Genomic DNA, 216298 nt, shown 5'->3' on the forward strand with positions numbered 1-216298 from the left:
TTTCCTCCTGACGGTAAGCTGTAGAAGACTGTGAACAAGGCAGAAACGGAAAAAGGCACCTAATCCCACTGCCCGAGAAAACCACCGGTAGAAATAAAATGGAGCTCCTGTTGTGCAATCTCCTCCTCAGCACTTGCGCGTTGTGCCCATTTCTTCATGTTACCAATCGCTCTATAAAACCGGACCTTTCGTGACAGTGTGTTCACTCGCACGACGCACCAGGTGTTGTTTGCAGTCTTTCTTTTAAAAGATGCTGCTGCAGTGAGCATCCTCTGTATGAATCTTGGTAGTCTTCTGATGGCTTCCATGGGCTCAGTCCCTAACGGGGGATTGCGGGCGCATTGCTTTTGAGGCCTGTGGTAGACATGGCGGGGCCTGGTTTCTAATCTGAAGATGGGCCTGTTACAGCCTCAGAGTGTAAAATGTCTGAGCTGCAAGGCGCTGGTGAGGCAGTTGACTAAGGCAGCCCCGGTTTTGTGGACCTGGGGACTTGCAGAAAGGGTCTGTCCAGGAGGGAGGTCAGGCCTGGCTGACCTAACCAGGCCTCCTTGCCCACTCCTGGACGTTATTGCCCCAGAGTGCGACGTCTCTGCAGGGCGTGGGACCAGGACAGGGAAGGAGCTGATGTCCTGGTGGACTCCTTGGGCCTTGGCAGGAACCATGATTGGTGGTGGCTCATTAATTTAACAAACATTATCTATCAAAGGCCTCTCTAAGGCAGGGGCTGGGCTCCATGGGAAGGACTTGGAGAATGACAAGGCAGCCTGTGCCTGCAAGGGATTCATAGACCAGCGGGGGGCAGACAGACGGCGGCAGAGGCGTGCTCAGTAGCGGGATTGGGTGGGAGTCCAGGAACTGCCTGGAGGCGTGGAGAGGAACCAGCGGCTTCGTTGCAGGTAGTGGTCACCTGGACAGGGCAGGGGTGGGGAAGGGCGGAGACAGGTGTGGCGGTGTCTGAGGCTGGTGAGCAGACGAGTTGCCTGGAGATGGTGGGAGATTGCCATGGAGCTTTGATGGGGAAATGGGCAGGGTGACTATCTTTTTTCCCCCAAAACCAGGATGTGTTGAGTAAAAGCAACATTTCCGGCAATAATTCTGGGACGGCAGGGATAAACCGGGACTGTGGTCTCCCTGCCTGGAGGAGAAGGCTGGCTCGGTGAGCTCGCCCTCACCGCAGGCGAGAAGACACAGACGCGGCCGCAGCATTTCCTCCCACTTCAGTGCAGCACCGCCTCTGGGAGCCAGCTCTGCGCTGGTCCCCAGGCAGGCAAATGGAGGAGGGCACGCCCCGTCCTGCAGTGTTCAGGGGAATGCGGTTTGACCACTGGAGTCACCTCCGGGCGAGCTCTGGGGGAAGCTGGTCTCCCCAACCCTGTCAGACCGGCTCCTCCCAAACTCCCTGACACTGGAGGGCTCCTGTGCCCGGCACTGTGTCCCCTCTTGTCCTTGGCGCCTTGGTGCCCCCACCCACATGGAAATTTGGAGGCAGGGCGTTGGTCTGTGTGCCCGGTGCTCCGTGCGGAGAGAACACGAGGATTTTCCAGCTCGATCCAGTGGGTCCTTCCGCCCAGGCGGAAGCCTGGAGTCACACCGAGGTGTCCGGCTGGTTTCTAACACAATGAAGCCGCGTCCTGCCTGCTCAGCATGCCTGGCCTTGCCCTGCAGCTCCGTAGGGAGAAGCCCTCGGTGAACGGCTCACCAGTGAAGGCTTTCTCCAGCTCGACTCCCTTTCTGCTTCTCCTGTGTACATCACTGGAAATACCTTTTTAAAAAAATGTATTTTTATTGATTCCAGAGAGGAAGGGAGAGAGAGAGAGAGAGAAACATCAGTGATGAGAGAGCCCTTGATTGGCTGCCTCCTGCATGGCCCTGCTGGAGGTGGGAACACCTTTGAAAGGCCTGTTAATTCATTGGCTCAGGCCCTGGAGGTGGTGGGTGGCGGGGTGCATAGCTCACTTGGGGTATGCAGCCTCCCGGGCGAGACTGTGTGGAGTGGCCAGAAGCTCCGAAGGGCGTAGGCATCTGGTCAGAGTTGGGCACTACTGGTCAGAGTTGGGCACTAGCCCTGGGGGTGGGGCTGCTGGAAAATTAATTATTTAGATAAAACATTCAGAGGCCCACAGGCCTGACATGGATGGGCATTTTGTCAACAGATATATATTTTTAAAAGTGAGCTTTTCTCCCTGCTTTAGTATAGAAATAATAATACATGTTCCTTGCAGATAAGACAGAAGAAAAAAATCCAAAGTCAATAACTCTCAGTGGTGGCCTTCCAGACCTTTCCTTGCATTACACCTCTCAGCGGGAATAAGGCCCTGTTACCGGTGGCAGCGATGTGCCCCCAGACCCCTGCCCACACACCGTGCGGTGGGCCTGCACGAGACTGCGCTGCCTTGGGCTGCTCAGCCTGAGCCACGCGGGGCCTGCGGAGCCTCAGTGGAAGCCATGGGGACCTCCCGCCCAGGCCCACATTAGCCTGGGGGCCGAGGCTAGAGATGTGTCCAGAGGTGTGGCTCCTCCCCAAAAGCCAAGTCAGATGCCGTTGTGGTTCTTGGAGCCCCCGGAAGGCGTGACCCCAATTTGCAGAGGCAGAGCCTGAGGCTCAGAGTCAGACCTGCTCACCCGCCCTCCCCTGGGCCACGCTGGAGCTGGTCCCTGCACTCCTGGAGGTCAAGGTCACGGGAACCTTGCTCCCAGCCTCTGAAGGGCACTCGAATAGAAGTGGTTCTGACTGCACAGGATGTTTGAAGCGTCTGTCTTCCTCTCACCCAGCCTGCCAGCGAGGGGCCAGAGGTCTGAGGAAATGGGGCTGTATTATGCTATTGATCTGTGTTACGGTTATTTCCCAAACTGGTTCCCGCCCTGGCATTGCTGCCTCCCCACGCTGGATGCAGCCGGGGGTCTGCCTGCGCTCGGCGCAGTCACCTGCTTGGGGCTCCCCTGCCTCAGTGAGGAGACAGGCTGAGAGAAGTGACTTGCTCGAGGCTGCACAGCAGGTCCCTGGCAAAGCTGGGGCCCAATTGTAGTCTGTCTGGCTCCAGAGCCGCATTTTCTTCCTGCTGTGCCAGTGCGCGGGGAGTCACCTCGCAGCCACTGGGGAGACCTCCGCCTGCCGAGGGGCCTTGAGGCCCTCTGAGCTCAGGTCAGCATTCCGCGCCGGACTCTGCTGCGCCAAGGAGGCAGGGCCGTTGCCGCCAGTCCACGGAACTTGAAGGACAGCGAAGCCCAGAGGGGTATGTGGCTTGCCCAAGGTCACGCAGCTGGAAAGTGGCAGAGCCCCAATTTCAACCCGCTGGGTTCCCTGGCAGAGGGGTGCTGATGGGCCCGAGGGGAGGCGCTTTGTGGGGAGATGCCAGAGGAGGCCCAGCAGCTGAGCTGGCTGTGGCAGCGGCCCCGATTGGCCATGTCTGCTAGGTGTCTGTCTGTCTCTCTCTCTCTCTCTCTCTCTCTCTCTCTCTCTCTCTCTCTGCGCTATCTCCGCAGGCAGGGGCTGAGCAGTGCCTGTGGGGGTCAGGCCGTTTCCTGGCTCACAGTAGGGCTCCACACCCAGTAGGCTCTGCTGCTGCTGGGGTTTTGCAGGTGACTCAGGTGGGGCTGCACTTGGGGGAGTCCCTCAGTGCAAGGCTCCCGGGTTGCTCTGTGGACAGGGTTGTGGAGTGAAAGGCCAGCCATATACTAGGTGGACCGGTGAATAATGCGGGTTTTTTTCAATAGATGGAGTTACACATATGTTGATATATATGCGATTTGATATGTATGCTATTTTGTTGTATTGACAACAAGCTTCAAAACTTCATATGTCAAATTTGCTGAAGGTGTTAACATCATATATATTTTTTACACTTAAAAATGTCTAATTTCATGTCAAAAAAAAAGAGCATTTGCGGGAAGTTATAATTCATTATTTTAAAGAAAAGTTCTGCTGAATACTTCGGGAAACTTATGGTGAACATGCTCCATCTCAAGATACTTGTGAACGCTGGTTTAAACGCTTTAAAAGTGATGATTTTTATGTGAAAGACAAAGAATGTCCAGGTCAACCGAAAAAGTTTGAAGACCAACAATTACAAGCATTATTGGATGAAGATGCATGTCAAACTCAAAAACAACTTGCAGAAAGATTAAACGTTGCTCAGCCAACAATTTCTGATCGTTTGCAAGCAACAGGAAAGATTTTAAAGGAAAGAAAATGGGTGCCACATCAATTGAACGAAAGACAAATAGAAAACCGAAAAGTCATCAGTAAAATGTTGCTTCAACGGCACGAAAGAAAGTTTTTTTGCATCAAATTGTGACTGGCGATGAAAAGTGAATTTATTTTGAGAATCCCAAATGCACAAAATCATGGATTGATCCAGGTCAACCATCAATATCCAAAGCAGGTCATTTTGCTTCAGAAAGCATTTGGTGGGATCAGGAAGGTGTGGTGTATTATGAGCTTCTAAAACCAGGTGAAACGGTTAATACTGATTGCTACTGACAACAAATAATCAATTTGAACCACACTTTGATTGTGAAACGACCAGAATGTTCCAGAAGACATGGCAAAGTAATTTTGCTTCATTATGATGCACCATCACACACTTCAAAACCAGTTAAAGACACGTTGAAAGATCTTGTCTGGGAAGTATTAACCCACCTGCCATATTCACCAGACCTTGCTCCTTCAGATGTCCACTTGTTCCGATCGATGGCACACGCACTTTCTGAGCAGCACTTCAAAACGTACGAAGAAGTGGAAAATTGGGTCTCTGAATGGTTTGCCTCAAAACAAGAAAAGTTCTATTGGGACAGTATCCACAAATTACCTGAAAGATGGGGAAATGTGTAGGTAGTGATGGACATTACTTTGAATAAAGCACTTTGGATGTTTCTCTTGAAATTGTCGTCTTTTCTTTGATTACAAAATCCGCCATTATTAACCGGTACACCTAGTAGGTTTCCCTTAAAATGATGATGCATGCCTGACTCCCCCCTGAGCCCAAAACACATATGACTCCTGCATCACTCACCAAGCCTTCAGTCCATCACCAGACATTGCAAGGGTCCACTCTGTGGCCGGTACTGGGTCAGGGACTAGGAATGAAGCATAGGTGCCACGTGGGTCCTGCCCTCAAGATAGCGGGGAGGACCCTACTGTGTGCCATGTGCTATACGTACTAAAATTACACGCATGAGCGAATGGGTGTGTGCGTGTGCACGTGTGTGCACAGGCTCTGTGCTTTGACATGACACAGGTTTCTATAACTGACCTCATTTTACTAGTATTCTGGGAAACTGGTGAGAAGAAAATGTATTTTTAAAAAATTTGCTCATTAACCAGAAATCATTCTCTCCAGATTTAAAAGAGGCTCTTCTGGATAAAATAGTCAGTTCAAGTTCAGACTTCAGACAGGTGTTGTGAGAATTTTAAGAGACACCTCGTCCTCCACGCCAGGGGAGTGGAGGGTGGGTAAGATGTCAAACCCCACTTGCTCCCTCGGCCGGGCCTTGGGCAGAGTGCAACCTACACACCAGATTTGTCAAACTCCCCATGGGAACTGTCCTGTCTCAAGGTCTCCCTTCCCCTCACCCCTCCTCTTTCCAAGATGGCGTGGGGGGAGGCAGCTTAGGTGTCTTCATGGGGTGGGGGAGGGACATCTGGCCCTTGATTTGGACTTGGGTCAGCACCGAAGGGTGAGAGGCATACTCCCCTCCCGGCCTCCTGTGGCCGTCAGCGCAAAGACACGTGTGACTCCTGGAGCAGGAGGCAGGGCAGTGGGCGGGGAGGGGGGACGTGAAGGTGTAGAGGCAGCAGTGGGACGGTCCAGTGGCCGGAGTCCGGCTCCTCGTGGTAGAGCTCCAGCCCCTATTTGAGGCCTCTTCAGTGGGAGATGGACTCCTAATGACAGAATTTCCCCGACACAGAGACTGTTTAAAAGATGCTGGGCAGCCCAGCCAGCGTGGCTCAGTGGTTGAGTGTCGACCTATGAACCAGGAGGTCACAGTTCGATTCCTGGTCAGGGAATATGCCCGGGCTACGGGCCCAATTCCCAATGGTGTGTGCAGGAGGCAGCCGATCAATGATTCTCTCTTATCCTTGATATTTCTCTCTCTCCCCCTCTCGCTTTCTCTCTGAAATCAATAAAAACATATTTTTTTAAAAGAAGATGCTGGGCAGCGCGTGTGTGACCCATGCCCACTAGGTGGCCACACGAATGTTTCTGGAGCCCTAGCACCTCTGCCAGGCAGGTGGGCAAAGGGCAAGGGGGCTGGCCCGGGCCTTCCTGGGGACCTGCCCTCCGACTTCTCTCTCCCTGGCCCAGCCCCTCTGGGTCCGAGGCAGCAGGGGTGGAGTCTGGGAGCCTGGTGGGAGTTAGAATCCGTCTGTCCTTGCTGAGGAGGCCTGGGCTGTGAGAGTCAGACTCGGCAGATCTGGGTTCAAGTTCACATGCTACTGCTTACGACCTGCAGGGCCAGCCCCTAAACACTGGAAAAGTGGAGTGCCAACCCCCTGCATCACCCCTAAATCATTAAAAACACACACACAGTGCCAAGCCAATTATACCTCAATGAAACGGGGGAAATGTCAGAAAACAATACTAAGTCATAGAGTTAGATTTGCTATTTCAAAGTGGTGCTGCACTTTTTGTCGGCTGCCTTCTCTCTCTGTGCCCAGCCGTGTGACCTCAGGCACGTCCCGTGGCTCCCTGGTCCTCGGCCCCCATCTACAAAGTGGAATTAGTACGAGTCCCTCCCAGGGCTGTTGAAGGGCCACGTGAGACGATGGGCTAGCGTGTTCAGCTTCAAGCCTGGGTGGCAGCGGTTGCTCAATAAACAGTGGTCCTTTGGGCCGTGGGGTGTGTAACCCATGGTGCTGGAGGCCCAGTTTCTGCTGGTCCAGGGGTGACAGGGTTCAGCTGAGGGTCCTGAGGTTTGCCCAGCGTCCTGGTGGCATGGGGACTGGAGCCCAGGCCTGCTCTTCCTGAGCATCCGGCCCCGCAGGCTGGCCCTGGGGTCTTGGGATGGTCTGGGGGCTGATGGACAGTGCAGCTTTCCTGGGCTTCCCCGTGGCCTCCTCCTGCCTCCAGATCTGCTCTGTCCTACACGGCTGCCACCCTTGGGACAGTCTGTGACGGGGACAAACACACACACACATGCACACGTACACATATGCGCACATAAGTGTGAGCATGCACACCCCCATCTGAGGCCCCTCTGGAAGAGCAGGAGCTGTTTGAGGAGGCAGAGAGTGCCAGACCTCCGGGAGGCATTGCCACAGCCTCTCTGGTCACAGCCAAGTCCAGTGCCCTTGTTCCAGAGCTTGGGATTCTGAGGCCAGTGCGGCGAACGGCCAGATGTCAGAGCCGGGGTCGGGGCCAGATGTCAGAGCCGGAGCCAGATGTTAGAGCCGGGGTCGGGGCCAGGGTTGGAGCCAGGGTCGGAGCCAGATGTCAGAGCCGGGGTCGGGGCCAGGGTTGGAGCCAGGGTCGGAGCCAGATGTCAGAGCCGGGGTCGGGGCCAGGGTTGGAGCCAGGGTCGGAGCCAGATGTCAGAGCCGGGGTCGGGGCCAGATGTCAGAGCCGGGGTCGGGGCCAGATGTCAGAGCCGGGGTTGGGGCCAGGGTCGGGGCCAGGGTCCTGGCTCAGCGCATTTCTTTCAGCCACATCTCTGTGGGCCCCGGGAGGATCACCATGGCAGCAGGAGCAGGCTTGATAGCCCAGGTCAGTGGAGGAAAAGGCCCGGGAGCTGCCATTTCTTGAGCACCTACCAAGGGGCTGGTTTCCTGGGGCGTTTAACTCACTGGAGTATAAACATGAAAAGCTTTCATTTCTTTTTTATTTTATTTTATTTTTTTAAAAGCTGTCTGCATGTATCTGTCTGTTACGATTTCTCTCAATTCATCCTGGTCCTCAAAAGGCCGTTTATTCGAGGGGGTATGGTGACAGGTAGAGCAGCACTGCAGCCCGATGTGTGTATCAGCCTCCCACGATTTCACTCCCTAAAAAACAAGGCGACAGCACGGCCACAGACTTGACATTCCGACTGCCTGGGGTCCCAGCCTGGCGCTCGCCCCTGCTGTGTGGCCTCGGGCAGACTCTGCCCTCTCTGCCTCCATCATCACAGTGGAGGCATTATACCACAACAATAGTGATTGTGCCGTTGGCATGCGGATGGCGAGTTACTAACCCTAACGCACCAGGACTGGCGTTACAGGAGCGCCGTGTGTGAGCGCTACCGGCCTTATTATCTGTATTATCGCACAGCTGCCGGCGGCTGCACTCCATCCCTCACCGCCGGTCGGATGGGCCAGATCCCCAGCTTCTGGGCCCTTCCTGCTGCTGCAATGACCCATTTCAGTGGCAGGCTCGGCCCGCTGTGAGAGCCACGTCCTGCGTGGTTCAAGGTCCGGGATCCGGAGAAGGGCCACACGCAAATGACAGAGACGAGACAAGAAATAAGAATTTGGAAATATCGGGGGCCACGCGGGAAACCCAACGCAAGGAGAAGGACTTCCCCTGGTGCTCAGGCCTCGCCAACCCTTTGTTCAATTTTGGACACACATCTCGCCCGTAGTCAGGCAGGCAATTGTGGTAACAGACAGACTATCCTAAAGGTCAGTAAACATTAGAAAGATTTACTCTGAGACTATTTGGTCAGGAAATTGCTTGAGCCACCATGGTCTGGACTAAACAATCGGTGCATAGCTCTGGCCCTTGCCAGGGGCTCAAGGTTCACCAGCTTCCCGGGCTCCTTGTTTACACTTCTCTGATAGTGAGGACAATGGGTGGCTTCCCACAGCCCACTTGTTTTCAAACCTCAGTCTTCGACTCACTCAGAGCTGCTCCCCGCAGTCAGGGCCGGGCCCCAGCTCCGGAGTGTGGGTGCTGCTGTCAGCTCCTCACGCCTTTCTCACCCCTCTCCCGTGTATTGGCTCCTGCGGGGTTGAAGGCCTGAGGTCCCTGCAGATGGGGTCCCACAAAGTCGTGGCCCTGAGCGGCCCCACCCGGCTCAGGTCAGGAGTCTGATCACCTCTCGGTTCTGGGTCACTGGAGTGGCCCTGCGACCTCTGTCCTCTAACCTCCGCTGGGGACACAGCGAGTCCTTGCCTGCCCTCTGAGGGCAGAGAGAAGAAACGTGGTCTCCCTCGGTCTCTGCGGGCCCGCACCACCCAGGGCCCTGAAAACCGAGAGCGACTGTGAGCCTGGCTCCAGCCGTGGGCCTCCCACCTCCATCCCTGGGCCAGGAGTGCCACCAGCGTCCTGGTTCCCAGGGTACCCCAGCTCCAGGGCCACGCCCCAAGCAGCAGAGCGGTGTGGGCCCTGACTCCTCTCCTCCCCTCCTTGCCCGCAGCTCCTCCCGCCAACAAGGAGGAATTTGCTCCTGCCCCTGACTTTGGCTTTGGCCATGTGGCTTCCTGTGGCCAGTAGGTGAGGTGAAAGTGACCGTGGTGGCCACAGTTCCCCATCAGGCTCTCATTAACGGTGCAGCTCCTCCCCTTCTCCCTCATGGCGGGGGAGAGGGAGAGGGAGAGAAATGCATTTCTCACTTCCCAGGCTCCGAGGAGCTCGCTGCCCACGCGTCTCCCCTGCAGGGGCCTGGCCGGTTCCCCTTCCGTGGAGGCCTCCCGTCTGTCCATGCGATCCTTACGGGCCGTCCTCTCTTTAGAATGTGGGGTACTTGTCAGGGGGCCTTATCTGCCAAGCCAGGAGGAGCCGTGAGGTGGACCCCACTGGTGGCCTGTTACCTGGGTATTAATTAGTCTCCACTGCGCCCGGGCGGTGCCCACTGCGCACCCACTCTACAGAGGAGGAGACTGAGGGTCACGGTGGGAAGTGACCCACCCAAGGTCAAGCGTGATGGTTCCAGATCCCAACACAGATGTGCCTGACATCAGCCACCGCGTCCTGGCATCAGCCACCGCGTCCTGACATCAGCCACCGCGTCCTGACATCAGCCACCGCGTCCTGGCATCAGCCACCGCGTCCTGGCATCAGCCACCGCGTCCTGGCATCAGCCACCGCGTCCTGGCATCAGCCACCGCGTCCTGACATTAGCCACCGCGTCCTGGCATCAGCCACCGTGTCCTGGCATCAGCCACCGCGTCCTGACATCCCGAAGAAAAGAACCTCAGCGGGGCGGGTAGACGAGCAGCCCCCTCGTGGAGTCGGGCTGCGAAGGGCCTGGGCTTCCGGAAGAAGCTCTTCAGGGCCCCTCTCCTGCTTGCTTCCGGACGAGCAGCTGCCATACTTGCTCGGGTTCGTGGGTGAGGATGGGCTCCATTCGCCAGAGGCAGAGGAAGAAAGGTAGGTGAGGCGCTGTCTGCCTGTCTCCCCCCCCACCCCGCCCCCCACCACACCCCGTCCCTCCTTCTTCATGTCTTTCTTTGGCAAATATTCAGTGAGGCTCTACTTCACCGCAGGCTTCGCCGGGGACACGGACTCCACGTGGCACGGCGGGCCTGCGCCTGCCCTGGAGCTGGCATTGAAGCCGAGGGCACGGGACAGACCGCAGGAGCCACTGAACCACTAACCATGGCCGTGTCCGACGGTCCCGAGCAGGGACTGTGTTGGTGACGGGACACACACAGTCACAGGAGCGGTCCCTCTGGAGAGTCAGGGCCTCTGAGGTGGCGACCTGGAGCTGAGCCTGGATGAGACGGTAGGAGAGCACTTCGGGCAGGAGGAACAGCAGAGCAAAGGGCCTGGGGCAGGCACAGGCTGGGCGTGTGAGAGAACAGAAGGGAGGCCCGTGTGGCGAGTTTAGAGGGAGAGGGGAGAGCAGTAGAAGATACTATTTGATTATTGAAATATGTATGGGTAGCCCAGCTGGTGTGGCTCAGTGGTTGAGCATCAGCCTATGAACCGGGAGGTCACAGTTCAATTCCGGGTCAGGCACGTGCCTGGGCTGTGGGCTCGATCCGAAGTAGGGGGTGAGGGTGAGGTGCAGCAGGCAGCTGATCAGTGATTCTCTCTCATCATTGGTGTTTCTATCTCTCCCTCTCCCTTCCTCTCTCTGAAACCAATAAAAATACATTAAAAAAAGAAAAACTCTGTATGTGCATTGTTTTGATAGGAATTTTAAATAAAATGAACAGCAATACAAGCCAGTACTTCCCACCCCCTTCGGCGGAGGCCTCTGTGCACCACCCCAAACTCCAGCGGCCTGGGAGCTGCTAGCCTCCACGGCCCACGCAGGGCACAGCCGGGCGGTGGCTCAGTGCCCCGGGCACCGCTGGCCTGGCGGGGACCACTGAGTGTGAAGGCTGTTTGCTGTGATACGTGACCTTGAAAGTCGGAGCGGGACAGGCAGCCAGAGCCTCCTGCTGTTGGAGGAACCCGATTGCCCTGCAACCTGCTCTGGGACCCAGCGTCCTCCCTTTTCCTTCCGTTTTAAGAACGCCCCCGAGAAGGTGCTCGAGGCTTTGGGGGCCTGGAAGTAACTCCGGGTCGCCGCTCTCTGCCTCCCGCTGAGCGCCCTCGCAGCCACCTCATTTTAGTCACAGACGAACGGGGGAAGGAGGTGATCACAGGTCCAGGCGAGGGCTGAGTGAGAGGGAAGGAGACTGGGCGTCAGGCCGGGGCCAGGAGAGACGCAGCGATCAGTCCTTCCTGTCGCGTGGCGAAGGCCTGGACGGAGGAGCCCCGTAGCTGACGGTCCCCCAAATTAGCACCATTCTTTTTAAAAAAAGAGAAATGCTTTTAAAAATTGATTTTGAGAGAGAAAGAGAGAGAGAGAGAGAGAGAGAGAGACAGACAGACATTGATTGGCTGCCTTCCACAGGTGCCCAAGCCCAGAATCGAACCGGTGACCTTTTGGTGCTCAGGACACTCAACCCACCGAGCAACACTGACTGGCCAGGGCCAAATTGTTGTCATTCTTGTCTCGCTCTCCGCCAGCCGCAGGCGCCCTGGCTGCTCCTCAGACGAGCCGCCGGCCCTCCGTGGCCTCCGCACACGCTGCGTCCGGTCCCGTGGCTGCCGGTGTGCTGCCCACGTAGCCCTCCTGGCCACCCTCCGTCTCCTCACCCCACTTCCGTTTTCTTCGCAGCTCTTGTCAGCCCTGGACTGCTACGTTTCTTTTTCAAATTTCTGAGTGGGGTGGGTGAGTGGGTTGTCATTAGCCTTTCTAGAAGCTTCTCAGGATGGAAGCTTCTAGAAACCACTTGCACGGGTGAATGGTGCCTCCTCCCCAATCCTCAAGAGAAAACCTATGTCCACAACCCAGGACTGACTGTGACCTTATTTGGGAAAAGGGTCTTTGCAGATATAACTAAGGAAGGGATCTTGAGACGAGGCCATCTGGACTTCCGGTGGCCCTGAATCCAGTGACTCGTTCTTATAAGACAGAGGAGAAGGCGGGGGCGGGGGGGGGGGGGCGCGGAGACCGGAGGGGAGAAAGGGCCCCCCTAGACCCTGAGGGAGCGAGGCCCAGCCGACACCTTGACCCCAGACTCCTGGCTCCAGAGCCGGGAGAGAAGGTTTCTGTTTTCCCAGCCGCCCGTGCATGGTGATCGGTGCAGCGCCCCCAGGAGGTGAAAGCAGCGGCTTCCTCTGGAGAGGGACGGACAGGCAGACGGACGGACACCTGTCTCTGACCCCCAGCCCAGCCCTGGGCGTGTGCCGCAGCCACGCGTGTGGTGCGGCCTAAACGAGTGGGCGTGGCTGTGTCCCAATAACATTTCGTTTTGGACTCTGAAAATGTAATGCTATGTAATTTCCACGTATCACGGAAAGGATTCTTATTTTGATTTTCCCAACCATTAGAAGTACGTGCTTAGCTCGCGATGAACGTGAGTAGGAAGTGGGCCGGGGCTGGCCCGCGGCCGCGGTTTGCTGACGCTCTGAGGACCAGGCAGCCAAATTGCTAACAGGGTTGGCCACCTCCAGTGCCTTTGGGATTAGGCCTGGAATATAAATGAGCCAAGCAGGCCTCATGCAGGACAGTAGGGAGTGGTGGGGACTGCGGCAAAGCGGGGAGGCCGTCTCCCATCTAAAGCACTCGCTCAGCGGCAGCAGTCCTGCCGTGGGAAGGCGGGCCCAGTGATGCCGGAATTTAGATTGTTTCTGAGAAGCTGGGGAATCCAACTGTCGATATGAAATCTTCTGATTTAAAGTCTTGGCTCAAATTAAAAAATAAAAATCATTCTAAGAGTTTCCACACCTGAAGCAGATACTGCGACACCCATCTTACGGTCCAGAGGGGCTGGGTTGCTTGACCAACAGCACGCCGCTGTGAGATGGACAATCTGGGTGTGGGGGACCTCACACTCTTCCAAGTGGGGGCCCGGTGTGCCCCGTTCACTGTGGGGTGGGGAGGAGGGGCTGGGACCTCATCACCTTCAGCCAGAAGGGGCAGGACGGCGGTGATCCGGTTCTCAGGACAAAGCCACGCGGATGGAGAAGTGGCTGGGCACCCCCCACCCCCATGTCTGCTGGGGAAGTGGCCGTGGCTCGGGGTGCGGCTTCTCAGGGGCCGGAAGCACTTGGCACGCGCTTAGCAGACAAGACAGCCCCCCCCCCCACCACCGCCCCCACTTCCCTTCTCATTTCACAATTCCATCGGGATGGGCGACTGCTCAGATGGAGGAGGGTTTGCTCTGAATGAGTCTGTCCCCAGGCGCCTTGTTTTCTTGGCGTTGGTAAACTATATCCTTCATCAAAGTTTCATGGCTCAATTTAGTGAGGGAGGCATGCAATCCCAGCCCCCGCCTCATCTCAAAGGTCCCCTCTGGGTGCTGGTCCCAGGGTTGACACGAGGCTGTCTCCTGGGGCGCTGCCCTCCCCGATGGCTGCGGGCCTGCTGTGGGCAGACGCGCCCACCCCCCCTGCCTCGCTGTCTGGGAAGCGCTCTCTGACACGGCCGCCTTCCTTCCGCCTCTCGTGGGGGTCACCGGCGGGCTGACCACGGTGACATCTGCACCCGCGTGTCCTGCCTCTGCCCCAGCGCCTGCGGCCCGTGTTGGCAGCCCTCCGCCCTTTGCAATGCGCTCTGCCCACCGAGCCGCTCTGCTCCGGGTGGGCCGGACCCACACGCAGCTCCGGCTCCGGGTGGGACTGACTGGCGAAAGCCAATGGAAGCTCCGTTTTCCTGTCCGCAGGGACGGCGGGGACCACTCACTGGAGCGCCCTAGAGAGAGGGACCCCCACGTCGGAGAGAGTGAGGACTCAGGCAGCCATCTGTGGCGAGCGAGCCTGCGCTCCGGGGGACGCCATGCGCTGCCAGGGCGGAGGATGGAGCCGACTGGTCCCTGAGCCGCTGGCTCGGCCACACCTACAGCGGGACCTCCGGGGATCCTCAGTTACTCAGGCCAACGAGCCCCCCTGGACGGGGCAAAGCCAGCCCCAAAGGCCACACTTCCTCCGAGGTGTGCGCCGTCCACGGGGACCAGCTACGGATTTTAGAAGGAGGAGGGGCCGGTGTGGACAAAGATGTTCAGGGACCTGCACCAGAGCGTGGTTTCTGTTGTAAAACTAGAAGCAGCCTAATTGCAGAACAAGTTACCTCTTGTAAGGTGACCAGATCGTCCCGCTTTTGGCGGGACAGTCCCGATTTTTAACAATTTGTCCCGCGTCCCACGGCGGACATGGCAGCTGCCGCCTGCTTTCTCTGACTGGCTCCGTGGGGGGGTCAGCCGCCAGGCTGTGAGGGCCCTCCGCCGCCCAGAGCAGCCAGCACCGCAGGGATCTCCGCCCGCAGCCAGCATGAACGCGCAGCCCACGCCGGCTTTGAGACGGGGTCCCTGGTGACATCTGGACTGCAGCCTCGTGGGAGACCCGGGGCGGCCATCCCGGGTTCCGACCAGAGACTGAGACAGAGGCGTGTCCTGCTGCCCTGAGCGACGCTGTTCGGGGCAGTTGGTTGCGCAGCAGCAGATGAGGAGTGCACAGGGCATCGAACACTTGCATGGGCGCGGGAACCCGGCCTTTTTCGTGCCGTCATCTCAACCTGAACTCCGTAAGACACTCGTGTAGCACCGACACTGCTGTGCTTACCGGGAGGCGTTTCACACATTACTCATTTAATTCTCACAATAACGCTGCGAGGCAGAAGCTGTTATAGTCCTCACTTTACAGACGGATAAACGGAGACACAGAAGGATCAGGTGGCCAAGGTTACGCAGCCGTTGGTGAGAGAACCAGGGTAGACACTCCGATGTCCGGCTGCAGGGTCTGCGCTCGCCGTCACGCAGTTTCCCGAGATCCGCGGCCCAGCAGGCAGACAGCAGATGCCCGTGAGCCCCTTTCTCCCTTCCCTCTTCCCCGTCGCAGGGGCGTGTTTTTATAAAGACACTAGAGGCCCAGTGCATGAATTCCTGCACGGGTGGGGTCTGGCCGGCCTGGCCCGGATCGGAGGGGATGGGGTCAGGCCTGTCGGGAGGAGGAGACAGCGGGAGGTTGGTCTGCTGGCCTGCTCCCATCGGGGCCCAATCAGGGCTGGCTGGCCGGGGGTGGGGGGTGGGGGGAGGAAGGGGCTTCGGGCGATTGGCCAGCGGGCCCCACCCCCAATTGGTGTGTGGGGGGCCAATTGGGGCCGGGGCCAGCTGTGGGGAGGGTCTGAGGGCTGATTGGGGTGGTGGGGGCCCATCGAGGGCAGGGCCAGCTGGGAGAGGGGCTGCAGGAGGTTGGCTGGCTGCTCTGCCCTTGATCAGGGTGGGAGAGGCTGATTGGGAGTGAGCCGGCTCGGGGGAGAGGCGGCAGGAGGTTGGCCGGCCGGCCCCACCCCAGATCGAGCTGCTTCGCTGGCCACAGTGGGCGTCATAGCGATGGGTTGTTCTGGTCGTTACAGTGTTCCGGTCACTGGCTTTTTATATATATAGATAACTGATCAGCTCTGGGACACACGTTGGCCATTTCTGCTCTTCACATTCTTCAGCTCTGTCGATCCTACATCCTTTGTTTTCAAAGGCGCTTTGTGGGTCCTCGTGGGGAGATGCCTGCTGTCCACCCACCCGTCCCCATCTTCCTGGACCTGGGCCTGCTGCACCGGATGCCTGGGCCTGCCAGCCACTCCCGTCCGGCTCTTCCTCTCCAAGGACATGCCACACACAGGGCAGCAGGGAGGGCACCCGGGGCTGGGAATCTGAGAGGAGTTACTAGACCCAAATGTCCACTGTGCCAGTTGGGTTTTGTTCCCAAAAGGCGACATAAGCAGTGACTCCCCAAGTCGGCGCCTTGCATGAACCTGTGGCCTGGCGGGTTGAAGATGTGGGCGGGCCTTGGTGAGGGAGCTCTGCTGGTCTCAGCTGGGGGCTGTCCATCAAGGCCCTCTTCCGGGCCCAGCTGCCTGACTCAGCTGGGTTCTTCCTATGGCGCTGACAGAGGTGCCAGCAGGAACATGCACCGTCTCTGAGGCCTAGAACGGGAACTGGCCCCTCAACATTGCTACCTTATACTACTGGCAAAGCAAGTCATAGGCCCAAGTCAAGAGGCCCCACCATAGTGGAAGGGTACCCCAAAGTCACGGCCAAGGGCACAGAACAGGGAGGAAGAAAGAATGGAGGCCCAGGATGGAAAATGCCCCTGCCAGTCATCTCAGTGACGGTGCCTCCTTTTCATCTTTCCCGCCTGTCCTGGGAGCAAGTGGCTCAGGCAGAAAGGCCACAATAGCCTCTGTACTTCCCCAAAGCCACCAAGAGGTGGCCCCTCCTTCTCCCAGGGCTGCGGGTCCCTCTCCCCCACATCTGGGCTAGCAGACAGGAGGACCCCACCCCACTGATTAGGGCCACTTCACAGTGAGTGTCGGGACTGATCAGCAGACCCTGAGCGATGGGTGAATGGATTACTCTGGCACATGTTTCTGTGAAAGAGAGGACTAAGGGACTGCTTGGCTATAGGAACCAAGCAGTCCTGTTCGTCTGCCTCCTTAGGCTTTTATTGTAGCAACAGCTTGAACTAAATTTAACCTCTAGATACAGTCAGCAGGGTAAATATCCTGAGAAAGCACATGCTTCTTCAAGGTCTGGTCTAAAGACTAAACATGGAGATTCCAGTAAAACACCCCGGGGGGTCAGACTTGTTTGGAAAAGTCAAGGCAGGGGCTGCCGCCTTCAGCACGGTCCCCCTAGAGGTCCCCGTCCTTTTGGAGAATCCTCCTTACAGACTTTCCAACCAAGTCCCGAGTTTCCCACAAGTGAGATACAACAAGCTGGTAGATCTGACATCCTTGAGCTGAGGACTTACTGCAATGCTTTGATTTGCAGCCCAAATCTACCCCTTCGGAGCCCATCCTTGGCTCACTGTGCAAACCCCAGCCGAGCCTTTTCCCAGGCCAGCTTCTCCTTGAGGATGATGGTCAGGCAGTAAGTTTTCCCTTAATAATGTTCTTAATCAAGTAGGGGCTCCATCCCTCCCAGTGGGTGAGCCCACTGTTGGGGAGGCAGACATGGAAGACACCCCACTCTTCCTATTTGTTTCCCAGGGCTCACTGGCTTTGCCTATTTTAAATTTAATAGATTTCTTTTCTGGTCAAAACTCCCAACACACAGACTGGGGTTGACCATAGGCCCCTCCAGAGACGACGGCTGTCAGGCCAAGGCGCCTGGGCTATTGGAATTGGAGCCACACCTGGGGTTGAACCCTAGCTCTGCCACTGCCCTTGGGCAGGGCATCTTGCTGTCAGCCTCAGTTTTCTCATCTATAAAATGGGAATGTAAGGACACTTGTCTCACAGGGCTGTTGCAAAGATAAGTGAGGTCATGCATGTAACGCTCTGGGCACTCTGTAGGGAATTCAGTAGATGTTCTTTCTCCTTGCTTTACTTGGAAGACTAGGCCAATAAAAGGAGTGCCGGATAGGGGTGTGCTCGAGTGTGTGTGAACATCTACACTGATGAACAGATTGTGTGGTACAGAAGATGGTGGCTCCAGAAGACGTGTCTTAACCAAAAGCCAGAGGATGATAGGCAGTGCTCAGCACAGGCGAGGTCACGCTTTCCCACCGGACTCCGTGCCCCGCCCGTCCATCCGTGTGAGACGTGGATGCCGAAACCACAGGCCAGACTCCAGTCTGCTGGAAGCCCAGTGTCTCCTGGGTGGTGGGGAAGCTCTGGGTCCCGAGTTTGAGGGTCCCCACGTTTTCACACTGGGACCCCCTATTACCTCACGAACAGTCTCCTCACTCACTGACGCTATCACCTGTCAGTCACAGCAGTTCTGCCACTTCTGTGCCTCAGTTTCCTCATATGTCAAAGAGGACTCACACCGTACCTGCTTCACGGCGTGGTCTGCGGGTGTAACGAGCTAATAGGTGTGAGCCTGCTTGCACAGTGCCTGACGCAGAGTCAATATTTCCTACTGTTACAGTTACTCTTTATGTCATTACTGTTAAAAACAGACCTCTCCATGGAAGGCGCTCCCAGGATATTCCATATGAGGTGGGAGCGACCCTGAGAGTGGCTTAAACAGCTGCTGTGCCTGGGGACGACTCGCGTTTTCCTTTTGTGAAAAAGATAAGCCCCACATTCGATGACCTCTACTGGGGTGACATGTGACTGTCAGCTATTTGTCCCCCCAAAACAAAGCACCTAATCTGTCCCTTCAAGAGGGAAGTGATTTGTGAACAATGTGAGGCTGGGGCTTTTTGAAAGAGCCTTTTGAAAGCAGATGTTTGGAAGTGTTTCCATTGTTAGGAGCTTTTATTGCCAAAAAAGCAAGGAAAGTGTGTTTCCCTTAATCTCTTCGAGTCTGCACACTTTAACAACTTGAAAACAGAAAATTCCAACCAATTTCGGTAGCTTCCAAAAGAAAACTTTTAGGGGGTTGCGAATCTATTTGTTAAAAATACACAAATATGCCCTAGCTGGTTTGGCTCGGTGGATAGAGCGTCGGCCTGCAGACTGAAGGGTCCCAGGTTTGATTCCGGTCAAGGGCACATGCCTGGGTTGCGGGCTCGGTCCCCAGTGGGGGGTGTGCAGGAGGCGGCCCATCAATGATTCTCTCTCATCGTTGATGTTTCTATCTCTCCTTCTTCCTTCCTCTCTGAGATCAATAAAACATATTTAAAAAAATAAAAATAAAATACACAAACACCAATCCTCTGACTCTCTTGCAAGCCCGACTGATGGACTCCAAGGAAGACAGACATACAGTGGACCCCTGAACAACTGAGGGTCGGGGTGCCAAACCCCGGCATAGTAAAAAACCCACGTATAACTTTTTAAAATCTTCACCTGAGAATCTTTTTTTTTTAAATTGATTTTAGAGAAAGAGAAAGGGAGAGGGAGAGAGAGAAACATCGATGTGAGAAACATTCACTGGTTGCCTCCCATATGAGCCCCAACCAGGAATTGAACCCGAGACCCTTTGGGGCACAGGGCGATGCTCCAACCAGCTGAGCCACACGGCCAGGGTCACTAGGACTTTTGACGTCCCCAGAATTCATTGTCCCTTGGTATCCTCCGAGGATTGGTTAGGACCCCCCATGGATTCTCAGGTCCCCTGTATAAAATGGCGCAGGTCAATGGCACAGTCTGCATTCGTGGACTCCCAACCGCAGATCCAAAGAGTAGAGGTAGTTATTGGGGGAAAAAAGCCTTGTGTAAGTGACCGACACAGTTCAGACCCATGTTGTCCAAGGATCAACTGTGTTAGCCAAGTTTTTTCCGAAACCAGCCCCCTCCTTTGTGAACGGCACTAAAACAGGAGTATCGATATTTAGAAAGGACAGCCACAAGGCACTTCTTCTGCTTGGATTTATACATCTTTATGTAAATCCAGATTTCAGCATTGTTTTCTTCTCCGACAGCCTCTCAGTGAGCCTGCATAGACGCAGACTCTCCAATGGTCCCGGCACAGCCTGTTAACCCATGCTTTTCAAAAATAAAAGCAACCGATGCAATGGCATGGCTAGCAGTAAAAAAAACATGTATTTTATTAAATGAAAGCTAAGAGGTCTGTTATACTGTTAGTCAATAAAATAAAACCATTTAAAAGCAGTGTTTATTTAATCTCCATGTCCTTCGGTATACATTCATAGTTTGTATATATGCTTTATGTTTATATTTGTGCATCGTTATGTAATTTATAAATATTTATAACTAGCTGGAGACCTGAGCTCTTAATCACGGAAACGAGTCCCAGGCCCCTCTCCCTTAGATTTCTTTTCTGACACTTTCAGCTTCTCGGGTGGGAGGGTGGGAGGGGATGGAGGGGAGGGGACTTGCTTCCTGGACTAGGGAAGCAAGGCCTGCCGCGCCGCTCTTGGCCTCTAGGGGGCAGCAGAGGGAAGCAAACAACAGCTTGAAAAAACAGGTCAAGAAAGGCTGATGGAGGAGACACCTTACAGTGTCTGCTTTCTCCCCAGCCTTTCCCATCTTCCCTCCTCAGGACTGGAGTCAAACCAGCTTCAGACCCTGGGGAAGGAGGTAAATCCCACTGAGTGCTGGGAACAAGGAGGCGAGTCAGTGACCTCCAGGCTCACCCTGGGCTGTGGGGCTTTCCACGTGATTCACCCCAACTGGGCCTTGGACTCTGATGCCTTCCCTGTAACTTCTTGAGCCTCAGTTTCTCCAGCTGAGCTGGTAAGAATTCGATAAGCGTTCCATTACATCCCTTTTGGCCAGAGTGCCTGCCATGCCGTCGCTCAGTGCCAAACAGTGCCAGACTTTCCCATCCTCAGTGCACGCCAGCGAGACCTCCCCACCTGTCACCCAGAGGCAGGGAAGGCCAACCCGCCGGTTACCCCGTAACTGTGGTTCCCGAGAACACTCCTGGGTGGATGTCCTAGGTGCTTGCCTGCCGGGGCCTTGTCTCTATGAGCACAGCCGGGTATTTGGGGTCCTTCTCATCACTCAGCAGGCCTCGGTGCTTGGCGGACCTCGGCACGCCCTCCTGTCACAGCTCTAGGACCCTTCCCCTCCCAGCCAGCTGGCTGCTGGCCCCTGGGTGACCTTCCAAGACAGTCCCAGGAGTGTCATGCCACAGCCATCCCTGGATCCCCGTCGCTGGGGGAGTGAGATCCGAGTTCCTGGGCGGTCTTCCAGGCCACGGGGTAGGAGCTCTCCCAGAGCCGCCACCTCCAACGGGCGTGGTGCCGCCATGGATGGAACCTCTCCTCGCAGCTTCAGTTTCCACCGGCAAAACGAAGGCAGCCACCCCTGGAGGGGATGGAAGACACGTGGGAACCCTCCTCCTGTGGGGAGGATGCTCAGCGCATGTGACATCTCCTTTTACAGATGAGAAAACTGAGGTTCTGAGAGAGAGGTTTGGCCCAGATGTGGCAGAGCTAGGATTAAAAGTCGGGCCTTCCACCCTCACTCTGGGACACCGAACTCTTCCCAGCTCAAGCACCTGGCTGCTCCCGCGAGCATCCTGGCCCTTTCCTCCACGGCCTATGTCACCACTGCAATGACCCAGCTGCAGGCAGCGACTCGGTCTGGCTTGTTCACCCAATGCCTGTCGGAGCCGGGCCACTGAATTCTTCTTGAACAGCTGGAGGAGCCGAGGCAGTTTCAAGGAACATGTGGAGGTAGAGAAGTTGTTCCCTTCTCCTCTGGGGACTCCTTTGGCGGCAGGAGTTCCAGGATCCCTCCCCGCGCCGGGGAAGCTGGCCCGAGCAGCAGGGCCTCCTAACACCAGCGCCTCGAGCTGGCTTCCACCCAAACCCAGAGTGGCGGCTGAGCCAGGGGAGTGAAGTGGGAATTAGGAGCGAGTGTTTAAAAACTTCGCCGGTAATTGGAAATGGGCTAATCCCTCACTGTAATTAGGGAGGGCGGGAGACCGGGATCTTTCCCAAGCTCCGTTCTGAAGGTTCCGGAAACAGCAGGTGAGTCCGCAGGCCCAGGGGCCAGCACACGTCCTTGCAGCAGCCGATTCCAAGTAGAAAGGGAAATGCATTTGGGTCGGGTCCCTTCAAAGCTTATTCATATTTCCTGAAAAGTTTGAATTTCATTATTTCATTATTTCAGGTAAATTTTGTTGACTATAAAAAGCTCAAGATTCCCAACAGCACAGCTCGATGAGTTTTCCCGGGCGGAAGGTAACTGTGAGCATCCGGGAGTCCCCCACAGGCCCCGCCCACCCCACCCACAGGTGTGACCATCATCCCGACTTGACTTCTAGCACCACAGGACCCCGGGTTCTCCGATTCCAATGCCCCCAGGGCCTGGCGGGACCGGTAACGAGAGGAGGCCCAGTGGGCCTGTGGCCCCTCCTGCCCCCAGTACAGGGGCATCTGCCAGTGATGGCCCGGCAGACACACAGGCCCAGTGTTGGCAGGGAATTTGATTTTTTTATGTGAAAGCTCATGATTATTGAACATTGGCAACTCATGAAAATTTAAAACACGGTGGAGGCCAACGCCATCCAGGCCAAAGAAAAATTGCTTCTGGGCCAAACATGGCCGCAGGCTGCCAGCGGGGTGACCCGGAGGGGCCCCCAGGCCGGTGAGGGAGACAGGTGTGAACACAGACATCATGGCTGGAGCGGGGTGTGCAGGGAGTGTGTTTAATAGCACTCTGAGGGCACCCGCTGGGCAGAGCAGAGCACTCCAGGCAGAGGGAGGGAGGCGGCGGAGCGGCAGGGTGCAGAGAGGCTTGGTGTGGCGGTGGGCGGTGGGCGTGGTCGTGGGAGGGGTGGACAAGGGGCTGCCCATGTGGCAGAGCCAGTCTTGTAGGACCTGGAGCCACAGTTAGACGGGGTCTGGGCAGGCGAGGGGAGGGCCTGGAGGAGGGTGAGCAGAGGCTTGTTGGGCTGGTCTCGGGCCCCCAGTGCAGGGGAGGAGAGCCGGGCAGGGGCGGCCGGGGAGCAGCAGGAGACAGGAGGCCTTGGCTGATGACACTGGCTAAAGAGCAGGACACCTGTGTGTGGGCCTACATGTCTGGCCTCCTGAACAAACCCCACCCCACCAGCCCCCAACCAAGTCCCTCCTCTACCCAACCCGAGTCAGCCCCTCTGAGCCCTCTTCTCAACCAGGCCCGACCCTCCGTCCACTCGGTCCAGTTTTAGCAAGAATCCTACTGGGTTAGTGAGACTCTCTCCCCCTTAAACCCAATCTGATTCCTCCTCTCCCACATTTTTTTTGTTGTTAATCCTCCCCGGAGGATATTTTTTCTATTATTATTTTTAGAGAGTTAAAGGGAAGGAGGGAGGGGGAGGGGAAGAAGGCGAGGAGAGGAAGAGGGAGAGAGGGTGAGACAGAAAGCGATAGAGATAGAGAGATAGAGATAGATAGAGAGAGAGAGAGAGAGAGAGAGAGAGAGAGAGAGGTGAGAGAGACACGTCGATACATCTATTGGTTGCCTCCCACATGCATCCCGACCCTGGGCCAGGGATTGAACCTGCAACCCTCTTGACTGGGAATCGAACCCGTGACACTTCAGTGCGAGGGTTGACTCTCTAACCATTTAGCAACACTGGCCAGGGCCTCATCTCCCACTTTCAATGTCTTATCCCCTCCGGGCTGCTGTCAGCAAGAGTCCGGTCAGGTGGGTTTAGCCAGAAGCCACCTTAGCGGTGAGGTTGCCTCCTAGTGGTTTTCCATCCACTGACCCAACCTGCTCCTTGGCGGTAAGCCCCCTCTTGCCCGGAACTCAGAGTTGATCCCTCCTCCCTCCCCTACCGCAAACTATCCCGCACAGGTCCTTTGGATCAAGTCTACTTCCTGTCTGTAACAAGTGTCATGAGTAATTTTTCTTTAACACCTGTCTGTACCCAAAGTTCTTCCAACGATATGGCTAATTTGCAGATAAAAATACCCCAGGGCCTAGGCTAACGAGTCTGGATTCATTAGTGTGGATACACGGAGCGGCTCCCTCCTGTGGCAAGATCTCCAGCCCTGTCCTTATCTTGGGCTTGAGAACAAGGCCCGGCACAAAATCTGTCAGGACGTGTGATCCTCCCGGCACCCCGAGCTGTTCCTCCAAGGCCTTCTGACTTACGGTAGCAAATGGCAGTTCTGTCCTTGCAGGAGCTCCTGCCACACACTCCGAGGTCGTGTTTCCCGTCCCAGGTTGGGTCCTTGAACAGATCCTGCTGGATTTGCCTTTAAAACGGACCCGGAACCCCCACGGCCATCGTCATTCCCCCCCCCCCCCCCCCCCGGTCTGGCCCCATTCGCTCACTAGCCCTTAGCGTGGCTCTGTGTCTCCACCCTTCTTAACCTAGTGGCTAGAGTGGTCCTGTTACCTTATGTCAGATCATGTCTCCCTCTCTCAGAACCTCCCAAGCCCCCGCCGCCCCCAATGAGAGTAAATGCCAGGATCCTTGGTGACGGCCGTGACCTGCCCTTCCCCCCTCACCTCTCCAATCATGTTCTGCTACTCTCCCCCTGCCCAGCTCTCAGCTGCCTCCTACCCAGGGCCTTTGCACTGGCTGCGCCCTCCTCCCGGAAGCTCCTTTCCTGGATGGCCCTATGGCTCGCTCCCACCCTCCCTCAAGTCTTTGCTCCAGTGAAGTCCCCTTGAAACCGGTTTTAAAATAACAACTTGCCTGCTTCCCTGCCACCCACCTCCCTGCTTTATTCTTCTCCCCGACTCTCAACACCTTTACACTCTATTGACGTTGTTTGTGATCTCTTTTCTCGCCAGTGCATGGATCAATGAGTGGAAAGGTGTCGGGTGGAAATTCCAACCCCTGTTCCGTCTTCTTCTGGGTATTTTTTGAGAGCGTGTGGCCCTGGGACATATTTCACTTGGGCGTTGGACACACAGGAGGGCTCCCAGCTTGTGGGTGCTGCCCATGTGCACACCAACCACAGCCCACATTTGAGGGGCTGGTTTTCCAGGACAGAGACGTCTGTGAAAAATATTGCACGCCCTGGAAAAGTGTTACCGAATTCCTTGTAGCTGTTTGGCCATAATATGTTCTCTCTGTCAGCCAGTACCCTTACCACCCTTATTACTAACCTTCTCAAAAGAGTCGGGAACCCCTTGCCTAAGGCCAGGAAAGGGACCTAATAAACAAGTCGGGAGACCCCCCGGCCACCCTTCACACGGTTCCTGCCAGCCCACACGCACTCTCACCTTCCCCCAGGCAGAGGAGCAGCAGCTGGCAGGGAGCGCGGGCTCACCCACCAGAGTGAGGCACTTCACAGCCCCTTGACCTTGAGTTCCACAAGCCTGCCGCTGTGCACGCTGTGGCTTCTTGGAGCAGTTCTCGGCTTGGGCAGAATTCAGATGGGCTCTTGCAATCAACATGCGATCGGTGGCTGACCATCCGGGGCACCCAGGCCCCGGGCGCCGTGCCGTGTGACGGCAGCTCGGGACCTGGTCTGTGTGAGCAGAGGTGTGGGTGGGGCACTCACGCTGGGCAATCCCGCTTGACACTAGAGATCTGAAAAGGCTTGTGCGAGTCTGGTCGACTGCCCTTGGTTCATACGTTAATAAATAGCATGTATTAAGCACCTACTACGTGCCAAATGCTGTTTACAGGCATGATCTCATTTCAACAGCAGGATCCTCCTTTGTATAGAGATCGCACATGTGTGTAATACCTCAAAGAAGTGAAGTGACTTGTTCAAAACCCACCGCTGGTCAAGCCCTAAGTTTGCCTGACCCCAAAGTCAGTATTCTTGACCATGATGTCCCCACCCCAGCAATGGGACAGCTGCCTGGTAACCACAACTTCCTGTCCAGAAGGGACCTCCTTGGGTCACGCTGCTCAGGATCCCAGGTGGGGATGGCCTGTGTGGGGAAGTCCCAGTCATCATTCCCAACCCTTGGTCCCTGTGCGGGCACTTCTTTGCCACCCTTCCCGCTGTTCCACACATGCCAGGCATCCCAGCTGACAGCTTTGTCCTGCCAGGGAGCCCTTCCTCTGGGTCCCCGCGGCTCAGGCCCCTGGCAGCCCCCAAGGGAAGCAGGGCCCTTGGACTCTGCAACATTGCATTCCTGCTGGGACACCCTCCTGACCGGCCCTGCAACTCTGGGACCAGCATAGGGCCCCCTTCCAGAGGGTCCCGCAGTCCCGGCTCTGGGCAGCGTGGCAAACTGCGGCTCAGGCCCTTTGGGTCTCCTCCCTGGAGGGGTCCTGCTCCATAGCCCTCGTGGGGACCCCCAGCAGGCGCTGCCCTTGTCTCCCCTCCGCAGGGCCTTTCTGGGTCCGCGCAGGGTGAACCCTCGCGGCCGGTTTTGTTGCCCCACGTCCCCCGGGAAGCCTCTTCCTCCCACAGCCCCTCGTCTGGCGCTCTCCTTGCTTCCCAGACCCTCCACTCCGCTCGCCGCGTCCCCCGCCCGCGCCCAGCGTGGGGCGCCCCCTCTCCCCGTGAGGGCGGGCGCTGAAGTGTCGCCAGCCGCCTGCAGGTGTCTCCCCACGGAGGGGCGCGCGTCCCTGCGCCGCGGCCGCTGCCGGGCACCGGCGGCTCCTCGCCGAGGTGCACTCACGCTCCGGGCTCCGGCGCGCCTAGCAGCTCCGCTGCGCCGCCCGCCCCCCGCGTCCCCCGCGCCGCGCCCCCACCCGGGGGGGGGCATGGGCCCTCCCCGCGTCCGCCGCCGCCGATCGCAGGCGCCCCAGCCCCCGGGCGCGGCGGGCAGCGGCCGCTGACGCGGGGCGCCGGCTGCCAACTTCGCGCGCTGAGCTCCGGCGGCGCGGTCCCGGCGGCGCGGGCGGCATGAAGACGAGCCGCCGCGGCCGGGCGCTCGTGGCCGTGGCCCTGAACCTGCTGGCGCTGCTCTTTGCCACCACCGCCTTCCTCACCACGCACTGGTGCCAGGGCACGCAGCGGGTGCCCAAGCCGGGCTGCGGCCAGGGCGGGCGCGCCAACTGCCCCAACTCGGGCGCCAACGCCACGGCCAACGGCACCGCCGCCCCCGCCGCCGCGGGGAACGGCCCCCCCGGCGGCGAGCTCTACAGCTGGGAGACGGGCGACGACCGCTTCCTCTTCAGGAATTTCCACACCGGCATCTGGTACTCGTGCGAGGAGGAGCTCGGCGGGCGCGGTGAGTGAGCGGCGCCCGGCGCCCCGCCGCGCGGCCCGGAGGCGCGGGTCCCGGCCGCGCTCCCCGCTCCCCGCTCCCCGCTCCCCGCTCCCCGCTCCCCGCTCCGGCGGCGAGGGACCCGCACCCGTGGCCGGCGCTGCGCAGAGCTCGGCCCCACGCCCCCTGCGGGGAGCGCGCGCGGGGCCGAGGGGGGAGAAGGTTGGGTGTCCGGGACGCCCCTCCGTGCCGGGGTTTGGGCCGAGCGCCCGAGGCTTCGGAGCGCCGGGCGGCTTTGGGGACGTTGCCGCGCCCTGGGGAGGAGCGTCTCCCGAGGACCCACCCGGCGGCGGGTCGCGGGGACGCGGTTCCTTTCCGCGCCAGAACTCTCCCTGCTCGCCCCCCTTCTTCCGCGGGGCGCTGGGTGCCTCCCCCGCCCCCGCCCCATCCCGCCGCCCGGGGAGGGTGCGGGGACTGTGGCTCGGAGCCGCCACTCCCACCGCATCCAGCCGGGGAGTCCTTCCAGCCCGTCCCCAGCCGCACTAACAGCTCCCCGAGGGGCTGGGAGCACGGGCGTGGGGCGTGGGGCGTGGGGCGTGGGGCAGCCGGGGGGGGGGCAGCTGGGAGGGAAAGAAGGAAGCTGAGAGAGCGGGCAGCGGGGCGAGGCTCGGTCAGAACCGGGGTGTGTGTGACTTTTCAGAAGGCAGATGGAGCCGCTCCCACGGCCTCAGACCCCCTCCTGTGCGCGGAAACGCAGCGGGCCAGGTGCGAGCCCCGGGCAGGCCGAGCGGCGGGGCGGCTCCGGGGAGCATGCGGGGCGGGTGCCAGACGCCGGGCCTCCCCACCTGCACCGCCCAGTCCCAGGCGAGGGAACTCTGGCGAACTGACCTCTCTCCCCAAGGTTAAAGCTCCTCCTCGCGGGCATGGCTCCTCTGCGTGGACGCGGTGTTACCTGGTACTCAGTGTGGATGCACGGGCCGTGGCCAGCAGCTGGTCCTGCAGGAGCCACTGGCCTGCTTGGTTACAGGTCAGCGGGAAGAGGGGTAGTGAAGGGAAGGAGGCTGCGCCCTCTGCCTGGAACCCCTTCCCCCATCTCCCTGCTGCCCCACTCAGGCCCAGGGACAGGGTCCTCTGGAGAGAAGACCTCTGGGTCTCCCGTCTTTGTATCTCATCGCCAGCGTTGTCTCCCTCATCCCACTTGGCACAACTTGAACTTGCTGGGGGCCTCCTTTGCTCACTATCTCTCGCCCCCTGTCCCTACAGGATGTCCCCCCGGCTAGTGTGTGGTGCATAGTAGTTCTTAATGCCGACTTGCAGGATGCTGCTGGGTGGGGCCGTGGGATGGCGAACCACAGGGCTCTCGAGGGGCTGCGTGCTCTGTCTCACCTTTGGGGGGGCCCCACTCTCAATGCTGGCTGTTTGAGAAGAGCCCGGCCCCTGACCAGTGTCACCCCAGCAGACTCACTTCTGCTGAGCACGCCCTTCTTGATGTTTTACTCTGGGATGTAATAATAATAATAATAATAATAATAATAATAATAATAATAAAAGAACCTCAAAAGGCATCCCTGCTTTCCAACCAGCCCAACCCCGACCTCTCCCTCGGAGGGGAGGCCTCGTGAGTGCCGTCCTCATCGGCACTCTCTGGGTAGGAGGGTAGGTGTCCCCGCACGCCTTTCTCCCAGCTCAGGGCCCTGTTTCCAAGGTGTGGGAGGTCTGCCCCTGGACGCATCACTCCACCTCCCAAAGGCCTCTCCTTCCCTTACACACAACCCTGTGTCCCGCCCCTGCCCTGCCCCTGCCTCCACGGATGTCCTGGTCCTTGCTGCCAGCCGAGCCTCTTCATTATTTGAGGTCTCTCCCGGCCTCTCCCTGATGGTCACAGTCCAAACTCTTGCAGGCATTTCCCTGTTGCTCATCCATGTAGCTTATCTCAGGGCTTGGCACAGGATACGTAAGCCTGAGCGTTTAAAAATATTAACTGAGCCACATTTAAAAGCAACGTTAGCTTCTATTTCTTGAGCCCCGAGCGTGCCCAGGCACAGTGAGAGCTGCTCACCTGCTACATCTTGTTGAATGCTTGCCAGTACCTGTGAGGCAGGCACATCTGTGGTGCCCATTTTTCCGATGAGGAGTTTGAGGCTCAGAGAGGTTTCTGTCCAGGCCTCACAGCTGCCCCGGGGCCTGCGGTCTCTTCTTGGGGAAGAACAGAATCTGGGGGAAGCGGGAAGAAAAGATAATAATAGTACAGTTGGGGTTCAGAGAAGGGGGTGACGTGGTGGGTTCATTCCTGGTCCTCAGTAAAAAATGGATGGTTAGTTTATTGGGCAAATAAACAAAACCCACCATTTTTTCTTTTCCCTTGATCACTGTTGGCTAGAGATCACCCCTCCCAGAAAATCACAATTTTCCTTCCCAAGAGCCTGGAAAACAGTTATCAGCCTGTCAGTGCTGGTGAGAAACGTGGCAGGGCTGAGCCAGCTTGGACGGGTTCCCGGCTGGTCCACAGCGCCCAGATCCTGCCCTCCACCGCTGTGGTCCTGAAGCGGATTCAGGAAGTACCTGGCCCCAAACTTTTGTTGCCATGACAACCTTTCTTCTGGGTTCTGTGGCCATTGTTCAATTTGTTATTTACTTGAAGAGGAAAAAATGCCCCAGCAACCCTCTCCCCACCCCCAGTCCTGACCTCCCCTTCCCCCACCCCTGAGAACATTGAGGACCAACTTCCCTCCGGCCCATGAAACTACAAGGAATTTTACCTTCACCAGAACGCAAACACCTACCACGAAATCCCAGCCTGTCTGTGAGAAGCAGCTGCTCAATGTTCCTTCCTCTCCAATGCCTGCTCGGTAATTTCTTCCTGTGCTCTCCCTGTTCTGGGCAGCCACCGGGGAATCTAATAAGCCTTTTCCCCACACCGAACCCCCACGGCGCTCACAGAGGACGGCAGCCGGTCCTAAACCACACCAGCGCCAGACCCCAAAGGGACCCCTCTTCCTCCAGGCAGGAGCATCAAGCTCCTTCACAAACAGGGGGAAAGGCAAGTGTGGCCTCCACACGACTCCCGGCCCTTCACGCAGATTGGAGTTCTCCCGGGTTGGATGCTCCAAGGGCTGGGTGGGTGCAGACGCAGGCAGTCTGGGGGTGCGCAGCAGAGTAGGGCTGGGGGACGGACGTGGGGTGGCGGCGGTGGGGTGCTAACTGGGAGCACAGGTGAGGCTGGACCTGATCCTGAGGAAATGGTGGCGGGAATGGATGGCGGGGGAGGGGGGCGGGGGGGGGGGTCAAGGCGGACTTTGCAGGCTGGCTGGAGCGGGGTGGGGTTGTGTGGGCAGGAGGAGGGCCATCGCATCGCCGGGTGCAGGAGCAGCTGCTGGGTGCTCTGACTTGACCCTAGACCTCGCTCTTCCCTGCAGTGGTGCAGCGGTGCCCGGTCTGTCTGGTGAAGGAGCGTAAGGCCAGGCTCTGCCTCCTCCTCGGCAGTGTGGTTAGGCAGGAGCCTCCTCGGCTCCCCTGTGGAAGGGGGTCGGAGCAGACGCCCCTGTCCGGGGTGTGAGGGTGTGAGGGTCCGTGGGATGGTGCAGGGCAAGTGCCCAGCCCCTGCCTGCGTGTGCGGCCGGCCCCCTCCGTGCTGCCCGCCTGAGCCACTCACATCTCCCATGCACTCTGTGCTGCTGCCGGCTGCCTCCCCGCCTGGGCCATTGCCCCTCGGCCTCCTCCACCCACCAGAGCCATTCTCAGACCCTGCTCCTCCCCCGGGCGCCCCTCCAACAGCCTCCTCTCACTTGGAGTCAGAGCCGCTCACTGCAGCTTCTCCCAGCTCCTTCTCCACCCCCAGCCCCTCCCCCACCTGTGGCCACCAGCTCCTGCCCATTGGCCCCCAACGAGGCACACCGGCCCTTCCCTCTGCGGGGAATGCTCTTCCCTCAGATGGCACAAGGCTATTTCTAGAAGCTTCTTTAAGTCAGTGCTGAGCTCTCTCCAAGCACCGGAATCAGCATTGATCTCCCCACACATTTCCTGCTAGATTTTTCTTCTAGCACCTGCCGCCGTGGACTTGACCTTCAAGTCCATTGTCTGTTGGCTGTGTGTTGTCCGTCAGCTCTGCGAGGGTGGGGTTGAGTTTATCTCGTTGTTCCCGCTGGCTCCCCAGTGCTCCCGCTGGCGCGTAGTAGGTGCTCAGTCAACATCCGTGGGAGGGATGTTGCTTGTGGTTACGGCAGTTTGTATCCCGTTCCTTCCCTGGCTCTAAGCGTCTTCTTACGACACAACGAGTCGGGTCTGTCGGGGGCCTCCCGTCCACTGAGGCACCAAGGAAGTGCCGGGCAGGGCCGTTCCCACTCAGGAGGAGACAGCCCCCGGTCTCCCCAACTCCGCACCTTTTTGCTTCCCTCTTCCTTTTCAGAAACCCCAGCTTTCCTGCCCACTCCCTTACAGCGTACATTTCCACGAGGCTGCGGACACCCGATGTCCCAGCCAGCAGGCCTCTAGCGCTTTGGAGCGTGTTGGTATGTTATCGGTTGGGCTTGACGGGGCTTCGTGTTAGGAGCGCCCGATGGGTGAAGATTCCGACTGTGAAGGGCGTGGCTCTAAGCCCCCGACAAGTGTTACCTGTGAGGGAGGTGCCATGGCTATGCCCATTTTCCAGACGAGGAAACCGAGGCACGGAGAGCTGAAGGGACTTGTCCAAGGTCACACAGCCACCCAGTGGCAGAGGCGGGACGCTCACCAGGCAGAAGGCTCCAGAGCTCCAAGCCCGCTGTGCCCTGCCGCACCCCACCTCCCAAACCACCATTCCCCTCCCGCTCCTCCAGCAGGCCTCGCTGGGACCAGCCTGCACCAGGAGTCATGGGCCCCAGGTTCAAGTCCAGGCTCCAGTGTCCACTGCTGAGTGACTCACGCTCTCTGGTCTTTGCTTTCTCCGTGTGTAAAATGAGGGTTTGGTGGTTTTCTGTCTGGGGGGTGGAGGTGGCAGAACACAGCAGGACACAGGCGTCTCGGGGTCAGCCCCGGCTCCAGCCCCCCCGGCCACCACTCCCTGCTGTGTGGCGTCTGGTAGGGGCTTGCCCTCTCTGGTCCTTGGCTGGGAAGGTAATATCTGCCTCAGGATGGCTCAGGGGGGTTAAGGCAGCTGGTGCAGGCACCCGCTGGCTGGTGCTGGTCCCTGGCGCTCGCTGCGGGCTGACAGGTGAGGGAGGCGCCGACCTGTGGCCTGCGGGCGGGTCAGACCTGAACTGCCTGCTTTGTTCGGCCCTGCAGTGCTTACAGTGACTTTGAACAAGTTGCCAACATTTGAAAATGGACACACTTCATAGAAACACTTGGATTTACAGTTTTTCTCAAAAACCTGGCAGATCTGTCTGCACTGTGCCCAGGTTCGTCTGGGCGCAGCAGCTGCCCCGCCGGGGTCCCTGCCCCTCCGGGGTCCCTGCCCCTGCCGGGGTCCACAGGCCGGAGCTCAGGCTTCAGATCACTCCCCTCCTCTACTCAGGGACACCCCCACCCCCCAGCACTTCCCCTCCCCCCTCTTCCCCTCATCACTAATTGTCGTCTTGCCCACTACATATCACACTCATTAAGCCTCTTTATTACCTCTCCCCTGCTCGGCTGCTGGCTCCGTGGGGCGGGCCTTGGTCCATTTCACACGAGGCCACATCCGGAATGTGGATGAGGAGGCACTTAGCAAGGGGTCAGTGACTCTGCTGAAAGCATCTGGGATCGGGACTCCTCCGGCCTCTGCTCGGGGAGAGGCGGGACCTGCTGTGTGCCTGCATCCCAGGGGCTCACAGACGCTCTCTCTCCCCTCCTTGCTCTCCTGTTCTGCCCCCGGAAGAGTGTCCAGGGGGACACTGGGGAGCTGAGGGGGTGCCCTGTGGTCATCCCTGTTTAAATTCTGGGGGGCCGGGGGGGGCCGTGACCTCCCTGCTGCCTGCAGGACTGTGGTGGTTAAACTCTTTGTTCGTCTCAAGTGACAGAGGAGACTTGAGCCCAAACAAGAATAAGAGGGGTTTCTGAGGAGGATGCTGCCCACTGAGTCCATGCAAAGGTGCCTCGGGGGCCAGGGCTCCGGGGCCCGGGGTGATGGGCCCTCCCTCAGGTCTAAGCCACCAACTAAGATCGTGCAGGGCCCAGACACGATGGATGCCCAGCCCCCAGGGTCCACGTCTGTTGGTTCGCGGTCTTGAGAGCGAGTGTGCCTGGATGGCGGGTGTGCAGACGGCCATGGGGTGACCGCTCTGTTCGGGGAGTGGGGTGTAGGATCGCATAACCCCGTCCTGAGAGAGGGGAGCAGGACCTCGTTGAGCCAACGGAATGGATTGGGGCTGGGCGGACGTCCCAGTAGGATCCGACCCTGTTAGCCAGGGCACCAGGACTCACGCAAGCAGGAGAAGGAAACAGGCGTAAGCCAAAAGGGAGTGCTGGCCTCTCCTCGAGGGACGTCTGATGGGAGACTCGGGGCTGGGGTGTGGCTGGTCAGGCAGAGCTGCTGGGAGTTGTCTCTCCCGCACTCGGCTCTGCCGCCCCTGGATCGGCTCCAGGCTCAGTGCACTCTCCGCGGTCGTCCCTGCAAGCTCTCAGCTCACCTCCTGTCTCCCAGCAACTTCAGTAGAAAAGGGGGACCCCCCTCCCCACGTTTCCAACAAAAGTTCCAGAACTGGTTCTCCTTGGACTGCTGTAGGGGTGAATTGTGTTGATTGGCTGACCGTGGTCACATGCCTGCCCCGGGGACAGGACGGGAGGCAGCTTCCCCCGAACCGAGCCCAGTCCTGAGAGTGGAGGAGGGGGTTTCCGTTCGCTCCGGCCACAGCGGCTGTGCCACCACCCAAACCCTCGGTGCGCACAGCGGCATGAGTCCACTCAGCTCAGGCGTCTGTGGGTCACCTGTGTGGGCTGCTCCGGGCTGGGCCACTCACACGCGTGATGGTTGCTGGCTGTTGGCCGCAGCGATGGAGGCCCCTGGGCCCTGTGCCCCGCATCCTCCGACAGGCTAGCCCGGCCGTTCCATATCCGTGTCCGAGCCGGGGAAGCCAGAGCAGCCCGACCGTGCAGGCACTTTTCAGCCACGTGGCTGAGCCCAGCGGCAGGTGGGAGGGCCCTCAGAGTTGAAGCTGCCCCCGGCACGAAAGGGGCGAGGGAGAAGAGTGGGGCCATCGAGGCAATCACGGCGTCACAGGTGCTGCCTCAGGACCGAGGCTGGTCCCAGTGCTGCTCCGGCAGGAGCAAGGATGCCCCACTCCCTCAGGACCCGACGGAGCGGGGCCAGGCCCGCCATCGCCCGCCGGTTCCTTTCAGACAAGTCCCTGCAGCTGGGGCTCTGTGAGGTGGGATGAAACTAGGGTCTCCCTCCAGAGAAATGCAGCCCCGAACACACCGTTGGGCCTACACTTTCCAGGGGCCCGTCGCCAAGGCGACACCAGGCGGAAGCTCTGATCCATCTGCCGTGTCCCAAACCTTTCTGTGCCCCAGGACCACCTGGGAACGTGGCCTGGGCCGTGGGCGGTGCTCCCGGCCACTCTTGGTCACTCAGCTGAAGGTGCAGGTCTCCGCCCAGGGCGGGGCTGGAGGACGCCTAGCGGGACGCCTGGGGCGGGGCAGTGGCTGTGGGGGCTCGGCCTGTCCCAGCCTCCCAGGGGGAGGGGAGAGGAGAGGAGGCACAGGGACAGGGTGGGGTGAGAGGCATGCGGGAGGGTGCTCCCAGGATCTGAGAGGGACCCAGGAAAGGCTGCGATCAGACAGCGGACCAGAAAGGCAGGCAGCGAAAGAGGGGCCGAGCGAGAGAGGGAGGCAGAGTGGGGTGGAGGAGGCAGAAAGCGGAGCTGCACGGAGGCAAAGGCCACAGAGGGAGCGACAGGGAAACACACATGCACACGTGTACACACGCACGCACGTTTACTCACGCACACACACGCCCAGGCCTGGGAGCTGGAAGGAGAGGTGAGTGAGGGCTGCCCGAAATAGCCGGGGGGCGCAGGAGCTGCTGCCTGCTCTTGTTAGGAGCCGCTGAGGCCCGGGCGGGCGGAGGCAGCTCTGCGCCCAGGCCCCGGGCCGGCTCTCAGGCCTCGGCCCCGGGGGAGGGCAGGGCAGGAGGCAGGGCAGACCCTCCCAGTCTCTCCTCCATCCAGTGGGGTGGTTTGGTGTTGGGGGCCGTCACCCCCCACCCCCCCAGCTCACCATCCCTTCTCCAAACTGTCCCAAGTCTTTTATTAACCACTCACAACTTACGTACACGTGGGGCGTGGAGGCCGCGCGTGACAAGCCAGCTGGGTTCGTGCCTCTGTCGCCTCTGGACACACGCGTGGAGCCTCCACGCCCCTCTGTCCTTGTCTGTTGTCCCCCTTCCCTCTGGGCCTCTCTCCATCCTGCTTCCTCTAACCAGGGACAGTTCCGGAAGAGGGAGGGGGCTTAGACCCCTGCTCACCTGCCCCCTCACACTGGCCCTGCCAGCCTTGTCCCACGCTGCCCCTTTGCTCCGCCCCACCTCCTGGGTGGCCCTGGAGAAGCACGGAGGGAGGGAGACCCGCCCCAGAACACAGTTGGGTGGGGACACATGCGTTAGTGTCTCCACTGAGGTGAGGCCTCCACTTGGCGTCCAATGGCATCTCAAATGATCAAGTCCCCAGCCCACAGCAGGGACAGCTGGGTCATGCTGCTACCCCGCAGATCTGGAGGGTTCACACCGAACTGTCCTCATCCGTCCAGAGAAAAGAGGCCCCATCTCAGGAAAGGGGTGAGCTTCTGCCTAGAAGCGACACATGCACTTGGCTTGCATGTCCATGGTCACAACTGACCTCCTCAGGGGCTGGGGAACTGAATTCCTACTGCAAGCCTGCCAAGCAGACAGCTGGGAAGGCTGGTGACAGCACGGGTGGCTCCACACACCCCCCCCCCCCCGGCCCCGGCCCACCACAGCCCGAATCAGCAATGACAGCGGACAGCGGACAGCCATCTTTCCACTTTCTCAGACAAAACCCTTGGAGTCCTCTTTAACTCTCTCTCTCTCTCTCTCTCTCTCTCTCTCCACACACACAGACACCATTCAATCCACAATCCACCAGCAAATCCTATTGGCTCCTTTAAAAACACATCCAGAGCCCAGCCATTTCTCATCCTCTCCTCGGCGGCCCAGTCTGAGCCAGCACCATCTCTTGCCTGGACTCCAGCACCCACCTCACTGGTCTTCCCGCCCCAACTGGCTCCCCTCGGCCTGCAGTCTGCTGGGGGACCCTATTATACATTGGATGCTCCCGTCGCAAAAGCAGCCACAAGACCCAACACGACTTGCCCCTGTTTGTCTGCCTCACCTCGCACTACAGCCCCACCTGCTGCCTCTGCTCCAGCCCACTGTCCTCCGGGCTTTTGCACAAACTCCCCCAGGCACGCTCCTGCCCCGGGGCCTTTGCACGTGCAGTTCTCTTAGCCTGAATTCTTTCCCTAGATTTCTACTCTTACACATTTTCATGAACACCTACTGTGTGCCAGGTTTTGTCTAGGTGTGGGATTCTGGCAGGAAACAAGACAGATGAAGTTTTAATCTCATGGAGGTTCCACCCTAGAGCATGAAGACAGACAGCAAGAGGTCATTCACTCTTTGGTACCTTGAACTTGGACTTACCGAGCCCCTGCTGAGGCCCCTGTGGATTCAGGGGCGGACAAAACAAAGGCCTTGTCTGCACGAGCGGGCATTCTGGAGGGGACAGACGAGGACCGGTTTGTCACTCATGTGGCTCACCTGGTACTGGATTCGGGCCAGAATGAGGCTGGGACTCAGGGGTCAGGGAAGCGGTCGGACACCCTGAGGGGGTGAAGGCTCGCAGGCACTCCTGCTTCTTGATGCATGAGCCAGTCACATCTCGGTGGCTTTTCAAGCCTACTTTTCATTTTCCCTCTAATGGTGACAGAGTAGAATTTTCAAGAGGGTCTTTTTTTCTTATATGAACCCTCACCTGCTGGCCAACTTCTTCTGTACTTTCAAGGGTTTTCCAGGATAGTTTTTTCCGTCTTGAAAGATTTATCTTCCTTTGTCATAAGAAATTATTTGGAAGCGTTTTCTGCAAGCTCTCCTGTCCTCCTTGGTCTGGATTAATTTAATACACCGACTCTGCTGGGCACTTAGGGGTACTTGGTGAACTTGATGAATAAGGTCCCCCTTACCGGGAGCTCACATTCCAGTGGAGAGAAAAAAATAAGTCTAAGTATAGTAGGCAAATCAATAGTCCCACATAGACGTAAGTGCTAGGAAACAGGTGCTGAGGTAGCCCTGAGGTGGGATTTTTAGTAGGGTGTCAGGGAGACTTTTCTGAAGGGGTGACCCTTGAACTGAGGCCTGAACGTCAGAAGGAGGAGGCACGCAGAGTTCTGGAGGAGGCGGCCGCATTCTAGGCAGAATAAGTCGGTCCTCGGTGATTGGTCACTTCCTTTGTACTTCCTGAGTCAGTTTTTAGTGAGTTGTGGTTTCTTAGAAAATAATTTATTCAAGAGTTTCAAACCTGTTTGTGAAAAATGTAGCCTCGTACTTTCCTGTGATTAAAAGAAAAAAATTCTCTTTGATTCATTTCCTCTTTGTGCTCCTAATCCCGGGCATTTTGCTGTTTCTGTCTTTTGATTTCCCTTGTCCGAGTCAGCTGAGGGTGGCAGGAACCCTGGTGAAAACTGCTTTCAGACCCTGGGAGCTGCAGCCTGGCTTGAAACCTTTGCATGGGTTCTGCTCTGAGATGCCACATCTTCAGGCCGGAGGCCCTGGTGATTTCTTCCACCATTCCCCCTTTGTTTTATTATTATTTTAAAAAATATTTTTATTGATTTCAGAAAGGAAGGAAGGAAGAGAGAGAGAGAGAGAGAGAGAGAGAGAGAGAGAGAGAGAGAGATCAATGATGAGAGAGAATCATCGATTGGCTGACTGCCTCTTGCATGCCCCCTACTGGGGATGGAGCCCGCAACTCGGGCATGTGCCCTGACCGGGAATCGTACCATGACCACCTGGACCATAGGTTCAACCACTGAACCACATCAGCCGGGTTCTCCCTTTATTTTCAATCTCGATCTTGCCAGCTTGGCTGTTTTATTGCCTCCCCCTTCAGAGAATCAGAACTCTTCTGTTTATCAGTTCTGTGTACGTTTTCTAATTTATCCTTGTGTTCTTTTGTTACTTTCTTTGAGGTTTGTTTTGCTAGTGTGTTCAGATATTTGAATTGAGAACTCTTTTCATAGTTAAAAAAAGAACGCATTTAACGCTAGGAGTTTGCCTGTGAGCACCACTTTGGCCATATCTTGTGAATTGCAAAACACAGTGCTTCCTTTGATTTTCCCAAAATTCTGAAATTAAAATTTTGTTTTTAACATTACTGAAATTTACTCTTGGTTATTCATTGACCCAAGAATAATTAAATAGAACATTTTTAAAATTTCTTTTTAATGCTGTGTCTTATTTGCTTAAACTTTTGTCATTAATTTATAGTTTTACTGAATGGTAGAGAAAGTGGACTATGAAGTTTCTGCTTCATAATATTTTTGGGGTAAATGTTTTATTTGAAAAAAAAAAACACCCCAAAACACCACAGGTATATTCCCTGTGTGTAAGGTAAAGCAGCTTTATAGATAGTATCTTGTTATTTATTTCTCTTTGCTTTTATTGATCTGCAAAAGGCGGAACGAGGTAGGTCAAAGTCTTTCTCTTCAATAGAATCCTTTCCATTTTACTGTGTTTTTGATAGTTTTGTTTTCATAAAATGTCATTTTATGTTATTTATCACAAAAAGATTTGTGACAGTTATATTTTCATTGTGGAATTGTGGATTTTACTTTTGTCAATATCAAATGACTATTTTTCCCCTAGTGAATGCTTTTGGCTTTGAATTCTATGTTTTTCGTATTTTAATATTTCTCTCCCTGCTTTCTTTTGTTTGTGTCCCCTTGGTGTACCTTTCTAGCTTTTTTTTCCCTTTAACTTTTCTCTGTCTTTCTGCTAGGTGCACATCTGGTAAAAACAGACTGCAGTTAGATTCTGTCTTTGGATACAAACTGAGGGTCTTCGCCACATAAAATGCATTTTTATAATAACTACGGTTGATCTCATGACTGTTTCTGTTGAATCCTTTAAATTGTTCATTCCTTTTTCTTTAAACCCTTCTTTGCTTTTGTCTTTTCCTGTAGGGATTCGGTTTTGCGTCTTTTTTCTTGACTAACGATTTAAAAAGTATACACACTGCGGCTGATTCTGCTTTTAATTCTTGAGCTTCTGTTTCTCTCAATTTGGAAGAGTGAGCTGCACACGGAGCCTCTTTCCTAGCAGGATGAGGAGATTAGTCGCTCTTGAGTTCTGCTTTTCACTCATCTGTGTAACACTAATTGCCACTTGATCCCGTGCTCACCTGTTTTCAGTGCTAACGGCAAGTCCCCTTACTTCACTGTCCTCAGTTTTATTTATGTGTTGGTTGGCCTTGAATGCTAGATATCATGGAGTGTGTGCTGGCTACCAGCTGCGTGCCAGGTCCCCTGCTGGGTGCTGGGTGCTGGGTGCTGGGGGGTAGTCACACGGTGGGTTCCTGCCCTTGCCCTTCTAGTTGTGTGAGCGTGCAAGCACGCGTGTGTTTGTGTGTTCGTGTGTGTCTGTGTGAATGATACACGAGGAAACAAACCCTTCTCCTCTGAGGAGGGTCACGTGAGGAGTGAGGATTGAAGAGTGAGAGGAGGCGGGCCCTGGCAGGGGAAAGGCTGTGCGCAGGGACAGGGCTCGGTGAGCGGGGAGAAGGAGGAGGCAGAGTGGGGGGCGTGGCGTGAGAGTGGGAGAGGCTGTGGCTGAAGTGGCGGAGGGAGCAGAGGCAGGAGCAGGGCCTGGAGCTGTGGCGGGGTGGACGCCGCCCGCCCGCGTCTTAGCGCTCGCTTGCCCAAGATTAGCTCTCCGTTCTCTGTGTCTGTTATTCTCTCTCTCATAATCTTAATGCTTTTTGGGGTCACCATCTTCTGGAACTTGTCTTACATAGTGTTTGTTCTCGGAGCTTCCTGGATCCGTGGCTTGGCATATGACATCGATCTGGGAAATTCTCGGCCATTACTGCTTCACATGGTTTCTCTGTTCCTGCTCTCTCCCCTGGTCTTCCTGTCCGTCACACACCTCTGTCGTTGTCCCACCGACCTGGGTGTTCTGGTGTGGGTTTTTTTTTTTGTCGTTTATTTCTCTTCTCTTTCCTGTTTTGGGGGTTTCTATGGCGATATCCTCAGGCTCAGAAACTCGTTCCTCAGCCCCGTCCAGTCCCCTCGCGGCCATCGAAGGCGTTCTTCCTGTCTCCGCGGGTTCCAGCTCCAGCGTGTCCTTTGGTTCTTCCTTAGCCTCCGATTTTCCCATTTCGCTGCTGACATGCCCACCTGCCCTTGCTCGGCGTCTGCTTTGTTCATCAGAGCCCTTGGCACGTTAGTCACAGTGTTCCAGTTCCCGGTCCGATAACGCCAACATCCCTGCCGCTCCTGCGCGTGTTTTTTGTGTTTTTTTTTTTTTTAATAGCAAAGGTGGAAATTTATTGAAGAGCAACAAGCACGGCTCCCACGAGGGGAGGGGAGGAGTCCTCCGGGGCGTGGCTTTGACGCTTGCTCTGCCTTCAGAAGGCGTGTTGCCTTTTACTCTGTTTGGGTTTTCTTCCTGGGGCCGGCCTGGTGCTGGGGCGAGGGAGCTGCTGAGCCCCGAGTGATGTGTGAGGCGAGCAGGGCAGGGCAAGCGTTGCGGCCGTGAGTAGGCCCCAGCCCTCCTGCGCCTGTGCCCCTGGCTGTGACCTCCGCGTGCTTCCCAGCCCCCACGGCGGGGCCGCGGGGTATCCCCTCCCCCAGAGAACAGACTCCCTCATCACATCCCGGCTCACATCAGACGCCTCCTCGTTGGCCACCATGGACGCTTCGCAGCGTAGAGTCCGGGCACCCGCGCCCTTGGCTCAGCGCCCTGTGGGGGGTCTGCTCCCCGTGTCCCATGGTCTGCCTTCCTGTCTTTTTTGGTTTGCTTTGCATCTCAACATTTTTTCTTCTTATTTTTATTTTTTTAAAGACTTCATTGTGGAAAGTATTACATAGGCCCTCCCCCCCCCATTAACCCCTTCCTTCACGCCTTCCTCGCCTCCCTCGCTCCCAGGCCCCTTCCTGCAGCTCCCTCAGCGAGGTCTGCATCTTACCCCCAACCGGCCCGTCTTGGTTGTGGAGTTTACATTTTCTTCGGGACACACACCGGCGCTTCCGCGAATTCGGTGCTTCCAAGGCGTGAGCAGAGCCCTCCCCGGTGTGGGCTGCCGGCTGCGGGCCGGTCCCCGGTGCCCCGATCACTTCCACCTTTGGGTCTGGACACGTCTGCCCGGCCCCGGGTTTACTCAGACCTGGGCTGGGCGGTTCTCTGCGTCCTTCTCCCTCACCTGCTGCTGTCAGACTCTTCCTCACACAGCTCACGTGGCACCGGAGCCTGGCAGCCCTACCACGAAGTCAGGTGCTGACTTTTCAGGATTTGTCCACACTTCGGGCTGCCCTCTCGCACCTCCTGGTCTGAGCATGGGAAAGAGGAATGACCTCCATGTCATTTGAAGTACTCTGTAGTTCCTTTCTTAACAGAAATGGTTGATGTAAAACTACAATTCCCAAGGTGCACCGTTCCTACTTTCCCTCCCATCTCTGCCCTGGTTCAGATACAGAGCACTGTTGTGCACCCACTTAGGCCCTCAGCCACGTGCCCTCAGCCACGTGCCCTCAGCCACGTGCCCTCAGCCACGTGCCCTCAGCCACGTGCCCTCAGCCACGTGCCCTCACCCAGAGTCACAGGTGCCGAGTGGCTGGCACCGGGGGAGGGAGAGGGTCAGGGTGCACAGCCCTGGTCCTCACAGGAAGTGGCTCACGCGCTACAGAGGGTGGGGCTCCCTCTCCCAGACCCACGGGTGTGGCTAGCCTGGGGTGGTGGAACCCTTTCTGATTTCTTGGCTGCAAAGGTAGCTGATGAGCAGAAATGCCTTCTTGGTCTGGCAGAGACCGTTGGCAATAGGCCTGGTTTCTAGCCCCCTTGTGACATCTCACTGCCGTGTGTGTCCGTGACCTGCTCATGGGAAGATGGACAAAGGGGCCAATCCTGGCCTGCCACCACCTTCACCCTGAAGCCCTGCACCCTCTGTAGAGGAGGGAAGTGTGGCTTTAGATTAATGGCCCACCTAGTCATTCGCTCGCTCATTCATTACATGACCCTTTATTCGCGCTGGGCGTGCGAATATTGTGTCGGTTGCTTTATCCTGACGGGCGCCGGAGAGAAAAGACAGCGTTGGGTTCTGTCCTGTGAGGCATTCTCCCAGGGTCCTGTGTGAGCCTGAGAGCGCGACTCAGCCTAGTGTGCCTCACTGAGCCCATACGTAAGATGGGGATACCAAGACGGACAGCTGAAGGGCTGCTATGAGACCAAGAGGCTGCCCCCTGCAGGCAGGGTTTCCCCATCGGGCTCAGCACACGGGGGCGGGCGTGGGCACATTTCAGGGCCAAATAAGGTGCTTGGACCCCAGAGGGCGGGGCTGGGATGGGAACTGTATGGGGAACTGGTTCAGGTGGGTCTTAACTGGTTCCAAGAAACACTGAGCCGCCCATCGATCGGGAGCCGCTGCAGGCCTCCCACCTGCCTCACGCCCAGGGTGGACCCAGCAGAGAAGCTCCTGGGGCCATGGGACCGTCTCCCTCTCCTGGGTTCCACCCGCTGAAGGGTCTCTTCCTAGGTTGCTGGCAAGGCGTCTGTCCTTGGGGTTTTGTTCGTTTGTGAGTACATGCTGTACACCAAGGCCTTTCTTCTGGTAATGGGATACAATGGTGGAAGGCAAGGTCTCTAATCTTAGGAACTTGTAATTCTTTTTGGGGGAGTAGCATGGCAACAAGTGAGCAAGATGGCGCAGAGAGTGAGGATGGCATGAAAGAAAGGGAAACAGCGATGGGATGCAGGGTGGCTGGGCGGGCAGGGGCGGGCCTCTCTTGAGACACGAGTGACAAAAGGGAGCCCCCAGGGAGGAGCAGGGAGAGTCCCAGGCAGGTGCAAAGGCCTGCGGTGGGAGCAGGATGCTGGGAGCAGGTGGGAGCAGGATGCTGGGAGCAGGTGGGAGCAGGATGCTGGGAGCAGGTGGGAACAGGTGGGAGCAGGTGGGAGCAGGATGCTGGGAGCAGGTGGGAACAGGTGGGAGCAGGTGGGAGTAGGATGCTGGGAGCAGGTGGGAGCAGGATGCTGGGAGCAGGTGGGAGCAGGATGCTGGGAGCAGGTGGGAGCAGGTGGGAGCAGGATGCTGGGAGCAGGTGGGAGCAGGTGGGAGCAGGTGGGAGCAGGTGGGAGCAGGATGCTGGGAGCAGGTGGGAGCAGGATGCTGGGAGCAGGTGGGAGTAGGTAGGAGCAGGTGGGAGCAGGATGCTGGGAGCAGGTGGGAGCAGGATGCTGGGAGCAGGTGGGAGCAGGATGCTGGGAGCAGGTGGGAGCAGGATGCTGGGAGCAGGTGGGAGCAGGATGCTGGGAGCAGGTGGGAGCAGGATGCTGGGAGCAGGTGGGAGCAGGATGCTGGGAGCAGGTGGGAGTAGGTAGGAGCAGGTGGGAGCAGGATGCTGGGAGCAGGTGGGAGCAGGTGGGAGCAGGATGCTGGGAGCAGGTGGGTGCAGGATGCTGGGAGCAGGTGGGAGCAGGATGCTGGGAGCAGGTGGGAGCAGGTGGGAGCAGGATGCTGGGAACAGGATGCTGGGAGCAGGATGCTGGGAGCAGGTGGGAGCAGGATGCTGGGAGCAGGTGGGAGCAGGATGCTGGGAGCAGGTGGGAGCAGGATGCTGGAAGCAGCCGTGTGGCTGGGTGGGGTCAGGAGGCCCAGGAAACGCGCAGACTGAGCTGTGGCGGTGGCCGTGGGGTGGGCGGGGCTTGGGAATTGTTTTGCAGGAAGGACCCACGGGACTTGGTGCTGAGGCCAGTGAGGGAGGAGAGGAATTTGAGATGACCCCTAGGGGTTTAGCCTGAAAAACTGCTGCCTGGTGCCAAAACTGAGCTGGAGAAGGACAGGGAGGAGCAGGTGCAGGAGGAAAACCAGGCGTTCTGTTTGGGACACAGGAAGGTTGACTTCTGATCCGCTGAGGACCAAGGACAGAGTGCAGACTCTGTGTGTGTATGTGTGTAAAAGTGTGTGTGTGTTTGTGAAAGTGTGTGTCTATGAAAGTGTGTGTGTGTGAAAGTGTGTGTATGTGTGTAAGTGTGTGTGAAGTGTGTGTGTCTGTGAAAGTGTGTGTGTGTGAAAGTGTGTGTGACTGTGAAAGTGTGTGTGCCTGTGAAAGTGTGTGTGTGAAAGTGTGTGAAAGTGTATTTGTGTGTGTGAAAGTGTGTGTGAAAGTGTGTATGTGTGTGTGTGAAAGTGTGTGTGTATGTGTGTAAGTGTATGTGTGTGTGCCTGTGAAAGTGTGTGTATGTGTGTGTGTCTGTGAAAGTGTGTGTGTTTGTCTGTGAAAGTGTGTGTGTCTGTGAAAGTGTGTGTCTGTGAAAGTGTGTGTGTGTGAATGTGTGTGTGTGAAAGTGTGTGTGTTTGTGAATGTGTGTGTATGGGTGTGTGTTTGTGAATGTGTGTGTATGAGTGTGCAAAAGCGTGTAAAAGTGTGTGTGTGTTTGTGAAAGTGTGTGTATGAGTGTGTGAAAGTGTGTGTGTGTGTGTGTGTGTGTGTGTGTGTGTGTGTCCTGCTGCGGGTTCTCAACCTTGGCAGTGCTGACATTTGCCCTGGGTCAGTCTTTGTTGTGGGCGCTGCCCGGTGCATTGTGGGGGGTTTAGAAGCCTCCGTGGCCACAACCAATCAGATGCCAATGGCACCCCCATTGCCATGGGTGACGATCAAAGTGACGTTCAAAATGCCTTCAGCATCCCCAGTGCCCGCTACGGGCACAATCGCTCCTTGTTGGGAAGCAACATGGAATCGTCACAGGGACACGGATGGTCACGTAGGGAGGGAGGAGGGGAAACACGCTCAGGTGCGGCACCGCCTGCTCCCTCAGCCGTGTCCACATCCTTAACGACCCCATTACTGTTTCCTCCAAATCTCACTCCTGCCTCAGAATCCTCCCTGACAGCCGCCAGTAGCCGTGGCCAATGACTGGGATAGGCAGTCAGGTGAGATCTATTACTTCCCCTCTTCTAGGATTTACAAAGGGCCCAGAATGCTTTTTATGGCCCCACACTGACTTACAGGGAAGTCCTGGACAGCAGCCTTCACCCGTCGGCGCCCCGGTGTCCCGGCCTCGGGAGAGAGCGGTCCTGCTGCTTTGTGTGGGTCTGACAGAGCCTCCAGGGGGAGGGCCCATGAGACGAGCTCGGCAACTCAACTCGAGATTTCAGAATATGACCGAGAGGCACAACGGGACCCTGATCTCCCGGGTGCTGCGAAGGGGAGCCTGGAGACAATTGGGGAACAGGGAGTTGTTCTAAAGCGACGGGCGCCATGGCGGGAGCCATGAAGAAGGAAGGCTCTCCGAGGGCGGGCGGGTTGGAGGCCTGGCAGTCGGCTGTCTCGGGTTCTGCCGGGAGGACGGAGCGGTGACGCTCAAGGCTACAGCGATCCGTGTGTGATGTTTTGTTCAGGTTCAGTGTAACCATGGAGACAGCCTTCCCCCCTTCTTTCTGTGAGCCGACTGCACACTCCTCCACGCATGTATACTCCACACACGCATGTCCCTCTTCCCACCGCCTGGCTCCTGCTTGGGCAGAGGAGGCGCTGGGGGGGGGGGAGGCGTCAAGGGGGGACAGCACCGGGAACCTGGGTGCCAGCTGTGGTGCGGCCCCGTGTCTGCCCTTCCTGAGTGCGATCCCGGATAAGGTGCTCGGGCTCTGGGAGCCTCCGTCTCCCCATCTGCAGGAGGAAGATAAAGCACTTTCTCCCCCGCAGGGTTATGGGGGCTCAAACTCCATCTCCCGTGCCCGAGAGCCCGGTGAACTCTCAGGAACTCCGGAACGCGGCCTCACTTGCCATCCTGTTAAAGTGGGCCCCAGGAACCCCGGCTTACAGTCATTGAAATCCTTGTTTATTTTAAAACATCAGCAAAACCAAACCTCTGGTCCATGCGGTCCGCTCACCGTGGATGTCCGCGTGGTGCTTTATTTCCGTATTTAATCAGAGCCCTTGGGACCGGACCGCCCAGGCACGAGACCGTGGCTCCCGCAGCCGCGCTGGGAGCGTGCCGGGCGCCAGGCTGGGCAGCCTGCCTGGGCATGTGTCTCCGCTCTAGGCTGACTGGATGTGCAATCACAAGTTATTTAACTTCTCCTGCCCCAGCTCCTCGTCTGTAAAGTGGGATAATAATAGCACCCACTGCAGAGCTGTGATGAAGGCTGGGTGATTATGGCGGGGAGGCCTTCTAGGGCCGCGTGAAGACCTTTGCCGAGCCTGCTGCTCGAGACCCAGCTTCGGGAGAGCCTGCTGCAAAGCTGTGGGCGGGCTGGGGCGCGGCGGCCCGGGGGGAAGTGCGGGGGATCCGGGGGGCTTAGGCCAGAGGCCGCGGCCTGGTGGTGATTCGGACACATTTACTCATGACCTGCTAGAGGGAATGGGGCACTCTGGTCAGGCAGTCAGGGGAGGGCTGGGGGTACAGAGACATGGGGGGCGGGAGAGGCTGGAGGTGGCTGCATCCCATCAAACAAACAAACGACTTAACGGGCGAGTCCAGCAACATGCGAGAGACTCAGCAAGACTGGCTGACTGGGGGTCTGGTATGAGGACAGGGCCAGGGACGTAATAAAAGAAACATGTGAGTTTCTATGTTATTATTGTCACTGCCGCCTCTGCTGCTATTGTGGTTGCTGTTATTTTGTGTCAACAGTGGAAAATGGCTTCCAGAAACCAGAATGCGAGCAGGGTTACCTCAGTGGAAACATTACAGGAAGCGCGAGGGGGGCGGTCCCTCTCTCCTCGCCCTAGCAGAGGCCCACGGGCAGCCCGGGGGTCGGTGCCGTGGCCTGGGGGAGAGGAGCATGGAGGGACCGCCGTGGGCCTTCCGGAGAGGAGCCGGGGAGGGCGGCCTGGGCGGGAAACGGGGGCTGTGTCTTGTTCACCTGTCCGTGGCTGTGGCTCTGAGAACGGAGGAAGAAAGGGTCCCGACTTGTCCTCGGAGACCCGAGTCCCCCCCGGAGCAGGGACCTAATGGGAGGAAGCTCCGTGCAGGCCCGCCTGCTGCGCGGCCACCCGGTGGGCCCCGGAAGCCGACTCTGACGTGAGGGCCCGAGGCCTTGGCTGGCAGTCTCTCTGGCCGGGGTCCCAGCACGTCCGGGAAAAGAGGGGCCCCGGGACGGGGTAGGAGAGTGGCCGATGCCGTGGCACTGAGCAGGTCACCTGTGGGCACTGCGGATCCCACTGAGGACTCTGGGAGACGCCCTGATGTGAGGGAGGAGGCCAAAGCGGTCTCTGGCAAAGCCTGCCACCAGCCGTCGGCGGAGGGCGCCGTGAGCTTCTGCCCGCCCTGGTGCTGGCCGCACGTGCTGGGCCGGAGACAGCGCTCGGGGAGGGCGGACGCCAGGGGCACGTGGGCACCCCCCTGAGCTGGCCGTGTCTCCCGGACAGGGTGCGGTAGGTGAGGAGGGGCTGGGCGAGCCGCCCTGGAGGCACGAATGGTTAGAGCACTCGGCACACGCTGCCCACTGGAGAGATGCAGCCGCCCAGGCCGGGTTAGCCCACAGGTGATGGGGAGGTGGCGGTGGGTGGACGTGGAGGAAGAATGACTCTTTTTCAAGCTTTTTTTCTAAACCGCCCACTCCAGCCTCACTCCCAGGCTCATTCCAAGTCCGGGAGCACCCCCAGAGGCTCAGCTGCGGGCCCAAAGCGCTCAGTTAGCTGACCCAAATGAATCCCACGCCGGGCAATGGGTTCTCCCGCGGGAGTGTGGCCAGGGGGCAGGGAGGTGGCCCGGATGGAGAGCTGCCCGGGCCCAGCTTGGCCACTTCCCCGGGAGGAGGGGGAGGAGGGACTGCGCCCCCTGCCGCGCGGGGCTGGGTGGGGAAGCCTCTAATCCTGGAGCTGGCATTTGCAGTCTCCGGAAAAGCCTGACTACAGCGGCAAAGCAATTCATTACTTGAGCTGCCGTTAAACGACCAAGACCCTGGGTGGAAATCGGGCCGTTATCATGGTGTGGCCAAGTGCTTCCTAACATCTTACGAATTGGATGTGGCCCCATTACGGCTCCTTGTGAGGGCGCACACGTGTGCTAAAAGCCAGACCCACGTGTGAGGGGCGGGGAGGCGATAAACACTCACAGACGTGCCCTGAAAAGCCAGCAATTGGGTCCCCGGAGAGAAGGAGCCGCACCTATTTTATTGTAATTTAAAAGGCTCCATAAAACCCGTTTAACACACATATTCTTTAAAAAATACAGCTGCAATTAGTGTGTGCACAGGAGGGGAGAGGATGTACGTGCGGGGTGTCTCCCATTTTACTGGGGACACTGGCAGTCGGGGAAGTTAGGACCTGGCCGAGCAGAGGGGCCCTCACCCGGGCGCGAGCGTGCCCCCTCGGACACTCGGCAGTGTCCGGGGACATTTTGCCTGTCGTGCTGCGGGGTGGTCTGGCCTCAGTGGGCCGGGGCTGGAGATGCTGCTAAACACCTCAGTGCACAGAGCAGCCCCAGCGAGGACTGACGCAGCCCGGGCGACGGCAGCGCCGAGGCTGAGCGAGCCGGGCCTGGGGGCTCTCGGTTGCCTGTGCCGCCGCCCAGGCCCGCGGGCCCCCTCTGAGCCGCAGCCTCTGAACCCGAAGATGGGCCCACGCCGAGCCCGAGATCTCAGCCACGTTTTTCACGTGGGGACTCCCTTGAGAAAGTGACGCAGGCCAGGCGCCTTCTCTCCTCAGCAAGTTCCCTCTCCCCGCTGCGCCGTTCTCGCTCCTAACGTACTTATTTATGGCCTCTGCTTTTCCATTAATTATTGTCATAAACATTTCTCCGCGTTGTTTACAGTCTCCGTAACGATCCTTATTCAGGACTCATGCTACTCCGCCCTGGTCACGGAGCTCTGTCCCAGCCACGCCTGTGATCTGGGCGTTCTTTTCTTTCGTTCCTTATAGTTTAATGCCACAACGATTAGTTTTGAATAGAACGTTTTTTGTTTGTGGAATTATTTTCTCGGCACCATTTCCCAAGGCTATTTCTCTCTCTGTCTTCCTCCCCTCTTCCCTCTCTCCCCTGCCTCTCATTTCCTCTCCCTCCCTCCTTCCCTTCTCTCTCTCCCTCTCCCTCTTTTCCTCTCCCTTTATCTCTCTCCTCCCTCCCTTCGTTATTTTATTTGATCTAATCTAAACATTTTGGAATAATACTAGATACACATGATTTAAAATTCAAAGGCATAAAACAACATGCAGTAAAAAGTCTCCCTGTTCCCAGCCACCCACTTCCTCTCCCAGGGGCAACCACTGGCAGCAGTTTTCAGATATCATGTGCAGCCATTAAAAAAATGTTTTTATTGATTTTTAGAGAGAGAGGAAAAAAGAGGGAGAGAGAGAAACATCATCAATCAGCTGCCTCCTGCATGCCCCCTGCCGGGATCGAGCCCGAAGCCTGGGCATGCTCCCTGACTCGGAATTGAACCGTGACCTCCTGGTACAGAGGTTGACACTAACCTCTGAGCCACACTGGCAGGACACAGTTTTTATACATAGGGTCACACTCTGCCCGCTGTGTTGTCTGTGGGTGTAGGTGGGAGCAGGTCTCCTTTGGATGGGGGAGGGGGATGTGGAGAAGTCCTCTCTGAGGAGGTGACAGTTGAGTGGAAACCTAAGGATGGTAAGAGTGGAAGGAAGAGTGGAGCAGGAAGAAGAGGCAGCATGTGCAAAGGCCCTGGGGTAGGAATTGATTGGCAGGTTTGAAGAACTCTACGGAGGCCAGTGGGACTGTTGGAGAGAGAGAGAGAGAGAGAGAGAGAGAGAGAGAGAGAGAGAGAGAGATCAATTGCTCTGGAAGGACCTAGTCATGTGGTATAGGACTTGGACTTGATTCTAAATGCCCTGAGATGCCTTTGAGTGCTTTTCAAGCAGGGAGGTGATAGGGTATGATTTGCATTTAGCAAAATAGCATTCGGAGGGATGAGTAGAGAACATTGGTTAGAGGCAGAAATACGAGGGTTAACAGGTGACGGTCCAGGTGAGAGATGCTGGCGGCTTGGCTGTGGGGGGAAGTGGAGAGAACGGAATGAACTCAGGGTACAGTTTGAAGGTAGAGCCGGCAGGATCTGCTGCAGGTGGGACAGGGAGTCAGGGAAGAGTCACTGAGGACAACTTGGAGGTGTTTGTCCCTAGCAAACGATCGTATCCATTACCGACCTGGGGAAGAGTGAAGTGGGAATGGGTCTTTGCTTTAAAGGGAAGGGAGGGACCTGGAGCTCAGGCCTGGCTCGGTTCAGCTTGCTGTGTCTGTGGGACAGCCCCGGGCAATGTCATGTAGACAGGGTGGGGGTGGCGGGGGAGGGGTAGTGGAGGAGAGGGACACCCCTATGCCCAGGGATCGGAGGTGTGGCCCAGGCCGGAGACATGGAGTCAGAGCCGCCAGCTCGCACCGGGGAGCACGCAGCGCAGGGGCAGGGTGGGGACCCAGTTTCCCCCTAATGATACCGGCTCTGCCCTATCATTGATTTCTGTTATTTGTTTATCAGTTTTCTAATTTTCCAAGCCAACATGGCCTGCAGTGAATTTGGACGCTGCATGGCTGCTGGTATTTGGGTTCCAGGAACTTCCTTGCTTGCTTTAGCTGCTTCACCTAATCCGGGTGAGAACCGGAGGCTGAAGGCCCACAGGCCCAGAGGGGAGGCAAAGCCTTCCTGGCTCTCGGGTCGCAGTCAGCATCTCGGCGTCTCCTCCTGCGTCAGGTGCCCCCTGGAGAGGAGCGACTGCAAACCCGGCTGCCTCTTCCCTCCTGTCCCCTGAGCACGGGGACACGGCTCGCCGCCTGCTGTGATGGCTTGGAGTTGCTATTTAGTATAAGTCCCAGTTTCCTCTAATTTCAGAGCATTTTCCTTCCCAGTGGGGCTGTGATTCCTGCCAAAGCCCCGAAGCCCGGGGCACGTGTCCCGGCGCCAGGCAGGGACTGGGCGTGCACGCCCTCCCGGAGCGGCCGCGCTGGGCCCGGCACGAGTTTGCCTTCCATCCGGACGTGTTTATGTTGACATTTACAGAGGCAGCACTAGCTAATCACGGGCTATTTATGGAGCACCAGCCGCGTCCGGGTGCTGAGCCTTTCGCTCAGGCCCCTCAGCTGGCTGCTAAGAATCTGGGGTCTTACTGTCAGCAGGAGTTAAGGTCAAGCCTCTCAGAGATGGGCACGTGGACATGTCCCTTTATAACCTAGAGGGGCCTCACGCTCTTGGACCTGCTTTGGGAAAGTTGGTGGATGAGCTCAAGTGATGTTCATAGTCCCAACCTGGCATGGGCACAGGTACCCTAAAGGCCCAGGATGATTCCATCCCATCCCATCCCACCCATCCCATCCCATCCCACCCCACCCCACCCCACCCCATCCCATCTCATCCCATCCCATCCCATCCCACCCCACCCATCCCATCCCACCCCATCCCATTCATTCCATCCCATCCCATCCCATCCTACCCCATCCCATCCCACCCCACCCCATCCCATCCCATTCATTCCATCCCATCCCACCCCACCCCATCCCATCCCATTCATTCCATCCCATCCCACCCCACCCCATCCCACCCCATCCCATCCCATTCATTCCATCCCATCCCACCCCACCCCATCCCACCCCATCCCATCCCATTCATTCCATCCCATCCCACCCCACCCCATCCCATCCCATTCATTCCATCCCATCCCATCCCACCCCATCCCACCCCATCCCATCCCATCCCATCCCATTCATTCCATCCCATCCCATCCCACCCCACCCCACCCCATCACATCCCATCCCATCCCATCCCATCCCACCCCACCCCACCCCATCACATCCCATCCCATCCCATCCCATCCCATCCCATCCCATCCCATCCCATCCCACCCCACCCCACCCCACCCCATCCCATCTCATCCCATCCCATCCCATCCCACCCCACCCATCCCATCCCACCCCATCCCATTCATTCCATCCCATCCCATCCCATCCTACCCCATCCCATCCCACCCCACCCCATCCCATCCCATTCATTCCATCCCATCCCACCCCACCCCATCCCATCCCATTCATTCCATCCCATCCCACCCCACCCCATCCCACCCCATCCCATCCCATTCATTCCATCCCATCCCACCCCACCCCATCCCACCCCATCCCATCCCATTCATTCCATCCCATCCCACCCCACCCCATCCCATCCCATTCATTCCATCCCATCCCATCCCACCCCATCCCACCCCATCCCATCCCATCCCATCCCATTCATTCCATCCCATCCCATCCCATCCCACCCCACCCCACCCCATCACATCCCATCCCATCCCATCCCATCCCATCCCATCCCATCCCATCCCACCCCACCCCATCCCATTCATTCTATCCCATCCCACCCCACCCCATCCCATCCCATTCATTCCATCCCATCCCACCCCACCCCATCCCATCCCATCCCATCCCATCCCATCCCATCCCATCCCACCCCACCCCACCCCATCACATCCCATCCCATCCCATCCCATCCCATCCCATCCCACCCCACCCCATCCCATCCCATCCCATCCCATCCCATCCCATCCCATCCCACCCCACCCCATCCTAACCATCCCATCCCATCCCACCCATCCCATCCCATTCATTCCACCCCACCCATCCCATCCCGTCCCATCCCACCTATCCCATCCCATCCCAACCCCTCCCATTTCTTGTTCATGCCCTGAGAGCCTGGTATGGGCATTGGGATACAAAAGTGAATAAAGCAACTCGCTTGGTTGCAAGGAATAGAGTCCAACTCACACTGGCTTAAGCAAAAAGACGAAGTTCTGTGGGCTCACATGAGCGTACAGGTCGCAGGGCTTCAGGCTGAGCCAGACCCAGGTGCTCCCGTGGGGTTCCAGGATCCGGAGCCTCTCTCCCTCGCCGCCCTTTGCCCTGCGTTGTTTCTGGTTGTACTGTTCCCTCCAGCTCTCAGAGTTGTGCTTCCCTGGGTGGCCTCCCCGAGGGCAGCCCTTTCGGGGGGAGCCCGTGCTTAGTGCCCCCGCTTAGCACCCGTGGGCCTCCCAGGGAGGGCTCGGTAGCCAGGTTTGGGTGACTTGCCATCCCTAAGCTGCCACTGTGATGCTTGTGGCTCCGACAGGCCATTCGCTCACCCCGAGCTGGAGGTGGGGTCATCTCCACAGAACCTCACGGAGGGAGGGACGGAGAGTGGTGGTTCCCCAAGGAGAGTCAAGATGCTCCTGACCCCACCTGGTCCTCCTGGGAAGTTCCTTCCTCCTCTCCCTTCAGGGTGGTGTGAGCCACCCCCTCAGTGCCCCGCCCTGCCCGGCCCTGCTCTCTGGCTCCACAGCTGGAAGTGTGACACCCTTTCTGCGCCCCACCTTGTGCACTTGCCTGTTGACCGGTGAGGCAGTACGCACCAGGGTGGGCGAGCCCCGTGGTGGATGGTGTGCTTGGCGGCCACTCGGAGCCGCCAGTGCCCTGCCCAAGTCCTCCTGGCCTCACTGGAAGCCAACACCACCCAGGCCCCCGATAAAGCTTCCTCGACCCCTTGTAGCCATGGTGACTCACCCCGCCCCTGTTCCCATTAGTGAGGTTAGAGAGGGGGCTGCACATCAGACTCCACGAGGCTGCCACCTAGTGATGGAGAAATCACTGCCCGGCCCGCACCCTGAAGCCCGAGAGACTGAGGGAGAGGCCGGTAAACTCCGAGACCAACCCATCATAAGTAAGCTGCCCGGAGAATGGCCACTTGGTGACGGAGTTAGCGGGACACGCTCGTTCCAAGCCACCTGTGAAAGTCATCTGAGCTGACCCAGTGCCACTGGGGCTGCGCTGTGCCCAGGCCCAAGGGAGGCCTTCCTGGGAGCCTCCCCTTGACCAGCCTCACAGGGACCCAGACCCAGTACAGCTGGTGGGGGTTGGGGAGGATGCAGACATGCTGAGGGGAGACTTTGGAAGTTGCTTTAAAAGTCAATTTTTATTTAAACTCTCCTTACAACTCACATTCTCTGCCAAATTCTCCCTCATGTCAACACAACCAAACATACATACACACACACACACACACACACACACACACACACACACACACCACATCCTTGTAGTTAGAGAGTTTGTGGGTAGTTGGGATCTGGTAGCAGAGTAAGACTCTGACCTGGCCAGGAATTGCATCTTAAACTGCATTTGGATTCATCATCCATCCATCCTCTAGCCACTTATTTATTCATTACATGACCATCACCCATCAATCCATCACCCCCTCATCCATCATCCAGCCATTTACCCATCTATGTTTCTTCCACCCACTCTATAGCCATCACCCATCAGTCCTTCATCCATCATCCATCTATCCACCACCACCCATCTCTTCACCCATCCACAATCCATCTATTCATCATCCATGCACCCATCCATCCATCCATGCACCCATCCAGTGTTCATTTCTCCATCACCCAGTAATCCATCTGTACAACATACATTTGTTGATGCCTGTGCTGTGCCAGTCACCCCAGGTGGATAGAAGATCCCCGCCCTGGAAAAGCAAGACCCAGTGAGAGAGATACAACAACACAGTTAATTCAGAAAGGGCCAGGTGATCTCATCTCACTTAGTGTCTGCGTTTATGCTGGTGACTCCCACTTATGTGTAATGCAGTTATCCTATATAATAAAAGACTGATATGCAAATAAACCGAGCGGTGGAACGGCTGGTCGCTATGATGCACACTGACCACCAGGGGGCAGACGCTCAATGCAGGAGCTGCCCCCTGGTGGTCAGTGTGCTCCCACAGGGGGAGTGCTGCTCAGCCAAGGGGAGCGTGAGCTCCCACAGGGCTCACGGCTGCGCTGAGCACAGCGGCAGTGGCAGAAGCCTCTCCGGCCTCCGCAGCAGCGCTAAGGATGTCCCACTGCCAGCTTACGCACGTGGGGAGCAGGCCTAAGCTGTCAGTTGGACATCCCCTGAGGGCTCCTGGACTGCGAGAGGGCTCAGGCTGGGCTGAGGGGACCCCCAACCCCCGCGCCCCGAGTGTACGAATTTTGTGCACCGGGACTCTAGTACTCAAATAGTGTAGCATTCACATTTGTTCAGTTCTCCACACAGTACTTTCTTGTACATGGTCTTATTTTTTTTTTTTAAGATTTTAAAATTTATTTTTAGAGAGAGAGGAAGGGAGAGGGGGAGAGAGAGAGAGAGACATCCTTGTGAGTTTGAGACATTGAACAGCTGCCTCTTGCATGCCCCCTACTGGGGATCGATCCTGAAATCTGGGCATCGAACCAACAATCTTCTGGTGCACGGGACGACACCCAGCCAACTGAGCCACCCCGGCCAGGGTTCATTTGTTTCTTAGGACCGTTCCTTGGGGGTAGGTATTACCTCTATTTCTCAGATGAGGAAACTGAGGCCCAGAGAGGGCAGGGAGCTGCCCAAGGACCCTCCCCGTGGGCGTGCTGGAGGAGGAACTCAGACACAGGCCTTTGGCTCCTGATCACATACTGCGAGGCAAGGCGCTTTCTGCAGCGCCGCTCACTGCCGGTTGAGAACCTGCCCGTCAGCTGATTCAGGCGGTGGGACACCTGGTGGTGTCACCGAAGGCTGCCGGTGCCCCAGGGCCCTGCCATCCACCACCCTCTGACTCTTACCTGGCAGGCATGAGAGCTGGCTGCCGGCTGGTCCCCCCGCGGGCTCCGAGAGCTCCCTGAAGCCGAGGCCTTCCTTCTCTAACCACCGCCTTTCTGGCTGCAGGGAGCCACAGCACCTCTGGAGAGAGGGAATTCCTGCCTCTGCCTGGAGCGTGTAGCAGAGAAGCTAGGCATCCGGCCTATTAAATCAAATCTGCTCTAGAAAGCGTGGTTTGCGCCAAGCCTGAGGCTGGCTGGCTCTGTGCAAGCGCTAGCGTGGCGTAAAGACATCCGCGCCCAGCCGAGCCTTCCTCCGGGGTATTAATGGAAGGACAGGGGAAGCATTAAAAAGAGGATCATTTTCGTCCTCTGGGAGTTAAAAGCTTGGGCTCTGAAGCCAAAACTTCCCAGAATTTAGATTCTTGGGCATGCAATGAGTGCAAACCCTTATTAACATTACTCTTATCAGGACCGTGGGCAGCGTTTAAAAGCCACAGACAGAATAAGGTGCGGGTAAAGGGTTTACACCCTGGAATCCTACCAGCCCATTCTAGTCCCAGCTTTGTGGCCTGTGACCTTTGCCACTTTACAAGTGACTTACACCCTGTGAGCCTCCGTTTACTTACCTTCGGGATTAGGAATAAAATGATAAAATCTAGTCCACACTGGGGAGCATTTGCTACATGCCTGGCACCGTTGCAGGGAGTCCACCCGTAACAACTCACTTGGCCCTCACCCTTGGCCTCCTCCTGGCTAATGTGGGAAGATCAATGAGATGACACAGGTACATCAGCTGAATGCCTGGCACATAGTGGGACAAAATAAATAGAGGTGATCACTGCTGCTGATGGCATTAGTTGAGACTCCTCCCACTTCTAATGCTGGAAATCCTGCTAGCTTAAGCAAAGCAGAGAAAGTTATTTAGGCTTATAAATGACAACATCTAGGTGGCACCAGGTTCAACTAGACACAAAGGCCCCAAAATGTCACCAAAAGCTCTTTCATATCTTACATAGGCTCCCTCTGTATTGGCTACATCCATATGTTAGTCACTGGCCACGTTGGGCTATAGATTGAAGGGTAAAAATGAATGAAAATAAAATTTAAATGAAATCCAAAGTGAACATCAGACGGGTTCCTCATTTGCGCCAGCCACATTTCACGGGTTATTGGGCAGTGCAGACACTTCTGTCGTGGCTACCGTACAGACCGTGTTGCTTCCTGTGGAGGTTAGTGTGCCGCTTGCAAGCCCTGCCCTCACACCCTGCCTGCTCTGCAACCCGAGAGAGAAGAGAGTGTCTTTCCTGGGAGCTCTGGCAGAGAGGTCTCAGGGAAGGCTCTCATTGGCTTGTTTCTATCACATGTCCATTCCTGAACCAATCACCATGGCCTGGGGTTGTGTGTGAATAGAGTACTCTGATTGGCTGGTCTAAATCATGTGTCCGTGGTGGGGATGGTCAGGCCTGTTCAAACCACGTGGGATATGTTTCTGAAATAGAGAAGAATACAGGCTGGAGAGAGACATACATGATACATGGTACTATTTGTTGACAATTATTCATGTCCTCCCACCATGGCCGTGTGTCCCAGGAGGCTGTGTGTACTTCCCTACCCCCACTGACCGGATTTGGTCACGTGACTTGCTTTGAGCACTGGAATGTGAGCAGGTGTGACGTGCCACATCTGAGCCGGGTGAGCCTCGCCTCCTCTAGCTCTGCCCTCGTCATGAGGACACAGTGCCCCAGCGCGGACGGTCCTTCCGCTGGTCCCAGAGGGGGCACTCACGGAGCCCTGCCCAGCGAGACGAGCTGAGGGCACGAGCTGGCCCACCTGCTGCCCTGCACAACAAGAACAGGAAGTAAGTGTTTGGACCGGAAAGCCGCTGAGATGTTGGGACTCATTGTCAGCGCAAGAGCCGCCTCCTACCTACCCGGGTCCTCTTCCCCAGTCCCATCCCGCTTCCCGCTCCTGTCAATGCGGGCTTTGGCCAGGCCACACCGTAGTGCGTGGCGGATCCGAGGCAGAATCAAACTCCAGAGAACAGGGGCCGCTCTCCTGACTTCTCCTGCGAACTTCCCAGAGCCGGCCCTGCCCTCACGGGGCTCACAGCGGGGGGGGGGGGGGGGGGCGGGGGGGGGTGGAGATGGGTGAGCAGGGGGAGAGGCTGCAGCAGGACCAGTGCCCCGCAGAGCCAGGCCCCGGCTGACTGGGCACTCGGCTTGGCGGAACAGCAGGCCGGCCTTAGACCGCTAGTGCCGTGTTGGTCTGATTTTTTTTTTTTCTTTAAAAACGCCACTGGCATAGTTGTGTGGGCCTCAGTGCAGGTCGCCCAGCGCGATGGGAGGGCTCCGAGCGAGCGTCCTCTGGGTGGCAGGCCACATTCTCCGGAGCTCATTATCCTCGCCGCGCTGTGCCGGGCCGGGCCGGCGTTTCTCTGCCTGGGCTGAGGTCGCCTTTCACTCTGCTGCAGCCCCTGGGGCCGCCAGGATGACAGCACTGTCAGCCCTCTCCTGTCCTAACCCACTGTTCTCTGACTTCAGACCTCGCTGGTCCTAATTATAAAAGGACAGATGGGATGGGGTTCCCGCTCTTTCATGGGGTCCTAGGCAAAGGCTTGGCTCTCTCTCACTCTTTATTCATTAATTTACCGGACATACAGAAAGCCAGCTACGTTCGCCTGCTGGGATCATTAAGATACACGCGGCCCCTCCCGCCTGGCGGGGGGCCTGGGGCTGGACACCAGGAAGGTTTTCTGGAGAAGGTGGCCTGGAGCTGGGCTGGGGAGGATGGGAGGCTGGCAAACAGAGAGGACAGCGCCGGCTGTGCAGAGGGGCAGCCCCTGGGAGGTGGGGCTCCTGTCCTCCCACTGCGGGCAGTCGGACTCTCTCATCACCGGGCCCGTGCCACGCCCTCGCCTCCTTTCCTGTTGATGTGGCTCGAGGTGCCAGGGGCACAGGCAGCTCCTTGGCAGGCACACAGCATGGCGACTCCTGCTTCATCCTGTCTTACCGGCTTTCCCACCAGGCGGGCGCAGGACACCTCATCCCGCTGTCCTTCAAGGCCTGCTTTCGGGGCCCAGGGGGCGGCTTCCTCTCCGTCTGGAGAAGAGCTCCTGTCACAGACACGGTCACAGCGGCCTGAGCCCCCCACGAGTGGGACATCAGGCTGCCAGGACCTGGACACTCCCTCTGATCCGCACCTACCCTGGGCCTGGCTCTCCCAGGGCGGCTGGCTGCACACGTGGGCCCGGGCAGCTCGCACACCTGGGACGGGCGCACGTTCCCGGTCCTCGTTTACGCACAACCTGGACGGCTGTGCTCGGCAGCCCCGGCCGGCTCTCAGGATCTCGTTTACTCCTCGTCACAGCGCTGTGGGGTAGGAAGTCCTGTTTTCCCTCCCATTTCACAGCCCAGGAAACTGAGTCTCCGAGAGCTCCAGGAACTTAAGGCCAGCCAGCCAGCCAGCCAGCCAGCCAGTGTGGGCGGCACTTCACACCCAGGCTTCTCTGCCCGCATGTCCTGCCCTCACGTTGCCACACTTCGCCGTCTCCTGCCCCAGCCACTCAGGCCTCCCAGCGGATGGGCTCTTAGCGGACTTCCCAGCAATTCTCCCCGCGGCGGTGGGACTGTTACCGTTCATTGTTGCTTGTGTGGCTTCGTAGATGGCTTCACTTTTCACTCCCAGCGGCTTGTTGCTGGGAGCAGCTGGGAGCCCGCGTGCCCTTGCCCTGACTGCGCCGTGGGGGAGGCACGTTCATCTGATTTACGTGAGTCGGCAGCCGCGCCTCGGCCACTCCGTTCGGAGCTCATTCCCTCCCCGGTGGTTTCCATGCAGCTGCTGGTCTACCTGCGGCCTGGGCCGGGCTCCGCAGGCCTCTCGGCTGCCTGCAGCCGCGGTGGGTCCCTAGGGCGTACCCCGGGAGTACCCGTTCTTTTAGGAGCGAACCCCATGTATTGGCAAGAGCTGAGGTTTGGAGGCAAAATATCTGAATCCAGGTCTCCTTGCTGCTGCTTCCTTGCTGTGTGGTCTCAGGCAGATGCCTAAGATCTTGCAGCCTCTGTTCCTTCCTCCGTGGCGGCCACGGGACAGTCATGAGGCAAATACAAAACCGAGCACCTGGAAGCTAGCGCGGGTGGGCAAGGACAGGGAACACGGGATCGTCACACACGGCGGGTGGCAGAGGCACACGGACAGCACTCGGCATCGTTATTTAAACTCGAAATGTTCCTGCCCTTTCCACAGCGATTCCAGCTGTGACACACCCGACAGACACACGTGCACACAGAGGGGTCACTGCCCGTGGCAGACCAAGGTCCTGGGGGAAGGCCGGGTTGGGGCCTGGGTTGGGCGCAGTCGTCGCTCTGCGGACTCCACTGCGGCTGTGACAGAGGACGAAGTATGTCTGCAGGTGACAAGTGGAGGGACTGATTGGCAAGTGAACAAAAGCCGTGTTTAGAAAGAGAACAATAATGCCGACAAAACAAAGAGCACATGTTTTCTTAAGCACGGCGTTTTACAGCGGTGAGTCATACTTACAGAAAGGCGCACAAAACGACGCCTGCTGCCCTGACCGGTCTGGCTCAGTGGATAGAGCGTCGGCCTGCGGACTGAAGGGTCCCAGGTTCGATTCCGGTCAAGGGCATGTACCTTGGGTGCGGGCACATCCCCAGTAGGGGGTGTGCAGGAGGCAGCTGATCGATGTTTCTCTCTAGATGTTTCTCTCTGTAAAAAATCAGTAAAATACATTATAAAAAAATGGTGCCCACTAATGACAGCACAAATTGGACCTCATGTGACCACCTCTGAAGTGACAAAGAAGGCTTCACCACCCAGACACTCCCTCATGCCTCCGTGGTGACCACCCTCACCCCGAGCAGGACCTACTCTGCCAGCTCAGCCTTCAACCCCCAACTCCACCGTAGAATTCGGCCACGCTTTGTGTTTCTAGGAAAGGAATCACGCAGCGCGTTTTCTCTCGACTGGTGTTTTGTGAGACTTACTCCTGTCGTTGCTCTGCCAAGTCCTTTTTTGGGGACATAAACATGAACATAAACGCCTAGGGAATAAGGCCTGGAAAGGCACCCTGACGTCAGTTTCGGAGAGGGCCTGGCGTAGCAGTGGGGTGTTCTAAGGATAGTTAGGGACCTTGCCGACTGTTCGAATTGTCCTAAGGGAGAAACGTAGTGATGCATTACTTGGTACGTCTGAGCTCCCGTGGCGCCGAGTAGGGCTGGCCGGTGGTTCCTCCCCGGGCGCGCCTCCACGGGGCTGCTTGAGTATCCTCACAACATGGCGGCAGGCGGGTCAAGGACGAGCCAGGAGTTGCAGTGCCTTTCCTGACGTGGCCGTGGAGGTCACACACAGTCACTTCTGCAGTGTTCTCTGGGTTGTACGGGTCACCCCGATTCAGCCGGGAGGGGCCTGCCCCAGGGCGCGAGGAGCAGGAGGTGAGGCTCTGGGGGTCACACCGGGACTGGCTGCTGCAGCTCCCTGAAACAGGGGTCACAGCACCCTCCTCCCAGGGCCTTGTGGTGGTTACGTGAAGCTATCTGTATGAAGGTGCTAGAACAAAGGCTTTTGCAGGTGGCTTCAGATGAGCACCAGTGATTATTATTTCAGAAATGCTGCACATGCATCGCCTTCCTGTATTTCTCGGGGTTTCATGTCACTTCCCAAGTTTGTAATTGTAAGTCAGCGCTCGGGCGCCTGGAGGGACCCACCAGGTAGCAATAGGCACGAACGGCTGCACTTTGGAGTCATCGCCAGAGCAGGGATTCAGCCGCTGCTCAAAGATGGCACCCCACGCGGCCGTTCTGCACGCGGGCTCCACCGCGCCTGGGACTGGTCGCCAACGCCCGGCAAGACGGCCGGGCTGGTTTTCATCTCTTTGGGAACAGGCGTCTGAGTCTCTGACTTCAATCACTCACCGCAGCGGTGCCCACCGTGAATAGAGGCATTGATGTGCGAGTCGACTTGTGACTCTCAGCAGAGAACAGGAGACTGGGCCGTCTTCAGTGCTTCAGTTTAAGGGCCCCAAACTCAAGTGCCCACCAGGCCAGCCAGGCCCCTCGGGTCTGAGAAGCGGCCCAGGGTCCGCAGGACCTGTGAGCGTGATGATAAACAGCGGTCGGCCTCAGTTTGGAGAGACAGTACGGAGCGGTGGGGGCTGCGTTCACCTGACACAGAGATTCGATAACACAGAGGCCTGTCCCCAGGGCCATTGTCTTATAAGTGCCAGACAGTCGCTGTCTGGAAGGCTGCCCGGACTTCTGCTGCTCCTCGGCGCGGAGCGCGGCGGCCCCGGCCACCGCCACGGGGCACCGTGGGCCCTCAATGCTCGGGTTTTCCAGCTGATTTGTAACGAGTGTGTGAGCAGCTAGTGGCTCCCATGACCAGCTTCTCCCTTTTCTGGAGGCCTCTAGCATGGGGGTCCCATCAGACGTCAGCGTTCGGACTGGCCAGGCCCCGGCAGAGGACGATTTGCTGACGTCCTTCATCTGATAGCGTCTGTGGCTGGCAACCTGAGGCTCATCACTGCCGGCTGTGAGCTGGGGGCTGGGGTCGGAGGGTCCAGAGCACCCCTCAAGCACCTCCTGGAGGAAACAGACACCTCCCCACAGTTTACTCTGGGGCTGTGTGGCGTGGACTCCGGTTTCCATGTGAGGTGGGACCTGGGTTGTTGGACAGAGCTGAGGGCTTCTCTAGTGGGGTAGGGGCACCTAACTTGCCTGGAGGTGGGGAAGGGCTGGGATATGCGTTGCCCCGTGGGCATTCCCTCTCCTTCCTTGTCTATCTCACAAGGAGGCTGAAAAGGGCATATTTGCCTAGCCGCCCTGGTGGCTAGCAGCAGTTAAATGACCCAGTTCTGCCAGTTAGATGTAAGAGGGACGCTGCTGCGGACTTTTTGGGAAATATGTTGCCCTTGATGAAAAGATGTGGCCAAGTGAGTGAAGTCTTCTTGTTCTGGATGCTTCCCTACTTCCTGCATTTGGAAGTGGTTGGATGAAGATGTGATGTCTGGCGCTGTGGCAGCCATTTTGCGCCTCTGGGAGAATTTCAGAGAATTGCATCACTGAGTCACTTGATCAATGATTTTTTAAGAGAGAGGGGATGGCGGGAGGCAGGGGCGGGGAGAGGGGGACAGAAACATCCATCCGTTGCCTCCCGTACGCGCCCCGCCCGAAACCTAGGTATGTGCCCTGACCGGGAATCAAACCTGCAAGCTTTTGGTATAGAGGACGACACGCCAACCAACCGAGCCACCCCGCCAGGGCTTGATCAGCCTTTACCCACCTACTTCCAGCCTTCTTGTTATGAGAGAGAACCACAGGCCTTTATTATGTAAGCCACTGCCCGCTGAGGTCTTGGTTCCAGCCAATAGCTGCATTCCTAATGCTACAGGGCGTGCTGAGCATGTTCTCTGAGGTTAGGAGAGCTGGGTGTTCACCGAGTGTGCATAAGGGCTTGCACTTGCTCTATTCTACCCTCAGCCCGTTCCCCTTTTTATCTCTAAATCTAAAAAATTAAATTGTGACATAGATCATCTATGCAAACATGTTTAAAGCACATGTGTATAGTCTAAAGAATAATAATACAATTCCCACTAGCCACCCTCTGAGTTACTAGTTAGGATCAACTCCAAAGGTGGAGGCAGATGCCAGGGTTCCCCGTGCACACACTACGAGGGGGTGGGGACCGGGGGGTGACAGGGCCAGGCGAGGGGACTGGAAAGGAGGTGAGAGGACCCCTCTGGGCTCTCATGACGGATTTGGACAGGTCCCCTAACCTCTCGGCGCTTCAAAGTCCCCTTCAATGAAGATGGGGGTGATAGTCCAGGGTTATTTTGGGGAGCAGGGTGTGTATGTCACTCGGGGCAGTGCCAGCATGCAGCAAGAGTTCGGCAAGTGCGAGCGGCCATTGTTGGTAGAAGCCCTCTGCAGAGAGGTGGGGGGTCCCTGGTCGCTGCTGTCATGCCGCAGGAGCGCCCCCGGAGACCCCGTGGCCCGTACAGTCGTGCACGAACAAGAACTGGGCCAGTGAGAAAAACAGAGTTGGGTTGATGGCTCAAAATCTAGGGACACTTGCAACCACAGCACCAACAAGTCGATAACAATTCTAACAAACCCTGAGCGCACGCAAACCTCCAGGGCGCTTACGCCCCGCCGCGCAGGGAACCCCGCGGGCCAGGCTTCCCCCGAGGCTCAGGCTTCCAATGGGGACCCCTTTCATCAACACTAAAACTAGGACTGACAGGGCAGCCTTTGTCACTGCGAGGGGCGGGGCAGGGGTGGGGGGCCCGGGGATGGAAAGGCAGGAGAGGCAGGAAACTTCACCTCAATCTGCCGGTCCCCAGATGCTTAATCCCGCCGCGCACAGAGGCCTGGGAGCCAGGAGTCCTGCCTCCGCTTGTAGGGAGGGAAGGCGTGGGCACAGACGTCCAGTTTTCCTTAAACCCTTCAAGTCCTGCTGCGCTTCTTTCTTCAACTGCGCTTGCTCCTGATTACGGATGAACCCCGGCTCACTGTGGTTCGATGTAGGGTTTTTCGACTTTATGACGACGTCGAAGTGAAACGCATAATACATAGCATGAGCTGTTCGACATGTGATTGTAAAATGGCCTTTGGGTTCGTTGTTTTTGTCCAACCACCGAGTACCGTGAGTGTTCTGAGCACGCGTAAGGTAGGAGGGGCTGAACTACGGTTGGTGTATGAAACGCCTTTCTGACTTATGGTGGTTTCTCGGACGCAACCCCCCTGTCAGCCAAGGAGCGTCTGTGTTTAAACATATCAGCGAGCTGGAAACCTGAGCCCTGTTCCCTCAGCATCCTTCCCTGGTCTCCAGTCCCAGCAAGGTCACTGTGTCTAAGGAACAGAGCGGACGTGCCCTCCGAGGGGCTTTCGAGCTCTGATGTCCTAGACCAGGGGTTGGCAAACTACTGCCTGGGGCCACAGCTCACTGCCCATTTTTCAAAAAAGTGTAATTTTTAATTGTGGTAAAAACATAACATAAAATTCACCATCTCAACCACCCTTACATGTGCAGTTCGGTGGGGCTGATGCAGCCGCGTCGTCTCCCGCTGCCCGTGTTTGTGAAGTCGAGTGGGCACGCGGCCAGGCCCGTGCTGTCTGTGGCGGCTTTGGTGCTGCCGGGTCAGAGTTGGGTCACCGTGACAGGGACCGCATGGCCAATGAAGCTGAAAACATTTACTGGCTCTTGACAGAAGTTTTCGGAGCCCTGCTCCAGAATCACGAAAATGACCCATGTCCTCCGTCCCCAGAGCCCGTGTCAGCCAGGGGAAAGCGCTGTTGCTGTGACCAAGAGGCCCTGCCATGCGGCAGGAGCCTCAGTTTCTCCTTTGTGTCTGAGGACAGACCAAATCCGAGGCGTCACTAATGGAAGCAGCTGTGCGTCCCCTGGGCCCCTTTCGGCAGGTGAGCTTCCCTCTCAGGCCCGGTCCATCCCTGGCGCCACGGGAGGCAGGGGGCCCACCCTCGGGGACAGGACGGGGCCAGGCCTGCACTGTCAGCCCTGGCCTGGCCCCGGGCAGACAAGGCAAACTCCTGGCCTCGGAGACTTCTATTTCCGGGAAACGCGTGGGCTCAGACCTGACCACCTGGAAAGGGATTCCTCCCCCCCCCCCTCCTAGCTGCCTCTGCCCTGCAGTTGATCCCCAACTGAGGACAGGAGTTCACCGAGGCCCCCGCCCAGGGCCCGGCCAGTGCTGGGAGTGGACCTGTCTTAACCGGGCAGGACAAGCACGTGTCTAATTTGCTTTAGAAATACGGGCAAGTTGTTTTGTTTTTTTAATCCTCACCCAAGGATATTTTTTTCCATTGATTTTTAGAGAGAGTGGAAGGGAGGGTGGGAAGGGGGAGAGAGAGAGACAGACTGGGTCAGGGAAGGAACCTGCAACCCCCATATGTGCTTTTGACCAGGAATCGAACCCCTGCAGCTCAGTGTGGTCTGTGTTTTCCCGCTGTTTCCGTCGGCACACACTGCATTCTCACGCAAAGCAGAGGGAGTGGGACGGATGCTTCTACACTCTGCCTTCCTCTCCTGACCCTGCAACGCAGGCATTTCCCCGTCTCTCTCTCACGTGGACCTGCCGCGTTCTCTTTTTTTTTTTTTTTTTTTAATATTTTATTGATTTTTCACAGAGAGGAAGGGAGAGGGATAGAGAGCTAGAAACATCGATGAGAGAGAGACATCGACCAGCTGCCTCCTGCACACCCCCCACCGGGGGATGTGCCCACAACCAATGTACATGCCCTTGACCAGAATCGAACCTGGGACCTTCCAGTCCGCAGACCGACGCTCTATCCACTGAGCCAAACTGGTTTCAGCCCTGCCGCGTTCTCTTTAATGGCTGGTTAGTAACCCCCCATGGATACACTCTGCTTATTCAGAGTATAGACTTCCTTGAAGCCCAGTGCAGGTGCCGTCTTCCTCCGGGAAGTCTTCCTTGATTCCTGCAGCACAACATGGCCACGCTCTGCTTCAAACTCTTAGATCCTGTCCCTTTCTCAGGTGCGGTATTGGTCAGGGTAAAGCGACGCTGCTGTAACAAAGAGCCCCTGATACAGAGACGTAGAGAACAGAGACGCTGTTTCCCATTGGGAATAGTTCCGGTTGGTGGGGCAGGTCTGCCCCTGCCCGTTACTTCAGGACCTTAGTTTCTTCCAAGTCATTGCTCTGCCGTCCCCTAGGGAGCCCTGTTGCCTCCATGGTTGGAACTGGGCCCCCCAGGAGGCTGGGAGAGAGCGTGAAGGAAGCCTGCCTGGTGTTTTCAGTCCTGACCTGGGGTCTCCACTCACAAGCCGTTGGCAAGAGCTTTGCATGGCCGTGCCTACGGCCCAGGAGGCCAGGCACATGGCCAATTCACAGATGAGGAACTGGAGGCTCAGAGAGGTTGAGTAACTGGCCTCAGTTCACACAGCGAGTAAGTTTGGGCGCTGAAATTTCAGTCTGTCTAGAGCCCTTGCTTTCACAGCTTGATGCAAGGAGAATATCACATGGTGTGTGATGTAACAGGGTATTAATAGGGTATGTTCAAGGGGTGGTGGGAGGGCAGAGGAGGGCGTGACTGACTCAGCCTCGGGGAGGAGGCGGTGACCTTGAAGACTTAGAAACTGTGGGTAGTTGGGAGTAGCTATAGCGACTGCGTGGGAGTGTGAAAGATGGACCCAGACGACCGGCTCTGAAGGCCCCACTTTGGGGCGCCGGGGAGCTTGGGCTGGTGGGAACTCAGAGATTCATCGGCAGGGGTCCACATGGGGCACCAGGTTCCCCTTCGAGCATCTCCTTGGGGGAGGGCTGCACCCTGCGCTCACTGGCCGCGGAGCTGGCCCGGCTCGCTCAGGATCCCACAGGACAACTTGCGGCCAGCTGTGTGAGATAGGATTTTAAGGCCGACTGCTGAGCGTCCCCTTCTCCCCCCGCCTCCCCCAAAATAACACGGCTTAAATGTGATGGAAACTTTTCTTCTTCTCTCACATGAAAGTCTGAGCCAGGCAGACACCTCAGCCCCACATTGGGGAGCTAGGATTCTTCTAGATGGTTGGTCTGCCACCCTCAAGACACCACCCGGATGGACTTGGTCCAAGGTAGACCACAGCCATGGCCAATTCCCGCCGCCGAGGGGGGAGGGTGGGCTCCGAACTGGAAGGCTGGGGGTTCACACGAGTCAGGGCTCAGGTTCTTGGGCAGCGGAGAGTCTGGGGCGCTGCTCACACACGGGCCTGCGGGCAGTGGCGCCCACCCTTTGGGACGCTAGTGCTTCCCCCTTCTCCACAGTCACAGCATCCCTGGTGAACCCGAACCACGGGCTCCACCACCACACACTCCCCTGAGCTCCCACCTGGCCTCGAGGCACCTGCATTCCCAGCACCTCCTCGGCAGGAGGCAGGCGCTGAGCCGGCCCAGGGCGGGCGTGGCTGGAGGAGACAGCGGGAACGTGGCAGATTCGCCTAGAATTTGTGCTGAGAAACGCTCTTTCTTCCTCCATCCTGGTCAGTGCCGTTCCGAGCGGTCCCTCTGCCTTCAGACCCCTCAGACCCTCCAGGAAACCATTAGGAGCGTGAGGGCGGGGTGTCTGTTTTTTCCAAGTGGCCCTTTGGCCTGGGTGCAGGGCTGCCACCCATGGTGCTGGGAGAACCCCCCCAGCCCTGCCCGAGGCTCGGGCCTGCTCTGTGCTCCCAGAGAGGGGTGTGGGGGCCTCCTCTCAGCATGCTAACGAGCACGCAGGAGCTGGGGAGAGAAGCTGGCCTCCCAGAGGGGTGGGCTCCTGGAGGCTGAGGCCCCGTGGAAAAGGCTCTCCCGGCACGCATGGCTCTTCCCCAGCCCGGCTCTGGCCGGCACCTGGAGCCCCTGGACAGCCAGGCCCGTGGGCCGCGGTTCTGTGCAGAGAGCGTGGTCTCGGGGGGCCAGCCCCCCACCAATGCCAAGTCCCCACAGGCCCCTGTGCTTTGGGGTCAGGGTTTCTCACAGCTGACTCCGTCCTGAGATGTCCCTTCTTTGGTTTCCATGGTGACAGACCCCTCTCCGATTTAGTGCTGGGGATTAGGCTGGCTGTGCGGAGGACCGAGGGAGGCTACACCGCACAGCGGGGCCCTCTGGCCGCCTGGCTGGCCCTGCCTCCACCTGGGCCCCCAGACCTGCCCGCTGCCTCCCGCTGGCCATGCGGACCCCTGCCTGCTGCCCCGCGGCCTGTCTGTGGGAGCCAACGGGCCCTGTGTGCGCAGGTGACAGGGACTCAGCACTTGCCAAAACATTTTTCTCAACGAAGTCATTTCTGTCCCTCGGGGAACGTTGGTGCAGCAGCGAGGGTACGGCCGTTTCCCGGCCTGCTGTTCCCCCGGTGAGCGGGCTGAGCAAGTCATCATCTCCACCTCAGCTGGAAGCTGAGACTCAGGGAGGTGCCCTGACCGGCCCGGGTCCCAGCTGGGAGGAGGTGCCCTGGGACCCAGTCCAAGCCCAGCGGCCCATGGTGGGCTGCCTGGTATGACCAAGGTTGCCGTAACAGCAAAGCATTTGTTTACTCACTCAACGAATATACAGTGAGTGGCCAGATTATTATCATCTCTGAACGCATAATAATCTGGCCACTCAGTGTGTGTGTGTGTATGTGTGTGTGTGTGAATATATATATATATATATATATATACTAGTAGCCCATTTGCAGGAAGAATCCTGCAAGTGGCCGCTGCGGCCACATGTGCTGCCGCTGCTGCCGCCATTGTGGCCACCGCGCCTGCACCTGCGCGCCCCTGCCGTCCGCCCCTGCCGCCCCACCCTGCTCCACCCTGCCCGGGCTTTCCCTCTGGCAGCCACCTTGCTTTCCACTTTTCCTCCCTCTTCTAAGTTGTCTTCAGTCTTCACTCCTCCCTCCCTCAGTGTATGCAAATTAACCGCCATCTTTGCTGGGTAATTTGCATACTCGCCCTGATGGGCTGGTGGGCGTGGCTTGGGTGTAGTGAAGGTGCGGTCAATTTGCTTATTACTGTTTTATTAGGTAGGATTAGATGCCCGGTGCATGAATTCGTGCATAGGTGGGGTCCAGCCAGCCTGGCCAGGGGGAAGGGACATGGGCGGTTGGCTGGCCTGCCTGCAGGTCGAACTCCTGGTTGAGGGGACGATTTGCATATTAGCCTTTTATTATACAGGACAGTGGTCGGCAAACTCATTAGTCAACAGAGCCAAATATCAACAGTACAACGATTGAAATTTCTTTTGAGAGCCGAAAACCGACTTCTGTGTATGGGCCACGAAGTTTCAATTGCACTGTACGTGCACGCCCGCACGTGGTATTTTGTGGAAGAGCCACACTCAAGGGGCCAAAGAGCTGCATGTGGCTCGCGAGCCGCAGTTTGCCGACCACTGATATGGGATATACACTCAGTGGCCAGATTATTATGCATTCAGAGATCATAATAATCTGGCCACTCAGTGTACAATGAGCCCGAGCTCTGTGCGGGCCCTGCACAGTGGAGCTGTGTGACCAAGACGGAGAGAGTCCAATGTGGACACATGACGAGCACACGTGCACACACGTCTGTTCCCTGTCGGGTGTGAGTGCTGCTGGGGCCAGGGCAGGAGGGTCGGGGCAGGGGTGCAGGCCGGGGAGCTATCTCGTAGTGGGGGCAGGATGGCCTCTCTGAGGGTGCAGGCCCCACGGATATCTGGGGGAAGGCAAGCAGGTGTGAAGCTCTGAGCCCGGCCGGGGCTGGGGGCATGGGAGTAGCGTGGAACCGGGAGGACAGTGAGTGAGGGCAGGGGTAGGGCCGGGCAGGGGTAGGAGGGCACATCCTACGGGCCCCTGTGCCTGGGCCTGGCTGCGCACGGGAACCACCGGGGAAGTTAAGGTGCTGGTCCTGGGTCCCTGCTGGGCATCCAGGTGACTCAGATGTGCAGCGAAGGTGGAGACCACCGTCCAGGGCCCTGCAGGCCACCGTGAGGGTGTGGGTTTTAGTCCAAGTGTGACACGAAGTCGTTGGAGGGCAGGCAGAGGCGACACATCTGTCTTACTCTTCTAGGTCTCCCTGGTGGCTGGGCTGGGACTGATGAAGGGACAGAGAGAAGGCAGGGAGCCGCCAGGGCCGCCGCAGGGGCCACGGGGGGACTGCGATGGCTGGTGATGAGGTCACCTTGGCCAGGAGCCTCAAATGACCCCAAACTTCAAGGCTTAAAACCACATAAATGTATTGTCTTACAGTCCTGGAGGTCAGACACCTGACTTCAGGTACCCGCCGGGCGGGGCTGCCTCAGGGAGAGTCCCTGTCTTCGCCTTTTCCCGTTCCTAGAGGCTGCCCACCTCCTTGGCTCCTGGCGCTTCTTCATCCTCAGAGCACATCACTCCAGCCTCTGGCTCTGACCATTTTTTCCTGACTCTGACCTTCCTGTCTCCTTCAAGGACCCTTTTGACTACACTGGACCCACCTGGATAGTCCAAGATGGTCTTCCCATTCGGGATCCTTAATTACGTCGGCCAAGTCCGTCTTGCCCTGTAGGGTAACGCGTTCTCAGAGTCTGGGGATTAGGGCATGGGCATCTTTGGGGTCCTTGTTCAGCTGACCATAGTCAGGGTGCTCTCTGGAGGCGTGGAGGATGTGGGATGGGGCCGGGGACACTCTTACTCCTTGGGCCCTCGGGTGTCTCCCTGCCTGGGCACAGAAGCCCCTCAGCTTTTGTGCTCTTCCTTTAGGTGCTGTGCCAGCTCCAAAGGCCAGTGTGTTGGTCCCACCCCTGTCTCTGGAAGGGTCCTCCAGACAGAGGGACCCTCCAGGCCCACCTGGGTGGTTGCTGGAATTGCTCACTTCCCTAGCGACAGTGATGTCATCTTGCTCTCCAATGGGAGGGCTGGGTCGACCAGATCACCCACTCCTATTTGACGGGTGTTTTCAGAATGTATTAGTTTCTTACTGCTGCTGTAACAAATCACCACAAATATGGGGGCTTAACAGCACCAATCGATGATCTTATGGCTCTGGAGGTCCGAAGTGCGTACAGCGTCAGCCACGTCAAAGCTGGATGCGGGCAGGCTGCGTCCCTTTCTGGGCCCCAGGGGACAGTCTGCTTCTGCGTATTCTGATCGCGGCACGTGACTCCCTTGCTCACTTCAGAGCCAGCAGCAGCGCCCCTCGGACCTTCGTCTGTGCTTCGTCTCTGTGACCACGGCTGGGAGAGTTCCCTGCTTTGAAGGGCTCCGGACGACTTTGGAGTAATCCCAGATAATCGCCACGTCAAGATCTGCAACCTTCTCACACCTGCCCAGTCCCTCTTGCTGTGGGAAGTAACATGTACAGGTCGTGAGGATTAAGGAGTGGACATCTTTGGGGGCCACTTTCCTGCCTGCCACGCCCACTGACGGTAATAAAGATTGTGACGTCTCTCACACTTACTGAGCATTTACATTTAGATTTTATATTTAGTAACTCACTGAATTCTCAGAGTGACCCTCTGAGGAAGGTTCTGTTATTATGCCCGGTTTGTAGATGAGGAAACTGAGGCACCGAGGAGCTAAGTAATGTTATGGGTTGAATTGTGTTCCCCAGAATGCATATGTTGCCGTCCTAACCCCCAGTACCTCAGGATGGGACTTGAATTGGGGGTAGGGTCTGACGGAGGAAATCCAGTTAAAATGAGGTCATTAGGGGGACCCTGATCCAATATGATTTGGGTCCTTCTAAAACGGGGGCCCCCTGGCTGTGCTGGTTGGCCACTAGGGCTGGACACCCGACCTGAGGTGGGCCAATCTCTCTCTCGGAATTTGGAGGCCTCTGCAAGACAGGGCAGGCTCTGTGGGGCTGGATAGGGCAGGGGCTGGAGGTGAGGTTCAGAGGGGCCAAGAGGGGCTAGATCCTGACAGACACGCTTGTGTCTTTCCATGTTAACAAGCGTCTGTGCGCAAGCTTGGGAATGGGTTCTGCCTTTAGCAGCCACACAGCCTCCAGGGACTTCCCAGGGGCCCAGCATAGGCCCTCACACCTCCTCAGCGGGCCCTGCCCACTCCTCCAGCGTCCCCTCCCCCGTCCCCCCTCCCGCTGGCCCAGGACCCACTCAGCCCCAGGCCCTCCAGCCTCCTCCTGCACCTCCAGCTCTCCCTGCACATTCCTGCCCCAGGACCTCTGCACCTGAGCCAGGCCACCACCTGTGGCTTACTCATTTGTTTACTGTCTGTCTCCTCTGCTGGAACGTCTTGTTCACCACTGACTCAGTGCTTTGAACAGCGTGTGACACATACCTGTTAACTGAATGCAAAACAACGGTGCAAACGTGGAGAGTTCGATCTCCTGGAGGCCCCCTCGCAGTCTCCCCTCACAGCACCCTCCTCTTGCCCTCAGCGCCCTGACCCAGTAGGTGACAGTCCTAGAGGCCCCTGAGTGTGGGTGCAGCCCGGGCTGCTGTGGGCTGCGTGGAGGTGGCGAGTGCTGCGGGGCAGCCCAGTTCCTCCCGGACCAACCTTGGCTCCCCTCTGAGCCAGAGCCCTCCCTCCCCTGGGCCTGTGTCTCTTCTTTCGCTTCCTGTTTTCCGGCAGCCCCCCAGGAGGGGACCAGGGTTAGAGGCCCAGGAGGGGGCCCTGACCTCGCGCTGGAAAACAGGCCCGTGCTTGGGTAAGCCGGGGAGGAGACCGTTTCACGTGAGGATGAGCTGTTGTGCTTGGTTTTGAACAATTCATCGTATTTATTAGCGGTGCCGTTACACAGTGTCCCTCGACATATTTCACGCTGCAAAGAGACAGCCCGCCACCAAGCTGCGCGCCGCGGCTGACAGCATCGGTCTCGCACGCACACGCTCGCTGTTGTCAAGCGCGCAGACGTCACGGGCTGGTGGGAGCAGCTCTGGGGACGGCGGCCCAGGCTGGTGCTGGCTGCAGCTACCCTCCCCTCTCTGGAAGATGATTGTAAACAGCACGTTATCTCTGCGAAGGGGAAGCGGCAGCACAAGCGGAGGGGTCCAGGGTCCTAGTTGCCTCCGTGCCAAACAGCAGAGGCTGACCAGCAACTGGTGGGGGGGGGAGTGGGGAGGAGGGCTGGGAGTTCAGCAAACTTTCTTTCCCTCTCTTGCCTGCTGATGGAGGTGCTGATGAGGGCCGACCCACAGGGAGGGGGAAGCAAGAAGCCCGAAGAACCCGCTCCCTGAACAACCAGCCCTGAACACTGGAGAATTAATTGACTTGTAATTGCAGTCGGCTCAGCCTAGCGATGCTGACGCTGGCAGTCAGAACAGCAGACAGAGCGATAGGTTCTGGAGAGCGGGAGGGCCCGGGTCTGGGACTGCCGAGCGGCGCGGGGGTTAGGGAAATTCTTCTACTAGAACGTTAAACTGCAAGAGCAGAGGGCCCGCACACGGGGAGGCGGCAGGGAGGAGGGGGGGAGACACACGTCCGGGGGGAGCAGCCTTTCTTTCCAGACAGTAAACAACGGCCAAACAGCCCCAGAAATGGCACCGCGAGAGCCGGGAAGGCCGGGGAGCCGCTCGCCCTGGGAGTCATTGGTTTTGTTCAAGCTCCGGGTGATGCTCGCTGAAAAAGTAGATTTTGTTTCCCCTCGGGCAACAGTCTGGAGGGGGGATCGAGCACACACATCTGCCTGCGCCATCAGTTAGACACGTGCTTACGCCAACTGGCAGGGTGAGCCGTGGATGGTGGCAGGCGACCAGCCGACTCCGACGACCTCTGTGCGGTTATCCTCTGTGGCACTGTCCCGAGGAGACACCCCGTTCCAGGCTGGGGTCCTTCCTGCCACTCAGCAAGGCCCCAGGCCTCCGTCCTCTGCGGTGGCCTGACGTTGGAGCACACGGTTTGTGCAAACGTGAGCAAGCAAGGGTGTGGTCTGTGCCGGCAGACAGAGCCTTGGTGGAATTTGCCTCCTGCACGCGCGCGCTGCCAGACCTCGGGCAGTGTCTCCGTTCTCTGGACCTCTGGCTCTCACGTAAGATGAGGAAGCTGGTCATGGTGGTTTCGACTGCGATGTTCCCATTCTCCACGCGCTCCCGGCATGTCCCAGCCTCATGGCCAATCCGACGGCAAAGGAAGCTGGGACATGCAGGGAGCTCAGGGGGTATGTGTGGGAGTGATGTCTGTCTCCTCCGGGCTGAGTACACAGCAGGCCCTGTCCATACTTCCTCTCCCTCAGCTGTGGTGCACGGATGTGGTGCACCATGAAGGAGGCTGGGCCCCCGAGTCGCCGCATGGATGGGAGTCATGTAGGAGGAATAAGCCTTTACGGTTTTGAAGTGTTTGTAACAGGAGTTAGTGTTAACTACCCCACAGAACTCAGGAGTCCTCCTTTGAGAGTTATGGTGAAAAGTTAAATGAGGGAGGCAGAGCTGATGAGGAGCTAAGCAAAGTGCGTGGCATATGGAAAATCCTATCTAATAAAAGAGAAACATGCAAATTGACTGTACCTCCACTATGCCCACAAGCCACGCCCACCAGCCAATCAGGAGTGAATTAACCCAACCAAGATGGCAGTTAATTTGCATATCCAGGCACAGAGCGAAGACTGAAGACAGCGTAGAAGGAAGCCGCAGAAGGGATCGAAGCTGCAGAGAAGCAAGCAGGTGGGGCAGGGGAGAAGGGAGGGAAGCAGGTGGGGCAGCAGAGACCTCCGCAGGAAGCCCTATTGCAGGTATCTTCCTGCAATGGGCCTCTAGTATTTAATAAATATCAGGTGTGCATTTTAATTTATCCACTCAACCAATACTTACTGAGCTCCTATCATGTGCCAGATATGTGAATTAAAACAACAACAATAACAGATCCATAAAGCCATATTTGGAATTCAAAAATGGTATAGTGCTCTCCACAGTCAAATAGAAAGGGCCCAGTATGTCATTCCGTTGCGAGGAGACAGGCATCCTGCTGAAGGGTGTGGCTGTTGTGGCTGAATAAGTCAGTTTCACTCTTAAGTTCCTGCAGGCTGCTAGAGGGCACATGTAGGCAAATAGTTCAAGCGCTGAATGACAAGTCTCATTTACCACTAATCCTGCTTGGGGAAACCAGAGGGCTCCCTGGAGGAGGGGGCTTTGCGGTCAGCTAGGAAGGTTTGGGTAGGAGCTGGGCAGGGGAGAAAGAGCATTTCGGGCTGAGGGGCGGGTACATCAGCGTAAGGTCTTGTGCTTGATGAGACGTGACGAGAGCGTTGGCGGCTGGAGCCCAGCGTTTCTGCGGTAGGAGAGCAGTGCTCCTCCCCCGTACGTCCGCACCACGGTCCCTGCAACCCGGGACATGCTGCCTGCACGGGGAAAGGGATTTTCAGAGGCGATTCCATTAGGATTTGGAGATGGGGAGCTCATCGGATTCTCCTGGTGGGCCCACCCTGATCACAGAGTCCTTCGAAGTGGAGACCCTTCCCCAGGTCAGAAAGGAAGCCGTGCCAATGAGGGAGGAGATTCCACACGGCGACTCTGCAGGTGCAGGAGTGCGGGCGGCCACAGGAAGCGGGAAGGCAAGGGGCGGAGTCTTCCCGGGCGCCGCCACGAAGGAGCGCAGCCCTGCCCACACCTGATGTCCGCCCCCTGGCACCTGTGGGGTTCTGACCAGTAGAATTGTAAGAAAAAGAACTGTATTGCGTGAGCCGTTAAGCTTGTGGCACTTTGTTATAGCAGCAACCGAACGCTAACGCAGGGTCCGGTGGAGCATGCCAGGGGCCACGCTGGGCCGAAGAGGCTGGAGTTGTTGAGATTTATTCTCTGTGAGCAGTGGGTCGCCAGCTTAGCGGGCACCCGCTTTTTCACGGAATGTTGACATTCTGCATTCTGTAGTAACATTAATGAATGCTAATATTCCGCGTTCATACTCGGTGAGGGCTGCCTTGCTTGTGTCGATGGGGCTGAACTTTCCATACATTGAATGTATGTTTCTTATTTAATTAATGGAAGTGTGGGCTCTTTCTGGTCCTTGGCTATTAAAACAACGCTGCCGTGAATTATCTTGATCCCGTGTTACTTTGTAAACGTATGAATATGTCTGTAAGATGAATTCCAAGAAGTGAAATTGCTGGGTCACCGAGACTATACATCTTGAGGAGTCTGCTCTTTAAATAATGTTTGAAGGCCTGGTGATTCCGCGAGAACGGAAATTAAGTAGAAATTCCTGAGCGGAATTCAGAGCTGGCTCTACCAACATCCTGGCATCTGACAGTGCCGGAGGCCAGGAGGCCAGGGGAAGAGGCTGAGGCCATGGATGAGAGAGAGTGTGTGTGTGAGTGTGGTGGGGGAGGGGTAGAGAGATGTGTAGGACTGGCCTGGCAGGGTGAGTGTAAGTGGATTTTCTTTTTCTTTTTTTAAAATCAGCTGGTAAATTCCTGAGACAGGGGAGGCTCTTTCTGGCAGCCCTGGGCCAGAGGGCCATGCTGGGGCCTGGGTGCTCCCGGCAGGCGCAGGCCTGCGTTTAACCCCCTGGTCTCCTGCCTGGCCGCTTGACCTTTGTGATTTGAGGGGGAAGGGCAGAGGAGTGTCACTGCGGACTTTAAACAGAGTAACCCCGTGTTAGCCGCCTCCTGAGCAGGACGGGACTGGGCTGACGCTCCTGTGGTCCTTGCGAAGTCAGGCGTCACAGCCACCATATCCCAACGTTCCGAATATGTAGATACTGCAGAGTACTCGGTGCTCTCGGTGTGAATTCTCCATTCTTGAGTTTGTTTGGATTCTTCTCCGGGCGAGGTGGGTCTCAGTGGCGGCCAGCTTTTCCAAGAATGGCTCTCACGTCCGAGAACGTTGGCCGCTGCCTTTAGAGCTGAAGGCACATCTTACTCTCTCTCCCCACGTCCCTCCCCCATCCCCCCCCCCCCCCCCCAGCCAGGAAGCAGCCGCGCCTGCATTTCTGCGTCCTTCCTCCTGAGGGTGGGGTGGGTGCTGCTTGGGCAGCCTGGTGGCCCCTGAGGATGGGACACCGTGGAGGGTCAGAGGGCCGTCACTCGGTGAGAAACGCTGGCTGCCGATCTCGGGGCAGCCGGACACAGGACTATCCGTCTCCCCTCCCGCGTGTGGGGTATCTGTTACTCTCCAAGTGTCCGTGGCCGCTGTGCTGGGCCACACAGGCCTGCGCTGCGGGATGCCAGCGGACGTCATGCATACGAACAGGATGCGAGCGGCGCGGCCCGGCCGGCTCTCCGCCTGGAGTGGGCCTCGGAGCCGAGGGCTCCTTGTCCCAGCGTCCCCTCCCTCGGTCATTCTCCCGTCACCTTTCTGAGTTTGTTCTTAGCACATGCCCGGTTCTACTAAGACTGTTTTTGTTGTTGTTGCTCTATCTTGGCTCAGCGTTACATAAATGAACGTAAAGGGAAGCTTTAGATTACAACTGGACGTAGGAAACCAGCACCACTTGCCAGAAATAGAAGAAAGATGCACCGCACGTGTCGCTTTGTGTGTGTGTCAGACAGCCCTAGCGGGATACGTTTGCCGTTCCTCTTTTCTTCCTCTTTTTTTAAAGAAGATGAACAATGTTAACGAAACCAAAACTCTCTCCTGGAAGTAGATGAGAAGTCGGAAGGGAGCCGGGAAGACAGAATCGCTCCCCGTGGCGGATCCGGTGTCCTTTAGCGCCACGCCGCGCCGGGGACCGCCTGGGGGACGTGTGAGGAAGCCTGGCCAGTGTGATACCCCGGCTGCTGGAGTCCTTTGGCAGCACCGGCACGCGGTGGCGCGAGCCTTTCTCACGCTCTTCCCCGGGGGGGGTGCGGGGGGTGCCGCCCCGAGGGGCTTTTCTGTGCTGGCCTCTCCTCTGGTCCTGCTCCTGGGACCACTGGTTCACTCTGTGCCGCAGAGTCAAGCAGAATGAACCGGATCCTTCCTGTAAGTCCCATCCCTCCAAACAGGGCTGACGCGGGGGCTCTGGAGTTAGAGCGCCGGGGGAACCCTGGTCCAGCACTTGCATCTCTGTGCTGTTGGCCTCAGTTTCTCCACCTGATAAGTGGGAATGAAATCGTGCCTCTTTCATATGGTTGCTATGGGAATTAGGCAGGCGAGTGCATGTGGAGGTTTGGAACTGGCACACAGTAGGTGCTCAGTAAGCGTTAGCTATTAGTATTTTCTGTAGCCACGGAGTGCGGGGCCCTTGTGCTTCCAGACTTCCTCTGGGTTAGAAGGCAGGGGACTCAGGCTCCAGTTTTAGCTCAATATCTGACATGTGATGAGAACTTAAGCAACTCATGAGCCCTCCCGGGGGCTTGGCTTCACACCTGGAGACCGAGGATGGTGGGCTCCGTGGTCCCTAAGCCCCTCCTCCCTCCTCTAGTTGACAATCCCGTGCCGAAGGGGAGGAGAGGGGCAGCCAGGGAGGGCCCAGCTCTCCCCAGTGTGCCGCCGAACAACCACCACAGCTCCCCCCCCCCCCTCAGCTTCTCCTTCAAAACATACTGGTGGGGCGCGAGCAAGGACAACGCAGGGAGGGTTCGTGCTGGGATCCGAAAAGGGCGGAATGAGGCTGGGGTAGCGGGAGCACCAGGGTGGCCTTGCTTTAACGACCCGACAGATGGGATGACAGCGAGGCCTGCACACTGCCCTCTGTTTACCAGGCTCCCCTGAAAGCTGGAGATGACGATGGTTGTGAACACTCACCGAGGCCTTGTCAGGCACCAGCTGTCTCACAGGGATGATTTCCTTTGGCCCCCAACTGTGTATAAGGTAACACCAGCTGCTGTAACGAACGAACCCGGCGGTACCAGTGGATCAAGACAGCCGCCATTTATTTCTTGCTCATGTAATGCTTCAGTTCAGGTGACCGGGGGTGACGGCTCTCCTCTACGCAGTGACTCGGGGACCAGGCAACTTCCACACCGCGCCTCCACGTGTCTTAGCACCTCGGAGTCCTCTGCGTCTCCCCCCCCCCAGGCAGTGACACGCATCACCCACACTCACACTCTAGGGCCAAGAACCGGTCACATGACCCCACCAGGAAGCAGCGGATGCTGGGACATATTGTGCCTGGCTGGGCAGCCACTTCCTGGCCGTAACTCCACACTACAGAAGGAGTGGTGCCTTTTTTGGAGGATAGCTAGCTGTTTCTGCCACGTCTTATGGGATGGAGATGACAGTTACACCCACTTTACAGATGAGGAGACTGAGACCTAGACAGTCTGGTCTGTCAGGGGTCAGAACGTTTGTAAGTGGCAAAGCTAGGACTTGAACTCGAAACTTTGGTGAGTTCAGAGCTCTTACATTTAACCACTCGGGTGTTAATTTCCAATAGGCATTTAGATTCTTCCAGCTGTAAAATTCTGCAGAACAAATTCTTCCCTTCGGTTTGCCCACGGTGCCCCAAATGCCCGCGCAAGGTGCGTCTTGGGGCCTCAGCGACCGTCACGATGCCAGGTGGGATCTTAGTCTCCGCTGTTTCCTCCGCTTGGACAAACGATCACCCCCAGAAAGACAGCCCACATTTTGGACTCCTGCCAGAAATCAAGGCAGGGTACCATCTGTAAGAGATAAATAAATCAAAATATCATCAGCGGATAAGTGTGTGCCATCTGCTGCCCTGGCAGTTGAACTGGCAGAGGCCTCGGGAGAATTCCCAGGAGGCCCTTGCCAGGCCCCACCGCCGGCCTGCGTGGTGGGGGGAGGGGCCGCACACAGGGTCTGCTGGCATCTGGCATTTTCCTTGGCTCCCGGCTCCGGGGCTGAATTCCTTGAATCTGGCCAGCGAAGGTGGGTGAACTTTTGCCCTTGCCACGCAGTTAAACTAGTTTCTCATCGGCCGCATTTGTTGGGGGGCCAGGACCAGCAAGCCTCCGCCCCTCTAGCAAGTTGGAAGCACCGACGACAGGGAACACTAGCCCCGCGCCCACCAGGAGGTGGGGTTCTGAGGACTCCGGGTCTCAGAACCAGCCTGCGGGCCCCGGCGGCTGGCATCGCGCCATGCGGCCACGTTCCGGTGGCCGACGTCTCCTGCCGCGTGGGGAGTCCTCTTCGGAGGGCACCTGAGACTTGCGTTAGTAAGCATGGATTTTTCTAGAACCTGCTTACTCTGCCAGGAGGCGGGGCAGAGTAGTGGCCAAGTGCAAAGGCTCCGAGCTGGACCGTCTCCATGAGAATCCTGTCTCCAACAAGGGCGTGTGACCTCAGACAAGTCCCTGGGTTCCCAGCCTCAGTTTCTCCATCTGGAGTGTGTGAAGCCCTGGGGCTGGCGCCAGGCACGTGCAGACACGGCATGCTGGCAAAGGCTACTCGTGGGCCGGCCGGTGAGGCAGCGCCATCCCCCCTCTCCTCCCCAGTCCTCACTGCAGCTCTCCCGACGCCCTCTCCTCCCCCAGCTCCACACAAACCTCCTCAACACCATCTGCTGGGGGATGGGATGAAGTCACGATCCTCGGAGCGGCATCTGGGGACCCAGCCAGGGATGCCGGGCTCCCAGGCCCCTCCCTCTCGCTGCCCGTCTTCCCGCTTCCACACCTGGGCTCCGGCGTGTTTGTGCCAAGGGCAACCTGACCGGCCCTCAGCGCTCCGCACCCCTTCTGCCAGCCTTGGGCATCTTCTCTGGCCGCCTCCCTGCTGGTTCCCGCCACCTGTGCAGCCCGGGCGCACACACCGCTCCTGCTCGGCCTGGGAGGGGGCATGCGGTGTGTCTCTACCCCAGGGCCCAGGGAAGGGGTCAAAATAGCGTATCCCTGGAGCCACGCACGGGGTGGGCGTTTTTCTCCTGCCTTTTTCTGCTTCATCCTCTCGCTAGCCTGGAAGGCAGGTACTCAATGACTGCCGTCTGGCAGGTGAGGGGAGGCTCGGGGGGTGGGCGGCGGCAGAGGAGGGACAGGAACGCAGGCCCGGGGCTTTGGAGCACCCCCCGCGGGAGGCGTGTGGGAGCTGTGCTGGTGACAGAGGGTGTGGGAGGCGGCACACCAGGCTGCTCCGCGCAGATGTCGCCTGATTTAACCCTGACGGAAGGCGTCTTGCTTCACACCCATCACCTCATTCAGCCCTCAAGCAGCCCCACGAGGCAGATGATCATCCTTTACTGGCAAAACCCCAACCAAACACAAACTGTTGCTTACTCGCAGCCCACAGCGAGCAGTGCAGGGGGGCAGCGGGCTTTTCTCGGGAGCACCCCTGCCCGGCCTCCCCTGGCCCTGCTGCCCGCCTGCCCTGGCCGCCTCCGCGCACAGGTTCTCTCTCACATAGCGGGACCTGCAGGAGGCGCTGGGCTGAGTCCGGCATCAGGCCTGAGCGGGGAGCCGGAGCAGAGGCCGCTGCCACCGCTGGTCCCGGGTGGATTCCTGTCTCCCCAGGGCCTGTGCCAGGTCTCCTCTTGGTGGGACTCCGTGTGCCCGCTGACAGGCTCGGCTGCTGCGACGAGGGCAGCTTCTGAGCCGCCCACCCCACGTGGGCTCGGCCGGGCCCCCGAAGACAGTGGGTGGGTCAGAGGGCCGCGGCCAGGCCGGGGTCACGGCCCCTGGGGCTGTGTTTTATTCCCACGCTGCGGACAGCCCGCCACAGCCCCACAGGAGACGGACGCCGCGGGTCTAGGGACAGATGACTTCGCACTTGTGTTTCCGGAGCAGCAGCAAACCCTTCGGAAAGACGTTTAGCTACAACGTGGGGGATTTGTTTCAAAGCATCCCATGGTGGTGAGGACAGGAGTTTAGACGATCCAAGGCTGGCCCTGGGGTGACCGTTGGAGGCTGGGAGTGAGGCCATGGGGCTCGTCACACTAGTCTCTCTGCTTTTGCAAAAAATGGAAACTTCCGTCATAAAACGTGTTAAAAAGATTTTGCAGAGACACTTTATGTGTCTGAGTCCAAGCTGGTCTGGCCGCGGAATGGCCTGGTCTCCGCCCCCTCAGACAGGCCAGGCCCTGAGGATGGAAAGAGCTTTGGGGAAACACAGACCCGGGTCCAGTCCCCATCCCACCGCTTCTGGGCCGTGGAACCTCGGGCGCGTCGCTCTGCATGTGCGGGCCTCAGTTTCCCCGTCTGTACAATGGGGATGGACACTGACCTCGCACACTGCTGTGTGCCACGCCCTCAGCACGGCGCTTGCTGGACTCCCCGTGGGTCCCCGGGTCCCCGCTCCTAGGCCATGTGACAGCTCTAGCTCCCACCTGCTGGGGGCCAAGCCAGCGGGCCACGCTGTGCCCGAGGTAGATGTGACAATATGATGGGAAATATTGCCAAAAATACATGGAAATTCAGAGCAAGGAGACATTTCTTTGGCACAGGGCAGGTGGTGGGTGCACAGAGCGGGCTTCATGGCGGGGGTGGGTGGGTGGGTGTTGAGCTGTGGCTTGAAGGCTGGGCTGGTTCAGAGGGGGAGAGATGTTGAGACTGGGAGGTGGGAAAGGCAGGGGGGCCTGTCTGAACCAGCGCATGACGGAAGCAACAGGGTGGGTAGGGCAGCATTCAGGTGTCATGTCCGGGGTGACCGAGGCGAGGGATGAGTGGGCTGCCCTGGGCTCGCCCCCCTCCCCTGGACAGTGAGGACGCCCCCTGTGCTGGTCTCTGCCCAAAGCTGGGCCCTGAGCTGCCCCAGGGCTGCCGTCCACGCTCACCTTTGCCCACAGGCGCAGGGCCATGCTTTCAGGGATCTGCAGAGTACGCCCTTTGGTGTGATGTTGATGAAGGCAATTTATGAAACACTTCGTGTTTCTCAGCCCACAGCCGTGTCCAGAGCACCTGCTCCCGTCCCTGGCTTGGAGGACACAGCAGGGATGAGAGCTGGTCACGGAGCCTGTGTGTTGGCGCAAACACGCGGCCTCCCAGTCGCGGGGACACTGTTGGTCGGGTCCATTTAGAAGAGCCAGGGGTGCCCTCCTTTGGAGCTAAATTTCCGAGCGGCTGATGCACTTAAATATTAGGACGGAGGCTCTACAAGGCCGGGGACTTGCCTGCTGGTTCCCTGCTGAACCCCAGAACCTCGAGCAGAGCCTGGCATGCAGCAGGTGCTCCATAAACGTGGGTGAGTGCAATTGCATTAATAACACATTCTATGAAGGAGACAAGAAAGCAGGGTGGGGTGTGAGGCGATGGGTGAGGAGGGGCGAGGGCAGCCTTGGGTGGGGTGGGGTGCTGGCTGTTCCCCATTCGCCTCCACCCCTCTGTGCCGTGGGAGCCCGCCCTGCGCAGAAGGAATGGCCTGGACTCCTGCACCCTCTGCCTTCTCCTTGGTTGTGGCTGGTGGGAGGCACCAGCAGGAAATCAGGCGGAAGGAGAGAAAGGTTGGGGTGTTTCTCCCCTCCCCTGCCTCGTTCTCTCCCCGTTGAGGTTTGATAGTAACTTGCATGGCTCTAAAAGTGTGGCTCCAGCCCGGCCGGTGTGGCTCAGTGGTTGAGCATCAACCCATGAACCAGGAGGTCACGGTTCGATTCCTGGTCAGGGCACATGCCCGGGTTGTGGGCTCGATCCCTAGTGTGGGGCGTGCAGGAGGCAGCTGATCAATAATTCTCTCTGATTATTAATGTTCCTATCTCTTTCTCCCTCTCTCTTCCTCTCTGAAATCAATAAAAAGATGTATTTAAAAAATAAATAAAATAAAAGTGTGGTCCCAGCACAGCAGCACCAGCCGCCCGGGAAGCTGCAGAGTCTCGGGCCCCATCCCAGAATTTCTGGTTCCGGTGCTGCTTCCCTGGGGCGAAGCTCCTCCTTCGCGGCCCCACCTCTCTCGCAGGCTCTTTCCCTCCCTTGCCCCTTCGGGATGGGGAGGTGCGGGCCACCGCCCTGCTGGCTCCTCACCCGCCCACACGCCCAGCAGTCTGCTGGGAGGGCCTTCCAGGTGCCGCCTGTTTCCTGCCGGGACCCTGATGTGCCGATGGCTGGCTACACAGGGCACACCCTTGCCAGGCCTGCTGGTCCCGGAGGCTGGCCTCAGCCCCCGCTGGCCGTTGCGAGCTCTTGAGTTGGTCACGTTTGCGTTGGGCTGGGTTCCAAGTCCCGTCTGCTGGCCGCCAGCCTCGGGGCCAGGGGCCAGGGGAGGACCCCGTGCAGACGTTTCCCTCGAGGCCGTGGTGGGTGCAAACATGCCCTTCACTCTTACAGGCAGGGACGTCCTGGTACCTATTTCTCTGGTCATGTGATCCAGGGCTGAGGCTCCCTGCTGATGGTCTCCTAGTCCCATGGGGGCTGTGGGACCCTCACTGGGTGCAGGATTTTTGCAGAGCCTGTGACCTCTGACCCCAACATCCAGCTTTGCCAGGCCATTTTCCTGGAAGGCACTGACATCTAAAGGGCTGTGGGGGCCCTGCTGCTCATAGATCCCCAAACATTCACCACCCCCCCGAGGTCTGCGGGCTCCACCCTCCTCCCCTGCACTTCTTCCTCGGTCCCCTCCCTGCAGTGGGCAGCGTTGCCTCCTGTGGGCTCAGGAGCACAGTGGACCTGTGGGACCCTCCTTCCTGGGAGCAGATGCTGACTCTTGTACCGTCTTCATCTGAGTAGCTCACCGTGAGCCAAAGGGCATCAGATGCCCATGGGTTTGGAGCAGACAGTGGAGGCGCAGGGCCCCCAGGCACGGGCCCCCAGGGCGCCCAGGCACCCCTGGAGCTGCTGCTGGGAGCGCGGGACTCCTGGTGCTGAGCTGTCCCAGCTGCACCGCCTGGTGGTTGACGCAACCCCTTCTGGCCCAGCTGTAGCCACACCATGGAAACACGGACTGGTGACTCACCTCCCGCAGGCAGGAACGCGGAAGGCTAATGTCGCACGTCTAGGAAGTGATGGAGCCAGGGCCCTGCTCTGAACCCCTCACACCACCCTCCCTTCTGGCCCCCCCGTGATAGTGGTCGGCGCAGCCTCGTCTCTCCTCCATCAGCTGGTGGGGGGCCATGTCCTGTGTCCCCCGACCCATGTGTGGAGATGACGACGACGACGACGAGGGCCACCATCTCCTGATCACCCACTCCGCTCCAGGCGTCGTGTCCAGCCCTTTGCCCATGTTGAGTCTTGACAACATCCCTGCAGGTGCTGTGCCCATTTCACAGTCCAGGAAAGGAAGGCCCAGAGAGACTGGGGACTCGTGGCGGGAAGTGACAGAGCCAGGATCTGACCCTGACTCCAGAGCTCAGGCCCTTGCTCACGGCTATCCTGCCCCACAAACCACGCTGTTGCGGGAAGGGGTGTCCAGGGCAACAGCACGCGCTGTCATAGAACGGCTTCCTGTTGTTTGTCTGACGTGGAAAGTAGATGCTTTTACAAGTCAGACTGGAGTGTGACTCTCACCCTGGCTGCAGGTTGGAACCGCCTGGGGAGCTTTAAAACCCCATTGGTGCTGGGCCCCACACTGACCCATTACACTGGGGCCTGTGTGGGTGGGTCTGGGGCTTCCCGGGGCCGAGAACCGCTTCGCTCGGATGACCTTTAGGGTTCTTCTCAGCTTTCAGGTTCCACGGCTCAGAGAAGGCAATTTGCTCCGCTCCACGGTCTACCGGCCAGCCTCACTCTAAAGAGATAAAGGCATTTGTCTTCAGTTTTACGTCCAAACGAAACTCCCTAGTTAAATGCATACATTTAATAGTAATTGACAAAGGTGTTACTGTCTTAAGGGCCACTTCTGAAAGCAATAAACCAATATGGTACAGTTTGATCTTTTCCACAAATGGGTAGCTGACCTTTATCATGGACAGTCAGGGTTCGAAGACAAAAATCCCTTCTGTGCTTGGATTTCAGTCATTGGACTTGTTGCCCATTGAAATACCCGTCTTTCTTCTGTCCTCACTATGATTGGCCCTTAACCCTCAGCACTGCCCTGCATGGGCGGTGTGGGCCAAGTCTGACCATCTCTGCTCAAGCTTCTTCGGTTCAGTCTTGTCCGATTAGCGGAAATAGAAGTGGGAGAGCCCTTTACGTTGATGTTGGTGGGTTTTCCCTGTCTGCGTGGAGCTGTATTCCCAGGGGATTCCTTTCGGGACCGAGCAGCTCTGCATCGTGGGAATGGCTGGCCGAAGCAGGAAATTCTGTCGTCGCAAGTGGGAACAGCCGTCTGGGAAAGCCTGAGAGCGTGGCGTTTGGTGAGCATGGACCTGGGTTGAGTTCTGCTTCAGCACTTTCTGGCCGTTTGGTCTTGGGCGAGTCACTGAAACTCAGAGCCTCAGTTTGCTTGTCTCTACAATGGGGGTTCTCAGAGCTGCATTGCAGGTTATAGGTTTAAAGAGAAGGCAAACACACGTTTAAAAAGAAACCACTCAACAAACTAGGAATAGAAATGAACGTCCCCAACCTGATGAAGAGCATCTGTGAAAAGCCTACAGTTAACATCATATTTAATGGTACAAGAATGAAGGCTTTTCCCCTAACAGCAGGAACAAGACAAAGGTGTCTGCGCTTGACACTTCTATTCAATGTTTCACTGCAGGTTTTAGCCAGAACAATTAGGCAAGAAAAAGAAATAAGACATTGAGATTGGAAAGGAAGAAGTAAAGCTATCACTCTTTGTAGATGACATGACCTTATATACAATAAATATTAAGAGTCCACTAAAAAACTATTAGAACTGCCCTGTATAGGTGGCTCAGTTGGTTGGAGCATCGTCCTATACACCAATAGGTTGTGGGTTTGATTCCCAGTCAGGGCACATACCTAGGTTGCGGGTTCGATCTCTGGTTGGGGCGAGTATGGGAGGCAACCAATCAATCTTTCTTTCTTTCTTTCTTTCTTTCTTTCTTTCTTTCTTTCTTTCTTTCTCCCTCCCTCTTCAAAAATTAATAAACATATCCTCAGGTGAGAATGAAAAAACCTATTAAAACTAGTAAACAATTTCAGGAGGATTGTAGGGTACAGGGTCAATATGCAAAAATTAATCATATTTATATACACTAGCAAGGAACAATCAGAAAATTAAATTAAGAAAACAATTCCATTTATAATAGCATCAAAAAGGATAAAATATTTAGAAAAAACCTAACGAAATGCAAAACTTATATTCTACAAACTACAAAGCATTGTTGAAAGAAATTAAAGATCTAAATAAATGAAAAGATATCCCATGTTCATGGATTAGAAGACTTACTATTGTTAACATGGCAATATTCCCAAGATTGATCTACAGATTCAATGCAATCCTTATCAAAATTACAACAGGCTTTTTTCATAAATTGATAACTTGATTCTAAAATTCATATGTGAATGCAAGGGGCCCAGAATAGCAAAAATCATTTTTTTAAAAAATATATTTTTATTGATTTAAGAGAGGAAGGGAGAAGGAGAGAGAGATAGAAACAATGATGAGAGAGAATCATTGGCTGTCTCCTTCATGCCCCCTACTGGGGGTTGAGTCTGCAATCGGGGCATGTGTCCTGACCTGGAATCAAACTGTGACCTCCTGATTCATCGGTCAATGCTCAACCACTGAGCAACACTGGTCGGGCTAGCCAAAATCAATTTAAAAATGAAAAGCAAAGTTGGAGGACTCACACTTCCCAATTTCAAAACTTACTATAAAGCAACAGTAATCTAAACAGTGTGGTACTACATAAGGATAGATACATACATCAGTGGAATAGAATTGAGAGTACAAAATAAATCTTCACATTTACAGTCAATTAATTTTGACAAGGGCACCAAGATAATTCAGTGGGGAGAGACTAGCCTTTCAACAACTGGTACAATTAGTTGTATTTTTGAAATTGTTGTGCCAGGCTGTAGGTTAGGTGTTTAACCTATGCCGCCATCTTGGTTTCCCAACAACTGGGACAATTAGATGTCAATATGCAAGAGAATGACACATAAATAAACTCTAAAGGTAAGAGTGAAAATTATAAAACTCTAAGAAAGAATAAGACTAAATCTTTATGATCTTAGATATGACAGAAAAGCACAAGTAACAAAAGAAAAATTAGATAAGTTTTTAAATTAAAAAATTAAAAAATTTTTAATTAAAAATTTAAATTCATTAAAATTTAAAACTCTGACACCTCAAAGAATTCCACCAAGAAAGTAGAAAGACTATTCACAGAATGGGCGAAAATATGTGAAAAAAGATGTATATAAGGTACTTGTATGCAAAATATATAAAGAACACATACAACTCAAAAATAAAAATGACAAATAATCCAATTAAAAATGGGTAAAGGGACTGAATTTCTCAGAAAATGGCCCAGAAGTACATGAAAAGATGCTCAACATTATTAGCCATTAAGGAAATGTGAGTCAAAATCACAATGAGATACCACTCCCCACCAGCAAGGTTGCCTACGATCCAAAAAGAGAGACAATGACAAGTGTTGACCAAGATGTGGAGAGACTGGGACCTTGGACATGGCTGGTGGGAATGTGAAATGGGGTACCGCCTTTGGAAAGCAGTCTAGCAGTTACCAAAGATTAAACATAGGGGACCCAGCATTTTCACTCCTAGGTATCTACCCAAGAGAAATGAAAACTTGTCCTTATAAAAAACTGTACATGGATGTTCATAAACAGTCACAAACTGGAAACAAACCCAAATGCCCACCAACTGATGAATGGATAAATAAAATACGGTGCATTTATGTAACGGAATACTGTTCTGCAACAAAAGGCATGACGTACGGACACACACTGCCACATGGGCGGCCTACCGCCGTGATGCCGAGTGAGGGGAGCCAGAGCAGGACGTCCAGAGAGAAGGGAAATTGGCTGGTGGCTGGCCAGTGCAGGGAGGGTGCGGGGGGTGGGGACTGACTGACAGCATGTTTTTTTTACTGGGGGGGGGGGGAGGGTGGCGGGTGATGAAAAGTTCTAAAATTGGTTGTGGTGATGGTCACACAACCTTGGGGATATACTAAGAATACACTAAAAACCATTGGATTATATATTTTAAAAGGATGAATCATATGACATGTGAATTATATCTCAATAAAACTGTTAAAGAAAAAGAGAAGGCCGAATACCTCGTACAGACATCTTCTATGGCATCGAGCTGCCCAGTGGTGGGGGGAAGGCGCTGACGGCGGGGGGCGGACCAAGAGACCTGAGCTGCTGGAGGCCTCTCCCTTGGGCCCCACAATGTTTGAATTTCTTTTAAAATCAGAAGAGAAAAAAGTTAACTTTTACGTGAAGAAAAGATGTAATATATGTTAATATATTCAGTTATAAAATATAAATTTTAATTAATTTATTTTTATTTAATCGTCACCTGAGGATATTTTTTCCATCGATTTTTAGTTAGAGGGAGAGAGAGAAAGAGAGAGAGAGAGAGAGAGAGAGAGAGAGAGAGAGAGAGAGAGAGAGAGAAGAGGAGAGAAACACATTGATCTGTTGCCTCCCACACGCACCCAGACTAGGGATTGAACCTGCATCCGAGGTACATGCCCTTGACTGGGAACTGAACCTGCAACGCTTTGGTCCACGGGCCGACGCTGTAACCACTGAGCACACTGGCCAGAGCCTGAATTTTTCTTTCTTTTATTTTATTTTTTTAATAAAGGAAGGGCTGCAAAGGACAAAAGTGCCTGGGGCCCCTGCAGTCTTCATGCAGCCCCGGTGGCTGGTCTGAATCCGGCCATTAAAATCTCCCCTCTCTGACTTTGAGAAAACAATATGAACCTTAAATAAATTTAAAACAGTTCCTTCACAATCCATCCATTCTAGCTCATCACCTACTCTCCTTTTCTAAATCCTCCCTCCCAGCTCTGGCTGCCAGCAAGCGGCTCTCAGCAGGTGATGACCTCGGTACCGCGGGCTCGCTGTGCGGCTCAGGCTGGCATTCAGCTCCGAGCCACACCTTCCGCATCTGCACAGGGAGGCGAGGTTCTCGCCTCAGTGTAGAGCGTAGAGAGGAAGCAAGCACAGCACGGGGGGGGGCGGTGGGGGGGGGGTGGGAGGGAGGGTGGTGGTGGTGGAGGGGCCCACAGGAGTGGCATCTGCCCACCTGTGGCCCGTGACCCGGAAGGGATCATATAAGAGAGGAGGCTTCTCCTTGGCTTACACTCAAGGCCCTTCGTGACCTGGCCTCGCCTCCCTTCTTGGCATCTCCTCCCTCCCCCATGTCTGCCGTTGCCTGTCTGTGGGGCTGGAAGGGAGTTCAGGAGCCTAGAGGGGCTTCAAGGGACCTTCTTAGACAAGAACTTAGGGAGCTCTAAGCGGACACAGGAGGGGACAATGCTGGAAGCTCCCAGATCTTTTTTACTCCCTACCTCACAGCGGTTCCATTCTGACCCAACATCTGTCTCCTCCTGGGTCAGCAGAAAAAGCCTGAACCAGGGCTTGGGAGCTCACTCTAGAGGTCATCGGGTCTAGGTCTCGGGCCAGCTGGGTGCTGTAGGTGAGGCTAGGGGTAGAGCAGCAGGGAGTGGTGGGGACTGTGGCAAACTAGAGCCATGTGCCCAGCTGAAGGGGGCAGCGTCTGCCCCGCCCCATCTGACTGCTGCTGTGGGGTGTGGGCCCAGCGTGGCCTGCTCCTCTGGTTCTTCAAGAGAAAACCACAAGTCTGGATTTGTAGGCAACAGTTTCCCTATTTTTAGGACCCTGTGTGGGCCAAACAAAATGTGTTGGTGAGGTGGGGAGTGGGGGGGGGGGGGCAGTGTGTGCTCCCTTTACAAGAAAGGGCCTGGAGGCTGGGCCATGTCTTACTCTCACGGCATCCTCGGTGGCCAGCACAGGGCTCAGAGGAAAGACGGAAGGACTGAAGTTTCTTACAGGCACAACGTTTGGGTGCCAGGCATTCATTCATTCATTTCCTGTTTGTTCACCTGTTCACTTGTTCATTTATTCATGTGCCCCTTCAGCAAGTATTGACTGAGCACTCAGGCACTAGTCTAGGGGGTAGGGATGGGGAGTGTCAGGGGAGACTGGGATGCTAAGCAGATTAGTTAGAAAGGCCTCCCTAGAAGGCAACATCCGGGGAAAGTGATGGAGGAGAGAAGGACGAACCATTCGGCTCTCTGGGGGGAGAGTGCTCCAGCCGGTGCCAGGGCCCTGAGGCAGGGATGTGCCTGGCACCTCTGTGGGTCAGCAAGGAGGCCATCGTGGCTGAAGTGGGAGACCCAGAGGGAAGATATTACTGGTGGATGAAGTCGGGGCGGTGATGGGGTCATATCGCACGGGGCTTTGTAGGCCACGGGGAGGACATAGGTCCTGACTCTGAGCGAATTAGGAATCCTAGGCGGGTTCTGCAAGGAGACGCATAATCTCAGGTTATAACAGGACCCCTCTGGCCTCTGTGTGGGTCAGGGAAGACACAGGGAGACCCGGGCAGAGGCTGCTGCAACCACCAGGTGGGGGACACGGTGGTGCTGGGCCGGGCAGGTGATGCGAAGTGGTCGGGTTCGAGGTGTCCTGGGAAGCTGGAGCCACAGGCCAGCTGTGGGGGTGTGTGGGCGAGAGAAATCGAGGCTCTGGCCTGGGCACCTGGGCGGTGGGGTTCCGTCCACTGAGCTGCGGATGCCCTGGGACGTGGCGCCTGCCTGCGGGGCTTACAGCATGCGGGCCGCCCACCCACCAATCACACGCAAGGAAGGTCATCCGTGACTGGGTGCCCTGTAGGAGAAGGCATGCGCCGTGGGGCTCGTAACGGGGGAGTGTGCTCCGGCAGGGGCGCAGGGGCGTGAAGGCCTGGCGGTGGGAGGGAAGGCGAGGACACGGGGGCTGAGAGGTGGGAGGTAGGGGTGAGGGTGGAGAGGCCATTGGCGGCCAGTCCTGGGTCCACGTGAGCAATCCAGGCTTTATCCTTCGGGGAGAGATCCAAGGGTTTTCAGCAGGTGTGTGCATACGTGCGTGTCTGTGTGTGCGTGCACGTGTGTGTTTGATGTGATCAGAGCTGTGTTTTGACGACATCCCTGCGGCTTCAGTGCGGAGAGTGGATTGGACAGAGGCCCTGGCGCCCCGCGCGGGGCTGTGGCCTCGCCCTGCTGGGCCGGACGGTGGGAAGGGGCAGGGCTCTGAGGGGATGGGAGAGGCAGGACTGGATGGGCTGGGAGGTGAGAGCGGAGGCGGCCTCCCAGCTGCTGCTCGGCCATGTCCCGCAGGGACAGTCTTCCCAGGAACAAGGGCCAGAGAAAGAAGCCACGCGGGCTGGACGCTCGGCCCCGGCCCACAGGCTCTCGGGAGGGGCGGCGGCAGCCCGCAGCGCCTTCCGCTCGCTCACGTTCTGAAAAGCCTTCTCTTCTTTTCTAAGGTGAGACGTGCCGCAGCTTCATTGACCTGGCCCCAGCGTCGGAGAAAGGTAAGCGTGAGCCCCTCCCTCTCCACGTGTGGGCCTGCCCCTCCAGGCACGGCCCTGCCCCCTGCTGGGGCAGCACGCCTGGCTCGGGGCTCAGCCGGACCCCTGCAGGGCACAGAGCTTCTCCCGAAATCTCTCCCCAAATCGCCATCGGTGACGTCCCACCCTCCCTGCCCGTGGGCGGTGCTGGAGGCGCCACACTCCCGTCACGTCCAGGGCGCGCTGGGTCTGTAGGAGCGGACGTGAGAGGGAGCTGGGGTCATATGGGTAGATGTGTGTGTCCATGTGTGAGCATGTGTGTGTGTGTGTGTGTGTGTGTGCACGTGTGTGTGGAGGTGTGTACACCCGTGTCCGGGTACAGTGACAGGTGGCTGGCTGTGCCTCCTTCTGGAGACACCAGACCTTTATTCCTGCTTCTTTTATGAGCCCCCGGCCTGGAGAGGTTGCATCTTCGTGTTTTACTGGCCCCATAATTTTACTCCCAGGGCTTGGCGGCCACGCCGAGGACCTTCTGGCTGTGTCTATAAAAATGCTCACCGGGAGGCTGAGGGGGCGGGCTCTGCAGCCAAGCTGCTGAAAGCCGTTCATGGACTCCTGCCTCTCAAGCACTTGAGCTGTCCCGGGGGTTAGTGGGGTTTGCTGGTGGCAGCGCCGGTGGCCTCTCCCCGACCTCCCGCTCTGGCCCCGCCCCCCAGGGGCTCCTGCGAGAGCGAGGCCTCACCGTGTCCTCACCACGCCGTCCACTCCACAGAGCAGAGATGAGCGACTTGCTCAGGGCCCTCAGGGAGTCTGGGCCAGTGCTTGAGCCCAGGCGTGCTCTCCCGCGAAGAGCATTCTGCTCCCAGGCTCTCACCCTGCACCTGCTGGCTCCGGGACTCCCTCCTGGTCTGCAAATGCGGGTGTAATCATGGCACAGACCCTGCCTGGCTCCATGCTCACCATGTGCCGGGTACCAATCTGATAACTCCACGCACGTTGGCTCATTTAACCCCCGTTTTACAGGTGAGGAAACTGAGGCACAGAGCATATGATACCACCCCTGGGTGTGGCCACAGGCCTCAAGGATGGTTGGCAGCTGGTTGTGCTGGAACTGGCCCAGTGAGGTTTTCGGGTGCACGTGTGTTTGAGACTCGCCAAGGGCACATGCTGTTTCCTCTGCCTGAACTGCTAGTCAAGGTCTCCCTGGCCATGGTCACCCCAAAGTGACCTGTTCATCTCTCCAGAAGTGACCACAGCGTTTGGCTGAGGTAGCAAACCTCCATTCCCTCGCCAGGCCCCAGGGGAGCCTCTGTGTGCAGCCAGTTTTCACTCCTGAGCCCCAGCCACGGGGCCGGCTCTGGGCTGGGCGTCGGGGAGCAAGGGCGAACGAGGCGAAAGGCCGCCCTGCCGGAGCGGAGCGGCTCAGCACAGCGCCCAGCACGGTGGAAGGGCTGCAGCCGCGAACAGAGATGCCCCTTGGCTGACAGGGCCGCCCCTCAGCCCCCGGCCCGGAGTCCATGAAGACGTTTGGGTTTCCTCCCGTCGTTATAGTAACCAGATTCCCCAGCAATCGTTTGTCAAGGTGTGAAGTCCCCGGTTCCTGGGCCCCAGGTGGAGCTTATCCTCACAGGTAGATGGACTCTCACTGGGAGTGAATGAAGAATGAATGAATGAGTGAATGAATGGATGAATGAATGAATGAATGAATGAACTGAGCTCCCATGATTCAGATTTGCCGCCAGGCTGCACTGCAGCATCCTCATTGCAATTCCCCAATGCCCGTCAGCACGGTGGAGTCCGTGTAGCACCGAGAATGAACCGTGTGCCACCGCCCCCAGCAGCACGGATGTTGAGCAAAAGAAGCCGGGTTCAAAGGAGCACACACTATACGATCCCGTTTCTGTAAAGCAGGGCGCAGGCAGAACGAGTCTCTGCTGTTGGGAACCAGGACAGCGGCTGCCCTGAAGAGCGGGCGTGACTGAAGGCGGCGTGCGGAGGGCGCTGGCAGCAGGCGGCGCTCGGCTCCCTGATCCGGGTGCTGGTTACACGGCTGTGCTCAGTTCGCGCCAGCTCCTCAGGCCGCGCACCTGCCGTGTGTGCACTTTTCTGTACACGTGGGATACGTCCGTCAAAAGTAAAGACTGAGTTCTTGTTATCTTTCGGAAATGAAAATCTTTTCATGGCTCCCAGACTCACCCGGGACATTTTAATGCAGCGGGCATGGCCCTCCGTGATCCAGGGCTTGGCACTCCACCTTTTACGGTCCGTGACGTGGACCTTGTGCCCCAGCTCTGCCTCCCCACTTGCAGGCAGACCCCCCAAACTCTCCATCATCTCTCATGCCCCTGTGCCTTTGCACGTGCTGTGTCCTCTGCCTGAACTGCCGTCACCACCTGTTTACCTTGTGAACTTTATTGAGCCTTCAAAACCCAGCTTAGACATGACCTCTTCTGAAATGCCACCCAGGACCCCAGAGGTACCCGCTGTGACTGGTCCTGTTAGCACCCGTCACACTGCATTGAGGTCATCCCCTCCAGCAGACTGGACGCTCCCTGAGGACAGGCACTGGCTCTGGTCCTTCCTGTGCCCCAGGTTGGCACACAGCAAGAATTTAGTGAAGGTTTGTTGAATGAATGAATGAATGAATGAATGAAGAAGGAACAGGGCCACGTTACAGACTCGAGGTAGCTCGTTTGGGTTCAAAAACCTGGACCCTGATTCTGAAGCCACAGTCTGCTCCGACCCCCCTGGGCTGAGCTGTGTGTTAAGCCATCCCTGCTCCCCGCCCGTTTCCCCGTGCGCTGGGATTTCTGGCAGCCGCTAGCTGCCAATTCTTGTGGAACAATCTCCGAAGCTTGTAGGTTTCATTTGTTTGATGTTGCAGTGCTGTGTAACAATGTGGCGGCTCCTGGCCACAATCCGGAGTCTTGCCTGAGTCATTTCTCACTCCAGTTTCTATAACGGTCTCTTGTTGGTTCCCTCAACCTCTCTATTCTCCGTCTGAAATCTATTTACAGTTCTGCTGCTCACTTAATTTATTTAGTGCATTTTATTGATTTATGCCATGGAGCTGAAACGTGCATAGATCCGAACGTGCTGAGCAGGGAAGGGGGATGGCCACCAGCTCCCCAGCTGCCCAGACTCTGATGTGGGAGCGACGAGTGGGCCAGCCCGCTGGCCGCAGCCCGCACACGTGGGGGCCGGGGCGCCCTGTGCCTGCGTGTCCATCCTGGGCGATCTTTCACCCCTGGCTGCCTGGGGAACTCCATCAGCTTGCACGAGCCAACCCATAGGCCCTGGCTCCTCGAAGTCCCCCGTCGCCTGCAGGCTGAGTCGGTGACTCCCGCTCTGTGCTCCCAGGTCACCGAGTAGCTGCCTGTGGTCCAGGCCTGACAGCATGGGAGCTCTGCCTCTTTCATCCCAACGAGACAGACAGTGCAGGGCTCAGGCAGGAGCCTGGTCCCTGTTCCCGCTCACCTGCCCTTCCCAGCCCAGATGGAGGTAGCTCTTGCAGCCGCTGGCTGAGCGGGACGGTCCATCACCTGAATGGCCCTGGCCCATCTGCGGAGGCGGCCGAGCTCGGGTCCTCCCGCAGAAGGAGATCATTTGCTGGTCATTATCCGTAAACTCACAACAGGCTGCACCAGCTGTGCCGATTAATCCTCGAGGCAGGGCAGACAGCCGCCTTGCTATCAGGAACGGGCTGCAGTGACCTCCGGCCACCTCGCCTCAGGCCAGAAGTCAGCATCTCCTCCCAGGCGTGTGCCAGGAGCCAGCACCCGAGGAGAGTCACCTACAGCTTCTGCTCTCGAGGAGCCCCCTTCTGGGGGGCAGACAGGAGGGAGAGCGCCACCTCTCTGAGCCGGGCCCAGCGGGGGGGCAGAGGGCTGTGCGGAGGGTGCCACGTGGGGAAGGTCCCGGAGGAGTGGCATTCCGTCTCGTGGGCGAGGGGCTCCAGGGGAGGCCATTCCTGGAGAGTGGGTGGCACGTGCAAAAGAGTGAGCCCCGGTGTCCGCAGTGCCCGGCCCCCGGCAGATGTGCCTTGGACGTTTGCTGAATGACTGCACAGTGGGAGGGAAGTAGAGCCCAGAGAGGTTAAGTGCCTTGCTCAAGGTCACACAGCAAGCGTAAGTTAGAGTCAGGCTCCAGGCTCCCGAAGTCTTTTAAGCAGCACCCACCCGCCCTGCGAACTCCACCCATCCTTTCTCACCCCCACTCCTTCCCACCTTCCTTCCGGCCTCCTTTTCTCAGCACCACACGCGGCCGGCCCTCCTCCCTCCTCTCTCCTCCCTCCTCCCTCCTCCCTCCTTCTGAAGTGCTGGTTCCCCCACTCTCCGTGCTGACATTCTGGATCCCTCTAATTACGCGCTCTTATGAGAGGTGATTGAACCCCTCTGCCTGGCGGAGTGCTGCCCTGGAGATCACAACAGCTAATAATTGCTCTAGTTGCTCTAATTCCAATTATTCAAGATTGTCTTTCCAAGTAATTAGGTGTCGGGCGTCTCACCTCCACACTCAGAGGGTGTCCCGTCAGCCCCTGACGGTGACCAGCCGCATGCTCCTCATTGGAGCAGTTTCTCCGTGGTGAGGAGCCTGCTCAGTGTAAACCGTGGTCATTTACATTTCCAGAGGACTGTCTCACCGCACTTCGGTGAGAAATGACCGCGGCCATCGAATGGGGCCGGTCCGCCTGCGCGGAGGCTGCAGCGGCGCGGGGGCAGGACGGGCCGACGGCGCCGGGGCTGAGGAACTTGAAGGATGCTCCTTCCACATCCCAGCAAAGCCCTTCCCTGGGCCGGTTCCTCCCGGATTCCTCCCGAGATCGGGATTTACAACAAATCCTTTTGGCCAAGGCCCTGCGTTCCCTAATAGCCTCCCCTTCAGACGCCGGGCAATGCTCCCAGGGCAGTTAGACACACGTGCAAACCAGGGCCGCCGCGAGCAGGGCGAGGCCACCGGCAGAGCGACTCCGGCTCCCGGCTCCCGCTGTGGTCGGTGTGAACGGCGTAGGCGGGGCAGTGCATGCCCTGGAGGACTGCATGTGGGGGCCAGGGACACAGGTTAAAGATCACACTCACCACCCCACACCCACACCCACACCCACCCCACACACACCCCCCACCCCCACCCACACCCACCCCACCCACACCCCCACCCCCCACCCACACCCACACCACCCACACCCCCACCCCCACCCCCACCCACACCCACACCCACACCCACACCCCCACCCCCACCCACACCCACACCCACACCCACACCACACCCACCCACACCCACCCCCCACCCCCACCCACACCCACCCCATCCACACCCACACCCCCACCCCCACCCACCCCCACCCCTACCCACACCCCACCCACACCCACACCCACACCACACCCACACCCACCCCCACCCCCACCCACACCCACCCCATCCACCCCCACACCCCCACCCCCACCCACCCCCACCCCTACCCACACCCCACCCACACCCACACCACCCACAATCCCACCACCACCACCACCCACACCCACACCCACCCCCACCCACACCACACCCACACTCACACCCACCTCCAAACCCCCACCCACACCCCTACCCACACCCCTACCCATACCACCCCCACCCACCTCCACACCCCCACCCACACCCCCACCCCCACCACCACCCACACCTACACCCACACCACACCCACACCCACACCCACACCCCACCCACACCCACACCCACACCCACACACACCCCACCCACACCCCCACCCACACCCCCACCAACACCCCCACCCACACCCCTACCCACACCCCTACCCATACCACCCACACCCCCACCCACACCCACCCACCACACACCCCCACCCACACCCACACCAACACCCACACCCACACCCCTACCCACACCCCTACCCATACCACCCACACCACACCCACACCCACACCCACACCACACCCACACCCACACCCACACCCACCCCACCCACACCCACACCAACACCCCACCCACACCCACACCCACACCCACACCCACACCCACCCCACCCACACCCACACCAACACCCCACCCACACCCACACCCACACCCACACCCACACCTACACCCACACCCACACCACACCCACACCCCCACCCACACCCACCCCACCCACACCCCCACCCACACCCACACCAACACCCCCCCACACCCCTACCCATACCACCCACACCACACCCACACCCACACCCACACCTACACCCACACCCACACCACACCCACACCCCCACCCACACCCACCCCACCCACACCCCCACCCACACCCACCCCACCCACACCCCCACCCACACCCACCCCACCCACACCCCCACCCACACCCACACCAACACCCCCACCCACACCCCTACCCATACCACCCACACCCCCACCCACACCCACCCCACCCACACCCCCACCCACACCCACACCAACACCCCCACCCACACCCCTACCCACACCCCTACCCATACCACCCACACCACACCCACACCCACACCCACACCACACCCACACCCCCACCCACACCCACCCCACCCACACCCCCACCCACACCCACACCAACACTCCACCCACACCCACACCCCCACCCACACCCACACCAACACCCCCACCCACACCCCTACCCACACCCCTACCCATACCACCCACACCACACCCACAGCCACCCCACCCACACCCCCACCCCCACCCACCCCCACACCACACCCCCACCCACACCCACACCCACACCACACCCCCACCCACACCCCTACCCACACCCCTACCCATACCACCCACACCACACCCACACCCACACCCCCACCCACACCCCTACCCACACCCCTACCCATACCACCCACACCACACCCCCACCCACACCCCTACCCACACCCCTACCCATACCACCCACACCACACCCACAGCCACCCCCACCCACACCCCCACCCCCACCCACCCCCACACCACACCCCCCACCCACACCCACACCCACACCACACCCCCACCCACACCCCTACCCACACCCCTACCCATACCACCCACACCACACCCACACCCACCCCACCCACACCCACACCCACATCTACACCCACACCCACACCCACACCCACACCCACCCCACCCACACCCACACCCACATCTACACCCACACCCACACCCACACCCACCCACACCCACACCCACACCCCCACCCACACCCACACCACACCCCCACCCACACCCCTACCCACACCCCTACCCATACCACCCACACCACACCCCCACCCACACCCCTACCCACACCCCTACCCATACCACCCACACCACACCCACACCCACCCCACCCACACCCACACCCACATCTACACCCACACCCACACCCACACCCACACCTACACCCACACCCACACCCACACCCACACCCACCCACACCCACACCCACATCTACACCCACACCCACACCTACACCCCCACCCACAATCCCACCACCACCACCACCCACACCCACACCCACCCCCACCCACACCCCCACCCACCCCACACACACCCCCACCCACACCTACACCCCCACCCACACCCACACCCCCACCCCCACCCACCCCCACCCACACCCACCCCACCCACACCACACCCACACTCACACCCACCTCCAAACCCCCACCCACACCCATACCCACACCCCTACCCATACCACCCCCACCCACATCCACACCCACACCGCCACCCCCACCCACACCCACACCCCACCCACATCCACACCCACACCCACACCCACACCCACACCCACACCCCCACCCACACCCACACCCACACCTATACCCACACCCACACCCACACCCACACCCTCACCCACACCCACACCCCCACCCACACCCACACCCACCTACACCTACACCCACACCTACCCCACCCACACCTACACCCACCCCACCCACACCAACACCAACACCCCACCCACACCCACACCTACACCCACACCCACACCCACACCCACACCCCCACCCACAACCACACCCACACCCACACCCACACCCACACACCCCACCCACATCCACACCCACACCCACACCCACACCACATCCCCACCCACACCCACCCCCACCCACACCTACATCCACACCTACCCCACCCACACCTACACCCACCCCACCCACACCAACACCAACACCCCACCCACACCCACACCTACACCCACACCCACACCCACACCGCCACCCCCACCTACACCCACACCCACACTCACACCCACACCCACACCCACACCCTCACCCCATCCACATCCACACCCACACCTATACCCACACCCACACCCACACCCCCACCCACACCCACACCCCCACCCACACCCACACCCACCTACACCTACACCCACACCTACCCCACCCACACCAACACCAACACCCCACCCCCACCCACACCCACACCCACACCACATCCCCACCCACACCCACCCCACCCACACCCACACCAACACCCCACCCACACCCACACCTACACTCACACCCTCATCCCACCCACACCCATCCCCACCCCCACCCCTACCCCCCCACCCTCACCCCCACCCCCACCCACACCCACCCCACCCACACCCGCACCCACACCCACACCTGTGGCTGTGCAGTCACACTGGTCCCGGGCACGGAGGGCCCTGCGTTTGGTTTAATGCTCTCCGTCACTGTCCTGAAATTAAAAAAAAATTCTTACCTGAGGATATGTTTTTATTGATTTTTAGAGAGACAGAGAAACATAGGTGTGAGAAACATAGATCGGTTGCCTCCCGTCTGTGCCCCAACTGGGGATCGAACCAGCGACCTTCTAGTGCGGGAGACGATGCTCCAACCAACTGAGCCACCCCACCAGGGCCTTGAAATTCTTCATAATTTCTTTAACAAGGGGCCCTGCATTTTCATTGGGCACCGCCTTCTCAGTCTGGGCCGTGCATTGCGTATGCGACCATACACACACACACACACACACACACACACACACACACACACACACCACCCCCATATTATTATTCACTTACTATTTCTCCTTACATTGATTCACTTAGAAAGTCCAATTATTTTAGCCTTGTCCTGAGCCATGATATCTGTCAGCTCATGGTTTGAGCAGCCAGGTTATTTTTTTCAAGATGCTTTAAAATAAATAGTAATGATAATACCCCAAACTTACACCCCAAACTTATTTCTGTTTTGCCAACAAGTCAGACCGCGCTGATCCCCCACGTTGATGAGGTTTGTGCTGTTGCGATGGTATGTTACAGGGGGGAGACTGAGGCCCAGAGAGTTAAGCCATCTTGCCCCAGCCCACGTGGGCTGAGAGTGGCAGAGCGGGGCTGGAACCCGGGCAGGTGGCTGCAGAGTCCCCGAGCGCCACCCTCCCACGTACTGCCCCGAGTGAGCGGTTAGACAGAGGAGGGTCCCGAGGCTGGGAGGACAGACCATGAGGGAGGAAGAGGTGAGTGTGTGTGTGCGTGGGGCGGGGGGGGGGGGGGGGGAACTGGGAGGTGGGAGGGGTCCCGCACTGCGTGGAGGGCACTTGCCGGCCTCCAAGGCCTCGAGCCTCCTGCACCCTCTGCCTCCTTCTTGTCCTGCTTCCAGTTCCGAGACCGGAGTCAGCTGGAAGCGCTCAGAGAGCTGGTCTCCTCCGCTCCATTTTGTAGGTAACGAAACTGAAGCCCCGACAAAAAGCTCTTTGTGGCTGCCGTGGACTGAGCATAGTGAGTATGCCTACTGCATACCAGCCCCGCGCTCACTGAGCACCTGCTGCATACGGTCCCTTTCCGGCGCAGTGTCCCACGTACCCTCTCGCAGCCGCGAAGTCCGTGTTCTCTTCATCCCCGTGTTCAGGGCGGGAAGCTGAGCCCAAGCGGGTTCGGAAACGTCCCCCAGGCCCAGGGGGTGGCAGAGCTGGGGTGGGAACGCAGCCTCTGAGCGCCGCCCGACAGCTGTGGCCCCGGCGTGCTGCTCACTGCGCCAAGCCTCCCTCTCGTCCCTGCAAAGGGGACGGCAGCGCCCACTGTGGGGAGATGAAGTGACGCAGGTGAGGGTTGGCCGGGGGGTTGGCTCCGTCCGCCCCGGCTTGCGTTGTGCTGTGTTTCCCGGCTCCTGGTTTCGGCCCAGCCAGCCAGAACGCTATCTTGGAAAGAAACTCCATTGTGTTTATTTCTACTGCACTGATACTCAACTACCCGCTAGTGAGTAATGCACGGAATTCCACTCCCGGCCAGACACCCCGTAGCCCTGGTTCCACTTAGTTCTTTCGACGGCTCTTTGGAGCAGGTGCGGGGATCTCCGGTTTACAGCCAAGGAAACAGACTCAGAGAGGTTGAGCTACTTGCCTGCGGCCACACAGCCGAGTCCTGTGCTATTCCTGCCGTACCTCTCACGGCTTTCCACTGGGCCTGGTGCCGTCTGGCCCCTCTCCCGCTTCCCAGGCCCAGGAAACTCTCTGGTCGGCTTTGCTGCGTGTTCTGACCCAGCGGGGCGGCTCCGCTGGCCCACAGCTGTCAGGGGCTGCGCGCACAGAGCGCTGCGGCAGCTGAGGTTCCCGCGGCTGCTCCTCTGCCTGCACCCTCTGCTCGCCAGGCACCCCATCTGCCGGCTCCTGCCGCCTCCTCATTGGCGGCCATCTGCCAGGCTCCCCCGAGGCTCTGCCAAGTCTGGATGTAACACAGAACCCCCAAGCGCGCTGCCTGCGTGAGGAGCGGAGGGGCTGGAGCCCCTGACAGCCTGAGACCCTCCCCCGCCTGGCAGCCTCCAGGAGCTACAAACGTGAGGCGGAGGCCATCACAAAAGCGTGTTCTGGCGGGCTGGAGCCCCCACCCCATGGGCTGCCCGGGAACCGGCCCGCAGGCCTGGCCCGGCTGTTGCCAGAGCCTCTGGCCTCCGGGGCTCCTGGGCTTCTGGTTTTCGGCGCTGCTGTCAGAAGGCCCGATGAGGAGGGGGTGGGGGTCTCGGGAGACGGGAGGGGAGCAGCGGTTTCTCCAGAGCTGGCGTCCGGCTGCCTGGCCTCGTCACGCATCCCCGTCCCCGGCGCGTCGCTGGTGGCCAGGGCAGAGGCACCGGTTTTATTCATTAATTTTAATTTGAGAAACGTTGTTGGTGACAGCCCGATTAAGATGTAATTCACTTAGCTACAATTTGCCCACTTAGAGTGTACAGCTCAGTGGTTTGTAGAACGTTCAGAGCCATGCAGCCATAACCACTGCCAATCACAGATCACTTTCCTCGCCCCGAAGGGAAAGCCTGCTGCCTTCAGCGGCCGCCCCTCAGTGCCGCGCCCCACGGGCCCACCCAGCCACCAGCCTCTTTCTGTCTCGGTGGGTTTGCCGATTCCGGACCTGGACAGTGGACTCAAGTTCTGGACCCACATAAGGACTTCGGCGACTGGCTTATCCCGTGTTTTCCCGGCCCACCCACAGTGTAGCACGCGTCGCTACCTCATTTCTCTCCGTGGCCTGGTAATACTTCATGGTGTGAGATGCCACCTGTTGTTTATCTGCTATTTATTTAACCTTTTAAAAATCGGGAAGTATAGCACCGCTCAGAAAGGTATATAAAATACAAACATATAGCCTAACATGGTTGTAAACCCCAAGCCTGACCGCCATTGTGGGGAAGAAGGACCTCGCTGGCCCCGCGCACCCCTCCTGAGCTCCCAGAGGAGGGACCCTCTGCCCGGCTGACGGTAGGGCAGGGACCAGCAAAGCCTGCCTCTCTTGTTGTAAATAAAGTTTTATTGGAACTCAGCCCGCCCTTCCCTGTGTGTCCGTGGCTGCTTTCCTGCTGCAATGGCAGAGCTGAGCGGTTGTGACCGAGACCGTAGGGCCCACAGAACATAAGGTGTTTCCTCCTTGGCTCTTAAAAAAAAAAAATATATATATATATATATATATATATATATATATATATATATTTGACTTTTTACAGAGAGGAAGGGAGAGGGATAGAGAGTTAGAAACATTGATGAGAGAGAAACATCAATCAGCTGATCAGCTGCCTCCTGCACACCCTCTACTGGGGATGTGCCCGCAACCAAGGTACATGACCTTGACCGGAACCGAACCCGGGACCCTTCAGTCCGCAGGCCGACGCTCTGTCCACGGAGGTCAGGGCCTCCTCGGCTCTCTGCAGAAAAGCCTGGTGCACCTGCCCGTGGCTCACAGCACGCGTGCGCGCCCAAGCCCCACGCCGGTGCTGGTTTCCGAGCTTCCTGTGTAAGTGTGGTCACACGGGGTCAGCCTTTTCGCGTCTGGCTTCTCTGAGTTCAGGGCTCTAACTGGGCACCACAGACGGCGCATAGACAGCAGCGATGTGTTCCTCGCAGTCCTGGAGGCTGGAAGGCGCGGGCAAGGCGCGGGCTGATGGCGTGTGACCGTGGACTGGCTCTGCCTCTCGCTGCCATGTCCCCGCGGGTCCCTCTCCTAAGGTCACTGGTCCCACTCATGACCTAACCAGGTCCCGGTGCCCCGCCTCCTCATGCCCCGCAGCGGAGCTGGCATTGGGGAGGCCCAGTCCAGGCTGTGACCATCGTGCAGCAGTCGTGTGTCGGGGATCCCCTTGCACACCCTGGCGTGCTCCTGCACGGTGCTGGGTGCAGGGTAACTCTGGAGTCCTGCTCGCTCCCTGGGAACTTGGGTGATTCCCTCTGTTTTAAGCTTTCCTGGTCTGTCCCGCTCTCCCCAGCAGGGCCGTGTGCGTGTGGGGAGAGGCACAGGCCCACGCAGGGGTCCACTCCTGCCTCTGCTTTCTTCGCTTCCCCTGTGTCACTACTCCAGCTGCTGTGCCAAAGGCGCCCCACATGGCAGCAGCTTCCTGGTGAAGCTGGTGTTCCCCCTCACGGGCCCGTGCACAGCGCCCTCCACGCGGTCTTCCGGAGCTGCAGCTCCTTCCCTGTTCCGCCTGCGACGGGAGAGGATGCGGTGGGAGGCCCCCTGGGCCAGGCTCGCTTCCTTCCCACCCACAGTGCTCCGGCCAGAGCTCAGCCAGGCTGCCAGGGGAAATGCAGCGTGCCTGTGTTGTGCCCACGAAGAACAGGAAACGGCTTGGTAACCCACGAAGTCTCTGTCACACGCTCTGACTCCCCCTCTTCCGCCCCCCCCCAGGCCAGGGGAGCGTTCCTCAGCGTGGACGTGGGGAGAGGAGGCAGGAGAGGACATGGCCCAGACTTTCCTCTCTTCTAATTACAGTATTTACAGTAAACACGGTGGCTTTTAAACGAAAAGTCTGGACTTCTGCGATTCCAAAGGCTTGCTTGTGTGGCCTGAGAGCTGCCTGCTTTCCACTGCACCCCGCTCTGCAGCAACACGTGTGTGTGTGTGTGTGGGGGGGGGGGGGTCAGAGGTGGGGGGGTGGTCAGGGGTGGGGAGGGTGGAATTCACTGCAGTGGGACAGCACAGAATCTGGCTGTGTCTGGCACCCTTTAGCTCATGGATTCTACTTTCTTGCTCTTTAAAAAATATATAGCCCTAACCGGTTTGGCTCAGTGGATAGAGCGTCGGCCTGCAGACTGAAGGGTCCCAGGTTCGATTCCGGTCAAGGGCATGTACCTTGGTTGCAGGCACATCCCCAGTGGGGGGTGTGCAGGAGGCAGCTGATCCATGTTTCTCTCTCATCGATGTTTCTAACTCTCTATCCCTCTCTCTTCCTCTCTTTAAAAAATCAATAAAATATATTTTAAAAAATATATATATACATTTTTGTTGATTTCAGAGAGGGAGAGAGAGAGAGAGAGAGAGAGAGAGAGAGAGAGAGAAACATCAATGATGAGAGAGAATCATTAATTGGCTGCTTTCTGCAGCCCCATACTGGGGGTCAAGCCTGCAACCCGGGCATGTGCCCTGATGGGGAATCGAACCATGGCCTGGTTCATAGGTCAACGCTCAACCACTGAGCCGTACCGGCCGGCTCTTGCTCCTTTTGCACTTGGGACAGCAATACTGCTCTCAGGTGCTTGGTCCCTCACTGGTTCTCAGGACCCCCCACTGCACCCCAACAAAGGGAGGGCTACTGTGCAACAAATCACCCCAAACCCGATGGCTTCCAAAGCACGAGCATTCTTTTTCTGTTCGTGGTCTGCTGCGGGCCGGGGCTGCTGGGCGTGGCTCCTGCTGGCGGCTGGGCTCAGCCTGCCCTGTGCGTGCCCGTCATCCTGGGGCCGGCACCGACCAGGGAATATTCAGTGGCAGAAACGCAAGAGGGTGAGAGAAACGGTGCCTCTCGCCGTGGCGGGGGAATGGTACACGGTCACTCTGTCCGTATTTCAGTGGACAGCGCACGTCACACAGCCGGCCAAGGTCGCGGGGGGGGGGGGGGGGCGGGGGGGGCGGGGAAGTAGACGCTGCCTGAGAGGAGGCGCGCATGTGCGCTGCCCCGTGACCCAGGCGCTCGCGTGTGTGGTCGCTCTGGTCTGTTCCCAGGCTTCCGCTCTGCACCCCGCGGCGAACCTCCGTCCAGGGCTGTGCACACCCACCAGCTCCCGCTGCTGCTCCCGCTGCTGCCTGTGTCCGCGGCGGGGCCATGGACACCAGGGTGTTTCCTGCTTCCTGTCACCTCAGATGCTGCTGCCAGGGAACCCCAGGCCTGTCCTCACAGGGACTGCGTGCAAAGGTCCGTGGGTGGCCCCCGGAGCAGAGCTGTGGGGTCAGAGAGCAGGATATACTTAACTTGCAAAGTGAGCATCAGCTCCCGCACATCCGACCCGGGCTTTGCCCCGCTTTCTAACGTTCGCCTGTCTAATCAGGGGAAGCATCGCGTGATGGCTCGCCGCCGTAATTTGCATTTCCCTGATGAGTAGTGCGTCGGAGAGTCTCTTCATATGCTTCTCAGGTTTGGGTTTCCGCTCCTGGAAGCTGCCTCTTCACTTCCTTCCCAGAGTGCGTTTTCCGCCAGGAGGAAGGGGGGCTGGGAGGGGAGCGGAGGCTGGCTGTCAGGACGTGTGTGGCTGAGTCAGAGCAGGGCGTCCGTGTGGCTGAGACCTCGGCGGGCCCAGCCACAAAGCTGTCCAGGCTCATCTGCTTCGTCTTGGCGGCTATTACTTAACCTCCATTCGCAGCTCTGAGGTGGGAAACGGGGCCCTTGATTGGTCCCACAAACAACCCGAATGAAGACGCAGATGCCGAATTATTTGCTGTATTGTGAGTGACCTGGGAGACGGGTCTTCTTTCTCAGGTTGCTCTGGAATCAAGAAAAGAGCCTGGCCGGTGTGGCTCAGTGGTTGGGTGTCGACCTATGAACCAGGAGGTCATGGTTCGATTCTTCATGCCCAGGTTACGGGCTCGATCCCCAGTGGGGGGCATGCAGGAGTCAACCCATCAATGATTCTCTCTCATCATTGATGTTTCTATCTCTCTCTCCCTCTCCCTTCCTCTCTGAAGTCAATAAAAATATATTTTAAAAGAAGGGAAGAAAAGAACATTGCCAAACCATATTAGTTGAGGTCTTACTATATACCGGGGCCTCCTACAAGCCAGATTTTCAAGGATAATGATATCACGTCAGGGCTGATAATAGGACCTACCTCACGGGGTGCTTGTAAGGACAGAATTCCTTCATTCAGTCAATAAACATTGACTGAGCACCTACTCTGTGCTGGGCACATGCTAGGCCCTAGGATAGAGTAGTGAACGAAAGGAAAGCAATATTACCTTCTTGGAGCTTCCACTCTCATGGCGGGGGGTAGGGTCCCAGACAAGTGACACAGAGTACTTAGACGACGTGTGGTGAGGAGAAACAGGAGCAGGGAGGTTGCAACCTGAGCAGCCGGTGGAGGAAGGCCTCCCGGGAAGGTGTCTTTTGAGCAAAGATCCAATGGAGGGGAGGCGCCAGTCACGGGGCTCAGCAGGGCTTTGCAGAAAAGCCGTCGGAGCGGCTCCGGGCACCTGGTAGGCACTCTGTGAAACGACTCTCGTTTTTCCATGAGGAAGTGGAGGCTCAGAGGGGTCGTGTGGACCTGCCCAAAGCCTCAGGAGCGGGTTGGGACCGAGATTTAAGGAGACCCTCACTCCCAGGGGCATGCGAGTCTTAGCCCGGGCTAAGGGGTGGAGCTGGGCTCAAAGCCAGGCCTCTGACACCCAGGGTGAGGCGCCCAGGGGTGCTGCAGACACACGTGCCAGCTATGCAGCGGCCGGGCTGCTGCTTCTTGTACAGGCTGTTTTCTGGGGTCTAATCTGGGCTGTCGGAGACAGGAAAGAAAGGGGGTGCGGTGGAGGAGGGCAGAGAGCTGGGAGCCCGCCCTCCCAAGCTTCACCCTCTCACTCTGGGGCACGTGGAATGGAATCTGGCCCAAGGCTCACCTCACCCAGCTCCCCAGGAACAGACATACCAACCCCAGTGAAGGCTCCTAAAAGCCACACAACTCAGGCTGAGAGGAAAAGGGAACTTGGGGCCCAAGTAACTGAAAAGCAACCTTCAGGTGAGGCTGGATCCAGCCTCAGACTCCATCACTGGAATCTGTCTTTTCTCAGCGCCTGGCTTTGCAGTTCCTCTGTTATGGCTTCATTCTCAGGCCTGCTCTTCCCAAGAGGTGGCAGAACGACGGCTGGAGTGCTGGCCAGTGTTCCCAGTGGTTAGAGCGTTGGCCTGCCCACCAAAGGTCGTGGGTTAGATTTGCACACCGTCGGGCATGTGCCTGGGTTGCAGGTTTGATGCCTGGCAGCCAATTGATGTGTCTTTCTCCCATCAATGTTTCTTTCTTCCTCCCTCCCTCTCTCCCCCCCCTTCCTTTCCACTCGCTCTAAAAAGCAATTGAAAAAATATCTTCAGGTGAGGGTTAAAAAGGACTGCTGGAGGGTGCACACAGCAATCCCAGTGAAAAGAGAGCGTTTCTTCCTCAGCAGCAGCCGCGAGAGCCACCGGCTGATTCTCACTCGGTGGATCGAGCCCTTCCTAAATCTACCCTGTCCTTAGGAGATGCAGATCTCTGATGGGCCAGGCCTGTAGCATGTGCCCATCCCTGGGGCTGGAAGTGAGACTCCCAAACCACAGCACTGAGGGGGAGAAGAGGCAGTTCCCTGAGAGGAAGCAGGCGGGTGTTATCAGAGGAAGGGAGGAGGGACTGGGTGATGGCACCCACACGCTGTGAGTTCACCGTGCACCACCTCCAAGGGCCATGGACCCCCCAGCGCACTGGCCCACGGCACAGCCGCCGGGGAAGGCTGCCGAAACAAGCAGATTCGGGTGCTCCAGGCCTGAGAGGGCCCGTGGCGCCACTAGATTCTAATAGCTCCTCTGACAGTCGGGGCTGAGAGCCACTGCTCTCCCGGGTCCCCGCCCCTAATCCACTGCGTGGATCATCATTTTTCGACCAGGGAAGGTTTGTCAGGCTCCTGGTTCCTAAGGAGGAAAGCTAAGAGAGACAGAGACCCAGGGCCACCTCGACCCTCGGCCAGCCTCTGGCCGTAGACTGAGCTCCGGGCTGCAGTCCGCGTCTCCTGCAAGCGGGGGTGGGGGTGGGAAGAGGGTTTAGGGGGGGGGGGGGGGGATGAGATCGGCCCGCGGCAGAGTGTGGCTTCGTCCAGCATCAAAGCTGCTGAAGTTAAATCCTGCGCCCGGACCGGTCCCAGACCCAGACGGCTCAGGCCTTCACAGCGCCCTGTCCGCTGGAGGGGATCCAGGTAGAGGCCTCTCCCTGGTGTGAGGTGGACCCGAGGGACACGAGCCCTGGCCTCCGTTCTGTTTCCTCTCCACTCACAAGGCTTTTCTTCTCCTTGGAACTGGGCTCTGGGGCCAGGAGCCAGGGAAGGCTCAAATCTCACTCGGCGAGTCTCCCTCGCGGCGGCATCTAGACCGGCGGCATTTTCCGCACATCTTGAGGAGGCGGCAGCGCTGGGGAGGGAGGAAGTTCTGGAGTCAGATGGACCAGGGCTGGAGCCCACACTGTGGGACTGTCAGGAACCACCGCAGGGTTTTTGTGAGGATGAAAGAAGACAGTGCATGGGACATCGCGGGCCTGGCACGCGCTGTGCGCGGCCTCACCTGCTGAGCGATTGTGTGCTGAGCACCTGCTGGCTCAGGCCCGGAGAGGCCCGGGGAGCTCACAGCCCACGGGGCAGACGGACATCCACAATAAAGCACACATCCGCCGCTGCGGCTGCACCTGGGGGACTTTCAGAAATGTGGGTGCCCTTCCTCCTGCCCCTCCAGGACATGGGCTGAGCATGAGTGCTCTTCAGACTCTCCCTGGTGATCCCACTGTGTGGCCAGAGTTGAGAGTCACAGGTCTAACGGGAGGATGAGTTCTGTGAACAACAGAGGAAATTCGCCTGGACTGGGCAGTCACGGAGGGCGTCCTGGAGGAGGTGACAGGTGGACTGAGAACTGAGGGGTGGGTGTGAGCCAGCGAAGGTAGGAGCTGGGGGGAGAGGTATGGCAGAGTGTTTCAGGCAGGGAACAGCATGTGTGGAGGGCCGGTGGTATGAAGGAGGAAGGCATGGGGAGGGGGTTGGGGGTGCGTGGAGACGTGGGAGGGCCAGACCGCACAGGACCTAGAAGTTCATAGTGAGGAGTCTCCCTCCGTTGGAGCAGTTAGTGAAGTCATAGAAGGAGGTGACAGGTCAGATTCGCATTTTCAAAGGCTCCCTCTGGCTGCTGTGTGGAGGGTAGGTTGAAGGGGGATCCGAGTGGGCCTGGGAGACACAGCAGACACCTGTGTGCGCAAAGACGGAGGGGGTGGTTCAATGCAGAGGCAAGGGCTTGGGCGTGGCCTCAGGCTCTGAGCATGCTCCTGGACCCCCTGGGCCTCATTCCCTGTCTGAAAAGCGAGGGTGGTAGTAACAGCCCCACCGTGTTGTTGTGGTAATTTAATGGGAGGTAATTAACTGCCTGCACCCAGGAGGCACCTCACTGAAGTCAATCTTTGCTGGTGACTCCCTCTTCCTCCCCAGTCCTCGCCCCACATGTCAGTCTTCCAGCTCGTTGCGTCTGCACTGGGACTCCTGGCCACAGCGTTTTACCGGCCGCGCTGTCCTTGCCTGCATCCCCCACTAGACTGACCGTGAGCTCCTGAAGGCAGGTGCTGCAGCTACTTTGACCATGGCTCTGCTCCCAGCCCCGTGCCTGGATCAAAGCAAGTAGTTAATCGGTGTTTGTGGGTGACCGAATGAATGCATGAGCGAACCAATAAATGGGTAACTCCTCCCACGAGTCACAGCCAGGAGTGAGCCCAGCCCGGCTGGTGGACGGGTGGCACCCCGCGCCGCAATCCTCCGTCCAGCCTTCCTTGGAGAAGAGGGGACAGGGATGGTGGATGAGGCTCTGTCCCTGCTTTTCTCTGTCCTGTACTCACCACGCCTGTGTTATTGAAATCCAATTAGAGGCCCCGCTTCAATTAATGTACAAACACGTTCACGGAGCACGCCTCCTAAACCCTAACAACGCACACCATCCCGTTCAGCTAATGCTCCCCTCCTCCTCCTCCGACGGTGGCCTGAGTGGGTTTTTGTCTGGGCCTCCTGGCTGCTTTCGGCTGCCACCCTGCGAGGTGCCGGCAGCGTGCCTGCAGATCCAGGGCGTGCCCGCCGCAGCCGGGGCCGTGCCCTTATGGAGTCCTCGTCTCTGCGTCTTTGGGAGCTTGGTTAGTGATGCCCACTCATCTTGCCCCCACTGCCCTGGGCCCCGGGCCTCACATGAGAGCCCCGCTGGTCCTGTGGGGCCCTCCCTGGACGAGCAGACTCTCTCACCCCCGCCCCTGGGCACTGACGTGGGTGAGCCTGTGGCACCAGCCGTGGCCTGCTCCCGACTGGTGTCTGCTCACCCTGCTGTGCATCCGTAGCCACACCCAGGTCCTCACATCCCCAAAGCCCAGCTCTTTTGTGTCTCTTCCCGTGTCCCCCAAAGTGTGAGTCCAGCCTCCTTCAATCAGCATTTAAACACTTTCCCCAATTTGACCTCAGTCTGACCTTCCATTCCACCCCTCCTCACTTTCACCACCCAACACCCCAATTTCTAAATGCCCCACCGTTGACTGCCCCGCTGACTCTACTCACGCTGGAGCTTCAGGCTGAAATGCTGGCCCCTCCCCCTGCGATGGACATTTCAAAGTCTGGCTCAGATGGCCCCTCCTGTAAGAATTTTAATCCCTTTACTCAGACGGATGTGAAATGCCCAAACGAGGAACAAAACAGATACTGTCTCCCCAGCATCTGTCCACCTTCCCCTCCTCCTTCTGGAAGGAATTTGGTGTTGTTCAGTTATCCACAGTGCCCACTCTGGGGAATGTGACCCTCTAGCCCCAGCCCAGGAGGGAATCCTGATTGGTCTAAATCAACACGGCTACCCGGTCACCTTGGCAGCGATTGGATAGGAAGTAGGCGTGTGACCCAGTTCTGCCGGGAGGCTGTGGAAAGCTCGTCTTCCTCTTAAGAAGAGATATAAGGGCAGCCCGTTTTCCGCTTCACCTGGGCTGCTGCAGTCATAGGACCACAGGGTCACAGCCAGGACCCCCCATCATCCGTCACCCGCAGGGTGGCAGAGCACCGATATGGAGAGGACTTAGGGATGATATGGTTGAGCCGCTAAATTAATCAACCCCGGGGGTGCTTGGTTTCCAAAGTTTCTTTTATGGGAAGTAAGAAAATTCCCCTGGTGTTTACGTGTTGAACCAGGGCTTCCTGTTTCTTGCAGACAGACACCCAGCAGACACATAGCTGAGTCCATTCAGGTCTGAGTTCTCACTGGCATGTGATACAGCCATTAAAAAGGAACTCTAAGTCTGTGTAGTCACACCAAGCAACGTTTATAACATGTACGCTAAAACTCAAGACACAAATTGGTAGGTCCAGCATGATGTAAAAATGTATACAAATGAAAAAAGATCAGAAGATAATAATTTTAAAAATGATAGCTTTGTTAGGGTAGTAAACTTAAAAAATTTTTAAATTGATTTTTAGAGAGAGGGGAAGGGGGGGGGGAGAGAGAGAGAGAGAGAGAGAGAGAGAGAGAGAGAGAGAGAGAGAGAGAGATTTGTTGTTCCACTTATTTATTCATTCATTGGTTGCTCCTTGTATGTGCCCTGACTGGGGGTCCAACCCTCAACCTTGGCATATTGGGACAATGCTCAACCAACTGAGCTACCTGGCCAGGCTTAGAGTAGTAAACTTGTTAATTTCTCACCAAACTTCTTGCAACCTCTAGTCATGTGTGTATATACACACATACACATACATACATATACATTATCTCTCAAGTATACTGTATACAGTACTAGAGGCCTGGCACATGAAATTCGTGCACTGGTAGGGTCCCTCGGCCTGGCCTGTGATCAGGGCCCACCTTCCCTGGCTGCTGGCAGCCGGCCCCACCCCCCTGCCACCCTCGTCCACTGCCACCCACCCCCAGTTCTCTGTTCGGGCTGGGGGCAGCTCCTGCGTTGAGCGTCTGCCCCCTGGTGGTCAGTGTGCATCATAGCGACCGGTCGTTCCGCCGTCTGGCCAATTTGCATATTACACACACACACACACACACATATAACATATAGTGAGCTGTAATTACATATAATATTGACTATGTAGTTCAATAAGTATATATAGTATACACTAAATAGAACATATATAGTGATATATTTGTATATATACATTGTGTATATTTGTATGCATGTAATTTTACTCTTACTGATTTAAGTACTTTATTAATATATATATATATTACACTAGAGGCCCAGTGCATGATTTAATCATGCACCTGGTGCACCAGCTGGCTGGCTGTCCGCTGGTGCACCAGGCCTTCCGAAAGCCTCCGGCGCAGCGGAGGCTTTCACAGACGCTGAGCTCGCGGCGCCAGTGGCGCCGCGAGCTCAGCATCCTGCTGGCCCAATCAGCTACCCCAGCCACCCTGAGTCCCGCCCCCTGCGCCTCCTGCTGGCCCAATCGTGGGCGTAGCGGAGTGATGGTAATTTACATATTACCATTTTATTATGTAGGATTTGTACGTTTTAAATATGTAAGTATACCTATTAAGCCGAGTTAATCCTCACAAACCCTCTCAGGAAGGTACTATTATTCCCATTTGCAGAGACTGAGGCCCAGAGAAGTTCGGTGACTTGCACACGGTCACAGAGCTAGTACATGGGGGAGCCAACATTTGGACACAGGCAGCTGGGCCCAGAGCTTGTGCTCCTAATCACCACGTACACTCCCTCTCGGGGTCCCTAAGCATGGCTCCCACAGTACGCCTGCAGTTGGTCTTTTGGCACTTTCTGTGGCACGCTGTGAACCCTGGATTTCTGGTCCAATCTCCCCCTTTGCCATTGGGCACAGCATTGGCAGAGGTGTCAGGGGTATGGGGGTGAGAGGGTCTTCATCCTGTGTGTGTGGGGGTGTCTGGAGCCTCATGGGGCACAGGGTCAGAGGCATCAGCTCAGCAACAGTTGCTCAGATGGCTGTGGTGTGCAGAGTAGTATGTACAGGCTGGATCCTGGCCAGGGACAACAGAGAAAAGCAGGTTATTTTGTTCAGTCCATCTCCCAACACCAGGCACATCTGTATACCTCGGCATTATGGTTAAGTGGTGATATATTGAAGCAGCTGTTGGGTTGAGGGGGAGAAGGGGCCCAGGAGTATCAACATGGGATGCCTCTGTCTGTGTGTGGGGAGGAGGCTGGTGTGTAGCACTGTGTGCAGCACTGTGTGCCATCACCATCGGACTCAAACCCTGTGGCAAATGGTGCTGGGGAGCTGTCCAGCGGGCAGTGCTGAAAGCTGGGGTCAGAGAAAGCAAAATGCCTAGTGAACAAAGGGAAAGGAGGTGGGGAGGGAGTCAGCATCCGCGTCAGAGAATTCCATCTTCCTCTAGAGGCAATTGGTAATATCGATTGGGGCCAGTCTATTGTAACTGAGTGTGGAAACTTGTTAGGTTAAGTAATAAGTATGTAAGACGTATTCAGTTATAGGCATGTGACAGAACAAGTATCATGATAAGGCCATCCATGTTGGGAAATATTTTGCAGTTATGCTTTGTTGGGAGAAATATAATACATCGGATCAATGGAATTAGACAAATATCTTGCGCAGCAAGGCACTTGGAGACGCAGGCATGACAAAGAGGTGGGAATTGCAGTTTTGACATTCCTGTGGCCACAAGAGAGATGGAGGAGCTAGAGTAGAGCAGAGGAGAGAAATAAGGCACCTCCAGGCTGGGAGGGCTGGGCGGCGGATAAAGGAGATGTGTGTGGGCATGGCTACCACCCGGGCAAATAAGTAGAATGTTGATGACTTTGTTTAGCATGTCTGTTCGTTGGTACAGCTGGTGAGGGGACACAGTGGACTGGGGGAAGGCCCGAGATGCTCTTTCCTGGTGGTCTTTGGGGGGTTGGCTTGACATTAGACATTGTGACAGCCTGCGGCCTCGGTCTCCCTCCCTGTCTCTTGCTGCTGCCAAAAATGGTGGGTAGTCAGATACGGCCGAGGCAGGGTGCTCATCAAAACAGGAACTTGGAAAAGAAACCAAGGCAGAGAGCGTGTTATACTCAGGCTATCAAGCCGCCTCCCTCAGTGGGCAGGGAGCCCAGCTGTGTGAACTGGGGCACAGCTGAGAAGGCCTGTGAAGGACAGGTAGGAGGTTTGGAGGAAAGATGGGGGAGTGGGAGAGGCAGGTAGGGTTAGGGTTAGCTGGGGTTCACGGTGGTGACGCTGTGGGAGACGAGGGCTGGAAAAGTCAGTAGGAATGAGAGTCAAAAAGGATACGCCAGATGAAAGGCTGTGGACTTTAAAGAAGAATGATAGTCAAAATCTTTAACAACCCACAGGCACCACCCTAAGGGCAGACGCTGGCCATGGTGCTGCAGCAGGTCTTGGAAGGTCCTGGAGAGAGGTGGGAGCAGTGCGTGGGTGGGAGGGGGGACCTGGGCGGGGGAGGGGGTGCTCGAGATAGCAGCATCTATGGGTATGAAGTGATACAAAAGCGTTTCAATACCAGGGGTGGGCAAAAATAGACTTCCAGTTGTGAGTACGGGAAACAGACTCCATTCTTGTGTTCTTATTTACTGGTGATTGTGTTGTTTCCCATACGACAACTATAAACCTACTTCTGCCCAGCCTGCCTTTGGGCCACCAGAATGGCTGCACTGGTGCATATCAGCTGACCAGCAGGCCTGGGCTGGGAGCAAGGGGATGATACAATTGGATTTATGCTCTGAAGAGAGGCTCTGGTCACAGCCAATGCTTCCCACCAGGTAGATTGATGGGAAACAGAATCCTAGAATGGGTAGGGACCTGAGCCGAAATCTTTCCATTCGGCAGAACGTAAAGGTTTCCAGTCCTTCTTAGCCTGGGCACTGCCAGAAATCACCCGCCTCCCTCTGGCCCCCATTCCCTGCGACTGAACATATCTGGCTCCCCATGTGGTCTGCCCTGGGCCCCTGCAGCCCAGGCTGCCCCTGTCGCCGCCTCTGTGCCGGCTGCTTGTCTCTGCTCAGCCCTGTCTGGACACTCGCGCTGTGCCTTGCTCTCTCCTCCCCTCTCGAGCAGAAGTGGCAATCTCCTGGGATTTAATTACAGGTTCCCCGCGGGCCTTTCAGCCCATCACAGGGCTCCTGCCGGCTGCCGCTGGGAGGGTGACAGAGCGTGTGGCGAGGAACAGCGGCTGCCCCGCATGGCGGCTGTTCCCCGTGGCCAGCCCACGCTCCTGGGGCTGCTCTGTGTTTTCCTGAGCAAAACCCATCGCGTCTCCTTCCTATTTTGCAAGATCAGATAACAAACGGGGAAACGCTTGCAGCAGGAGAGAGGATAAAAGAGAGGGCTGTGCAGCGGGGGGACAGCAGGCACGCAGCTCTCCTGGAAGTGCTTCACACCTATTAAATGACGGCCGCGTCCTGCCGCTCACCATCATTACGTCAGCCTCCTGTGCTGACAGCTCGCGTCCAGGTGGGAGTCTCTTCGCCTTCAGGTGGCCATACTAGAGTCCAAGAAAGTCTGTAGACTTGGGCAGCACGTACACAGCAGACAGGCACCGGTCCCCACTCCTCTGCCCACGGCAGACATTGCTAATTGATCTTGACATCACCGAGCCTGGCTGCTACAGGAGCCTGGCTGGGAGTGCTGGCTATGCAGCACGTGGGGGCAGCTTAAAATAGGACAGAGCCTTTTTTTTTTTTTGTCCCCTTGAAGACAACGGTGATGCGGGGCCTCAAGTATGCCTCAAAGGAGGACATTTGACCACGTCATATGAGGCACCTTCTTCCCAGTCAAGGTCCCTCCATCTTTCCCCATTTCAGCCCCCTCTGAGCATACCCTTTGTCAAGGGTCGGATGACCCTTATCCGGAGATGTGGGATAAATCCACTCTCCTCCCTCTGCACCCTTTGTTCTTGGTCCTGAGAAGTAGATTAGCATTTATTTGTTATAAAATATGTTTTTATTATTTTAGAGAGAGAGGAAAGGAGAGGGTGAGGGAGAGAGAGAGAAACATTGATCAGTTGTCTCCCATACGCACTCTGATGGGACCGAACTCAAAACCTGAGCATGTGCCCTGACTGGGAATCAAACCCGTGACCTTTTGGTGTAGGGGATGACACTCCAACCAACTGCGCCGGCCAGGGGGTAAGCATTTAAACGTCCCGTCTCTCACGTTCCTCCTTCCAGGTGAAAACCAGGTGATGTGAGCTCATCTGGGAACATGGTCATTCCCCTTCCTTCATCACTGTCGTCTCTCCAGGGGCAACCACCCCTCCTGCACTCCCGTCTGTGTGGTCGGGATGAGGCTGGCTCCACGCTCCAGGGGTGGGCATAGGATGCAGGCCGGCTAGTCAGAGTTTTCCTTCCTCTTGGCTGCGTGGTGGGTACTGGGTTCGAGTAGCCAGTGAGATGTGGGCTGGAGCTGCTGGTAAACGTCTTTGGTTCCCTTTGGGGAGATCCTGTGAAAACAGTGGTGGGGGTTGGCATACTTTGAGGAACAGAAAGGCAGAATGGATGGCGTACAGAGGAGGAGGGGAGTGGTAGGAGGTAAAGCCAGAGCGTATGGCAGGGGCCAGGTATGGGAGCCTTGAAGGCCATAGTAGGGAACTTGGAGTTTATTCTCACAGCAGTGGGAGCCGCCACCACTTGGGGCATTCCACACCCTTGAATCGTCTTTGCTCCTGACTCGTCCCTCCATGAGTCATCTGGATGTGACCAGGTTTCATTAAGCGTTGGAAGGTCTGGCCCTGCCGGTGTGGCTCAGTGGTTGAGCGCTGACCTACGAACCAGGAGTTCACAATTATATTCTGGGTCAGATCACATGCCTGGGTTGCAGGCTCGGTCCCTAGTAGGGGGCGTGCAGGAGGCAGCCGATGGATGTTGATGTTTCTCTCTCTTTGATGTTTCTCTCTCTCCCCCTCTCTCTAAAATCAGTTCTCTAAAATCAATAAAAATATTTTTTTTAGAAAGTTGGAAGCTCTGCTAATAACTTGTTCAGTGAAGGGGGCCGGTTGTATCGTCCCTGGGCCTGTTTCTACCCCGGCTCATGATGGAATTGGCCTGGTTCAGTCTTTTATCCCATCTCTGTTTGCCTGGGTGTCCGCCCGGACAGCTTTGTGGAGAAGGATGGTGAGCGTCGCCCGGCTCTGCGGGAGAGCGCCGTGATCAATTAGCAATGTCTGCCGCGGGTGAAGGAGAGGCAGTTGCGGGGCATTCATCTCCTGCCCACGTGTTCCCGGAGGTGTCTCCGATCGCATTTTATGGGACTTTAAGTCAGATGTAGCAGCAGCTGGAGCACCAAACCAAGAATAAAAATGTCCCGCCGGTTAGGGAGCTGCTACAGGGCCTCCCGCTTTACAGAGAGTTTTCATGGACGTTTTCTCGTCCGATTCTCACAATCTGTTGCTTTTACCTCCCACCCAGCATCCCTTCTTCTGGGAACCATGTCCAGTGCTTTCCTTTAGGTGGGGGTTGGGGGGGGGTCCCCAATTCCTTCCTATGGTCAGGCCATGTGCTGTGGGGCTGAGGGCAGAGCATGAGAGTCTATGCCATCAGAGTCCCCTGCCAAGGCGACGGGGCAAGAGCTGCATCTATGACCACGCCGAGGTTGAGATGCAATGCAATGTTTGCTGCGACCCCCACAGAGGGGCTGTGCCACGGACTGGCGGGTGGTGGGATATAGGCCTAGGCGTGCTGGCGCTGCTTCTACGGCCGCGAGAGCTGATTCTGCACGTCTTCTCAGCCTGACATGGTGGGACGCCACACGGCTCAGAATCAGACACAGTTGAAGTATTTGCCACACATCAGGGATTTCTCCCCCGACAGCCAGCACGCTGCCAGCAGCCCTCCGACCCCCGCCTGGGGCCTGGGACTCAGGCCACGGTGTGGAAGGCGGAGCCCAAAGCTGGCCGACCAGGTCCGGAATCAGGCTGTTCCTGGAGCTGGACCTGCCTGTACACTCTTCAGCTGATAAAAAGGACTCTTCTGTTTCAGCCTGTTTGGGTTGTATTTTCTGTCCCTGATAACTACAAGGTGGCTGATATAAATTTTATATTCAATATGCAGCAAACAGATGGCTTAAAAAACGCATCTCTCCAAAACTTTGTGAATGGTTCTCCGCTGCCTTGGGAGGAATATTCGATTCTCCCCTGGCACCCACCCCGTTTCTTACAATCTGTCTCCACGTTCTCTCTCTGGCCTCCGACGAAGGCATCCTGTGCTCTCGGTTAATTGGGCTTTTAAATTGCTCTCAACAACTCATCCTTCCCCACCTCTGTGCCTTTGCTCACTCTGTTCCCTCTGCCTGGAATACCCTCTCTTTCTCCATATCTACACCCCTGCCGCTCTTGCCGGGCCGGCAGCTCCCTCCCCCAGCTTTCACTTTCCCGTCTGCCTAGAAAGCACACGGTACTTTCCAGATTGTAGAGCGCTGATGCCAGGCTCGCTGCCTCTCCAGGATTTGAGCCCCTTGAGGTCAGGTTCATCTTCGAATCCTTCAAAACACTCTACTTGCTACACCAGCCCCTCCCTGGCTGACACCTTCCCACCCTCGGAACTCAGCTCCGATGTGACTCCCTCATAGACACCTTCCCTGGACGCTTTTCACTAATGTCGCCTCTTAGACACCTTTCCTCAATACAGCGGTGGGGGTGGGGCTCAGAAGCGTGGCCAAGAAGAGGTTGGGAACCACAGGGCTGGAGGCAACTAGAGGCCAGGAACAGACCCTCCCAGGCTTGGTCTCCCGTGGCCGAGGGCCATTCTCTGCCTCGTGCAGAATGGGCCGTGCACACAGTCCCAGCGCCGGCGGGCGTGCTCCCCGCAGGGGTCTGGGCAGGCCGCAGCGGCATTCGCAGCAGAGGTGCAGTGACTTGCCCCAGGTCCCAGGTGGGAAGAGTCAGGGTGAGGATCGGAACCCACACCACCTGGCTCCGCCCTGCGGTGGTTTCACCGTCCGAAAGGAGCTCATGTACTTCCTAGCTTGTTTATTCTCCATCTCTGCGAGGGAGCAGGCTCATGGGTTCATTCACGGCGCTGGCCCCAAACCTCTCACCCTGCGGCACGGCGCTCCGCAGGGCTGGCTCCTGCCGCGGGGTGGCGAGGACTGCCTGGGCCCTCGCCCGGCAGGCTGGCTGCCTCTCCATCGCGGTTTGTTTGCTCACGCCCTGTCCTGTAGGCCCCATCTTTATCTATGGCCCCCACGGACCTCTGCGTCTCATGGATTTCCTCGCTTTCAAATATTTCTTTTCTATCTGAAATAGAAGTCTGGCACACTCTCCCTAATCACCAGGCTTCCTGGAAGCATGCCTCCTGTTCAGACGCTTCTCTGCCCCTCTTTCTGCTTCCTGTCTCTCTCTCTCTCTCTCTCTCTCTCTCTCTCTCTCTCTCACACACACACACACACACACACACACACACACACACCCTCTGGGGCAGCTGCTTCTCCGGCCCCACCAGCAGTGCCCTGCCGCTCAGCCGGGCTTGGCCTCAGCGCTGATCAATACCTGTGCGTAGCGCCTAATTGTGCCTGCAATCAGCAGCCATTTGCTCCCTTCTTGGTGGCAGGTAGGTTCTCATCAGAGCCCATTTGAGATCACAGCCCTTCAATTATCACACAAACGACACGGGAACAGTAATCACGGGGCCGCGAAGTTGCTCGGGAACTGCCACTCTGCTGGGCCCCCTTCCAGATGCTTGTTGCTTTTTCTTAGGTGTGGGTGTACCAAGGGCCATCGATAAAATACTGAACAGCTGGCAGGATGCAGGGCCGGCCCATCAGCCTGGATGTGTCTTTGCCCCCAGGCATGCATTATTACCTTAAATAGTCATAGCTCTCACAAAGCGGATGCAACCCACAGCCTGGCGTATCCTACAAGCAGCATCTCCCTGAGTCCTCCTAAAACACCTCCATGAGGCATCAGCCCCACTTGGAAGATAGGTAAGGTGACCAGATCATCCCGCTTTGGGCGGGACACTCCCGATTTTTAACAATTTGTCCCGCATCCAACGCCGCGGGACGAGGGACAAATTGTTAAAAATCGGGACTGTCCCGCCCAAAGCGGGACGATCTGGTCACCTTAAAGATAGGGAAACCGAGGCTGGGAAAGGCAGCCATTTTTTATATGACCATCACACTTGAGCACTACCGAATATTGCACCCAACGTTCTGTAACGGTTCTCTTATGCTGGGCCACCGTGTTGTTTCCAGTCTTTTTGCTGCTATACATAATGCAGCATGACAGTCTCTATGTCATTAAAATCCCTCCAAGAGTTCAGTTTGGGCGACTATATAGTATTTCATATTGTCAACAAAAATGTGCGCACCAGGATACTGATCGCATCATTACTTATAATAGCAAAAGTTGACTGTAATTAAGCTACACAGAAAAATGCTCCTGAGATGATAGTAAGTGAAAGCAGTGGGGTACACAATTGCATAATCATCGCGCTCTTGGTTATGGGGGTGGGTGGGGCCGGGGGGGGGCTTACACATGCATTTAATAAAGGGAGTTGGGTGGAGGGGCAAAAAGGGGGAGAATGGGGGACATCTGTAATACTGACAATAATAAAAAAAGAAAAGAAAGGAAATACCCCCCAATTTTACAACTGGTTTTGTGCTGCCTGGTGAACTTATACAGAAATTGTTATTTTTAAAATGTTTCTGTATTTTCAAAGTTCTTCACAATAAGCAAGTATTAATTTAAAATTTTAAAAAAAGTTTTAAAAATTAAAATGATTAAGTTCAATCTGTGACTTTGGCTCATTGCTCTAGCCTAAGAGTTTGGTAAACGTTTTATAAAAAGCTCCAGATAGCGAATATCTGGATGGTAAATATTCGCTTTGTGGGCCATATGGCCTCTTACAATTACTCAGCTCTGCCACTGTCGTATGAAAACAGCCGTTGACAATACACAGACATTGTGGCTGTGTTCCAATAAAACTTTATTTATAAAAACCAAGCAGTGGGCCAGACTTGGCCCACGGGCCATCGTTTGCCAACCCCTGCTCTAGCCTGCCCAAATTATTGTTTTCCTTTAAAAAAAAAAAAAAATCGGCTGGAGGAGGTGCTGGGCAGCCAGGCTGGGACCAGACAGGGCAGTAGCCTCAGGACCTAGAAAGCTCCACAGCACCAGGAAGCCTGTTCAAGTCCCGGCTCTGACAGTTACTGGCTGTGCAACCTGGAGTGGGACAAGGAACCTTTGAGCCTCAATTCCTTGATGGTGAAATGGGGATAATCACAGTACACACCTCACAGGTTTTTATGAGGATTCAGTCAGTTGAAATAGGTCGATTGATTAGAACAGCACCAGTAATATAGTAATTTTTATAATATTTACTATTATTATTGTCATTAATATTTCTCGTGAAGCCGAAACCGGTTTGGCTCAGTGGATAGAGCGTCGGCCTGCGGACTGAAAGGTCCCGGGTTCGATTCCGGTCAAGGGCATGTACCTTGGTTGTGGGCACATCCCCAGTAGGGGGTGTGCAGGAGGCGGCTGATCGATGTTTCTCTCTCATCAATGTTTCTAGCTCTCTATCCCTCTCCCTTCCTCTCTGTAAAAAATCAATAAAATATATTAAAAAATAATATTTCTCGTGAAGAGAACCATTTGCTTCTTTTGGATACCACATTTTTCCTTTGTCCCAAGTAAGGCCCAGACTGAATGGAAGAGTGGATATCACGCAGTTGCTCTGTGATCCCGGGCAAACTCCGTTGCTTCTCTGAACCTTGGTTTTCTTAGCAATAAAATGGGACTATTATTGCCCCTTGCAGAGGATGGGGCAATAATAGCCAGCTGACCGGAGCTGGTGGGTGCAGGTCAGGGCAGGGGCGGGGTCAGTTCCTCTGCCTTCTCCGTCATTCCGTTAGAACTGCCCCTCTGGGCCGGCGCGGCATGTGGTGGTGACGACGGGGCAGGTGCTGACTCGGGGGCGCGAGATCCTGAGGGAGGCAGACAGTTGCACGGGGATGAGATGAGTACCATAGCAGCAAGGATCCCCCTGGGTGGAAGCGCACTGCGGCCAGACGCGGTGCTCAGCCCCTCTGAGGGCCATCTGTGAGCAGGTGGTGTTGTCATCCTCACTGTCAGGTGAGGAGGCAGGGTTAGAAGGTGCAATGATGGGCCCAAAGCCACCGAGCTCGGGAGCGAGGCGCCAGGACGTGGCACGCTGTCTGACTCCAGCCTGTGCCAACAGCGTGGTGAAGGCACCAGGAATGAGCCCCCAGCCCCGAGTGGAGCTGGAGGAGGTCGCGGACGGCCTCATGGATGGACACTCCAGCTGAGTATTGAAGGATGTGTAGGAGTTGGCCGCCAAGCAGACAGGAGAGCACTTGCAAAGGCTCGGGGGACTCGGGGGATTGAAGATGTACCCGTCATCTGTTGCCGCAGTAATGCTGCGTCTGAGCCACGGCCCTCGGAGGTGTGCCGGAGCCGGCGTGGCCCGCTGGAGCTCCTGCGGAGGTTGGCCAGGTGTCCTGACCTTGGCCCGCTTGCTCGAGCATCGGGTGCTGTCTGAGCGTCCTGCCGAGGCTGGATGATTAGGGCTCGGCCCTGCGCTGTGGGCCCCCCACCCTTCAGCAGGCTGGCCTGGGCATGACCTTGTGGCAATCACAGAGGTGCGGGCGAGAGGGCACCGAGTTGTGCAACAGGCTGTGTCCCATCCACGAGCACCCCACTGGCCCCGGCCTGTCACGTGGCGGAGCCCGGAGTGTGAGCAGGGGCTGCGGCGGAGGCGCAGATGTCTGCAGTCTGCCGCCCCGGGCGCCCAGGGGCTGAGGGCGGGTGTGGGCAAGCTGCAGGTGACGTGGCAGAGGTCACAGGGGACACGTCTGGGGAGAATGAACTGGAGGGCCGTCGGGAGAGGAGGGGGTGGGAGGCTGCACAAAGGACATCGGCCCGGCCAGGCAGCAGCGGGGCCACATTCGTCCTGTAAACAGCACGGCCGGGCAGGCGCTCGCTCCGTCCCAGCTGTCCCAGCTGGCCCCCAGGATGTAATTGGCCTTGGCCTCTGCAGAAAGGTTAATTGCTCAGATCACAGTCTGAAGCGTCTAGGACTGACAGATCAGCTCCCCAATTAAGGACGCGGAGCTGCTGTCTCCTCGGTCACTCAGCCAGGGCCGCGGAGGGCAGAGAGGCCGGGCCCGGCCGGAGCCTCGGGGAGCAGAGCCCGGCAGGGACACTAACCAATAAGCACACAGTCCCGGGCGGTGACGGTCAGCCTTACGGGGACAGCGGACGCTAACGGCTGTTTTGGCCGCAAGAGACAGAAAACTCATTTGGACAGGCTCAGCCGCAGGAGGCACTGGCTGGCTCAAGGAACTCGGGGTAGTCGGTGATGCAAGCTGGGTCCGCCCTGCCCTCAGGAGGCGCTCCTGTCTCCCCGTGGTGTTCCCGTGCTGGCTTCCTTCTCAGGGGGGCTGTAGGCTTACGTCCTCCCCAGTTAGCAACCCCCAGTGGTAAGGGCACACCTCTTTCCCCAAGTCCCAGGCTGGCTCTGATTGGTCCCGCTTGAGTCATGTGTCCACTCCTGAACCAATTACTGTGGCCTGGGTCACAGTCTAGCTGGAACTGGGAGGGGTGGTCTGCCCCACTACACCACACCCCAGCACGTGGGCTGAGAGTGGGGGTGCGGTGGGCTGTGGTCCCTGGAAGGCAAAGCAGGTTCTATTCCCAAAAGGGATGCTGGGCTGGCCCAGGGCACAGGAGTGGGGAGGGGGGGGGGCGGGGGAGAGGGTCCCGGGAGTCATGTTGGAGAGGAATGACCTTAGGAACTTTTGAGTCCGACTGCCCATTTCACAGATGAGGAGACTGAGCCAAGAATATGATCATTTCAAAATGGGAAAGCTGCTAGGAAGACAATTGAACAAGATATCAGAGTGGGGAGGGTCTGGTTTGGTGGATGGATTGGGACCTTTCTGGGTCCCTCTGGGAAGCTGGCATTTCAGCTGAGACCTGAGTGGAGAAAAAGAGCCAGCCTCGTGAGGATAAGAGGAAAGAACATTCTAGAAGGAACAGCTGGGCAAAGGGCCGGAGGCCGAAGCTAACTTGGTTTCCGAGGGACCCAGTGATGGACACCGACATCTTGACATGTAGCTGGTGGACTCCCCACGGCAGGGGTGAGAGCTGGAGACGCCGCACACCTCACGCATTCGCGCGAACGTGGTGCATCCTTCTGCTCAGATCCCGGTGGCCGGGACGTCCCGTGGCCCTCCCCTCTGCGAGGCCCGGCGGAAGGTGGGGACCTCGAGGCTGTTCAGGGAGAAGTAAATGTTCCTGCAGGGAAACCCACTTCCCTTCACCGTCTCCTACCAGAAGCTCTTATTTGAAAAAAAAAAAAAAATCCTTTGCCCATATACCAGCTGAAGTGCTAGCCATGGAAGTTTTAATTTAAATTTCATTACTAGTGAGCTGGAATCTATTCTCCCCTATGATTTTAACTATGTCCGTTTCTCGTTTTGTGAGTTATCTGGAAACCTAACCTTTGGGGGCTCCTTAAAAACATATTTTTTTTTAACCTCAAACGTGAGGCATTTGGAATCTCTGACCTCACAGGCCCCATCCAGCTTGCATAGCTCATGGATCCTCTGATCTTTAAAAATACCAAAGGAAATGCCATTTATATTGGCCAAGGCTTTGTGGGTCCTCCCAGAGGAGAGATAAACCCCCTGAAGTGGGTGAGTCTAGATATTTTTAGGATCTTCTGCCAGAGCGATAAAACCAGGGTCCTGTGGCCCAGGAGGTGGTGGGCGGGGTCCTAAGAGAAGGTTCTAGGGTAACTGAGTAGATATTCGAGAGCAAGAGAGACTCAGGTGATACCCTCTCCTCCCCCGCCCCCTAGGATGAATGCCCTACTCAGAGGAAGTCCGTCCTTGTGCTGGAATAGCCCTCGTATGACCTTGCAGAAAAGCCCAAAACGATTTCTGCCCACAAACATTCCCCCCCTTTCTGTATATGCCTGAAAGATGCTCACACGAACTTGAACTTCCCCCCTTATGTGGGCTAGCCTGGGCTGGCGGGGGTTAAAGAAGAGCCGGTTGTTAAGAACTTGGAGCCCAGTGTGCTGCTAGAAGGTGTGTGACCTTGTTCAGTTCTGTTCCTTCCCTGGGGTGAATTTTTTCAGATACATTTTTATTGATTTTAGAGAAAGAGGCAGGGAGAAGGATAGAGAGATGAGAGAGACACATCGATGAGAGAATCACATCCATAGGCTGCCTCCTGGACGCCCCCTACTGGGGATTGAGGCTGCAACCCGGGCATGTGCCCTGACTGGGAATCGAAACGTGACCTCTTGGTTCCTGGGTCAACGCTCAACCACTGAGCCACGCCGGCTGGGCCTTGGGGTGAGTTTTCACCATCTGAAAAATGACGCGGCGTGGACACAGTTATGAGCGGACGTGAGCTCTGCGAAGGATTGTGCACGGGTGTCCCGGGCCCCCCACCCTCAGCTGTGTTTAATGGACTCACGTGGCGTTTGAAAACATTAGAATTCATTGCTGATGTTTCAACATGGGGAGGTTTCACGTACAGATAGGATCCCCGGCTTCTGTGTGAACCCGTTGCCTGGGACGCCGGCCCGCCCGATGCTGCAGTTGCCACCACGCCCTGCTGTCTCCCTGACATGGAAGCAGAGCGTCAGCTCCATCTGTGACTGTGCTGCTGCCTGGGCACAGCCCACCACTGCCCGCAGGGTCCCCACCGTGGTCCCCGTGGGCCAGCACTGACCCCAGGCTCGCTCCTCCCTCCTCCCCCTGCGTGGAACCACATGAGCTTTTGGACCCCCAGATCTGACCACTCCCCTGGCAGAAGGCTCCCTGGCCCCCCACTGCCCTCAAGATAGCGTGTCCTCCTCTGCCCAGCTCCGGCCCGTCACCACTAGGCCTCTGTGGCCACCACGCCTGTGGTCCTAACTCCTGCTCCGGGTTTGGTTTGCCTTCCCGCGACCCCTCCTGTCCTCCAAGACCCGCTGGAGGCAGCAGCTCCTCTAGAACCTCTTGCTGGTGCAGCCATCAGGGCTCGCGGGTGGCTCCTGTTCCCTCTCCCCCTCCCCCTCCCCCGTGCACGTGCACGTGCACGAGGGGCAGCCTTTCATCGCAGCTCCCGCTCCGGCGCAGAGCGGCACCATGTGGAGGTGACCGGCCGCACCTGCGGGCCTGGCTGTGCAGCAGGTCGTGAATCCTCACTGCAGCCTGAGGTGGGCATCGCTGGATGTCCATTTTACAGATGCGGACACCGAGGCCCAGGAGGATTGAAATAACCCGCCCAAGTCACACAGCTGGTGGGGGGAGGAGGTGGGATTTGAACCCACTCTGTTTAGCTCCAGAGCCCTGCTTTTGTCCCCCCTGGTCCCTCCACAGTGAAGTTTTGTTAGTGAGTGAGTCACCGGACGAATCCAGGTCACCGAACTCCCAAATTGCTACCTCCCCTTCTCCCTCCCTCAGCACTGAAGCCTGAGCCGCCCTCCAAGGCCTGGGGCCTGTGGTGCTCATCACCTGCCCCACCAGCTCCTCACCCACCCTCCCCGCCCACCAGCTCCTCACCCACCCTCCCTGCCCCACCAGCTCCTCACCCACCCTCCCCGCCCACCAGCTCCTCACCCACCCTCCCTGCCCCACCAGCTCCTCACCCACCCTCCCCGCCCACCAGCTCCTCACCCACCCTCCCTGCACCACCAGCTCCTCACCCACCCTCCCTGCCCCACCAGCTCCTCACCCACCCTCCCCGCCCCACCAGCTCCTCACCCACCCTCCCTGCCCCACCAGCTCCTCACCCAGCCCTCCCAGCCCCTGACACCAGAGTCCCCCAGCATCTGCCTCTCTGAAGAATCTGCCTCCCTCCCCCAGAACGTCGCCCGAGGGGCCGGGATCTCCAAAGCCATGGCCTGTTCTCCTCGGGTCCTCCTTCCCTCGGGCCTGGGGGGTGGGGGGGCATCCAGCCGCTCCCCGTCCTCATCTCGCAGCAGCTTCTGCCCGGGCTTCTTTGCTGCAGAGGGAATCTGGCCATCGCCACCTTTGTCTCGGGTCATTTCTCCAGCCGTTCCTTTAGCACAGACGTGTCCTGTGCCAGTGCCCGCTGTCCTAGGAGACAGTGCTGGTGACAGCCCTGGCCGGCGAAGCTTTCACCTCGGAGGGAGCAGACCTCACAGAAGTAAACCAAGAGATAACACCATCTCAAACAGTGAGAAAGAAAGGACGAGGGACAGAAGGCGACCGTGTGTGTTGGGGTGGTGGCGACGTTCGATGGAGAGGCCAGTGACGTCTGAGCTGGGACATCGGAGCTGGGGAAGAGCGTTCTGGACAGAGGGCACAGCCAGTGCAAAGGCCCTGAGGTGGCTGCGTGTGGTGGGTGTGGGATGTTAAGGCTGACAGCCGGGGGCCTGAGAGCCAGCAGGGACTGGAGTTGACTGTGAGTGTGATGGGAAACCTCCAGAAGGGGGCAGCTTGGCGGTAGTTACATGTTTAAAGGCCTCTGTCTCAACGCACAGCCCAGGCACCGGAACGCCCTGGGGCGCTGGTTCAAATGTGGCTCTCGGCCTCCTCCTCGCCAGCGGCGTCCGGACCCTGGGGCCAGCGCGGGAACACGCATTTCACAAGCACGTGCAAGTTTGAGAAACGCCGTTTCAGGCCGCGGCGCTTCCTCCGGACATTCCCAAGAGGCCAATGGGCAGAGTTCAGGGGATTCCAGAACTCGGGCGGCAAAACGTTACATCTTCGCTCTCAAGAGCGCGGATCTGCCCCCACCTGGGACTGTCGCCAATGGGAAGGATGCAGGTTCATGTCAGGTTACGGAGTTCGTGAGGGTCTTGAAGCAGCAGCACTTCCTTGCTCCCTCCTTCCACGTCGTGGCCGTCGGTGGGCTTGCTAGACCTTGTGCCTTCCTGCATCGGGAAGGAAGCACGCGGTTACTGTATCACCTGATTGTTAACCGTCCGGATAACTCCACCTCAACGCACTTGGCTTCCTCCTCAGCCCTCTCTGTGTTTATTTTATCCGTGGGCTTCACCGGTGCCACCGGGGTCCCGGCCTGGCGAGGCGCAGAAGGGAGCTGGAGGGCCCGGGCAGAGCTGGTGCCACGCCGGCTCCCGCCCGCACTGGGCCCCGGCCGCTCACTTTCCTCCTCTGCGCCTCCGGGTGCTCACCTGCGCGGTGGAGTCTGGAGCCTGTGGTGCCTGGCACAAACGGGAGGAGCCAGCGGGGCCGCCCAGGGGGCACCGGGGCCTGAGCCCATCCTGGCCCGTCATGCAGCTGTGCCACGCAGTAGCTGGGTCTTGGGCTGGTACCGAACCTCTTTGCGCCTCATCATAGCCTGGAGCTGGGAAGAGCGCGCCAGGCATGGGGTTGTTGTGGAGATGGAAGGAGTTTCTATTTGCCAGGGCCCAGCACGGTGCTTGGCTCTGTTTGGGGGACATGGTCGGCCTTACTGGGTGTGTCTCACCCCTCAAGTTGAACCTGGGGTTCCTGGAGGGCTGGGTCCCAGTCCTGTTCCCCCGTGCACCCCATAGCCGCTGACAGAGAGTCTGGGCTGGGGACACTGGTTTGGTGCGATGACTGCTGTTTTTCAGGTTTGAGGGAGGAGGGACAGTTTCATTAGAGGTCTGGTTCGGGGCGGGAAAGTCGGAATGCCATCAGGTCACAAGGGACCCTGGATTCAACAGTGGCAAGAGCACGCCTGGACAAATATTGAATCCGGGTCACCCAGTTGGACAATGTCTTCCCACCACCCACTCAGCCTGGCTCTGTCAGGCTTGGGGCAGACACGCCTCGTGCTCTCCCCTGTTAAATGGAGACAGCTAGCACGCACCGAGGCCTATCGTGAGCTGAGCCTGGGTTATGCCACTTTACATATCTCATTTAATTCAATTCTCACAACCGCCGTCTGAGGCAGATGAGGAAACTGAGGCTCAGAGCGGTGAAGTAACTTGCCCAAGGCCACACAGCATTCAGAAGCAGAGCTGGGGTTTGCCTGTAGGTGGTCTGGCTCCCTAGGCCCGTGGTTGACAAACTGCGGCTCAGGAGCCACATGCGGCTCTTTGGCCTCTTGAGTGTGGCTCTTCCACAAAATACCACGGCCTGGGCGAGTCTATTTTGAAGAAGTGGCGTTAGAAGAAGTTTAAGTTTAAAAAATGTGGCTCTCAAAAGAAATTTCAATCGTTGTACTGTTGGTATTTGGCTCTGTTGACTAATGAGTTTGCCGACCACTGAGCTAGACTTTCATGTGATTTCCCCATTTTTAAGTGTTGGCATCTCATTCAAAATTTAAAAATACTACCTCTACCAAGGGAGAAAGAGAAGATAGAGAGGCAGAGAAACACACAGAGAGAGGCAGAGACAGAGAAAGAAAGCAAACAAACATACAAAAACCAGAAAATTGAACAAAAAAATCTCAAACACTTGTTTTCAGCCCCGTTTGCAACTTCCGACCTCCCCGTCCCATTTCCCTTGCTGCGCAGCAACCTGTTTTAGAGACGGGGAAGGAGGCCCAGAGAGGCCCGAGGACTTTCCGCGGATGATGGGGGTTGAGGTGAGGCCAGAGCTCAACCTTGGGCGTCTATGCTCTTCTCCCCGCACCCCCACCAGCCTCCTCCCCGGCCCCAGCCCGTGTGGCCAGAGCTCATTTTCAAGGCCAGTTTCTGGATCCTAACGAGGGAGAAAGATCATTGTGGTGGGATGCTGACGGCCAAGGTCCCCATGACACATCGCAAAGGCTCAGCGCCTGTCCCCGGGTTCCAGGAAGCCATTTCTAAAGGGCATGCCTGCCGGAGACCCTTCTAAATGGACAGGGACTGAAGCCGTGTGAAACGCTGGGGCAATAAGGTCTCCTCAGATCTGTTCCGATGGTGAACTGGCTCGTTCCTTCGTGAGGACGAAGGAGAAGGACTTGATTTTCCGGGCCCAGCATGCCAGCTTGCTACACCAACATTTACAGAGGATCCATGTCCGTGTGGACTTCATTTTATAGCCAAAGAGTCTGACACTCGGAGAGAGTAGGGAAGGGTCCAAAGTCAAATCCAGGCCCCTTGACCCCACGGCCAGGCTCTTCCACCTCAGGGGGCGTCTGCCGGGAAGGGAGGAGAAGCTTCCCTCTGTGGTGAGGTCTGTCGTGGACCACGGCAGGGGCTGGAGTGGTCAGGGGAGGCTTCATGGAGGAGGCGATCTTGAGTGAAGAAAGAAGGTGTGTTTGTTTTTTATTGCTGCTGAGACAAATTAGCACAAACTTGACTTACAACGACACGGATTTATCCACCTTACAGTTCTGGGGATCGGAGTTCCGAAAGGAGCCGGGTGGGGCTAACAGTGTCGGCTGGAGTGCCTTCCTTTCTGGAGGCTCCGGGGAGCCTGTGTCCTCGCCTCTGCAGCTTCTAGAGGCCGCCTGCATCCCTGGGCCCGTGGCCCCAGCCCACTCTCACCTCTGCGTCTGTCCTCACCTCTCCCATTCCTACGCTGACCCTCTGGCCTCCCTCGTGGGAGGACCTTGTGATTACACCGAGTCCATCGAGGAATCCAGGATAACGTCTCCACCTCAGGATCACAGTCACACCGGCAGGCCCCCTTTGCCACCTAAAAGACGTTTGGATGCGGACATTCTGGGGACAGGGCGTGGGTCGCTCTGCAGGCCATTGTCCGGCTGCTCCAGAGGGACCACACGCCCAGGGCTGGGCCTACTGGAGGCACGGGCGGGTGTGGGATGTGCAACAAGCAGCAGGTGCTGGGGCGCAGGTGGGCAGGGCTACTGGGAGCCCCCTTGTCGAGGGCACTGAAAGCCACACAAAGGCCCTTGAACTTCGTCCTCTGGGCGTGCTCCCCACATCTGACTGTGCAACCGGGTCGACCGGGGAGCTGGTTCAAAGCAGAGCTTGAGTCCGTGGGTCTGGGTTCGGCTCCCAGGGGCTGCTGCTGCTGCTGGCCGGTGGCCCCCCTGGGAGTGGCGAGGCTCTGGCTCTAGGAAGTCCCCCGGAGCAGCACCGCTGGGCATCGCAATGCGCCCATTCCCGCGAGTGTGGTGGGACGTGACCGCCAGTCAGAGCCTAGAAGGTTCTGTCATCGGAGGGGGACCCAGTGGCCTGGGGCTCCTCACTGGCCCGCTCGCCTTCGCGGGAAGGACGTGGGGCTGGGGCGGCCAGGACGGCTCGGGAGCAGTTCTCACATCCCTGCGTTTGGGCGTATTTTTAGAGCTGAATGTCTTTCCTTCTCGTCGGACTCTTTGAAAGCGGGCCCCCTCCTGTGTGGGGTGGCGTGGGGTTCGAGGAGCTGCACACCCGAGTGCTGGCTGCGTTGCTCCCTTACGTGTAGACGGAGGGAGGGCCCGGCAGGGTCTTCATTGCTGCGCCACGTGCCGGGGAGCGAGATGCCCTGGCGTCTAGGGTAGACGCATCCGTGGGGACTGCAAGCTCGAAGCGCACGAGAGCTAGGCAGGAACGGGGGTGGGGGGGCTGGGGTTGGGGGGGCAGCCGGTCTGTGTGGCCGAGCACGTGCCCTGCGTGAGGGCACGCCCTGGCGCAGCCCCACAGCCACTGTGTGTGGACGCCGGTCCACTGTCGCCGCAAACAACCGCTTTGCAAACGAATCCAGAAAATGTGTATTTTTAAGTGAAGTCTCCTATTTTTAAATGTTGATAATGAATTCAGATATTTTTAAAATACTGTGTGGGCCAAACAAGACATTTTGAGGGCTGGATTCAGCCTGTTGGCAGCTTGTTTGGGAATCGCCTTGTCCTCCTGGGAGGGAAACTGAGGCACGGGAGCCTTCCAGAGGCCCCAGGGCCACGAGCTGGGACTCGGGCTGTGGATGTGCGGTGCAGCTCCTCCCCCGGGGCAGCCCTCCCCCGGCCTCCGTCCCGCGCCTCTGATGGTCACCCCTCCCAGCCACGCCACATCAAGCAGCCAGGACGGGGGAGACCTGCTCCCCACCCTACTTGCTCCCACCTGCTTTGTGGTAGGCACCCCCTCACTCCTCTCCAGGCTAACGTCTCATCTGAAGGTGAGGACTGGGGCTCAGTGACCCCCGTCCCTCCCTGCGGGCCTCCTCCTCCCGCCCCTGCAGCCCTGCCTCTGGGCTCCAGTGTTGACATTTCACAAGCAGCAGCTGCCACAGCGCTCCCAGCCTGAGTCCGGCCGCGTCGTTTACATGGTTTCACATGCCGGGGAGCGTGTCCCCGCGCCCACAGCCCGCGGCCATTGCCATGACTTATTGATTTGACATATTACACGGATGGGCTTCGGGGGGGGGGGGGATGTTTTCTCTTGAAATGTCGTTGTGTCTTGAGATTTCATTCCATTTGGCAACGGCTCCCTGTGCTCCCGGGAGGGTGTTATGTGTCCAGTGGCCGAGACGCACTTGTCGGGCCGCCTCCTCGGCGACGCTCCGTGGGAATAACAACGACGCAGCGATCGGACCCGCCGAGGCTCCTGTAGCGTTGGTACGTGCCAGGCTCGGCCCTAAGTGCTTTACCCGTCGGCTGGCTCCATTGGTCCTCGCTGCAGTCCGCGGAGTGGGCACCGTACCCCCAGTTTACAAGCGAGGAGACAGGCTCAGCAGGAGCATCACGCTCGCCCCGGCTCCCAGCGAGTGACCGACAGAGCGCGGCACCAGCGGCCCGGCCCACGGCGGTCCTCTCCACCCCGCTGCCTCACGGCCTCTTACAATTATTATAATTGCTAATAATCATACTTATTAGAAAGTGGCAGTAACACTTAGCTTCCTTGAATATTTTCCAGTGTCAGGCTCGTGTGATTCATAGCTCTTGTCCACTGAAGGCTCATGACAAGTCTATTATGCCCAGTTTTCAAGTGAGAAGCCGAGAGACAGAGGGCGGGGCCCCAGCCAAGGTCACACGCCCCAGACACGCTTCTCCCCCGCCCGGGACCTCCCGGCGGCCAGGGCGCTGGCTCTGGGCTGTCTCAGCAAGGGCGGGACCCGGCGAGGGAAACCAAAGGGAACCCGTTCTTGCCAACCCATCGGTTCCATCCACGGAGGGTCAGAGTCGGAGTCTCAAAGCTGTTCTGTAAAAAGGCAAAGAGGGCAGCTAACAGGATTAGCCGTCACCCCGCGGGCCCGCACCTGATGAGAAATCATTTCACTTCCGCTCCGTTCTCAGCGGCAAATCCAGCCATTAGTGCAAGCTTCCCGAGGCGTGCAGCAGTCCTCGCCGAGATGGGTGAGCCTTTCCCAGTCTCCAGGGCAAGCCCCGTGCCCCCCCCGCCCCCCCCTCGAGGCTGCGAGGCTGTGAGGCTGCGAGGCTGCGCCCCTGTCCCGCGGCCTCCTTGGCGCTGCGTAGCACTAACAAGAGTGAGCCTTCATCGTAGCCAGGCCCACACATCCGTGTCCCTTCCCCCCACCTGCTCTCTATTCGCCAGGCACCATACCCACCGTCTCCCATTTCCCCCAGGTCAGCTCCCTCTCTCGTCCGTGCGTTAACGGGGACTTTGTTTGGATCAGTGGTGCTCACGTTGGGGTGCCGTCAGCGTCACGGGGAGCCCGTTAAAGCGCAGAGGGCCCCTCTCAGAGTGTCTGACTCAGTGAGTCTGGGGTGAGGCCCGAGAATTTGCATCCGACGTTCCCCAGTGCGGCTGCCGCTGTCAGGGTCAGGCAGCCACGCCGAGACACTGGCTTAGGTCCCTGCTCTCCGTAGATCCTTCGCCGTGAACACAATGTGTCATTTCCCCAAATGGTTCAGACGAAGGCACTGTAACGAAAGAACTCACAGAGGCGTGGGCAGGGCTCAGAGACCAGGCCCCCAAGGCTGCGACGGGGGAGCTGCCACAGCCGTGGGCAGGAGGGCGCACAGTGCCGGACAGTGTTCAGGGCCTGGAGCTGCGGACCTCGGAGCTGAGGTCCTGGGCAGGAGGAGGAGCCGCGGGCAGAGAAGTGGCTCAAGACCCCCGGGAGCTGGGGGGTGAGGTCGGGGGACCATCAGCACAGAAAGTAACTGTCTGATGTTCTCCGAGTCTGCAGTCTGCCTAGAAACTCACAGGCTTCTGAGCGTCTCCTTGTTTAAACAATGAGCAGGTGTGGGAAAGGTGCTAAGGACACACTCGCATCAAATAGAGACTCTTGATTGAGGTGTTCATAGTTTAAAATTCACTCTTTGATTTAGACAACGTCACGCTGTGGTTTAACACACTTACCCCGTGTAGCTAGCACCTCCCTCCCAGCGTTGCCCACTGGGTAGAACTCACCCTCTTGCCAGGTATCGGAGGGGCTGCTGCTGGGGGTGATGGGCAGGGGCGTCAATGCCCAGCCTGCTGCAAAGGTGGGTGGCGGTGGGGGTGGGCTCAGGAGGCCCGCGAGCCCTCAGGCATTGGCAGGTGGCAATGTGCTCGGGGAAGCGCTGTGGCCGGGGTGGGGCCCCACGGTGTCACTGCCCCTCCCTGGATTATGGATGCTCCGTGGATCCCACTCCCTCGTTTTTTGCTGCACATGCTTTTCACAGGCACCTCATCCCCTCCCACACCTGCAACTCCTGCCTAGGGGACGGTCCCAGCAAGTACGCGGCGAGTGCCGTGTCCTGCCCGTGTCCCCTGTCTGTCTGAGCACCAGCCGCCTTCTGGTCGTCCTGCAGCCGACGTAGACCCCGCATGCCCAGCGGCTCCTCACACTCCCGCCTCAGCATCATCTTCTCAGCTGCCCCAGCTGGAAATACGGCCCCACCCTGGACACCTCCGCTCCTGGGCCCCACATTCATGGGTCCGCAGCCCACCTCTCGGGAGTTATCAAATTCCCCACTTGTCCTCACTCCTGCCCTTGCCACGACCCAGGCCACCATCTCTCGCAGGCGGTGCAGCGAAAGCGTCCAGCTGGCCTCCCCTCCACACCCTCCCCCGGCCACGGCACAGTCTCCCAGCGGACCTTCAGGGCACCTGTCTCTGCAGCATGGGCCAGCCCCCTCCCTCGCTGGCTTCCAGGGTCCTCCCTGGGCCTCCTTCCCCTCCACAGCGGGCGGCCTGCTGGGCTCAGGAGTCCTGACAACGGAAAGACCCACCCCCACTCGGTGGCCATCCTCTTGCAGGGATCCCGGGCTGGGTGTCGTCTGGGATGCTGAGAGCAGACAGGTGAGAGCCGTGGCTGGGGATGCTTCGCCCCCTCCCCGACGGGCCCCTGCGACCAGCCAGGCTTGGAGAACGGTGATTACAAAGTGGCCACTCCATCCTGCCAGCCTAGCTCTCTGCCCGTGGTGGCTCCTGGACTCAGAGAGGCCTGGGTTTGAATCCAGTCTGTGCCACTATCCTGCTGTGTGGACCAGTGGTTTAATCCCTCTGAACCGAAGTGTGTTCGTCTTAAAAGGGGTGCTACCTCGCAGCCTTGCAAGGTTGTTGGGAGGATTGGGGAGATAACGCCTGTGAAAATTAGGGTCTCGGGTCTGATTCCCCGGAACTAGACCCTACGATGAGGTCAGGCAGGCCTTTCATAAGGAAGATGACCCGGGAGAGTGTAAGGCGATTGGGAAGCAGGACCGGGAGGGGGGGGAGGCAAGTAAGGGGACGGTGTCAGCAGGGCTAGGGAGGCAGCTCGAGCCTTGTCCCCTGGGTGGGGGCGGGTGTGGGTCACATCCCTGGGTTGCCACAGCCAGAGGCCAGGGCAGGGCCGCGGTCGGCTTCTGGTGGACGGCAGCATGGAGGGAATGTGTTTGCAGAGACTTTCTGAATGAAGAGGGACACAGACTCCAGTTGCCCAGGGACCATCCTCCAAGAGAGAAACACGAAAGGGGTGCGGGCGGGCGGGCGGAGCACATCGCCAGGGTGACTTGGGGTTCGATGACGCCTCGTAATGGTGGTTGAGCACATCACCAGGGTGACTTGGGGTTCGCTGACGCCTCGCAATGGTGGCTGAGCACATCACCGGGTGACTTGGGGTTCAATGACGCCTCGCAATGGTGGCCCTTTCTGTGACTCTCGTTGCTATTAGCACAGTAACAACAGCAGCTCTTACTGCTCTGAGTGATCTTGGTCTGCGTGGTCGGAAGCTCTCAGGCAGCTGCTCTGAGCCCAGCGGGCCGACAAGGAAATAAATCTGGCGGGAAAAAGAAGCATAACCCCAGCCAGACACTTCCCGAGCTCCCCACCCCCCACCTTCCCATCTCCCATCCCGACAGAAAGAGCAGAGCGGGGCCCTGCTGTGGCGTGGGGGAGGGGAGGCCTGGCCCAGGGCCCACCTGCACAGACAAGAGCACTCCTGGGGCGTGGGGCGGGGCCGGGGAGGCGGCTGAGCCGGGGAGCTGCCAGGGGAGGGGCAGCCTCCGCCCACCGCGGGGCAGCAGCCGCTGGAGGTGAAGGCTGCTGGGAGGCAGACAGCCCAGCTTGCCCTACATCTGCCTCCCTCCCTGCTGCCTGGCGGGCCTCGGGCCAGCGATGGGCCTGGGAGGCTGCAAGTGCGCTGTGCCAGGGGGTGTTTTAACCACATCCAGGCTGCCGAGTGCACATTATTCTCTTACAGAAATCCAGGGATGCCCAGGAGACGCGATATTTTTATAGCAACAAAAAGAGGGGAAGAAGAGAAAGTTCTTCAAAGCCCCAGGAGCCCCGCTGTACTGGGGTGGTAGTTGGTGTTTGAGAGCCCGCCTTCTTCCTCGGGGAGCAGACAGGGACGCTGCCATTGCTGTTTGCCGGCTTCACAGATGCTGGCTGTCCCTCGGATATGCCAGGTGCAGGAACAACTGGTGCAAAGGCACGGAGATAGGAAAGAACACATTTGAAAGTGTCAGAGAACGGAAACGCTGAAGCTCAGGACTCTTCGGTGGAAGTGATGGAAAATTCTACCTCCAATTGAAAGAACAAATGACTGGCAGCTTCAGGCATGGCTGGATCCAGGGGCTCAAACAATGTTATCGAACACGATCTCCCTTCATCCCTTGGCTCTGCCTTCTTTGACATCTGCCCATTGGTGGCCTGGTCAATTCTATCCTTACGTCTTCCCAGCCTCAAAACGAGTGGAAAAAAGGCGTTTTCTTCCCCAGTGGTTCCAGTGGAAGTTTTGTTGAACTGACTTGAGTCATGTGTCCATCTCTGGCTGGGCAAGCCTGGTCCATAGTCCTTTCTCTGAAGTATGCGTCTTGCTCAAACCATGTGGTTAGTGTGGTTTGGCAGGCAAGTCACATGGATGTGTTCCATCTTCTACTTTCTACCCTTTTTCTCAGGATCTTATCTGCTCCCACAGTTTTATTTCTCCATCTTGACCTTGTCTGTAGCCTTGACCTCGTTCAAGAGCCCCAGTCCCCACTGTGCTCCGCCCACACAACTGCACGCACGCAGTCAGCTCTCACTGTGTGCTACGCATGAGCTCGCTACACTGCAACGGAACCCTCACAGCACAGCAGTGCTATGAATAGGTGCTATTATTATCCTCAAGCTATAGGTGAAGAAACTGAGAGGATCATTCCTGAACCAATGACCAGGGGCCAGATATGATTCATGTACCCAAACATGGAGCCCAGATGTGGGTCAGCTGCAACTGAACTGCACAGGCAGAGAGAGGGAAGGGACTCTCCAATGAAAAAGCAGGGAGGAAGAAGGGGGAAGGTGGGCTGGGCGAAACAGAAGATGCCCCTAAACTCAGAGGCAGGTGATGGGAACTCAATTGGACCAATTTGGGGGAAGAGAGCTGTGCTATCTCAGGGACTGCAAAGTAGATCTGAACAGCCAAACCGCCCGGAGGACGGGAGTGCGTCTGCCGTCAGGACCAGCTGGAGCCAGGCGCTCGCCCTGTCTGAGCCTTTCCTCCTGTCTACTTCAGTGTTTCCAGGCTCAGCTTCCTAGAGAAGGGCTTTGATTGGCCAACGCTTGGTCATGTGACCACATTGGACCAATCAGCTGGTCCCAGAAAGGCGGGACCACCGCAGACCGTGGCAGCTCCCTGGGAGAACAGTGGGGTTGATGCTGCGGGAGTAGAGGTGGTGGTTTAGAGAAAAAAGCGGAGGAGGGCACAGGGCAGATGAAAATGTAGGTGTCGCTTGAGGCAGGCACGATGTGTGAGTGAGCGGGGATGTTCATGGCTGCAGGTAGGAGAACGTCACACTGACCGGCTGAACCACAGGGAAGCCCCCAGGGCTGGTGGCTGCTGGTCCAGGGAGGTCTCCTTTCTGTCGCTCTGCTCAGTAACTCAGTGTCAGCTTCATCCCACCCGCCTGGCCGAGGACAGCTCCCGCGGCAGTCATCCGACAGGTGGGCAGAGCACGAGAGGCTCTGGCATAGCCACAGGATAGAAGTTCCCCTCTCCCCTCGGAACGGGCCCCTGCCGGTGGTCTTAATCCAGCATCTAGAAGGGTTCAGAAATCTGGAGAAGGTGCTGTGTGTAAATTAATCAGGAGTCCAGAGACAAAACATAATTTTGGAAGGCATTTTGGGGAGCCAGAGAAGACTTAGCTAAAGGAACTAAGTTCTCCCTGTCTCAGGACCCCTTGCTTTTTATTAACACAATTTGTCCTAAGGCAAGGTAGATATACACATCAAAGGCCAGGGTTTAGTATACAGAATCCATTGTCAGATTGGGGGAAACTGCCTATGGCTGTTCAGATGTTTGGCCAGCAGGAGGCAATAACATGTAGCTTGAAATGCCCTCAGCTGTCTGGCAGCAAGCAATCATTTATGCATCCTTTTCAGGTTTGGGGAAATGCCCTCAGCCATTTCCAGCAGGAACATATGTGATTCAGCCCTTGCTGAGTCCCCAAGTTCCATCAACCCTTTGATGAGACTCTTGCATTTATGACATGCTGGAATTAGCTTCTGGCAGGCCCCCTTATTGGTCACATGCCACCCTGCACAAGTACCGTCACCCAGAGTGCCACGGGCCGACCGGCGTGGGCTCGGATTCCTGAGCCAGCCTGTGAGGAGGATGTGTGGCCATGGTGGTCTTACCTTAAGCAGGACACCCTCCAGCTGAGGTCTGTTCCAAAACAGCCTGATGCCCTGACCGAGGGCGCGGGTGGGTGCACACGGAGCGGCCGCCCTGCCGTCCTCCTCTCATGGCCTCTGCTCTGTCGCGCAGGCGTCCTGTGGCTGTCGGTGGTGTCCGAGGTGCTCTACATCCTCCTGCTGGTGGTCGGCTTCAGCCTCATGTGTCTCGAGCTCTTCCACTCCAGCAGCGTCATCGACGGGCTCAAGCTCAATGCCTTCGCGGCCGTGTTCACGGTGCTCTCAGGTAAGGCGCGGCCCGGGCGGGGGGAAGTGGGCTCTGAGCCGCCCTCGGGCCCAGTCCTGGCTGTCCGACCGATGACCTTGGGCCAATCACTCCTCTTCTCTGAGCGTCAGTGTTGCCACTTGTCAGTGGGACTGTTGGCTCACTTCTCCACTCACTCAGCACGTGTTCATCGAGGTCTGGCATGTGCCAGGCGCCGTGCCAGTAAGCACTGGGTCATAGCAGCGACCAGAAACAGCCATCCCGGGGCTCCTGGAGGAGCTGGAGAGGAATTCAGGAGCTGAACGTCCCAAGCTTGGCCATCTTGGGGGAGGGGGAGCCTGTGGCACGAGGGAGAGGGAGGTGGTTGTGAGGATGGACGGCGGTGGTGATGTTCGCAGGGATATAAAGGGGCCCTGCTTGGCATGGTGGGCCCTCATCTGCTTTGGTGTTTCCCCTTTGAGACAGCCACATGGAAATGCCCAGCAGGAAGCTGGTCAGTGAACTCATCCAGAAGCTCAGGGGCGAGTGTGGGGTGGGCAGAGATCGCGGCAAATGCCGCAGAGCCGAGGATTTCGAGGGTTTCAGGAAGAATGGGGGAGGGGGCAGTCAGTGGCATCCTATAACTCCAGGAGGTGGAGATGGAGGACTCCACGCAAAAGCCATGGATTAGGTGGCCGGGTGCCCAGAGTTATTTCAACAGCTCCAGGTCACAAGGGGTTAAGCGGGGGGTGCGGGAGGGGATGAGGGAGCCTGTGAGCTATAACTTCAGGCGTCTGACAGACAGTGGTGGCCTGGCGGTGAGACAGCTGTGCCTAAAACGCCCAGTGTAAATGGAATGCCTGTCTATCTAATCCTGTTCTTCACGCACCGGATGAATCCTCTGTCTAATGAGACCGGAACGCGGCGCCTTTGGCAGGGACAAAATCGCCCCCTTATTGAGGTGTGTGCATAACAGAGGGAGCCCTCAAAGAAAAGAGCTGAATTCAAGAAATTGTAGCACGTTCCACAGATCAAAACGTGTGGGACCTGCCCTTCCCAGGTGTGGGAAATGTAGCCATAGAGCAAAGTGGGAGGGGAAGGGGGAGTGAGGGGGAGGGGGAAGGGAGAAGAGAAGAGGAAAGAGAAGAAAGTAGAGTGGCCCTCATGGCAGTGTCGATTTGGCTCATGCTCACCTCACTCCAGCTATCCTGGACGGAGGGCCTATTTATTCTTTTCTTTTTTCATCTTTTATTCATTTACTCAACTGACATTCATTGAAGGCCTGCTGGGCACCAGGCACTGTACTAGGTTTGCGGGGGGGGGGGGGGGGGGGGGAGAGGAGATGGTGTCAAAGGAAAAACAAACATCTCGATCCTTGGCCTCCTGGGGTTTGCATCTGGGCGGGAGACAGACTCGCCCGATGAGCGATGAGCGAGCACAGGGGGCTGACCTCCGGGTACCGGCAGGGGAGCCCTGCCGGAGCAGCTCCCGCTCTGCCCGCGGTGGGAATGGGCAGGGCGGGAAGGCGCCATCTGCGCTGAGACGTGGAAAAAGTGTGTTTGCTTCATGGGCAACGTGGGGAGGGTATTCCAGGTGGAGGGGCCAGCATGGGCAAAGGCCTCGGGAGGTGGCATATCCTGGACACGTCACTAGTTCAGAATGGCCGGAGGGCAGAGATCGGGGAGTAGGAGTGTTGTTGGAGACGACACCGCAGAGCTGGGTGAGGGTCTTGATGCTCCTTTTCTTTGCCTCCACTAACCATCCACGAACCCCCTTCGTTATCCCAAGCAACCGGCCTCCCTGCAACCAGCTCACTCCCGTCACAGCGAAAGCTGGCATAGTCTCAAGGCAGCCCTCCAGTTCCCACGCAGGCCTCTGGGGGCGGGGTAAGCGTGGGGCCCTTCCCCTAACCAAGGGCTTATCACAGTTTTCACCCGGTTGCAACTGATGAGGTTGAAGCAGTGCTCAAAACTCCTAGCAAGCAGTCCTGGACCGGATGGCCTCACAGGTGTGTTTCACCACACTCAAGAACGAGCACCTGTCCTCTCAAACCATGACAAAGCATCCAGGAGGAGGGAAGGCTCCAGGCTCATTTTACGAGCCCAGATCACCCTAATTTACAAACCAGATAAAGACACCACAAAGAAAGAAAATTGTAGGCCAATCTCCCTGATGAACATGGGTGCTAAGATCCTCACAAAATATTAGCAAACCAGATCCAGCAATACATCAAGAAGATCATACATAATGGCCAAGTGGGATTTATACCCGGGATGCAAGGTTGGTACAATAGCCATAAGCAATTAATGTGATACATCACATAAACAACGTGAAGGATAAAAACCTCATGATGATATCAATAGGTGCATTTGATAACATCCAGCACCCATGTATACTAATAAAAGCCTAGGTGGCCCTTGCGTGTGACGATGTCACAAGATGGCTGCCACAAGATGGCCAACCTCACATCACCACAAGATGGCCACCACAAGGTGGCCAGCAGGGGAGGACAGTTGGGGGTGACCAGGCCTGCAGGGGAGGGCAGTTAGGGGAGACCAGGCCAGCAGGGGAGGGTAGTTGGGGGCCATCGGGCTGTCAGGGGAGGGCAGTTGGGGGTGATCAGGCTGGCAGGGGAGTAGTTAGGCATCAATCAGGCTGGCAGGGGAGTGGTTAGGGGGTGATCAGGCTGGCAGGCAGAAGCAGTTAGGGGCAACCAGGCAGGCGAATGGTTAGGAGTCAGCAGTCCTGGATTGTAAGAGGGATGTCTGACATCCCCCGAGGGGTCCCAGATTGAAGAGGGTGCAGGCTGGGCTGAGGGACAACCCCCGTGCATGAATTTTGTGCACTGGGCCACTAGTCTATATATATAAAAGCTTAAGCAACCATGTTGACTGACCGGAATGACCAGTTGACCAGTCGCTATGATGCACACTGACCACCAGGGGGAAGACACTCAATGCCGGAGCTGCCCCCTGGTGGTCAGTGCGCTCCCACAGCCAACTTCCCCCCCCCCACTCCTCTGTCCCACCCAATCGCCCTGATGGACTGGGGGAGACGCCCTGATCGGCCTGAAAGCCGGCCAGGCTGAGGGACCCCACCCATGCACAAATTTGTGCATCGGGCCTCTAGTTTATGATGAAAAGTCAGCAAAGTGGGAATAGAGGGAACATACCTCAACATATTAAAGGCCATATATGACAAACCCATAGCTGACATCATACTCAGGGGCAGAGACTAAAAGCCTTTCCCTTAAGATCTGGAACAAGATTGGGATGTCTGCTTTCACACTCTTATTCAACATAGTACCGGAAGTCCTAGCCACAACAATCAGACAAGAAGAAGAAATGAAAAGCAACCAAATAGGAAAGGAAGAAGTAAAACTGTCACTATTCTAAGATAAAAAGATGCTGTATATAGAGAGAACTGTAAAGATTCCACCAAAAGACAACTAGAGCTGATACATGGATTAGGTAAAGTAGCAGGATAAAAAAATAAATATCCAGAAATCAGTTGCTTCCTAAATTTTGTTAATCCTAACCTAAGGCTATCTTTCCCATTGATTTTTAAAGAGTGAAAGGGAGGCAGAGAAAGGGACAGAGAGAAAGAGAGAGAGAGAGAGAGAGAGAGAGAAACATCAATGTGAGAGAGACAAATTGATTGGTTGCCTCCCACACTCGCCCCTGACGGGGCAGGGGATGAACATGCAACCCAGGAATGTGCCCTTGATCAGGAATTGAACCTGAAACCCTTCAGTGTGCAGGTCAATTCTCTAACTACTTAGCATACTGGCCAGGGCTCAGTTGCAATTTTATACACCAATAATGAGCTATCAGAAAGAGAAACTAAGAAAATAATTGCATTTACAATTGACAAAAAAAAGGACCAATCTAGGAATAAATTTAACCAAGGGTGTAAAAGACCTGTACTCTGAAAATTATAAGACACTGAAGAAAAAAATTTGAAGAAAATACAAATAAGTGGAAGCATATACAATGCTCACGGATAGGAAGAATTAACATCATTAAAATGTCCATACTACCCAAAGCAATCTATAGATTCAATGCAATTCCTATCAAGATACTAATGGTGTGCCCTGGCCAATTTGGCTTAGTGGATAGAGCGACGGCCTGTGGACTAAAGGGTCCCGGGTTTGATTCTGGTCAAGGGCAAATGCCCAGGTTGCAGCCTTGACCCCCAGTAGGGGGCGGGCAGGAGGCAGCCGATTGATAGTTCCTTCTCATCATTGATGTTTCCGTCTCTTCCTCTCCCTTCCTCTCTGAAAAAAAAAAAAAAAAAGATACCAATGGCATATTTCACAGAACTAGAACAAAAGTTAATATGGAATCACAAAAGACTCCCAATAGCCACAGCAATCTTGAGAAAGAAGAACAAAATTGGAGAAATCACCCTACCTAATATCAAGTTGTACTGTACATGTCCATAGTCATCAAAACAACATGGTACTGGCATAAAACTAAACATATAAATCATTGGAACAAAATAGAGAGCCCGGAAATAAACCCACACCTTTATGGTCAATATGTGACAAAGGAGGTAAAATATAGATGGAGTAAAGATAGCTTATTCAATAAATGGTGTTGGGAAAACTGGACAGATAGGTGGGAAAAAATGAAACTAGACCACCTTCTTACACCACATACAAGAATAACTCAAAAGGGGTTAAAAACTTAAGTATAAGACTCGAAACCATAAAAATCCTAGAAGAAAAACAAAAACAAAAATCCTAGAAGAAAACATAGGCAGTATGGACATTTCTCGTGGCAATATTTTCCTGATATATCACCTCAGGCAAGGGAAACAAAAGGAAAAATAAACAAATGGGACTACATCAAACTAAAAAGTTTTTGCACTGCAAAGGGAACCGTCTACAAAGTGAAAAGATAACCCACTGACTGGGAGAACATTTTCACCAGATACATTTGGTAAGGGGTTAATATACAATATTTATAAAGAATTTATACAACTCAACTCCAAAAAAACAAAGAATCCAATTTAAAAATGGGCATAGGACCTGAATAGACACTTCTCCAAAGTGGACATACAGATGGCCAATAGGTATATGAAAAAATGCTCAATGTCACTAATCATCAGAGAAATGCAAATTAAAACCACAGTGAGATATCACCTCACACCTGTCAGAATGGCTACCATCAACAAATCAACAGACAACCAGTGTTGGAAAGGATGTGGAGAAAAGGGAACCCTAGTGCACTGTTGGTGGGAATGCAGACTGGTGCAGCCACTGTGGAAAGCAGTATGGAGGTTCCTCAAAAAACTTAAAAATGGAACTGCCTTATGACCCAGCGATTCCACTTCTGAGAATATATCTGAAGAAACCCGAAACACTAATTTGAAGAATATATACACCTCTGTGTTCACTGCAGCATTATGTTCAATAGCCAAGATTTGGAAGCAGCCCAAGTGCCCATCAGTAGGTGAGTGGATAAAAAAACTGTGGTACATTCACACAGTGGAATACTACGCAGCCGTGAAAAAAATAAGAAGGAAATCTTACATTTTTGCGACAGCATGGATGGACCTGTAGAGTATTATGCTAAACGAAATAACCCAGTCAGAGAAAGACAAGTACCATATGACTTCACTTATATGTGGAAGTTAATGAATAAAATAAATCAACAAACAAGATAGAAACAGACTCATAGCTATAGAGAATAGACTGACACTGTTAGAGGGGCGGGGCTGCGTAGAAAAGGGGGAAGGATTAAGTAAAGGAAAAATAAAAAAGGAAAGAAAAGTTTTCACCCCTCCCAAGAAACCCGGGTTCCCTCTAACGGGGAGTCCCGCTGCTGAAGAAAATAAGACGGTCTCTGAAGTTTCAGGAAGACATAAAAGGCAGGGCAGGGGAGGTTAATTGACTTGCCCAAGGTCACGCAGCTGGTCACTTGTGGAGCTGGGATTAAACCCGACTGCTGCTGGCTTCAGAGCCCCTGGTCCTTTCACGGGCTGGAGCTGCAGGAGGGACCGGGTGGGAGGGAGAAGCCTTTTACGTCCTCAGGACACTGGAACTGAGAAGTCTGTAGCAGCCAGATGATGTAATAGCCTGAGGTGGCAGGTGGCGGAGAGAAAGAAGTGTGTATTCGCGCCCGGAGAAGATAAACCTGAGAGAAACAGGACAGGGAGAGGGAACCACGCCTCCGACCCGCCTGGCACAGGGACTGGGGCGCTGGCCCTTCAGGAGCCCTTTGAGAATGGGGCAAGGGGGTGAGGGGATTGGAGGAGGTGGCTGGGCTTCGGGTTTGCTCCCACGGGAGGGGAAGGAGTGGGCGAGCCCTTCGGTGGAGTCCCTGTGGGGACCAGCTCACATTGAGGGGTCCGCAGCCCAAGGTCAATGCCTTTTAGGGTAGAGGAGAAAGCAGACCTGGGCAGCCCCTACCTGATCCAATTATTATAGCTAACTAGAGGCCCAGTGCATGAATTCATGCACAGGTGTGGTCCTGCCAGCCCTGCCCCCGATCAGGGGTGGGGCCAGCCCAGGGGAGGGGCCGAGGGGCGTTGGTTGGCTGGCCCCACCCCCTGGTCCAACTCCCAGTCAAACTCCCAGTCAAGGGGACAATTTGCATATTAGCCTTTTATTATATAGGATTATTATAATGAACCCATTGATCACGTTTAATCATAATAGCCACCATCGAAGGAGGTGCCATTGTGCACAGACACTGGGCTACCTGCCTCGTCTGTGCACACCCCTGTGAGGGAAGGAGCAATGGCCATTCTGCAGCTGTGAGTCCTTCAGTCACGTAGCCAGGGATTGTTCATGCCAGAGCCGCCACATAAAGGGCTTTGCACAGGCGGGAGGGGTGCGGGAAGAGGGGGACGGCTGCTGTATGTGCTGTTATTCTTCCCAGCTGTCCTGGAGCAGCTGAGGCCAGATCATGGCGCAGGGGCCAGTCCTGTCCCGTAAGCCTGGGCCCAGGGGTCCGGACGCATCAGCCAGCAGGGCTCCCTCCCCGACGCCATGCCCCGCAGGTGGCCGTGCAGAGCAGGGTGGCCCGAGGGCCAGAGGTGAGGCTGAGATGGTTGGCCCGCGGGGCCAGACCCCAGAGGCCGCGGGACTCAGGGCTTACCAGATGCGTGCATTTTGACTGCTTTTAAAACCAGAAGGCCAGTAGGACTAGAACAATAATGAAGACTGGATTGTATTTGTCTTTATACCAGTGCAGTCATCATATGTAACTGTTAATACTCCTGCATGGAGTGGCGGGCGCATGAACGCCGTCCTGTGGCTGCACGGAGCCCCGGCTTTCCCCTCAGGACCCAGTGCACCCCCAGCCCAGCGCGCCCCCCTCCGTGCTGTGCCTTCCACAGAGAGGCGGTCCCTTTCCCTGGAGACCAGGGTCTCACACCGAGAGGGACTGTGAGGGCAGGCTGGAAGGTGTCTGTTCTTCCCCAGTTCCTCCAAAAAAGGAGGCTGATCTACTTACAGGAAAAAAAGAGGCAATTTGGAGAACTCCATGTGCGTGTTCCAGGGAATGATTGGACCCTGTGGAGAAGTCAGCAAGTCTCTTTTGTTAGGCAACAAGAAAAGGGAATTTTGTGGTAAGACAAAACATGACCCAGGACAAGGGAGCTCTTTGGAATCCAGGAATCATGTAATCTCGGCATATTTGGTTTCATAATAAAACATATATTTAACTGCACAGCACATCACTATTAGTCTTGAAATTAATCTCTTAACCTTCAACCAAAATAATTCAACGTTATTTTGCTATACGATATATGTCATGTGTGATTTGAAATTTTTTGGTCATAATTTCCCTTTTGAAAATGCAGAATACTCTAGTCCTGACCAGTATAGCTCAGACCCTTGCACCGAAAGGTTGCCAGTTTGATTCCCAGTCAGGGCACGGGCCTGGGTTGCAGGCTCAATCCCAGGCAGGGGGCGTGCAGGAGCTGATTGATGTTCCCCTGTCACATCCATGCTTCTCTTTCTATCCCTCTCCCTTTGTCTTTAAAAGTCAATACAGCCCTAGCTGATTTAGCTCAGTGGGTAGAGCATTGGCCTGGGGACTGATGGGTCCTGGGATCAATTTCAGTCAAGGCCACATGCCTGGGTTGTGGGATCCCAGGAGGGAGCATACAGGAGGAAGCCAATCAGTGATTCTCTCTAATCATTGATGTTTCTATCTCTCTCTCCTCCCTTCCTCTCTGAAATCAGTAAAAATACATTTTAAAAAATTATTAAAAGTCAGTAAAAATATATTTTTAAAATGCGGAATAGTCTGAACTTGAAAGGTAATTGAATGTAGTGTGACAGAAATGTGAATGTTTTGCTGCTTTCATAACAAAAATTACAGGGAGGGGTAGTGGGCATTTCAAATAGGAATTAAAGTTAGAATCGTGTGTCTTTCTTTGAGAGAGGTCTAATCTTATGATTTTGGAGTGACCTCAGAGAATTTTCAGTGAGAAACATTAGAAGCCCTTAAATAATTGTGGGAGCCATTTGTAGGGTGAGGTGTAAGTTGGAGAGCAAGCCTGTGAGGGGGCCACCACCAGTGTGTTTTGGACAGAGGTTTGGGGACCTGCAGGGCTGGTGTCTGAGCATGCAAATCCCACTGAGCTGCACACCTCAGTGGGGCCGCCCAAGTCCCCGGGAACCAAGTTGCGAGGCGGGCGAAGTGCGGCTCCCCTGGGCCAGTCTCCAGCCCCAGGAACCACGGAGCGTGTGCGTTTGCGGGAGGCGCGCTTGCAGAGCTACCTGCCTCGCGCCTGGTCCGACTGCTGCTCTGAGTGACTGTGAGCTGGGAGGCGGGGCTGAGCTCGGTACGGCTTCTCATTGGCTGTCACGGCAGTTTTCCCCACGTCGCAGCTTCCTGTGGCCTTACATTCCTCCCCCCTGCACCCTTCACGTCACTCCTTGGCTTTCTCTTGGCACTCGCTCTTGGTGTGGTGATTTGTAACTTCGTATGGTACACGGCCACATAATATTACAGGATGAGTTTCCTGAGGCCCTAATTCCACTGGCCGCCCAGCCGCCTTGAGCCTGTCCTGGAAGAACCCCTGCCCAGAGCCCCCTCTTCCCAGTGCCCTTGCCCTGGCCAGACTGGTTCTCTGGCCCATTTCTTAACAAGCAAGTACTTTTGTGTCTAAAAGTGCAGAGGATCTAAGCCAGAGGAATGAGCATTTCCATGTTAAAGATTCTTTTGATTGCAGGTGACAAGAACCCCGTCAAGTCAGCTGAAGGAAGAGGGAATGGCGGGTCATGTGATTGAAAAGCACAGGGTTCTTGGGCTTCGGGCATGGCTGCATCCAGGTGGTCACGTCATCCGTCATCTGTCCGTATCTCCAAACTTTGCCCGCTTCTGTGTTAGCATCCTTCTCAGTCAGGTCCCGCCCTGTGGAGAGAGGACGGTCGCCAGCAGCTCCAGGCTCCCATAGATTCCAGAGGTAGAGAGAGCTCCTGCAGAACTCCAAGGAGGTCTGTGATCCGACCAACCAGGCTCAGAGGCTCATTTCTGAACCAGTCGCCAGGCCAGAGGATAAAATCCCTGATTAGCCAGGCCTGGGTCTCTAGGCACACCGTGGTGTGGACTTAGCCATGGACCAAACAGGATCATTAGGCAACGGTGGGCAAGGGGTTGCCCAAAGGAACTGGCTGGCTGCAAGTCCCAGTGGCTGGTCACCTTGGGAGGTTTGTAGGACGTCAGCCCCAGAGTGGCAGAAGTCTTCACCTGGAACCCGCCACAGCAGACCCCAAGAGGAAGATGTGGGTGCAAATAGTTTATGTGGGAAGTGATCCAGGGATAGGGAGGGGGAGTGGGAAGTAAGATAGGACGGGGAGGGCCAATGGGGGAGTGTTGGTGAGCAGGTGACCCTGAGGGCAGTGGGGTTCCGTCCTGCCCGGACCCTCTGGGAGACAGTAGAGCAGCCTCAGAGCTGTCCCCTGCAAGAGGCGTTTATTCACCTGCTCCTGCCTTCACAGTTAGGGTCACTCCTGAGACAGTGACCCCCCAGGATTTGAGCAGCTGTTGGAGAAAGGGAGCCACCACACACGGGGGAACTGCTCGCCAAGGCCGCGGTGACCTCTGGCACCGGCTGGGCCGAGGGGATACAGTGGGGGGTTGGCAGCGGCTGCCACAGGAAGTCAAATCAGGCCAAGGGGGTGTCCTGACACCCACGGGTGCCCTGCAGTGCGGCTCCGACACTGTGGGCTCAGAGCGCATCGGGGGACACAGGACTTTGGCGGCAGGCGCGCGAGGTTGCACCTGTCACCACGCTATTCACGCCACACCACAGCCCTCGGGGATGCCGGCGCCCATCCTGGCGCGGGGCCTCTGTCCCATCCTTCAAAGGTTCGTCCTGAGCCGTTCATTTCTTAAAAATAACCAAATTAAAATGACCAAGACCTTAAAAAGTCGTATTTCGGGGTGGCCAGCTCTGCTCCCCCTCCGCTGAAAGTCGGCGTGCATCCAGTGCACAGCTCCGTGTGTGACGTGCCGGCCCCTCGACGTGTGACAATACAGAGGAGTCTTCTCTCACTTGGCCTAGCTTGGCCATTTTATGGATTTCTAATGGCCTGGTTTTGTCGTTTCTGGTTGGTATTTATCAAATGTCCCACTTGTAGAATAAAGTCCAAACGCTCTTCCATGACCACAAAGTGTGGCCTGTGCCTTGTTCTTACCTGCACCCCCTACAGCTCAGCCCTCCTCGCTGGTCCTCACCCCTGCCCTGTTCCTGCCGGAGCCCCGGCTCTGTCTGCCACCGCCTTCCCCACACCCCTTGCTCATTCCCTATTCGTTCGGGCCTCCGCTCAATGCCATCTCCTCCGAGGGCTTCCCTGCTCCCCAGCAGCCTCCCATTCCCTCCTACCCCGTTTTCCTGATGCACTTACTGCTCTCTGAGCAGCCGGAAGTGTGGAGGGCACTCAGTAATACGCATTTGTGAAGGCGATAGAAGACTCACACACTCACTTGCTGCATTGTCTGCCGCCCTCCTCTCCCCGCCAGACCAGGTTTTATCAGCCTTGGCGCCACATTCGGGCCAGATCCCTGTGTGGGGGGACGAGGGCCTGTCCTGGGCATGGAGGATGCTCAGCCGCATCCTCGGCCTCGGCCCACGTGCCAGCAGCTTCGGTCTCAAGTCCTGACAACAGGAATGTCTCCAGGCACCGCCAGCTGTGCCTCGGGAGGCAGAATCATGCCTGGTTCTGCCACTGCCCTGGAGAGTGGGCTCCGGGAGGGCAGGGACCCGCGGCTCTTCGTGGCTGTGTCCCCGGCCCCGCCCAGGCCCGGCCTCAGCACCCGCTCACCAGACACCCGGAGCTGTGCGCTGCGGAGGGGCTGCGGGGCTGGAGCTGTTGGGTTGTCAGTGGATTTGGGAGCCAGCAGACGGGATCGAGCCCCAGCGGGGCCACATGGAAACTGGCCTGGCAAGTGCCTGTGCTCCGTGTCCCCACCTGCACAGCAGCGCAGAGAGGGGTTTGAGCCACGAAATGGCATCGCCCACGGGAAGAGCCAGTGCTCGCTCGGTCAGTGGGGTGGGGCTCTGGGGAGAGCAGTGACGCTGCACGCGCGGGGATCGTGCGGGGCTCCCCACTTAAGGCTAGGTGACCCCGAGTCCCGCTTTGCGGGGACAGTCCCAGCACCCATGTCCACAGTGCCCTCTTCACTCTCGGAGGCGCTGGGTCGGATGCTAAGCTCGTTCACTTACGGCACTTTGCACGCGTGTGGCTCCATGACCCATCCTAGTGTTGTCTTAAGAGCCCATGCCTTCCCCTCCTCGTGCGGAGGGTGGAAATCGCCGCCCGCCCAGCGCAGCCCTCTCGGCAGCAGCCCTCCCAGTCGCTCCTTCCCCCGAGCCCAGCACTCGCCCCGTTTCCCCTCAGCTTCTCTCCACCTGCTGGAACCGTGGGCTTTTATATTTTAATGTTGTTTGATTTTGCCTTGATGACTTAACATCTGGGCTTGAGTTTCCTTGTGACTGTCCTGGGTGGGCAGCAGGCGGTGGAGGCCAGGCTGGGTTTGGACAGTTTTGGGGGTGAGGGGGGTGAGGGGTGTTAAGTGTTCATGTCACCCCGGGGCTGATGGACTCAGCGTCGAATTTAGCCTGAAAGGCTGGGTGGAGTGGGAGAGTCCTTGCCATGGACATGGACGGAGCAGGATGACAAGTGCAGGGAGGCTGGGGCCATGCAGCATGCCTTCCTCATTCATTTCCCCTCCCCCCTCCCTCCCCTCTCCCTCCTCTCTCCCTCCCCCCTCCCTTCCCTCCCCCCTTCCCTCCCTCTGTCCCCTTCCCTCTCTCCCTACCTCTCTCCCTTCCTCTCTGGGAGCAAAACAGTAGTAAAGACACCAACACTTACTGCGCCCACACTGTGTGCCTGACCAGAACCTAAGTCCGTCCTAGGAGTAACCCCCTCTCCAATCCTAGACCCTTGGGGACCCTCTGCTGTAGATAACGTCTGGAACACGTGTGTGTGTGTGTGTGTGTGTGTGTGTGTGTGTGTGTGTGTGTTCTTAATGAAGCACAGTGGTAGAACTCTGAGAATAGCAATACCCATCAAGGCTTTACTCATTCATCAACCGATTTATTGAGCTCTTAGGTACACAACATTGTTCTGAGCAGGGTCAGCAAACTCCTTCTATGGACCAGCCAGAGAGTAGATATTTCAGGCTTTGTAAGCCCTGAGTCTCCACGATAGTTACTCAGCTCTTATGAAAATGATGAGCATGGTCATGTTCCAATAAAACTTTTAAGAATGGTGGTTCCTCAAAAAATTAGAACAGGAACTACCATAGGATCCAGCAATTCCACCTCTGCATATTTATCTAAAGAAATAAAATTGCTATCTTGAAGAGATATCTACACCCCCACATTCATGGCAGCATTAGTTACACCAGCAAAACACGGAAACAGCCTAAGGGTCCGGACAGATGAATGGATAAAGAAAACGTGACATATACAGTGTATATGCCATGGAATGCTATTCAGCCATAAAATGGAAGGAAATTTTGCCATTTGTGACAACATGGGTGGGCCTTGAGGGCATTATACTAAACTAGAGGCCCAGTGCACAAAATTCATGCATGGGGGAGAGGGGTGTCCCTCAGCCCAGCCTACACCCTCTCCAATCTGGGATCCCTCTCACAATCCAGGACTGCTGGCTCCCAACCGCTTGCCTGCCTGCCTGATTGCCCCTAACCGCTTCTGCCTGCCAGCCTGATCACCCCCTAACCATTCCCCTGCCAGCCTGATCGATGCCTAACTGCTCCCCTGCCAGCCCAATTGCTCCTAACTGCCCTCCCCTGCCAGCCTGGTCACCCCTAAATGCCCTCCCCTGCAGGCCTGGTCACCCCTAACTGCCCTTCCTTGCTGGCCTGGTCGCCCCTAACTGCCCTCCCCTGCAGGCCTAGTCACCCCTAACTGCCCTCCCTTGCCACCCTGGTCCCCCCCCCCAACTGCCCTTCCCTACAGGCCTGGTCACCCCTAACTGCTCTCCCTTGCCAGCCTGGTCACCCCTAACTTCCCTAATCTGCAGGCCTGGTCACCCCTAACTGCCCTCCCCTGCAGGCCTGGTCCCCCCCCAACTGCCCTCCCCTGCAGGCCTGGTCCCTCCTAACTGCCCTCCCCTGCAGGCCATCTTGTGGCAGCCATCTTGTGTCCACAGAGCTGAGCACACACTGTAGATGCCTGAATAGCTGAGCGCACACTGTGGGTGCCCACAGAGCTGAGCTCACACTGTGGGTGCCTGAATAGCTGAGCGCACACTGTGGGTGCCCACAGAGCTGAGCTCACACTGTGGGTGCCTGAATAGCTGAGCGCACACTGTGGGTGCCCACAGAGCTGAGCTCACACTGTGGGTGCACCCATAGCTGAGCTCACGCTGTGGGTGCCCACAGAGATGAGCACACACTGTGGGTGCACCCATAGCTGAGCGCACACTGTGGGTGCCCACAGAGCTGAGCTCACACTGTGGGTGCACCCAGAGCTGAGCGCACACTGTGGGTGCACCCATAGATGAGCGCACACTGTGGGTGCACCCATAGCTGAGCGCACACTGTGGGTGCCCACAGAGCTGAGCGCACACTGTGGGTGCCCACAGAGCTGAGCGCACACTGTGGGTGCCCACAGAGCTGAGCGCACACTGTGGGTGCCTGAATAGCTGAGTGCACAACACACACCAACTCTGCGGAGTTTCCAAGGTCAACTTCTTGGCCGTGATACTGTTCCCGAGGACCATACGCATTGTGTGAGTGCTAACTTTGGGGGACGGTGCATGAGACTTCCTTGTACATTTTTTTGCAATCTCCTGTGAATCTGTAATTATTTCAGAATAAGAAGTATTTTTAAAACATGATTCCAGTCAGAGTTAGAGGGTGCCTTGGCGATGATCTAGTTGGAAACGTCTCCTGTTTATGTCCCTGCATCTCGTGGTCTGCACTCACCTGTCGCCTTGTTCCCGCCTGACCATGGTGCTCGTCCAGGAGACCAGAAGTGGAGCTGGGACAGTCCTGAGTCAGGAGCCCTCCAGCAGGCAGTGCGACCGGAGCGCCGTGTACCTCCTCCTTGCCTTTTCCCCGGGGGGTTCCCGGTTCCGGGTTCCAGAGCCTGGGCTGCCTCTCTCCTCCCTCCCTGCCTCCCTCCCCTGCCTCCCTTCAGTGGACACTCACTGCTCTTCCCAGGCCCAGCTCAAGGCTCATGTCCCGTCCAAGGCTTTCCTCAAGTCCAGGTGAAACGGACCTCCTCTCTCCCTGGGTCCCTCTCCCAGTGGGACAGGCAGATGCCTCCGGGGGCCTGGGAGGGAATGGGGGTGAGTGTGTGAGCGGGGACCCTGCAGAGGCCCAGGCCAGGCCAGGGAGACGCGCGGTGGCCTGCGAGGCACAGCTCCGGCCAGCTCCCGCTGAGGGCTGCCGGGGGGGAAATGTGGACCCCGTGTTGCCAGTTTCTGATTTTCACAAGAGAAGCCAAAACTCCCATATTTTAGTGGAAATCCTCCAGATTTGTAAATGCTGGCCCCAAAGAATCCATCATTTTATACAGCTCTAGCCAACATCTGCAGGTTGATTCGGCCCATGGGCTGCCAGTTCGGGGTCATGCCTGTCTGGATCTATTTCTATTTAAGTATTTGCAGTCATCGATTTTCCTTCACTGTTTATGTCGTCCTCCTCATTAGCCTTCGGGAATGGCCGTGCGCACAGCCTCAGCTGCATCCCCCGGGCCCGTCCTGCACTCTGCGCGGAGGACGCTTAATGAGTGTTCGCTGAATGGACGCGTCTGCGTGTTGGAAGTCGGGGCCTGCAGAGGGTCTGAAGAGTCCAGTAGACCCGTCACGGGGGGCAGCCAGTGTGTCTCTAGGAGGTGGGGCTGGAGGGTAGGCTGTGTCCTGTCCTCGGAGGCTGGCCTGGAATTCTGCCACATCCTTTGCATCTCTTGGAAGCTAGGAGTGGGGGAATACGCAGGGCACTGGGCCCTTCATACAAATGAACCTGGCCCCAGGCACAGAGCCAGGCAGAAACTGGGCTTTGGGGCATAGGAGGAGGCAAGAATTTTAATGTTTTCTAAAAATTGGAAGCAAAACCCATGGTCCTGGAGCTGCTTGGTTCTAGAGGATTTAACTGACTTAGTGAAGTGGGTATAGCAAGGGATGCTGGGGGCTCAGGGGCCTGGTCTCTGGGGAAACCCAAGGAGGCCCAGGCACTTCCCCGGGGGAGGCTGACCTCCGAGGGGCATGGCCAGGAAGTGGCAGGGCCTGGGGGCAGGGCCTGGGGCGGACACCACGCATTGGCTGGGCAGCTGGAGGGAGAGCCCCGGATGCTGTGCTCCCTGCTTCCTGGGGGCCCGACTCCAGCCAGCGGGGGGTGGACAGGCACAGGCCCCAGCCCAGGGCAGTGGCTTCGGCAGAGACTTAGGCAGGGAAACAGGCCAAAGGCCTATTGCACTCTGGGGTCTCTTACACGTGGTGGGCAAGGGCGGAGTGGAGAGATGGCGCTCCCCACTAACCAGGAGAAGGAGACTCTGTGGCCTGGGCAGCTCCTGGCACGGGGCCGCGAGTGGGCACTGCCCGGGACTGACCTGGTGGGAGCAGGCCCACCCCTGCTCCCGGGGCTCCTGCCTTGTCACCGTGTGCAGGCACCCTCCTATTCAGGGCAGGGTTGGGTCTGTCTTATGGTTCCTGCGTCCCTAGTACCTGGCTCAGAGCTGGCCTCTGTAAATGCTGTTGACAAGAGGAACATACCAGAAACCTGCCTACAGTAACTCAAGGGCGTGTCTGTGTGTGACGGGCGGTGCTTGGGGGAGACGGAAATTTCCCTGCCCCATCAGTCAGCCGTCTCCTGGCCCCGGGGCCAGGGTGGACACTGATAGGGAACGGAAGGGGCTGGGCATGAGCTGCATTTATCTGCCTGAGCTCTTTCTGGGGCAGAGGCTGGGGTCTCCCTAACAAGGGGTCCGTCATAGGTCTAGAGGAGTGAAGGAGAGAACCACGTTGAGGGGAAGGGGTGCGCGGCACACTGCCGAGGTGTGGGTCCTGGCCTGGCCAGCAGCTGTGTGCCGTGGGTCAAGTTCTCTGTCTTCCCTGAACCTAGTTGCCCCTGCCCCCAGATTGGATAGCAGTCATTCCCGCCACGCAGGGGGTGCTAGCATCGAAGGAGTGAGCGTGTACGAAGGGCTCCCAGTGCCTGGTCTGCGGCTGGCTCACAGGATGATGGCTACCAGAGTCGGCAATATCGTGCAGCTTGCGGATTTTCATGGTAGTAGTGATTTGGTATCACAGTGACAATGCACGTAGTTCAGGTGTGTGTGTGTGGGGGGGTGGGGTGGGGGTGGGGGGGGTGTACAGACCAGATACAGAGAGGAAAGGATGTGTATGTGTGTGAGACAGAGAATCATAGAGATACATAGAGACAGAGATACCAAGAGACAGAGACAGAGAGGAAGAGAGAGGGGCAGAGAAAGACATATGGAGAAAAACAGAGGAGAGGAAAAGAGAGAAAGAGAGACTATGAAAGCGCGTTTTGCATTTACTGTCTGTGGTTAAAGCACAAACAGAGACAGAGCTGGAGCTGGGGCTGGGGCTGGGGTTGGGGCTGGGGCTGGGGCTGGGGCTGGGGCTGGGGCAGGAGCTGGGGTTGGGGCTGGGGTTGGGGCTGGGGCTGGGGCGGGGGCTGGGGCAGGAGCTGGGGCTGGGGCTGGGGCTGGGGCAGGAGCTGGGGCTGGGGCTGGGGCTGGGGCTGGGGCAGGAGCTGGGGCTGGGGCTAGGGCAGGAGCTGGGGCTGGGTCTGGGGCTTGGGCTTGAGCTCAGGCTGGGGCTGGGCATACTCAAGCCCTGCTGCTCATGTTTATCAGTGCCCCACTTTCACCCCCACTCCCACCATGTGGCAGTGTCTGAGTCCTCAGCGGCTGAGAAGGTGGGTAGAGCTCCCGTCCAGCAAACAGCACACCCAGGTGGTGCTGGGGCGGTGGGCACTTCCCACGGTGACCAGGAGTGACCTGTGGACGATTCTGTCTCGATGAATCCAGTTCAAGAAAACACATTCCAAGGGCCAGGCCAGGAGCAGGAAGACAGAGTCAGGTGCCAGGGGGGGACCTGGAGCAGAGCAGGACTGAGGAAGGAAGGAAGGAAGGAAGGAAGGAAGGAAGGAAGGAAGGAAGGAAGGAAGGAAGGAAGGAAGGAAGGAGGGAGGGAGGGAGAGAGGGAGGGAGGGAGGGAGGGAGGGAGGGAGGGAGGGAGGGAGGGAGGGAGGGGGGAGGGAGGGAGGAAGCAGGGTCTCAGCAGGGCGCTGGGTCGAGCTGAGTGTGGCCAGGAGGCCAGGGTGTGGGGATGGGCCGGGCTGGCTCACAAAAGCGTGCCTGGCTTGTGGCCTTTTTCTCCACAGGAGACCCACGCTGTTCCTTTGCCTAAAATGCTGTTCCTTTCCCCTGCCTCCCCCTCAAGCCTCCGGTCAGGCAGCACCTCCTCTGCGAAACCTTCCTCAGCCGCTGCTGCCAGGGTCTTGTTGTTCTTCCAGAGTCACTGGGAATATTGTTAAATACCTGCTAGCGAGGCACACTCACGTTCTGTGCCTTGCTTTTTCCACTTAATATTTCTTGGAGGTCGTTCTTGGTGAGCATGTTTTAATCTGCCCACTTCTTTCACTCACTGATGGTTAGCTTCGTCAGCGTTTACTGAGCACCTATTGTATGCCAGGCACTGTTCAAGGCCCTGGAGACACCACAATAAACAGAACAGACACCATTTCTGCTCTCAGGGGGCTGGTGTGCCAGCAGGGGAGAGAGTTAATAGGTAAACATACCAATGACATATCAGGTGGTGGTGAGTGTTATAATCATAGGGGCTCTCCTGTGGTTATAAGGGAAGGCCACGTGGCAAAGGAGCATTTGAGCAGAACCCTGAGAGAAGCTGAATTAGTTATTGCTGTGTGACACGCTACCCCCGACCTGAGCAGCTTAAAGCAGCAGCTGTGTATTAGCTCATAGTCCTGGGCTCGGGGGTGCGGGCGCAGCCTACCTTGAAACCTGGCTCCAAGCCTCTCAGGAGGTCGCAGTCAAGCTTTCGGCCGGGGCTCGGTCCCCCCTTCGGGCTGAAGGACCCATCACTTGCCTGGTTGCAGCTTCACGGGCCTCTGGGCCGAGAGCCTCCGTTCCTCGCCACGCCAGGCGGCTTCTGCCCAGACCGCTCCCTGCGTGGCCTGCTTCTTCCAGCGCAGGGGGTCCAGGAAAGGGAAAGTGAGCCCACGGAAGCTGCAGTCTCTTCAAACCTAGCGTCAGGCCCTGGCGGGAGTGGCTCAGTGGGTCGGAGCATCGTCCCATGCATCAAGGGGTGGCGGGTTCGATTCCCTGTCAGGGCACGTGCCCAGGTTGGGGGTTTGATCCTCTGGCGGGGAGCGTGCAGGAGGCAACTGGTCAATATTTCTCTCTCCCTCTTCCTTCCTCTCTGTCTAAAAGTCAATTAAATATATATATATATATATATATATATATATATATATATATATATATATACACATACACACACATACATATGGAAGGTACATTTTCAGTTTTCACAGCAATTGCAAATTCCCCTCCAAGGAGCTGACCCTCGCGCTGGCCCGTCTGAGGGTCCTCCCTGCCCTGACCTGACCTCCCTGGGCCTGCTTAGGCCTGCGTCCCCTCCCTGGCTGTCTCCCAGGCTCCGGTCTGTGCTCCCTCCGGCCCCTCCCTCCAGACGCTGTCCTGCTGCTGCAGGTGGCCCTGCGTCTCCGAGCTGCGCCTCGGAGGACTCCCCTGGCGGCACTTCTCCAGCTTGGGAAACTCCTCTCGCAACGGCAGCTTCTGCGGCTTTCCCGGGGCTTGGAAGCTCCCTGAGGGCTATTCTGAGCCCAGTGGAGTTCGCACTTGGCCACCATTTGCCTCTGGGAGGAGGCTGGCTGGCGGAACCTCCGAAAGACAGAGCACAGAGGACACGGGGCCTGGGAGGAGAGGTGCTGCCCCCTAGGACCCCCCCAAAGCCGAGCTACATGCTGACATGATGAGGCCTGGGGCTCTGAGACCCACTGCGGGGAGATGACATGAGTCGCCCAACATTTATCAGCACGTGCCGAGTGCTCCGTGTATAGTCTGACTGTGTGTAATATGACTATAAGTGGGGGAAGTCATTTAAAACATCCAGTGGCTTCCTGCTGTGCTCTGAATAAAACCCCATGCCCTCCCCAAGCTGGTCCTCCCCACCTCCACACGCCCCCGTCCCTCACTGCCCAGCTCCGGCCTCACTGGCCCTTCGCCCCATCCCAGCGCCTGGCAATTGCTGTTCCCTCTGCCTAGGGCTCCTCCTGGCCTTTTTCATGACCCCTGACTCCTCCTTATCCTTTGGGGCCCAGCTTGAAGTCCAGCTTGAAGTTCAGAGAGGCCTTCCCTAGTGATCTCCTCTGAAGTAGCTTCCCCCAGACACTCTGTCTTGCTCTCTACTGTGCCCCCAAGACTAAGAAAAAACCTGGCACACAGTAGGTGCTCAGGAATATTGGCTGTATGAGTGGATGTGACTAAGTATTTATTCTCCTCACTTTTCAGATGAGGAAACAGGGGCTCAGAGATGGTCTCATCTGGGGTGGAGAGGTGGGGTGATGGGGCCCGAAGCGGGAAGGGGAACCTGGCAGCTCGGATGGGGAAGGCCTCTGTGGGGTGGGGCATGGGGTGGGTGTGCAGGCCTGCTCCTGGAGTCTCCTGAGGAAGGGAGACTCACACAGCCCCCACCCCGGGCGCCTGGGGCAGGGGCACCGCAGCCAAGACTCAGCTGCATGGCTGAGCCTTGGGGGGCAGGCGGGCCGCCTTCGGGGCTGCAGTCTGCTCCCGGGGCCGGCAGAGCCAGCCCTCACTCGCCTCTGCTCCCCCCATCTGGCAGACAGGATTCCAGGTCTCAGCTGAGATGTCATCTTCCCAGGAGGCCCGCCCCAACTTCCGTGGCCAAATAACTACCCACTCTTTCCTCTCCCCCTTTTCCTCCGCAGCACCTGTTACATTTGAGTTTTTACTTTCTATCTTCCTTCCTAAGAACGTCAGCTCCGCGCGGGCAGGGAGGCTGCTTGTCTTAGGTGCCCCTTTGTTTCCTGAGCACGGAGGCAGCCTGGCAGGTAATACGTGCTCAGTGAACATTTGCTGAATGGATGGATGGATGGAAGAGGCTGTGCGGACTGGTCAAACATGTGGGCTTGGAGTTGGGCAGACCTGGACTTAAACACCCTCCTTCCTCCGCGCCGTGTTACTCTGGTGGACGTCTTTACCTCTGAACTGCACTTGCTCATGTAGCACAGAGTTTGTGACCAAACCTACCTTTCCTGGGAGAAGGCAAGGATCACATGGGATGTGGGGTAGTCAGTGCCTTATACACTGTGAGGTGCCAGGGGTAGTCAGTGCCTTATACACTGTGAGGTGCCCAGGTGTAATCCAGTGCCTTATACACTGTGAGGTGCCCAGGGGTAATCCAGTGCCTTATACACTGTGAGGTGCCCAGGGGTAATCCAGTGCCTTATACACTGTGAGGTGCCAGGGGTAATCCAGTGCCTTATACACTGTGAGGTGCCAGGGGTAGTCAGTGCCTTATACACTGTGAGGTGCCAGGGGTAATCCAGTGCCTTATACACTGTGAGGTGCCCAGGGGTAATCCAGTGCCTTATACACTGTGAGGTGCCAGGGGTAGTCAGTGCCTTATACACTGTGAGGTGCCCAGGGGTAATCCAGTGCCTTATACCCTGTGAGGTGCCCAGGGGTAATCCAGTGCCTTATACACTGTGAGGTGCCCAGGGGTAATCCAGTGCCTTATACACTGTGAGGTGCCAGGGGTAGTCAGTGCCTTATACACTGTGAGGTGCCCAGGTGTAATCCAGTGCCTTATACACTGTGATGTGCCCAGGGGTAATCCAGTGCCTTATACACTGTGAGGTGCCCAAGGGTAATCCAGTGCCTTATACACTGTGAGGTGCCCAGGGGTAATCCAGTGCCTTATACACTGTGAGGTGCCAGGGGTATCCAGTGCCTTATACACTGTGAGGTGCCCAGGTGTAATCCAGTGCCTTATACACTGTGAGGTGCCCAGGGGACGGAAAAGGTGCTGCTCGCAGGAGGTTCTGCAGCTGGGCGGCTGCTGGTCTCATTTTCCGAGTGCGCAGGCAGCTTTGGGCAGGGAATCTGATGGGATGGTGGCACAGCGTTGCCTCAGGGAAGTGTGGAAGCTCAGAGCACTTAAAGCCTAAATGGCCGGAAGAGCAGGATTTGCATTTCAGCTCCTAGGAGGGGAGGGATGTTAGGGCAGCTCTGGGAGGCATGTTCTCTAGGCTGCGCAGGGAGGCTCAGCTGAGGAGAAGGAGCCAGCTGGCAGGGTGAGGTGCCGGAAGCCACAGCCCAGCCCATCTCCGGCTGCTCTGTGTGGGACCAAGTCCCTCCCAGGCCCAAGGGGAGGTGATGGGGAGGCCCCTGCTTGAGGCCTGAATACAGTGAGTATTCCTGCCTTTAACTTGGGCACATTAACTGGGTATTCCTGGGAGAATGAGAGAGAGAGAGAGAGACTTGGGGGGTGGGAGGGAGAACCAGACAGGGAGTGTAAGAGTCAAAGGCAGAAGGAAACAGAGAGAAGGAGACACACTCGCAGAGGCAGAAAGAGAGAGAAAAAGCCACAGAGGGGCCTGCCCAGTGGCTGTGAGCACATGCCCAGGACAGAGTGATGGGGTGTCCAGCGAGCTGCCCTCCCACCCCCCGCTGCTTTCATAATGCGAGCACTGTGCGCAGGGCAGCGCGGACTCCTCCACCGGCAGGCACGCCGCGGAGAGAGTGCGGGTTCGTCTCCAGACCGCGGCAACAGAGCGAATATCGCAATAAAGCGAGGCGCACGGGGTTTCGGTTCCCCAGAGCACATACAGCTATGTCCACACTGTCCTGGAGTCTGTTGTGTGCACTAGCATTATGCCCAAAACAATGTGCATAGCTTACTTTTAAAATACTTTATTTAAACATCTTCATTGCTGAAAAATGCTAATTTCCAACATCTGAACCTGTTGGAAAAATGGTGGCAAAATGCTTGAAACCTACAATTTGTAAATAATAATAATAATAATAATAATAATAATAATTTTTTAAAAAGCAATACCTGAGAAGCACAACAAAGAGACGTACCCCTGTATGTTTAAATCCTCACCTCTCCTGCCACACGGGCCCCAAAGTCTAGCGGGTTCCTCACTCTGGCGCCCCACCCCAGAGAGGCGGCGCTGCCAGGCGGGGCGTAGCCGGCCTCACTCCGCAGTGGAAGGGCTGTCTCTCCGGGACGCCCCCAGGGGTTCCCAGCCCGGCACAGGGCACAGCGGGCACAGCGTCGTGGGGCACTTTTGGAGCCTGGGACGAGGACAGCCCTGGGTCCCCGGGGCACCTCACACCCGCTCTCCCTGACTCAGCATTCCCCACACTTCGCTCACGTGCTTCTCCCTCCAGACTGCAGCCAAGTCCATGTGCTGCTATTTACTTAGCATTTTCCTCTAAATAACTCACTTTTTTTTTGGAAACTTAAATTTATTCAGAAAGGAAACTTCAGATCACTACCAGAAATGACAAGCCAGCATCCCTCGCAATGCCTAGAAGGGAGCTGTAAAAATAAACCCTTCGCCACCGTGAAAAAGTGGTCTCGGCAGGGGAGGTTCTGCCCTCTCTGTTCCCTCCCCCCCCCGCCCCCCCCAGGACCTTTGGTGCTGCCTGGAGACACTTTGGTTGTCTGACTCGGGGAGGGGAGGGCAGTGCCCTGCATCTAAAGCGGGCGGGGGGCGGGGGTGGGGGGCGGGGGGTGGGGGTGGCAGGGAGCCTTCTGCACACCCCGCAGTGCACAGGCGCCCGCAGCAGGGCTGTCTGGCCCAGATGTCGGTGCTGAGGTTGAGACTCCTGGCCTCAAGGAAGCGTGAGCGCCCAGAGGGCGGTGCCCCGTGTCCGCAGCGCTGACATCGTCAGCCACTCCGCACCCTTCAGGCTCCCTCGAAAGGTCCCACCCCAGGGACGCCTTCCCTGACCCCTGACCCCTGACCTGAGGGCTCCCGGTGTGGGTCCCTGTGGCTCCTGTACGTCCCATCTCCTAAGCCCCTGGCCCTTGAGGTTGTTTCCTGCTTGTTCCGTCTCCCGCTGGAGGGTCAGGAGGCAAGGGCCACGTGGGTCTCTCCCTCCCGCCCTGAGCACAGTGCCTGGCTCGTAGCAGGTGCTGGCAGTGACACCGAATGCATGAGAGGTGTGCAGAAAAGAGGGGTGCTGCTCCTGCCTGCAAGGTCTGCCAGGCACCCACCTCTCCGCAGCACACTTCTCGCCTGTGAAACGCGCTGCGGGGTGCGGCAGGGTCCCTGGCGGGGTGCGGTAGGGTCCCTGGCGGGGTGCGGAGGGGTCCCTGGGGAGATTTGGGCTCGTTCCCTCACTTGCTTTTTCTGCCATCGCTATTGGGGCCTGTGCTCCTGTTGCCCCGGGGAATCTTTCATTGGGCCCCTTTCACTCTCATACGTGCGCTGGTTTCGGGTAAATGACCTGGTCCCCTCACTCTCAGGCCATGGTGTCCGGTGGGGCCTGTGAGAGCTGAGCAGGCCCGGGGGGGGGGGGGCGGGGGGAGGTGGGGGGCGGCTGGCGAGAGCCGCTCCCTCGGCGTCTCCTCGGCTCTGCAATCTGCTGTCGCTGGCACCTCCCGGACCCTGTCTCCAGGCTCAGGGCGCTCCGTGGAGCCCAGGACCTGAGGCTGGGGCAGGCTGGGAAGGTGCCGCGGGGCAGACAGGGCCGCTCATGCCCAGGGTTAGGGCGTTCCCCGGGAGGCAGACCAAGCCCGCGGCTAGGCTGGATGTCCGGGCGGCATGCCCATGCTGGTGAACGCCGGGGGGAGATGTGGGGAAAGGCGGGGAGAGGCCAGGGCTGGGCTTGGGGAGTGTGTGCATGTGCGGGCCCCGCCCCTCTGCCCTGGGCCTCTGAGCGCGTCCCCAGCCTGCTGCACCCACTCCCCCACCCCCCATAGGTGAGCGGGCCGCCCTCCATGCGGGCGCACAGCCTCCGAGGCCGTCACAGTGGGCGCTGGGCCTGTGAAGGGCCGCAGGGGAGTCAGGCGGGGACCCAGGGGACATGCTCTTCCTGAACAGAGCACGGGCTGCCTGATCGCAGGATGTCCGCTGTCCGCTCGGACTGGACAGGGAAGCTGCGGGGCGACTTCACTCCCTTGCTCCTGGGGAGGCTTGTGATGAGGCTGGGCCCTTGGGGCTGCCCCGCTCAAGTCTCTGCAGCTGGATTCCTTCTTCCTGGGACCCCCACCCTCTCCTCCTCCCCTCACGCCGCCACCCGTGGGCAGCCACCTACTGGTGCCCAGGCTGAGGGCAGGGAAGGCAGTGTGCTTGGCCTCCCCATGGAGCACCTGCAGGCGGCTCGTCAGATCCCCAAGGACTGGCTCCTGTCAGCTCTGTCACAGCTGCGCCCCGAGGCCACGGAGGTCAGACCTAGGCACCCAAGTGAGGGAGGGTCCCAGGGAACCTGAGGGTGGGGGCGGGGGGACACATGCCCATTAATATAAACAATCATTCCACCAACTAGAGGCCCAGTGCACAAAATTCGTGCAGTCGGGGGGGGGGTGGGGAGGTCCCTCAGCCCGGCCTGCACCCTCTCGCAGTCCGGGAGCTCTTGGGAGATGTCTGACTGATGGCTTAGACCCACACCCCCAGGGAGCGGGCCTAAGCTGGCAGTCGGACATCCTTAGCCCTTAGTGCTGCCGCCACCGCTGCTGCACCTGCCAGCCCCGAGCCCGGCTCAGGGCTTCTGGCTGAGTGGCGCTCCCCCTGTGGGAGAGCACTGACCACCAGGGGGCACTCCTGCATTGAGCGTCTGCCTCCTGGTGGTCAGTGTGCATCATAGCGACCAGTAGTTCCACAGTTCGGTCTATTTGCATATTAGCCTTTTATTATATAGGATTGCCCCGGGCTACCCAGGGGTCACCGGGAACTGGGCGCTGGCCCCTGACGTCTTCCAGCCCCACTCCCACCCCCCCCCCCCCCCGCCCTGGTGCCCATGCAGTGTCTCAGCGCTGGGTGGAGGTGCCGGGGAGACAGGCGGGGCTGTGAGGAGGTGTAGCTGACCTATTACTGGAAACGAGGAGGTCTCCCATTAAATGCCACCTCTGACTTGGGCCACTTCACTGCAAAAGGCAAATAGAGAAACGGGCAGAATCCGAACAAGACTGAGGCTGGTGACCAAGCGGCCTGACCGAGACCTCGGAGGACGGGGCGGGAGGGGACAGCGCTGCCAAGCTGACGAGTGGAGGGCGGCTCGGTAATTGCTCAGCTCCCGAAAGCCTCCTCTTGAGAAGATGCCAACCGCTCACCCTTTCCTCAGAGGGCACGGCAAGAAATTAGCTTAAATTGGAGCTGGAAAGATTTAGGTTATGTGTAAGGAGGGACTTTTTAAACCCTGAAATATGCTACTCAGAGAGGCTGCGGGATCTCGAGAGAGTGTCTAAAAATAGCCTGTGCTTTAAAAATAGATCTGGGCGAGCTAACCGGCAGCTCGGCCTCCCGGGAGGGCGCTAAGCGGGCGGGCCTGCCACGTGGGCTCCCCGAGGCCAGGCACGAGGGGCGGGCAGCCCTGGTCTCCGCTGGCACCGGTGTCTGGGGATTTTAGATGTTCGCAGATAAAGGGGTTTACTTTTCCGTCTGCCTCAGCCGATGGGTGTCATGAACTCAGCCTTTGGGATTTCAGGGCCAACGGTAACTGGCCGGGCCCCCCAGTCCCCCCAGTCCCTCCATTCCTGAGCCAGGGCTTCCCAGTGCCCACGGGTTTGCTGGGAATCCCCCCCTCTCAGCGGTGCCAGGGGTCCCGTGCTCCCCACCCTGCACCTGCCCACCCGCCTCTTCCTCTGGGCCTCGTGGGCTGGCTCCCAGGGCTGACTGCCCCTCCCGCCTCCCTGCTCCCACCACGCTCACTCCCCACGGGCAGGCAGCCTTCCGCCCCCTCTTACAATTACGCAATCCTGCCCGGTGCCCTGGGGATAAAGTCCAAACTCCCCCAGAGGCGTCAGAACTTCCCTGCTGTGCCTTGTTTACGCCTCCAGCGCAGCTCCTCGCACACCCACGTCCTGCCCAAGGCCCAGCCCAGCCCTCAGCAGCCCCAGGTGTCTGCTCCAGCCCCCCATTCCATTCCAGGCCAGGCCACTGGCTGCCGTGCACCGCCCCCCACTCCCACGCCCCCCCCCCCACCGTGAGGAGGCCTGACACACAGCTGGTGCTCAGTGCGTGGGTGACCAGCTGGTGTCGGCCACGCTGCCACCCGCCCATCGCCTCTGCTCCCAGCTCCCTCCGGGTCCTGGCCGGCCCCCGTGTCCTGTCCTGACACCACGTGCGTGGGATGTTGGCAAATCCAGACTCTGCCGCGCGCCCGAGAATATGTGTGTAGATGAGAGTGTACTCTGTGTTCTGAGTAATGGCTTAGGCAGCATTTTAAAATAACTCTGTTATAAGTTAATTAATCAGCCACCGCCCCACACCTCAATTAAATGGAGCGTGGCATTAGCATAATCCGTCCAAACTGCGCTAAAGAGAGGCGGGCCTGTGCCAGAGGGGCCTGAACTCAGTGGGGTGTCTTTGCTTCAACTCCTACCCAGGGGGCACCTTCCTGGGGGGGTCACTGGGCCAGGACCAGCCAGCCCCTCCCCAGGGAGTGTCCTCCAGACTCAGGCCCCGCTCTGCCCGGCTGGCTGCTCTCTGGCCGCTCAGCCCCTCCCCTCCCAGCCTCACTGCCATCGCACAGCTCACAGGTGCACACTGCCCGCACGTGCCTTCTGCCTGTCTGTGCCTCTCCACTCCCTGCAAAGGCGACTTCACACCTACCCCCATCCTCAGACCCTCCCCACTGCACCCACCCACACACTCCCCACCACCCACACCTGCACCCTCCCCACCACCCACACCCGCACCCTCCACACCACCCACACCCGCACCCTCCCCACCACCCACACCTCCCACCCTCCCCACCACCCAAACCCGCACCCTCCCCACAACCCACACCCGCACCCTCCCCACCACCCACACCCGCCACCCCCACCACCACCCACACCTGCCACCCTCCCCACCACCCACACCCACCACCCTCCCCACCACCCACACCCGCCACCCCCACCACCACCCACACCTGCCACCCCCACCACCACCCACACCTGCCACCCTCCCCACCACCCACACCCGCCACCCCCACCACCACCCACACCTGCCACCCTCCCCACCACCCACACCCGCCACCCTCCCCACCACCCACACCCGCCACCCCCCCCACCACCCACACCTGCCACCCTCCCCACCACCCACACCCGCCACCCTCCCCACCACCCACACCCGCCACCCCCACCACCACCCACACCTGCCACCCTCCCCACCACCCACACCCGCCACCCTCCCCACCACCCACACCCGCACCCTCCCCACCACTCACACCCGCCACCCTCCTGCTTGCTTGTCTCTCTTCTTGGATATAAAAGGCATTCCACACAAATACAGCCCAAAGGGCGTTCTACCACTCAGACATTTTCTTCATCTTAGTGAACGACATCATCATCTGCCCACAGCTCACACACAGCCCTTGAAGGTCCCTAGACTCCGGTGGCCACGTCCGGCCCCTGGGCAGGTCCTGCGGGCCCACCTTCACAGCCGGCCCCAGAGCCGCCAGGGAGTCCAGTCTCAGCAAGAGCAGCTGGGCGGAGCACCCTCTCCAGGAGCCCCCTCCTGGCCCCGCCCCTCCTCCCCCTTCACAGCTAACCAGCGTGATCTGAGATTGGACCCTGGCTTACACCCCGCCTGGTTCCCACCGCGCGTAGAGTTGCAGCCAGACTCCTCGCTGTGGTCCAGGGCGTCCTGGGCGCCCGGCCCTGCGTGTCCACCGCCCCTTTCTCACTCTGCGGGGCCTTCTCTCCCTTCCCCCGACAGCAGGCTGTGTCCTGCCCCTCCCCATACTCCTGTGGCTCCTCCAGCCACCCACCCCGCCTCTGCTTCAGTGTCCCCTCCCAGAAGGCCTCCCTGACCTCCCTTCCGCAGCGGCCTGGAGCTGCCTGCTACTTTGCCCTGCCCACTGCCTGGAATGTTCCTGAGAGATTATGGCTCAGTCTGCCTCTCTCCCCTAGAACGGGAGGCCGTGACAGCGGGACACGGCTGTCCTCCCAGTGTCCCCTCCTCCCTCGGAATAGTATCTGGGATGGGAATGACAAGCACATACAGGAATGATGACTGACATTTGCTCTCTAAAGCTTTCGAATTTGGCCCCGTCCTAACTCAGCCCCATATCCCAGCCTAGACCTTCAACACCGGCCCGCTGCAACCAGCCATCCAGTCAACAAACACAGGTGAACGGCACGGCGAGCCGGGCCCTGCGCCAGGTGCCGGGGGTTCAGTGGCGAGCAAACCAGACCTAGTCTAGCACCGTGGTCGGCAAACCGCGGCTCGCGAGCCACATGCGGCCCTTTGGCCCCTTGAGTGTGGCTCTTCCACAAAATACCACGTGTGGGTGTGCACATACAGTGCAATTGAAACTTCGTGGCCCATGCGCAGAAGTCGGTTTTCGGCCTGGGCGAGTCTATTTTGAAGAAGTGGTTCTAACGCCAAGCCACACTCAAGGGGCCAAAGAGCCGCATGTGGCTCGCAAGCCGCGGTTTGCCGACCACTGGTCTGGCAGGTCTACACAGTGAGCCTCAGGCATGCATGCATTCACGCATTCATTCATCCATCCATTCATTCAAGAAACACTTCTGTGGGGTTTATTATGTCAAGCACTGTTCTAAGTGCTTTTCAAGTATAAGCCGCATACCAGTCTAGGAGGTAGGTGCTATCATGAACCCCATATTAGAGCTGAGGAAACTGAGGCACAGAAAGGGGAGGTCTATAGCTGGTGATGACAGAGTGGGACACTAGACGCTCTCTCTCACTTCGCTTCCCCCCTGCTTTCCTCCGGGCTCACCCCTGACCCTCCTGACGTTCTCTTACTTCTAGCCCCACCCCAGCCTCTCTTCCTGGGGTAGCCAGTGAGGGCAGGGCCGGGGGTGCCGCAGTTCCTCCAGCTCTGGGTTCTGGGTGACACCGGGTGCAGCCCAGGTCTGAGCCCTGGCCAGCATCCCCCAGTCCCCGCGTTCCCCAGGGTCCCCTCACCTACAGGCTGGGAGGGGCGAGTCCCGAAGCCCCAGGAGGAGGGTTTACAGCTGTGACTCCTGGTGGGGGACCCCGGGGAGCCTCGGCAGGAGAGCCTCACTCATCCAGTCGCCCCTAAGGGAGGAGGTCCCGTCACTCATCAGAACGCCGTTGCTTAATCCAGAGGAGCCGGGAAGGGTCCTCTCTGCGGAGGGCCGGTGACACATGTGGGTGGTCGGGGTGTGAGCTCCCAGAGAGCACGGGCGGGAGGCGGCCCTCCCAAGCGGAGTCTTCCAAATGCAACTCGAGAAGCTCACCAATTGCAATTTCATTGATTGGATTTTCTTAACGCATGGCCTTTCAGATTTGGGAATAAATGGATCCAATTGAGAAATCAATGCCTTTCTATACCAACAATTCAGAAAATTAATTACTCTGCCAGCAGGCTGGTCCAGCGCCGGGGTCCAGCTGAGAGTTCTTGCAGTAAAATGCTGTGCTGTCCCCCCTGTCCTGCTCTAAGGAGGGGGTGTCCCCAGGACTGTTTCTGTTCGTTAGTGGATGCTCATTGAAGTGGCCAGTGTCTGCTACTGTCCCCATTTTATAGATGAGAAAACAAAGGCACTGGGAGATCAAATTACTCAAAGAGCATCTGGGCTGGCTCAGTGAGGAAGAAACCGAAGAAGCTGCAACCACCGAGGTTTGGAGAGCCAGGTCCAGCCCTCAGGAAGGACTGGTGGGGGCTCAGGAAGGGGTCAAGGTCCGACCTCGGGGCAAAGCCCTAGGGAGGGGCAGTTGCAGAGGGAGTGAGCCCTGGGCGGCGACAGACTGGGCCGTAAGTTACATCATTAAAACAGTGCGGTGCTGACATGGGAACAGGAGCGAGCCAGGGAACAGATGCTGAGACAGGAAAGACTGGTGTAGATGTGGGGCTTGGAATATGGTGTGGAAGTGTCGTTTTAAATCAGTGGAGAGCCCGGCTGACGTGGCTCAGTGGTTGAGTGCTGACCTGTGAACCTGGAGGTCACGGTTTGATTCCTGGTCAGGGCACATGTCCGGGTTGCGGGCTCGATCCTCAGCGTGGGGCTGCAGGAGGCAGCCAATCGATGATTCTCTCTCACCATTGATGTTTCTATCTCTCTCCCTCACTTCATCTCTGAAATCAATAAAATGCATTTATAAAATAAAATCAGTGGGGAAAGGTCGGTATATTCTGTAAGGGCTCAAAGCAATTAGTTATTCATTTAAGAGAGTTAGGTTAGATCCTTACCGCACCAGTCACTAAGATAAATTGCAGAGGAATTAAACCAACAGCTGTAAGTACGTTAGAAAATGATAGGAGACTCTGTGTGGTGCTGGTTTTCTTAAGTCGGACACAGGAAGTGCAGCCCAAAAAGGGAAAGGGATGGGTCTGACTACATCAAATACCAAAATGTGTGGCCAGAGCAGCTTTATTCACAATCACCCCAACTGGAAGCAACGAGGATGCCCTTCAGCAGGTGATGGTAGATGGTGCATCCAGCGGGGGAGCGTTATTCAACACCCAACAGCCGTGAGCCCTCAGGCCACGGGAGACACGGAGGCACCGGGAATGCACACTGCTACGTGGAAGAAGCCAGTCTGAGAGGGCGACCTCCTCTGTGACCCCAACAACCCCATGTTCCGGAAGAGGCAACACTACGGAGACAAAGAGAAGATCAGTGGCCGCCCGGGCTGGGAGGAGGGAGGGACGGAGGAGGGTGGAGCATGGGGATTGTAGGGCCGGGAGCCTATTGGGCACAGGGCTGGGGGTCCCTGTCCCCATCCAAGTGTCAAAACTCACAGCACGTGCAGCACAAACAGTGAGGCAAATGTACACCGTAGATTTAGTTAGTAAATCTACTAAAGCCCTGGCTGGTGTGGCTCAGTGGATAGAGAGCATCGGCCTGTGGACCAAAGGGTCCCAGGTTCGATTCCGGTCAAGGGCACATGCCTGGGTTGTGGGCTCGGTCCAACGTGCAGGAGGCAGCCAATCAATGATTCCCTCTCTTCCTCTCCCTTCCTCTCTGAAATCAATAAAAATATATTTAAAAAAATAATGCCTCAATACTGGCTCATGAATGGTAACACATGAACCCCACTAACTGTGAGGCGGGGAGAGGGGGCATATGGGAACTCTCTACTATCTGCTCAATTTCTCTGCAAACCTAAAGCTGCTCTAAAAATAGAGTCTATTCATAACCAAAGAGGCCTCTGTGCGTGGGAAAAGACAAGCCGGAAACTACCTGTAGTCCAGGCAGCAGACGGGATTAGTATCCAAGACCTATAAAGAATTCCTACCAAGTGGTGACGAAAAAGAATTTTCCAAAGAGAAAGCTGACCCGGGATACAGACAGGCGTGTCCATAGAAGAAGAAACAGAAATGGTTAATAAGCATGTGAGGATGCCCAAGCTCACTAATGATGAGGGAAATGTGAAACGTAAAGCGATGTCGGGGTCCCGTGTTTCACCACGCAGTGGGCAAAATTGCCAGCGTTTTGTCATCTCACGCGTTGGCCCTCGAGGGTGTGCATGAGCCTTGTAGGAGGAGCTCATTGCCGCATTGCTTTTAGAGCAAAAACCTGGAGGCAGCTTCAATGCCCTCAGCTGATGGAACACATTAAATATGGCTCCTCATTATCAAGGCGTCCCATGCAAGTTCGCCAAAAACGGTGCCAAGTAAATAAACAGAGCTATCTATAGGCTCTCCCCGCTCATCCCTCACTTCCCACAGAGCCAAGGCCGATGCGGGGCCGGCTCAGGATGGGGTCTCGGTGTCCTCAGGCCTGCCACAGAGAGCCTGGGGGGCGCCGAGCCTCTGGGGCTCCTGATGGGATTCAGCACCTGTGTGTCACCTCCCCCTGGATGCCCTGCCTCAGTGCCCCCAGCAGCCCCGGAGGGCAGCCCTCACCTGAGGTCAGAGAGCAGGGGCCGTGTCCACGTGAGGCTGACACAGCCCAGAGCACAGGCACCACCTGTGTCACCTCTGAGGCCCCCTGCCCGTCAGGCCTGGCCAGGGGGCTGGGAGGAGACACAGGTGTGCCGGAGCCTCTGCCGGAAGCTCCGTGATCAGGGCCCTGCACCTCCAAGTGTTGTTGTGAAGATTAAAAGAGGCAAGAACGGAGGTGCAAGTCGGACCGGGTGCTTGGCCACAGTCAGTGCCCACGCATCCCTGCCTCCCTCCTCTCGCCTCGACCCCTTCCCTCTCAGTGCCGCTCGCTCCCTCTGCAAGCCAGGCCCGTGCAGTCAGCTGGGCAGCGTGGCACCGCCAGGGCTCCCGTCTCGCATCCACACGGGCGCCCCGGGTTTATCATAACCTGGCAGCCGTATGCGCATGTCCAGTGGGCACCAGGCACGGAGGCTCCTCGGTTTCCCCCCCCCCCCCCCCCGGCTTGGCTGTCACAGTCCTCGTCCCCGAGCGGAAAGCGCTGAGGCTCAGAGGAGTGAGGTGCCCTCAAACCGAAGCTCTCCCAGCCCGTGGGCTCAAAGACTTGCCCATGAGCCGCAGAAAAACATGTCATGTTCCAACCACTACACACACACACCACGCACACACACAACACACATACAAGACCATACTTACTCCTGCTACGTTTGCTGGGAGTGGATATTTCTGTTCCATTCTGTTCTGTTCTTGGCAGTGCTGGTCCCAGGAAGTTCATTTCCTGACCCACCAGTCTATTGCGTTAAGACCTGAGGTTTGAAAAAACACTCTAGGCTCCTTCTCCCAAATGACCACCTCTCAGCAAAGTACAGCCGGAGCTGACGCGCCCACGCCTGCGTCCCACGCTGTCCACGCTCCTTTACACTACAACGGTAGAGGCGCGTAGCTACAACAGGACCAGGGGGCTCGCAGAGCCTAAAACATTTCCTCATCTGGTTCTTTAGAGGAAAAGCTGGCCCACCGCACACAGATCTGACTGTCTCCTCGGCTTACACTTCTCCAGGCTGCCCTTTGCCCTCTGGCTCAAACGCCAGCCCTTTGGCCTCCCGTGTTCAGGTAGAAGGTGCTCATTGCAGCATTGCTTACAGAGAAAAAACTGGAAGCAAAAATCTTGGACACTAATCCTGTCTGTTGCATGGACTACAGATGGTTTACTGCGACCGTCCTTCCCCGGGGGGCGGGGTGGGGGGTCCATGCTCTCCCCAGCACTGGCGGGCCCGTGGGGTGCACAGAGCCCCACCTTGCTTCCTGACTCCTGCTCTGCTCCCCCGCAGGCCTCCTGGGAATGGTCGCCCACATGATGTACACGCAGGTGTTCCAGGTCACCGTGAGCCTCGGCCCTGAAGACTGGAGGCCCCATTCCTGGGACTACGGGTGGTCCTTCTGGTAAGTGGCTTTGACCTCAGACACAAGAGGCCCGAGGCATGCTGGGACTTCAGCAGCTCAGCCCAGGTCGGGGACAGAGGGAAGGGGGGTGAGCCCGGAGTCCAAAGGATGGGCGAACGCTGGTGCGTGGACCGGATCGGGCCCACTATCATTTTAACCAGCCTCAAGCTAAGAATGGTTTTTACACTTTTAAATTCTTGGAAATAAATCAAAAGAAAAAGAATATTTTGTGAAATGTGAAAATTACGTGAAATGCAAATGTATAGTGTCCATAAATAAAGTTTTATTGGGACACAGCCACGCCCGTCATTTATATGTAGTCTACGGCTGCTTTCCCGCTACGGGGACAGAGGTTGAACGGCCCACAAAGCCTGAAATATTTACTGTCCGGCCCTTCACAGAGGAAGTTTGCCAGCCCCTGTCTTGGAGGCTGTGGAGGTGGAGGTGGAAGCTGAGGTGGGCGAGCCACGAGGGTGCTGGGGGGTCCGATGGGTGCGGGACCCCAGTGAGGGGCTCCGAACCGCAGAGCATGGTGTGTGAGAGGCAGAACCAGCCAGGATGCCTTTGCTTGTCCCTAGTTAAGTAAACAAGGGTTTGTGTTAGTTCATGTAACTGAACGGTCCTTGGGGATCAGCGAGGGGCATGGCTTGTCACAAGAGAAAGCCCGCCCACACTCGTCTAGGCGATAAGGACGCACGGGCTCCTGGACATGGGGAGTGCAGCTGTGTGTGCACTTGAGGTCACGTTTGACCAGCGTCGCTGACGCCAGGGCTGAGTCTCCCCTCTGTGGGCACGGAGCATTGCCCCCCACATGCCGACTCCACCCCTGGCCAGGCTCCCCTGGGGGAGGAGGGGGGAGAAAGCTCCTCCTTCACATACAGGGACAGTGGGGCCTCCCTTTCCCCAAAGTCCACTACAGTCCCTAGCCTCCCTTCCATGAGCCCAGCTCAGGCCACTTCCTCTCCTGATCCACCACCATGACAGGGGGTGTCACGAGCTTATGGCTCAGCTTACCAGGCCCGTCTCTGGAGCTGGGAAGGAGTCAGACTCTCGAATGGCGAGCGGGTGGCATGGATGCTAGGTGAGCTACCAAAACGCCTGCTTCAGGCGTGGCTGGGTCCAGGTGATCAGCCGATTCCTTAGGAACTGTCACCCTCCCCCTCTTCTCTGCCTCCATTCCCTTCGTGTTGGTTTCATTCACAAGCTTTTCCCCGAGTGATGGCAAAAAGCGTCACCACGCTCAGTTCTAGGCGTTCATCCTACAAATGCAGCAACAGCAGCAGAGAGGGGCCGTCTTCACACCCTTTCCAGCCCAGACCCCGGTTATGCCTTCGCTGGCTTAGCTTAAGTCATGTGACCATCCTTCAACCAATGACTTAGACCCTGAGGAGACTGGACGGCTCTCATTGGTCTGGCCTGGGTCACATGGTACTGGCCCCACCCAAACCCTTGGACAGAGAGAGGAGGAGGGGCGGTCCCCCAGAGGAAACCTGGGGTGGGGTGGGGGGGGTGGGGGGGTAGGAGGGCTGTTATCAGAAGGAGTGTGTGCTGCAGAGACCTTGACTGCAGTTGCCCAGTGCACAGGGGTCAGGTCTGCCTCTGGTGGCTGAGGCCATTATCCACTCGGTCCTTCAACAAGTACTCACTGAGCACCACGGGGCCAGCCACTCTCCTGGCGGGGGGTGTGTGAGGGCGGGGAGGGGACAGCAGTGCCAGGACAGCATTGCACCGGCATTGAGACGAGTGCAATGATGTGGACTCTCCTTGCGGGGGGAGGGGGGGCGGTGGCGGGGGGGGCGGGGGGAGGTAACCACACACCATGGTGGGAACACAGAGAAGGGGTCACTCGGGAGGATTTGGTCAGGTGCTGGCAGAGGAGGGATGGACAGGGAGCCGGGATGGGGAACGGCAGACGGCGGTGAGCGCGCACCCCGGGGAAAGGTGGTCGGCTGTCAGGAAGAGTGATGACTGAGCAGACCCCAGTGCAGACCCTGGGGACTCCTGCTACACCCCCTCCCCCTGCATGGCTCTGCCCCCTTAAAGGGACCCTGGCCCTCGACACCATCCCTGATCCCCTTTAAGGAGAACCAGCTGAAGCTCTGACTGCCTTTACCCATCCCTCCTTTCCCACCAGCAGCTCCTCCTTAGACCTTGACCTTGGGAGGCAGTCACCCCCGCGAGAGGAGACAGGAGGGGAGAGGACATTTGTGGGTGTTGACTCCGTGCAGTGAGCACAGGTGTCATCCCAGCCGTGCTGGGAGTGGCACCTGGTGGAGTGACTGAGGCAGGGACCCCCTGTGATTGGCAGCCCTGGGGCGGGCCCAGGCGGGGGGCTCCAGAGCCCTGCTTTCAGCCCCGTGTGCGGCTGGTGAGATGATGGGATAGACACCGCTGTGCGCCGAGCGCACTGTTTGACGGGCCGATGCTCTTCTGATGTTACCGCTATTGATCTGAAATGTAACACGGACAATAACCCCGTCGGCATACGTGGAAGCTGAGGCTCAGAGGGTTAGGTCACTGGCCCAGGATTCTGAACCGCCTCCTCCCACCGGCCCCTTCCCCGAAGCCCCTGGCTCTCCACCCTGGCACTCGGCACCCAGACACGAGCCTGCTGGAGTCAGCCATAGGCACCTTCCCCTCCCCCCCCCCCAAGCTGAGTCTCCTGCCCGGCTCCTCTGCTCCCCAAGGGCTGCCTCCCCCCCACCCCCAGGGGCAGTGAATTCCCATGACTTATTTAAGACGGGCCAGTGTGTAGCCCCTCTGAGGGCTGACCCACTTCCCCTTGTCACCGGGGCCCACAAGATGGACCAGCCCCGCTTTCATGCCTCGCACCTGGGGCCTTGCAGGGCCTTGCGGTATCATCTCTCTAGTTTAATGTGTGTGAGGCCATTTGTCACAATTCTGGCCCCAGAGCCCCAGGCGGCCGCGAGGAGACCAGCCCCAAGGCAAGACAGCACCGGCCTCTGTCCCGGGCCCAGCGGGAAGAGCAGACCGCGGGCGCCAGCTTCCGGCAGGGACGCTGCTCAGGAAGGTGGAGGTGCAGGTGAGGAGTCTGACCGAACCCAGTTAGCTAGGCCTCACTCACGCCGCTGTGCAGTGCTGGGTGAGGGGGCGGGGGCAGGCTGGCTGAGGGGTGGCCTCTAAAGCAGATCCTGCCTCTGACCTTGGCCTGCTGTGGACCCTGGCCAAGCCACGCCCCTCCCGAGCCTCAGTGCCCGCAGCTGAGACGGGGCGGCCTGTGCACCGCGTGGAGCCCTGTGAGCAGTGCTGTGTGCTCTGCGGCTGCATAACCTGTCACACATGTGATTCATGATGATCTCTCACGGTTCCGTGGTTCACTGCGCTCAGCCGGGGGCCTGGCGTGGGGCCTCCCGGGACGCCTCAGACGGAGGTGGGCGGTCCGGGCATCCAGATGGCCCCCGGCAGCGCTGGCAGGTGGTGCGGCGGGCGCGGGGGGCTGTCCGTGGAGCGGCTGCCCAGCACGGTGTCTGGGCCCCTGCGGGGAGCAAGTGCTCCCAGAGATCCAAGCGGAAGCTACAGGTTTACCTTATAGCCTTGCTCCGGCAGTCACAGGTCCCTTGTGTGCATTCTCTGGCTCACAAGCAAGTGACGGGGCCGGATTCAAGGAGCAGGGGCTGCACAGAACCCCAGCCCCGGAGAGGCGGCTCATGGCCTTCGCTAGAGACAAGCTACCACCAGGACTCCGGGAAGTCACGCCCGTGGGCACACAGCACGGGGAACGTGCCGGGGAACGTGGCATTAAGACAGGCAACAGCCCTTCGGAGCCTCAGCTCTTCCTCCCTGGAGGAGGGGTCATGGCAGTGCAGGTTCCGGGGGGGGGGGGGGGGGGGGCTGCTGTGAACACCGTGGGGCCAAGCTCCTCCAGTGCTGTGCGCAGTGTGTGCTCGACGAGGGGCAGCGATGACACACGGGGGAGTGACATTGGGCCGTCGGTAACGCCACTCTTGCTTGTGGAGAGGCCTGTGACACATGCCCAGGAGCATGGCATCCCATGGCAAGCAGCCCCCCTGCCTGGCTCCCCAGGATCCACCCCCACCCCCACCGGACTCGCTGCTCACCTAGCTCCCAGAACGTCAGTGTTTGGTTAGGACCCAGCCCTGGCTGCTGTCTCCCCTCACTCCCCCACCGCCTCCTTTGGCCCTGCCTGAGCTTGGGACCCCATCCCCGCCCTGAGCCCCCGGCCCTCCAGCCTCCTTCCCGCCGGCTCCTGGCAGCTCTGAGTCTCCGCGCTCTCCAGGTCTCCCTGTGACCATGCCAAGGCAAGCCCCCTCCCCACCCCCTGGGAGCAGGATAAATCTAAGCTTGGTGCCACGGGCTCTGTGCCAGGCCCAGTGGGAGACGCTTTCCAAGCCTGAGCTGGACAGTCCCGCCGTTGATGCCCACGGAGGAGGTACCAGGCCCACTGGCTGGACCAGGGCACAGACTCCGAAAAGGCAAAGGCCCGAGTCACACCACTGGCCTCAGAGGCTGCAAACTACAGACAGCCCAGGGCTGAACCCTGCCTGCCAGTGCCCTGCTTGGCCTGCCACAGGGTTATTTAAATGTTCTCATTTGTCTTTAACATCTAAAAAGGTAAACCTTTTACATAGAAATTCAGGCCTCTGGCTTCCCTTGAGCATTAGAAGCTACGTCCATGCCTAACTGGCGTTGCCACCGGGCAGCAGGCAGCTGCAGCCGTGGCTGCCCCATTCAAACGGGGCATCGGCCCTCCGGTTCACCCCAGTCCCCACCACTCCCTAGTGCCTGACACTGACACTTTCCTCACTGAGTCATCCACCTGACCCGGTGGGAATTTGCGTCCGTGACCCCTACTTGGAATGGCAGCATGTCAGTTTCCTGGTGATGGCGCAAGAGCAGACAACTCGTCACTTTGTGCTTCTGTTCTGCACTTGATCAACATGGAGATCGATGGGAAAGGGCCCTCTCACCCCAGCACACACAGTGAGACCCTGAGCATTCGTGCTGCAGACTGAGGGTGGGACATGGTGGCATAGATGAGCTAGAAGCACAGAGAGGCCAAGCAATCTGGCCAGGTCACACAGCATGAGAGTAGCACGTTGGGCCAGGTCCCGGGAGGGTGGTGCCTCTCCGTTTGCTTTTGGAGCCCCATCTGTGTGGAGTGCAGTGGCTTCACTGCTACCTCTCCGTCCTGCCCCCCACCACCACCCCACTTCCCAGTCTCCAGGAGCTCAGGAAAGCATGACACTAGCCCTTACTCCTGGGGGCCCAGGCCGCCCCGGTCTCTCTGCCAGGCTTAGCTGGCATTTCATATTGATCCCCTGGAGGGGGTGGTGATGGGAGGTGTTTGCTGCTGTGACCTTAGAAGATCCTTGGCCCCAAAGAGCCATTGGAGAGGGTGTTTGCTTGTGTCACCACTAAGTGGTTGTATGGTCAGCAGGAAGCTCTGGCTCTTCCTCATCTCCCCTGAGGCGGGTGACCCTGGCCTCCTTTCCTCTAAGACCAGGGTGGGTTAGGAAAGATGTGGCTGCCCATGAGGGCCCTGCTGGCCGTGGGTGGACTAGCCAGGCTCCAGACCTGCGGTCATCAGCTCCTGATCCCATCAGCCTGGCCACTCAGGGTGGCTGGACACCGGTGCTCTGTGCAGTGGCCGGCGCCCGTCCGGCTGCAGGTGAACTAGGGCTGGTTAATCAGTGCTCAGTCAGTCTTCCCGCTGAGCAGGGCTGGGATGGGCTGCATGGCACCCAGGTGTCTCTGAGTCTGCTCCCCGAGCGTCCCCGGCCTGCCCTCGGCTCCCAGAGGATAGAGTGGCTGACAGCCACCCCCTCCCCCCCTCCCCTCTCCTTCCCACAGTGTCCACTCTGCTCTTGGCTCAAAACACCAGGCCACCCACCCACATGCCCGACGGCACCAGCTCAGAAGTGCAAGCTGCAAACACCAGCAGGTGTTCTGGCCCCGCAGGTTTTCGCACTGCCCAGTGGTGACGAGGCCACCCCCTCCCGTGGTGCCAGCAGAGGCCACTGGAGAGAGCAATGAGGCTGGTGGGGTCTGCAGAGGCCTAAGGGGCCAGAGCTCCATCCTGCCCAGCAGTAATAAAAAAAAAAAATCTTCCCACCTGGGTCAGTGAAAAGCGCCTCAAGGACCCTGGGACTATCACAAAAGACCTAGCCTCGGAGTTCTAGAAGAAGAGAGGGGGACAAAAGCACTCAAAGGAATAATGGCTGAACACGTCCCCCAAATTTTAAAAGGTACAGAGTTAAGAAGTGGAGTGAATCTCCAAACAGGATAAACCCAAAGAAATCCATGCGTCATAGTCCAACTTAAAGACTAAAGCCAAAGAAAACAAAATATTGAAAACAGCAAGGGAGAAACAGTACCTTAACCATAGAGAAGACTAATCTAAGTGAGGGAGTGAGGGTGGGTTTTGCATCAGAAACAATGGAGGCTAGAAGGAAGTGGCACCGCATGTTTCAAGTGCTGAATGAAAAGAGCAGTCAATTCAGCATTCTGTTTCTAGCAAAAATATCCTCCAGGAAAGGGAAGGGGAAATCAAGACATTCTCAGGTAAAGGAAAACTAAAAAAATAAAAAATAAAAATAAAATAAAAAAAAATGTGTTGCCAGCAAGGAAGTTCTCTAAACAGGAAAAAAAAAAAAATTCTTTTAAAAGAAGCAATCTTGGAACAGCAGGAAAGAAGAAAGAAAAATTTTACTTTCCTCTTGAGTTTTCTGAATAGAAGGGAACTTTCACCTGGCTGATGTGGCTCAGTGGTTGAGAGTTGACCTATGAACCAAGAGGTTACCAGTTCTATTCCCAGTCAGGACACATGCCCATGTTGCAGGCTCAATCCTCAGGGAGCGTGGGGTGGGGGGCGTGCAGGAGGCAACCTATCAATGATTCTCTCTCAGCATTGATGTTTTTCTCGCTCTTTCGCCATTCCTCTCTGAAATCAATAAAAAACAAAAAAATATTATTTAAAAAATTTAATAAAGGGGAACTTTTAAAATTTGATAAAGACCTACAGCTAACATCATACTCAATGGTGAAGATCAATGCTTTCTATCTAAGATTGGGAACATCACTCATACTCCAAGTACTGCTGGAGGCTCTTGCTTGTGCAATAAGACATGAAAAGTAAATAACAGGCAGATTGGAAAGGAAGAAGTAAACTATTTATTTGCAGTTAACATGGTTGTCTATGCAGACAAATCTAAGAAACCTACATGTAAAAAAAATGCCTAGCCCAGCCAGCAGGGCTCAGTGGTTGAGCATCGACCTATGAACCAGGAGGTCATGGTTAGATTCCTGGTCAGGGCACATGCCCGGGTTGCAGGCTCCATCCCCAGTGTGGGGTGTGCAGGAGGCAGCTGATCAATGATTCTCTCTCATCATTGATATTTCTATCTCTCTCTCTTCTTCTCCCTTCCTTTCTGAAATCAATAAAAATATATTTTTAAAAAATGCCTAGACCTAATAAATGAATTCAGTACTATCTCAGGATACAAGATTAAACTATGAAAATCTATTATCCTATGTAATAATCCTATATAATAAAAGGGTAATATGCAAATAGACCGAATGGCAGAACAACCAGAATGCCTGTGGCTCCTTGCCCCAGCCAGCCCGCCCCCCCCCCCATGGCTCCCACCAGTGCACAAATTCGTGCACCAGGCTTCTAGTATTCTGTAAGGTAGCAATGAACAGTTGGACAAAGCTAAATATACAATACCATTTACACTGAAACAAGTGAAATACATAGTAATAAATCTAACAAAACATCTTCAGGATTTGGAGGCTGAAAACTACAAAATGCCAATGAAAGATGATCTAAATAAATGTAGAAATATACCATGTTTATGATAAAGATGTCAATTCCCCACAAGTTCGTATACAGGTTTAATGCAATTCCTATTAATATGTCAGTATAATTTCTTATAGATATAGACAAGATTATGATAAAATTTATTAACAATGGCAAAATTTCCTACCTGGTTTGGCTCACTGGATAGAGCCTTGGCCTGCAACTAAAGGGTCCCAGGTTCAATTCCAGTCAAGAGCACGTACCTCGGTTGCAGGCTCGATCCCCAGCCCCAGTCAGGATGCATGCGGGAGGCAACCAATTGATTTGTCTCTCTCACATCGATGTTTCTCTCTCTGTGTCTTTCCCCCTCCCTTTCACTCCCTCTAAAAATCAATGGAAAAATATTCTCGGGGGAGGATTAACAACAACAACAAACGAATGGCAAACTAAAATAGCTAAACAAATTTTGAAAAAGAAGAAAAAGTGGGAGGAATCAGTGTACCCAATTTCAAAATTTATTGTATAGCTACAGTAATCAGACTGTGTGGTGTTGGTGGGGAGACAGACACCCAGATCAATGGGACAGAACGAAGAATCCAGAAACAGACCCACACAAATATGCCCAACTGGTTTTTGACAAAGATGCAAATTCATTCAGTAGAGGTGGGAATAGCCTTTCAACAAATGGTACTGGAGCTATTAGACATTCATAGGCAAAAAAAAAAAAATAAAAAAAAATAAAAAAAAATCATTCTTGATCTACACTTCATATCCTGTATAAAATTTAACTCAAGATGCATCACAGACTTAAATTAAAAATATAAACTTATAAAATTTTTAGAAAAAAATAGGAAAAAAATCTTTGGGATCTAGGCAAAGAGTTCTTAGACTTGACATCAAAAGCATTGAAAAAAATTGATAATTGGATTTCATCATCATTAAACCCTTTTGCCCCGTGAAGGACCTTGGTAAGGGGTTGAAGATACAAGCTACAAACGGAAAGAAAATATTTGTAAACCACAAATCTGACGGAGGACTGGTCTGCAGGCTGTATAAACACGCTCAGAACCCAACAGAAAACAACAACAATGACAAAGGGGTCAGAAAATAGGAGCAGACATTTTGCCAGAGACGATTCACAAACGGCAAGTCAGCAAATGAAAAGATGCTCAACACCATTAGCCGGGAGGGCCCTGCGGTGAGAGCCACGGGGAGATGCCAACACACTCCCCGCAGAGCAGCTCAGGTGGAAAACACGACAGGCCTGGCTGGGGTGGCTCCGTGGGCTGAGCACCGTCCCGTGCACTGAAAGGTCACCTCTCGCTCTCAAAAACAAAAAAAATAAAAAAAAGAACATATTGGAAAATAAATAAATAAATACATAAATAAAAATTTGAACAATAATGACACCACCAAATGCTGGTGCGGATGTGGAGAAACTCGTGCATAGAAAGGAACATGATGTTAAACACACAACTTGCATGACTCCCCAGGGGATTATTCTGTATTCCACACACACTGTGTGAGCCGATTCCATTATCATGAAATGATACAATTATAGGGAGGAAGAACTGATCAGTGGTCGCCAGAGGTTGGGAGGAAAGTGGGTGTGGCTATGCAATGCACCTGGCTGTCCTGGTGCCTGCGGGAACCCTGGCGCACACCGCACGGGGTTTGCAAGATGTCGCCGCTGGGGAAACTGGGGAGAGGGTCCATGGGTCCCTCCGCATCATTTCTCACAGCAGCGTGTGAGCCTCTAATTACCATGACATTAAAGGTGTAATGTAAAAACCTGGAATAATAAGTCAGAGGGGGGAAACCACCAGAGAAGGACAGGGTGGGGAGGGCTGTGAGGAAATGCAGGGCGTGGTCTCCTCCTCCCGCTGGGCGTCCGCGTGGGGAACTGGACCCCGTGATAGGTAAGATCCCTGGTCCTACGGCCCAGACATTCGCCTTCAAACGAACATATGCAAAAAGTGGATTTATAGGAAGTAATTGTAGAAGAACTTTGGTTGCCACTGACAGAAACCCAATTCCTTAAGGAAAAAAAATCCGAAAAAGGAACTTGGGTCCGCACACCTGGAAAGCCCGGGGTACTGCTTAGCTCGGGGATCTGGTGCTTTCTCCTTTCTTCATTCTCAGGGTCTGGGTGCTGGGACAGTCCCCAGGAGCTCGGGGTAAAGCTGAGCCCTGTTTCCTGGTACCTCAGCAGCAGTCCTGGGGGGCCGCGGACAGACAACAGTGCAGTGAATGCCTGGGGTGGTGGTGGCGGGCTGGTGGAGGGGTCAATGGGGGATAAAGATCTTTATTTTTAAAGTCCTAGGGGTGAGTCATATGCCCATCCTGAGCCAATTACTGTGGCCAAAGGGAAGCGGCACTCTCATTGGCCAGGCCTCCGTCATGTGCTCACTCCTAACGGCTGGGGGTGAGGCCAGCCCCACACAAACCACGTGGCCCGAGAGGAGCGGGGAGTGGTCCCTTAACAGAGTGGATGGGGGTCGGGCTAAACCAACATGTGTATACCTTTGGGATCCCAAAGGAAAAAGCCTGCTTCTTCTTTCTCCATCCTCGGGGTCTTTTCTTTTTTTTAAATATATTTTTATTGATTTCAGAGAGGAAAGAGAGATAGAAGCATCAATGATGAGAGAGAATCATTGATTGGCTGCCTCCTGCACGGCCTGCACTGGGGACCAAGCCCGTAACCTGGGCATGTGCCCTCCCAGAATCGAACCATGACCTCCTGGTTCATAGGTCAGCGCTCAACTACTGAGCCACATGGGCCGGGCCATCCTTAGGTTCTGACTTTCCATCCCTCTAGTTCAGACATCCCAGCTTGAACTGGAATCTTGAGGAAGGATTATCTGATCAAACAGCTTTGGTCAGACGTCCAGCCCCTACCCAATCATCTGTGACCTGGGGGTGGATCAGCTGCTGGACCCGTGGTGGGCTGGGCGGTGCTGAGAGGGGCCAGGCTGGCGCCCACAGCTGTCTGTCACAGATCGTCGGAGCTCCTGGGAGATCTCCATTAGCTCCTTATCATGAAAGGACAGGGGAGCCCTTCAGTGGGTTTGGCAGTAAGGGGCAGATGATGACTGTGGGTCCTGGGAGAAAGGCCGAATCCTCACATGGCTCCATGCTTTCCTCTGGGCGCTCTGAGGCTGACAAGAGGGGAGCAGTGGGCGTGGGAGGCGGCCGCACTCACTCTGAGGAATGAGTGGACGGTGGGAGGCCCTGTGGGTTGGCAGCAGGAGAGGCTAGAGGCTCAGGGACAGAGCAGGGTTGGCAGCAACAAGACAGAGCCCGTGATTTGGAGGAAACCGGTCATCAAGGCAGAGACCGGGACAGTGACCGGAAACCAGACCCGGTGTGACGACGGCAAGGCCGGAACCCCGTTATAAATGTCACTGCGGTCTGGTCAGAGGACTCAGGCGGGAGGCATTTCTAGAATGGGCGCTGGGTCGGAGAAGGCGGCAGCTGGCTCGGCCCCCCCACACTTCTTCCCAGACGTGGGGGTGGGGGGGCGGATCCTCCAGCTCTGGCTGCTCAGCACACACACCAGGTGGGCGCAGCCAAGTCCCCAGTGTGCAGGGGGGGCGCGTGGAGCGTTAGGTCAGTATAATTTAATCTCGGAGGGAGAGCTGGGAGTCAGATAGAAGCGGGCAGGGAAAATGGTGCTAATCGCGATGGTAGTCCTGTTAGCCAGCCTTTCTGGGACACAGGCTGCGTGCAGCTCTGTTCTAAGAGGCCCTCCCGGGCCACCTGCTTTCATCTTTGCAACCACGCCGTGAGGTGTGGCCACCGTGATGCCCATTGAAACGGATGCGAGGACCGTGAGGCCGAGAGGAAGCCTCTTGCCCAAGGTCACACAGGAACACAGGTCATTTGGCTCTCACAGGGGCAGGCTTTCAGGCTTTCTGCTCCCATCTGTCCTCATCAACTTCAACTCATCTCCTCGCATTCCCTTGCTCCAGCGTCCCAACCCCCTCCACAAACCCTTCCTCGTCAGCGCTGGCTCAGACCCAGCTCAGACCCAGCACGAGCGTCGCTGTCTGAGTCTGTGGTCCCCGCCCTGTGTCGGCCCCTGCATCTTGCCTCTGAGGGATGAGCTCGGCCAGGTCTGCGTCACCAGGTGCAGATAATGCTGCTCCCACCCCAGCCCTCGAGGGGGCAGGACCACGTCTTGTTCTCCGCAGGCGGCACCTGCTTAGGTCTGGCCCCGGAGAGGCAGCGAGCAGGGGAGCGGCGCCTGGGGGTGGGGGTTCACGGGCACCTCTCTCCTGTCTCCCGCAGCCTGGCGTGGGGCTCCTTCACCTGCTGCATGGCCGCCTCCGTGACCACGCTCAACTCCTACACCAAGACGGTCATCGAGTTCCGCCACAAGCGCAAGGTGTTTGAGCAGGGCTACCGGGAGGAGCCGACCTTCACAGAGCCCGAGGCCATCAAGTACTTCCGGGAGAGGTCAGTGCACGCGGGCACCTCCGGCCCAGGGCCTGGCCTCGTGGCCGCAGGGCTCCCGGCAGAACTGGACTGAGTGGTCCCCCCGAAGTGCGGGGGGCGGTGGAAGGGCAGGTTGGGTGAGGCGCAGTTTGGACTCCAGATGTCAGACCCTCTGGGGCGTCTTCATGTGTATGGGCCGTGTGACTGCCTTGAGCTTAGGCGATCAGAGCCTGAGCGAGCGGGAAGGGGATCAAGTTGGGGCGTTTGCCTTTGGCTCCAGGCTTCATAGAACCAAGGTGGGCGCACACAGCGGCGGGACCAAGGTCTCCATCCTGGACTCGGTCGCAGCACTGCATGAGAAGAGGACCCAGCAGGGGGGTTGGTGACGGCTGCTGGGGGAGGGCTCCTTGAGGCCAGAACCAAACCTGATCACCTGAGTCCTCGGTGTCCGCTGGGAATAGGGGAGGTGACAATAAATGGGGGGTGGATGGGTGGATGGTTGGTCAGATGGATGGATGCATGTATGCATGAATGGATGGTGGATGGATGGATGGTGGATGGATGGGCACATGGATGATGGATGGATAGATGCATGGATGATGGATGATGGATGGGTGGATGGTGTGTGGGTGGATGATGGATGGATGATGGATGGATGGATGATGGATGGATAGATGCATGGATGATTGGATGGATGCATGGATGGATAGATGCATGGATAATGGATGATTGGATAAATGCATGCGTGGGTGGATGATGAATGGGTGGATGCATGTGTGGGTGGATGATGGATGGATGCGTGTGTGGGTGGATGATGGATGGATGATGGATGGATAGATGGATGGATGGATGGATGGATGATGGATGGATGCATGGATGAATAGATGCATGGATAATGGATGATTGGATGGATGATGGATGGATGGATGCATGCGTGGGTGGATGATGGGTGGGTGGACAGTTAGTGTATTTCCTGGGACCACCTCCTAAATAAGCTATTTTACCCAAATTCTTATTGCAGAGTCGGTTTCTGGGGAGTGATTGGACAAGCACTAATGCCTTCAGTGGCAGGGAAGCGAAAGGCCCCCAGGACTGAGTCTGAGGAGGAAAAGGGGGACGGAGGCTGTGGGGCTGGGCAGTGTTGAGGAGGTGGACTCTGCTGGGCCCATGGAAGGCTTTCAATCCAAGGAGTCACGTGGTGGGGCCACACAGCAACCTCTGTCTGACTTACAGATGCCCTTGTCTCCCTGCCACACGGCCTCCTCTCTGTTCCTTGAGCACTGCAAGCTCAACCCTACCTCAGGGCCTTTGCACCTGCTGTGTCCCTGCCTGGAATACTCACCTGGCTGGCTCACTCAGGCCTCTGCGCAGTGAGGCTTCCTTAGTCAGTTGGTTTTAGTCACTCTTCAGCCCATTGCTATTTTTCGATAGCACCGATACAATCTAACGTTATTCTATTTGCTATCTGTTTGATAGTTTGCAGGCTGAGCTCCGTGAGACAGGGCTTGCTGTTTTGTCACTGTATTCTGAGCACCTAGAGCTGGGCCAGGTACCTAGGAGGCGCTCATCAAATTTTGTGTGTGTGGGATCGACGGAATTCTTCTCTTTGGAGACCTCAGCCCTGACTGCCTCATGCGCTTTCAGCTCAAGCCCCTCCATCGTTGAGCCGATTTAGCACCCAGCACCCCCACACCAAGTCCCCGGTCAGGTGTTCAGATCCAGGCCAGTCAGCTGTGGCCTGGGAGGTCAGGCCGACCGGGCACATGGGCCTGCCTCGCCCACAGCTGTGGCCGAAGCATGTCCACTAGGAAGGGGGCACTGGATGACAAAGATGGGACCCAGGGCAGGCACCCCGGAAACGTTTATAGAGGCCACATGAGCGGCCCGATGTCTAAACCCGCCCCATTAGCCCGGCAGCAGCTGTCCCCTCGGCTCTGGAGAGCCTGGGACATCGTGGGCAGCCTTGTTTTGTGATGCAGAAAGCAGGACGCTTAGTACCCAGAAGCTCCGCTTGCTGGTGCCCCCGTTCGAATGGTCCCAGCGACGCGGGCGATGGCTGCTTCCAGTGCATGTGCAGAATACCACCTCCCTCGCTCATAGAGCGAACGTTGTGCAGAGGTTCATCGGACTTTACTTCCCTCCTTCTCTGGGGGGAGCCTTTCAGCTTAGCTGGCTGTTCTAATTTCCTCTCTTTGTGTGTGTGTGTGTGTGTGTGTGTGTGTGTGTGTGTGTGTGTGTGTTTGCGCGCGCGCGCACCTTCCCTGCCAAGAGCTCAGAGCACACGGACAGACCTCTGCAAGGTCTGCGGGTGGCCCAGAAGCGGGGCTGGAACTCTGCGTGGCCAGCATCCCCCAAACCGCAGCGGGGACACAGGGAGGAGAGCCACGGTCCCGCTTGCCCACATTTTCTCCTTGAGGGACAGGGGTGCTGTGTGGGGTGCTGGGGGGCCGGGGGGGGGGGGGGTGGAGGCCGCTGACCTTCCTTTCCCATTTCTGTTGCTTTGCTGCTGTGGGACTTGGGGCCGTTTCCTCTGACCCACAGTGGGAGAGCGCTTGGCATCCTGGGAAGGCTCGAATCTGACAAGCCAGGGACGTGCTGGGCACAGAGGCGGGCACCCGGAGAGAGCTCTGTGCGTGTCAGTTCCCGTCCCTTCTGCTACGGATGCAAAGTAGGAAGCTCGGGAATGGTTACCTCGGGGTGAGATGGAGATGGCGCTTTAGATATTAGGACGTTAATAAATCATATTCATAAGCACAGCTGGCACTCACTCCTCTAAGTGCTTTAGATGTTCATCCCGCGACACCTCTGGGAGGTAGTAGGTATCCCTGTATCCCCATTTTATAGTTGCAAAATCAAGGCACAGAGAGGTGTAGTGACTTGCCCAAGGTCACACAGCTGGAACGTGCCAGAGCTTGGATTTGAACCAGGTCACAGTGATGTGTGGTCGCTCGGGGCTGATCAGGATCTCTGCCCAGCACTGAGGGGAGTCACTGAGGCTCACAGCGTGAGGGCAGGCAAGGTGCAAGGCAGCCATGAGGGCGGAGGGCACGGGAGGATATAGGCCCGGGAGGGGGTGCGAGGTCTCCCAGCAGCCCCCGCTGGTCCTGTCAGAGGAGAGGCAGGAGTGGCCCCACTTCACCCGGGCCTCTCCAGCGTCCTGCCCGAACGCTGCCGCCCCACCTGGGTCTGCTGGGGTTTCTGTGCCGGAGCGAGCCTGTTGGGGTCCGAGGAGCAGTTGGGGAGATCCTGAGAGGCATTCAGGGCTCTGGAGCGTGTTGGAGTGTGGAAGACGGTGCATGTGTGTGTGTGCACGTGTGTGTGCCGAGGGCCAGTGTGCACACGTGGGGTTGGGGTGCACTCTGTCCCCATGACTGAGCAGCCTCTCTGGCTAGAAGAAACTTCTGGAACTAAACTCTCCCAGTGTCACCCTATGTGTTGCCCCAAGGAGGGCATCCTAGGAAGATGCTGAATGGAAGGTGAATATTTGCAGATCGGGGCTTTCTCGAAGGCTTTAAGCTCGGCCTGCTTTAACGATGTGTGGGAGAACATGAGACGATGGGATTGACTCCGAGGGATTCAGCCATGAGGCACCTCCCACCTCCCATGGCAAAGCCGCAGCCGGCGGGGAGCCGCCGGCCGAGAGGGCAGCTCCTGCTCTCTGCTCCGAGCACCTGGGTCACTTGGCCTGCTCCGCAGCACGCACCTCTGTGGGCCGGCTTGTTCATTCATCTACGGCCTTGTTGGTGGCTCCTCCTCCCGTGTGCACACCGGAGAGCTTGTCCTCCTCGGTGTCCGTTCTGTCCACCTAGAACCACAGGGGCTCAGTGAGTCACTCCCTGTCCATGACAATGACATCATGAATGACGCACAGCGTTTACGGTGCCCCTGCTGCCGGCGCCTTACCGATGTGCGCTCGGTCCTGTGGGAGACGGAGGAAATAGACCAGGGCTGGAACTAACTGTGGTTTACTGGGCCTCAGTTAAATGCACCTAGCTGGGCCTCAGTTTCCCCTCCCTCGCCTGCCACTCACAGCAGGGCCTCTCTGGCCTCCGCCCCACTCCCCAGAAGAGCTCCCACTGCCCCTCCCTGCGCCCCTCCCTGCACCCCTCCCCCTGCCCCTCCTCCGCCGTCACAGGGCAAGGCCCCGCCCAGGGCTGGGCCTCCTCTCTCCTCACCTGGCATCAGCCTCGCGGCCACACCTGTGCCGGGCTCCCACTCTCCCCTCCAGACCCGGCTCCATGTCCAGCCGCCTCCCTGGCGTTTCCACTTTGGGTTCTCAAAGGCACCGGAAATCAGCGTGACCAGGACCCACGATGGTGCCGCATCCCAGTCCTATCGCAGCGTCTCTCTCGGTGCCCGGCTTGTGCCAGCCAGACGTCTGCACGTGCTGGCGCAGTGTCCAGCTCACCCCACTCCAAGGCACTTCTCTACAGCTGCCCACGCCCCGTCTCCCTCCCTCCCTCCTGCACCGAGCTCCCCGTAATTAATCCCACACCCACTGCACCCCCATCTGTCCTCCCCCCAAGCAGAATGACCAGGTACCTGCACCCCCATCTTCCTGCTTTAAACAGTGCAGTGACCTCCCACAGCTCCGCACAGAGGTCCCGCTCCTCACTGACCCTCAGGCGCTGCCCCTGCCGGCCCCACCACGGCCCGGTCCCTGCTGCACAGCACCCCCTGGATCTCGCAGTCCCACACCGGTCACTCTCCTGCCTCCGCGTTGCTCCTGGACTGCACCCCCCCCCTCTGTCTGGAGCACCCCCAGTGCCCCCCTCTCTGCCTGGAGCACCCGCATTGCCCCCTCTCTGCCTGGAGCACCCCCATCCTGGCCTTGATGCTGGGCCTTCACGTCGAACCTCAAGTATCAATTCCAAACCCCACCAGACCTGCCTGTCCTCTCACAGCTCCTGGGGCCTCGTCCCCGTCTCCCCGTCTCCCCGTCTCCCCGCCTCCCCGTCTCCCCGCAGTTACTTCTGCAGGCTCCGTGGGGGAGGACACGTGCCCACTCCTCTCTGTCCAGGAGCGCGGGGAGGGGGGCAGTGGCAGCAGAGAGGAGGCCTCTCTGAAGGAGCCTCTGGGCCCTGGCCCTGGCCAGTCTGTCAGGCCAAGGTGACCTTTGCCCTCTGGGAGCTGCCTTCCCCAGCCCGCCGAGCACCGCCACGCTCCGTGCTCGCCGCTGTGGCCCTGCTCCCTGGCTCGCTGCCCTCGCGGCCAAGGCTGGCTGTGGATGGGCGTCGGAAATAACCCGAGGGGGGAGCTTTCCCGCTGCCCTGGGCCTGGGGCGCCCGTGCGGCTGGGAGGGTGGGGGTGGCTCCACTAATGCCAGCGAGTGCTTTTCTCGTAATAATATCTGCCGGGCAGTTCCGGAAACCATCTCCAGGCGATCATATCGAGGATTTCTTTTTAAAACTCAACATCGGAGAAACGGGGAGAAAACTGCCAGCGCCGCCGAGGACGAGGGGAGGCCGGCCACGCGAGAGCTTATCTCCCCCGTGGCCCGTGTTTTGTTTGGGAGGTGATTGCTCGTAAAACGGGAAAGAAAAGAGGATCCTTAGAAAACCCATTTATCCTCCCCTCTCTCGCACCGAGTCTGCGTTTCCTGCCTGTGGCCACTTATTCGCCGACGTTCCTGTTAATTCCGTCCCTTATTCTGCCGGAAACGGAGGGTGAAAAATCGCCGTTCCCTGTCCCCGCGCCTGTGCCTGAGACCCCACCCCGAGCCCGTGCCAGCCCTCAGCCTCCGTTCCGCTTGCCCTGCTTGAGGAGCGGCCCTCGCACCTCATCACTCTTTTTTTTTTTAAAAAATATATTTTATTGATTTTTTTACAGAGAGGAAGAGAGAGGGATAGAGAGCTAGAAACATCGATGAGAGAGAAACATCGATCAGCTGCCTCCTGCACACCCCCTACTGGGGATGTGCCCGCAACCAAGGTACATGCCCTTGACCGGAATCGAACCTGGGACCCTTGAGTCCGCAGGCCGACGCTCTATCCACTGAGCCAAACCGGTTTCGGCAAGCACCTCATCACTCTTATTGGGGCCATTGAAACCGCTGTTCCCCGCCCCTCCCGCCCCCGCCCCCGCCCCCCCGGAGTGCGGAGCCCGGGAAGTGGAGCCGCACGGAGCCCTCGCCAGCTCCCACCGTTAGATCAGTCGGTGGCTTGGCTGACCAAGGCCGTGAAGGGAGGGCGAAAGGCAAGACCGGTCCTTGCGGTGGGAACTGGCCAATGGGAAGTGGGAGGAACGTGTGAAGGACAGCTGCTCCCACTTCCTCCTGAACATCAGAGGCTGAGGTGGGGGGCGGGGCGGGGGTGCTGGCTGGCAGGGCTCCGGGCTGTCTCATGCCCGGCCTCATGCCTGACCGTCACCACTGCTGCCCCCTGGTGATGCCCTTGTAGGCAGCACTTGGGGGGCACACTGGATGGAGGCCTGGGTCCCTGGCGCTGTGAGGGGATGACTGGGCCGAAGCCTGCAGAGGCGCCCGCATGCCCAAAGCGGGGTCCAGTGCCTGGCTCCTCAAAGGCGACCCGGGCCTGACGGCATGAGCCTCGCCCGGGAAGCTGTTAAAAATGCGGACGCTCAGGCCCCTGCCCGGCCCAATCAGACCTGCATTTAACCGGCTCCTCAGGGCTCCGTGGGCACTCCAGTTCCCAGTTCCGGAGTCCCTGGCTGGAGGGCGGAGCAGAGGCCGCCGGCTCAGGCCCCGGAGGAGGGCGTGGCAGGCAGAGGTGCCCGCGAAAGGAGGGTGCCACAGCCCAGCCCCCGACTCCAGGGTGGTCCTGGCCAGTGCCCATGTGCCACGTCCACGGTGATACAAGGACAGAGGTCGAGACGAGTGTGGGGAAGCGTTCGCTGCGAGTGATATTGCTGCTGCGCCCATGCTAGCCTTTTGTGCGTGTTTGTTTTCACTTCATTTTCCAGTTTATCATATTTTATTTAAAAACTAGAGCCCCGGTGTATGAAATTCATGCATGGGGGTGTGTGTCCCTCAGCCCAGCCTGCACCCTTTCCAATCTGGGACCCCTTGAGGGATGTTCGATTGCCTACCTGGATCGGGCCTAAACAGGCAGTCGGACATCCCTCTCACAATCTGTTGCCCCTAACCACTTCTGCCTGCCAGCCTGATCACCCCTAACCACTCCCCTGAAAGCCTGATTGATGCCTAACTGCTCCCCTGCCAGCCTGTTTGCCCCTAAATGCCCTCCCCTACAGGCCTGGTCACCCCTAACTGCCCTCCCCTGCAGGCCTTGTCCCCCCCAAATGCTCTCCCCTGCAGGCCTGGGTCCCCCCCAACTGCCCTTCCCTGAAGGCCCGGTCGCCCCCAACTTCCCTCCTCTGCCGGCCTGGTCACCCCTAACTGCCCTCCCCTGCAGGCTTGATCACCCACAACTGCCCTCCCTTGCAGACCTGGTCCCTCCCAACTGCCCTCCCTTGCTGGCAATCTTGTGGCGGCCATCTTGTGTCCACATGGGGTCAGTCATCTTTGACCACATGGGGGCAGCCATCTTGTGTGTTGGAGTGATGGTCAATTTGCATATTATTATTTTATTAGATAGGATAGAGGCCTGGTGCACGGGTGGGGGCCAGCTGGTTTGCCCTGAAGGGTGTCCCAGATCAGGGTGGGGGTTCCCTTGGGGCATGGGGTGGCCTGGGCGAGGGGCCTGTGGTGGTTTGCAGGCTGGCCACGCCCCCCGGTGACCCAAGCAGAGGCCCTTGTATCTGGGATTTATTTATCTTCTATAATTGAAACTTTGTAGCCTTAAGCAGAGGCCAAGGCAGGCCAGGGCTGTGGAAACTTGGCTTCCTCCATCGCCGGGGGCAACTCAAGCCTCCTGCTCTCTCCAGCTCCGTGGCTGCCACCATTTTTGTTGGGATTTATTTATCTTCTATAATTGAAACTTTGTAGCCTTAAGCGGAGGCCAAGGCAAGCCAGGGCAGGCGGAAAGCTTGGCTTCCTCCATTGCCAGCGAAACCCAAGCCTCCTGCTCTCTCTGTGGCCACAGCCATCTTGGTTGGGTTAATTTGCATACTCACTCCTGATTGGCTGGTGGGCGTGGCTTGTGTGTAGCAGAGGTACGGTCAATTTGCATATTACTCTTTTATTAGATAGGAGAGGTCCCAGGTAGATTGAAAATTAAGGAAGAAACCCAGATCTTTGTCACATAATTGGAGAAGCAGGGCACGTAGACTGTCAGTTCACACCAGGAAGTGCCTGGAGACGGGGACAGTCGCCAGGCGGGGCCATGAGGGGGGCCGGGCTGTGAGGAGGGCCTGGGAGGAGCCGTGCGGGAGCCCTTTGCTGGGGAGGCAGAGATAAGACCTGTGGGCCCTGCCAGTGCCCGGGCTGCAGTGGCCACACTTGGCCCTGGAATTAGGTGCGAAGGCACTGGGGAGGCTGCCGAGACATTGGCTCTAGTCCACCCTCGAACCCCCAAATCCGCGGGGCCCCCCTGCCTGTGTCACTTGCCTGGCTCCTGTCTGCTCTCAAAAAGAGCAAACACCAGCCCCGGTCAGATTCCAGCTGTTGTGCGTCACAGGGGCAACGCCGGTGGCAGGGCAGCCACCCCCTGCACGGCTGTGCGCACAGCGGCCGGCAGTTCCGGTAGCTGGGCTGGGTGGTCCCACCAGGCCCTCACCGTGCAGGTGCCGAGGCTGGGTCAGAGAGAATGCCACCAGCCAGGGTCTGTGGACACACGCTCCAACTCCAGGGACCAGCACCCCCGGGTTCAGGTTCCAGCCCTGCCACGAGCCAGCTGCACACCTATAGCTTCAAGTCGGCCACGCTGGGAGCAGCCGCCCATGGAAGCCCACGACCCCTGCACCGGGCCCTCCTGCCCACCGGCGAGCCTGTTGCCAGCACACGCTACACTCCGCAGGGTACAAGCTGGTCTCAGCCTCAATTGCACACGCAGCCTGGGGGCGATGGGGGTGATGGGGGTGATGGGGGTGATGGGGGTGCTGCCGCTGGGATACAGGTTGAGTGGGTGCAGACAGACCCACAGTAACGAGGAGGTAAACAATTTGCCAGTTCATTTGTCTCCCACTGGGAAGTGTGAGCAGGCACCTCTGCTATAGTCACCGCGCCCTGGGGCTCACGCCCCACCCCGGCCAGCGTCCTCTCACGGAGCTGCTGGCCCTCCTGGTCCCCGCGGGAGACCCTCCTCGGGCAGAAGCGGTGCTCTGGCCCCGGTGGTTCCCCGTGCCCCGAGTCTGCAGCTTTTCTGTTCCTCCCACAGCATCTTCTCAGGCCACAGCGGCTCAGGTCCACGTGATGGATGGAGGAGTGGTGTGTGTGTGTGTGGGGGGGGGGGAAGCATTGGTTAATATGGTAAAATCACATCCTTCCTCGTCAGGAACTAGGAGGTGGAGTCCGAGGGACAGACCACAGAGGCCCCAGAGAGGATGAGGACGGTCGGGATAACAGAGATGGTGCCCAGTGCCGAGCAGGCGCTAAGAGCTCTCAGCAGAGGAGGGGCCCCTCACCTAGCCCCACAGCCCCCAGGACAGGTGCATCACTGTGCCCATTTGTCAGATGAGAAAGTCAGGGCTTGAGATGATAGGGACGTGCCCAGACTCAAAGAGCTACCAGACCCGTAGAGGAAGCGACAGTGCGTGCTTGGAGGCCTGGGGGCCCCGGGGGGGGGGGGGCACCTGCTGCCCCTTCTGAGCGCTGTTCACCCCAAGCACCCCACGAACCCCAGGCACTTGTTTAATTCCCCACGCCACGCCATCACGTGAGAAAGGAAAAAGGCCTGTCTTCAGAAAGCACGTAACCTTTTCTGCGGAAATTACAGTTCAAATCAGAGGACACTGTCCCCTAGGGACATCTGTGGCTGTTCCTTTTCTTTCTACACAGAGCTCAGCACCTGGGGACCCCCAGCTGCCCCCCGTGGGCGGCCCTTAGCCTCAGGGGCCTCTCCTCATATCCCCCCTCCCTCCTGCCTCCCTCCCTCCCTCCCTCCTTCCTACATCCCTGGGGCCTCCTTGTGCCACGCAGGGTGCCAGGCCCGGAAGCCACAGGTGGAGAAGGAGAGAAACGGCACCCTTTCCCTGTGTGACGTTAAAATGCCTGGTGCCCACAACGACAGACACGCCTGCTCTGGGCCCTCAGGCTGTGGGCGCAGCCACCCAAGCGCCAGCGAGGTGGTTGTCCTCCCTGTCACTCCCACCACCACTCTGGGCCACTGCCGCACGGAACGCTCCAGATCACGGAGACTCAGAGTAGGTGAGCCGCCCAGGTGAGCTGCCCAGGTGAGCCGCCCAGGTGAGCCGCCCAGGTGAGCCGCCCAGGTGAGCCGCGCAGGTGAGTCGCCCAGGTGAACCAACCACCCAGGTGAGCCTCCCAGGTGAGCCGCCCAGGTGAGCCGCCTCAACTCTGATCCCTGCTCACCCCAGGCCCACGGTCTCAGCTGTGCCCAAAGCATCCCTTGTCCTCAGGTTTCCTTCCCGTCAGCCCTTGTTAACCGCTGTCAAACATTAGCCTTCACTAGACGGCTGCCAAGATCCTGCACATGACTTACTTTCACGGGCGAACCTGGTGGTGGGGCCGTGTTTGTGCAGGGAAACCAGCTCTTTCCAGTCGGCAACACGGCACAGCAGACAGGCGGGCAGGCCCTTGGATCCCGCTCCGCTCTGAGGGGTGAGCTCGTCCTGTGGGCTTTGGTCAGCTTCGGGGTCACCTCCTCCGTGAAGCCTGCTGGTCCCCTCACCTGGGCAGGCTCCCGCCACCTGGTGATTAAAGCTCCCGGGGACTCCAGCGGGACTCCAGGTTGAGAACCACGGGCTGAACGGGAGGTTAACACTCGGCTCCCGCAGCCCAGACCCAGCCACCACCTGCTGTCAAAGAGCCACGACTAAATACACGCCCACTTACTTGTTCGCGTGGTGTCTGCAGCCGCCTGGAGCTGAGGGCAGCTGAGAGCTGTGAGAGACCATGTGGCCCCCGAGCCTCGCACACTTACCACGAGACCTTTGTAGAAAACGTTTGCCAAGTCCTGGGTTAGGCAGTTAGTCCACCCGTATTCCTAACATCCGCTTGTTCAGCCTTCGCACGCTCAGCTGTCACTCTGTGTGTGTGTGTGCAACAGGCAGGAACTCCTCCAGGGCAGGGACCCTCTGGGTCGCGTCCCTGTGGCCCCCACGGCAGCACCTGGCCTGGCCCACAGCAGCTGCTCCCTCATTGGCAGGTGCCCTTCGATATGTTAGCTGTTGAACTCTGGGGTGTCTTAGCCACAAGGTCTGGGTGACCGGGGAGAGCAGGGGCCATGCCGGGCGGGGCTGGTTCCTGCCTTAAACATCAGCGCCTTTGCTCACTGGCCCACCCCCGGGCGGAGGCTCTCAGCAGGCCCCAGAGGGGCCCAGCATGAGGCGGGGAGGGAGATGATTTCAGGGGAAGAAGCCCTGAGAACTGGGAGCCTAGCATGGGTCAAGGTTAAGGCTGCGAAAGGCAGGCAGCTCTGGCGGGGCTGGCGTCTGCTGACTCACAGGCAGGCGGCGCCGGGAGGAGGACGGGCTCGGGGACCTGTCCAGCTGCTGGAGTCCGGCACAGCCCCCTGACCGGGGGCCCCCAGCCGGAGCACCTCTGAGGACGGGACGCAACGCCGTGCTGGGCGCACAGGCAGCGTTGCTCAGAAGAGCGAAAACACGGGGAAGACACCTAACCGTTCATCGACAGGGTATTGAATGTTATTATCTTCACAGACAACTTTCAGGAAAAGAGATGAGTGAGGTTTACATGTACTGGTATAGAAAGGGGTTGGAAAGTCATGGGTAAGTTAAAAAAATCAGGTTACACAAAAAGGTGTGTTGGATTTGAGGCTATTAATATGCTAGCAAGGATTAATTCTGAGAAGCGCTGCTCCTCGGAGGCGTAATTGCAGGACTCGGCTCTCCTGGTGCGGTTGGCGGATTTTCTGAACAAACCTGTGCTATCAGGAAAGTAGCGAAGATGTTCCAGTGAAAGACAGAGGGAACGTCTTCCCTGACAGTGACCTTCGCAGCGCCCGCACTCGGCCTCCGTGCCGCCCTCGGCCGCCCAGCCACAGAGGCCGTAAACCAGGGCTGTGCCCCGAGCTCGGTCCCTGCAGCCAGGCCGCCCTTCGTGCGGACAGCGCGGGCAGGCCTCGTGGCCCCTGGCCACGCCTGTCATTTTCTAACTGGAGTGCCAGCTCGCCTCCCCACTGGACGGGGTTGTGCAGGAGGAACAAGAGGTGAAAGGACAAAGCAGCAAATGGGGGGGGGGGGCATTTGCTTGGAGAGGATGGAGACTCCTGGCATGGAGCAGAGGGGTGGCAGTGGGGAGGCGAGAGGTGGAGGAAAGGGGAGACACCGAGGGCACGAAGAGAGTGTGGGGAGGCCCTGGGAGGGAGACGTGGGGAGGGAGGTTTGGGACAGCTGTAAGGGACTGAAAGGCAGGGCAGGGGGAGATATCAGGATGTGGGCCCGCGGTGGAGCTGGGGTGCTCTCGGTGCTCTTAGGGGCCACAGTGATTGCCATGGAGTCTTCGGGGGACCAGGCTGCGTTTCGCTACGGGGGATGCACATTTGGGCGGGGCCACGTGGAGCTCTGCGATTCGTGTGGGTTGTGAGTGGGTGAGTGCAGTGTGGCCTATGGCCTGCCCACTCTCCGCTCGGTCATCGGTGGGGTGGGGTGGGGTGAGGGTCTCGGCCTGGAGCCCCCGCCGCCCCCACCCTGACCCTGTCAGCTGTGCGCAGGGCTTGCAACTCCTGCCACACGGGCTCAGGCGGCCCCTCTGGAACCGCGGTGATCTTGGCTGCCAGCGGAGGAGGCCATGATGGGCGTCCCTCCCGGCGCACTGTGGCGGGAGAAGCGGGCGCTGTTTGGATGTGGACATGGCTTTAGGAAGAGTTTTCATGTCGTCAGGCAAAGTGACACGGTAATAAGTCCATTGCCCCAAACCAGAAAACAGAGGGAAGTTGAAAAGGGAAGCTCCAGATTTAACCCCGTATAGTCTCATTACCCAGGGTTCACCGCCATCAGGCTTTTGGTATACATTCAGCCAAATAAGTGTTTTTGCTGCTAATCCTCACCTAAGGATATTTTTTCCAGTTGCTTTTTAGAGAGAGTGGAAGTGAGGAAGGGAGGGGGGAGAGAGAGAGAGGAACACTGATGTGAGAGAGACACACTGATTGGTTGCCTCTCCCATGCACCCAACTGGGGCTGGGGATTGAACCTGCAACCCAGGTACGTGCCCTTGCCTAGGAATCGAACCTGCGATCCTTCGGTCCAAGGGCCGGCGCTCTAACCACTGAGCTAACCGGCCAGAGCCAGCCAAGTTGCTTTTGCAGATCAGTGCATCATTTTTTAAACAAATCAAACCACGCGCATTCTTTTGTAGCCCGCCGTCTGCAGGTACCTGAGCCTCCTTTCGTGAGCGCCCATGGGCTTGCATCCTGGTTCTGCCTCTAACCTATCAGCTGTCGCACCTCGTCAGTCACGTCCCCTCCAGTGCCTCCGTTTCTCCGTCAGGAAAGCGGAAATGACGCTCACAGGGCGGTGGGAGGGCCCGGGCGGGGTGCGAAGCTGCCGTGCACAGTGCTCTCCAGAGGGCGGGCTGCGCCGGTGTCCGCCAGCTCAGCCGCTCCTGCTCACAGGCCTTTGCTTCTTTGTTTCCAGGTTCGAGAAGGGGGACCGGCACGAGCAGGAGGACCTGCGCTTAGATTGCCGCCACGAGAGATACCCAGCCCGTAAGTGGCCTCGTCCCGGGAGCCTGTGCCGATTCTGGGCCGTCTCTGGAGAAAGGACCCGGGAGCTGAGCCGGGCGGCCCTCTCCCTGACCCCGTGTTCTCCCCCAAACACGCCCTACAGATGGGGAAACTGAGGCCGGTGTCTCAGCGGAGCAAGTCCTCTGCAGGCAGCGGCGGCCCGCACGGCGGGGGTGGGAATGCTAAGCAAGCCAGAGGGAGACCGGGGAGCAGCTGAAGTCCCAGCCTAGGCCAGCCATCGGCCCCGGGAGACGGCCCGGTGTGGAACCGGCCGGGTCAGCGAGGTGACGGTGCACAGGGTTTGTCTGAGCTGCGATGCTGCTGGCAGCTTCGTGGGCCTCGCTGTGGGGACACACAGACAGAATCTAGGGCACCCGTTCGGAAAGACGTGTCTGGGCCAGAAAGCAGAGGGGAGTAAAGAGAGCAGGACCCGCTCCAGACAGGAAAGGGAAGAGCCGACGTGAGACTGGAGTTAAAGGGGCAGAATCCCCGCTGAGCCCCTGGATGCCCCCATGTGCTCCCGGCCCACCCTGCCCAGCTGAAGGGCTGGCTTCTCATGCCTGACCTCCTATTCTTGCCGGCCCCCAACCCCTACAGAAAGTACGCTCCACATTTTGCAGACGAGGAAATTGAGGCCCGAGAGGTGGAGTAACTGCCTAAGGTCACACAGCTCAGAGTCCGTGGCAGGGCAGGCAGAGCAGGCGCTGCCAGTGCCCGGCCCACGTCGCAGCTTTCAGGAAGCTCAGTGTCTTCCAACTGCCAGAGTCCAGGTCTCGGCGGCTGGGGCTTCGCCCACCTGCACCCACAGAGCGCGGGCCGCTCCCTCGCCCCCAGGGTGGGTCGCCATGAGGCCTGTGCTTTGCACCTCAAGATCGTCCCTACTGTTGAATTCCTACCTCAGGATCTGCTTCTGGGGAGACCCGGACTAAGACAGTGACGATTTAAACTCAGGCCTGTCTGACAGGGGAGTGAGAAGGGTTGTGCCTGGAGGGAGTGGATGGAGGTGGGGGCGGGGAGGCCTGCTGGAGAGGAGAGGAGAAGAGAGGAGAGGAGAGGAGAGGGGAGGAGAGGAGAGGAGAGGAGAGGGGAGGGGAGGGGAGGGGAGGGGAGGGGAGAGGAGGGGAGGGGAGGAGAGGAGTGGAGAGGAGAGGAGAGGAGATGGGGGAGGGGGAAGAGAGAAGAAGATAGGGGAGGGGAGGGGAGGGGGGAGGGGGAGAGGGGAGGGGAAGGGAGGGGAGAGGAGAGGAGAGGAGAGGGTCTGGCTTCTCTGGGAGGAAAGGGGCTCCTACAGGAGCCCCCGGCCAGGAGGACGACCTGCCTGAGGAACAGGAGGTGGCTCCTGGGTGGACCCTGGCTCACACCCTGGTCAGTGGCAGGTGTCTGTGCCAGGGCGGAGGGCTTCCTGGAAGAAGGGGCGAGAACCAGGGTGTGGAGGCGGCTGGGAGCACACGCCTCAGAGATAAGCCAGCAGAGAGCCCAGGACGCATATGGCAGGGACAAAGGGAGAGCCTGGCCCATGGTAGAGTACCCCTGGCTCCCCGCTGGGCTGAGCCGCCCCAGGGCCCCTGCAGAGTGGGCAGGACACCCTGAGGGAAAAGCTGGGGGCTCTTTTGGGGGCAGCTGGGGAGCTGGGGAGAAGGAAGGCCAAAGGGAGCCAGCCCGGCCCTAGCAGGGAGCCCTGGAATTAAGAGTGAGGAGAGCCAGGGCCGGGGACCACAGAAGCCTGCAGCCCCAGCCCCGGTCCCACAGCCTCCCCACCTGCTGCCCGGCTCGCCCCCTGACAGGGAGGAGCATGGGATGCATTGGCTGGGTCAGCGGCCTGCGCAGAGTCCACCTGCGTTCTTCCACAGCGCGCACTGCGTCTGCTCTGAGCTGGTCCGTGCTGGCGCTGACGGGCCACGGGAGCAAGGCGGGCACAGGCCGCGGGAGCAAGGCGGGCACAGGCCCGGGAGCAAGGCGGGCACAGGCTGCGGGAACAAGGCGGGCACAGGCCCGGGAGCAAGGCGGGCACAGGCCCCGGGAACAAGGCGGGCACAGGCCCCGGGAACAAGGCGGGCACAGACCGCGGGAACAAGGCGGGCACAGACCCCGGGAACAAGGCGGGCACAGGCCGCGGGAACAAGGCGGGCACAGACCGCGGGAGCAAGGCGGACACCGGCCGCGGGAGCAAGGCGGGCACAGACCGCGGGAACAAGTTGGGCACAGACCGCGGGAACAAGGCGGACACCGGCCGCGGGAGCAAGGCGGGCACAGACCGCGGGAGCTGGCAGTCTAGGGAGAGGAGCAAGCAGAAGGGACCCCAGAAACAAACCAGACACCTCAGGGGCACGGGGCAGCGTGCGATGGTGCAGAGGAAGCAGCCGGGCGGCTCCTTCAGAGCCACGCCTCCGAGGAGGGGACGGAAGGATGAGAAGGAGTCGGTCAAATAAAGGGCCAGGCAGAGGGGCGGCGGGGGCACAGCCCGGGGTCAGGAGCAGCCAGGCCTGGGAGCCAGGTGGCTGTGGCGGGAGGTGGTGGGAGTGGGAGGCGGGGCTGGAGGTAGGGGGGCAGCCGTGGGAAGCGGGGTGTCATGGGGACCCCGGGCGTTTTGAGCAGGAAAGAGACTACTCAGATGATACATCTACGTCTGTACTGCACACCTAGATCTACATGGGCGGGCAAAAGCAGGTTTACAGTGTGAGTGCACAGTGGCTATTCCTGCATTACCGTGTATCAACTATTCTGTTATTTCCCAACGGTGGGCCTCGGTCTATTTATCTGTGTCCCTGTCCTTATCCCTCCCTCCTCCACCTGCAGGCGGGAAAGGCGGGAGGGGAGCTGGACACGGGCCGGCACAGCTTAGCGGGTGTTGCTCTCATTCCCAGGAGAGACGGCAGCGGCCGGAGATGGAACGGAGATCAAAGCGGGGTGGGGGGGGGTGGGGGGGTGGGTTCTTTGCTGGAAGAATTGTCGGTGTCGTCGTGTGGGTTCTGGAGATTGGGTTGTCGTAGTTTGTTGTCGTTAAGGATTTGACAGCAAGTAGCTTGCTTGGGGACCTCAGAACCCAAGTGGGAGCAGGCGCGGGACGAGGCAGGGCAAGGCCGATGGCGGTGAAGCCCATTGTCCAGCCGCCAGCGCTGTCCCCACCAGGGCCTCGGGCAGCCGGTGCGGAGCACACACGTCCGAGTCGTCCCCAGACGGACAGCACGTCCTGGTGGTTGTCTGAGGCTGCGGGAGGCCCGGGGTGAGAGTCGCTGGGGGCGCTGGGGCGCTGTGCGGGAGGCCAGCGGTGTGCCCACCTCGGTGCCGTGGGGAGGACCGGTGTGTGGGCACGATGGCTTCACCCCCGTCCAGTCTGAGGGCGGGCAGGCTGGGGATGGAGATAGTGGAAAGCAAGGGGCTGCCGGGACCCTTCAGGGAAAAGCGGGGGGAGGCAGTGAGGCAACGAGGTCCTAACTCCCTGGGGCCCACGGAGAAGCCGGGGAGCCAGGGGGACGGGCTGTGAAAAGCTGTCAGCTGCCGCTCCCCCAAGGTCCCCAATTCCCAGCCTCTCAGGGAAGCAAAGACCCTCAGACCCGCCGCACCTCTGCCAGGCGTGCCTTTCGCCAGGGAGCCGAGCTGGCAGCGACGGCTGATTCTCCCGGGGGCCGGGGAGGCGCTGGGGACCCAGAGTTAAAAGAACGAGGAAGAGCCGGTTTAGCTCAGTGGACAGAGCGTCAGCCTGGGGACTGAAGGGTCCCAGGTTCGATTCCAGTCAAGGGCACATGCCCGGGTTGTGGGCTCGATCCCCATTGGGGGGCCCGCAGGAGGCAGCTGATCAGTGGTTCTCTCTCATCATTGATGTTTCTCTCTCTTCCTCTCTGAAATCAATCAAAAAAGAATGAGGAAGAAAAGGGCCCATCTGCTGTCGGAGCTGAGGGAGGAGCTGGCCCGAAAGTGTCGGAATGCCCGTGTGCGGCCACTTTAATTATCCTAAAGGGGCTGCTTCCGTGGCCACAGGAAAGTCGTTTATTCATTCACTTATTAGTGAACAAATCTTTACTACAGATGCTGCCCTGGGTGGGGCCCGTGCTGAGCATGGGGAGAGATAGGCCTGATCCTGGCCGGCAGCTCCCAGGCCACCGCTGTGCCGTGTGGCCTGAGCTACACTGGGGTCAACCCGGGCGCCTGGTCTGGCCGGGGGTGAGGGTGGGTGCAGGAGAGGGAGGGCCGGGCCGGGGACTTAGTCGGGGGTGGTCCAACCTGCTGGGATCCCAGTAACCAGTGAGAAGAGTCAGGCCCCAGGTCTGCTGCTGTCCCTCAGCCTTGTGCACCTGCCGAGGGCGTCACATCTACCCACTCATTTAATCCTGAATGCAGCCCATTTCACAGACAGGGACAGCGAGGCCCAGCAAGGGGAGCTGTGCCCGGAGATGGCTGGGCTGGGATTTGCATGGAGCCCGTCTGGCTCCAGAGGCCATACCCTGAGCCACCAGGGCGAGAGTCCCCCAGTGGGGGGACACCCCGCCTGCCAGGCGGTCAGCCTATGAGGGTACAGGGCGCAGCCACCATGGACGGGTCCTCACAGAGCTCGCGGGCTGGGAAAGCAGCCCGATCAGACCGTCCGGGGGACGACGCTGTCTCCAGAACGCAGCCTCTTCGCCGCCAGTGGGTTTTTGGCCAAGAAAGTATTTTGGAGATGCCTGGGCAGGTTTTGCAACATTTCTGCACCCGGCAGCTGCTCAGCTTTGGTGGTGGGCTGACTTATGGGCACCAGGGACTGGGGAGGAGGAAGGCCGGGAGCCCGAGTTATCACACACGTGCTGTGAGCGGGTCTCTGCTGAGCCCTTCGCGGGCGCGTGGCAGCAGCCTGGGAAGGGAGGACGGCTATGGTGCACGTGGAAACTAAGGCGCTGAAAGGCAAAGGGACTTGGGGAGACCTTCAGCCCCCTGAGGGCACAGCGCAGCGTGCGGTAGAGCTTTCCCTCACCCTGGGGGCCAGGCTGTCCCGCTCTGGCGCCCTGAACCCTCGGCCGCGGCCCTCTCCCCCTGGCCTTTCTTGAACAGAGGAAACATTGCCTTCACAGGGCCTCTGCGCCTGCTGTCCTCTCTGCCCGGAATGCTCTCCCTCTAACGCGCTGCATGGCTGGCTTCGTCTCATCTTTAGTCTCGGCCACAGGCCACTTGCTCAGAGGAACTGCCCCCGCTGCCCGCTATCGCCTGGTTTTCTGTCCATCCAAGTGTCTGTCCCGCTTGGACCTTTCACACGGACATGCCTGTGTTTGCTCTGTTGTCTCTCCCCGCTGGGTTCCAAGAGAACAGGCGCCCTGTCTTGTTTTGTTCGTGTCTGTATCCCGAGAGCCTAGAACAGTGCGTGGCACACAGTAGGTACTCAACGGCTGGCTCTGACCTCCAAGCCCCTCCCACTCTTTCCCACCCGAGCAGCCGCCGTGACATGAGCAGCGACATTTGCGTTTGGGTATCTTAAATTGGTTACTGTTTCTTAGGCTGCTGTGATATGGATTCTGCCACGATTTTTAATTTTATTTTTTTCCTGAGGAAAGCGTTTGCTTCTGAAACCTGCCTTTGGGGCTTTGCAGGGCCACCAGCTCGCTCAGAAGCACATCAGATGTGACATTTGACGGAGAGGCTGCTGCCTCATGGTCCAGGTGTCTGCATCTTCCTTTCAGGGGCAAGTGGGGTTTGCAACTGATTGCAGCTGTCAAGTTCAATGCCCAAGACACGCTTTTGATTTTGCCAGGTGTGTCTGGGAGGCTGAGCTGGGTGAGGCTGTCGCGCGCTGGTGACAGAGGTGGCTTCTGGGAGCTCCGTCTAGACGAGTCTCTGCCGCCGCTGCCCTCAGAACAGCGCAGGGAATTGCAAGGAAGACTTTGCTGGACCCGGAGCAACTTGGCATTTTTATTAGATCAAGATCAAATCCAATGGAGTCCCGCTGAAGTCTGCTCCTTTATTAAAATGGAAACAGACACTATTTCTGAAATTAGTATCAATGCCAACTTGTTGGGCACACAGACAGGCTTGCAGCTTGGCAATGCCTGGCATGGGGGTGGAGAGGTCCAAGCCAATGTCAGCATCAGAATCACCTGGGCCGGGGGGGGGGGGGGGGGGGAGAAATGCTCCTTAAATGCAGATTGCCAGGCGCAGCCCTGGATTCGGGGCTCAGGGGGGCTGGGCGGGGCCTGGGGTTCACATTTCTAACGCGTCCCCAGTGATGCCGCTTCTGCCGGCCCACAGACCAAGCCCCAAGCAGCACTCGCCCCGGCCAGCACCTGCCCCTCCGAGTTGCTTTGTCTCCTGCCTGGGCTATTCAGCGGTTCTGGGTGGAAATTGCTGCTCTAGGGCCAACGGCCTGGCAATCCTCCTCCTAAGGCACAAACCTGACCATGCCTTCCTCACCCCAGCTCCACACCCTCCTGTGGTGGCACCGGGTGGCGCAGGCGCTGGGCCGGCCCCTCTGGCACGTCCCCGCCGAGACCTCCCCTCACCCGCCCATCACGGCTTCATCTTTCTTCAGCCACTCACCACGCTGAGTCGTCTTGGGGAACTCTCTCTCTCCACTGGAACGGAGACGTCCCTGGACGGGGACCTCGCTGCCACGTTCACGGGCAGCCCCAGTGTGAGCAGTAGTCTGTGGCCAGCGCCTTCCGGGACGGACCGACGCCCTGGCTTCAGGCAGTGTGGCTCTGAGGAGAGGTCCAGTGACAGGTGGGGGCCCTTGGCTTCCCACAAACAAAGCCGTGTTCCTGGCCGACTCCACACGGAAGCTGCCACTGTTCCTCGTATGCCCGTTTTTGCGTGAGGCCGTGTTCCTGCAATCCCTCCTGACCCCAAGAAACACTTGGGGCAGCTGTTAAAATACTGGCTTCACTGGAGATGTCCGTGCTCTGCTTTGGGGCAGGCCTGGAATCCAACCTCAAATCTGAGGACCCGGCAGAATCCCCAGGGACGGGAGGGACCCTACCCCGCAGGAAGCCTGCTGAGTCCTTCTCACCTGCACCCTGCACTCCTCACCCCAGCTTCCCGGGCCTCCTTGCTTTCCCTAGCCACCAGCAGTGCCGGTTTTCACACCTCCTCAAAACCTCATTTACCTGCCAAGGACCTATTTCACACCCTGTTCCTTCTGCCCGAGGACACCTGCTCCCTTCCTCCATTTGGCAAACACACACACACACACACACACACACACAACAACAACAACAACAACAGTGGAATCATGAGCTCCACAGGTGCTTTCAAAGTCTGGCTCAAACGTGTGGGAACGGCCCCCAGCGCCTCCCCAGCCCGGGCAGCGGGGGGCACCTTCACCTCTGCATGTTCCTGGCCGGGCGCTCACAGCTACGAGGCAGAACTCCGTGGCCCAGGCTTTGGAGTGAGATTGCCTGGGTTAAACCCCAGCAGTAAGACCCTTGACAAATGACAACCTATTTGGGCCTCAGTTTTCTCATCCATAAAATGGGCATAGTAATGGCACCTAACTCATTTCTGAGTAACTGAGCCAGTGACGCACAGGCAGTGGCGCCGGGATGTGACACAGTGAGAGCTGAAGGCGTGTTTGCCCTTATCGTCTCCTCGTGTGCATCCGGCTTCCTCACCAGGCCATAGACACGGTGGGGGGAGCGGGGAGGGGGGGGAGGTCTGTGCCTCACTCATGTCTGTAGACCCAGCACCCAATATGGAGCTGACACACAGTAGGTGCTCAGCAAATGTTTAACAAGGGAATGAAAGAATCGGTGGCTCTGAGGACAGGGGGCGGGTTAGGTGGACTCAGTCTGATTTCAAGTGTGAAAAAGAGACAAAGAGAATGTTTTAGCACAGACACAGGGGTCTGGGAAGATGGACTCCGGTGAAGGAAGGATGGGGTCCCCATTCAATCCCCTGGACAAAATGCCCCTAAGGTGGGCCAGTCAACCCAACTTTGCCCTCCGTGTGGGTGGGTCCCACACAAGCCTGCTCTTCTTCCTCCAGACGTCATTCATTCAGCAGCCGCGGACCATCAGCACTGGCCTGGGGGCGCCCTCGTGCTGGGACGCGGTGACGGGTAAAAGCAGAGCCGTCTGTGTCCTCACGCTGCGTCCGGCCTAGGATGGGAACTGGGAGGGAAGGTAACATCTCACCAGATGTGACGGAGTCCCTGAGCCCCTCAGGGTGCGGCTTTCCAGAGCAGGGTCCCCTGGGAGAGGCCGTCGGTGCCTTGCCAGGGTTGTGACATTTTCGGCAATGCAAGAGGGATGGTGGTGTCACTAGCCAAAGGGTCTTCAAAGCCAGGCTTCTTGGCGCTCCCCTTGATTCATTTCTCCCCACATGGCATCTCTTTTTAGAGGCCGGGGTTCAAGGTTGGGCAGCCAAACTGCAGGCTCCGTCCGGGCCTTCAGCACCTCGGACAGCGGGAGTCTCCGGCAGGCACGCCCTTTTAAAGGGGTCCCGCTCTTGGTGCCCGGCTGGGCTGCAGTGCGGTCCGAGCTCCAGTACCAGCCGCCTGCCCACCCCGAAGCCTGCCCACCCTCCCCAGCTCCTCCACCACCTTCAGAGCCCCTCGGACAAGTGTCCTCCCCTCCAAGAGCCCGTTCCCCATCTGCCCTGCATCCCGTGGTGGCATGGGCACTGGCATTCTTGGTTCCCAAGGGCCTCCCAACGGAACGAGCCCATTTTAGATGTGATTTCACTCAGTTCCGCAGAGCTACGAGCTGACCCCTGGACCTTGGTGCCTTGGAGAGAGTCAGGACAGTGATTTTCCAGTGAAGACGGGAAGAGACGGATGCGAAGTATGTTCGCGTTTTGATATTTGGATTGAAAACGGAAGAGAAATCACACGGAGAGCCTCCGATGTGCCGAGGACTCCGCGAGGCCGCGGAGGTGTCCGGGGGGGGATCTAAAACACAGTATTGCCACAGCCCTCGGAGTGGGGCCGTGGACCAGTCTCTTCCCACCCAGGGCCGGGGCGTCCCCATCGGTGGAGAGGCCGCTGCACCCAGCACTTGCAAATGGTCCTGGCATTTTGTTCTCACGTCTCTCTGAGACTGGGTCATGGCGGGCTTCTCTGCGGGGGCTCCTGCCTGCTTTCTGGCTCGCATCCATGTGCTGTCTCAGAGAGGTGACCTTACTTGTCAAAAGTCACGCAGCTCAATGCAAAGGTCACGCAGCGTGTAAGTGGGAGAGCTTGGATTTGAACCGTTGACTGTCAGACTCCAGAACAACAAGTACAGTTGTTCCCCGCCCCCCAAGGAGGAGAGGCTGAGCAGAGAGCCTCTCATGGTGAACAGACTCAGGCTGGGAAGGACAGGTGAAGTCCCCTCCATCCCCTCCTCTCCCCCCCCCCCCCCCCCCGCCGCCCCGCTCAGGGCCACTCCATCCCCCTCCTGCACGGTGTCTTTGTTGTAAAGCCGGCTCAGGACGCTCTCTGTGCCCGGCCAGGTGTGTGTGGGGGGAGGGGGCAGGGGGGGAGGGTCCCAGGAGGGAGCTGCCTGATCTCTGTCTGCATCGAACCCCCGGTTAGTTGGGGAAACACCACAACACAGCGACAAGCACAGGGGGAGAAGGATGTGCGGTGTGTGGGGGACACAGAGAGGGAGCATTTCAAAGACAAGTGGGGACTGGACAGCAGAGGCCAGCAGGGAGGTCACCAGGGCGTGCGAAGCCACAGACGGACGCGTGGAGCGGGACGCCGGCGGGGAAACGGGCAGACACGGCCTCCTGGGTGGAGTCTGGCCTCAGAATTCTGCTTGGCTCACGGGTGACTTAAATTTTTTAAAATCTTAGTTGTGATCATTTTCATTGGAGATTTTATTTTGAAACTCCGATTCAGTTTGTCGGAACGCTTTGGAAGACGAGAGCTCACAGTCCCCGCAGCAAGCTCTGCCCGGCGCTGAGGACCGGCCGCTCTGGCCTCACTGCCCACTCCCGCGTCGCCTGGGCCGGGGCGTTTGGACGTAGGATTCCCCACTCTGCAGTGTTAGGGCTGTTTTGTTTTGCTTTGCTTTTTGGCTGGTGACTGGCCCCAAAGTGAAGGGACTGTAAGGAGGGAGTGAGCGGGGAGTCCTGGTGGGCAGTGGGGGCTCTCAGGCCTGCGGAGGACAGAACACCCAGCCCCCCAGCAAGTGGCTCTGAGCCCCAAGCCCTGCTGGGAGGCTGGAGAGGGGAGGAGGGCCCGGTCTTTAGTGACTCGGCCTCTGGACCCAGGGGACAAAGAGCCTGATTTTAACTCAAGGAAGGACAGGGATCATGGCCTTTCTTTACTTTCTAAAATTTAACTTTTAGAGAGAGTGGGAGGAAGGGGGGAGAGAGAGAGAGAGAGAGCAACATCGATGTGAGAGAAACACATTGATTGGTTGCTTCCCGCACATGCCCAGACTGGGGCCAAAGATGAACCTGCAACCCAGGTAGGTGCCCTTGACCGGGAATCGAACCTGTGACCCTTCAGTGGTGGTGGGCGCGATGCTCTAACCACTGATCACACTGACCAGGGTTGATTATTTTATTTCATTTATTGTGACCTTTTCTCTGTTCCAATGAACTCTCCGGGGTTATGCCTGTTAGCAACGTAAGAACAACTACAATCGCTTTTAAACACTCTTTTAGGGAAATAATCAAACCTTCCTTTGCACCAAATGTTTGCTTTTAGATTTTTTTTTAAAAAATCTCAAACTCTTATACCTTGGCAGCAAGCACTTCCAAAGAGCGCAACTGTCTCCGTGGCTGGGGCCAAAACAAATGTTTTTCCTGAGGCCACACGATCCCAGAATGTTTGCCAACTGTTTCCCACCCCTTCTAAAAGATCGAGAAATGAGCAGAGCACCAGCCAGCACTGGCGGATATCAAACAGGAGCAAGCCGGAGGGGAAACGCCGCGTGTGGGCATCGCCAGCTTCCCTCTCGCCTGTTCCTTCCGCCTCTGTTACCAGGAAAAACCTTCCCTGCTCAGAGCTGCTCTGGGTGGAGGAGGGCGTGAGCAGCCCGTCCCCGGGGGTGTGAAGCAGGGGCTTGGCTTCATTCAGCAGGGATTTCCACGTCCGGGGGTTTGCTGTAAAGGCTCTGACTGACCCGAAGGGTGACAAGAAGGTCTGGGTACCCCTTCGCGCAGGAAAAAACACACGGAACACGTGTCTTTTAACATGAAAGTTTGCAATCAGGGAGAAATTTATTCAATCAGCTCCACTCCGGCTGGGACCCCTAAGGTGGCCGCTGTCGTTGTTGAGTCTCAGTTTCCTCATCTGTGACGTGGCGGCGGCTGCCTCCTGGCGAGGTGTCTGGACAGTGCGCTCGGTCACTGTCCCTTTCTCCCGTGCCCTCCAGGGCGCCCCCCTTCTTCACCCCCACCGACCCCGTGGAGCGGCCTCCCTGGGTTGAGCCATAGCTTCCTGGGACCCTGGCTGAGGAGAGCCACGCCTGGCGGGGGGGGGGGGGGGTTTGAGATGAAGGGGAGCCCCGCGGGCTGGGCGAGGACGCTGCGGGCTTCCTGCAGGAGGCAGACGTGAGCTGGGCCTTGAGGGTTTGGGCCACGGCAGGTACAAGGACACTGTGTCCTTTAGGCCACCGTGTGGAGAGGGACATGGTCCGGCACCTTAGAGAGACCCAGGGATGCTCTCGCACGGAGCGAGCTCCTGAGGCTCAGGGAAAACGGGGTGTGCCTGGGCGTCAGGACAGCTCCCAGCCTCCTGCTGAGGGTGGGCCTCCGCCCGGGGTGGCTCGGCCCAGAGAGCTGCTGGGGTCAGTCGGGCCCTCGCTGTCCCTGGGCCAGGTAAGGACCGGGCCCGGGTGCCTCTCCAGGCGTCCTCACCCTCCCACAGCCCCCAGCACACGCAGGACACAGTGCAGCTCAGGCCCGTGGGCCAATGGGTGGGGAGGGGTGGTTGCGGGGCGGCTGGGATGGGTGGTGGGTAAATGGTGGGCAGGAGAGTGATTGGTGGGACTGAGGGAGTGGGTGGGTGAAAGGAAAGCAGAGATGGAGAGTGGGTGGGGGTGGCCTGGGGTGGGGGGGTGAGTGTGGCAGGAGGGTGTGGGGGCAGTGGTGGGTGTTGGTGGGAATGTTGGTGAGTGTGGGCAGGAGGGTGTGGGGGCAGTGGTGGGTGTTGGTGGGGATGTTGGTGAGTGTGGGCAGGAGGGTGTGGGGGCTGGTGGTGGGGCAGTGTTGGGTGTTGGTGGGGATGTTGGTGAGTGTGGCAGGGGCAGTGTTGGGTGTTGGTGGGATGTTGGTGAGTGTGGCAGGAGGGTGTGGGGGCAGTGTGGGTGTTGGTGGGGATGTTGGTGAGTGTGGCAGGAGGATGGGGTTGGGGACTTGGTGCGTTAGCGGGTGTGTCAGCAGGCTGCGAGTAGGCGAAAAGGTGGCGAGTAGGAGGGTGGATGGGCGGGTGAACGAGTGGTTGCTTGGGCTGTGGGTAGAGGTGTATGTGGGAAGCAGGGCTGGTGGGTGTGTTAAGGGGGTGGTGGGAGGATGGATGGTGTGTGGTGGCGTGTGGTGTGTTGGTGGGCGGAGGTGCGTGAGTGGGTTTTAGGGCTGCGGGCGAGTGTGGGTGGGAGGAGTGTGTGAGTGGAGTGGTGGATACATTGCTGGCTGTGGATATTGGCAGGTGTTGGTGGACTGGTGGGTGGATGGTGGGTAGGGAGCGTGGGGTGGCGTGGAGAGCTGGGTATGCGGGTGGGTGGAGGGTGAGCTGGTGAGTGGGACAGTGGGTGGGAGCTGCATGTGGGCAGACAGCTGGGTCTGGGGAGTGTTGGAGGGCAGGTGGGAGGCCAGCGGGTGGGTGGGTAGTGAGCTGGTGGGGCAGTGGGCAGGAGGGGCGCAGTGGGCAGGGGGAGGGAGCACTGTTAGCCTGACGCCCCGTCTCTCGGCAGGACACCAGCCACACATGGGCGATTCCTGGCCGCGGAGCTCTGCACACGAGGCCGCGGAGCTGAGCCGCCAGTGCTGGGTCCTGGGGCACTGGGTGTGACCGAGACCAGCCGGCCCAGACCCAGCCACCGTCAGCACCAGCCCCCCGACAAGGCCGCGCGTCTGGCGCCACCGAAACCTGGCCTGTGCGCTCCGAACCCAGCCAGCCTGCACGGGAGACACCGGCCGGCCCTGCCCATCGCTGCCCGGGTCTCGGGCCGAGCAGTGGGGCCTGCGGGCCTGCGGAGTACACAGGGCTGCACAGAGCAACTTCGGGGCAGCAACCTCTCACTCTTGCCACCGGCAGAGCCCTGCTGGGTACAGCTGGGGTGCCAGGGAAAACGCGGACATCGGCCATTGGAAGCCTGGGGTCCCCCGAGCCAGCTAGGGAGTTCAGGAGGTGCCCGGTGGCACATAACCTTTCGGGGGGCAGGGCGGGCACTGCAGGGGCCGCACAGCAGGCACACAGCAGGGCGGAATAAATGCTTGTTGAACCTGTTTCCTTGCTGAGTGTGGAGGCCAGTTGCTCTTTGGGCTTGGCTGCCCCTTCATGGCTCCATCCTAGCAGGTCCCCGCGGAGCCCGAGGTGGACAGCTGCGTGTGCTGCGGCCAGGGTCCGACTCGGTGTGGGGGGAGGAAGCCTAGAGCCTCGCTGGGTCTGAGGGTCGGGGCAGGCTGCAGGCGGCCTTGGATTCCAGAGGGTGGGTAGGGCGGGGGCGTCAGGCAGACGGGAAATGTGGGATGGGCAGGAGAAAGGGCCTCACACCCAGATCCTCAGCCACGCTGACTCCCGTGGGGACTCTTTACCCTACGTTTAGAGCCACCTTTACATCAAATACCAGGGCTCAGATGCTGGGGAAATGGATTTTTACTCTAAAGACAGGAGACCTTAGGGTCACAGAGATGAAGAAACCTGACCCAAGATCACAAAGCTAGCAAATGGCAGAGTTGGGGCTTGAACCAGGACTCCTGACTCCAAGAGACCTCGTCCCTTCCCCAAGGGTTTCTAGAGCTTTCTCTCAAGCAGACAATGTTCCCCTCCACTCTTCCATAAACTTATCACCCATTTAATCATTCATCCATCCATTTACCCATCATCCATCCATCACCCATCCATCGTCCATCCATCTATCCATCACTTATCCATCCATCATCCATCATCCATCCATCCATTATCCATCATCCATCCATCCATCCATCCATCCATCCATCCATCATCCATCATCCATCATCCATCATCCATCATCCATCATCCATTCATCATTCATCATCCATCCATCATCTATCATCCACTCATCATCCATCATCCATCATCCATTCATCATTCATCATCCATCCACCATCTATCATCCATCCATCCTCCATCCATCCATCATCCATTCATCATTCATCATCCATCCATCATCTATCATCCATTCATCATTCATCATCCATCCATCATCTATCATCCATTCATCATCCATCATCCATTCATCAACCATCCATCATCCATCCATCATTTATCCATCCATCATCCGTCATCCATTATCCATCATCCATCCATTTACCCATCATCCATTCACCATCCATCCATCCATCATCCATCATCCATTATCCATCATCTATCCATTTACCCATCATCCATTCACCATCCATCCATCATTTATCCACCCATCATCTATCATCCATCATCCATCCATCCATCCATCCATCAGTTGTCATAATTCCCTGCATCAGACATCCATCCATCATTCTTTCATGCATCACCCATCCTCATTATTCAACCATCCATCCATATATTCATCTGTTCAGTGATATAATCCATTGTTCCCTATTCTGGGCCAAGTACTGCGGGAGGCACTGGAGGTAGGGTATGGAACCATCCAGAGAGGGTATCTGTCTTCGCAGAGCTCACCGATAGGCAGGACAGATAACTAACAGACGATGGTAGTTCAGTGTGTGAAGAGCGGCGGTGCCGGCTCTGAGCCAGGCAGCGCCGGTTCAGTTCCAGCCCCTTCACTTGAGACCTTGGGCAACTTGCCTGACTTCTCCTGTGCCTCATCCCAGGGCACAGAGATGGTCATTACAGCTACCTCGTAAAGCTGCTCCGAGGGCTCACTGAGCTGATGGCCGTGAAGCGTTTCGGACAGAGCCTGGCCCAGTGCACGTGCTCTGCTGGTGTCTGCTCTTCCCGCCATGGGGGGCGGAAGGGGGCTGTGGGCGCCCGAGGCAGCACCTGCTGGGCGGGGGGCAGTGGCGAGAGGAGGCTCCGCTGGGAAAATGGCACTTAAGCTAAAACATAAAGTTGTCTAGACGTCAGGCAGACACGCCTGTAGAGGAAAAGACAGTTGGGAGCATTGTAGGAACTTGAGAGCAGTCTAACGGCAGGTGTGGCGAGAAAGGAGGGCAGCAAGGTGGTGGTGACGCAGGTTGTGGAGGTGGGTGGGGCCAGACCAGCGGGGCCGAAGCCCCTTAGGAAGCTTAGACGCGTCCTGGCCAGCGACAGCGGCTGCTTTCATCATGGTGGGAAGCACCCAACTGCGCTTCTGGGGAGGCCATCGAAGCCGTGCACGGAGAATAGCGGGGGAGCCCCGGCGTCCTCCTCACCCTGATGGAGGGGAGAGAAGAGGGTGTGGTCCTGGGGACAGGACAGAGGGCAGATGCAGGAGCTAGTGAGGAGGGACAGATCAGCGGGCTTGGGGTGGACTGAGGAAGGGAACGCCCGGGTGCCTGGGGCTCCCGGTGGAGGTGTCTGCTCATTCATTCATTCATGCATTGATTAACAGACAGTGCTTCATTAACCCATCTTTCATGTGCTCAGCATTTTGGACCTACTATGTGGGGCAAGAGATGGGTCTGGAGAGAGAGGAGGCCCGATCACAAAGGCCTTGCCTGTCAGGACAGGAGTCCGGGTTTGGCCTCTGGGCGAGAGGAACCCAGCGGCTGCGAATGTGGGCTGGACGGCGGCCCCACGGCACTGGCCCGCACCTGGCTGCCGGAGCTCCGTGCTCACTGGCAAGTGGACCTCAGAGGCCCAGGACATGCATTTAGGTGGCACGTGGGTAAAATTTTAATCTATTTTAATAGTTGTGTTTA

The 216298-nt window shown here is 57.6% G+C and overlaps 1 protein-coding gene across 6 annotated transcripts; it reads left to right on the forward strand.

Annotated features, from left to right (window-relative positions):
- Nucleotides 1-26525: 26525 nt before the first annotated feature.
- Nucleotides 26526-213411, forward strand: GSG1L (GSG1 like; the record flags this gene model as incomplete). 6 transcript variants are annotated; one of them, XM_079759443.1, is made up of 8 exons in its annotated part: nt 26526-26853; nt 92053-92100; nt 140384-140536; nt 174328-174439; nt 186510-186677; nt 189501-189558; nt 200299-200362; nt 213187-213411. In XM_079759443.1, 8 exons carry the CDS (start codon nt 26526-26528, stop codon nt 213282-213284), a joined length of 1029 nt encoding a protein of 342 aa, XP_079615569.1. In that variant the 3' UTR covers nt 213285-213411. The 6 variants fall into 6 exon arrangements, with proteins under 6 accessions (XP_079615569.1, XP_079615568.1, XP_079615570.1 ...); XM_079759442.1 differs by lacking the exon at nt 189501-189558 and having other exon boundaries at nt 186510-186717; XM_079759444.1 differs by lacking the exon at nt 189501-189558 and having other exon boundaries at nt 200292-200362.
- Between the last annotated feature and the right edge of the window lie 2887 nt (nt 213412-216298).

The sequence above is a fragment of the Cnephaeus nilssonii genome, assembly GCF_951640355.1.
Source record: "Cnephaeus nilssonii genome assembly, chromosome: 2".
NCBI classification, from domain to species: Eukaryota; Metazoa; Chordata; class Mammalia; order Chiroptera; family Vespertilionidae; genus Cnephaeus; species Cnephaeus nilssonii.